At 45.0% G+C, this 288358-nt stretch overlaps 5 protein-coding genes and 2 pseudogenes across 5 annotated transcripts in view; 1 reads left to right on the top strand and 6 right to left on the bottom strand.

Annotated features, from left to right (window-relative positions):
• LOC132234520 (adhesion G protein-coupled receptor E2-like) overlaps positions 1–4164 on the bottom strand; it is a gene marked incomplete at its 5' end in the record, with an annotated part of 21208 nt that extends 17044 nt beyond the window's left edge. Inside the window, 5 exons of the mRNA XM_059695472.1 lie at positions 1492–1727; positions 1999–2196; positions 3277–3456; positions 3638–3858; positions 4044–4164. Coding sequence (XP_059551455.1) covers positions 1492–1727; positions 1999–2196; positions 3277–3456; positions 3638–3858; positions 4044–4164 — 956 coding nt within the window. The remainder of the gene's footprint in view (positions 1–1491; positions 1728–1998; positions 2197–3276; positions 3457–3637; positions 3859–4043) is intronic.
• Positions 4165–12376: 8212 nt separating this feature from the next.
• Positions 12377–30698, bottom strand: LOC132234983 (adhesion G protein-coupled receptor E5-like). Its single transcript, XM_059696662.1, has 5 exons — positions 30388–30698; positions 26423–26473; positions 26123–26248; positions 24977–25132; positions 12377–12849 (listed from the first exon to the last, which is right to left on the bottom strand). Exons 1-5 carry the CDS (start codon positions 30452–30454, stop codon positions 12608–12610), a joined length of 642 nt encoding a protein of 213 aa, XP_059552645.1. The 5' UTR covers positions 30455–30698; the 3' UTR covers positions 12377–12607.
• Positions 30699–56114: 25416 nt separating this feature from the next.
• On the bottom strand, positions 56115–108058 carry LOC132234519 (adhesion G protein-coupled receptor E2-like). Its single transcript, XM_059695471.1, has 24 exons — positions 108016–108058; positions 107823–107873; positions 98041–98187; positions 97316–97462; positions 96598–96744; positions 95861–96007; positions 92918–93064; positions 91452–91598; positions 88631–88777; positions 87868–88014; positions 82211–82257; positions 82012–82089; positions 81425–81602; positions 76524–76631; positions 76118–76338; positions 75763–75936; positions 74476–74673; positions 73969–74204; positions 65834–65900; positions 65483–65574; positions 64484–64652; positions 64288–64398; positions 58367–58428; positions 56115–56542 (listed from the first exon to the last, which is right to left on the bottom strand). The coding sequence occupies exons 1-23, from the start codon at positions 108056–108058 to the stop codon at positions 58378–58380; spliced, it is 3000 nt and encodes a 999-aa protein (XP_059551454.1). The 3' UTR covers positions 56115–56542; positions 58367–58377.
• A 9702-nt stretch (positions 108059–117760) lies between these two features.
• On the bottom strand, positions 117761–191010 carry LOC132234518 (adhesion G protein-coupled receptor E2-like). The gene is made up of 20 exons (XM_059695470.1): positions 190700–191010; positions 187125–187175; positions 186825–186950; positions 186226–186384; positions 182930–183052; positions 182156–182305; positions 181213–181362; positions 180584–180630; positions 180382–180459; positions 179789–179966; positions 168868–168975; positions 168448–168678; positions 168098–168273; positions 153284–153481; positions 152721–152956; positions 152447–152513; positions 152094–152185; positions 151103–151271; positions 150902–151017; positions 117761–117971 (listed from the first exon to the last, which is right to left on the bottom strand). Exons 1-20 carry the CDS (start codon positions 190764–190766, stop codon positions 117761–117763), a joined length of 2733 nt encoding a protein of 910 aa, XP_059551453.1. The 5' UTR covers positions 190767–191010.
• LOC132234970 (D-3-phosphoglycerate dehydrogenase-like) lies at positions 170299–172058 on the top strand (annotated as a pseudogene).
• Positions 191011–223160: 32150 nt separating the features above from the next.
• LOC132234981 (adhesion G protein-coupled receptor E2-like) overlaps positions 223161–288358 on the bottom strand; it is a 128895-nt gene continuing 63697 nt past the window's right edge. Inside the window, exons 18-19 of the mRNA XM_059696661.1 lie at positions 225886–225947; positions 223161–224046 (exon numbers count right to left, since the gene is read on the bottom strand). Coding sequence (XP_059552644.1) covers positions 225897–225947 — 51 coding nt within the window. The 3' untranslated portion in view covers positions 223161–224046; positions 225886–225896. The remainder of the gene's footprint in view (positions 224047–225885; positions 225948–288358) is intronic.
• Positions 231761–258586, bottom strand: LOC132234407 (adhesion G protein-coupled receptor E2-like; annotated as a pseudogene).

Below are 288358 nucleotides of genomic sequence, written 5' to 3'. Positions count from 1 at the left end.
AAACAACAATACCAGCAACAACAACAATTCTAGGTGAGGCCTGGAAGCTGCAGAAATGGCCCAATCACAGATGGGACCCCATAGCCCACAGGTCATGATGCTTGCTACAACATCATGAACCTTGAACACATTAAACCTAGTGTAAAAAGCTGACAATAAAAGAGTGCAAGCTCTGGAGAATGACTCCCTTGATTTGAATCCCAGTTCTGCTACTTACTAGCTGTGCCCCTTTGGGCATTTATTTAAACTTTTTGTGCCTTGATTGACTTATGTGTAAAATGGGTCAAATCACAGTGTCTAGATCACAGTATTGGTGTGAAGATGAATTGCGTTAACTGAGATAAAAATGGTTTAAAAAATGCCTGGCACAGCCTGGCTGGTATGGCTCAGTGGATTGAACATCATCCTATGCACTGAGAGGTTGCTGGTTTGATTCTCAGTCAGGACACATGCCTGGGTTGTGGGCTCCAACCCCAGTATGGGGCACACAGGAGGCAGCCCATCGGTGTTTCTATCTCTCTCTTTCCCTCCTCTGTCTCTAAAAATCAATAGAAACATATATTTTTAAAAAAGAGATACAAAAATGCCTGGCTCAGTCCATCCAGCATGGCTCAGTGGTTGAGCATCGACCTATAACGAGAAGGTCACGGTTTGATTCCCAGTTAGGAGGTCACAGTTCTATTCTCCATTTGTGGGCTCAATTCGCAGTGTGGGGAGTGCCTCAGGAAGCAGCCAATCAATGATTAGTTTCTCTCTCATCATTGATCTCTCTCTCTCTCTCTCTCTCTCTCTCTCTCTCTCTCTCTCTCTCTCCCTTTCCCTCTGAAATAAACAGTTTAAAAGTGTCTGGCACAGAGTAAGCATCATGTAGATCTCAACTATGTGACAATCTATAGTTCAGGATTATTTAAATCAGTTATATTTTTCCAAACATAAATTAAGAACAACCTGTACTATTTAAGGGAAATTAAATTGTTTATAATGATGTCCTAAGCACCTTTGTCATGACACCTTTGATATTTCAAGGAGAGTTTTAGAGACATTCTTCTTAATTATTATAAACTAGAGGCCCAGTGCACAATCTTTGTGCACTGGGGGAGGGGGGGTCACTCACAGTCTGGGACCCCTCAGAAGATGACTGACTGCTGGTTTAGGCCTGCTCCCCTAAGATGTCAGTCGGACATCCCCCGAGGGGTCCTTAGCGCTGCCATGGAGGCAGGAGAGGTCAGTGGGAGCTCATTGATCACCAGGGTGCAGCTCCTGCGTTGAGCATCTGCCCCCTGGTGGTCAGTGTGCATCATAGCTACTGGTAGCCCCACTGTTTGCTTGATTTGCATATTAGCATTTTATTATATAGGCATCAGAAAGATGCCCTAAGCATCATCACTTATTGTCTCTATTCATATGATCTGTCATAATCAGAATGCTCTGTTGGTTCCACAAAGCCATGCTCCTGGGGAAGAAGAAAAAGAAACGGGAATTTGCCCTTACGGAGCAGGTGTTCCATAAAGGTGAGGCCTGGATGCTGCAGAAATGGCCACAATCACAGCTGGGACTCCGTAGCCCACAGGGAGCATGAACTTCTTCATGAACCTGCTCACACTGGAGTAGTTGACCACCGTCAGGTTGCGCGCGGTGAGGAAGAGGTGCAGGCCCTCCAGCAGCATCCAGGTGAAGGAGGCCAGGTAGAGATAGTGTAAGGCACCCGCGATGATGGCGCACAGCACCTGGGGGAGGGGTGAGAGTCACCAGGTGGGATTGTCAGGGTGGAGCATAGCCCCAGGACCTCTCCTATACCTTGGCATTTGGGAAAACTCTGCTGTATATGAAGGAATTGTCAAAAGAAGGTGTGATTTCTAGTTGGGTCAGTCAATGTAACATTGGCTACTTACCCCTCTAACCTTCCCCAAACCCAAAGTCATTTTATTAAGGTGTCCAATGCAATTGTCCTCCTCCTTCCATGGTCAGGGCATGCAGCGTTTGGGACAGTGTTGGTACCTGAGGCTCAGTTCTGTCGATGGCCGTGAGGAAGAGCAGGTGGGCCAGGAAGAGGCAAATAGAGAGCTGCAGGTGGAGTGAGGTGCTGGTGTTCTGGATGGCTTTGCACAGCAGGAAGGTGAGGGCTGCCAGGAGGAGGCACAGCAGAGAGAGGCTCAGCCCCACGTAGGTGATCACAGCCAGGGCGGGATCATCATCCTGGGACCCAGGAAAGAGGAGAGAGCAGTCACACTCCCCGAATCTGGGTTAATGACCCTTCTACCTTTTCAGTTTGGGGAGGGCTCAACAAAATTAGGAATGGAGGAGCCAGGTAAATTTGTGATGTTTATGGACACTGTTAGAATTCTAGGGGGTTCTGAACTGATTCATTCAGATTCTGCAAACACTGAGGGATAAGAGAGTCCTCATTCAGGACCAAGCCCTGGAAATCATGATTTTCCTTCATGACTAAGCTTATAGGTTATCATGTGACAGTCACAGAGAAACACAGTTCCCTGTTGAGCATCATCCTCCATCCGCATGAAGTGGTACTGTGTTACAGAGTCTGTATCCGGAGACTCGATGTCCAGGGATCAACTCCCCACCTTGGACTTACCTCATCCCAGCAACACCTGTTCCTTACAGATTTAGATCCTTGGTCAAAGAAGGAAAAGTACTGATGATGGTGGTAGCTTAAAATTAATATTTCCAGCCCATTTTTTTATTATTTATTTTAAAAAATGTATTTGTATTGATTTCAAGGAAGGGGGAGGGACAGAGAGAGAGATAGAAACATCAAGGATGAGGGACAATCATTGATAGCTGCCTCCTGCACAACCCCTACCAGGGATTGAGCCTGTAATCTGGGCTTGTGACCTTGATCAGAATCAAACCCGGGACCTTTCAGTCATCATGCTGATGCTCCATCCTCTGAGCCAAACTGGCTAGAGCTCCTGACTATGTTTTAAAGATTAAAATTTTTCCTTCCTGTTTTTTCAAGTCATCTTAAATCCATACGGAAAACTTAAAAAATTAATTTTAGTGTAAATATATGTGAGAGAAAATGAGGGACGGGGAGAGAGAAAAACAGAAATGTAATATGATGAAGGAAGTGGAGGACAGCAATCCTCAGATGAGATGCTTGTGTAAGACCCTGACAGGACAACCCAGATGCACCATGTTTATTTATTGATTCACATAAATTTCAGAATAATAAATTATTTTTTTTAGGTGCAACATGCATGAAAGTTTATTACATAGCAATAAGCATTGAACAAAGTCCCTTCTCAAGGTTCTCACCTGCACATCATCATGGGCCATGAGGACGGCAAAGCTGCTGAGGTGGCTGCATTGGCAGGTGGTGCTGGTGTCTCCAGTGGCCACCATCCAGCAGCCTTTGGTAGACCAATGACCACTTCCATTCTGGTCAGGCTCCCAGAAGACACAGAACACCTTCTGCCTTGGCCTCATGGTCACTGTCTGTAGGAACAGGGCAAGGTGTCAGTTGGTGGTTCTCTTGCTCAGAAATGCTGACCCAATCCTGCTTGTGATGGGCTTTCCTGGGGAGATGATGCACCCATGGGAAAGCCCCTGAACCCCAAGACTGTGTCCAGGACTCAGGCCTCTTCCACACCCACAGCCTCGTTTCACAAGCACTTACATGCTTGAAGACAAAGGTGACTGGGGAGCTGAGGTTCTGAGTGTCCTTGTTGCTCACAAAGGCTGTTATGACATCTGAGAGCAGGATGGGGGAGACTTCCTGCAGCAGCCCATTGTGTGTCTCATTCAGAACTGAGTGTTCCTCAGTTTCCAGGACCAGGTGGGCCCCAACCAGCAACTTGCCCATCCCTGGAGAGGAGACAAGGCCCACCACAGCAGGGCCTACAAGACAAGGACAAGGTTGACATCTTGGGTTGTCTCAAAGGCCCCCTTCCTTCTGGGATTCTCTCCTTTGACCCTCCACAGCCTTCACTTCCCTTTAATATTTAATTTTCTGTTTGTTACATCCTTGGGTGACTAGTTCCACTGTAAATCCTCATTGACCTTCTCTCCACCTCAGTCATTACCTGAGCCACCTGAGTCCTGCACCACATCCCAGTTCACCAGCATCTTTGCCTGATTAATGCTCAGGGTGACATTCTTGTCTCCTTGCTTCTTCACCTCCAGGGACAGTTCTATGAGTTGTGGGAGTTATATAAGGGAGTGAGATTAGTAACTGTGCCAGCACTTTTAGCTATAATTCCATTTTAATGTATAGATATTTTTTATATATATTACTAGAAGCCCAGTGCACAAAAATTTGTGCACTGGCAGGGGCGGGGTCCCTCAGCCCAACCTGTGCCCTGTCACAGTCTGGGACCCCTCGGGAGATAACCATCTGCTGGCTTAGGCCCGCTTCCCCGGTGGCAGATTGCACGCCCAATCCCCCAGTGTCTGCCTTGTCTCCCCTGATCGAAGATGGGAGGCCCGGATCCTGTGCTGGGTCCGGCGGTGGCTGGGGATCGCGCTGCCGCTCACCCCCCACCCCCCCGCCCCGGGCTGCACACGGCAGGCCTGTATCACACGCTGGGTCATGCGTTCACTCAGATCACGCTGCCGCCAGCCCCTTAAACCCCAACCCACACACGGCAGGCCCGGGTCCCCCTCTGCAGCAGGTGGCTGCTTGGGATTGCACTGCCCCATGCCCTGGGCCACACATGGCAGGCAACGACTGGGGATCTGGCTGCCTCCCGCCCCGCCTGCCCCGCCCTGCACACAGCAGGCCCGGATCCCCCTCTGGGGCAGGCTGGCGGCTCAGGATTGCACTGCTGCCAGCCCCAGGCAGGGAGAACAGTGGTGTCTGCCTGCAGTATGCAAATTAGCCACCATATTTGTTGGCGGTTAATTTGCATATCACGCAGATTAGCCAATGGGAGGCATAGCGAAGGTACGGTCAATTACCATGTTTGTCTATTATTAGATAGGATGTTACAGTATATACCAAATGTTATCTATAATGTTATTATAGGTATACCAAATAATGCCATATATATGTTATAATAAGACACATATTTTGTATACATAAGAATTATATATATATATATATATATATATATATCAATCTGAATTTTCAAAGGATTATCAGAGAAAGGATAAATTATATAACCTGAATGAAATAAAAAAATTCCCACAGACCCATGAACTATAAAAGTAACTGAAGAACTAGAGTGTGAACAGACCTGTCACAAGTAAGGAGATCGAATCTGTAATCAAAACTTTCTAAATGAAAAGTTCAGACCTGAATTCGACTAACCACTTAAGGAAGAGTTAACACAAATTCTTGTACACTCCTAAAGAAAGAATGAAAAGGAACATTGAATAATTTTATGAGGCCACAATTACTCTAAAAACCAAACTAGGAAAAGACATCAAAAGAAAAAAAAAGTATAGACCATTAACTCTTATGAACATAGAAGCAAAAATCTTCAACAAAATAAAAGGAATAAAGTTATCCAAGAAGGCTCAAGACTTGTCCACTGAAAACTACAAAATATTGCTAAAGAAATTAAAAAACCCTAAATAAGTGGAAAGGTATCCTGTGATAATGAATTGGAAGGTTTAATATTCTAAACATGGCAAGATTCCTAAAAGTGCCCTAAAGATTCAATGCAATACTAACAATATTCCAAAAGCATATTTTTTTTTTGAAAAAATGGAAAAGCTCATCCTAAAAGTTATATGGTATTGCAAGAGGCCCCAATGCCCAAACAAAATGAAAAACAAAGTTGGAGAACTCACACTTTCTGATTTCAAAATTTATTTTGTACAGTAACCAGAACAGTATGGTATGCCATATGAGTAGACATGTATACCCTCAAAATAAAACTGAGATTCCAGAAATAAACCCATTTATTTATGGTTAACCGATTTTCAACAGAATCCTTCAATGAGGGAAAGAATAGTCTCTCCCATAAATGGTGCTGGGGCATCTGGCTCTGCACAAGCGAAAAAAGGAAGATGCACCCACACCTCACACAATACACAAAAATTGGGTCAAAATGGGTCAAAGACCTACATTAAAGAGCTAAAAATAGAGCAGTTAGGCACAGCCCCTGTAGTTCAGTGATTGAGCATTGACCCAGGAACCAAGAGGCACCCTCCTCCCCCTCCTGTTTGATTCCGGGACAGGGCACATGCCTGGGTTGCAGGCTCTATCTCCTGTGGTGTGTGTATGCAGGAGGTAGCCAATCAACAATGTTTCTCTCTCATCGATGTTTCTGCCTCTGTAACTCTTTCCCTTACTCTCGCTCTAATAAAATCAATAAAAATATTAAAAACAAAATAAAAATAGAAGTTAGTAGAACACACAGGAGTAAATCTTCATGACCTGGGATTTGGCAATCAATACTTAGATATGACACAAAATGTACCACAAATGAAAAGAATAAATAAAATGGGCTTTATCAAAATTTCATGCATCTATTTATTAAAGTAAAAAGACTATGAAGAAAGTGAAAAGAATCTATAGGGTGGGAAAACACATTAGCAAATCACATGTCTCATAAGGGTCTACTAGCAAATATATAAAGAACACTTAAAACAAAACAACAAAAAGCCAAACATCCCAATTAAAAAATAGGAAAAGGATTTGAATAGACAGTACCCCAAAAAGATACACAAATGTTCAACAATCACTTGAAAAGATATTAAATATCACTTGTTATTAGGAAAATGCAATCAAAACCCTAATGGAAACATGTCAAACTCAAAGGCTAACACGGGCCAAATAAACAAGGTTTAAGTTTATGTGGGCTGCAAAAAAAGCCAAAAAACAAAAGCTTCAATTTTCAATGTATAATAGCATTATTACATATCAAGCAGATTATTTTTACTCCAGAGAAAAAATATTCCAATTCTCACTTTTCTTGGAAATTTTGATGTTTGTCACCAATTTTTCATTTATTTTCACTACCACTTGATTTTGATAGGGACATGCTGAATACAAAGGGCTGTAATAAATGAGTAATCATTAACATAAAGTAATAGAACAATTTAATAAAAATTAATATTTTCCTCAAACATTAACTTACCAGACACTGAATAACTGCACAAATTAATAGGCGTAATGTAAATAAACCTGTTTTTCTTGTTCTCTGAAAGTGAAATATTTCCTGTTGCACACACCAAACAAGTGAGTCCAAGACTAATGACTTGGCAATCAGCTGCTAAAATATTTGGTGCTGGTATTAGTGGAGAGAAATGGTGCACCTGCATGCAAGGCGCGTAAGGGAAATGAATGCAACATGATTATAGTAATCAGTCTTTAGCGAAACGTTGTAATCTTATATACAACTATATTGGCTGGGCTGCAAAAATATTTGTTGTGGGCCACTTGTGGCCTGTGGGCCGTGAGTTTGACATGCTTGGCCTAATGAGATGTCACCTGACACACTAGAAAGGCTTTGCTAAAACCAAAACAAAATGGAAGTAAGACGTTTTGCTGGGCATGTAAAGAATAAAACACTTGCACATTGCTGGGGGTGAGGGACACAGCCATTTTGGAAAACAGTTTGGTGGCTCCGAAATATTGAACATATAATTAGCATATCGCTCAGCAATTCCACTCCTACATATGGGCCCAAAGAACTGAAACAGTTATTCAAACAGTAACTTACACACCAATATCATAGTAACTATTCGCAATAGTCAAAGGGTGGCAACAATCCAATGTCCATATGGGTAAATGGATAAACAAAAGGTGGTGTATACATGCAATGGAATAGAATTCAACCATATGATATATGCTACTATGTGGATGATCTTGAAAACTATGCTAGGTGAAAGAAGCTAGACTATAAGGTCATGTATTGTGTGATTCTATTTACGTAAAATGTACAGAATCGGCTAATTCATAGAGACAGAAAACAGATAAATGCTTTCTGGGGGAGGGAGAAATGAGAAGTAACGGCTTAGTGGGTACAGTGTTCACTTCAGGGGTGATAAAAACACGTTAGAAATAGAGGTGATGGCCTGGCTGGTGTGGCTCAGTGGTTGAACATCAACCCATGAACCAAGAGGTCACAGATGGATTCCAGATCAGGGCACATGCCTAGCTTTCTGGCTCTATCCCCAGTAGGGGGTGTGCAGGAGACAGCCACTATTAAAATACATATATATTTTTAAAATATATTTTTATTGATTTCAGAGAGGAAAAGAGAGGGAGAGAGAGTCAGAAACATCAACCATGAGAGAGAATCATTGATTGGCTGCCTCCTGCATGACCCTCATTGGGGATCAAGTTCACAATCCAGGCATGTCCCCTTGACTGGAATCAAACCTGGAACCCTTCAGTCCACAGGCCAACACTCTATCCACTGAGCGTAACCAGCTAGGGCTAATATATCTTTTTTTAAAATATATATTTTTTATTTTTGAGAGTATTACAGATATCTCCCATTTTCCCCTCCTTTATCCCCCTCCTCCCAGCTCCTACCCTCATGGGCTATGCATATAAGTATATAGGTTCTTTGGTTTATCTCATCATTGATGTTTCTATCTCTCTCTCCTCCCTCTACCTCTCTCTGAAATCAACAAAAACATATTATGAAGAAAAGAAATAGAGGTGATGGCTGTACAACTCTGAATGTATTAAATGCAACTGAATTGTACACTTTGATTAAAATGGTGGATTTTATGTTATGTGAAACTCACTTCAAAAAAGAAATCTCTTAAATATCAGATAATATTAAATTGCATTCCTCCAAATTTAATAATTTGTTTTCTTTTGAGGCCATTTCTATTTTATCTTAATTTATTTATTACTAGAGGCCTAGTGCATGAAATTCTTGCAGCGGGTGGGGGAATCCCTCAGCCCAGCCTGCACCCTCTCCAATCTGGGACCCCTTGGGGGATGTCTGACTACCTGTGGGATCAGGTCTAAACCGGCAGTCAGACATCCCTCTCACAATCCGGGACTGCTGGCTCGTAACCACTCACCTGCCTGCCTGCCTGATTACCCAGTAACTGCTTCCCTGCCAGCCTGATTGACACCTAACTGATCTCCTGCTGGCCTTATGGCTCCCAACTGCCCTCCCCTGCCTGCCCGATGGCCCCCAACTGCCCTCCTCTGCCAGCCTGATTGCCCCCAACTGCCATCCCCTGCTGGCACGGTCACCCCTGACTGCCTTCTGCTGCAGGCCTGGTCCCCCCCAACTGCCCTCCCTCCTCTGCAGCCCTGGTTGCCCTCAACTGCCCTCCCCTTCTGGCCTGGTTGCCCCCAACTGCCCTTCCCTGTTGGCCATCTTATGGCAGCCATCTTGTGATGAGGTGGGGGCGGCCATCTTGTGCAAGGGCATGATGGTTAATATGCATATTACCTCTTTATTATATAGGATAATTATTTCATCTGCTGATAATTTATATTACAATGAAAATGTGTAGTATTGATAATTTTTTTAAATTTTCTTTTAATCTTTTATCTTAATACTAGTAGCCCAGTGCACGAAATTTGTGCACATTAAAAGGGAATTAATTGCCCTAACCAGTTTGGCTCAGTGGATAGAGCATTGGCCTGCAGACTCAAGGGTCCCAGGTTCGATTCTGGTCAAGGGTATGTACCTTGGTTGCGGGCACATCCCCAGTGGGGAGTGTGCCGGAGGCAGCTGATTGATGTTTCTCTCTCATCGATGTTTCTAACTCTCTATCCCTCTCCCTTCCTCTCTGTAAAAAATCAATAAAATACATTTTTTTAAAAAAGGGAATTAAGTAGCAGAGATATTTTAATATTGCTATTTGCCCTTTCTCTATAATAGAAGTGTGAGAGATGAAAGGAAAATAGTAAAATGTATATGAAAATAATATATAAATTTATTAATAAATAAACAGTAACAAAAGGATATAACAACAACAGAGGAATGATATAAAAAAGACAAAAACATGATAAGAAAATAACAAAAATGATATAAAAACAACAGTGATGCAAACAATGACTGATAAAGTGATTAAACTTATTCTAATATTTCCTTGTACACCACATTAAGAGTGAAAACACTTTCAGAGTGCTTGACTAATTTCCCTTGTGATGAAGTACTTAGAACTTTAACTATAACATCAGATGCTCTTCAAACTCGAGAGAAAGCAACATATAACTGACCATGTGCGAAAACGGGTTCAGGTAGGAACATGTCTACTCTGTCTAGAGTTTGTCCTTGTGATTTATTAATAGTCATCACAAATGCTGGCATCACGGGAAACCGTTGTCAAATCAATTTAAATGGGAGGCCAGTGTCAGATGGGGACAAATTAATTCTTGGAATCAGAACAGCCTCTCTCTCTGCAGATCCTGTTAATACTTCAGCTTTGATAATGTTAGGTCGTAATCTTTTGTTAATTAATCTGGTACCATTACAAAGACCCCATTTACTATTGAGATTTCTCAATAGCATGATGATTGCACCTACTTTCAATTTTAATTTATGACAGGGCATTCCCGAAGGAGTAATACTATTCAGAAATTTGATGGGGAAATTTTCCTTTGTTTATTTGTTATGGGGTGGGGCCACAACATTAGTAACAAAGAAACAGAATTAAAACTTTATTGTGGGGAGCCGCTACAGTGTTTTAGATAGGTCCAAGCCTTGTACTGATGAGAGGGCATAGTCCTCTCATTGCCACATGCAAGTCCCAGCTTGGAGTGCAGGGCCCTCCCAGCACAATTATAGCCAACAGCTGTAGTGTAAGCTTGAACCTATAGTCCTGAGTGATGTGGGCTTGATAGAGTTCAGGTGCATGTAGTTGAGTAGGATTGAAACCCATGAGAATGTTTGTAAACATCTTGGTCCCGCCCTTACTTTGCCTCATAGCATCTGCTATAAAATAAAGGCATGGCTATGGGCGTGGTCGCTGTCTCTCAGAGAAGCAGCGTCCCACCGAGAACCGGCTTTCATCTCTTGTCTTGTTTGTCTTTTCTAAGCCTTTCAGCCACCCCACTCAGGTTCACCCCGTGCTGGCACCGGCACACTTTAGAAAGATCTGCTTCCACGCTCTCAGGGCGGGTTCCTGCCTCAAACTCGGCCCTTATAGGAAACAGCTCCTGGAAACAGCTTGTGGGAGGGTGCAGCCATTGCCAAGGCAACCCCTGTAGGACTGACTTCCTTCCGCTCAGTCACGGCTGTTCATCTGACACCACCCATGGTTTTTATATAAGTAGATGTTTACGAGAGTAACAAGGAGGTACAAGTGTGATCACTCAGCTCTAGTGCGATGGGAAGAGGAATGAGGTGAGGAGCAGACAGAGCAGAGACTGGGGGCAGGCGGGGTTACTTGCCTGTTCCTGCAGTTGGCCTGAAGATCGGGGTCCCATTGGACAAGGCCTTGCTCAGCTCTCTCAGGACCTGCTCCTGGCCAGTGAGCAGGCTAGTGGCCACAGAGTACCGCTCTGAAGGAGGCAGAGTAAGCAGGTCCCCAGGGGTCGCCAGGAGATTATCCACCTCCTGTATGATGCCCTGGTGGGATGGGGACACAGAACCAGTGGATCTTGTGCCAGAGAAGCTTCAGGAAGACCCTGCCCACTCAGCTTCTGAGAACAGACCCTAGAGCCTGTCTATTTGGGGACAAAGGTGGTACCGAATGGGATTCCCTGGGTCTTTGCTAGTGCAATCCGCCACTGGTCAACCCCTGGTCATGACTACCAAGGACAATGCAAGCTCAGTGACCAGAACAAGAGGAAAGGTGTTAGTAGGTGTATGTGGGTCTACCAGTGAGTACAAATACTTGGTCTGCTCTTCCCACCCACCCTGGGACAGCGGGGCCTCAGAGCAGGGCGCCATTGTGTTGGGGTCGGTCTCCTTCCAGACCAAGGCTTCCTCGGGTCTCTATGGGACGCCTCCACCTGCCTCCCCTGGGTCCTGTCCTTACCTGGATGGTGTCCTGGGCTGGAGCAGACTTGAAGTCTCTGAGTAGGTCCTGGACTCTTTCAAAGAAGCGAGAGAGATTCTGGGGAAAGGAGATGAGGCCTTAGAGAGCTTCATGCATGGGTAGGGGAGCGTGGGGAGATGGGTGGATGGTGGGCTGAGTGGAGGGACCTTGCCTTCTGGTCCCGGCTGGAGTCACTCACCTGGCTCTTGATTTCAGGGGGTGGGGTCCAGGTGGGGAAGGAGATATCTGCAGGGGACAGAACAGCAGTTCATTAGGTGTGTGAGTGTGTGTGTGTGTGTGTGTGTGTGTGTGTGTGTGTGTGTGTGTTGGAGGCAGGATCTAGGGTCAGGCCCTACTTTCACACTGAGTAGTCCTTTGTTTATTCAGGAATCAGGGCCCCTCTCCTCTCTGTGCCCCACCCCCTTCCCATGTCCAGTCCTCTTTCCCCGCCACGCCTTGGCTGGAGGTGATGACACCTGCTGATTGCATATCCCTGAGTGGCAGATGCAAGGGTTATGGGAAGTGTGCAGAGGCCTGACCCACAGCAGGTCAGCCCCCACAGAGGTACAAGTTGTGAGATATTAAATACCTTTGTCCCAGTTAGTAATTAGCTGCTGCCTGGGGCCCCCCAGGAGCCTTCCCCTTGGTACCCCAGCTCCTTCTGCAGGACCCCCAGATCTTTTCCCATTTAGTCTCAAAGAATGGAAGCCTGGCCCACCAGGGCCCCCCCCAGCATTCATTGCACTGGGTTCGTGTGGCTGCCCATGAATATATGATCAGGTGACTTCAGCTGTGTGTCTTTGGGAATATGGGATCTTAACTCCAAACCTTGTTCACAGACAGTGTTGTGTAGGCCATGGGGGGACCCAGGAACCGGCTTCCAGCCAGGGTGACAGAGGCAGTCATAGCTGCCCTCGGTGTTGTGGCATTGGGTGGATTTGTGGCAGGAGTTTTGCCCTGGTTTACAATCATCCACATCTCAGGACGAACCGGAGAGAATGTCAGGCCCTCCTTCTACTCCCTACACACAACCCTCCTGCCCCTTCTCTCAAAGTACATCGAAGACACCCCCCCCCCACACACACCCTGCTTAACAGCCACCTAGTCCAACAGTGTACACACTTGCGGTGACATTTTCCAGTGTAAAAGCACCATAAGCTCAGAGCGCTCCTGCAAGGTGGACAGGACAGTACTGTGTGAGTGCCAGTGTCATCCCAAAGCTGTGCCCCCACCTGTGGGGCAGGATGGACTGGGGGAGGACCTGGGAGGCTGCCGCACTGATAGCTCCCTTGCACTGACTCTGTGGGCTGTGGCACCGCTGTGCACAGAGCTCTGCTCATGCCATTTTAGAACAGAGTCTGATGCTCAGCCCTGCCCGGCCCAGGTCCCCTCTGCTCACTGCCTGCACTGGGCACACACCATTGCTGAAAGTGCTGCCCCTTCTCTGCCAAAGCTCCTTATGGCAGCTGCCTTTCAGATGGCTCAGCAAAGGAAAAATGATGTGGTTCTTTTATGGGATCTGAACTCCGAACCTTCACAGACGGTGTTGTGTGGGCCACTGGGGGACCCAGGAATAGGCTTCCAGCCAGGATGGCAGCGGCACTCATAGCTGCCCACAATGTTTGGCAGTGGGTCGTATGAGGCACGGTTCTTTTTGTGTGTGTGTCTTAAAAATATGTTTTTATTGGTTTTAGGGAGAGAGGAAGGGAGCGGGATGGAGAAATAGAAACATTGATTGGTAACCTCCTGCACATCCTCTATTGGGATGGAGCCCACAATCTGGTCATGAGCCCTGACCAGGAATCAAACCACTGACCTCTTGGTTCATGGCTCTACATTCAACTACTGAGCCACACCAGCCAGGCTTTGGCAGGGGTGTATGCCCCGAGGTACATTCATTCCCATCTGAGGACAAAGCCAGAGCGTCAGGCCCTCACCGCACCCACCTCTCTTTGCCTGAGGATCCCACTGTCAGTACACATGACACCACCTGGTGACCTTCAACTTCACCCTGAAAGCACATTACAGTGGCCTCCTACAAGATGGACATGGCAGGGACCATAGTCTACAGTTTATAAGTGGCAAATCCAGGAGGGAAACTGAGTCATGAGGGCAGAACTTCCTGACCAAGAACTGCCTACGTCTTCCTGACTGCTGGACCAGGTCTCCTTCTGGGAACCAGAAGTCACAGCTCTGGCCTCACTCACATGGGACTTGTCATCACTTCCTGCCAGTACAGGAGGTGCCTTCAGGGGGATCAGTAGGGGCACCGTCATCACCCAAAGGAAAGATGAGGAAAGGGAAGGGTCTGGGGGTGCTCACAGGGGCTCCAGAAGGAAACCCCAGGTCCAGAGGGACCTGCCACCGCCCTGCTCTGTGGCAGGACTTTTTGGGGAGGTGAACCCTTAGGCACAGTGTTACCAGGCCCTTGGCATTTCTGAAACCTGAGAATCTTCTCCTGCCTCTTGGGGCTGCAGAACCTGCATTGGCTCATTTCCCAGCTGCAGCCACTCTATCCTCACAGTATCCTCCCCGGCCTCTACCTTTCCACAGCTTCAGGCCCTGCGGGTGGAGCTCCAATCCTGCCAGGCACATGCAGGTATAGCTGTCATGGGTGTTGACACAGTTGCTGCAGCTTTTACAGATTCTGGGGTTCAACTGCCTTTTGTCCATACTTGCAAGGGGAAGGAGAGGGTGGTGGATTCCTTACAGCCGTGGGCAGCCTTCAAGCCTGGGATTCAGCCACGTTTCCTGCCATGGAAGCATCTGGAAGGCCCCACTCCCTTCTTCAAAGTGAGTGGTGCCTTTTCTAATTCATATGGAGGTGTCCTGTGGGTAAGCATGGTGGCCTAGGTGCTCTGTTGTCCAGATGTGGCCAGAAGCGGCCCAAGTTCTCCCTCTGACTCCTTCTACCACCCACCCCCCCCCACCCCCTCTCTGGGCAGCTCCCGTCTAGGACAGGGACATCACTGCCACCTGTGTCCCAGCCTGAGGACTTGGGCAAAGGCCAAGGTGGGCCTCCCTAGAACCAAGTGCGGGAGAAGTGCTGCAGGCCCTGATCAGGCTCCTTTCGGTGGCCTTGGTCCTGACTCCCCGGGGTGGGTGCTGTGGGCTGAGCTCTCCTTGGAATCCTGGTGACTCTGGTGAGACAGGGATCTCCCATCCACACGACTTCTGAGACTCCAGCCCATGGCGATGGACCGAGAACCACCCCTGAGCCTGACCCATTGAGGACAAGGCTTTTAGGCCAGGCCCAGAATGTGAAAATGATGCCAGATAGGCCAGGGTCACCTGGACAGTGGGTGCCAGGCCATGAGGGCAGTGGGGCTGACATCCAGCCATGCAGCCTTGGGGTGGTGAAGGTGCCCCTTCTGATCCCCCTGACGGCATCCCCTGGACTGGCAGGGAGTGATGAGAACCCACATGTTAGTATGGTCAGTGGTGGGCAAGGGCTGGATGCTTGGAGCGGGGAGCAGCGGCTGATGGGTGAAGAGTGGCAGGTGTTTCTGCCATCTGGCTCCTTGTTCTTCTAGCAGGGACACATTTGTGTGCCTGGCCAAGAGGGGCTCAGCCTCTCTCTTCTGTCCCCCAGTGGTATGGGCCCCCATGGCATGTGGGCTGATCTTCTCAGGAGAGGACTGAGCCTGGGGCAATGGTCTCCGATGACACCTGGTTTCAGGCTCTTCTGTCCTCAGCAGGGTGGGTCTGTGGACCCTGCTCAGAGCCTCCAGGATCCCTGGCTCAGCCCCCTCCTCCTCTCTCTGTATTCTGCACTAACCCTTCTCTCTGGGTGAGTCGTGGTTCTGCCTGATCACTGCTGGCCCCATCTGCCTGCAGATGCCTGAAGCCCCTTCCCTGCTCCCCTGGAAAGCGAGCAAAGCCTAGTGATGTGTGGAGGCCTGGCTCCTCCTGTGTCTCTGGTGAGAGGATGGGCCAGGCCAGCTGATCTCTGAGCAGCCACCCCTGGGGTATGGTCCCCTGGGATGTCCAACCCAGAGATGGTGTAGTCAGTCGAGAGGGGAGGAGAAAATGGCAGTCAGATAGGCATACCCATTGGGCACCTCATCCCGGGGCCAAACTGGAAATACAACTAAATTAGAGAACATTCACCCGCAATTACCAACTGAGGTCCAGCTGAGGAGATGACTTATAACAAGGAAGAACAGTAAACACCTGGAGACAGGTAGGAAGGGGGAGGTTGCAGGTGGAGGGGAGCTGAGAGAGGAGGGAGCACTGTGCTATGGGGAGAACTGTCCCCTCAGAATATAGATGCTGGGAGCACAGGCTGGGATCCACACACCTGTGGCTGACCTGTGGCACACATATCATCCAATCAGCTATGAAAGGTAGCAGTGCTGCTGGCAGTAGCAGAGTCCAGGCCCAGCACACCAGAGCCAGTGGGAGAGATTGCAGCAGTTTGGTTGCCTTTTTTTTTTTTTAATCTCTAAACCCAGAGCACAGTTTTCATTTGCAACTACATACCTGAGGCATTGGCACAGGGAGGGAGGCAAGGCCTTGAGGTGCCTAAGGAGAGCTGGGGTGGGAAGCAATGCAGGGAGATGTAAAAAAAAAGTAGCCAGGAGTCATTGGGTCATTCATACACCTCCAAATGGCCATTTTTTCTGTGAGGAGCTACCTGCTCCCAACACCCAAAGAGCAGGTAAACAAATAAACCCTGCCCTACGTGGTACAGCCTGCCACACCCCGAATTTTGAGCTTTACTGAGGGAGCAAAGGTAGAGGCCAAGTTTAAGGGTAGAACAGTCTCGAGGAGCACTCAGTGAGCTGATGGGAGGAGGGGCCATCTGCCCCACTATTCTAGGAACCACAGTGATAAAAACTCCAGGGTCCCAAGGGCAGAGTAATATTTTGGGCCACTCATGGAGGAGCAGCTTTGGGACAGGAAAACACACTCATCATATTCCCTGAAAGCGAAAGAGCACCTACCCCACCTAAAGCGCTGTCAAAAACAGACTTTAGAGTGATGAAGATTGACAGCTGGCTGACAGGCCAAGGTGGGAAGAGGTGGAACTCAGGGAATCAGGGGAAGTGTGCTGAATCAGCCCTGGCTCTGGGCGTCTCACAAACCCACTCTAGAGGGCAGATTGGCCCCTCCTGCTTACAGTCAAGGTATGTGGAGACAGACACAAGTGGTGGACCGGTGCATTGCTTGGAGCTTCAAGCAGGTTCCTAAAAGCCAACAGACAGTACCATACCTGATAATAGTTAGTACCTAAGTACCTAACAGGAACCCAGTATTGGCAGACAGAACAAAAAAGTAGCATCCTAAGCCAGTTCCCATGGGGTATTAAAACTCAGCTGAAATGAATGACACTTCACTTCCCACCCTCAACTTTTTTCTTCCTCTTTTCTCTTTTTTACTCCTGTTTTTATTCTCCTTGATCCTTTTTAGTTTTTCTATTTCCTTTCTTTTTTTAAAATATATTTTATTGATTTTTTACAGAGAGGAAGGGAGAGGGATAGAGTGTTAGAAACATTGATCAGAGAGAAACATCGATTCAGTTGCTTCCTGCACACTCCCTACTGGCAATGTGGCTGCAACCAAGGTACATGCCCTTGATCGGAATCAAACCCAGGACCCTTGAGTCCGCAGGCCGATGCTCTATCCACTGAGCCAAACTGGTTTGGGCTCTTTCCTTTCTTTTAAAATTTATCTTCCTTATTTTTCTCTTATATTGATTTGTTATTATTCTAGTCTCTTGTTTTGTTCATATATCTAATTTTCCTCTTCCCTGTTCCTATTCAATTTTCCCTTCTCTTTTCTTTTTATTCACTATTCATTTTTTTAAATCTCTTTCTCTTTCTTTTTCTCCTAATTTATTGTTTCACTTCCTAAATTTAGGTCTATTTGCTCTCTTTCCTTTTCAAAATTTTTTTTCTTATTTTCTCATTTCTTTTCTCCCTCATATATATATATATATATATATATATATATATATATATATATATATATATATATATATTTTATTGATTTTTTTTACAGTGGGAAGGGAGAGGTCTAGAGAGTTAGAAACATCGATGAGAGAGAAACATCGATCAGCTGCCTCCTGCACTTCCCTTACTGGGGATGTGCCCACAACCAGGGAATATGCCCCTGACCAGAATCGAACCTGGGACCCTTCAGTCCACAGGCCGACGCTCTATCCACTGAGCCAAACCAGTTAGGGCCCTCCTTTATTCTAAACAATTTCCTTCCCCTATTCCTCTAATTCCTTATTCTTATTTCTTTATTTAAGCTCTGTATTTACAGAGTCTTCTCCCCATTTCTTGTTTTTGTTTTTTTGTTTGTTATGTTGTGTTTTCTCCCCATATTTCTTTCTTTCTTTTTTTTCTATCATTCTTGCTCTATTTTCTCTTTCCAAATTCTCTTTTCTCTTGTGGTCACTTTTGTTGGGAGCTATAGGGGACTTGTGTACATTCTTGTTCTGTTTCTCTGTGTGATGGTATTTTGTGCTGTTATTTGGTTGTAATTTGTGCATTTTAGTCAGCAAGTCCAAAATGGCTGGTACAACGTGGTAAGGGGTAAGCCACATAATCAGACACCCTGGAAGGAGACTCCATTCACGAATGGGACAATAACATTCAAGACTCAAAAAGAACAGGAGAATTCAAATACCTAAATTAGGGGGCCTTCCTAGAATACCCAGCCCAGGAGACCTGAGAGACTGCACCACTGGGTCCCACAAAGCACCTATTAAATAAGACCAACTCAAAAAATCTGGGTTGTATAGCAGTTTGATTTATTAGTAATACATAGAAATAAATGAAGGCACAAAAAGTGGAGAGACAAGGAAACAACCCTTAAATGAAAGAAAAGGAGGACTCACCAGAAAAGGAACTAAATGAAATGGAGGCAAGTAATTTGTTGGATAAAGAATTCAAAGTAATGGTTATAAGAATGCTCAAAGATCTGAATGAGAATTACTAGCAACTCAATGAGAAGTATAAGGAGCTGAATGAGAAATACATCAACATGAATAAGAATTAAAAGAAAATGAAAAATGACATAGTGCAATAAAGAACACCCTGGAGGTTTCAACTGTAGACTAAAAGAAGCTGTGGACAGAATCAGTGAGTTAGAAGACAAGGTAGAAAAAAACACCCAAGCAGAGCAGCAACTGGAAAAAAAACTACACTAAAAAGCAAGCTTTGGGACAACATGAAAAAACAACAACATCTGCATAATAGGGGTGCCAAAAGGAGAGGAAGCTGAGCATGAAATAGAAAACCTATTTGAAGGAATAATGACAGAAAACATCTCTTACTTGGGAATAAAAAGTCACACAAGTCCAAGAAGCACAGAGAGTGCCAATCAAAATGAACCCCAAATGACCTACACCAAGACATATCATAATTAAATGGGCAAATATAAAACACAGAGAAAGAATCTTAAAGACTGCAAGAGAGAAATAGAAAGTTACCTACAAGGGATCTCCCGTTAGACTATCAGTGGGTTTCTCAATAGAAACACATCAGGCCAGAAGGTAATGGCATGAAGTATACTAAGTGATAAAAACCAAGATACTGAATCCAACAACACTCTATCAGCAAGGCTATCATTCAAAATTGAAGGTGAAGTCAGGAGCTTCGCAGACAAAAAAGGCTAAAGGAGTTTATTACCACCAAACTAGCAATAAACAAAATGCTAAAGGGACTGTTGTAAAAAGAAGAAATAGAAAGGGAGGGAGGAACACAGGCATAAAGAATAAAAATGGCAACAGAGGAGTACCTATCAATAATAAACTTAACTGTAAATGGATTAAATGCTCCAATCAGAAGGCAAAGGTTAGCTGAATGGATAAGAAAACATGACCCATATGTACGCTGTTTACAAGAGACTCACCTCAGCACAAAGGATTCATGAAATCTGAAAGTGAAGGGATGGAAATGTATTTTTCAGGCAAATGGAAATGAAAAGAAAGCTGGGGTAGCAATACTTGTATCTGAAAAGAGAGACCTCAAAGTGAAACCCATCACAAGAGATAAAGACAGCCACCTCGTAATACTAAAAGGATCGATACAACGAGAGGATATAACTCTGGTAAATATATATATATATATATATATATATATATATATATATATATATATATATATATGCTCCTCAATACAGGAGCACCCAAATATATAAAAAAATACTTCTGGAGGATATCAAGGGAGAGATCACAGCAATACAATTATAGTAGGGAACTTTAATATCTCACTGACAAAACTTGATAAAACTTCTAGGCAAAAAAATCAAAAATGAAACAGCAATCCTAAGTTACACACTTGATCAGATTAAACTAATTGACATCTTCAGAACATTCCACCCAAAAGCTACAGCATATACATTCTTCCCAAGTGCAACAAGGGACATTTTCAAAGGTAGACCACATGTTAGGACACAAGCTAAGCCTCTACAAATTCAAGAAAATTAAAATCATATCAAGAAATTTCTGACCACAATGACATGAAATTAGAAATCAGCTACCAGAAAAGCACTAAAAATCAATCAAGCACATGCAGGCTACATAGCATGCTATTAAACAATGAATTAGTTACCAAAGAAGAAATTAAAAGATATCCTGGAAACAAATGAAAATGAACACACAACAATCCAAAATCTATGAGGCACAGTGAAAGAAGTACTGAGAGGAAAGTTCATAGCACTACAGGCCTACCTCAAAAAGAAGAAAAGCTCATAATAAGTTATCTAACAGTACAACTTAAAGAATTAGAAACAGAACAACAAGAAAAGTTGAGAGTAAATAGAAAGTAGGAAATAAATGACATAGAATAAAACAAACAAACAAACAAACAGAAAAACAATACAAAAGATCAATAAAAGCAAAGCTGGCTCTTTAAAGGAAAAACAAGATTAATGAACCCCTGGCCAGATTCATCAGGAAACAAAGAGAGAGGACCCAAAATCAGAAATGAAAGAGATGAAGTAACAACTGACCCCACAAAAATACATAGGATTGTAAAACAAAAAACACTATGAACGACTTTATTTCAACTAACTGGACAATCTAGAAAAATGCACATATTTCTAGAAAAATACAACCTTCCAAAACTCAATCAGGAAGGTTGTATTTTTAATAGGCTGATAACTACTATTGAAATTGAAGCAGAAATAATAACAATAAAAATTTTCAGCAAACAAAAGTGCTGGTCTAAATAGTTTCACAGGAGAGTTTTCCCAATGTTTAAAGCAGAAATTACACCTATCCTTCTCAAACTATTCCAAAAAATCCAACTGGAAGGAACATTTCTAAGCTCTTTCTATGAGGCTAACATTATTCTAATAAAACCAGATAAAGACACTACAGAGAAAGAGAATTACAGGCCAATATCACTGATGAACATGGAGGCTAAAATTCTCAACAAAATTTTTGCAAAATGATCCAGCAATACATTAAAAAGGTAATACACCATGACCCAGTGGGATTTATTCCAGTAATGCAAGGCTGGTATAATATTCACAAATATATAAATGTGGTGCAGCACATAAACAGATTGCAAGACAAAAATCACACGATTATTTCAATTGATCCAGAAAAGCATTTGACAAAATACAACACCCTTTTTTGATAAAGACTTTCAGCAATGTGGGAATAGAGGGATCATACCTCAGGGTAATAAAAGGCATGTATGACAAACTTACAGTCAACATCATATTCAAGGGGACAAAATGAAAAGCATTTCCCCTAAGAATAGGAACAGGACAGGGATGTCTGCTTTCACCACTCTTATTCAACATAATACTGGAAGTCCTAACCATAGTGATCAGACAAGAAGAAGTACAAGGCAGACAACTTGGAAAGGACGTAGTAAAACTCTGATTGTTCACAGATGACATAATACTGTACATAGAAAACCCTAAAGCCTCCACCAAAAAGCTAATAGATTTAATAAATGAATTTAAAAATGTAGCAGAATACAAAATTAACATCCCCAAATCCATGGCATTTTCATATACTAATAATGAACTCTGAAAAAGAGAAACTAAAAAAAAAAAATAAACCAATTTACCACTGAAACAAAAGCATTAAGATACTTAGAAATAAACGTAACCAAGGAGGTGAAAGACCTGTACTCGGAAAAGTACAGGAAGTTGAAAAAAGAGCTAGAGAAAGATATAAACAACTGGAAGAATATACCATGTTCATGGATTGGTACAATCGGCATCATTAAAATGTCCATACTACCCAAGGCAATCTATAGATTCAATGCAATGCCTATTAAAATACCAACAGCATATTTCACAGACCTAGGACAAACACTCCAAAAATTTATATGGAACCAAAAAAAGACCCCAAATAGCTGCAGCAATATTGAGAAAGAAGAACAACGTTGGAGGGATCACAAGACCAGATATCAGGTTATACTACAAAGCCACCATACTCAAAACAGCCTGTTCCTGGCACAAGAACAGGCATATAGATCAATGGAACAGAACAGAGAACCCAGAAGTCAACGCAAGGCATTATGCTCAATTAATATTTGACAGAAAGAGGTAAGAAAATACAATGGAGGAAGGACTGTCTCTTTCATAAATAGTGTTGGGCCCTAACCAGTTTGGCTCAGTGGATAGAGCATTGGCCTGCAAACTGAAAAGTCCCAGGTTCGATTCTGATCGAGGGCACATGCCTGGGTTGTGGGCTCGATCCCCAGTGGGGGACTTGAAGGAAGCAGCCAATCTGATTCTCTCTCATCATGGATCTCTCTCTCTCTCTCTCTCTCTCTCTCTCTCTCTCTCTCTCTCTCCCTCTTCCTTCCTCTCTGAAATCAATAAAAATATATTTTAATAAAATAAATAGTATTGGGAAAATTGGACAAGTACTTGCAATAAAAGAAACTAGACCACCAACTTACACCATACACAAGAATAAACTCAAAATGGATAAAATACTTAAATGCAAGATGTGAAACCATAAAAATCCTAGAAGAAACTATAGGCACCCAAATCTCAGATATCTCTTGTAGCAATATGTTTGCCAATACATCTCCTAGGACAATGGAGACTAAGGAGAAAATAAACAAATGGGACTATATCAAAATGCAAAGCTTCTGCAGAGCAAAAGAAACCATCAACAAAACAACAAGAGAGCCTGCATGGGAGAACACATTTGCCAATGACACATCTGATAAGATGTTAATATCCAAAATATATAGAGAACTCATACAACTTAACAAAGGAAGATAAACAGTTCAATTAAATTGGGCAAAGGACCTAAATAGATACTTCTCCAAAGTGGACATACAGAAATCCAAAGGACATATGAAAAAATGCTTAAAATCACTAATCATCAGAGAGATGCTAATCAAAATGGCAATGAGATATCACCTCACACCTGGCAGAATGGCTATTATCAACAAATCAACAAATGCAAAGTGTTGGTGAGGATGAGGGAAAAAGAGAGCCCTAGTACACTGCTCAGGGGAATGCAGACTGCTGCAGCCATTGTGGAAAACAGCATGGAGCTTACTCAAAAAATTAAAAATAGAACTACCATTTGACCCAGTGATCCCACTTCTAGGAAAATATCCTAAGAAAATCAAAACACACATCAGAAAGAATATATGCAATCTTATGTTCATAGCAGTGCAATTTACAATAATTAAGATTTGAAAACAGCTTAAGTGCCCATCAACAGATGAGTGGATAAAAAAAGTTAGGTACATTAACACCAATCTTGTCCAATTTGTGGTCTGCAGGCTGCATTGTCTCATTTATTTGGCCCCTGTTAGTCTTTGAGTTTGACATGCTCGATTTACACAATGGAATGCTACATGGCTGTATGAAGAAAAGAACTCTTACCATTTGCAGCAGCATGGATTGACCTGGAGAGTATTGTGCTAAGGGAAATAAGCCAGTCAGAGAAAGAAAAGTAAAAAAACTAATGAACAAAAATAGACCAGAGACATAGAAGCATGGAACGGACTGTTGAACCTCAGAAGGAAGGCAGGGGAGGGTGGGTGGGAAGAGATCAACCAATGAACTTACGCATAACCCGTGGACACAGACCATGAGATGGTGAGGACCTGAGGGGCAAGGTGGGGGTGGGCTGGTAGAGGTTAATGACGAAAAAATAGGACTTATGTAATACTTTCAGCAATAAAGATAAAAAGTAAAGAGAAAGAATGAGTATAGTCTGCAAACCACTATGTTGTGCTCTATGATCACATATACTTTCCCAGCATTTTTGGGAGGTAAGTACCATTGTCACTCCCTTTTACAGATGGGTAAACTGAGGCACAGAGCGGTAAAGAACATGTCCAAGAGCATACAGTCAACAAAAGGCATAGCTACTTTTGGTTTTATCTGTAAAAGTTAGGTGCTCTTTTAAAACACACACACACACACACACACTCACACACACACACACACACACAATCACAGTAATATTATCACATCTCGCCATTACCAGTAATTCTATATAATAAAAGTCTAATATGCTAAGTGTCCGGTTGACCAGTAGGCTGTTCAACCAATCAAAGCATAATATGCTAATGATATGCTAAGACCCCTCAACTGCTTGCAATGATGTGCACTGACCACCAGGGGGCAGATGCTCCAACTGGTAGGTTAGCTTGCTCTTGTGGTCTGGCCGATTCAGACTGAGCAGGATGGGCTGGAAACGCCCTGGAGCCCTCCCTCGTTCCCTTCCCAGCTGGCCAACGTCCTGTGTCCTCCCCGACCCCGATAGTGCACTGGTGGGGTCCCTCGGTCTGGCCTGCTCCCTCTCATAATCCGGAACCCCTCAGGGATATTGGAGAGCTGGTTTTGGCACGATCCCACAGGCTAGGCCAAGGTACCCCACTGGTGCACAAATTCATGCACTGGGCCTCTAGTTTCTGAATAAGTGTCCTGGCTGGTGTTGCATACCCAGCTGTCAAAGTGCAAAACCAGGACCTGGGTCCTTGCTCAAAGGCCACCCCACTTCTCTGCTTTAGTGGGATAGGCACAGGCACACTTGTCCCACTCAGACCTGGGGCTGCACCTATACCCAGGGCCTGGCACCCTGTATGCTGCAGGAATGGCTCTGGTGACTCCAAACCTCATAGACGGGGAGATGGAAGATGCAGGATATTCTTACCTTGACACGTGTTCTCACTTGGATTATTAAACTTTGTTGCCCCAGAACCAGGCCTGTATCCTGGTCTGCATGTGCAGTAGTAGCTCCCCTTGGTGTTATGGCAGCGTGCATCTTCTCCACAGGTCACGTTCACCCGTTGTTTACATTCGTCAATGTCTGGAATAAAATGGGGTAAAGGGTCACCTGCCAAAGCCATGTGTGCCCTCAGGGCAGAGAGCCTGGTTTCATACCTAGCATGGAGCCTGATGCTCAATCAGTGTCTTTTAGGAAATATTCAGACTCTCAGGCAGCCCTGATGTGGCTGGAGCAAGTCATTCCTGGAACCCACTAAATCAGCTCTGCCCTGCTCAGCTTTCTGTCTGTCACCTGGATTTGGATACGGGAGGAGGTGCTGAAGTGGTGGGTGGGTGGAAGCTCAGCATCCCCCTCCCCAGTCCTGGAAGGGTAAACTGAGGCATAGGTTCTGAAGCATAGTAATGATCCCTCCTTTGGAAAAACTGCTGTTTGAAATTTTTTGCTATTTTTAGATAGTCCCTTGCTCTATAAGTCAACTATGTTATTTTTAGATGGTCTCTAATTCTGTAAAAATAACTAATTTAGTTTGAATAATAGAAAAGATAAACTTAATTGTCTAACCTTATAAGTTAGCAATCTAACATAAGGGACTGATACGCTAATACTGATGCCAGGTATGGTATAGATATGTACCCAGGATTACAGGTGTCTGTATAGATATGACAGGTGTTTGCTAGATTTGAAATATACTCAAGGTCACAAGCTGTCTGCAAAAATAACTTACACAAGGACCTGAGAAAATATAAAAAGAGAATGCTTCCTCTCTTGGGTGTTCAGAATTTGACAGGGGTAATCTGCTCTGAACCTGCGCACAATAAAGATGACTCCTAACTAATTGGCTCATTAGGGAGCCTTGTCCAGCTCGCTGATTAGTGATACAACAGTTCCAGGGTCCTGGAAACCCAGCTCCTCCCTCTGTACGAAGCCATGTTTATTCACTTCTCATTTTCCACCTTCATATCTTTTTCTTTCTCTTTTCTCTGTCCTTGATAATGGTCTGAGAGCAAAGGCTGAGGCCACCAACCATCATTCCGTCTCCATGTAGCCCTCCACCACCCCAAGCCTCTGTACCTTCACAAGTCTCCCCTTGGTTGACTTTGTTCTTTCCAAATGGAGTTTGGAATCCTGGATCACAGTGACAGGCAGTGCCATTGATACATGAGGAGTCTGGAGGGCACTGCTGGGGACAGGCAGAGGCTGTGGGCCAGAGACCATGATAAGAAGATGAGGGCTGAGCCAGAGGCTGGGGAGGGGTGTTGGGAAGGGCAACCCTGAGCTTCCTCCTGCAACAGGCCTTTCTCTGCCTGGGCTGAGAGGTGCAGGTGGGGTTGGGACTCTGGCTGGGGACTGAGTTACTCCGAGCAGACTCACCCCTGGTGTTCTGGGGTCCATCTTCCAACAGAGTCAGCAGGACACACAGCACTGGAACAGAGAGATGGAGGGTCAGGAGGACACAGAACAGGGGAGGGCGACCTGAAGCTGACACATCTGAGGGAAGGGGTTGTGCACCCATCCCAGGCTCAGGCTCTGTCCATTACTCAAGGAAAGAGTGGGCAGGTGGCACCTCCCTGGCCTCCAATGCCCATGGCCAGAGGGTCTGCACCCATCGCCTGACGGTGGCTTTCAGGAACTGAAGGATAGGGAGGGGCCCGAGCCTTGCAGGGGTCTTGGCTTCTGCTGACCTGTGGGAAGCAATTCAGGAAACTTATTGGAGTCAATTGGCCTTGGTTCTACTCCCAGACCTTGGTCAGGTGCCTCAATTCCTCAGTTTCCCCTTCTGTAGAATGGGGATGAGGAGGGGGCCCATTTCCTAGAGTGTGAGGGTTAAGCAGACAAGTACTGCCTGGTGTGTCAGAGTGCTTACTGCTGTCATTTCTTTATGTAAAAATGAAGGTATTGGGCCAGGTGTCCTCTCAGAACTCCCAAATCAAAGGTGCTCCAGCCCACACCCTTCCTCAGGGACACAGGTGCAAGCACACTGCGCCCACATCTGTCCACCACAACGACCAGCTTGGGACCCGGTGGTGACATTTCACATCCTGGCTCCCTGCACACAGGAAGATGCTGGGGGCTCATGTTAGGGGTGGAGCTGCACGGGCCCCCCAATCCCTCTCTTCCTGCTGCTCAGGGCACCCCGTCCCAAGGCATGTCCTGGGGGTTCTCCTTAAGTCAGCAGAAGGTCTACAGATGAGGACTTCCTTGCCCGTTCACCAGAGGGACAGACAAGGACACAGAGATGGAGAGAAAATAATGTGATGAGGAGGAGGAGGAAGAGGAGGAGGAGGAGGAGGGGGAGGAGTGCCGGGGTCCAACCCCAGCGGGTCCAGGGGTCCCCAAAGGTGTAGACGGAGTCGGCGAAGAGGGAAAGACTCAGAGGCAGCGTTCAGTTGATCAGCAGCCTAGCCAGGATCTCTAGCCCGGATCTCCAGAGAGGTTCTGCTTCGGATCTCCAGCGAGGTTCTGTAGCCATGTTCCCTCGCTAGGTTCTCCAGCCAGGTTCTGTCCAGGCTCTCCAGTCAGGTTCAGTGTCCAGGTTCCAGTCAGGTTCTCCTGCCAATCTCTGTAGTCAGGTTCAGTCCAGGATCCCTTGCCATGTTCTCCCGCTAGGCTCTGTCTCTAGGCTCTGAGGCCAGTCCCTCTCCAGGATCCTCAGGCATGCTCTCTCCAGCGAAGTTCTTCTGTCTCTAGTTCTGTGTTCTAAATTCTGTCTTGTTACAACGGTATTTATACCAGTTGATTCAATCCTATCAATCTCTATTACAAAGGTTAGGGCGTTTCTTATCTCCATTCCAGGGAGAAAAGATTATGTAGTTTAAGCATGATTGTTCGTAGTTAAAGGGATTAATTACCCACCTGGCACTTAGTTGAGGGGTTTTATTCCCTCCCTAACTTCAGGGGAAAATCCCTACCTGGGGAAACAACCTTTCTCAGAGACCTTGGTTAAAACACATAGTGCCAAGAAGGTGAGCAAACATATTAAGAACAGTATGCCATATATGCCAGGTCCCTTGAAACAGCAAGCATGGACCGGCTCCCGGCAGAGGAGGAGGAGGAGGAGGAGGAGGAGGAGGAGGAGGAGGAGGAGGAGGAGGAGGAGGAGGAGGAGGAGAGAGGCTGAGTTAAGAAGACAGTGATCTAGAGAGATGGACAGAGAAATAAGGGACGGCTAGAAAGGGAGTGACAGGTGCCAGAGATTAGATAGAAAGACTTGGAGAGATAGAGAGATGGAGAGCCAGATAGAGAAACAGAAGAAAAGGGAGGGCGGGAGTTAGTGCGGGCACTTGGGCAGCATGTGGGGTGCGGGTAAGGCTTGAGGTATCCATCCAGTCCCTGCAGATCTAGAGATGCTGGGAAGGCAGTCCAGACCCAGATAATCCAGGGAGACCAGATGGGGGCAGCGGGTGGAGGGGTGGGGGCCAGGGAGGCAGAGCAGGTGTGAGTCACTTCCTGGGCCAAATGAAGGGATAACTCATGGCTCCTAGTTCCCCATGGAGGGGCTCATACGGAAATTTTGGGATCAGTCATTGTGAGCACAACTTGAGGAGCTGTGGAGGGTGCAGGCTGGAGGGCCCCCTGAGCACTCAGCCCCAATGTCCAAACTTGATACCCTCAGGCCAGCAGAGGGCAAAGACCCCCACACCCTCCCGAGGCCTCGCAGATGCGGTGAACAGGCTGGAACTCCTGTCGTCCTCCTCTCTGGCCACAGGGTTTGGTGAGTTCTCCCTTTGGAGGAACCCACTTCCTCTTTGTAGGACAGACCACAAAGTGACCTTCCCTGGCAGGGTGGGTCCTGGGCCGATTGGTCCCAAGCTCCCAAAGCCCCAGTAGCACCGTCCATGCTCACAACTACCCCAGGAGACAGAGGCTCTGTTTATGCCCACTCTGCAGATGGACAAACTGAGGCTCAGAGCCCAGAAAAGGTTTATGGAGAAACTGGTGAAGAGGGGGCTGGGGAAGATAGAAGGGAGGGGTGAAGTTCCCCAGACCCTGCAGGGAGGGGGTTCTCTGTGCTGAGCTGGGCTTTCCTGCCCCACCACAGAGGCTGCTGGGCCAGACCTCCACCTGGGGTCCAGGAAGCCACCCAAATAGGAGTCTGGAGAGGGGTGGCTGGTAGCTGCTCCCAGGCCCATCTGGTTTGCATTCCCCTAGCTGAGCCCTGGGCAGTCAGATTCCTGCCTGGGGCCCCTGTGGCAGGGGTGGGGCAGTCATTCTCTCCTTGCTCCTCCTGCTAAGGTTCCCCCTCCTGCAGCCCATCCCCCGTGAAATAATAATAATAGTAACATTAACAACAACAACAACAATAATGTTACTTAATTCTTACTGTGAACCAGGACTCAACCCTTAACACAAGCCTGTGAAGTGGAGACCAGCCTTGCTCTGCCCCATTTCACAGACGTGGAAAGTGAGGATCAGGGTCTCTATGACTTGGTCCCTGACACATCGCCCCCTTCAGGTGTGCTCCACACGGACTCGGCAAATTTACTAAAAATCATCTAATTGTAACCATGTAACAGGTGAATTACATGCTATGTAAATTACACCTCACCTTCATAAAGCTATAGAAAACAGCTCACGCCTGGCACCCTGGGCCAGCACAGGGAGCCCCATCTCTGTGGCCTGGGGAAGTTCTGATTGGCACTCCAAATGTCATTTTTTAACTCTCTTTGTTGCCTGGTTGCCCAGACAAGGAGCTGCCCTGATAATCTGATAACTGACAATGGTTAGAGCTACCCTGGGTGGCGTGGGAAAGAAGGCGAGGGGGAAGTCACAGCAGAGCTCAGGTTCAACCCACAGCAGCAAAGCCCTTCAAGGTACTGCCGAGTCCCAGCTGGGTCTGGGGGAGCAAATGAGGGGGATCTCGGGCTTCCCCTGCCACACAATGGGAGTAGTGTGGGGGTCACCCTGTTGTGGAAGGGTCCCCCTTAGCTCCCTAGCCCCCTCTCTGCCATCTGTTACGAGTGACTCCCTGAGGGGGTCAGAGCACTCATTCACCCCCTCTCTTCCACCTGCTTCAGTTTCCCCTCTTAGGGAGCAGCTTCCAAAGTGCATCTAGAAGGAGCGTGGAGATCCCTCTTGGGGTGGGGAACAGACCCTTAGAGCACCCAGGGGGTTCCTGCCCAGGCATGAAGGTACCCAGGCATTGCCAGCTGCTCTCCCATGTGCCATGGCTCCCGCCTAAACATGTGGCTTTCTCCATGTCAGGCCCCAGAGCTGCCAGCGGTGCCTCCTACTTCTCCATGGGTGGGGGTGGTATGGGGGGACTGGAAAATGGAGGCACCAAAGGGGTGCTACCAGGGGTTCTCTTGCTCCTCTCAATAGGGCCCCCAGATTCTCACCCTGCAGGATGTGAAAGGCGCTGAGGCGAGGAGCTCCCATGGTCTGGTCAGCGTGGTTCCGTGTCATCAGGCTGGGCAGCTGGGCATCCTTCTGAGGCCTCCTGGCCCTTATACAGTGTGTGAGCGGGGGTGGAGGAGCCACTCCCTCAGGGCGTTATCTCCACACAGTTCACAGAATCATCTATTGTTTGCCTTCAGCTCCCCTGGGATGTGTCTTGAGCCCTAACCTGTCTGGAACTCAGTCTTCCTGTCTGATGACTGGGAATGAAATGCCTGCCACTGGCCTCACGCAGCAGGGTGAGGAAGAACTGGGTAACATACTGGGAAATGCATTGAGATGTTGCTGCAAGCTTGGGGGAGGCCTGAAGAGGAACATCCCGCCACCGCCACTGTAACCTGGCCAGTCAGAAAGCCTGCTGGCTCTGACTTCACTACACCCCAAATCCTCTCACTTCTCATTTGCCTCCACCCTGGTCTAGCGCCATCATCTCCCACGTTGGTGCCCTGGCTCCTGTCCCCACACTCTGTTCCCCTCTGTCAACCGAAGAAACATTCAAACCTGTAGAGAATTTTTATGAGTTTATTTGAGCCAAACTGACAGCAACTGCCTAGAAGCAAAATCACAACAGATTGAGAAAATTCTCTCAAGAAGGGCAGTTTTGCATCTTATTTTATACATTACAATCAAAGGAAGAGGCCTAAGGGGGTTATAAGAAATCTGCTAGTGGTAGATCAGGGAGGCAGGCGCAGAGATCTCTGGGATTGGATAAAAAGTAAAAGGAACAGACACAGACTCCTTTACCCAGGTGGGTACAGGAGAGGTAAGAGTTAATAACTAACATGATAACAATAGCAGTGAGGGGTTCTGTGGGCTCTTATCCAGGTGGGAGTGAAGCATAGTAATCCCTCCTTCAGAAAACTGCTGTTTAAAACTGCCATTTGAACTACTCTGTTATTCTGAGACAGTCTGTTATTCTGTAGGTCATCTCTGTTATTTTTAGACTGTAAAATAACTTTGTTTTTTTCTTGACTAGAAAAGATAAACTTAATTGTCAGAGCTTGCAAGCTAGCCATCTAACTGATATGCTGATTTTGATGCCAGGCCTGTATAGATATGATACTCAAGGTTACAGGTGTCTGTATAGATATGATATGCACTCAAGGTTACAGGTGTTTGTTAGATATGATATGTACTCAAGGTTACAAATTGTCTGTAAAAATAACTTACACAAGGACCTAAAAGAATATAAAAAGAAAAGGCTTCCTCCTTTGGGTGTTCAGAATTTGACAGAGGTAATCTGCTCTGAACCTGCGCACAATAAATGACTCCGAATTAATTGGTTTGTTAAGGCGTCTGGTATCTAGCTCTCTAATTTGAGATACAACAAGAGATTGTGCCTGGAGGGTCTGGAAAAAAGAAAATTACCCTGTCATTGCAAACATATGTTATGTAGATGCCAAAAGACAATAGACAAGCTCAGTGAAGGTAAAGATTGGCCTTTGTCAGGGAAGATACAAGCCTAAGACTTGACTACTTTCCATGACTAGTTTTGAGTTTGAGATTTATTTCAGACTATCCCACTGTTATCAGGGGAAGTGGAGTTTGTGGGGTGCTGCAAGGAAAAGATTTGCTGAAGCCCCCGGGGGAGATGGGGTTTCGTGGAAAGCCTTATTAATGATGAAAACTTAAGCGGGTTCCCCTCCAAGGTCCCATCTCTGTTCATCTCGTCATGGAAGAAGTCCAAGCTTGTCTGCAGCAGGCCCAGAATTAAGGTCATTGCCCAGAACTTCTGCTCCCTATTAAAATCCAGTCCAGTCCAGTCAGCCTGCTTAAGGTCACATGCTATGGGTGGGAGCACTGGAACGCAGGGATGAGTGCCGTCACAGACCAACAGGGAGCACAGGAAAAAGAGAGAGAGGACTCTGGGGATTTGAACCTTCTCACATTGTGTGTGTTTCCATCCCCTGGCCCAGGGCTGAGAACCTTTACCTGCCAAGGGCCATTTGGGTATTTATAACATCATTCACAGGCCATACACAATTAGCAACTTAAAAATTAGCCTGCATTATTTGGTCCAACATTTAATTTCCTCACCTCTAATGCCTTGGCAGGGCCAGACCAAATGAATTTGAGGGCCTGACGTCCCCACCCCTGCTAGCCAATCCATTGTTCCCCAGGCTGGACTGACAGGCGACCACCTTCCCTCTTCACTTGACTTCACTGCACAGGTGCCTCTCTCCCCCTTTGCTCAATCCCTTCCCCAGTGGAGTGATCTGCGGGGAATGGACAGTGGTTCCCTGAGGAGCATGAACCTGTAGGTTCCTGGTCAATTGCCCAGATGACCAACCCCAGCAGTGGCTGTTAGGATGACTGTCCTCTCCACAATGCCCTTCCTGTGCCACCAGCCCACGTCCAGCACCCTTCCAAGCCCCAGGTGAGGCGAGGGTCAGTTGGAGTCTCTGGATGGAGGGGAACATAAGAGGAAGCCCCCAGACGGTGACACAGCTATTGTGAGGCCAGACAGCTGACCCCAAGCAGGAAGCACCAGAGAGTGAGGAAAGAGGGTTGGGGCTGCTGGCCAGCTCTTACACCAGACCCAGGGTCAGGTGGGTCAATGGACCTTTTGTCTCCTCCTGCAGGCTGGACACCTGGGTTCCCCCCAGGTCAGGCTGTCAGAGGCCGCTTGACTACATACTCCTGGTGAGACCCTGCTCAGTGCCAGCTGCCATCCTCCTGAGCCCTGACCCCCACCCAGCCCAGCCCAGCCCAGGGAGTTGGAAGGCAGTGTTGAGCTGAACCATGTTTGTAGTTCCCTGGCACTGCTGAGTGAACTCCTAAATATAAGGTGTCCCCCCCAAAATGTATACACACACTTTGAATAATTATAAAGGCAGTATTCAATAAAATACATTTCATTTTCAAAATTAAGCTGTCAGCTGTTCAATTGTGTACGTTATTTGGGACACCCTGTATAGAAGCTGAGATATTTGGGGCCTTGGCCTAAGGCAGAGCCCCCAGAGTGTGGGTGGGGGTCCACATGTTTGCCTCCTAACTGGATCTCCAAGACTTGCCCAGGCTTCTGAGTTCCTGGGATTGGGACTTGGGGAATCTCAGGGCAGAGGGTGAGGAATATGTCTGCTTGAATGTGGACATAGAGATCGGGTGGCAGAGCCCAAAGTGATGAGAAGAGAAGCAAGAGGCTGTGATGCCTTGGGCAGGGACATGTTTCTGTCTCCTTCACCCCAAGCCCCTACTGTGGTAGGAAAATAGGGGTTGAGCTGTCACCCTGGAGTGCCCTCTGCTTCTAGGAAATTTTATAGATTTCAGAGAGGAAGGGAGAGGGACAGAGAGATAGAGACATCAATGATAGGAGAGAATCATTGATCGCTGCCTCCTGCATGCCCCACACAGGGGACCAAGCTAGCAACCCGGGCATGTACCCGGACCAGGAATCAAACTGTGACCTCCTGGTTCATAGGTTGATGCTCAATCACTGGGACCCATTATCTGGGCGTACCAATGATCTTTAAGGCAGCCCAGGAACATGATGGCCATTAAGACTTTAATGGAACCTCAATGCTTCCTCAGCCACTGGATAGATTGGATTAGAATATTACACAACTGTGAAAAAGAACCATAGGGAAATGCAATGAGATAGCTGAGTCTTATCAACATACTCCTTTCTCGAGTCTAATCACTGAGTGATGTACAAAGATTAATTTACTTGATGGATTTTGTAGGAGAATTTTACTTTTTCAGCTTTACTGAGGTACAGTTTACAAATAAAATATATTGAAAAGGTATGACCTAATGATTTGGTTGTAGTAGAATCTTGAGCAAAATGAAGTCCCCAGAACCCCATACAAAATTCACCTGTGTCAGAGAAAATGTAACAAGGTTTTGGCATACAGTTGTACAAGAAAACAAACAAAAAAATGAATTAGAGAATAGGAAACAAAATTTGAGGTGGTGGAGGGAGAGAGCAGGGTCATGTCCCAGTTCTTGGTGGGGGACTGAAGGAAGGTCCTTATACGATTAAAAATAAATAAATAAATAAATAAAGTAAACTAAAGCTGGTTATGGGAAAATTTTTAAATATATTTTTTCTTTTTTAAAAACATTTTTATTGATTTCAGAGAGCAAGGGAGATGGAGAGAGAGATAGAATCATCAATGATGAGAGAGAATCATTGATCGGCTACCTCTTGCACGCCCCACACTGGGGCTCAAGCCCGCAATCTGGGCATGTGCCCTTGACTGAAATCGGACCTGGGACCCTTCAGTCCGTAGGATGACACTCTATCCACTGAGCCAAAATGGCTCAGGCTGGTCATGGGAAAATGATTCTCTGAACCTGAAACCCTGTAAAACTTTTTTTGGGGAACTCTTAAAATGCTTTAAGTCTCTAATGAGAAGTGGTTAGATCAGTGGTTCTCAACCTTCCTAATGCCATGACCCTTTAATACAGTTCCTCATGTTGTGGTGACCCCCAACCATAAAATTATTTTCGTTGCTACTTCATAACTGTAATTTTGCCACTGTTATGAATTTAATGTAAATATCTGATATGCAGGATGTATTTAGGCGACCCCTGTGAAAGGGTTGTTCGACCCCCAAAGGGGTCCTGACCCAAGGGTTGAGAACCGCTGGGTTAGAGGAAGAATAGGAAAGAGAGATGGAAAGAGGTGCCCAGGCTGGGGTTGGCCCCAGTGGGAAAGGGGATCAGCTAGTGGGGTAGGGGAAGGTGGTGGGCAGGGGAGGAACTGACAGTGTCCGACAGGAAGCTGTGCAGTATGGAGCTGATAACACTCAGTGCTGTTTTGGTCTCTTTCTCAAGCTCGCAGCCTCTTCCCCATTCTGCAAGGGCTCCTGGGAGTGGTGGGCTGAGGGCTGACAGTGCTCAGTGACAATAAGGTCCTGTCTCCCAGGGACCCTAAAGGGTGTCCCAGAATGTGGGCCAGGGTGGAGAAGGAAGGGGTTTAGGCTGAGTGCCCAAGTCAACCTCTCTTTGTGCCTCAGTTTCCCCAGCTGGACCACCCACCTCCCTCTATCACAGGTTTTTGGGGTCTTGGGCAATGGTGCTGATGGTCATGACCTGTCTCAGAAAGAAGTGATGTATTCTGAGAGCCAGGGACTTCAGGAAGTGTAAACCCATCCCCAGCACTCTATCAGATTGGGGTCTCGCTTCACCAGTTGTATACAACATTTTGGCACTTCCTTAAAAAGTTAAACAGAGTTCCCCTATGACCTAGCAACTCAACTCTTAGGTAAATACCTAAAATAACTGAGAGCAAGGACTCCAACAAATTCTTGTACACCCATGTTCATTGCAGCGAGATTCCTAGTTGCCAAAAGTTGGAAACAAATCAGGGTCCATTGACAATTGAATGGATGAACAAAATGCGATCCATCCACACAATGGAATAGTATTCAGCCACCAAAATGAATGAAGTTCTGATAGAGGTGGAGGTCACCCAGCACGTAAATGTGCTGAATACCACTGAATTATTCACTTTTAAATGGTAAATTTCACCTCATTGTGAATCTCATCCCAAGTTTTAAAAGTCCGGAGTGGGTGATGGCACTGTCTCCCAGCCCCACCCTGGGCCTCTGTGCTGTTTCAGCCTCTCCTTTGTGCCTCACAGGTTGCTCCTTAGTTCATCTTTCCACTGTCTGAGATGAATAGGCATTACTCTCCTCCTTTTACAGATCTGACAGTCACATATTCACTCAACAAATGCTGCAACCCAGGCACAGCTCTAGGCTCTGGGGGTGCATGTGGGAACAAGCAAGAGCAAAGTCTCTACCCCATGGGTCTGACATTCCCATGTGGAAGATCATGAATGTGATACATGACAATGTTGTGGAGAATGTCAGGAATGGGAATATTAAGCAGGTTAATGAAGGGGGAGGAGGATGCTGGTTCGGCTGGGGTTGCCAAATTAATTAGGGTGGTGGGGAAGCCCATTTCCAGAAAGTGACATTTGAGGAAAGAGCTGAAGTAAGTGAGGAGGCAAGAACTAGCCTATATAATAAAGAGGTAATGTGCAATTAACCCTCACACCCTCACAAGATGGCCGCATATGACCACGTTGGCAGGGTGGTTAGTGAGGGACAACCAAATGACTGAACAGCCGAGTGTGTGGGGTGATCAGTCCAGCAGGGGTGATAGTGAGGGATGACCAAACGACTGAACAGCAGGCTGTGTGGGGAGACCAGGCCAATGGGGGGGCCATGAGGGGCAACCAGGCCCACATGGGGGACAGTTGGGGCAATCAGGCCAGCAGGAGGGGGCAGTTGGGGGTGACCAGGCCAGCGGGGGGGAGCAGTTAAGTATGACCAGGCCAGCAGGAGGGCATTTGGCAGTGACCAGCTAGGCAGGGGGGCAGTTAGGGGTGATCTGGCTGGCAGGCAGATGAGTGATTAGGAGCCAGCAGTCCAGGATTGTGAGAGAGATGTCTGAGGGCTTCCAGATTAGAGAGGGTGCAGGTTGGGCTGAGGGGACCCCCACCCCTGAGCCCCTGTGCACAAATTTTGTGCACCGGGCCACTAGTGAAGATATCTGGGGAAGAATATTCCAGGCAGAGGGAAAATCCTGTGCAAAGGCATTGAGGCATGGGAGTGCCTGGTGTGGAAGAGCAACAAGGCCTGTGTAGCTGAAGCTGAGTGTGTGTGTGTGTGTGTGTGTGTGTGTGTGTGTGTGTGTGTGTAAAGTGGAATATAAGGCTGGAGAGATAATTAGGTGACATTACAGTGGGGCCTTGACTTACGAGTATCCCGACTAATGAGTTTTTTGAGATATGAGCCGTCTCTCGGCCGATTTTTTGCTTTGAGTTGCAAGCTAAAATTCGGGTTATGAGCCAGCTTCAGATACCCCACCGCTAGTTGGCGCAGCGAATGTCACAGTGAACACCACAACATCAGCCCAGCATCACGTGTCTCACTCGTTCACTTTAAGTGGTTGTGCTCACATTTGTGCTTGCAGTTATTTTGCAAAACTGCATTTTTTCAACCATGGATCTGAAGAAAGTAAGTGCAAAGGACAGTGCTGAGAAGAAGAAGTGGATGATGTGCATTGAATTAAAGAAAGAAATTATCCAAAAACATGACCAAGGTGTGCATGTAATCGACTTGGCGAAGCAGTGCGAGCGCAGCACTTCTACGATATGCACCATACTGAAGCAGAAGGAGTCGATACAGGCTACAACTCCAGCCAAGGGGGTTAAAATAATTTCTAAACAGCGGACATCTATTCATGAAAATATGGAGAAGCTGCTAATGGTGTGGTTAATGGAGAAGCAGCTCGCAGGAGATACCATGACGAAGGCTATAATCTGTGAGAAGGCACAAGCTATTTACGCTGATTTGCTGCAGCAGAGCCCAGGCACTTCAATGGACGAGGCATCGGGCGAGCTGTTTAAAGCCAGTCGGGGCTGGTTCGAAAATTTTAAAAAGAGGACCAGCATCCACTCCGTTGTCAGATATGGTGAGGCAGCGAGCGCAGATATAAAGGAAGGTGACATCAACGAGCTCATCGAGGAGCACTCCGAGGAACTGACAACGCAGGAGCTAAAGGAGCTACAGATGCAGCAGCACACGGAGGTTTTGCAGAAAATTGATGACACGGAGGAGGAGGAGGAGGTTATCTCTATAAGTGAGATAAAGGAAATGTTAGGAATGTGGGAGAAACTTTGGCTTTATTCAAAAGAAACACCCAGAAAAAATTGCAACTGGGCGTGCGATGGAGCTATTTAATGACACTTGCCTAACTCATTTCAGAAATATTCTGAAAGGGAGGATGGAACAGATCTCATTAGACAGGTTTTTATCGAAAAACTCCTGTAGATGAAAGTGATGAAAGCGTGGCAAAAAGGGCAAAAATCAGCAAATAAGATTCAGTTATTCAGTTATTCAGTTCAGCCTTTCTCCTCCACCTCCATCATCATCTTTAAGTCGTTTGATCTCCAAGGTAAATGCTGTACATTAAACTTAACAAAACAAGTTTATTGCACTACATTCTATTGTTCAGTTTTGTGTTTTTATACAATATTCATTATTTTTAAATACATTTTTCTTATTTAAAAACATTTAACAAAACAATTGTGGTGTTTTTTGGGTGTCTGGAACAGATTAATGGCATTTCAATTCATTATAATGGTGAAAATTGATTTGACATATGAGTAATTTGAGTTATGAGCTCCGTAATGGAATGAATTAAACTCCTAAGTCAGGGCCCCACTGTATATGCAGCACACAATAAAGTTAGAGTTGAATTAAGAAATATTTAGCACTCAGCTAAACTGGAGTTGTCAGCCCTGTGTGGGTTCTTTTCTGTATCCCTCATTTCTGATAGCCTCTGTTGAGTACCTGGGGCATTAGGACCCTCCATGGCAGCTAGCACAGGCATTTCCATAGACTTTTCCACACTACACATGAATGAGGAAGGGCCATGAACCATTTTACAGGTGGGGAAACAGGCTAGAGTGGGGTGAGATTATGCAGAATTACATACATACAGACAGAGCTGGGGATCCTGATGCTCTCTACTACACTAGAGTAGGAATGTAAACTCTGGTTGACTTCCAGCCCCCATCATCACTCACCTAGATCGGTGCAATAACCTCTCTGTCCCCCACTTCCACCCTCACGCACCACAGCAGCTGGAGGGTGCCTGTGAGCACCCATGTCAGGAACCAATCCTGCTCTACTCAAGAACCCTCCATGACTCCAACCTCACTCAGAGCAAAAGCTCAAGTCCTCTCACATGGCCCGAACACTTTGCCCTGTCCCTTCCCTATCCTCATTATCTTCTGCTGTCCTCACATACTCTGTTCCAGCCACATAGGCCTCCTCACTGTTCCTCAACATTTCAGACATGTTCCCACCTCAGAGCCTTTGCATGGACTGTTCCCTCTGCTTGCTCTTCCCTTCCTCCCCCAGACATTTATACCTTGCTTGCCTTACCTCTTTCTGGTCTTTGTTCAAATGTCACTTCTTGAGGATTCCAAGATGGCTGCAGAGTAGCAGGAAGCTCCATCTGCTTGCTTCCAGCACTGGTCCAGGCTTGTGGCTAAACTGCAGAGCATTCAGCTTGAAACACCAGTTGAAGTATAGCTGATCTGAAATATTGTGAATGGGGAGCGAAGAGAGGGTACAGGAGGAGACTCAGAGAGGGTAAGCCAACTTCTGCAGCTGCATTGCTGGGAAGTCAGAGGGAAGGTACATCAGCACAGCCCATGCCCCTAGGGTCTTGGGGTCTCAGCCCTGTGCAGGGATCCCCAATCAGAGCAACAGAGATGGAAAGGGGAGCCCATGTAGCATTAGGCTGGGAGAATCAGTAGTGATTTGGTCCAACTTGGAGACCCAGACTGTACTATCACAGGCAAAGAGCAATTGCTTTGTTACAACACTAGCCTGGGATGTTTCCCCTATCTGTGTCTGCTGGAAGGGCCACATGGTAGAACTCAGGGCTGAAGGAGAGAGCTGACCAATATACCCAGAAGTAAATCTGAGAGACCCTTTATTCTCTAGAACAGTGGTTCTCAACCTTCCTAATGCTGCGACCCTTTAATACAGTTCCTCATGTTGTGGTGACACCCAATTTCATCGTTACAAATTGAACGTAATTAAAGCATAGTGATTCATCACAAAAACAATATCTAATTATATATGTGTTTTTCGATGGTCTTAGGCGACCCCTGTGAAAGGGTTGTTCAACGCCCAAAGGGGTCGCGACCCACAGGTTGAGAACCACTGCTCTAGAAGACCTTTTGGCAGTGAGAAGGATGGAGGTTGTACAGGGAAAGATCAGTCCTGCTCAACTCAAGCATAGGGAAGGTGTTTCTTCCCCCATCTGCAGAATAGCTGATACTGCCCTGCCCTGCTGAAATCTGAGGCAAGGAGAAATGACTCTGGGCTTGAAATCTGTGCCCATGTGGCTGTTCTGGTTGCATAGGGGACTCAGACATTTGGCCTATCAGAGTCTAGGCGGAGGCCACTCCCAGTGGGGGTAGTCTGAAATATTGGAGTTACAAGCAGGGCTGAGTTTTTAATTTTTTAGCACCTCCTAATTGGGATGGTGGCAAGGGATTGCAAGAAAGCCAGGCATAGCTGAGGCATTGGAAGAAGAGGAAGTGCCTGCCGAACCACTATTCAAGTCTGTTTAAAACTTCCTGGCCAAGACCCAGATACCCCTGCCGAACTCAGTTCCATGGGGGAAGACAGAACAGTTCAGAATAGGGACATTCAAGGTGAAAGGCCTGAGGCAGACCTAGCCTCTGGGCTACAAGTCCCCACCCACTGGACTACTTGGGTTTTTGCCCTACCGTGATCTAGTCAGGTGGGCCAAGACTAGGCAAAGGCAATAACTCACATGGACTTGCAGTAGAAAACCTCCCAGAAGGCCCAGATCCAACACACGAATGGGCCAGATCCAACAACATCACATCAGAATGCAGTGAGTTCCACAAATAGCAGACACAACGCACTGGTATAACAGTTGGCATGACGTGGTTGGGTAGAGCCTCCCAGTCAGCAAGAATGAGGACTGAGCCCACCCACAAATGGGACAACAGCAATCAAGACACAAATGCAATCAGGACCAACACAGGAAACATTCCTAGAGTACCCAGCTCAGAAGATAAAGCAGGTTACAAAACTGGTTTCCACAAGGAGGACACCCCACCAAGACTGGGAGGCATAGCAGCCTTATGCAATACACAAAAACAAACACAAAGGAACAGCAAAAATTGGAAAACAAAGACAGCCTCCAAATGGAAGAGCAGGAGGAATGCCCAGAAAAAGAGCGAAATGAAATGGAGGCAAGCAGTTTATCAGAAACAGAGTAGAAAATAATGGTTTTTAGAAACCTCAACAGAATGGAGGAGGACTTAGAAACCATGAAAACAACCGGTTGGAAATGAAGAATGACATAGCTCAAATAAAGAATATACTCGAAGGAGTCACATTGCACCCACCTTAGCTGGCCTGGGGCCAGTGTGTGTCATAAGCATGGTAGTCCAGGCGGTCATTCTGCTTTTCAGCTGTTTGGTTGATTTGCATATTATGCTTTTATTATTATAGATATGCATAACCCAAGAACTCAGGCAATAGTGCGGTGAAGGCTTGTGGTGGGGTGGAAGCTGGGTGCAGAGGGACGGGGGCGAGGGGGGCCACGCGGAAATGGCAGCCATCTGTAATACTCTCAAGAATAAAAATAAAATTTAAAAAAGAAGCATTTGAAGAAGGACAAAAATATCTGGAAGGAAAAGTTACATAATTTACCTGACAATGTAAAATATTTTGAAAAGTCAAAACAAACATGAACATATCATGGAGTTGTATGCAAAAACCTCTGATATTTTAATATGAAAAAACTGACACTTCAAAGGAATTGAAGGCTGGTGACACTGCTCCAAGCCCCTGAGGATTTCACACTCTTCTGTTTGTTAAGGAACCTTGATGAGGAGGAGGAGCAGGAAGAGGAGGAGAAGGAGGAGGAAGAGGAAGAGGAGGGGAAGGAACAGGAGGAGGAAGAGGAGGAAAAGGAGAAAGAGAAGGAGGAGGAGAAGGAGCTTAAAACCTCTGCAGTTTATGTCCTAAATAGGGGTATTACATGTTGTCTGAGAGTTTCACCAGTTGCGATATAAATTTCAGTCCATCATAACTTAAGCAAAACAATAGTTTTTCAAGTTAGTCTTAGCTCATAAGCCTGGAGTAAGTTAGACTTTCAATTAAAATTAAAAAAAAGAATATAGTATAAAGAGACATGTTTCTTTAAGCAGGCTACCAAATCTGATATCCAGACATTGGTAAAAACTAGCATAACAGCTGCCATTGCATTCTGGCTAAGCTGAATTAAACAACTGTGGTCCTATTCTTACGACATGTCCTTTACCCCTCTCATTTAGTATTATCATCTCATATCCATGAAATTCGTTTTATATGGAGGGTGTCTTGTAGTTGAACTGAATTTGTCCTGTCCTGTTACATTTTCCCCTTATGGAATTTTTGATTTTTATCTTACATTTTCCTCTTATGGATTTTTGACTCTGAATTCTTTAGCTGCCCATTTTTATTTTATTTTATTTTATTTTATTTTTTTAAAAAATATATTTTATTGATTTTTTGCAGAGAGGAAGGGAGAGAGATAGAGAGTCAGAAACATCGATGAGAGAGAAACATCGATCAGCTGCCTCTTGCACATCTCCTACTGGGGATGTGCCCACAACCCAAGTACATGCCCTTGACCGGAATCGAACCCGGGACCCTTCAGTCTGCAGGCCGACGCTCTATCCACTGAGCCAAACCGGATTCGGCAAGCTGCCCATTTTTAAACTGAATTGTTTTTTTTTTTATGTTGAGTTGTATGAGTTATTTCTATAGTTTACAAGAACTCTTAACCAGCTATATCATTTGCAAATATCTTCTTGAATTTAGTAGGTTGCTTTTTTGTCTTGTTGGTATTTTTGTTTTTGCTGTTGTTTTGTGCTGTGCAAAGCTTTTTGGTTTGATTTGGTCCCATTTGTTTTTTAAAACCTTTATTGTTGAAAGTACTATATATGTCCCCCCCCATTGACCCCTTCTAGCCTGCCCCTGTCCCCCACCCCAGGCCTCCACCCCCCTATTGTCTGTGTCCATGGGTTATGCATCTATGTATACAAGTTCATTGGTTGATCCCTTCTCACCTGCCACTCTCTGCTTTTTGTTAATTTTTGTTATTGATATCTGGCCAATTTTATCTTAAAGTCCGCTGATTAGCAAATATATCTCATTGACTGCCTTAATCATCCTATGCTATGAAAAATGACATATTACAATTTTCTGGGGCTAGGATGCTAGCATGTTTTGGAGGTGCTCATCCTGCCTACTATACATTATTTGGTCTCTAAAGGACCCTACATAAAATAATTAAAGGAGGCATTTTCAGGACTATATCATATTATATTCTTCAAGAATCCTTAAATAAAGTAAATGGACAATGAATTTATAACAGCCACTCAAATTACTGAATACCCTATTTTTTTTAAAATGTAGACCTTATTACTCTTTTTTTAAAATATATTTTATTGATTTTTTACAGAGAGGAAGGGAGAGAGATAGAGAGTTAGAAACATCGATGAGAGAGAAACATCGATCAGCCGCCTCCTGCACATCTCCTACTGGGGATGTGCCCGCAACCCAGGTACATGCCCTTGACCGGAATCGAACCTGGGACCTTTCAGTCCGCAAGCCGACGCTCTATCCACTGAGCCAAACCGGTTTCGGCCTGAATACCCTATTTTTAAAAAATTACATGCAACTATGATTTTGTTGTTGTTCAGAAAATCTAAAACTACCTGCACCTGACACTAACAGAGAACCACAGCCTTCTACTCAAAGAGTGGTCCTCTGACCAGGACCTGCAGCATCAACATCACACGGGTGATTGTGTGAATCTCAGAATCTCAAGCCCACCGGGACCTGATCATTCAGATTCTGCATTTGAACTAGACTCCTGGGTGACTCATATGCACAGTGAAGTTGGAGAAGTGCTAGTCTGGACTAGGTGTTCTCACCTTTTCATGCTGTCAATTGAGGCAGGATAATTATGTGTTGGGAATTGTCATATAATGCATGTCATATATTTCCTTCTCCTGTCTGGCTTATCTTTATTAGCATACTAATCTCCAGGTCCCTCCATGCTGGCTCAAAGAGTAAGAGATCCTTCTTTTATATAGCTGCATAGTATTCCATTGTGTAAGTGTACCACAGATTTCCTTCCCCCGGCTGCAAGCAGCCTTCAGACATTCCCAAAAACACCCGAGGCACAGTCTGGTTGAGAAGCACTGCCCCACAGTGAAAGCTAGAGGCATCCTGACAGAATTCCAATTAAAGCCCCATCTTTTATCAGTTTGACCTCTGAGCAGATCAGTAAACGCATTTGAGCCCTATTCCTGCAATGGGGAATAGAGAATGAGCTTTTCTAAAAATTAAATCAGACAATTCTTTTTTTTTTTTTTTTCAAACATCACGTTTTTAATGTCAAAGGATTTGAATTCAAGTACAACAATTACACAACACATGATTTCAACATTAAATAACCATAACACTTATTACTCAAAAAACTATACAGTGAATATCAAAAACACAAGTGAAGTATAACTATAAAAACCTTAACTATATTAACAGCAAAATTATAATTTATTTCTACAATTAATAATTAACTAAAATATTAATACTTTAAGCAATAAAAAAATAAAATAAATAAAATAAAATAAAAAAATAAAATAAAATAAAATAAAATAAAATAAAATAAAATATTAATAGTTCAAGGACCACAATGGTAAATTGCTTTTTTCTTTAGTACTGAATAAAATTTGTATCTCTTTATCCCCTTCATTTCTTTCTACATAATAGACACTTCTGTTTATATAACTGTTCTCATCTCTAAGACATGTAGTGATCCTTGGTAATCAAATCCAGTGTAACCATTGTCTGCAAGTGCTTTAATATTGCAAAATGCTATGTAGCAAAGTTATTATGCAAAAATTTAGCATAAAATCAGACAATTCTTATAAAATGCTTAGCTCAAGTCATGTGGCATAGCAATATCTAAATATATCTCTTATAATTAATGAATATTTAAAAATATGTTTTTAATAAAATAAAGGAGATATTTTCAGAAGTATATTGTGCTAGGGTGAGGGACTGAGGCATGGAAGGGTTACAGAATGTGCTAGGGGGAGGGACGGAGGCATGGAAAGGTTACCTATTGTATTAGGGTCTGGGATTGTGACAGAGAAAAATTGCTAGATTGTCTCAGAAAACAATGTATTATGATTCAACCCAGCCAGGTGTGACTCCGTTTACCTCCCCATTCATACTTGTAAACTTTGTGTGAACCCTGCCAGTGCCAGGAAATGCTTTGTAGTATTGCATATAAAAGGCTTTGCTATACCCTCGGTCGGCACTACAAGCTGCGAGGCTTCCAGAGGGGGGAGGGACGCGGCTGTAGTCAGCTGGCCAGCTTAATAAAGGCTCCTAAATTTAAATTCTGAGTCGGTGGTCTATCTCGCTGAGTGAACCCATAACATATATCATATTATATTCTTCAAGAATCCTTAAATAATCCTTGATTTTTTTTGAGAGAGAGAGAAACATCAATGAAAGAGAAACACGAATTGGCTGCTTCCTGTATGCCCCCTACTGGGGATCGAGCCCACACCCGGGCATATGCCCTGACAGGAATCAAACCAACGTCCTCTCAGTGCACTGGATGATGCTCAACCAACTGAGCTGATGGGGAACATAAGACATTTTTGGGGGAGGTGGAGGGGCTAGAAATCTGAATCTGTGCCAGTAACCTGCCTTCTAACGCACACTCTTGCTAGCCGATAATTAACTCCATTTGTCAGAGAATGCAGGAGAGTAGCAGCCTGACTCTGTACCTAGTTAATCAGCATCCCTAAAGCACAATCCTCTTAGCCCATAATCAAGTCACTGCCCCTTCCGTAATTATCTGGTCTTGCAAGACCTATTTACCTAAATACTCTCATTTTACTGGGGCCGTAAACCAAGGACATAACAGCTTCACTAGAGGGAGGTCACTGGCGCCATCCAGGATAGACATTAGATACCATCTAAATTAACCATTCTAACTGACCCAGGAGGGGCTGTGAAAGTCCACCACAGAAGCTTGGTAGTTCGGAAACAAAGAAACTCAGAAATATATAAGGAGAAAATCTCATTGTCTAAGTTGTTTAGGATCTGGATCTTTGTGTCCCCTGAAACAGCAACACTGTATTGAATAAAGGCTTATTTTCCTGAACCTCTGAGTGTTCAACTGTCCCTTCTTCGGTCCCAATTCCACAAGCCATACTGGCCTTGGTAATGAATACATCATGAGGTACTAAATGACAGCTTTTAACATGTGATCCTATCTAATAAAAGAGAAACATGCAAATTGACCATAACCCCGACACTCTTCCCATTGGCTAACCCCCGAACGCTTCCCATTGGCTAATCAGCAGGATATGCAAATTAACTGCCAACCAAGCTGGCGGCCAGCAGCCAGGCAGCTTGCTTGCTCCAGTGATGGAGGAAGCCAATGTTCCCGGCCTGTGGCAGCCCAGCTCTGAGCTCCATTTGCAACAATGTTGCAATTATAGAAGCTAAAGACACCTCCCTAGAGGACAGAAGTTCTCTCACTGCTGACACAGCTGATTCTCATAGCCACTTGGCCTGGAGGTCAAACCCTCCCTGGAATTACCTACAACAATCAAGATTTAACTATAAGACTGCGAACAAAGACCACTAGGGGGTGCACCAAGGAAGCATAACAAAATTCGGAGACAAAGAAACAGGACAAAATTGTCAATGGAAGATATAGAGTTCAGAACCACACTTTTAAGGTCTCTCAAGAACTGTTTAGAAGCTGCCGATAAACTTAATGAGATCTACACGAAAACTAATAAGACCCTTGATCTTATATTGGGGAACCAACTAGAAATTAAGCATACACAGACTGAAATAATGAATATTATACAGACGCCCGACAGCAGACCAGAGGAGCGCAAGAATCAAGTCAATGATTTGAAATGCGAGGAAGCAAAAAACATCCAACCGGAAAAGCAAAATGAAAAAAGAATCCAAAAATGCGAGGATAGTGTAAGGAGCCTCTGGGACAGCTTCAAGCGTACCAACATCAGAATTATAGGGGTGCCAAAAGATGAGAGAGAGCAAGATATTGAAAACCTATTTGAAGAAATAATGACAGAAAACTTCCCCCACCTGGTGAAAGAAATGGACTTACAGGTCCAAGAAGCGCGGAGAACCCCAAACAAAAGGAATCCAAAGAGGACCACACCAAGACACATCATAATTAAAATGCCAAGAGCAAAAGATAAAGAGAGAATCTTAAAAACAGCAAGAGAAAGAAACTCAGTTACCTACAAGGGAATACCCATACGACTGTCAGCTGATTTCTCCACAGAAACTTTGCAGGCCAGAAGGGAGTGGCAAGAAATATTCAAAGTGATGAATACCAAGAACCTACAACCAAGATTACTTTATCCAGAAAAGCTATCATTCAGAATTGAAGGTCAGATAAAGAGCTTCACAGATAAGGAAAAGCTAAAGGAGTTCATCACCACCAAACCAGGATTATATGAAATGCTGAAAGGTATCCTTTAAGAAGAGGAAGAGGAAGAAAAAGGTAAAGATACAAATTATGAACAACAAATATGCATCTATCAACAAGTGAATCTAAGAATCAAGTGAATAAATAATCTGATGAACAGAATGAACTGGTGATTATAATAGAATCAGGGACATAGAAAGGGAATGGACTGACTATTCTTGGGGGGGAAAGGGGTGTGGGAGATGTGGGAAGAGACTGGACAAAAATCGTGCACCTATGGATGAGGACAGTGGGTGGGGAGTGAGGGCGGAGGGTGGGGCGGGAACTGGGAGGAGGGGAGTTATGGGGGGGGGGAAAGAGGAACAAATGTAATAATCTGAACAATAAAGATTTAATTAAAAAAAAAAAAAGAAGCTAAAGAAACCCCAGATTCCTGCTTTCAGCTGGCAGTGGGCTCAGAGCTTAAAGCGCCAGTGATGGCAACAGAGTTTCAATTATAGAAGCTAAACAAAGCCTAGATAACCTGCTTTCAGCAGCCGAGGCCTCAAGCTGGAGCTGGACTCAGAGCTAAAGCCCGCTCTCAGCTCCAGTGACAGCCATAGAAGGTAAATAAATCCCAGAATAAAAAAAAAAATAGAGAAAAGAAGGAGGGGTTGGGAGCTTCAGTCACCCGCCAGCCTGAAAACGGCCCTCAACCCCTCATCCAGACTGGCCAGGCACACCAGTGGGGACCCCCACCCTGAAGTGGGTGCGGGCAGCCTAAAAACAGCCATCAGCCCCTCATCCAGGCTGGCCAGGCATCCCAGTGGGGACCCCCAGCTTAAAGGGGGTGCAGGCAGCCTAAAATCAGCCATCAGCCCCTCATCCAGGCTGGCCAGGCACCCCAGTGGGGACCCCCAGCTTAAAGGGGGTGCAGGTAGCCTAAAAACAGCCATCAGCCCCTCACCCAGTCTGGCCAGGCACCCCAGTGGGGACCCCCACCTTAAAGGGAGTGTGGTAAGCCTGAAAACAGCCCTCAGCCCCTCACCCAGACTGGCCAGGCACCCCAGTGGGGACCACCCCCAGAAGCCCCAGAAGCTGGTCTTGCCTTGCGCCCTGGGAACCACAAATCAGTGCTCCAGGCTGCAAGGCAAGGCCCTCCCCCAGCAGCAGGTCTTGCCTTGAGGCCCGGGAACTGCCCATCAGTAGGTCCAGGCTGCAAGGCTAGGCCCACCCCCAGAAGCCCCAGCAGCGAGTCTTGCCTTGGGGCCCAGGATCCACTCATCAGCGGGTCCAGGCTGCAAGGTAAGGCCTTCCCCCAGAAGCCCCAGCTACTTTAAAAATAGAAGGATCTCCTTTTGAACCAATCTGTTTAGATTCATGATTAGTAAAACAGTATGGAACAAATGAAATACAGTGATAGGAATTAGGAAATGTGACACTGATGGTTCTGGGCATGTGAAGGGTGAGGGACAGAAGGGTACACACGGTCTTCCCTTCAGTTCTGCTGGAGAGATGAGCTCTGAGGGCCCGAGCTGCTCCATGCCCAGAGGAGGTGGGTGTGGTCAGTGGCTCTGTTACAGAGCTTCTTGCCAAGCAGAGACCTTACCCAACCCACAGGAACCTTTTTACTCCAGAAAACAGAAACAGCCAGTTCCCAATGGGCATGGGAAAACCAGTGTCCCCTCCTGTGCACGGTGTCCTGATGGGGTGACGGGGAGGTGGGCAAGGGGAGCAGTGCAGAGTTGTTAGGCAGCGGGAGTGGGAGTGGAAAGGCCATGAAATGTCCACAGTCCTGGCTGTGCCCACGGCCTGGGCGGCTCCTCCAGGCCCTGGCTGAGGGATTAGGGCTGATTCTCTCGGGAAGGGAATATCCCATGGGTGGAAGATTTACAGGCTGAGGGTGGGCCGTGTGTTAGTTTGGGGCAAATCCCTCAGCATTCCTGCTGCCAAGCCCTCAAAGGAATGAGGCAAAGGCACCTCTCACCCCAAGACCCCTTCGTGAACATTTTAGCATCTACGTGATTTTTAATCCCTTCAGGGAGACTTTCTATCCTGCAGTCCCATCCCACCCCACTGTTGCTGTTTGTCTGCCAGCTGGGTCGAGCATCAAGGGGAAAAAGGGGGTTAATACTCACTGAAAGACTACTGATCTTACCGGGAAACCAACCTGTTTACTGTACTGTTGTAAATATCATACCCTTTATATCCTGTATATTGGCTTCTTTTAAATAAATTGAAATGTCTTAGAAAAAAAGAAGAAAAAAAAAAAGGCAAGGCAGGGCGGGGCCCAGAAGACCCAGAAGCAGCCAGATATGGCAGTAACTCTATCAGTAAGCACTTTGAAAGTCAGTGGCATAAATGCACCAATGAAAGGACAGATTATGAGGATGAATCAAAAACAAAACCCACTTTAAATATAAAGACACATATAGATTAAAAGTAAATGAATTAAGCTGCAGCCTGTTTTGCTCAGTGGATAGAGCATTAGCCCGTGGACTGAAGGGTCCCAGGTTCGATTCCAGTCAAGGGCATGTACCTCACTTGCTGGCTTGATCCCCAGTCCGTATCAAAGCATGTGCAGGAAGCAACCAATCAATGTGTCTCTCCCTTTCCCTTCACTCTCTCTAAAATTCAATGGAAAAATATCCTTGGGTGAAGATTAACAAAAACAAAGTAAATGGATTAAGTAACATTAAAGAGATTATAAGAAAAATATATTCCAAATTCTGTTAGTTGTATAATGGCTATGTTTAAATTATTAACACCTAAGAAATTGGGTGAAGGGTATATATAATATGCTGTAGTATTTTATAGTTTTTTTTTAAGATGTATGATACTATTTCAAATTAAAATATTAAAAAATTTAAAAATTAGCAAAATATTAATTGAAATGTATCTGCATTACATGAAAAATCTCCTAATTGCTTCTAGCATAATTTATTAAATTGCACTTAAATTTACAAGGGTTCAATTAAAAATTTCTTAATTCTAAATGATATAATAGAAAATATATAATAGTGTAGTTATAAGCACTTATCTGAAAATACAAATTTAAAGAAGTGAATTAAAAGAAGGGATTAGCCAAAGAAAATATATGCACAATCCATGGACACAGACAACAATATGGTGATGGCCAGAGAGAAGTGGGGGGCAAGAGCTGGGTAGAGGGGGCAAAAGGGGGGAAATAGGGACATCTTATAAAATAATAATAAAAGGCTAATATGCACGTTGACTGAACGGCAGAATGGCCGGTTGCTATGATGTGCACTGGCCACCAGGGGGCAGATGTTCAATGCAGGAGCTGCCCCCTGATGGTCAGTGCACTTCCATATGGGGAGTGCCACTCAGCCAGAAGCTGGCTCATGGCTGGCCAGCACAGTGGTGGTGGCAGAAGCCTCTCCCACCTCCGTGGCAGCACTAAGAATGTCCAACTAACGGTTTAGACCTGATCCCTTGGGGGCCTAAGCCTTTAGTCGGACATCCCCCGAGGGCTCCCTGGATGCTAGAAGGATGTCTGACTGCAAGCTTAGGCCTGATCCCCTGGGGAGTGGGCCTAAGTCAACAGGTGGACATCCCCAAGGGGTCCTGGACTGTGAATGGGCACAGGCTGGGCTGAGGGCCCCCCCCGCCCCCCAGCACACAAATTTTTGTTCACCAGGCCTCTAGTATAAGTATAAAATCCCTGATGATTTTGACAAATATGTCAGGAAGCCAAAGAATGTGGATCCCTTGATTGCATATTAAAGGAGCATAGTTCTGCTTTGTTGAAGAGGAGAATAGCTATATTTTCCAGAGGTAGCAGGTCAGTGTCCCACCCCAATCAGACATTGAAGAAAACGTGAAGTCAGGGATGGGATAGGGTAGTAGAAAGCATGAGAGATTAAAACAAGGAGCCATAAAAACTGAATTAACGACTTCCAACCTGGCCTTTTAGGATCAGAGAATCATTAGGAGAAATTTCCTTTGTTTTTCCAGAGGCCCAGAGTGAAATCATGTGCTTAGATGTTGGAAAAACATGAGAGAAATGTGCCCGATAAGCTGTAAATATCCTCCCTGCGCAGTCCTCAGCCTATACAATGCTGGGCAACAGGGGATGGATGTTGGTTTTGATTCCTAAACTGGCTCAGAAATGGATGCTTCACTCCTTCCTGCTGTCTCCTGTGGGGCAGAGCTTCAGTTTCCCTCAGCAATGACAGGGAGCCATTCAGACTTCCACATGGAGACCTTCCTCTCAGAAACCCAATGAGTCTGGGAGGCCAGTAGGTACATCAGGAGAGGGTCAGAGAGGATGGAACCTGTCAGCTTTTACCTGAGTCACTTGGGAGCACAAACAGCCCAGCCCAGAGACAAGAGATCACTCTGTCTGCATTCTTGGTTAAGTAACAATTTGAAATTTATTGAACACACTAAGAATGATGTGCTTGATTGATTTGCACTACAAGGGCCATAGTTGACAATTAAGTGAGGGATATGCATATATAGTTGAATGACACTGTAGAATGAGTGAGATGCATAAAGTGCAGTAAAATGAAAATGTATATGAGATTTGTTTTTTCAGGGAGGAGGAGTTGGGTATTAGGTGGGAAGAACAGTGCAGTGGACGGGGAGTGTTTGCATTAAATTTCTTTTTTTTTTAAAAATTAAATCTTTATTGTTCAGATTATTACAGTTGTTCTTCTTTTCCCCCCATAGCTCCCCTCCACCCATTCCCACCCCACCCTCTGCCCTTACCCCCCGCCCCCACTGTCCTCATCCATAGGTGTACGATATTTGTCCAGTCTCTTCCCGCACCCCCCACACCCCTTTCCCCCCTGAGAATAGTCAGTCCACTCCCTTTCTATGCCCCTGATTCTATGATATTCACGTTTATCTGTTCATCAGATTATTCACTTGATTTTTAGATTCACCTGTTGATAGATGTGTATTTGTTGTTCATAATATGTATTTTACCTTTTTCTTCTTCTTCCTCTTCTTAAAGGATACATCCTTTCAGCATTTCATATAATACTGGTTTGGTGGTGATGAACTCCTTTAGCTTTTTCTTATCTGTGAAGCTCTTTATCTGACCTTCAATTCTGAATGATAGCTTTGCTGGGTAAAGTAATCTAGGTTGTAGGTTCTTGCTATTCATCACTTTGAATATTTCTTGCCACTCCCTTCTGACCTGCATAGTTTCTGTTGAGAAATCAGCTGACAGTCGTATGGGTACTCCCTTGTAGGTAACTGACTGTCTTTCTTTTGCTGCTTTTAAGATTCTCTCTTTGTCTTTTGCTCTTGACATTTTAATTATGATGTGTCTTGGTGTGGTCCTCTTTGGATTCCTTTTTTTGGGGGTTCTCTGCGCTTCTTGGACTTGTAAGTCTATTTCTTTCACCAAGTAGGGGAAGTTTTCTGTCATTATTTCTTCAAATAGGTTTTCAATATCTTGCTCTCTCTCTTCTTCTGGCACTCCCATAATTCGGATTTTGGTATGCTTGAAGTTGTCCTAGAGGCTCCTTACACTATTGTTGGGGTCCAACCCCAGCAGGTCCAGGGCTTCCCAAAGGTGTGGATGGAGTTGGCGAAGAAGGAATGACATGGAGACAGCGTTCAGTTAATGAGCAGCCTAGCCAGATTCTCTAGCCAGGTTCTAGCCAGGATCTCCAGCCAGGTTCTGTTTTTTATTGTCTTGTTACATCTGTATTTATACCAGTTGATTTTAATCCTATCAATTTCTATTCCAAAGGTTTGGGTGTTTCTTATCTCCATTCCAGGGAATAAAGATTATGTAGCTTTAAGCATGATTGTTCATAGTTAAAGTGATTAACTACCCACATGGCACTTAGTTAAGGGGTTTTATTCCCTCCCTAACTTCAGGGAAAAATCCCTACCTGGGGAAACAACCTTCCTCTGAGAGATGACCTTGGTTAAAACACATAGCGCCAAGAAGGGGAGCTAACATATTAAGAACAGTATGCCATATACGCCAGGTCCCTTGAAACATATGCTGTGCAGATGTTTCTTCCCTGCAGCGACTGTGTCAAGCAGTAAGGATGGCCCAGCTTCCGGCACACTATCTTCATATTTTTGGATTCTTTCTTCTTTTTATTTTTCCAGTTGGGTGATTTTTGCTTCCTCATATTTCAAATCTTTGACTTGATTCTTGCAATCCTCTTGTCTGCTGTTGGAACTCTGTATAATATTCTTTATTTCAGTCAGTGTATGCTTAATTTCTATTTGGTCCTTTTTCAAAACCTTGAGGGACTCACAAGATTTCTTGAGGGTCTCACTAAATTTATTGTCAGTTTCTAGAAAATTCTTGAAAAACCTTGTAACTGTGGATTTGAACTCTATATCCAGTAGTTTGCTTTCCTCCATTTCTGTCATTGTGACCTGTTTTTTTGTCTCTGCATTTTGGCTGCTTCCCTGTGTTGATAGGGTGGCTATCTGTGCTAGGTGTCCTATAGGGCCCAGTGGCTCAGCCTCCCCAATTACCTGAGGTGGACACTCTTGGTGCACCCCTTTGTGGGCTTTGTGCACAGTCTTGTTGTAGTTAAGCCTTGATTGTTGTAGGTATCAATGGGAGGAATTGACCTCCAGGCCAATTGGCTGTGAGAATCAGCTGTATCTATGGTGGGAGAACTTCTGTGCTGGAGACACCCTTCTGGGGCAAGACTTGCTTCAGTGGGGCTTTGGTGCTCACTGAGTCTGCTCCCAGAGTGTGTCCCTTATGGATCTGAGGAGTTGTAATCTGGATGGTCCCACTATGACTACTGGGTACACTGGCTCTTGGATCTCTAAAGAGGTGTTAATTTAGCCCCTGCCTGAGGCTATCCAGCAGGAGCTACAGAGAGATCTGCAGATTCCTCTTTTTTGTTTGGGATTTGGAGGTGCCCAGATGAGGCCAAGCTGTGAAGCAATGCAAGCTGCTGTGGGGCCTTGGGCCTTCTTTTGGAAGTTCTGGGTCTCTCTGACCCAGCTGCAGTTTGTTAGGTAATTTTCAGATTGCAAAGGGCCAAGTCTTTCATATGCAAAAGCCTCTGCACACAGCTTGGGTAGGGCAGCATCTCAGGGAATCAACAGGGTGGCGCAAACAGCTAAGGCAGATCCTCTGTCTTTCCCTAAGAGGTACTGTGTCTCAGTGTCCCGGTAATCACTGCAAGCACCTCTGAGAGAAAGCCGCCCCCGAGTTCCGACCAATGCCAGACAGTCCAATTTCTCCCCGTATGAATCTGGGCCCCCAGAGACTTGCCCGGAACTGGAGTTCAGAGCAGTCGGGAGCTTGAGACTCCCTTCTGATTGAAAAAGACAACTGCGTCCTCAGTTGCCAGCCCTTTCCATGTGCACCTCCATACCTCTGCACTTTACTTCCGCACCTCCTCTGAGTCTCAGTGTGCTTTTCTTTTTCTTTCTAGTTATATAATTTCCACTCAGCCAGCCTTCCTGTAGTTCTGGATGATGTCTGTTTCATCTTTTAGTTGTATTTTTGAAGTGGTTCTGCGAGGCAGCAATTTCAGGTGTTTACTTAGGCCGCCATCTTGGTTTCTCCCAGTCATTTTTTGTTTTCTTTAAATTTCAATGATGGTATGCACTTGAGCATGTTTAATGAAAAATTCTTGATCAGTGGAGGTAGATGGCACTTTGTGGAGCAGTTCCTGAGACATTCATTGCAGTATCTCCTGTCATGCTGGGTATTAATATGAGAAAATGTTGTTTAATAAGGATAAAGAGGAATACTAAATAGCTTTATTTTGAATTACTTAATTATTGGCAAGGAAGCATATATTCTTGGATTGGTTACCCATTTCCTTTCTTTATTTTAACAATTAGTAAGAATTCCTATTCCACACTCAGCCTTTTCCCTCAGTGGTCATGTGTTCTCTACTTTTAATGAGAAATTCTGTCATGTTCTTGCGGAATATAAATTGAGGACTGGCCAACTTCCAGGCAAAGATATAGGGTGTTGAGAAAAAAGTCACTATAGTTATGAAGATGGAGAAATAGAGGTCACCCATTGTACCTTAAATCTTAATGCCACAGAGGCAGCATAGTCAGATTACATTTATGCAGTGAATCCTTCACTCTACCAGTTGAAAATCTAGTTTAAATTTATTTTCTACTGCATGTGTGTTTTTGACATAAAATTCCCATACCCAAGGGACATAATGAATGAAGAGCCTTAAACTCAGTTTCCTCAGACAAATTTTATTGAATAAGTCTCTCTATTAGAATCTTATAGCTGCAGTAAAGTATTCCCATGCTAGTTGTTTAAAACAAACATAGACTCTTACAGTGTAGCTCTCAGAAGCTTGAAATGAGTCTCACTGACTAATCCAGGGGTGTGCAGGCTATGGTTTTTCTAGAGGCTCAGGAGAGGGTCTGTTTCTAATGCCTGTTAGTGCTCCTGGCCCCCCACATCCCTTGGCTCATGTTCCTTCTCCCATCTTTAAAGCCAGCTGGGTAGCATTTTCAAAATATCTCTGAGACCAACTCCGTTGTCTCTCTCTTCAACATTAACAGAACCATACAGCTAGGCCTTATCAATTGGTTTTGACATTTGTCATGAAATCTACTTTGAAAGAAGACTCTAGACCAGTACTCAGCAGTGGTGACAGTCTGCATGGAGAACAGGAGCTTGCACCAGAAAGTTACACAACACACTGCTTCCTTTATTGATAAAATCTTGTTATGGAATAAATGTCAGTTGAACTAAAGCTTAGTGATGTTGTTGATTTACAGTCTATCCCAAGGTTCTTTTTTCCTCAAGGGCCAATACCAGTTCATGCACCACATTTTGAGTAACACTGCCATGGAACATGAGTGCCCTGATGGCAAGGAACTTGCTATATTCATTTTTGTGTAACTGATAGCCAAAGCACATGGACATAGCAATGTGTATTGCACAGGTAGGGCTGGAGCAGGCAGAAATTTGGAAAGAAAAATTAAGATATGGAGAAGTGGGCAGTGGTGATCCTCAACACTTGGCAGGTTGACTTGCTTCAAAGATGATGGATGGATGGATGGATGGATGGAACAAGCCACACACAAAGTTATTTGTAACTGAGTCATGTTGTTCTAAAGAACAGGGTAAAAGAAAAAGATGGCAAAGAAATTGTTAGTACTCCAGATGTGTGCCTCAATTTTTAATTCTTTGCATACACTTTCATATTTATGCCATTTCCATATGCTATCCACACTAACATTTTCTCAATTCACGTATCTACTGCTTAGTGTCAGTTATGCCTATAAAGCAGATGCACACGAAACTGTCCATTTTGACTCTATAGTCCATTATTTTAAATTAGAGGCCTGGTGCACTAATTCGTGCACCAGTGAGGTTCTGTTAGCCCGGCTTGTGGGATCGGGCCAAATCCAACTCTCCTACATCCCCCCAAACGTCCTGGATTGTGAGAGGGTGCAGACCAGGCTGAGAGACCCCACCAGAGCAGTATCAGGGCTGGGGAGAGATGTGAGAGGTTGGCCAGCTGGGGAGGAACCGCAGGTGGGCTCCAGGGCATTTCTGGCCCATGTTGCCTAGTTGGGATCAGCCTGACCTCAGCAGCAAGCTAACCTACTTGTCCGAGCATCTGCCCCTGGTGGTCAGTGCACATCACAGCGAACAGTTGAGCCACCTCAGCATATCATTAGCATATTACGCTTTGATTGGTTGAATGGCAGACCAGACACTTAGCATATCACGCTTTCATTATATAGGATGGGAAAGATTGTATTATAACTCTCCACCAATTTCCTGAAGTATAGCTAAAACCAATTAAAGATTTATATGTCAGTAATAAAATACCATGTTAGGATATAAAATACTTAAAACATTGCTTCCTTTTGACTGCCAAATGAACATAGTTGTTAAGAGTAGTTTCGTAAGAAGTCATATTTCTACTTCATTGCTCACATTTCCAAGATGTTCTTTTTACTCCCTGAACTTTTGGAAGACTGACTCATTGTAGAAAATAACCTTTGCTTTGGCAAAATGTAGAAAGTCCCGAGGAAACAAGTTCAGGACGAACCCACTGTAGTTGGAAATGACTGACATTGAGTGTGATGTTATGATGACCTCTCTTAGCACCAGCAATATCTGAGACACACACTTTACTTTGTTTTCTCTCGGCGCACTTTTTCTACACATTGTTTTATTTGAAATCATGTTTTTAGCTCGAGGTATAAGCTTTTCCTGTTTAATCATGAGACAGAAAATATTATATTGAGAGATACACACATTTTTAAAAGTTCAGACATTATCACCAAAAAAAAAAAACCACAACAAAAAAACAAAACAAACAAAAATAAAATAAAACCAACAACAACTGCATTCTGCTGGGAAAAGTTTAACCAGGGAGATAGTCTGTGGAATATACCCATGTGTTTTTTCCTTTCTTTCTTTCTTTCTTTCTTTCTTTCTTTCTTTCTTTCTTTCTTTCTTTCTTTCTTTCTTTCTTTCTTTCTTTCTTCCTTCCTTCCTTCCTTCCTTCCTTCCTTCCTTCCTTCCTTCCTTCCTTCCTCCCTTTCTTATTGATGTTGCATTGGTTAATAACATTATGTGTTATAATGTTAACATTATATATAATTTGGTATAATTCAGCAATTTTTCTTCTGAGTATCTATCTGAAGAGCATAAAAAACCAATTAAAAACGATAAGTATACCCCTATGTTCATTGTACTATTTACAACAGTCAAGATATGTAAACAATGTGTATCCATTGATGGATGAATTTATAAAGATGTGGTAGAAAATGCAATCGAATACTATTCAGCCATAGAAAAGATCAAATATTGCCATATGAAACATCAATTCTGAGAGTATTAGAAAATAAGTGAAATAAGTCAGACAGAAAAGGACGAAAATCACATGACTTTTTACCTGTTTTTCTTTAATCACTCACCTTTAGTTTTCTTAGAATTGACTTAATTTTCTCCTTTCTGCTGTCATTCCATCATCTTTTACCTGGGGAAGAGATAAAACTAAAATGATGGAAATGGCTATTAAATAAATAAATTAATAAATAAATAAACAAACAAATAAATAAATATTCAAGTCTTTTCTCAGTTTTTCTGGAAAATTTAAAGAAACATTCATGTACCTTTAACCAATTATTCTTATGTCACATTGTTTTATCTCTTTATGCACATAAACACACTTTCACTTAATATCAAATTTATAAACTTATGTAATACCTGAGATTCACATATCATAAATTAAATCATTTTAAAGTATACTATTCAGTGGCATTTAGTACATTTGCCATATGCACTCATCCCCTCTATCTAGTTCTAAAACATTTTCATCACCTCATGAAGACTCCATGTTCATTACGTAGTAATTTCCCATCACTGTCTCCAAGCTCCTGGCAACAACCAATCTACTGTCTGTATCCACAGATTTATCTACACTGGATAGTTCATATAAATAGAATTGTCCAATATATAGCCTATTATATCTGAATTTTTTTTTTTACTTAGCCTAATGTTTTAGGGGTTCATTCATATTATAGCATTGTTATTAGTTGAATTATATACCCTAAAAATTCATATGTTGAAATCCTAACCTCCAGGACCTCAGAACATGACTCAGACAAAGGGTTTTTAAAAGAGGTTTTAAATTAAAATAAGGACATTAGGGGGAGCTCTAACCCAATATGACTTGTGTCCTTACTCAAAGAAGGGAGATTAGGGCAATGTCAGCAAGTTGGCAGAATAGGAAGCTCCAGACTTCCTTCCCCTCATGGACACATCAATTCACCAACATGAATCCATTTCCTTTGTGAAAAATCCAGAGATCGCTTGAGAGGCTCCTGCACCCCAATTGAGTATGACACCAGCTGCATTGAAGCCAGTAGGAAAATTCATGGCACCATCTTGCCACAGGAGATGACTGAATTGTGCCGCCAACATTCTAACATTTTGAGGGTCTGCCTGAGAGTGAGTTTCGTCTCGCCTGAGAATGAGCACCAATGGGAAAGTGCCACAAGTTGGGATGCACTGAGAACAAAGGGGATGGATTGGACCAGCACATACTCACTGTCATTGACCTTTCCCCACTTTAGCACAGAGCAAATAAAGAACAAATGGTGCAGCTACTGTAGAAAACAGTAGGGAGTTCCCTCAAAAAATTAAAAATGGGCCCTGGCCAAGTGTGGCTCAGTTATTTGAAGCGTTGTCCCAGACAGTGAAAGGTTGTGGTTTGATTCCTGATTAGGGCACATATGTGGGTTGTGGCTTCTATCCCTAGTCAGGGAGAGTACGGGAGGCAGCCAGTGTTTCATCCTCAAAACTCTCTCTGTCTCTCTCTCTCTCCCTTCCCCTCTTTCTCTAAGCATGCTCTTGGGTGAGTATTAAAACAAACAAACATAGCAGCACAATTCACCATAGCTAAGATCTGGAAACAGCCTAAGTGCCCATCAGTAGATGAATGGATTAGAAAACTGTGGTAATACTATGCTGCTGTAAAAAAGAAGGAACTCTTACCATTTGCAACGGCATGGATGGAACTGGAGAGCATTATGCTAAGTGAAATAAGGCAGTCAATGAAGGAAAAATACCACATGATCTCACTCATTCAAGGATAATAAAGACCATTATAAACTTTTGAACAATAATAGATACAGAGGCAGAGCTGCCTCAAACAGACTGTCAAACTGCAGTGGGAAGGCCGGGAAGGGTTGGGGGGCAGAAGGGAGGGAGGTAAGAGATCAACCGAAGGACTTGTATGCGTGCATATAAGCATAACCAATCGACATAAGACACTGGAGGGTAGGGGAGGCCAGGGATTGTCAAGGGTGGGGGGGGGGAAGGACACATATGTAATACCCATTGTAATACTTTAAGCAATAAAACAATAAAAAAAAATATAAAATGCAAACCTACAAAAAAATAAATAAAATAAAACAACAACAATGGAACTATCATATGACCCAGAGATTCCACTTCTGGTAATATACCTAGAGAAACCCAAAACACTAATTCAAAGGAATATGTGCACCCCTATGTTCATTGCAGTATTATATACAACTAGAGGCCTGGTGCATGAAATTCATGCAATAGGGGGTGTTCCCATCAGCTCAGCCTGTACCCTCTCCAATCTGGGACCCCTTGGGGGACGTGCAACTGCCGTCTATTGGATATCCCTCTCACAATCCAGGACCATTGGCTCCTACCTGTTCACCTGTCTGCCTGCCTGATCACCCCTAACTGCCTCTGCCTGCCGACCTGATCACCCCTCACAGTTCCCCCCATTGCTGGCCTAGTTGCCCCCAACTGCCCCCCTTGCCAAACTTGCCTCCCCTAACTGCCCCCCCACCAGCCTGGTCACCCCTAAATGCCCCCTCGCCAGCATGGTTGCCCCTTACTGCACCCCTGCTAGCCAGGTCACGCCCAACAGCCCCCACCTCTGCCAGCCTGGTTGCCCCTAACTGCACGCTGCTGCCAGCCTGGTCACCTCTTACTGCCACCCCTGCTGGCCAGGTTGCCCCCAACTGCCCCCCTCTGCCAGACTGTTTGTCCCCAAATGCCCCCCGCCAGCCTGGTTGCCCATCCCTGGCCCTCTTGTCAGCCTAGTTGCCACCACCTGCCCCATGCTGGCCTGTTCTCCCCCAACTGCCCCTCCCTTGCCAGCCTGTGCCCCCAACTGTCCCCCCTCAAGCCTGGTCACCCCTCACTGCCCCCCTCTGCCAGCCTGGTCATCCCTAACTGCCCTTCCTACTGACTTGGTTGCCCCCAACTGCTCCTCCTGCTGGCCTGGTCACCCCCAACTGCCCCCCCCCCCCCCCCACCGGCCTGGTTGCCCCACGCAGCCTGCTGCTCAGTCGTATGGTTGTCCCTCACTAACCCCCTGCCACCCTGTCACCCCACTCAGCTTGTTTGGTTGTCTGCTCGGTTTGGGATGTGATGGCCCCTGGCTGTTTATATATATAGACAGCCAAGATTTGGAAGCAGCCAAAGTGTCCAACAATAGATGAATGGATAAAAAAGCTGTTGGTACATTTACACAATGGAATACTATGTGTGTGTGTGTGTGTGTGTGTGTGTATATATATATATATATATATATATATATATATATATATATATATATCTTATCCTTTACGACAGCATGGATGGACCTGGACATTATTATGCAAAGTGAAATAAGAAGACAAAGACAATATGATTTCACTTATATGTGGAATCTAATGAACAAAATAATTTAGCAAAATAGAAACAGAAGCATAGATATTTAGAACAGATTGACAGCTGTCAGAATGGAGGGGTTTTGGGGTGCTGGGTGAAAAATGTGGAGAGATTAAGCAAAAAAATATATACATATGACATATAAACATGTGCAAAAGTATGGTGATAGCAAGGGAGAAAGGTGGGTGGGGGGAGGTGGAGGTGGGTAAAGGAGGATAAATGGATGCAAACAGAATTTTCTTTGGGCGGTGAGCACACGATGCATTGTGCAGATGATGTTTTATTGAGTTGCACACTTGAAACCTGTCTGTTTTTTTAAACCAATATCACCCAAAATTCAACAAGAAGTTTATAAATACTGTACTTCAGGAAATTATTCAGAACTGAACACAAGAAAAGTACATGTAACAGGTATAACACAGGAGTGCCATGATTTCATTTGTGTTTTGAAAGAATCCCTTTGACTTCTGTGTAAAGAGGAATTAGAAGGAGACAAGAGTAGGAAGGGATAGTCGGTCAGAAGGGAATTGCAGTGGTTCAGACGTGAAGATGGCAGCCTGGCTCAGGAGGGAGTGATGGAGACTGAGCCATCTGGGCACATGAGGGATATTCTGAGAAGATAAGAACAATAGGACTGTATAATGGCTAGGTTGTAGGGGGAAATAAGGTAACTGTGGAGTAACATTCAGGTTTCAAACTTGTGCAAGGGAATGGAAGTAGTGCCAGTCAGGGAGGGAAAGACACCATGGAAAAGGATGGGATTAGGGTGAAGATGGAGGGTCATAAATTGGAAGGCTGAGTTCAAGGTGGCTTGGTAATATTAAAGATGTCAAGTAACTGGAAATACTCTTCTAGTTCTCAGAGCTAGAGAAAAGTATGTGGCCATCATTTGCATCTATATGGTGACTGACCCTAAGGAATGAATTCTATTGCCTAGGAAGAAAGAATTTAATGAGAATTTAAATTGGTTGAAGCTATAAAAGAAACAAAGAAAGAAAAGCTAGAAATAATGGAGAAAGACATGGAGGAGGGGCATAAAAGTAGATTCTAGATAGGATAAGGATGGAGTGTTTCATGAGAAAGAGTGATAAATAGTGTAAGAAGTTTCTGGAAAGATTTTAGGGGCACGGAGATCATTGTAAACCTAAGAGATATTTGCTTTGGTGGAATGATGTAGGAAAGAAGCGAAAATACATGAATTGAGGGAATGAATTTAAGACAAGGAAAGAACGACAAAGAAAAGTCAACTCTTGGCTGGTAGCTAGAAGGAAATGGTAGGCCAAGTGGTACATGTTTGTAAGATGGAAAAAAAATCAAACATGTTGCTACAACATTGGGAAGAATGCTTTTGAGAAGGTGAGGGAAGAATGAAGGGGATGAGGGTAGGAGAAAGACAAAGAGGGAGGAGAGAGAATGTGTGAACAATAGTGTAAGAAGAATTGATAAGGCAAGAATGATGGGGTTCAAAGTGAAGGTGAAAGTTGTCTTCAGAGAGAAGGGAAATGGTGTGAATGATATGGCAATGTGGAGAAGGTGCATGCTAATGTATGCGTGGCTGAGAGGGTGCAGTTCACAGAGTCATCACAATGACTCAGGTTTTCTCTGTGGAATATATGGTACGAATATTTTCTGAGAAAGGGAGAGGGGATAGAAGATCCAACTGTGAAACCAGTGTTTGTGGAAGATGAGTGAACAGGTGAAAGATATACAGGATTTCCTGGGAGTGTACTAGACTTCTTTTTAAAACATTTATTTTAAAATATGTTTTTATTATTTGAGAGAGAGTGAGGAAGGTACAGGAATAAAGAACGAGAAACATTTATCTGCTGAGTCCTGCATGCCCCCTACTGGGGATCAAACCCGCAACTCAGGAGTGTGCCCTGACCAGGAATTGAACCAGGGACCTCTTGGTTCATGGGTCAATACTCAACCACTGAGCCACAGTAGGCGGGCATAGTAGGCTCCTTTAAATGGGGAAGAAGATGCAAGGTGTTTAATGGAAGATGGAAGAAGAGGTGAGATTGTAAGTAAAAGAACTTTCTATGTCTAAAATTTTTTTAAAAGAACTTGGTAAATCTAAACCACTGGTGGTTCTTAGTAATTATTGCCATGAATTATCTGATGCAATGATGGCTTTTCCTTCCTGGTTTTACAGTGGATGGAGGGTGCCGAACATATCAAGCAGCCTCCTTAAGTCTAAAATGCTAGCTAACACTTATTTCCATTTATTTCTTAAACATGTACATCATTTCCCCCATTTTTGCCTTTTTCTTGCATAGCGCTGAGTGACTACGGGATAGAGATGGATAAAGGGTAAGATAATGTGGGTCTGAGTGCAACGGGCATCCCTGCTTCAGATCATTGATTCTTGCTTATTTAGCTAACCATGCATGGCACAGGGCAGGTGTTCAATAAGAGTGCTACTGTGTAAAAGTCAAGATGAACACTGTTCCTCAGGAGTAACAGCAAAATATATATTTTCTAAGTGATACCATTGCTAATTGTTAAGGAATCCGAGAGTAAATTCAGTGGGAGCCATCCTAGGGCATCACCTGCTATGTACCCAGGTCGTCCAGTGTGTTGGCATGAGGTACTCTATCAGTTAGTGAAGTGCTCTGGGAGCAATGCATGACCTTACCACACTGTGTTTACGGGCATCCGACAGGATTCCGCTGGAGAGCGTGTATTGCTCAGACTCCACTTGGATTTTCGTGACCTTTTTCAACCATTTCCTGTATTGTTCCCGGACCTGCAGAGACAAAGCATGCTCTGAGTCAGCTCACTGAGAGGAGTGTGAATGGAAAGAGTCTTGGGTGGGAGGTGGACAGTGGTACCTGCTGGCTGAGGAGACAGTACACCAGGAAGATGAAGACGCCCTGCAGGCTGTTGATGATGGTGAAGAGATAGGCCATGGCATGAGCAGCTAGACCCACCTGCAGGATTCCCAGACACCACGTGCAGCCCAAGATGAAGAGCTGAGCTATCGCTTTAAATGTCAGCATCCTGGGTAGGAGGAGAAGAGAGGCCCGTATGCACCCAGAACAACAGGATCAAGGCCATTCTCATCTCCACCCAATGAATGCTCCTGATTTCCCCTGTGGGTGGTGAGTTCACAAACAGACTTGAGTTCAGCTTTGACCTTTACTGTCAATGATTCTCCACAATAGAAATGCTACTTGGCTCCAGGATGGCATTTGGATTGAATTGAGTAAGATTGTGACACTTCATAATGTAAGTTCAAAAAAAAATTCTATAATGCTCCATGATGATACCTAATTTTATCTAACCAACATTACCGAGTGTGTTCTGTGCATTAGGCTGTGTGCTGGGGCCTGGGCATTAAAGATTACAGAGGCAAGATTTCCATTTTCATAAAGGTCACAGGCTATTCCAATGACTAATACAGCGGAAAAATGACATGCAAAATGTAGAAAGGACACTAGAGAGGGGTGAGAAGGAGCCTGACTGAGAGTGGGTATGGAAGTGCAGACTGGGTTGTGGGAGGAGTCACAGATTTTTCTAAGTGAACACAGGTTCTTTGTACTTTTGTTGTAGGACCGCTGACAAAAGGCCAAAGACTGTTTATCAACAAATGTCAATTCCTCCTGTTGCTGAGGGAGTTATACGATGGGATTAGAGACAGAACACTGTGGCCAGGAAGTCAGCAGCCCACCACTGAATCCAAGCTGGCTGCCATTGGAGGTCAGCTGCATCTCTTTACTCTGGGTTCCCTCAGAAGACCCCGAGAAGGGACGTCAGGGATGCTGAGGCACATGGATTTGCTCTTGGGACCACACATGTCTGTGGGGTTGTCACCCTCTTCTCCATTTTACCTTGTATTCTTGAGGGTGGACACATCACTGTTGAGCGAAGAGAGTTTGCTTTTCAAAATCCAGAGGGTCATCAGAAAGAAAGCTAGATTGACCTTCAGGAAAACACACAAGGTTTAGTGAATGAAACTTTAGTTTGTTATCTCTAGTCTAGCCCATCGAACAGAAATTCCACATTTAAGTAGTTTTCATATTTAGTAACAGTGTTAAAGCTTGTAGTTTTAGGAGGTGTCTTAGAAAACAAAGAAAACCCAGACAGCCCAGGGACATTCTTGCTCATGTCATCCTCCCGCCTCCTTATAAGTTTAATGACCCTCAGCTGAGCGTTAAGGATGCTCTGATGTCATCACTCACAAAGAGGATGGCGCAGACTGGTCCAAGGAAGCCCCATATAAATCCCTTTTCTGGGTGGAGCCAGCAGCTAAGAAAGAGAGAGAATTAAAAATGCATTGGTCTTTAGAAATGTAGAACAATTATGCAAACTCATGCATTAATTCATTCATCAACAAACATTGAATGTCTCTTCTGTGATAGGCTCTGTGGTTGCCTCTGAAGATACCATCATGAAGAAAGTACACATGGCCTTTAATCCTACACATCTCACAGACACACAATGAGACACACTCCAACAACAAAACAAAAATGGGAAGCTAATGCTCTATCCACTGAGCCAAAGCAGCTAGGGCTGAGTTTTTTAAATGGCTTTTTTGAGAGGTAGCTTAAATACCATAACATTCACCCATTTAAATTGTACAGTTCAGTGGCCTTTAAAATATTCATAGAGTTGCCCTAGCTTGTTTGGCTCAGTGATAGTGCATTGGCCTGCGGACTGAAAGGTTCCGGGTTTGATTCTGGTCAAGGGCACATGCCCTGGTTGCAGGCTCGATCCCCAGTGGGGGGCATGCAAGAGGCAGCCAATCAATGATTCTCTCTCATCATTGATGCTTCTGTCTCTCTCCACCTCTCCCTTCCTCTCCGAAATCAATAAAAATATATTTCAAAAAATTCATAGTGTTGTGCGATCATCACCACAATCTAACTTTAGGACATTTCCAACTCCTCAGAAAGAAACTCATTCATACTAGCAGCCACTTCTCATTCCTGCTCCCATGCACCCTACCGCCCACATAGCCCCACGGCATCATTAGTCTACTTTCTGTCTCTATGGATTTGCCTATTTTGGACATAAATGGAATCGTACAATACGTGGGATTTTATGACTGGATTCTGTCACCTAGCATGTTTTCAATCAAGGTTCATCCATGTTGCAGAATTTTTTTATGGCTGAATAATTTTTTTTAAAATTCTTCTTATTATTTTTGTTGTTATTACTCACCCGAGGATATTTTTCCATTGATTTTTTTAAGTATAGTGGAAGAGAGAGGGAAAGACAGAGGGAAACATCGATGTGAGACAAACACATCGAATGGTTGCCTTCTGCATGCGCTCCAGACCAGTGCCTGGGAGGAGCCTGCAACCAAGGCACGTGCTCTTGATGTGAATTGACCCAGGACCCTTTGGTCCGCAGGCCAATGCTCTATCCGCTGAGCCAAACCAACTAGGGCTATTTTTTTTATTTTAACCTTTTAACCTAATCGCTGTGATGTGACATCTCATTTTGATATTTTTGATTTTCATTTTCATAATCACTGATGATGTTGATCAACTTTTCATACACTTACTGGTCATTTACATACCTTGGAACAAATGTGTATTCAAATCTTCTGTCCATTTTCATTTATTTATTTATTTATTTATTTAAATCTTAATTTTTTTTAAATATATATTTTATTGATATTTTACAGAGAGGAAGGGAGAAGGATAGAGAGTTAGAAACATCGATGAGAGAGAAACATCTATCAGCTGCTTCCTGCACACCCCCAACTGGGGATGTGCCCACAACTAAGGTACATGCCCTGGACCAGAATCGAACCTGGGACCCTTCAGTCCGTAGTCTGACGCTCTCCACTGAGCCAAACCGGTTAGGGCTAAATCTTAAATTTTTTAAAAATTGATTTTAGAGACGAAAGGGGAGGGAGAGAGAGATAGAAACATCCTTGATGAGAGAGAATCATCGATCAGCTCCACAATGGGGATCTAGCCTGCAATCCGGGCATGTGCCCTGATCTGGGAATCGAACTGTGGACCTCCTGGTTCCCAGGTCGACCCTCCACCACTGAGCCACACCGGCTAGGCTATTTAAATCTTTATTGTTGAAAGTATTTCATAGGTCCTCTTTTTCTTTTGTCCATTTTTAAATTGGGTTGTCTTTTGTTATTGAGTTGTTCCACCTAATTTTAACAACAGTGCTAAACAGAAGTTCTCTTGAGATTATAGGTTTGTAACTGAAGTGTAAAGGGCTTAGTTAAGTCTATTTCTTAATGGTTTACTGTGAAAGAATTTACTCCTAATCCACATGAGGGTAAGAACAGGGGTGGGCAAAAGTAGGCTTACAGTTGTGTGTATGTGAAACAGTTTATTCTGGTACTATTATTTATTATTGTATTATTTTCCATACCAACAATTGTAAACCTTCTTTTGCCTACGCCTGTACAGAGGACATTTCAGGTCAATGGAGAGTGTAGTAGGACATTGAAATATACACTGAGGAAAATGTAAGCAGGAAAGAACTGATGTGTCCAGGAAGGAATCTCTCTAGAGTTGAGCTGACTTCCTGAATGTAAGTGTGTAGACTTGCTCTCCTTCTAAAAACAACAAATGCATAAGCAAAACAACTAAGACCAACCATTTCAAAACTCTGACAACTACCCAAAGCCACAGAACAAACTGAAATAGTCCATCGGAGAGAAACTGCCAAAGCTCGGTAAGATTGGTGAGGAGGGACTCTGTGGTGTTTCAGCTTCTGAACTCTTTCCACTCCTTCTCTCCCCAGCTTAGTGGTGAGGCCGCCAAAAGCTGATGGCTTTGCAGACAACAGGGAGAGCTGACATTTTTTGGAGCTTCGTTGAAAGCATCATCATTATCCCCAGAGCACAGTCAGTATTTTGTTCTGACCCTTTAGTTCTCCAGGAACCCTGTCTTCTCCAAATTTGGTGTATATTTTATTCCACTGAAAGCTCATCTCAGTGAGAGACAAACAGCCTGCCCCTAGGGCATTGCCAAAATAATAGCAAATGCCTGTCAATAACTTTGCTAACTGCCCTAAGGCTGTGATTTCAGGTGGTGTCAACAAGAACTTGTCTGAGGCCCTGGCTGGTGGCTCAGTTGGTTGGCATATGGTTCCAATGCGCCAGGTTTGTGTGTTCACTCCAGATCAGGGCATATACAAGATTCAACCAATACATGCATAAATAAATGGAACAAAAAATTGATCTCTCATTCTCCCTCTCTCTCTTTCTTTCTCCAACCTCCTCATTTTTTTTTTAAATTAAATCTTTATTGTTCAGATTATTACATTTGTTCCTTTTTTTTCCCCCCATAACTCCCCTCCTCCCAGTTCCCGCCCCACCCTCCGCCCTCACTCCCCACCCACTGTCCTCATCCATAGATGCACGATTTTTGTCCAGTCTCTTCCCATATCTCCCACACCCCTTTCCCCCCCAAGAATAGTCAGTCCATTCCCTTTCTATGTCCCTGATTCTATTATAATCAACACTTCATTCTGTTCATCAGATTATTTATTCACTTGATTCTTAGATTCACTTGTTGATAGATGCATATTTGTTGTTCATAATTTGTATCTTTACCTTTTTCTTCCTCTTCCTCTTCTTAAAGGATACCTTTCAGCATTTCATATAATCCTGGTTTGGTGGTGATGAACTCCTTTAGCTTTTCCTTATCTGTGAAGCTCTTTATCTGACCTTCAATTCTGAATGATAGCTTTGCTGGATAAAGTAATCTTGGTTGTAGGTTCTTGCTATTCATCACTTTGAATATTTCTTGCCACTCCCTTCTGGCCTGCAAAGTTTCTGTTGAGAAATCAGCTGACAGTCGTATGGGTATTCCCTTGTAGGTAACTGAGTTTCTTTCTCTTGCTGTTTTTAAGATTCTCTCTTTATCTTTTGCTCTTGGCATTTTAATTATGATGTGTCTTGGTGTGGTCCTCTTTGGATTCCTTTTGTTTGGGGTTCTCCGCGCTTCTTGGACCTGTAAGTCCATTTCTTTCACCAGGTGGGGGAAGTTTTCTGTCATTATTTCTTCAAATAGGTTTTCAATATCTTGCTCTCTCTCATCTTCTGGCACCCCTATAATTCTGATGTTGGTACGCTTGAAGCTGTCCCAGAGGCTCCTTACACTATCCTCGCATTTTTGGATTCTTTTTTCATTTTGCTTTTCCGGTTGGATGTTTTTTGCTTCCTCGCATTTCAAATCATTGACTTGATTCTTGCGCTCCTCTGGTCTGCTGTCGGGCGTCTGTATAATATTCATTATTTCAGTCCGTGTGTGCTTAATTTCTAGTTGGTTCCCCAATATAAGATCGAGGGTCTTATTAGTTTTTGTGTAGATCTCATTAAGTTTATCGGCAGCTTCTAAACAGTTCTTGAGAGACCTTAAAAGTGTGGTTCTGAACTCTATTTCTTCCATTGACAATTTTGTCCTGTTTCTTTGTCTCCGCCTTTTGTTATGCTTCCTTGGTGCAACCCCTAGTGGTCTTTGTTCACAGTCTTATAGATAAATCTTGATTGTTGTAGCTAATTCCAGGGAGGGTTTGACCTCCAGGCCAAGTGGCTATGAGAATCAGCTGTGTCAGCAGTGAGAGAACTTCTGTCCTCTAGGGAGGTGCTAATCTAGCCTTTGCCTGAGGCTATCCGGCAAATGCCTCTGTGCAGGGCTTGGGCGGGGCGGGTCGCACAGGATCAACAGGGTGGGCCGGAAAGAGCAGTTATGGCGGCTCTCAGTCCTGTCCCCAGGGGCTCTGCCTCTCTGAGTCCCAGCACCCCCTGCAAAGCTGGGAGAGAAAGCTGCACTCGCTCTGACCGAAGCCAGACAGTCCCGTTTCTCCCACCTGAGTCTGGGTCCCCAAAGACTCGCCCGGATCTGGACCTCAGAGTCTGCGACTCCCTCCCAATTGAAAACGCCAACCGCGCCCTCCGCCGCCAGCCCGCTCCGCACACTCCGCACCTCAGACTTTGACTTCAGCACTGCGCCTCCTCTGAGTGTCCGTATGCGTTTCTCTTTCCTCCTAGTTGTAGGACTTCCACTCAGCCAGCATTCCTGTGGTTCTGGGTGATGTCCGTTCCGTGTTTTAGTTTCACTTTTGAAGTAGTTGTTCAAAGCAGCAAACTCCGGCGTTAACCTATGCCGCCATCTTGGTTCTCCCCCAACCTCCTCATTTTTAAAAAATACATATTTGTATTTTTGTTGTTAATCCTCACCTCAAGGATATTTTTCCATTGATTTTTAGAGAGAGTGGAAGGGAGTGGGAGAGGCAGAGAGACAGAGAGAAACATCAATGTGAGAGGGACACATCAATTGGTTGCTCCTGCATGCACCTGCAACCAAGGCCTGGGAATCTGCAACCAAGGTAGGAGCCCTTGCCTGGAATTGAACCTGGGACACTTCAGTCCTTGGGCTGTCGCTCTATCCACTGAGCCCAACTATCCAAGGCTCAACGCCCTCATTTGTATGTCTTCTTGGGAGAGATGTCTATTCAGGTCCTCTGCCCATTTTTTATTTGGATTGTTGTTGTTGAATTGTATGAATTCTTTATATATTTTAGATAATAACCCCTTATCAGAAGTGTTGTTTGCAAATACCTTCTCCCATTCATTGGGTTGCCTTTGGATATCTATCCAAAAATTTTTAAAATATTTATTCACAAAGATATGTGCATGACTATGTTCATTGCAGCATTATTCATGGTGGTCAAGACATGGAAACAACCCAAGTATCCTTCGATAGATGGTTGGATAAAGGAAATGTACTAATTATATACAATGGAATACTACTCCGCCATAAGGAAACATGAAGTTCTGTCTTTGTGACAACATAGATGGATCTTGAGACTATCATGCTAAGAGATACAATTTAGACAGAAAAAAAAAATCAAGAATCCTATGATTTCACTCATATAAGATACAAAACTGAAAGCAAGAAATGAACAAACAAGACAAGCAAACAAACAAAAAAATCATAGACACAGACAACAGAGGGAAAGAGGGGTGTGAGGAGGTAGTGAAGGGTAAAGGGGAAATATAGGTTGATGGAAGGAGATTTGACTTTGGATGGTAAACATACAATGCAATATACAGATTATGTATTATAGAACTGTACACTTAAAACGTATATAATGTTATTAACCAATGTCACCTCAATAAATCTAATTCAAATATTTTAATTTGTACATGTATGTTTATAGCAGCATTTTTCATAGTAGTAAAAAAATGGAAACAATAAAAATGTTTGTCATCTGTTGGATGGATAAAAAATGTGATGTATCTGTATAATGCAATATTATTTACAAAACAACAATACCAGCAACAACAACAATTCCAGGCTTGGCTGGAAGCTGCAGAAATGGCCACAATCACAGCCGGGACTCCGTAGCCCACAGGTCATGATACTTGCGACAACATGATGAACCTTGAACACATCATGCTCAGAATCCAGTCACAAAACACAGCGTTTATGATTTCTTTTATGGGAACATCCAGGATAGGCAGATCCATGGATTAGTGGTTGTCAGGGGTTGAGGTATGTGGACTGTCAGTGGTATGTCAGTGGTAGCAGGAATAAGGACTGCATGATATTTTGTACAAGATTTCTTGCTTTTTGTTGTTGTTGTTAATCTCCACCCGAGGATATTTTTCCATTGATGTTTAGAGAGAGTAGAAGATAAGGGGAGAGACAGAGAGAGAGAAACATTGATGTGAGAGAGACACATTGATTGGTTGCCTCCTGAAAGCATGCCAAAGAACTGGGTCCCAAACGGGGCTGACTGGGGATCAAAACTGCAACCGAGGTACATGCCCTTGACTGGATCGAATCTGAGACGCTTCAGTCCGCAGGACACCACTCTGTCCATTAAACCAAACCAACTAGGGCATGAGGTTTCCTTTTGGGATTTGAAATCATTGTGAAATCTGATTGTGGTGATAACTGTACCACTCTGTAATTATTGTGAGAACCCTTTAAAGGTATGTGAAATGTATTTCAAAAAGAAGTGAAAACATTAAACTTAGTATAAAAAGCTGACAATAAAAGAGTGCAAGCTCTGGAGAATGACTCCTTTGATTTGAATCCCAGCTCTGCTACTTACTAGCTGTGCCCCTTTGGACATTTATTTAAACTCGGTGCCTCTATTGACTTATCTATAAAATGGGTCAAATCACAGTGTCTAGTTCACAGTATTGGTGTGAAGAAGAATTGCATTAACTACTATAAAAATGGTTAGAAAAGTGCCTGGCATAGCCTGGGTGGTATGGCTCAGTGGCTTGAACATCATCCCATGCACTGAGAGATCGCTGGTTTGATTCCCAGTCAGGACACATGCCTGAATTGTGGGCTCCATTCCCAGTAGGGGGCATGCAGGAGGCAGCCCATCAATGTTTCTACTCTCTCTTTTCCCTTCCTCTGTCTCTAAAAATCAACAGGAACATATTTTTTAAAAAGAGATAGAAAAGTGCCTGGCACAGTCCAGCCAGCCTGGCTCAGTGTTTGAGCGTCGACCTATAAACCAGGAGTTCACGGTTTGATTCCCAGTCAGGAGGTCACAGTTCAATTCCCAGTTTGTGGGCTCAATTCCCAGTGTGGGGAGTGCCTCAGGAGGCAGCCAATCAATGATTAATGTTTCTCATCATTGATGTTTCTCTCTCTCCCTCTCCCTTTCTCTCTGAAATAAATATTTTAAAAAGTGCCTGGCACAGAGTAAGCACCATGTTAATTTCAACTATGTTACAATCTATAGTTTAGATTATTTAAATCAGCTCTATTTTTCCAAACATAAATTAGGGACAACTTGTACTATTTGGATAAAGAGGCAGGTTAAATTGTTTCGAATGATGTCCTAAGCACCTTTTTTCATGACACCTTTGTTAATTCAAGGAGAGTTTTAGAGACATTCTTCTGAATTATTATAAATTAGAGGCCCAGTGGATGACATTTGTGCACTGAGGGGGGTCAATCAGCCCGACCTGTGCCCTATCGAAGTCCAGGACTCCTTGGGGGATGTCCGAATGCCAGTTTAGGACCGCTCCCCTAAGCTGTCAGTCGGACATCCCCTGAGGGGTTCTTAGCGCTGCAATGGAGGCGGGAGGGGTTTGGGGAAGGGGATTGACCACCAGAGGGCAGCTCCTGCATTGAGCATCTGCCCCCTGGCGGTCAGTGCGCATCATAGTAACCGGTCATCCTGCCATTTGGTTGATTTGTATATTAGCCTTTTATTATATAGGATAGCCATCAGAAAGATGCCCTAACCATCATCACTTACTGTCTCTATTCATATGATCTGTCATAATCAGAATGCTATGTTGGTTCCACAAAGCCATGCTCCTGGGGAAGAAGAAAAAGAAACGGGAATTTGCCCTTACCGAGCAGGTGTTCCATAAAGGTGAGGCCTGGATGCTGCAGAAATGGCCACAATCACAGCTGGGACTCCGTAGCCCACAGGGAGCATGAACTTCTTCATGAACCTGCGCACACTGGAGTAGTTGACCACCGTCAGGTTGCGCGCGGTGAGGAAGAGGTGCAGGCCCTCCAGCAGCATCCAGGTGAAGGAGGCCAGGTAGAGATAGTGTAAGGCACCCGCGATGATGGCGCACAGCACCTGGGGGAGGGGTGAGAGTCACCAGGTGGGATTGTCAGGGTGGAGCATGGCCCCAGGACCTCTCCTATACCTTGGCATTTGGGAGAACTCTGCTGTATATGAAGGAATTGTCAAAAGAAGGTGTGATTTCTAGTTGGGTCAGTCAATGTAACATTGGCTACTTACCCCTCTAACCTTCCCCAAACCCAAAGTCATTTTATTAAGGTGTCCAATGCAAGTGTCCTCCTCATTCCATGGTCAGGGCATGCTTCCTTTGGGACAGTGTCGGTACCTTAGGCTCAGTTCTGTCAATGGCCGTGAGGAAGAGCAGGTGGGCCAGGAAGAGGCAGAGCGAGAGCTGCAGGTGGACTGAGGTGCTGGTGTTCTGGATGGCTTTGCACAGCAGGAAGGTGAGGGCCGCCAGGAGGAGGCACAGCAGAGAGAGGCTCAGCCCCACGTAGGTGATCACAGCCAGGGCGGGATCATCATCCTGGGACCCAGGAAAGAGGAGAGAGCAGTCACACTCTCCTAATCTGGGTTAATCACCCTTCTACCATTTTGAGTTTGGAGTGGGTTCAACAAAATTCGGAGTGGAGGAGCCAAGTGAATTTGTGATGTTTATGGACACTGTTAGAATTCTAGGGGGTTCTGAATTGATTCATCCAGATCCTGTAAAGACTGAGGGATAAGAGAGTCCTCATTCAGGACCAAGCCCTGGAAATCATAGGGTGATTTTCCTTCATGACTATGCTTATAGGTTATCATGTGATAGTCACAGACGCACATGGCTTTGGTTGAGCACCATCCTCCATCCGCATGAAGTGGTACTGTGTGACAGAGTCTGTATCCGGAGACTCGATGTTTAGGGATCAACTCCCCACCTTGGACTTACTCACCTCATCCCTGCAACACCTGTTCCTTACAGATTGAGATCCTTGGTTAAAGAAGGAAAAGTACTGATGATGGTGGTAGCTTAAAATTAATATTTCCAGCCTAATGTTTTATTTGTTTTTTAAAATATATTTTTATTGATCTGACAGGAAAGGAGAGAAAGAGATAGAAACATCAACGATGAGAGAGAATTATTGATCGGCTGCGTCCTGAATACCCCCTACCAAGGATTGAGCCCATAACCCGGGCATGTGCCCTTGACCAGAATCAAATCTGGGACCGTTCAGTTCGCATGCTGATGCTCCATCCACTGAACAAATCTGGCTAGGGCTCCTGACTATTTTTTAAAGATTAAAATTTTTCCTGCCTGATTTTTCAAATCATCTTAAATCCATAAGGAGAACTTAAAACAATTAATTTTAGTGTAAGTATGTGAGAAAGAGAAAGAGGGAAGGACAGAGAGAAAAACAGAAATGTGAATGTGATAAAGAAAATGGAGGACAGCAATCCTCATTTGAGTTGCTTGTGTATGACCCTGACAGGACAACCCAGGTGCACCATGTTTATTTATTGGCTCACATAAATTTCAGAATAATAAATTAAGTTATTTTAGGTGCAACTTGCATGGGAACTTATTACATAGCAATAGACATTGAACAAAGTCCCTTCTCAAGGCTCTCACCTGCACATCATCGTGGGCCATGAGGACAGCAAAGCTGCTGAGGTGGCTGCATTGGCAGGTGGTGCTGGTGTCTCCGGTGGCCACCATCCAGCAGCCTTTGGTAGACCAATGACCACTTCCATTCTGGCCCGGCTTCCAGAAGACACAGAACACCTTCTGCCTTGGCCCTGTGGTCACTGACTGTAGGAACAGAGCAATGTGTGAGCTGGTGATTAGGTGCTCAGAAATGCTGACCCAAATCCTGCTTGTGATGGGCTTCCCTGGGGAGATGATGCACCCATGGGAAAGCCCCTGAACGCCAAGACTGTGTCCAGGTCTCAGGCCTCTTCCACACCCACAGCCCCGTTTCACCAGCACTCACATGCTTGAAGACAAAGGTGACTGGAGAGCTGAGGTTCTGAGTGTCCTTGTTGCTCACAAAGGCTGTTATGACATCTGAGAGCAGGACAGGGTAGACTTCCTGCATCAGGCCCTTGTGTGTCTCATGCAGAACTGACTGCTCCTCAGTTTCCAGGACCAGGGAGGCCTCAACCAGCAACTTGCCCATCCCTGGAGCGGAGACAAGGCCCACCACAGAAGGGCCTACAAGACAAGGACAAGGTTTACACCTTGGGTTGTCTCAAAGGCCCCCTTCCTTCTGGGATTCTCTCCTTTGACCCTCCACAGCCTTCATTTCCCTTTAATATTTAATTTTCTGTTTGTTACATCCTTGGGTGACTTGTTCCACTGTAAATCCTCATTGACCTTCTCTCCACCTCAGTCATTACCTGAGCCACCTGAGTCCTGCACCACATCCCAGTTCACCAGCATCTTTGCCTGATTAATGCTCAGGGTGACATTCTTGTCTCCTTGCTTCTTCACCTCCAGGGACAGTTCTATGAATTGTGGGAGTTATATAAGGGAATTAGATTAGTAACTGTGCCAGCAGTTGTAGCTATAATATCATTTTTATGTATAGATATCTTTTATATGTATTATGTTACACTGTATACCATATCTACACTAATAAAAGAGAAAAATGGTAATTGGCGTACGACGATACCCTTTTCATTGGCTAATCAGGGCTATATGCAAATTAACTGCCAACTAAGATTGGCAGTTAACTGCCAACAAGATGGCGGTTAATTTGCATATGTAGGCACAATGCAGGGAGGCGAAAGGGAAAGCAGGAAGAAGCCCCCTGCCACTGACAGTGATCGGAAACCCAGGGGGGAGCTAAGAGCTGGGGGGCAGGGCAAAGGCGGCCCAGGGGCCGCCTTTGCCCTGCCCCCCAGCCATGATCGGAGAATCAGGCGCCTTTGCCGCCCTGGCCAGTGATAGCAGGAAGTAGGGGTGGAGCCAGCGATGGGAGCTGGGCATGGTCGAAGCTGGCAGTCCCGGGAGCTAGGGGTCCCTTGCCTGGGCCTAAAGCAGAGCCCACGATCGCGGGGCCGCTGCAGCTGCGGGTCCCCGCTGCCCGAGCCGGACGACTCAGCCAGAGGCGTTAGGCCTGGGCCGGGGTGGAGCCTGCAACCGCGGGGAGCTGGGGGTCCCCTGCCCAGGCCTGACACCTCTGCTGGAGGCCTCAGGCCTGGTCAAGGGGCCGATCCGGTGATTGGTGATTGGAGGGTGATGAGGGTCAACTCCTCTGGCCGAGTCATCAGGCCTGGGCGGGGGGCTGAGCTGGGGATTGGGGGGATATGATGGTCCCCTTGCCCAGGCCTGAAGCCTGGGTCAGAGGCGTCAGGCTTGGGCGGGGGCCAGAGCCAGTGATCGGGGGGAGATGGGGGTCCCCTGTCCAAGCCTGACACCTCTGGCGGAGGTGTCAGGCCTGGGCAAGGGGCCGATCAGGTGATCAGAGGGTGATGGGGGTCTATGCCTCTGGCTGAGGCATTAGCCCTGGGCAAGGGGCAGAGCCAGCAATCGGAGGGGTCTGGGGGTCCCCTGCCCAGGCCTGATGCCTGGGCCAGAGGCATCAGGCCTGGGCTGGGGGCAGAACCAGTGATGGGGGGAAATGAGGGTCACCTGCCCAGGCCTGACACCTCTGTCAGAGGCATCAGGCCTGGGCAAGGGGCCGATCCTGTGATTGGAGGGTGATGGGGGTCAATGCCTGAGGGCTCCCAGTATGTGAGAGGGGGCAGGCTGGGCTGAGGGACACCCCCCCCCACACACACACCCAGTGCACGAATTTCGTGCACCGGGCCCCTGGTATATATATAATCTCCTATATAAAAGCCTAATATGCTAAGTGACCAGTCGCCCAGTCGCTCGTGTTATTTATAACATTATTATAGATATACCAAATAATGCCATATATATGTTATAATAATACACATATTTTGTTTACATAATAATGATATATACCAATCTGAATTTTCAAAGGATTATCAGAGAAACTACGAAATATAACCTGAATGAAATAAACAAATTCTTATAGACCCATGAACTATAAAAGTAATTGAAGAAGTACAGTTTGAACAGACCAGTCACAAGTAAGGAGATCGACTCTGTAATCAAAACTTCTAAATGAAAGTTCAGACCTGAATTCGACTAAGCATTTAAGGAAGAGTTAACACCAATTCTTGTACACTCCTAAAAAATAGAATGAAAAGGAACACTGAATAATTTTATGAGGCCACAATTACTCTAAAAACCAAACTAGAAAAAGATATCAAAAGAAAACAAAACTATAAACCATTAACTCTTATGAACATAGATGCAAAAATCTTCAACAAAATATTAAAAAAATTATCCTAGAAGGCTCAAGACTTGTCCACTGAAAACTATAAAATATTGCTAAAGAAATTTAAAAACCCTATATAAATGGAAAGGTATGCTGTGATTATGAATTGGAAGGCTTAATATTTTAAACATGGCAAGATTCCCAAAAGTGATCTACAAATTCAATGCAATACTAACAATATTCCAAAAGAATATATATTTTTTTGCAAAAATAGAAAAGCTCATCCTAAAATTCATATGGTATTGCAAGTGGCCCCAATACCCAAACAATATTGAAAATGAAAAGCAAAGTTGGAGGACTCACACTTTCTGATTTCAAAATTTATTACTAGTATACAGTAATCAGAGCAATATGGTACTGCCATATCAGTAGACATATAAGCCCTCAAAATAAAATTGAGAGTCCAGAAATAAACCCATTTATTTATGGTCAACTGATTTTCAACAGAATCCTTCAATGAGGGAAAGAATAGTCTCTCCTGTAAATGATGCTGGGGCATCTGGCTCTACACAAGCAAAAAAAGGAAGATGCACCCACACCTCATACAATACATAAAAATTGGGTCAAAATGGGTCAAAGACCTACATTTAAGATCTAAAAGTAGAACAGTTAGGCCCAGCCCATGTATTTCAGTGATTGAGCATCTACCCAGGAAACAAGAGGCGCCCCAAATCCCCCTGTCTTCCCCCAGACAGGGCACATGCCTGGGTTGCAGGCTCTGTCTCCTGTGGGGGTGTGCAGGAGGCAGCCAATCAATGATGTTTCTCTCTCATTGATGTTTCTATCTCTCTCCCTTCCTCTCTCTCTAAAAAATCAATAAAGATATTAAAACTACAATAAAAATAGAAGTTAGTAGAAAACAGGAGTAAATGTTCATGACCTTACATTTGGCAATCAATTCTTAGATATGACACAAATATACAACAACAAAAGAAAAAATGTGTAAGACAGGCTTTACCAAAACTTAATGTACCTATTTATTAAAGTAAAAGGACTATGAAGAAAGTGAAAAGAATATATAGTTTGGGAAAACATATTAACAAATCACATGTCTCATGAGGGTCTACTAGCAAATATATAAAGAACACTTGAAACTAAACAACAAACAGCCCAATTAAAAAATAAGCAAAGGACTTGAACAGATATTTCTCAAAAGAAGATATACAAATGTTGACCAATCATATGAAAAGATGTTAAATATCAGTAGTCATTAGGGAAATGCAAATCAAAACCTTAATGAGTTGTCACCTGACACAATAGAAAGGCTTTAATAAAACCAAAACAAAATGGAAGTGTGATGTTTTGTTGGGGTTGGGGGCCACAGCCATTTTGCAAAATAGTTTGGTGGCTCCTAAAGGTTGAACATATAATTATCATATCACTCAGCAATTCATCTCCTACATATGGACCCAAAGAACTGAAGCAGTTGTTCAAACAGAAACTTGCACACCAATATCATAATAACTCTATTCACAATAGTCAAAGGGTGGCAACAATTCAATGTCCATAAATGGATGAATGGATAAACAAAAGGTGGTGTATACATGCAATGGAATAATATTTAACCATATGGTATATGCTACCATGCGGATAACCTTGAAAACAGTATGCTAGGTGAAAGAAGCTACTATAAGGTCATGTATTGTATGATTCCATTTATATGAAATGTGCAGAATTAGCTAATTCATAGAGACAGAAAACAGATAAATGCTTGCCAAAGGTTGGGGGAGGGAGAAATGAGAAGTAACTGCTTAGTGGGTGCAGTGTTCATTTCTGGGATGATGAAAACACTTTAGAAATAGAGGTGATGGCCTGTTTGGGGGTAGGCGTGCAGGAAGCAGCCCCTATTTAAAAAAAAAATATTTTTTATTATTGATAGTATTACAGTTATTTGTTTTATTATGGTAAATTTCACATAACATAAAATCCACCATTTTAATCAAAGTGTACATATATCTCCCATTTCCTCTCCTTTACCCCCTCTTCCCAGCCCGTACCCCTACCCCCAGATTTCACTACTCTATTGCCCGTGTCCATGGCCTATGCATATAAGTATATAGGTTCTTTGGTTTATCTCATCATTGATGTTTCTATCTCTCCCGCTCCCTCTCTCTGAAATCAACAAAAGCATATTAAAAAAAAATAGACTTGATGGTTGTTCAATTCTGTGAATGTATTAAATGTCACTGAATTGTACACTTTGATTAAAATGGTGGATTTTATGTTATGTGAAATTTACCACAATAAAACAAATAACTTAAATATCAGGTAATATTAAATTGTATTCTTCCAAATTTAATAACTTGTTTTCTTTTGAAGCCATTTCTATTTTATCTTAAATTATTTATTATAATTATTTCATCTGCTGATAATTTATATTACAATGAAAATGTGTAGTATTGATAATTTTTTTCATTTTCTTTTAATCTTATATTTTAATATGTTTATGAGCATAACAGGGAGGTACAATGCTGGAGGCTAAGAACAGTAGTTAGCATAATAAATGGGAGAAGTTCAGAAGGCTGATGGACATCTTCAGCAGGGCTGAAGATCTGCATATTATTACCTGCTGCCAAACAGTTGAGGTCAATTCCCCTAACCTGATAATCCTTTATTGTTTACCAAACCTTACCTTTGATATGTATATCTACTTTGCTAAAGGGTAAAATGTGTGAATAAAAAGCTGTGGGTCCAGAGTGGGGGGGCGGGGAAGGAACCCGCTCCCCTAGAGGGTGATGTCTCCGGCTGGCTTCCCCAATGCTTTCCAAATCTATATTTCCTGTCTAGTTTATCCATTTACGTTGCAGCCCCTTCTCCAGATTCCTGAACCCTTGCTGCAACAGGTTGCAGCAGTACAAGTGTGATCACTCAGCTCTAGTGCGATGGGAAGAGGAATGAGGTGAGGAGCAGGCAGAGCAGAGCCTGGGGGCAGGCGGTGTTACTTGCCTGTTCTTGCAGCTGTCCTGAAGGTCAGTGGCCCATTGGGCAAGGCCTTGCTCAGCTCTCTCAGGACGTGCTCCTGGCCAGTGAGCAGGTTAGTGGCCACACAGTGCTGCTCTGAATGGGGCAGAGTATCCAGGTCCCCCGGGTTCTCCAGCAGATTATCCACCTCCTGTATGATGTCCTGGGGGGATGGGGACACAGAACCAGTGGATCTTGTGCCAGAGAAGCTTCAGGAAGATTCTGCCCACTCAGCTTCTGAGAACAGACCCTAGAGCCTGTCTATTTGGGGACAAAGGTGGTACTGATAGGATTCCCTGGGTCTTTGCTAGTGAAATCCGCCACTCAGAGTTCAATCCCTGGTCAAGACTACCAAGGACAATGCAAGTTCAGCGGCCAGAACAAGAGGAAAGGTGTTAGTTAGTGCGTCTAAGAGTGAGTACAAATACTTGGACTGCTCTTCCCACCCACCCTGGGACAGCGGGGCCTCAGAACAGGGCGCCATTGTGTTGGGGTCGGTCTCCTTTCAGACCAAGGCTTCCTCTGGTCTCTATGGGATGCCTCCACCTGCCTCCCCTGGGTCCTGTCCTTACCTGGATGGTGTCCTGGGCCGAGGCAGACTTGAAGTTTCTGAGCAGGTCCTGAATTCTTTCAAAGAAGTGGGAGAGACTCTGGGGAAAGGAGATGAGGCCTTAGAGAGCTTCATGCATGGGTCAGGGAGCGTGGGGAAATGGGTGGATGGTGGGATGAATGGAGGGACCTTGCCTTCTGGTCCCAGCTGGAGTCATTCACCTGGCTCTTGATTCCAGGGGGCGGGTTCCAGGTAAGGAAGGAAATCTCTGCAGGGGACAGAACAGCAGTTCATTAGGTGTGTGAATGTGTGTGTGTGTGTGTGTGTGTGTGTGTGTGTGTGAGAGAGAGAGAGAGAGAGAGAGAGAGAGAGAGAGAGAGAGAGAGAGTTGGAGGCAGGATCTAGGGTCAGGTCCTACTTTCACACTGAGTAGTCCTTTGTTTATTCAGGAATCTGGGCCCCTCCCCTCTCTGTGCCCCACCCCCTTCCTGTGTCCAGTCCCCCCCCCCCCGCCAACGCCTTGGCTGGAGGTGATGACCCGGGCTGACTGCACATCCCTGAGTGGCGGTCACGGGGTTATGGGAAGTGTGCAGAGGCCTGACCCACAGCAGGTCAGCCCCCACAGAGGTACAGGTTGTGAGATATTAGATACCTTTGACCCAGTTAGTAATTAGCTGTTGCCTGGGGTCCCCAGGAGCCTTCCCCTTGGTACCCCAGCTCCTTCTGCAGGACCCCCAGATCTTTTCCCATTTAGTCTCAAAGAATGGAAGCCTGGCCCAGCAGGGCACCCACAGCATTCAATGTGCTGAGTTCCTGTGGCTGCTGGTGAATATGTGATCAGGTGGTTTGAGCTGTGGGTCTTTGGGAATGTGGGATCTGAACTCCGAACCTTCTTCACAGACGGTGTTGTTTGGGCCATTGGGGGACCCAGGAACCGGCTTCCAGCCAGACCTGCAGCGGCACTCATGGCTGCCCTTGGTGTTGTGGCATTGGGTGGATTTGTGGCAGGAGTTTTTCCCTGAGGTACATTCATTCACATCTGAGGACAAAGCCAGAGACAATGTGAGGCCCTCCCTCCAATCCTTGCTCACATCCTTCCTGCTCCTTCTCTCAAATCCCTTAGCAATTCACACCGAGGACACCCCACTACGCCCCACTCACCAGCCACCTAGCCCAACAGGATACATAATAGTGGTGCCATTTTCCACTGTGAAAGCACCATAAACTCAGAGTGCCCCTACAAGATGGACAGGACAGGACTGTGTGTGTGCAAGTGACATGCTAAAGCTGAAACAGCTAACTGGAGAGCACAAGGCTTGACCTTACAAAATCGAACAAATGTTAAAGGAAAACTCATTCGGCAAGCCCAAGAGTTGCAGAAACATGCCCCCTTTGAATGAATATATTACAGGAACTTCCGAGACCATAACCCTTGCACAGCCCCTAGGAGGAAGGACGCCTGACAGAAGGGCAAAGAGCAAGGCCATAAAACAACCACTGGCAGCACGCTCCAGATATGCACCAGCAGAAGCTGCCATGGCCCTCCCTGATATTGTATAAACAGAAGCCGCCTGTAGTGCCGTATAGACATGAGTGTCCACCAAGGCCTGCAGCTCTCCCCACCTGCATAAAAAGCCTGCCCCCTTTCCATGCAGCACTGACTCTTTCTCGAGATCGGTCCACCTGCACCCAGGTGCCATGAATAAATATTATTTTGACTACACTAAACCTTGAGTCTGTTCTGTGTGACCTGGCCCAATCCCCAACCTTTCAAAAACTGTTCACCTGTGCGCTAGGATGGACTGTGACAGGACCTGTGATGGACATCTAACGAGGAAGGATACCACACGGATAGCTCCCACGTGCTGAGGCTGTGAGCTGCGGGCTGTGGGCTGTGTTACCACTGGTACAGAGCTGCACTCATGCCCTTATTAGAACAGATTCAGAGGCTCATCCCTGCCTGGCCCCGGTGCCCTCTCCTCACTGCCTGCACTGGGCACACACCATTGCTGAAAGGGCTGCCTCGTCTCTGCCAAAGCGCCTTATGGCAGCTGCCTTTAGGATGACCCAGCAGCATAAAGAAGGTGTGGTACATTTATGGGATCTGAACTCTGAACCTTCACAGACGGTGTGATGTGGGCCACTGGGGGACCCAGGAACCGGCTTCCAGCCAGGGCAGCAGCGGCACTCATAGCTGCCCTCCGTGTTGTGGCATTGGGCGGATTTGTGGCAGGAGTTTTGCCATGAAGTACATTCATCCACGTCTGAGGAGAAACCAGAGAGAGTGTCAGGCCCTCCCTCCCGCTCCCTGCATGTAATGCTCCTGCCCGTTTTTTCAAATTACACTTAAGACACCCCACTAAATCCTGCCTATAACCCACCTAGCCCCACATATACAAAGTTGTGGTGACATTTTACACTGTAAAAGCCCCATGAGCTCAGGGCGCCTCTAAGGGTGACAGGGCAGGGCTTTGTGTCATCCCAAAGCTGTGTTCCCAAACTGTGGGGTGCGAGAGTAAGGGAGGACCTGTGATGGATTTCTAACCAGGGAGGCTGACACACTGATAGTTCCCACGTGCTGTGGCAGTGGGATGTGGCACCACTGTGCCCAGAGCTGCGCTCATGCCCTTATTAGAACAGATTCCAAAGCACAGCCCTGCCTGGCCCAGGGTCTCCTCTCCTCACTGCCTGCACTGGGCACCACCATTGCAGAAAGTGCTGCCCCTTTTCTGCCAAAGCCCCTTATGGCAGCTGCATTTAAGGTGGCTCAGCAAAGTAAAGAAGATGTGGTAAGTTTATGGGATCTGAACTCCGAACCTTCACAGACGGTGTGGTGTGGGCCACTGGAGGACCCAGGAACCGACTTCCAGCCAGGGCGGCAGTGGCACTCATAGCTGCCCTCCGTGTTGTGGCATTGGGCGGATTTGTGGCAGGAGTTTTGCCCTGAGGTACATTCATCAACGTCTGAGAAGAAACCAGAGAGAGTGTCAGGCCCTCCCCCCGCTCCCTGCATGTAATGCTCCTGCCCATTTTTTCAAATTACACTTAAGACACCCCACTAAATCCTGCCTATAACCCACCTGACCCCACATATACAAAGTTGTGGTGACATTTTACACTGTAAAAGCCCCATGAGCTCAGGGCGCCTCTAAGGGTGACAGGGCAGGACCGTGTGTGTGTGTGTGTGTGTGTGTGTGTGTGTGTGTGTGTGTAAGTGTCATCCCAGAGGTGGTTCCCCCTACTGTAGGGCAGGATGCAGTGAGGGAGGACCTGTGTTGGACTTCTAACCGGGGAGGCTGCCACACTGATAGCTCCCACGTGCTGAGGTGGTGGGCTGTGTGCTGTTGGCTTGGCACCACTTCATCCAGAGCTGCACTCCTGCCCTTATTGGAACAGAATCTGAAGCTCAGCCCGCTCAGCCCAGGTGCCCTCTCCTCACTGCCTGCTGGGCACACACTATTGCTGAAAGTGCGCCCCCTTCACTGCCAAAGCGCCTTTTGGCAGCTTCCTTTAAGACGCCTGAGAAAATAAATAAGACAAGGTACGTTTATGGGATCTGAACTCCGAACCTTCACAGACGGTGTTGTGTGGGCCATTGGGGGACCCAGGAATTGGCATCCAGCCAGGGCGGCAGCGGCACTCATAGCTGCCCTCGGTGTTGTGGCATCGGGTGGATTTGTGGCAGGAGTTTCGCCCAGAGGTGCATTCATCCACATCTGAGGACAAACCAGAGAGAGTGTCAGGCTCTCCTTCTACTCCCTGCACACAACCCTTCTGCCTCTTCTCTCAAAGTAAACCGAGGACACCCCCACAACACCCTGCTTAACAGCCACCAACCCGGACAGTATACAAAGTTGGGTGACCTTTTCCGCTGTAAGAGGACCACAAGCTCAGAGCACCCTTGCAAGGTGAACAGGGCAGGACTGTGTGTGCCAGTGTCATTCCAAAGCTGTGTCCCCACCTGTGGGGCAGGATTGACTGGGGAGGATCTGTGATGGACTTATAAACAGAAAGGCTGCCACACTCATAGCTACCGTGTGCTGAGGCTGTGGGCTGTGGCACCCCTGCACCTAGAGCTGCACTCCTGCCCTTATTAGAACAGAATCTCAGCTCAGCCCTGCCCGGCCCCGGTCCCCTCTCCTCACTGCCTGCACTGGGCACACACCATTGCTGAAAGTGCTGCCCCTTTTCTGCCAAAGCTCCTTATGGCAGCTGCCTTTCAGATGGCTCAGCCAAGTAAAGAAGATGTGGTTCTTTTATGGGATCTGAACTCCAAACCTTCACAGACGGTGTTGTTTGGACCATTGGGGGTCCCAGGAACCGGCTTCCAGCCAGGGCTGCAGCGGCACTCATAGCTGCCCTCGGTGTTGTGGCATCGGGTGGATTTGTGGCAGGAGTGTTGCCCCGAGGTACATTCATCCACATCTGAGGACAAACCAGAGAGAGTGTCAGGCTCTCTCTCCACTCCCTGATCTCAAAGCTCCGACACATTCTTTCAAATTACACCCAGGACACAATGATAAACCCTACCTAAAACCCACCTAGCCCGACATATACAAACTTGTGGTTACATATTCCACTGTAAAAGCTCCATAAAGTCAGAGCACCCCAGCAAGGTGGACAGGGCAGGGCTGAATGTCATCCCAAACCCTTGACCCCTACTGTGGGGTAGGATAGTCTATGGGAGGGCCTGTGATGGACTTCTAACAAGGGAGGTAGCCACACTCATCCCCTTATTAGAACATTTCTGAAGCTCAGCCCTGCCTGGGCCAGGTGCCCTCTCCTCACTGCCTGCACTGGGCACACACCATTGCTGGAAGTGCTGCCCCTTCTCTACCAAGGATCCTACTGGCAGCTACCTTTAAGATGGCTCAGCCCAGTAAATAAATGTGGTTCATTTATGGCAGCGGTTCTCAACCTGTGGGTCACGACCCCTTTGGCGGTCAAACAACCCTTTCACAGGGGTCGCCTAAGACCATCCTGCATATCAGATATTTACATTATGATTCATAACAGTAGCAACATGACAGTTATGAAGTAGCAATGAAAATTTTATGGTTGCGTCACAACATGAGGAACTGTATTTAAAAAGCCAGAAGGTTGAGAATCACTGATTTATGGGATCTGAACTGCGAACCTTCACAGACAGTGTTGTTTGGGCCATTGGGGGACCCAGGAACCGGCTTCCAGCCAGGGCGGCAGCGGCACTCATAGCTGCCCTCGGTGTTGTGGCATTGGGTGGATGGGTGGCAGGAGTATTGCCTCGAGGTACATTCATCCACATCTGAGGACAAACCAGAGAGAGTGTCAGGCCCTCCCTCTACTCCCTGCACATAAAGCTTCCTTCCCCTTCTGAAAACAGACACCGATGACACCCCCACTACTCCCTGCTTAAATCCACCAGGCCTGACAGTATGCAAAGTTGTGGTGACATTTTCCACTATAGAAGCACCATAAGCTTAGAGCACCCCTGCAAGGTGGAGAGGGCAAAATTGTGTGTGTGTGTGTGTGTGTGTGTGTGTGTGTGTGTGTGCCAGTGTCATCCCAAAGCTGTGCCTCCATTTGTGGGGAGGATGGATTGGGGGAGGACCTGTGATGGACTTCTAAGCAGGGAGGCTTCCACTCTGAGAGCTCCCACGTGCTGAGGCTGTGGGCTGTGACATCGCTGTGCCCAGAGCTGCGCTCATGCCCTAATTAGAACAGAATCTAAGCTCAGCCCTGCCCAGCCCAGCCCACCATCTCCTCACTGCCTGCGCCGGGCACACGCCATTGCTGAAAGTGTTGCCCTTTCTCTGCCAAAGTCCTATGGCAGCTTCCTTTCAGATGGCCCAGAAACATAGAGAATTCGAGGTTCATTTATGGGATCTGAACTCCGAACCTTCACAGACGGTGTTGTGTGGGTCATTGGGGGACCCAGGAATCGGCTTCCAGCCTGGGCTGCAGTGGCACTCATAGCTGCCCTTGGTGTTGTGGCATTGGGTGGATTTGTGGCAGGAGTTTTGCCCGGAGGTGCATTCATCCACATCTGAGGACAAATCAGAGAGAGTTTCAGACCCTCCCTCCACTCTCTGCACACAACCCTCCTGCCCTTTCTCTTAAAGTACACCGAGGACACCCCCAGTACAACCTGCTTAACAGCCACCTAGCCCTACAGTATACAAGCTTGTGGTGACATTTTCCACTGTAGAAGCACCATAAGCTCAGAGCACCCCTGCAAGGTGGACAGGGCAGGACTGTGTTGTGTGTTGTGTGTGTGTGTGTGTGTGTGTGTGTGTGTGTGTGTGCCAGTGTCATCCCAAAGCTGTACTTCTATCTCTAGGACAGGATGGACTGTAGCAGGACCTGTGATGGACTTCTAACCATGGAGGCTGCCACTCTGATAGCTCCCACGTGCTGAGGTGGTGGGCTGTGGGCTGTGGGCTTGGCACCACTTCATCCAGAGCTGTGCTCATGCCCTTATTGGAACAGAATCTGAAGCTCAGCCCTGCAGGCCCAGGTGCCTTCTCCTCACTGCCTGCGCTGGGCATACACCATTGCTGAAAGTGCTGCCCCTTCCCTGCCAGAGCTCCTTATGGCAGCTGCCTTTAAGAAGACTCAGTCAAGTAAAGAAGATGTACATTTATGGGATCTGAACTCCGAACCTTCACAAACAGTGTTGTTCGGGCCATTGGGGGTCACAGGAACCGGCTTCCAGCCAGGGCGGCAGCGGCACTCATAGCTGCCCTCGGTGTTGTGGCATTGGGTGGATTTGTGGCAGGAGTTTTGCCCTGAGGTACATTCATCCACATCTGAGAACAAACCAGAGAGATTGTGAGGACCACCCTGAATTGCCAGCACACAAAGCTCCTGCCAGGTCTCTCAAATTACACTCTGGACACCCTCCAAACCCTGCCTAAAAGCCACCTAGTCCAACAGTATAGAAAGTTGTTGTGACATTTGCCACTGTAGAAGCACCATAAGCTTAGAGCGCCCCTGCAAGGTGGACAGGGCAGGACTGTGTGTGAGTGTGTGCAAGTGTCAACCCTAAGATGTGCCCTAACCTGTTGGGCAGGAGGGACTGCGCGAGGACCTGTGATGAATTTGTAACCAGGGAGGTTGCCACACTGACAGCTCCCATGTGCTGAGGCTGTGGGCTGTGGCACCCCTGCACCTAGAGCTGCACTCCTGCCCTTATTAGAACAGAATCTAAGCTTAGCCCTGCCAAGCCCAGCCCACCATCTCCTCACTGTCTGCACTGGGCACACGTCATTGCTGAAAGTGTTGCCCTTTCTCTGCCAAAGCTCCTTATGGCAGCTCCCTTTAAGGTGGCTCAGCCAAGTAAAGAAGATGTGGTTCATTTATGGGATCTGAACTCTGAACCTTCACAGACGGTGTTGTGTAGGCCATTGGGGGACCCAGGAACCGGCTTCCAGCCAGGGCGGCAGCGGCACTCATAGCTGCTCTCGGTGTTGTGGCATTGGGCAGATTGGTGGCAGGAGTTTTGCCCAAAGGTGCATTCATCCACATCTGAGGACAAACCACAGAAAGTGTCAGGCGATATCTCAACTCACTGCATGCATAGCTCCTGCCCATTTTCTGAAATTAAACTCTGGACACCCCACTAAACCTTGCCTAAAGCCCACCTAGCCCAACATATACAAACTTGTGGTGACATGTTCCACTGTAAAAGCACCATACGCTCAGAGCACCCCTGTAAGGCGGACAGGGCAGGACTGTGTGTGTGTGTGTGTGTGTGTGTGTAAGTGTCATCCCAGAGCTGGTTCCCCCTACTGTAGGGCAGGATGCAGTGTGGGAGGACCTGTGTTGGCCTCTTAACCGGGGAGGCTGCCACACTGATAGCTCCCACGTGCTGAGGTGGTGGGCTGTGGGCTGTTGGCTTGGCACCACTTCATCCAGAGCTGCACTCCTGCCCTTATTGGAACAGAATCTGAAGCTCAGCCTGCTCAGCCCAGGTGCCCTCTCCTCACTGCCTGCTGGGCACACACTATTGCTGAAAGTGCATCCCCTTCACTGCCAAAGTGCCTTTTGGCAGCTTCCTTTAAGATGTCTGAGAAAATAAATAAGACAAGGTACGTTTATGGGATCTGAACTCCGAACCTTCACAGATGGTGTTGTTTGGACCATTGGGGGACCCAGGCATCGGCTTCCAGCCAGGGCGGCAGCGGCACTCATAGCTGCCCTCGGTGTTGTGGCATCGGGTGGATAAGTGGCAGGAGTTTTCTCCCGAGGAACATTCATTCACATCTCAGGACAAACCAGAGAGAGTGTAGGGCCCTCTCTCCACTCCCTGATCTCAAAGCTCTGGCACATTCTTTCAAATTACCCCAAGGACACAATGCTAATCCCTACCTAAAAGCCACCTAACCCGACATATACAAAGTGGTGGATACATATTCCACTGTAAAAGCTCCATAAGTTCAGAGCACCTCTGTAAGGTTGACAGGGCAGGGCTGAATGTCATCCCAAACCCTTGACCGCTACTGTGGGGCATGATAGTCTATGGGAGGGCCTGTGATGGACTTCTAACAAGGGAGGTTGCGACACTCATGCCCTTATTAGAACAGAATCAGAGCTCAGCCCTGCCTGGCCTAGGTGCTCTCTCCTCACTGTCTGCACTGGGCACACACTGTTGCTGAAAGTGCTGCCCCTTCTCTGCCAAAGCTCCTTATGGCACCTGCCTTTCAGGTGGCTCAGCAAAGTAAAGAAGATGTGGTACATTTATGGGATCTGAGCTCTGAACCTTCACAGACGGTGTAGTTTGGGCCATTGGGGGACCCAGGTATCGGCTTCCAGCCAGGGCGGCAGCGGCACTCATAGCTGCCCTCGGTGTTGTGGCATTGGGCGGAATAGTGGCAGGAGTTTTGTCTGGAGGTGCATTCATCCACATCTGAAGACAATCCAGAGAGAGTGTCAGGCCTTCCCTGCATTCCCTGCACATAAGCCCTCCTGCCCCTTCTCTTAGAGTACACTTGGGACAGTCCACTAAACTGGGCCTGATAGCCACCTAGCCCGACATATTCAAAGTTGTGGTGACATTTTCCAACCTTAAAAGGACATTAAGCTCATAGCACCCCTGCAAGTGGGACAGGGCAGGGCTATGTGTGTGTGTGCCAGTGTCATCGCAAAGCTGTGTCCCCTAACTGTGGGGCAGGATGGACTGGGGGAGGACCTGTGCTAGACTTCCAATCAGGGAGGCTGCCACACTGATAGCTCCCCATGTGCTGCGGCTGCGGGCTGTGGGCTGTGGCCCCGCTGGGCCCAGAGCTGCACTCCTGTTATTAGAACAGAATCTGAAGCTCAGCCTCGCCTGGCCCAGGTGCCCTCTCCTCACTGCTGCACTGGGCACACACCATTGCTGACGGTGCTGCCCGTCTCAACCAAAGCCCATTAGGGAAGCTTCCTTTCAGATGGCTCAGCAACATAAAGAAGATGTGGTCCATTTATGGGTACCGAACTTCGAACCTTCACAGGTGGTGTTGTGTGGACCACTGGGGGACCCAGGAATCGGCTTCCATCCAGGGCGGCAGCGGCACTCATAGCTGCCCTCGGTGTTGTGGCATTGGGTGGATTTGTGGCAGGAATTTTGCCCTGAGGTACATTCATTCACATCTGTGGACAAACCAGAGAGAGTGTCAGGTCCATCCTCCATTCCCTGCATGCAAAACTCTTGTCACTTCTCTCAAATTACACTCTGGACACCCACTAAAACCTGCTTAAGAGTTACTTAGTTGGAACTGTATACAAAGTTGTTGTGACGTTTTCCACTGTAGAAGCACCATAAGCTTAGAGCGCCTCTCCAAGTTGGACAGGACAGGACTGTGTGTGAGTGTGTGCAAGTGTCATCCCTAAGATGTGCCCTAACCTGTTGGGCAGGAGGGACTGGGCGAGGACCTGTGATGAATTTGTAACCAGGGAGGTTGCCACACTGGCAGCTCCCATGTGCTGAGGCTGTGGGCTGTGGCACCAATGCGCCTAGAGCTGCACTCCTGCCCTTATTAGAACAGAATCTAAGCTTAGCCCTGCCAAACCCAGCCCACCATCTCCTCACTGTCTGCACCGGGCACACGTCATTGCTGAAAATGTTGCCCTTTCTCTGCCAAAGTCCTATGGCAGCTGCCTTTCAGATGGCTCAGCCAAGTAAAGAAGATGTGGTTCATTTATGGGATCTGAACTCCGAACCTTCACAGACGGTGTTGTGTGGGCCACTGGGGGACCCAGGAATCGGCTTCCAGCCGGGGCGGCAGCGGCACTCATAGCTGCCCTTGGTGTTGTGGCATTGGGCGGATTTGTGGCAGGAGATTTGTCTGGAGGTGCATTCATCCTCATCTGAGGACAAAGCAGAGATAGCGTCAGGTGATATCTCAACTCGGTGCATGCAAAGCTCCTGCCCATTTTCTGAAATTACACTCTGGACACCCCACTAAGCCTTGTGTAAAGCTCACCTAGCCCAACATATACAAACTTGTGGTGACGTTCCCCACTGTAAAAGCACCATAAGCTCAGAGCGCCCCTGTAAGGCGGACAGGGCAGGACTGTGTGTGTGTGTGTGTGTGTGTGTGTGTGTGTGTGTGTAAGTGTCATCCCAGAGCTGGTTCCCCCTACTGTAGGGCAGGATGCAGTGAGGGAGGACCTGTTTTGGACTTCTAACCGGGAGGCTGCCACACTAATAGCTCCCACGTGCTGAGGTGGTGGGCTGTGGGCTGTGGGCTTGGCACCACTTCATCCAGAGCTGCACTCCTGCCCTTATTGGAACAGAATCTGAAGCTCAGCCCGCTCAGCCCAGGTCCCCTCTCCTCACTGCCTGCTGGGCACAAACTATTGCTGAAAGTGCGCCCCCTTCACTGCCAAAGCGCCTTTTGGCAGCTTCCTTTAAGATGCCTGAGAAAATAAATAAGACTAGGTACGTTTATGGGATCTGAACTCCGAACCTTCACAGATGGTGTTGTTTGGACCATTGGGGGACCCAGGCACCGGCTTCCAGCCAGGGTGGCAGCGGCACTCATAGCTGCCCTCCGTGTTGTGGCATTGGGTGGATTTGTGGCAGGAGTTTTGCCCGGAGGTGCATTCATCCACATCTGAGGACAAATCAGAGAGAGTTTCAGACCCTCCCTCCACTCTCTGCACACATCCCTCCTGCCCCTTCTCTCAAAGTACACCGAGGACACCCCCAGTACAACCTGCTAACAGCCACCTAGTCCTACAGTATACAAACTTGTGGTGACATTTTCTACTGTAGAAGCACCATAAGCTCAGAGCACCCCTGCAAGGTGGACAGGGCAGGACTGTGTTGTGTGTTGTGTGTGTGTGTGTGTGTGTGTGTGTGTGTGTGTGCCAGTGTCATCCCAAAGCTGGACCCCAACCTGTGGGGCAGGGTGGACTGTGGGAGAACCTGTGATGTTCTTCTAACCAGGGAGGCTGACACACTGATAGCTGCAACGTGCTGAGGCTGTGGGCTGTGGCACCGTTGTGCCCAGAGTGACACTCATGTCCTTATTAGAACAGAATCCGAAGCTCAGCCCTGCAGGCCCAAGTGCCCTCTCCTCACTGCCTGCACTGGGCACACCCCATTGCTGATGGTGCTGCCCCTTCCTGCCAGAGCTCCTTATGGCAGCTGCCTTTAAGAAGACTCAGCCAAGTAAAGAAGATGTGTTTCATTTATGGGATCTGAACTCCGAACCTTCACAGACGATGTATTGTTTGCCGTGGGAGGATTTAGGAGTCGGATTCCAGCCAGGGGGACAGTGGCACTCATGGCTGCCCTCGGTGTTGTGGCATATGGCTAATTGGCGGCAGGAGTGTTGCCCCGAGGTACATTCATTCACATCTGAGGACAAACCGGAGAGAGTGTCAGGCCCACCTGCATTCCCTGCATGCATAGCTCCTGCCAGTTCTCTCAAATTACACTCTGGACACCCCACTAAACCCTGCCTAAAAGCCACCTAGCCCGACATATACTAATTTGTGATGACGTTTTCCACCGTAAAAGCACATTAAGCTCAAAGCGCCCCTGCATGATGGATGAGGCAGGACTGTGTGTGTGCAAGTTTCATCCCAAAGATGTGACCCACTCTGTGGGGCAGAATGGATTGTGGGAGGTCCTGTAGTGGCCTTCTAACCTCTGATGGCTGCCACACTGATAGCTCCCATGCACTGAGGCTGTGGGCTGTGGGCTCTGGCAGCACTGTGTCCAGAGCTGTATTTCTGCCCTTATTAGAGCAGAATCAGAGCTCAGCCCTGCCTGGCCAGGTCCCCCTATTCTCACTGCCTGCACTGGGCACACACCGTTGCTGGAAGTGCTGCCCCCTCTCTACCAAAGCCCGTTATGGCAGCTGCCTTTCGGATGGCTCAGCAAAGTAAAGAAGATGTGGTACATTTATGGGATCTGAACTCCGAACCTTCACAGATGGTGTTGTTTGGGCCATTGGGGGACCCAGGAACCGGCTTCCAGCCAGGGCGGCAGCGGCACACGTAGCTGCCCTCGGTGTTGTGGCATTGGGCGGATTTGTGGCAGGAGTTTTGTCCTGAGGTACATTCATCCACATCTGAGGACAAACCAGAGAGAGTGTCAGGCCCTCCCTGCATTCCCTGCACATAAGCCCTCCTGCCCCTTCTCTTAGAGTACACTTTGGACAGTCCACTAAACCTTGCCTGATAGCCACCTAGCCCGACATAGTCAAAGTTGTGGTGACATTTTCCAACCTTAAAAGGACATTAAGCTCATAGGACCCCTGCAAGGTGGACAGGGCAGGGCTATGTGTGTGTGTGCCATTGTCATTCCAAAGCTGTGTCCCCTAACTGTGGGGCAGGATGGACTGGGGGAGGACCTGTGATAGACTTCCAATCAGGGAGGCTGCCACACTGATAGCTCCCCATGTGCTGCGGCTGCGGGCTGTGGGCTGTGGCACCGCTGTGCCCAGAGCTGCACTCCTGCCCTTATTAGAACAGAATCTAAGCTTAGCCCTGCCCAGCCCAGCCCACCATCTCCTCACTGTCTGCACCGGGCACACATCATTGCTGAAAGTGTTGCCCTTTCTCTGCCAAAGTCCTATGGCAGCTGCCTTTCAGATGGCTCAGCCAAGTAAAGAAGATGTGGTTCATTTATGGGATCTGAACTCCGAACCTTCACAGACGGTGTTGTGTGGGCCATTGGGGGACCCAGGAATCGGCTTCCAGCCAGGGCGGCAGCGGCACTCATAGCTGCCCTTGGTGTTGTGGCATTGGGCGGATTTGTGGCAGGAGATTTGTCTGGAGGTGCATTCATCCACATCTGAGGACAAAGCAGAGATAGCGTCAGGTGATATCTCAACTCGGTGCATGCAAAGCTCCTGCCCATTTTCTGAAATTACACTCTGGACACCCCACTAAGCCTTGTGTAAAGCCCACCTAGCCCAACATATACAAACTTGTGGTGACGTTCTCCACCGTAAAAGCACCATAAGCTCAGAGCGCCCCTGTAAGGCGGACAGGGCAGGACTGTGTGTGTGTGTGTGTGTGTGTGTGTGTGTGTGTGTGTGTAAGTGTCATCCCAGAGCTGGTTCCCCCTACTGTAGGGCAGGATGCAGTGAGGGAGGACCTGTTTTGGACTTCTAACCGGGAGGCTGCCACACTAATAGCTCCCACGTGCTGAGGTGGTGGGCTGTGGGCTGTGGGCTTGGCACCACTTCATCCAGAGCTGCACTCCTGCCCTTATTGGAACAGAATCTGAAGCTCAGCCCGCTCAGCCCAGGTCCCCTCTCCTCACTGCCTGCTGGGCACAAACTATTGCTGAAAGTGCGCCCCCTTCACTGCCAAAGCGCCTTTTGGCAGCTTCCTTTAAGATGCCTGAGAAAATAAATAAGACAAGGTACGTTTATGGGATCTGAACTCCGAACCTTCACAGATGGTGTTGTTTGGACCATTGGGGGACCCAGGCACCGGCTTCCAGCCAGGGTGGCAGCGGCACTCATAGCTGCCCTCCGTGTTGTGGCATTGGGTGGATTTGTGGCAGGAGTTTTGCCCGGAGGTACATTCATCCACATCTGAGGACAAATCAGAGAGAGTTTCAGACCCTCCCTCCACTCTCTGCACACAACCCTCCTGCCCCTTCTCTCAAAGTACACCGAGGACACCCCCAGTACAACCTGCTTAACAGCCACCTAGTCCTACAGTATACAAACTTGTGACATTTTCCACTGTAGAAGCACCATAAGCTCACAGCACCCCTGCAAGGTGGAGAGGGCAGGACTGTGTTGTGTGTGTGTGTGTGTGTGTGTGTGTGTGTGCCAGTGTCATCCCAAAGCTGGACCCCAACCTGTGGGGCAGGGTGGACTGTGGGAGAACCTGTGATGTTCTTCTAACCAGGGAGGCTGACACACTGATAGCTGCAATGTGCTGAGGCTGTGGGCTGTGGCACCGTTGTGCCCAGAGTGACACTCATGCCCTTATTGGAACAGAATCCGAAGCTCAGCCCTGCTCGGCCCAGGTGCCCTCTCCTCACTGCCTGCACTGGGCACACCCCATTGCTGATGGTGCTGCCCCTTCCTGCCAGAGCTCCTTATGGCAGCTGCCTTTAAGAAGACTCAGCCAAGTAAAGAAGATGTGTTTCATTTATGGGATCTGAACTCCGAACCTTCACAGACGATGTATTGTTTGCCGTGGGAGGATTTAGGAGTCGGATTCCAGCCAGGGGGGCAGTGGCACTCATGGCTGCCCTCGGTGTTGTGGCATATGGCTAATTGGCGGCAGGAGTGTTGCCCCGAGGTACATTCATTCACATCTGAGGACAAACCGGAGAGAGTGTCAGGCCCACCTGCATTCCCTGCATGCATAGCTCCTGCCAGTTCTCTGGAATTACACTCCGGACACCCCACTAAACCCTGCCTAAAAGCCACCTAGCCCGACACATACTAATTTGTGATGACGTTTTCCACCGTAAAAGCACATTAAGCTCAAAGCGCCCCTGCATGATGGATGAGGCAGGACTGTGTGTGTGCAAGTTTCATCCCAAAGATGTGACCCACTCTGTGGGGCAGAATGGATTGTGGGAGGTCCTGTAGTGGCCTTCTAACCTCTGATGGCTGCCACACTGATAGCTCCCATGCACTGAGGCTGTGGGCTGTGGGCTCTGGCAGCACTGTGTCCAGAGCTGTATTTCTGCCCTTATTAGAGCAGAATCAGAGCTCAGCCCTGCCTGGCCAGGTCCCCCTATTCTCACTGCCTGCACTGGGCACACACCGTTGCTGGAAGTGCTGCCCCCTCTCTACCAAAGCCCGTTATGGCAGCTGCCTTTCGGATGGCTCAGCAAAGTAAAGAAGATGTGGTACATTTATGGGATCTGAACTCCGAACCTTCACAGATGGTGTTGTTTGGGCCATTGGGGGACCCAGGAACCGGCTTCCAGCCAGGGCGGCAGCGGCACACGTAGCTGCCCTCGGTGTTGTGGCATTGGGCGGATTTGTGGCAGGAGTTTTGTCCTGAGGTACATTCATCCACATCTGAGGACAAACCAGAGAGAGTGTCAGGCCCTCCCTGCATTCCCTGCACATAAGCCCTCCTGCCCCTTCTCTTAGAGTACACTTTGGACAGTCCACTAAACCTTGCCTGATAGCCACCTAGCCCGACATAGTCAAAGTTGTGGTGACATTTTCCAACCTTAAAAGGACATTAAGCTCATAGGACCCCTGCAAGGTGGACAGGGCAGGGCTATGTGTGTGTGTGCCATTGTCATTCCAAAGCTGTGTCCCCTAACTGTGGGGCAGGATGGACTGGGGGAGGACCTGTGATAGACTTCCAATCAGGGAGGCTGCCACACTGATAGCTCCCCATGTGCTGCGGCTGCGGGCTGTGGGCTGTGGCACCGCTGGGCCCAGAGCTGCACTCCTGCCCTTATTAGAACAGAATCTGAAGCTCAGCCCCGCCTGGCCCAGGTGCGCTCTCCTCACTGCTGCACTGGGCACACACCATTGCTGACGGTGCCTCCCGTCTCGACCAAAGCCCATTAGGGCAGCTTCCTTTCAGATGGCTCAGCAACATAAAGAAGATGTGGTCCATTTATGGGATCTGAACTCCGAACCTTCACAGACGGTGTTGTGTGGGCCGTTTCGGGACCCAGGCATCAGCTTCCATCCAGGGCGGCAGCGGCACTCATAGCTGCCCTCGGTGTTGTGGCATCGGGTGGATTTGTGGCAGGAGTTTTGTCCTGAGGTACATTCATCCACCTCTGAGGACAAAGCAGAGATAGTGTCAGGCCTCCCTCCACTCTGTTACCCCAAAGCTCCTCCCCTTTCTCTTAAATTACACTCTGGAGACCCCACAAAACCCTGCCTAAAAGCCACCTAGCCCAACATATACAAATTTGTGGTGACATTTTCTACCTTAAAAGCACATTAAGCTCTGAGGGCCCCTGCAAGGTGGACGAGGAAAGGACAGTGTGTGCAAGTGTCATCACAAAGATATGTCCCACACTGTAGGTCACGATGGACTAGGGGAGGACCTGCGATGGACTTCTAACCAGGGTGGCTGCCACACTGACAGCTCCCATGCGTTGAGACTGTGGGCTGTGGCATCGCTGCGCCCAGAGCTGTGCTTCTGCCCTTATTAGAACAGAATCTGAAACTCAGCCCTGCCTGGCTCAGTTCACCCTCTCCTCACTGCCTGCACTGGGCATGCACTATTGCTGATAATGCTGCCCCATTCTCTGCCAAAACCCTTAAGGTAGCTTCCTTTCAGATGGCTCAGCCAAGTAAAGAAGATGTATACTTATAGAATCTGAACTCCAAACCTTCACAAACGATGTTGTTTGGGCCATTGGGGGACCTAGGAATAGGCTTCCAGCCAGGCTTGCAGCGGCACTCATAGCTGCCCTTGGTGTTGTGACATTGGGTGGGTTTGTGGCAGGAGTTCTGCCCAGAGGTGCTTTCATCCACATCTGATTTGTAATTACTCTAGTCTCTGTTCTTTTGTTCATATATATAATTTTCCTCTTCCCTGTTCCTATTCAATATTCTTTTCTCGTTTTTTTGGACTACTCAATTTTATTCTCTCCTCTCTTTCTCCTATTTTCTTATTTCATTTCCTTAATTTAGGTCTATCTGCTCTCTTCTTCTTTTCAATTTTTTTCTTATCTTCTCATTTCTTTTCACCCTCATTAATTCTAAACCATGTTCCTTATCCTATTCCTCTAATTCTTTGTTCTTATTTTCTTTATTTAAGTTCTGTATTTACCGGTTCTTCCCCCTATTATTTGGTGTTTTTGGTTTGTGCTTTTTGTTTATTTGTTTTTTGTGTTGTGTTTTCTTTCCATATTTTTTCTTTCCTTTTCTTTCTATCATTCTTGCTCTGTTTTCTCTTTCCTAATTCTCTTTTCTCTGGTGGTCACTTTTGTCTTGGCTATGAGGGTCTTGTGTACATTCTTGTTCTGTTTCTTCATTTTTATTTTTTGTTTTTTTGTATTCTGCGCTGTTCAATCAGCAACTCCTCAAAAGCTGGCACAACAGGGTCAGAGGTGAGTCACATAATCAGACACCCTGAAACGAGACTCCATCCACAAATGGGACAATAACACTCAAGACCCAACAAAAACAGGAGAATCCAAATGACTAAAGTAGGGTGTCTTCCTAGAACACCCAGCCCAGGAGATCTGAGAAACTGCACTACTGGGTCCCATAAAACACCTATTACATAAGACCAACCCAAATAATCTAGGTGGTATAGCAATTTGACTTAATACATAGAAACAAATAAAGGAACAGCAAACCTGGGGAGACAAGGAAAAAATCCACAAATGAAATAAAAGGAGGAATCACCAGAAAAGGAACTAAATGAAATGGAGGAAAGCAATTTTTCAGATAAAGAATTCAAAGTAATGGTTATAAGGATGCTCAAACATCTGAATGAGAATTACAGAAACTCAATGAGAAATATAATGAGCTGAATGAGAAGTACATAAACTTGAATAAGAATCAAGAGGAAATGAAGAATGACATGTCTACAATAAAGAACACCCTGGATGGTTTCAACAGTAAACTAGAAGAAGCTGTGGATGGAATCAGTGAGGTAAAAGACAAGGTAGAAAAAAATACCCAAACAGACCAACAACTAGAAAAAAACAAACACTAAAAAGCAGAAAACTTTAGGCCAGCTTAGGGACAACATGAAACAAAACAATATCTGCATAATAGGTGTGACAGAAGGAGAGAAAGCTGAGCATAGAATATTAAAACTGTTCAAAGAAATAATGACAGAAATGATCTCTTACTTGGGGAAGAAAAACGTCACACAAGTCCATGAAGCACAGAGAGTCCCTATCAAGATGGACCCAAAAGGACCCACACCAAGATACACCATAATTAAATGGGCAAATATAAAAGACAGAAAAAGAATCTTAAAGACTGCAAGAGAGAGACAGAAAGTTACCTACAAGGGATCTCCCATTAGACTATCAATGTATTTCTCAAAAGAAACACATCAGGCCAGAAGGTAATGGCATGAAGTATATACAAAGTGATGAAAATCAAGGTACTGAATCCAAGAATACTCTATCCAGCAAGGCTATCATTCAAAATTGAAGGTGAAGTCAGGAACTTTCAGAAAATAAAGGCTGAAGGAGTTTATTTCCACCAAACCAGCAATGGAAGAAATGCTAAAGGGACTGTTGTAAAAAGAAGAAATAGAAAGGGAGGGAGGAACACAGGCATAAAGAATAAAATTGGCAAAAAACGAGTACCTATCAATAATAACCTTAACTGTAAATGGATTAAATGTTCCAATCAGAAGGCAAAGGGTAGCTGAATGGATAAGAAAACATGACCCATATATACGCTGTTTATAAGAGATCCACCTCAGAACAAAGGACTCATGAAATCTGAAAATGAAGGGATGGAAAAGTATTTTTCAGGCAAATGGAAATTTTAAAAACTCAGTGGTAGCTATACTTATATCTGACAAAAGAGACCTCAAAGTGAAGGAGATAAGGAAAGCCACCTCATAATACTAAAAGGATCAATACAACAACAGGATATAATTCTGGTAAAGATATATATACCCAAACATGAGCATCCAAACATATAAAAAGTACTTCTGGAGAATACCAAGGGAGATATCACAGCAATACAACCATAATAGGGAACTTTAATATCCAACTGACAAAACTTGATAAATCTTCTAGACAAAAAAATCAACAATGAAACAGCAATCCTAAGATACACACTCAAGCAGATGAAACTAATTGACATCTTCAGAATATTCCACCTCAAAGCTACAGCATATACTTTCTTCCCAAGTGCACAAGGGGCATTTTCAAAGACAGACCACATGTTAGGACACATGCTAAGTCTCTACAAATTCAAGAAGATTGAAATCATATCAAGTATCTTCTCAGACCACAATGACATGAAATTAGAAATCTAATTTCTAATAAAAGCACCCAAAAACAATAAAACATATGCGGGCTACATAGCATGTTATTAAACAACTAGGGGCCCGGTGCATGAAATTCGTGCACTGGGTGTGTGTGTTGGGGAGTGTCCCTCAGCCCAGCCTGCCCCCTCTCACATACTGGGAGCCCTCAGGCGTTGACCCCCATCACCCTCCAATCGCAGGATCTGCCCCTTGCCCAGGCCTGACGCCTCAGACAGAGGCGTCAGGCCTGGGCAGGGGACCCTCATTTCCCCCCATCACTGGTTCTGCCCCCAGCCCAGGCCTGATGCCTCTGGCCCAGGTGTCAGGCCTGGGCAGGGGACCCCCATCACCCTCCGATTGCTGGCTCTGCCCCTTGCCCAGGCCTGATGCCTCGGCCAGAGGCGTAGACCCCCATCACCCTCCAATCGCCTGATCGGCCCCTTGCCCAGGCCTGATGCCTCCGCCAGAGGTGTCAGGCTTGGACAGGGGACCCCCATCTCCCCCCGATCACTGGCTCTGGCCCCCGCCCAGGCCTGAGGCCTCTGGCCCTGGAATCATGCCTGGGCAGGGGACCCCCATCTCCCTCTGATCGCTTGCTCCACCCCCCGCCCAAGCCTGACGCCTCTGACCCAGGCTTCAGGCCTGGGCAAGGGGACCATCATATCCCCCCAATCCCCGGCTCAGCCCCCTGCCCAGGCCTGATGCCTCAGCCAGAGGAGTTGACCCTCATCACCCTCCAATCACCAATCACCGGATCGGCCCCTTGACCAGGCCTGAGGCCTCCGGCAGAGGTGTCAGGCCTGGGCAGGGGACCCCCAGCTCCCCGCGGTTGCAGGCTCTGCCCCTGCCCAGGCCTAACACCTCTGGCCTAGGTGTCCGGCCCGGGCAGCGGGGACCCGCAGCTGCAGCGGCCCCGCAATCGTGGGCTACTCTTTAGGCCCAGGAAAGGGACCCCTAGCTCCTGGGACTGCCAGCTTCAACCATGCCCAGCTCCCATCTCTGGCTCTACCCCTACTTCCTGCTATCACTGGCCAGGGCGGCAAAGGCACCTGATTCTCTGATCATGGCTGGGGGGCAGGGCAAAGGCGGCCCCAGGGCCGCCTTTGCCCTGCCCCCCAGCTCTTAGCTCCCCCCTGCGTTTCCGATCACTGTCAGTGGCAGGGGGCTTCTTCCTGCTTTCCCTTTCGCCTCCCTGCATTGTGCCTACATATGCAAATTAACCGCCATCTTGTTGGCAGTTAACTGCCAATCTTAGTTGGCAGTTAACTGCCAATTTTAGTTGGCAGTTAATTTGCATATAGCCCTGATTAGCCAATGAAAAGGGTATCGTCGTACGCCAATTACCATTTTTCTCTTTTATTAGATAGGATGCGTGGGTTACCAAAGAAGAAATAAAAAACATCCTGGAAACAAATGAAAATGAACACACAAAAATCCAAAATCTATGGGGCACAGTGAAAGCAGTCCCAGTGGAAAATTCATAGCACTATAGGCCTATCTCAAAAAACAAGAAAAGCTCATAAGTTATCTAACACTACAACTTAAAGAATTAGAAAGAGAACATCAAGAAAAGTTGAGAGTAAGTAGAAAGTAGGAAATATATGACACAGAGTCCAAAAACAAACAAACCACAAAAACCAAAACAAACAAACAAACAATACAAAAGATCAATAAAACCAAGAGGTGGTTTTTTGAAAGAATAAACAAGATTAATGAACTTCTAGCCACACTCACTAGGAAACAAAGAGGACTGAAAATCAGAAAGAAAAGAGGTGAAGTAACAACTGACCCCACAGAAATACAAAGGATCATAAAAAGAAATACTATGAACAACTTTATTCCAACAAACTGGACAACCTAGAAGAAATGGACATATTCCTAGAAAAATACAACCTTCCAAAACTCAATCAGAAAGAATCAGAAAACAACAAAATTCCAGCAAACAAAAGCACCAGTCCAGACAGTTTCATAGGGGAGTTTTACCAAATATTTATTTGGTTATTTATCAAAACAAAAATAACCTCTATCCTCCTCAAATTATTTCAAACAATCCAAGAGGAAGAAACACTTCCAAGTTCTTTCTATGCGGCTAGCATTATCCTAATACCAAAACCAGATAAAGACACTACAAAGAAAGAGAATTACAGGCCAATATCACTGATGAACATAGAGGCTAAAATCCTCAACAAAATTTTTGGAAATCAGATCCAGCAGTACATTGAAAAGATCATGCACAATGACCCAGTGAGATTTATTTCAGTAATGCAAGGCTGGTACAATATTCACAAATATATAAGTGTGATACAGCACATAAACAGATTGTAAGACAAAAATCACATGATCATATCAATTGGTGCAGAAAAAGCATTTGACAAAATACAACACACTTTTTTGATAAAAACTTTCAGCAATATGGGAATGGGGTATCATAACTCAAGATAATAAAACCCATGTCTGACAAACTTACAGCCAATATCATATTCAATGGGCAAAAACTAAAAACATTTCCCCTAAGAATAGGAAAAGACAGGGATATCTGCTTTCACCACTGTTGATCAACATAATAGTGGAAGTCCTAGCCATAGTGATTAGACAAGAAGAAGAAATAAAAGGCATCCAAATTGGAAAGGAGGTAGTAAAACTCTGATTATTCACAAATGACATGATACTGTACATAGAAAACCCTAAAGCCTCCACCAAAATACTACTGGATTTAATAAATGAATTCGGAAAAGTAGCAGGATACTAAATTAACACCCAAAAATCCATGGCATTTTTAGTCACCAACAATGAACTCTCATAAAGAGAAACTAAAAAAATAAACCAATTTACCACTGCAAAAAAAGCATTAAAATACTTAGAAATAAACTTAACCAAGGAGGTAAAAGACCTGTACTCAGAAAAGTACAGGATGTTGAGAAAAGAGCTAGGGAAAGATATAAACAACTGGAAGAATATACCATGCTCATGGATTGGTAGAATAATCATCATAAAAATGTCCATGCTAACCAAGGCAGTCTATATATTTAATGCAATGTGTATTAAAATACCAACAGCATATTTCACAGACCTAGGACAAACACTCCAAAAATTTATATGAAACCAAAAAATACCCCATATAGCTGCAGCAATATTGAGAAAGAAGAGCAACGTTGGAGGGATCACAAGACCAGATATCAGGTTATACTACAAAGCCACTGTTCTCAAAACAGCCTGTTCCTGGCACAAGAACAGGCATATAGATCAATGGAACAGAACAGAGAACCCAGAAGTCAACGCAAGCCATTATGCTCAATTAATATTTGACAGAGGAGGTAAGAAAATACAATGGAGGAAAGTCTGTCTCTTTCATAAATAGTGTTGGGCCCTAACCAGTTTGGCTCAGTGGATAGAGCATTGGCCTGCAAACTGAAAAGTCCCAGGTTCGATTCTGATCGAGGGCACATGCCTGGGTTGTGGGCTCAATCCCCAGTGGGGGACTTGAAGGAAGCAGCCAATCTATGATTCTCTCTCATCATGGATGTCTCTTTCTCTCTCTACCTCTTCCTTCCTCTCTGAAATCAATAAAAATATATCAAATCAAATAAAAAAAATAGTGTTGGGAAAACTGAATAGCTACTTGCAATAAAGGAAACTAGACCACCAACTTATACCATACACAAGAATAAACTCAAAATGGATAAAATACTTAAATGCAAGATGTGAAACCATAAAAATCCTAGAAGAAACTATAGGCGCCAAAATCTCAGATATCTCTTGTAGCAATATGTTTGCCAAGATATCTCCTAGGACAATGGAGACTAAGGAGAAAATAAACAAATGGGACTATATCAAAATGCAAAGCTTCTGCAGAGCAAAAGAAACCATCAACAAAACAACAAGAGAACCCACTGCATGGGAGAACACATTTGCCAATGACACATCTGATAAGATGTTAATATCCAAAATATATAGAGAACTCATACAACTTAACAAAAGGGAGATAAACAATTCAATTAAATTGGCCAAAGGACCTAAATTAATACTTCTCCGAAGTGGACATACAGAAATCCAAAGAACATATGAAAAAATGCTTAAAATCACTAATCATCAGAGAGATGCTAATCAAAATGACAACGAGATATCACCTCACACCTGGCAGAATGGCTATTATCAACAAATCAACAAATGTCCAAGTGTTGGTGAGGATGAGGAAAAAAGGAAACCTTAGTATACTGCTCAGGGGAATGCAGACTGCTGCAGCCATTGTGGAAAACAGCATGGAGCTTCCTCAAAAAATTAAAAATGGAACTCCCATTTGACCCAGTGATCCCACTTCTAGGAAAATATCCTAAGAAAATCAAAACACACATCAGAAAGAATATATGCACTCCTATGTTCATAGCAGTGCAATTGACAATAATTAAGATGTGAAAACAGCTTAAGTGCCCATCAACAGATGAGTGGATAAAAAAACTTTGGTAAATTAACACCAATCTTGTCAAATTTGTGGCCTGCAAGCTGCATTGTCTCGTTTATTTTGCCCCTCTTAGCCTTTGAGTTTGACATGCTTGATTTACACAGCCCTCCTTTGTTCCCTTCCCAGCTGGCCAACCTTCTGTGTCCTCCCCGACCCCGATAGTGGACTGGTGGAGTCCCTCGGTCTGGCCTGCACTTTCTCATAATCCGGGACCCCTCAGGGATATTGGAGAGCTGGTTTTGGCACGATCCTAAGGCTAGGCCGAGCTACCCCACTGGTGCACAAATTCATGCACTAGGCCTCTAGTTTCTGAATAAGTGTCCTGGCTGGTGTTGCATACCAGCTGTCAAAGTGCAAAACCAGGACCTGGGTCCTGGCTCAAAGGCCACCCCACCTCTCTGTTTTAGTGGGATAGGCACAGGCACACTTGTCCCACTCAGACCTGGGGCTGCACCTATACCCAGGGCCTGGCACCCTGTATGCTGCAGGAATGGCTCTGGTGACTCCAAACCTCATAGACGGGGAGATGGAAGATGCAGGACATTCTTACCTTGACACGTGTTCTCACTTGGATTATTAAACTTTGTTGCCCCCAAACCAGGCCTGTATCCTAGTCTGCATGTGCAGTAGTAGCTCCCCTTCGTGTTATGGCAGCGTGCGTCTTTTCCACAGGTCACGTTCACCCGTTGTTTACATTCGTCAATGTCTGGAATAAAATGGGGTAAAGGGTCACCTGCCAAAGCCATGTGTGCCCTCAGGGCAGAGAGCCAGGTTCCATACCTAGCATGGAGCCTGATGCTCAATCAGTGTCTTTTAGGAAATATTCAGACTCTCAGGCAGCCCTGATGTGGCTGGAGCAAGCCATTCCTGAAACCCACTAAATCAGCTCTGCCCTGCTCAGCTTTCTGTCTGTCACCTGGATTTGGATACAGGAGGAGGTGCTGAAGTGGTGGGTGGGTGGAAGCTCAGCATCCCCCTCCCCAGTCCTGGAAGGGTAAACTGAGGCATAGGTTCTGAAGCATAGCAATGATCCCTTCTTTGGAAAAACTGTTATTTGAAGTTTTCTGCAATTTTTAGATAGTCCCTTGCTCTGTAAGTCAACTATGTTATTTTTAGATGGTCTCTTATTCTGTAAAAATAACTAATTTAGTTTGAATAATAGAAAAGATAAACTTAATAGTCTAACCTTATAAGTTAGCAATCTAACATAAAGGACTGATACGCTAATACTGATGCCAGGTATGGTATAGATATGTACCCAGGATTACAGGTGTCTGTATAGATATGACAGGTGTTTGCTAGATATGAGATATACTCAAGGTCACAAGCTGTCTGCAAAAATAACTTACACAAGGACCTGAGAAAATATAAAAAGAGAATGCTTCCTCTCTTGGGTGTTCAGAATTTGACAGAGGTAATCTGCTCTGAACCTGCGCACAATAAAGATGACTCCTAACTAATTGGCTCATTAAGGCGTCTTGTCCAGCTCGCTGATTAGTGATACAACAGTTCCAGGGTCCTGGAAACCCAGCTCCTCTCTCTGTATGAAGCCATGTTTATTCACTTCTCATTTTCCACCTTCATATCTTTTTCTTTCTCTTTTCTCTGTCCTTCATGATGGTCTGAGAACAAAGGCTGAGGCCACCAACCATCATTCCGTCTCCATGTAGCCCTCCACCACCCCAAGCCTCTGTACCTTCACAAGTCTCCCCTTGGTTGACTTTGTTCTTTCCAAATGGAGTTTGGAATCCTGGATCACAGTGACAGGCAGTACCATTGATACATGAGGAGTCTGGAGGGCACTGCTGGGGACAGGCAGAGGCTGTGGGGCAGAGATCATGATAAGAAGATGAGAGCTGAGCCAGAGGCTGGGTGGGGTAGTTGGGAAGGGCAACCCTGAGCTTCCTCCTGCAACAGGCCTTTCTCTGCCTGGGCTGAGAGGTGCAGATGGGGGTTGGGACTCAGGCTATGGACTGAGTTACTCCAAGCAGACTCACCCCTGGTGTTCTGGGGTCCATCTTCCAACAGAATCAGCAAGACACACAGCACTGGAACAGAGAGATGGAGGGTCAGGAGGACACAGAACGGAGAATGGTGCCCTGAGGGTGACACATCTGAGGGATGGGGCCGCTCACCCCTCCCAGGCTCAGGCTCTGTCTATTACACAAGGAGAGAGTGGGCAGGTGGCACCTCCCTGGCCTCCAATGCCCATGGCCAGAGGGTCTGCACCCATCGCCTGACGGTGGCTTTCAGGAACTGAAGGATGGGGAGGGGCCTAAGCCTAGCAGGTTTCTTGGCTTCTGCTGACCTGTGGGAAGCAATTCAGGAAACATACTGGAGCCAATTTGCCTTGGTTCTATTCCCAGACCTTGGTCAGGTGCCTCAGTTTCTCAGTTTCCCCTTCTGTAGAATGGGGATGAAGAGGAGACCCATTTCCTAGAGTGTGAGGGTTAAGCAGACAAGTACTGCCTGGTGTGTCAGAGTGCTTACTGCCGTCATTTCTTTATGTGAAAATGAAGGGGTTGGGCCAGGTGTCCTCTTAGAACTCCCAAATCTAAGGTGCTCCAGCCCACACCCTTCCTCAGCGACACAAGTGCAAGCACACTGCACCCACATCTGTCCACCACAACGACCAGCTTGGGACCCGGTGGTGACATTTCACCCCCTGGCTCCCTGCACACAGGAAGATGCTGGGGGCTCATGTTAGGGGTGGTGCTGCAAGGGGACCCCCAATCCTGCTCTTTCTGCTGCTTAGGGTACCCCATCCCAGGGCATGTCCTGGGGATTCTCCTTAAGTCAGCAGGGGGTCTATAGATGAGGACCTGTTCATCAGAGGGACAGACAAGGACACAGAGATGGAGAGAAAATAAAGAGGAGACAGAGAAACAGAGAGAGAGACAGAAAGATAGAGAAGGCACTAGAGACTTGGAGGAGAAAGAGGGAGACAGAGATGAGGGAAAATGAATGGATGAGAGAGAGACAGAAGACATAGAGAGACATAGAGACAGAGAGACTGGAGAGAAACAGAGAGGCAGAGTTAAGAAGACAGTGATCTAGAGAGATGGATAGAGAAATAGGAACTCCTAGAAAGAGAGAGACACAGATGCCAGAGATACATGGAGAGATAGAGAGATGGAGAGCCAGATAGAGAAACAGAGAAGGGAAAGGGCGGGAGGGAGGGATAGCAGGAGTGAGTGTGGGCACCTGGGCAGCAGGTGGGGTATGGAGAGGGCTTGAGGCATCCATCCAGTCCCTGCAGATCTAGAGATGCTGTGGTGGCAGCCAGACCCAGATAATCCAGGGAGGCCAGATAGGGGGCAGCAGGTGGAGGGATGGGGGCCAGGGAGGCAGGGCAGGAGTGAGTCACTTCCTGGGCCAAATGAAGAGATAACTCATGGCTCCCAGTCGCACATAGAGGGGCTCCCAGTAGCGCATAGAGGGGCTCCCAGGGGAATTTGGGGGTTGGTCATTGTGAGCACAACTTGAGGAGCTGTGGAGGGTGCAGACTGGAGGGCCCCCTGAGCACTCAGCCCCAATGTCCAAACTTGATACCCTCAGGCCAGCAGAGGGCAAAGACCCCCACACCCTCCCCGAGGCCTCGCAGATGCGGTGAACAGGCTGGAACTCCTGTCTTCCTCCTCTCTGGCCACAGGGTTTGGTGAGTTCTCCCTTTGGTGGAACCCACTTCCTCTTTGTAGGACAGACCAAAAATGACCTTCCCTGGTGGGTCCTGGGCCAATTCGTCCCCAGCTCCCAAAGCCCCAGTAGCAACATTTATACTCACAGCTGCCCTATGAGACAGAGGCTCTGTTTATGTCCACTCTGCAGATGGACAAACTGTGGCTCAGAGCCCAGAAAAGGGTTATGGAGAAACTGGTGAAGAGGGAGCTGGGGAAGATGGAAGTGAGAGGTCAAGTTCTCCAGACCCTGCAAGGAGGGGGTATTTGTTCTGAGCTGGGCTTTCCTGCCCCACCACAGAGGCTGCTGGGCCAGACCTCCACCTGGGGCCCAGCAGGTCACCCAAACAGGAGCCTGGAGAGGGATGGCTGGTTGCTACTCCCAGGCCCATCTGGTTTGCATTCCCCTAGCTGAGCCCTGGGCAGTCAGATTCCTGCCTGGGGCCCCTGTGGCAGGGGTGGGGCAATCATTCTCTCCTTGCTCCTCCTGCTAAGGATCCCCCTCCTGCAGCCCATACCCAAGACCTACCAGTGAAATAATAATAATAGTAACGTTAACAACAACAACAACAATAATGTTACTTAATTCTTACTGTGAACCAGGACTCAACCCTTAACACAAGCCTGTAAAGTGAAGACCAGCCTTGCTCTGCCCCATTTCACAGATGTGGAAAGTGAGGATCAGGGGCTCTGTGACTTTGCCCCTGACACATCGCCGCCTTCAGCTGTGCTCCGCATGGACTCGGCAAATTCACTAAAAATCATCTAATTGTAATCCTGCAACAGGCGAATTACATGCTATGTAAATTACACCTCACCTTGATAAAAACAAACAAACAACAACAAAATAAAAAACAGTTCACACCTGGCACCCTGGGCCAGCACAGGCAGCCCCATCCCTGTGGCCTTTGGAAGTTCTGAGTGGCACCCCAAATGTCATTTCTTTTTTTTCTTTTTTAAATATATTTTATTGATTTTTTACAGAGAGGAAGGGAGAGGGCTAGAGAGTTAGAAACATCGATGAGAGAGAAACATCGATCAGCTGCCTTCCGCACACCCCCAACTGGGGATTTGCCTGCAACCAAGGTACATGCCCTTGACCGGAATGGAACCTGGGACCTTTCAGTCCGCAGGCCGACGCTCTGTCCACTGAGCCAAACCAGTTAGGGAAGCCAAATGTTATTTCTTAACTCTCTTTGTTGCCTGGTTGCCCAGGCAATGAGCTGCCCTGATAACCTGATAATCCTTGCAAAGTGGTTCTCAACCTTCCTAATGCCGCGACCCTTTAATGCAGTTCCTCATGTTGTGGTGACCCCCAACCATAAAATTATTTTCGTTGCCACTTCATAACTGTAATTTTGCTACTGTTATGAATTGTAATGTAAATATCTGATATGCAGGATGTAGTTAAGGGGTCGCGACCCACAGATTGAGAACCACTGCTAGAGCCACCCTGGGTGGGGCGGGAAGGGAGGCAAAGGGGAAGTCACGGCAGAGCTCAGGTTAACCCCACAGCAGCAAAGCCCTTCAAGGCACAGCTGAGGCCCAGCTGGGTCTCTGGGAGCAAAAATGGGGAGTCTCTGGGGCATCCTCTACCACACAACGGGAGAAGTGTGGGGGTCACCCTGCTGTGGAAGGGTCCCCCTTAGCTCTGTAGCCCCCACTCTGCCATCTGTTAAGAGTGACTTCCTGAGGGGGTCACAGCACTCATTCACCCCCTCTCTTCCACCTGCTTCAGTTTCCCCTCTTAGGGAGCAGCTTCCAAAGTGGATCTGGAAGGAGCGTGGAGATCCCTCTGGGGTGGGGAACAGACCCTTAGAGCACCCGAGGGCTTCCTGCTGGCCGTGGGGGGTTCCCGAGCACTGCCAGCTGCTCTCCCATGTGCCGCGGCTCCCGCCTAACCATGCGGCTTCCTCCATGTCAGGCCCAGAGCTGCCAGCGGTGCCTCCTATTTCTCCTTGGTGGGGGGTGGGCAGACAAGGAAGCAGAGGCATGGAAGGGGTGCTGCCAGGGGTTCCCTTGCTCCTCCCATAGGGGCCCCCAATTTCTCACCTTGTAGGATGTGAAAGACGATGAGGTGGGAGCCTCCCATGATCTGTGCAGGGTGGTTCTGTGTCACCAGGCTGGGCAGCTGGGCATCCTTCTGAGGCCTCCTGGCCCTTATACTGTGTGTGAAGGGGGGGGGGTGTGGGCACTGCCCCAGGGCGTTGTCTCCACACCCTCCATAGAATCATCTATTGTTTTGACTTCTTCACCCTGGCTCCTGTCCCCACACTCTGTTCCCCTCTGTCAACCGAAGAAACATTCAAATCTGTAGAGAATTTTTATGAGTTTATTTAAGATAAACTGACAGAAATTGCCTAGAAGCAAAATCCCAACAGATTGAGAAAATTATCTCAAGAATGGCAGTTTTGAAAAAATTCAATGGAGGAGAAAAACCAAGATGGCGGCACAGGTAAACACCGGAGTTTGCTGCCTCGCACAACCACTTCAAAAATACAACTAAAAGACGGAACGGACATCACCCAGAACCACAGGAAGGCTGGCTGAGTGGAAATTCTATAACTGGAAGGAAAGAGAAAAGCATACTGAGACTCAGAGGAGGCGCAGTGCGGAAGTAAAATACAAAGGTGTGGAGGTGCATGCAGAACGGGCTAGCGGCTGAGGGCACAGTTGTTGTTTTCAATCAGGAGGTAGTCTCAGGCTCTGAGCTCCAGTTCCGGGCGAGTCTCTGGGGACCCAGATTCAAACGGGAGAAGCAGGACTGTCTGGCATTGGTCGGAACTCGAGGGCAGCTTTCTCTCTGAGGTACTTGCAGCAATTGCTAGGACACTGATAAGCAGAGCCTCTGAAGGCAGGACTGAGAGCAGCCATAACTGGTCGCTCTGCCACCCTGTTGATCCCCTGGGACCCGCCCCGCCCAAGACTTGCACGGAGGCATTTGCTGGATAGCCTCAGGCAGAGGCTAGATTAGCACCTCCCTAAAGATCCAGGACAGAAGTTCTCCCACTGCAGACACAGCTGATTCTCACAGCCAATTGGCCTGGAGGACAAATCCCCCCCAGTGTTACCTACTACAACAAGCAAGGCTTAACTACAACAAGACTGTGCACAAAGACCACAAGGGGGTACACCAAGAAAGCATAAAAAATGCGGAGACAAAGAAACAAGACACAAATGACAAAAATGGAGGAAAGCAAACTGCTGGATATAGAGTTCAAAACCACACTTTTAAGGTTTTTCAAGAACTGTCTAGAAGCTGCTGATAAATTTAGTAAGATCCTCGAAAAGACTTGTGAGACCATCGATAAATGTAGTGAGATCCTCAAGAAATCTAGTGAGAACTTCGATGTTGTGATAAAGGACCAACTAGAAATTAAGCATACACTGACTGAAATAAAGAATACTATACAGACTCCCAACAGCAGACCAGAGGATCACAAGAATCAAGTCAACGATTTGAAATGCGAAGAAGCAAAAAACACCCAACAGGAAAGGCAAAATGAAAAAAGAATCCAAAAATATGAAGATAGTGTAAGGAGCCTCTGGGACAGCTTCAAGCATACCAACATCCGAATTATAGAGGTGCCACAAGAAGAGAGAGAGCAAGATATTGAAAACCTATTTGAAGAAATAATGACAGAAAACTTCCTCTACCTGGTGAAAGAAATAGACTTACAAGTCCAGGAAGTGCAGAGGACCCCAAACAAAAGGAATCCAAAGACAAAAACACCAAGACACATCATAATTAAAATGCCAAGAGCAAAAGACAAAGAGAGGATCTTAAAAGCAGCAAGAGAAAGACAGGCAGTTACCTACAAGGGAGTACCCATATGACTGTCAGCTGATTTCTCAACAGAAACTTTGCAGGCCAGATGGGAGTGGCAAGAAATATTCAAAGTGATGAATACCAAGAACCTACAACCTAGATTACTTTATCCAGCAAAGCTATCATTCAGAATTGAAGGTCAGATAAAGAGCTTCACAGATAAGGAAAAGCTAAAGGAGTTCATCACCACCAAACCAGTATTATATGAAATGCTGAAAGGTATCCTTTAAGAAGAGGAAGAAGAAGAAAAAGGTAAAGATACAAACTATGAACAACAAATACACATCTATCAACAAGTGAATCTAAGAATCAAGGGAATAAATAATCTGATGAACAGAATGAACTGGTGATTATAATAGAATCAGGGGCATAGAAAGAGAATGGACTGACTATTCTTGGGGGGGAAAGGGGTGTGGGGGATGCGGGAAGAGACTAGACAAAATTCCTGCACCTATGAATGAGGACAGTGGGTGGGGAGTAAGGGCGGAGGGTGGGGTGGGAACTGGGTTTAGGGGAGTTGGTTGTGGGGGGAAAAAAGAGGAACAAATGTAATAATCTGAACAATAAAGATTTAATTTAAAAAAAAGAATGGCAGTTTTGCACATTATTTTATACATTATAATCAAAGGAAGAGGCCTAAGGGGGTTATAAGAAATCCACTGGTGGTAGATCAGGGAGGCAGGCACAGAAATCTCTGGGATTAGATAAAAAGTAAAAGGAACAGACACAGACTCCTTTACATGGGAGGGTACAAGAGAGGTAAGAGTTCACAATTCTCATGGTAACAATAACAGTGAGAGGTTGTGTGATCTCTTGTCTAGGTGGGAGATTGTGCCCCGATGGGTCTGGAAAAAAGGAAATTACCCTGACATTGCAAAGGTATGTTATGTAGATGCAAAAAGACAATAGACAAGCTCAGTTAAGGTAAAGATTGGCCCTTGTCAGGGAAGATACAAGTCTAAGACTTGACCTCCTTCCATGACTAGTTTTGAGTTTAAAAGTTTTTATTTCAGACTATCCCACTGTTATCAGTGGAAGTGGAGTTTGTGGGGTGCTGCAAGGAACAGATTTGCTGAAGCCGCAGGGGAAGATGGGGTTTCACGGAAAGCTTTATTGATGATGAAAACTTAAGTGGGTTCCCCTCCAAGGCCCCATCTCTGTCCATCTCCTCAGGGAAGAAGTCCAAGCTTGTCTTCTGCAGGGCCAGAGTTAAGGTCATTCCCAGAACTTCTGTTCCCTATTAAAATCCAGTCCAGTCAGCCTGCTTAAGGTCACATGCTATGGGTGGGAGCACTGGAACACAGGGATGAGTGCGGTCACAGACCAACAGGGAGCACAGGAAGAAGAGAGAGAGGACTCTGGGGATTTGAACCTTCTCACATTGTGTGTGTTTCCATCCCCTGGCCCAGGGCTGAGAACCTTTACCTGCTAAGGGCCATTTGGGTATTTATAACATCATTCACAGGCCATACAAAATTAGCAACTTAAAAATTAGCCTGCATTATTTGGTCCAACATTTAATTTCCTCACCCCTAATGCCCTGGCAGGGCCAGACCAAATGAATTTGAGGGCCCGAGTCCCCACCCCTGCTAGCCAATCCATTGTTCCCCAGGCTAGACTGACAGGTGACCACCTTCCCTCTTCACCTGACTTCACTGCGCAGGTGCCTCTCTCCCCCTTTGTTCGATCCCTTCCCCAGTGGAGTGATCTGCAGGGAATGGACAGTGGTTCCCTGAGGAGTGTGAAACTGTAGCTTCCTGGTCAACTGCCCAGATGATCACCCCCAGCAGTGGCTGTTAGGATGACTGTCCTCTCTGCAATGCCCTCCGCTGTGCGGAAGATGAGGGGACCTCAATGTCCTGGCCCCTTCCTGTGCCACCAGCCCACGTCCAGCACCCTTCCAAGCCCCAGTTGAGGTGAGGGTCAGTTGGGGTCTCTGGGTGAAGGGGGGCATAAGAGGGCGGCACAGCTATTGTGGGGCTAGACAGCTGTCCCCAAGCAGGAAGCACCAGAGAGTGAGGAAAGGAGGTGGGAGGCTGCTGGCCAGCCCTGACCCCAGACCCAGGATCAGGTGGGTCAATGGACCCTTTGTCTCCTCCTGCAGGCTGGACACCTGGGTTCCCCCCAGGCCAGGTTTTCAGAATCCACTTGACCACATACTCCTGGTCAGACCCTGCCCAGTCCCAGCTGGCATCCTCCTGAGCCCTGACCCCCACCCAGCCCAGCCCAGCCCAGGGAGTTGGAAGGCGTGTTGAGCTGGGCCATGTTTATAGTTCCCTGGCACTGCTGAGGGAACTCCTAAACATAGGGTGTCCCTTCAAAAATTTATACACACACTCTGAATAATTATAAAGACAGTGTTCATTAAAATACATTTTATTTTCAAAATTGAGTTGTCAGCTGTTCAATTGTGCATACATTATTTTGGGACACCCTGTATAGAAGCCCAGCTATTTGGGGCCTTGACCTGAGGCAGAGTGTGGGTGGGGGGACCACATGTGTGCCTCCGGGCTTGGGTCCCCAAGATTAGCCCAGGCTTCTGAGTTTCTGGGATTGGGACTTGGGGAATCTTGGGTTGGAGGGTGAGGAGTGTGTCTGCTTGAATGTGGACATAGATGGAGGTCGGGTGGCGGAACCCAAAGTGATGAGAAGAGAAGCAAGAGGCTGTGATGCCTTGTGGGGGGGACACCTTTCTGTCTCCTTCACCCCAAGTCCCTATTGTGGTAGGAAAATGGGGGGTGAGCTGTCACCCTTGCATGCCCTCTGCTTCTAGGAAATGAAGGCCTCAGGAAGCTGCGGGGACACCCACAAAACCCAAACCAACCCCAGTTCCTAGCAACCCACTTCCCCTTCCCCATCAATGCTGAGCTCACTGTGGCCTGGATTGGGGGCTGGGACATGGGCTGGGGTGGAGTGGGGTTATAAGCAGCTGCAAGACTCTGGGCAGTGAGTGCCTTGCCCCCGTCCCCTCCAGGTGGAGCATTGAGAGCTCCTAAAGGGGCAGCTGGACCTCAGAGTGTCCCCAGCTTCACCCCCTCCCAGTGATCAACAAGATAAAGGGAAGTAAGAGCCAACTGAAGGGTGAATTATTTAAAAGGGGCAACACCAATGATCTTTAATATCTTTTTAAAGATAAATTTATATAGATTTCAGAGAGGAAGGGAGAGGGAGAGAGAGATAGAAACATCAATGATAAGAGAGAATCATCTATCGGCTGCCCCTTTCACACCCCACACTGGGGACCAAGCTAGCAACCTGGGCATGTGCCCAGACCAGGAATCAAACCATGACCCCCTGGTTCATAGGTTGATGCTCAGTCACTGAGTCCCACCATTTGGGCGTACCAATGATCCTCAAGGCATCCCAGGAAAATTATGGTAATTAAGACTTTAATGGAAGCCCTGACTGGTTTGGCTCAGTGGATAGTGCGTTGGCCTGCGGACTGAAGGGTCCCGGGTTTGATTCCAGTCAAGGGCATGTACCTTGGCTGCGGGCACATCCCCAGTAGGAGATGTGCAGGAGGCAGCTGTTTGATGTTTCTCTCTCATCGATGTTTCTAACTCTCTATCCCTCTCCCTTCCTCTCTGTAAAAAAACAGTAGAGTATATTAAAAAAAAAGACTTTAATGGAACCTTAATGCTTCCTCAGCCACTGGATAGAGTGGATTGGAATATTACACAACTGTGAGAAAGAACCACAGGGATATGCAATGAAATAGCTGAGTCTTAACAACATACTCCTTTCTCTATTCTAATCACAGAGTTACATACAAACATGTTAATTTGCTCAATGGATTTTGTAGTAGAATCTTATTTTTTCAGCTTTACTGAGGTACAATTGACAAATAAATTAAAATATATAGAAAAGGTATGACCTAATGATTTGCAAAAATGAATGAGAGAATAAGAAACAAAATTTGAGGTGGTGGAGGAGAGAGCAGGGTAATCCCAGTTCTTAGTGGGGGACTGAAGTTTGGGATCCTCATAGCATTAAAAATAAAGTAAACTAAAGCTGGTCATGGGAAATATTTTAAAAATATTTTTTTCTTTTAAATATATTTAAAAGAATATTGATTTCAGAGAGGAAGGGAGAGGGAGAGAGAGATAGAAACATCAATGATGAAAGAGACTCATTGATTCGCTGCCCCATGCATGCCCCGTACTGGGGATTGAGCCTGCAACCTGGGCCTGTGCTCTTCACTGAAATCAGACCTGGGACCCTTCAGTCCACAGGACGACACTCTATCCATTGAGCCAAATCGGTTAGGACTGGTTATGGGAAATTGATTCTCTGAACCTGAGACCCTGTAAAACTTTTTTTTGGAACTTTAAAAATGTTTAAGTTTCTAATGAGAAGTGGTTAGAGGAAGAACAGGAATGTGAGATTCAAAGAGGTGCCCAGGCTGGGGGTGGCCCCAGTGGGGAAGGGATCAGCTGTAGGGGTATGGAGGGTGGTGGGCAGTGGAGGAACTGACAGAGGCCAACAGGAAGCTGTGCAGTACAGAGCTGATAACACTCAGTGATGATTTGGTCTCTTTATCGAAGCTCACAACCTCTTCCCCATTCTGCAAGGGCGCCTGGGAGTGGTGGGCTGAGGGCTGACAGTACCCAGTGATGATGGGTTCCTGCCTCCCAGGGACCCTGCAAGGGTCCCAGAATGTGGGCCAGGGTGTGGAAGGAAGGGGGTTGTAGGCTGAGTGCCCAAGTCAACTTCTCTTCATGCCTTAGTTTCTGCAGCTTAATCCATCCTCCATCACAGACATTTGGGGTCTTGGGCAATGGTGCTGATGGTCATGACCAGTCTCAGAAAGAAGTGATGTATTCTGAGAGCCAGGGGCTTCATTAAGTGTAAACCCATCCCCAGCACTCTATCAGATTGGGGTCTCGCTTCACCAGTTGTATATAACATTTTGGCACTTCCTTAAAAAGTTAAACAGAGTTCCCCTATGACCTAGCAACTCAACTCTTATGTAAATACCTAAAATAACTGAGAGCAAGGACTCCAACAAATACTTGTACACCATGTTCATTGCAGCAAGATTTCCCAATCGCCAAAAGGTGCAAACAAGCCAGGGTCCATTGACAAATGAATGGATGAACAAATGTGATCCATCCACAAAATGGAATAGTATTCAACCACCAAAATGAATGAAGTAACGATAGATGTGGTGGCCACCCAGCATGTAAATGTTTAATACCACCGAATATTCACTTTTAAATGGTAAATTTCACCTCATTGTGAATCTCACCCCAATTTTTAAAAGTCCTGAGTGGGTGATGGCACTGTCCCCCACCATCTGTGCTGTCACAGCCTCTTCTTTGTACCTCACAGGTTGTTTAGTTCATCTTTCTACTGTCTGAGATGAAATAGGCGGTATCCTCCTCCTTTTACAGATCTGACAGTCACTTATTCACTCAACAAATGTTGCATCACAGACACTGTTCTAGGCTCTGGGGGTGCATGTGGGAACAAGCCAGAGCAAAACCTCTACCCCATGGGGCTGATATTCCCATGTGGGAGATCATGAATGTGATACATGAGAATATTGTGGAGAATGTCAGGAATGGGAACATTAATGAAGAGGGAGGGGGATGCTGGTGGGGCAGGGCTGCCAAACTAAGTAGAGTGCTGGGGAGGCCTCCCTAAGAAAGTGACATTTGAGGAAAGACATGAAGGAAGTGAGGAGGCAAGAGCTACGAAGATATCTGGGGAAGAATGTTCCAGACACATGATAATTAATATGGCAAACATTAAAGACAAAAAGAGATTCTTAAGTGCAGCAAGAGAGAGACAATCAGTTACCCACAAGGGAGTTCCCATAAGACAGTTAGCTTATTTCTCAACAGAAACACTGTAGGCCAGAAGGGAATGGCATGAAGTATTCGAATAATGAAAAAAAAGAAATGGTAAACAAGACTCCTCTATCCAGTAAGGCTATCATTTAAAATTGAAGGTGAAATAAAGAGCTTCCCAGACCAAAAATCCACCACCACCACCAAACAAACAAACAAAAAACAAACACTAAAGGAGTTTATTAAGATAAACCAGCATTGCAAGAAATGTTAAATGTGAGAAGATGAAGAAAGAGAGAGAGAGAGAAGAACATAGGCGTAAAGAATAAAAGTGGTAATAGATAAGTACCTAGAAATAGTAACCTTAAATGTAAATAGATTACATGCTTCAATCAAAAAACATAGGGTAGCTGAATGGTTAAGAAAATATGAAGCCTATATATGCTGTCTACAAGAGACTCAACATAGAACAAAAGACTCACAGGATGAAAGTGAAGAGGTGGAAAAATCTATTCCATACAATATAAAAGCAGGGGAAACAATACTTATATCTGAGAAGCTATACTCCAAAACCAAAGTTATACCAAGAGACAGAGAATGATACTACATACAGGCAGTCTTTGGGTTACGTTGGACTTGATGTGCGTTGTTTTGTGGTTACATCGCCATCTCCCATTTATTTATAAAATTTTTTTTTCGTCATTTTGATGTATGTACATATGTGCTTTATGTTTTTTATTATTTATTTACCACAAGTAAATGTCAGGAATTGTTATCTTTCTTTTAATTTTTTTTTACTGTTTAACTTCCTTACTGCGATGTATATGCTCCATGTGAGTGACATAGGGGCTTATGTAGGTGGGTTCTGACTTACAGTAAAAATCGCGTTATGTCGTGCTGTAGGAACGGATCTCCGATGTAACACGAGAGCCTACTGTACTAGTAATAATAAAGGGATCAATCCAACTAGAGGATATAACCCTGGTAAACATATATGCACCCAACATAGGAACACCTAAATATATAAAAAGCACTTGCAGGACTTAGGCAGAGATAGACAGCAATGCAATCATAGTAGGGGACTTTAACACCCCACTGACTACACTGGATAGATCTTCCAGACAAAAAATTTAAAAGGAAACAGTGACCTTAAAGACATACTACATCAGATGGATTTAATTGATATTACAGAACATTTCATCCAAAAGCTGCAGAATATACATTCTTCTCCAGTGCACATGAAACATTCTCAAAGATATACCATGTGTTATGACAAAAACCAAGTCTCTGCAATTTCAAGAAGATTGAAATCATACCAGCCATCTTCTTGGATCGCAATGGCATAAAACTAGAAATCAACATCAATAAAAACTCTCAATAACATTTAAACACATGGAGGATAAATAGCATTCTATTAAACAATGAATGGGTTACTAATGATATCAAGGAAGAAATAAAGAACTTCCTGGAAACAAATGAAAATAAACATGCAACAACCCCAAATCTATGGCACACAGCAAAAATGGTCCTGAGAGGGAAGTACAGAGCATTACAGACCTACCTCAAGAACAAGAAATATATCTATTTGTAAGAAGCCGTGGGGCTGCAGGCATGGCCTGACCCCACTCCAAGTCATGTAAAGGAAATGAACTTGGCTTGCACCCCAGTTCTTGTGATCTAGGCAAGCAGACATTTTGTCATAGCAACTGTTTGTCATAGCAACTATCAAACATAGATGGAACTAGACAAAGCTTGCCCAGTCTTGTCCAGTCTGTAACGATCTGCTACTTCCCCATGATAGGCCAAGCCCTAGCAGTGATCTATGAAGCATGACCAGCCACAGCTTAGCTATAAAACAGTGTGTGTAAAAAATAAAGTGGCTGGTGCCTTGTGCCCGTCCTCCTAAACCCCGGTCTCCGGTGCTTTCATCCCACGCCGCCATTACCCTACGGGACCATTTGGGAGCGGGTCTCCACATCTATTAAACTATCTAACCCTATAACTTAAAGAAAAACAGAAAGAGAATAACAAGTAAGGCTCAGAGTAAGTAGAAGGAAGGAAATAATAAAGGTCTGAGTGGAAATAAATGACATAGAGACTAAAAAATAAAAACACCACAACAATATAAAAGATCAATGTATCCTAGAGCTCGTTTTTGAAAAGATAAACAGGATTGATGAACCTACAGCCAGATTCATCAAGAAACAAAGTCAGAGGACCCAAATAAATAAAATCATAAAAGAAAGAGACGAAGTAACAGCTAACACCACAGAAACACAAAGGATTGTTAGAAAATGCTGTGGATATCTATATGCCAACAAACTAAACACTGGGTGAAATTGGTAACTTTCTGGAAAATGCAATCTTTCAAAACTCAATCTGGAAGAATCACAAAACCTGAATAGGCTGATAACAACTGATGAAATTGAAGCAGTAATCACAAAACTCGCAGCAAATGAAAGTCTGGACTAGATGGATTTATAGGCGAGTTTTACCAAACATTCAAAGAAGAACTAAAACCTATCCTCAAACTATTTCAAAAATTGCAAGAGGAGCCCTAACCAGTTTGGCTCAGTGGATAGAGCAGGGGTCCTCAAACTTTTTAAACAGGGGGACAGTTCACTGTCCCTCAGACCGTTGGAGGGGCAGAATATAGTTTTAAAAAAACTATGAACAAATTCCTATGCACACTGCACATATCTTATTTTGAAGTAAAAAAACAAAACGGGAACAAATACAATATTTATATTTGCATGTGGCCCGCGGTCCGTAGTTTGAGGACTCCCTGGGATAGAGCATCAGCCTGCAGACTCAAGGGTCCCGGGTTCTATTCCGGTCAAGGGCATGTACCTTGGTTGTGGGCATATCCCCAGTAGGGGGTGTGCAGGAGGCAGCTGATCGATGTTTCTCTCTCATTGATGTTTCTAACTCTCTATCCCTCTCCCTTCCTCTCTGTAAAAAAATCAATAAAATATATATTTTTTTAAAAATTGCAAGAGGAGGGAAGAAATCCATACTCTTTTTATGAGGCCAGCATTATTTTAATTCCAAAACCAGATAAAGACACCACAAAGAAAGAGAGATATAGGTCAATATCCCTGATGAACATGGATGCTAAAATTCTCAATAAAATTTTAGCAAATCAGATCCAATAATACATTAAGAGGAAAATATACCATGACCACTTGGGATTTATTCCAGGAATGCAAGGCTGGTACAATATTCACAAATCAATAAACGTGATACATTACATAAATAAAATGAAGCATAAAAATCACAAGATTATAAAAATAGATACAAAAAGCATTTCAAAAATCCAGTACACATTTTTGATAAAAACTCTCAGCAACATGGGAATAGAGGGAACATTCCTCAATATAATAAAGTCATATATGACAAATCTACAGCTAACATCATGCTAAATTAGCAAAAACTAAAAGTGTTTCACTTAAAACTGGGAACAAGACACCATGTTCACTTTCACAACTCTTATTCAACATAGTACTGGAAGTCCTAGCCACAGTGATCAGATAAGGAGAAAAAAATAATAGGATCCAAATTGGAAAGGAGAAAATAAAACTGTAGTCATTTTCAGATTACATATTGTACATAGAAAACCCTAAAAACACCACCAAAAAAACTAATAGATTAAATAAATGAATTCATCAAAGCAGTAGGATACAAAATTAACATGCAGAAATCAATGGCAGTTTTAGACATCAATAATGAACTTTCAGAAAGAGAAACTAAAAAAAATATTCCCATTTACCATTGCAACAACAACAACAAAAGTGATCTCAGGCCAGTGGGGCAATCAAACGGTAGGTGGTGATGGGGGGGCGGGGGCGTTGTGGTCTGGGCCTCCCTCTTTGGGGTGATCATGGGGTGATGGCAGGGGCCACGACCAATCACATCTCACCCACCTTGGTGGTCCGGACGGTTGTTCTGCTCTTCAGTTGATTTGCATATTATGCTTTTATTATTATAGATATGCAGAGGCCAAGGACTCAGGCATAGTGCAATGAAGGCTTGTGGTGGGGTGGAAGCTGGGACAGAGGGCGGGGTTGGGGGGGGGGGAGAAATGGCAGACATCTGTAATACTCTCAAGAATAAAAATAAATTTTAAAAAAGAAACATTTGCCCTGACTGGTTTGGCTCAGTGGATAGAGCATCGGCCTGCGGACTGAAGGGTCCCAGGTTTGATTCTGGTCGAGGGCATGTGCCTTGGTTGCGGGCACATCCCCATTATGGAGTGTGCAGGGAGCAGCTGATCGATGTTTCTCTCTCATCGATTTTCTCTCTCATCAATGTTTCTAACTCTCTATCCCTGTCCCCTCCTCTCTGTAAAATATCAATAAAATATATTAAAAAAATAAAAAATTAATTAAAAAGAAACACTTGAAGAAGGAAAAAAATATCTAGAAGGAAAAGTTACATCATTTACCTGACAATGTAAAATATTTTGAAAAGTCAAAACAAACATGAACACATCATGAAGTCATATGCAAAAACACTTGATATTTTAATATTAGAAAACACACCTTAAAGGTATTGAAAGCTGGTGACAAACTACTCCAAGCCCCTGAAGATTTCACACTCCTCTACTGTTAAGGACACTTGAGGAAGAGGAGGAAGAGGGGGAGGAGGAGCTTAAGAGGCTCTGCAGTATTCTGTCCTAAATAGGGGTATTATATGTTGTCTGAGAGTTTCACCAGTTGTTATGTAAATTTCAGTCCATCATAACTTAAGCAAAACAATGTTTTGCAAGTTAGTCTTAGCTCATAAGCCTGGAGTAGAGCAAGTTAGACTTTCATTTAAAATTGAAAAAGAATCTACACTAATAAAAGAGGAAAATGGTAATTGGCGTACGACGATACCCTTTTCATTGGCTAATCAGGGCTATATGCAAATTAACTGCCAACTATGATTGGCAGTTAACTGCCAACTAAGATTGGCAGTTAACTGCCAACAAGATGGCGGTTAATTTGCATATGTAGGCACAATGCAGGGAGGCGAAAGGGAAAGCAGGAAGAAGCCCCCTGCCACTGACAGTGATTGGAAACCCAGGGGGGAGCTAAGAGCTGGGGGGCAGGGCAAAGGCGGCCCTGGGGCCGCCTTTGCCCTGCCCCCCAGCCATGATTGGAGAATCAGGTGCCTTTTCCGCCCTGGCCAGTGATAGCAGGAAGTAGGGGTGGAGCCAGCAATGGGAGCTGGGCACGGTCGAAGCTGGCAGTCCCGGGAGCTAGGGGTCCCTTGCCTGGGCCTAAAGTGGAGCCCACGATCGCGGGGCCACTGCCACTGCAGGTCCCCGCTGCCCGGGCCGGACGCCTAGGCCAGAGGCATCAGGCCTGGGCAAGGGGCTGATCCTGCAATTGGAGGGTGATGAGGGTCAACGCCTAAGGGCTCCCAGTATGTGAGAGGGGGCAGGCTGGGCTGAGGGACACTCCCCCTCCCCTCACCCAGTGCACGAATTTCGTGCACCAGGCCCCTAGTATAGTATAAAGAGACATGTTTCTTTAAGCAGGCTACCAAATCTGATATTCCAGACATTGGTAAAAGCTAGCATAACAGCTGCCATTGCATTCTGGCTAAACTGAAGGGATGCAGCATTACCCAGAGGCAGTGCTTGATGGTAAAGATTATGAAGGGTAAACAGCGAGAGCTGGTTCAAGGTCTTAGGGAATCCACACACTTGAACTTCAATTATTTCTCTAGTATTACTAATTTTGTGAAAATAACATTAGATATTTACTTTCTTCCTCATGTGAACTTGAACTATTAAAACTGCTAGATTAGCCAACTAATAAATGGTAAGCAGAGCTTGGATTTTAGCTGAAATACATGACTGTGGTACTGAAAGGGGGCAGCAATAGAATGTTGGGAACCAGCTAGTATTGTAAGAAATAGTAATCATGCTCTGTTAGCCATGAGTGTTTTATTCTGATTAAAGAAGGCACATTCTACCCTGGCTGGAGCTGACCTGGAGATGCAGCCCTTCCTCCCCATTTGGAGCTGCCTATTACATTTAAAGATAAACAAAGATTTGTGACAGAAACCAGAATCTCCAGCCCTTTGAAGATCCCAGCCTTTTTTTTTTTTTTTTTTCAGACCTGCAGGCCTTTGTAAATCTCCAGCCTGCTTCCCTGTTAATTTTGGCACTCCCTTTAGCTATTTCCCTATGTAACCCCAGTCCTTGCATATCACTAAGCCTTTGAAGACCCCTAGTCCTTTTGCATATCTGTAAACTGCCCTTTTGCCGACTTCCTTTGTAGTTCTACCTATATAAGCAGCTGGTTTATGGTGGGCTGCAGAGCAGATTTTTATGGATAACCTGCTGCTCTCCCATACTGCCAGCAACATTGGAATAAATGATCAAATATGATTCAACCCTGTCTCTGCTTAATTGGCTCATGTAGTGACAGGCAGCAAGAACCTATTGTTTGTCTGGTTACAATAGCAGATACAATGGGTCCAAGGATGCCTATCACTACTTGAGCCAAATGAAGCCATATATTTATTATTGAGAGAGATATATGAGCATTTATTTCAATCATGCTTGCAGTATGGAGAGAGCAGTCGCTCACCCTGGAAATTCTGCTCTAACATTTGATTTTAAACAAACTCTTACATAGAGTTAGTGGGTGGGGAAAAATCTAAAGCTAGTGAATTCCCAGAGTCTGCCTTCTTTCATTGTCCTTGCAAAGATTAGCCCTGGAAGGCTCTCTCCCTTCAGATAGGTTCCATCCTTTATCTGGGCCTCAGGATACCTTGTCTCCAGGGCCTGATCTCCTTGTAACATGTCCGTCTGTTTCCCAGGGTCTGTAAGAAAACCTTTTGTCTATAGTTAGTAGGTAAATAATCATTAGACAACTGTGGTCCTATTCTTACTACATGTCTCATTTAGTATTATCATTTCATATCTGTGAAATTAGTTTTATATGGAAGGTGTTTTATTGTTGAACTGTATTTGTCCTGTCCTATTGTATTTTCCCTTATGGATTTTTTGACTCTGAATTCTTTCAGAGAAAAGGGGCATAGGGTCTCTTTTGTAGCTGTCAATTTTTTAACTGAATTGTGTTTTTTTATGTTGAGTTGTATGAGTTTTCTATATTTTGCATTAACCCCTTACCAGCTATATCATTTGCAAATATCTTGCATTTATTAGGTTTTTTTTGGGCTTGTTGGTATTTTTGTTTTTGCTATTGCTGTTTTGTGCTGTGCAAAGCTTTTTGGTTTGATTTAGTCCCATTTATTCTTTAAAACCTTTATTGTTGAAAGTATTACATATGTTCCATTTTTCCCCCATTGACCCCGTATAGTCTGCCCCTGTCCCCCACCCCAGGCCACCAACCCCCTATTGTCTGTGTCCATGGGTTATACATCTATGCATACAAGTTCATTGGTTGATCTCTTCTCATCTGCCCACCCTCCTCTGCCTTTTGTTTATTTTTGTTTTTGATGTCTGGCCAATTTTATCTTAAAGTCAGCTGATTAGCAAACATATCTCATTTAATACCTTAATTGTCCTTTACTATGAAAAATGACATATTACAATTTTCTGGGGCAAGGATGCTAGCATGTTTTGGAGGTGCTCATTCTGCTACTATACATTATTTGGTCTCACAAGGACCCTTATATAAAATAATTAAAGGAGGCATTTTCAGGAGTATATCATATTATATTCTTCAAGAATCTACACTAATAAAAGAGAAAAATGGTAATTGGCGTATGAGCTACCCTTTTCATTGGCTAATCAGGGCTATATGCAAATTAACTGCCAACAAGATGGCGATTAATTTGCATATGTAGACACAATGCAGGGAAGTGAAAGGGAAAGCAGGAAGAAGCCCCCTGCCACTGACAGTGATCGGAAACCCAGGGGGGAGCTAAGAGCTGGGGGGCAGGACAAAGGCGGCCCTGGGGCCGCCTTTGCCCTGCCCCCCAGCCATGATCAGAGAATCAGGCGCCTTTGCCACCCTGGCCAGTGATAGCAGGAAGTAGGGGTGGAGCCAGCAATGGGAGCTGGGCACAGTCGAAGCTGGCAGTCCTGGGAGCTAGGGGTCCCTTGCCTGGGCCTAAAGCGGAGCCCACGATTGCGGGGACGCTGCCACTGCAGGTCCCCGCTGCCTGGGCCGGACGCCTCAGCCAGAGGCGTTAGGCCTGGGCAGGGGCGGAGCCTGCAACCACAGGGAGCTGGGGGTCCCCTGCCCAGGCCTGACACCTCTACCGGAGGCCTCAGGCCTGGTCAAGGGGCAGATCCAGTGATTGGTGATTGGAGGGTGATGAGGGTCAACTCCTCTGGCCGAGGCATCAGGCCTGGGCAGGGGGCTGAGGGTCCCCTACCTAGGCCTGATGCCTGGGCCAGAGGCATCAGGCCTGGGTGGGGGGTGGAGCCGGGGGTTGGGGGGATATGATGGTCCCCTTGCCCAGGCCTGAAGCCTGGGTCAGAGGCGTCAGGCCTGGGTGGGGGTCAGAGCCAGTGATCGGGGGGAGATGGGGGTCCCCTGTCCAAGCCTGACACCTCTGGCGGAGGTGTCAGGCCTGGGCAAGGGGCCGATCAGGCGATCGGAGGGTGATGGGGGTCTATGTCTCTGGCCGAGGCATCAGGCCTGGGCAAGGGGCAGAGCCAGCAATCGGAGGGGGCTGGGGGAAGAACCAGTGATGGGGGGAAATGAGGGTCCCCTGCCCAGGCCTGACGCCTCTGTCAGAGGCGTCAAGCCTGGGCAAGGGGCCGATCCTGCGATTGGAGGGTTATGGGGGTCAATGCCTGAGGGCTCCCAGTATGTGAGAGGGGGAAGGCTGGGCTGAGGGACACCCCTTCACACACACCCAGTGCACGAATTTCGTGCACCGGGCCCCTAGTCCTTAAATAAAGTAAATGAACAATGAATTAATAACAGCCTCTCAAATAATTGAATAACCTATTTTTAAAAAATTACATGCAACTATGATTTCGTTGTTGTTCAGAAAATCTAAAACTACCTGCACCTGACACTAACAGAGAACCACAGACTTCTACTCAAAGAGTGGTCCTCTGACCAGAACCTGCAGCATCAACATCACAGGGGTGATTACGCGATTCTCAGAATCTCAAGCCCACCGGGACCTGATCATTCAGATTCTGCATTTGAACTAGACTCTTGGGTGACTCGTATGCACAGTGAAGTTGGATAAGTGCTTGTCTCTACTAGGTGTTGTCACCTTTTCATGCTGTCAATTGAGGCAGGATAATTATGTGTTGGGTATTGTTGGTGTCCAGCAGCATCCATCAGACATTGCCAAATAGCCCCTGAGGCACAGTCATCTCCACTTGAGAACCACTGCCCCACAGTGAAAGCTAGAGGCATCTTGAGAGAATTCCGTTCAAAACCCTATCTCTTATTAGTTTTACCTCTGAGAAGATCAGTAAACTCATTTGAGACCTGTTCCTGAAATGGGGAATAGAGAATGAACTTTTCTTAGAATTAAATCAGACAATTCTTATAAAATGCTTAGCTCAAGTCATGTGGCATAACAATATCTAAGTAAATCTCTTGTAATTAATGAATATTTTAAAAATATGTTGTTATTGATTTTTTTTTTTTTTTTTGAGAGAGAGATACATCGATGATAGAGAAACACCGATTGGTTGCTTTCTGTATGCCCCCTACTGGGGATCAAGCCCACAACCTGGACATATGCCCTGACAGGAATCAAACCAGCATCTTCTCAGTGCTCTGGATCATGCTCAACTAACTGAACTGATGGGGAACATAAGACATTTTTGGGAGGGGGGGCGGGGAGGTTAAGAATCTCAATCTGTGCCAGTAACCTGCCTTCTAACGCACACTCTTGCTAGCTGATAATTAACTCCATTTGTGAAAGATTTCAGGAGGCTAGCAGCCCAACTCTGTACCTAGTTAACATGTAGGAGGCTAGCAGCCTGACTCTGTACCTAGTTAATCAGTATCCCTAACGCACATTCCTCTTAGCCCATAATCAAGTCACTGCCCCTTCCTTAATTATCTGGTCTTGCAAGACCTATTTACTCATATACTCCCAATTTACAAGGGCCATAAACCAAGGACATAACAGCTTAACTAGAGGGAGGTCACTGGCTCCATCCAGGATAGACATTAGATACATCTAAATTAACCTTTCTAACTGACCCAGGAGGGGCTGTGAAAGTCCACCACAGAAGCTTGGTAGTTAGGAAACAAAGAAACTCAGAAATATATAAGGAGAAAATCTCATGGTCTAAGTTGTTTAGGATCTGGATCTTTGAGTCCCCTGAACCAGCAGCGCTGCTTTGAATAAAGGCTTATTTTCCTGAACCTGTGAGTGTTCGACTGTCCCTTCTTCGGTGCCGATTCCACAAGCCATACTGGCCTTGGTAATGAATACATCATGAGGTACTAAATGACAGCTCTTAGCATGTGATATAAGTATAAAATCCCTAATGATTTTGACAAATGTGTGAGGAAGCCAAAGAATGTGGGGCCCTGGATTGCATACCAAAGGAGCACAGTTCTGCCTTGTTGAAGAGGAGAATAGCTATTTTCCAGAGATATCAGGCCAGTGTCCCCCCCAATCAGACATTGAAGAAAACGTGGTCAGGGATGGGATAGGGTAATAGAAAGCATGTGAGATTAAGACAGGGAGTCATAAAATTTGGATGAACGACTTCCAACCTGGCCTTTTAGGATCAGAGAATCATTAGGAAAAATTTCCTTTGTTTTTCCAGATGCCCAGAGTGAAATCATGTGCTTAGATGTTGGAAAAACATGAGGGAAATGTGCCCGATAAGCTGTAAATATCCCCCCTGTGCAGTCCTCAGCTTATACAACTCTGGGCAACAGGGAATGGCTATTGCTTTTGATTCCTAAACTGGCTCTGAAATGGATAATTCACTCCTTCCTGCTGTCTCCTGTGGGGCAGAGCTTCAGTTTCCAACATCAACCATCCAGGAAGCAATTCAGACTTGCACACAGAGACCTTCCTCTCAGAGACCCAATGAGTCTGGGAGGCCAGTAGGTACATCAGGAGAGGGTCGGAGAGCATGGAACCTGTCAGCCTTTACCTGACACACCTGGGAGCACAAACAGCCTAGCCCAGAGACAAGAGGTCACTCTGTCTGCATTCTTAGTTAAGTAACCCTCTATAATTTATTGAACACATTAAGAAAGATGTGTGTTAAAGTGAAAAAACCATTGAAACCTGTAAAGAATTTTTTGTGAGTTTATTTGAGCCAAACTGTTGACATATGCTGGGAAGCAGAACCTCAATGAATTGAGATAGTGCTCCGGAGAATGGCAGGGTTACATTTTTACTTATACATTTGCAATCAAAGGAGGGACTTAGGTGGGTTACATTAAATTCATTGGTGATAGATTAAGGAGGAGGGATAAAGCAAAGCAGGGAAACCCCTGGGATTGGATAAAAAGTAAAATGATGGACACATACTTAGGTGGGTGCACGATCAATTAACATGATAATGAAGGAATTTGTAGTATCTGTCCTGGCGCCCAGCACATTTGGTTGTGCCCCAGGGGCTCCAGAAAAAGGGAAGTTACAAGTTACCCAGACATTCAAGGGTATGTTATCTTAGAGGCAAAAAGGCAAATGGGATCAGTAAGGATCAAAGTTGATCTTGTCAGTGAAGATACTGGCCTAGGACATAACTGCCCACCATAACTGCCTTTAGTTAAAGTTTAATTTCAGACCATCCTTTGTGGTTACTTTAGGTCTCTGAGTTTGCAAGACTGCCATGCAGGCCTCCCCTGAGCATGTCAGGTCAGCATTTGGCCCCTTTCGTCCACATATGTTTGATTGATTTGCACTACAAGGGCCATAGTTGACAATTAAGTGATGGGTATGCCTATACAGTTGACTGACACTGTAGAATGAATGAAAATGTATCTGAGATTCGTTTTTTTAGGAAGGAGGTAATAGGGTATTAGGTGGGAAGAACAGTGCAGTGGAATGAGAGTGTTTGCATTAAATTTCAATGACAGTGTCTATTTGAGTATGTTTATTGAAAAAATTCTGACCAGTGGAGGTAGATGGCACCTTGCAGAGCAGTTCCTGAGACATTCATTGCAGTATTGCCGGAAGCCCATTCTAGCATGTCATAATTTCAAGAGTTTCATCAAAAGGTTGATGGAATTTGGGGTCTCAACAAGGGCTGAGTCACATATATATGTTGTCACCTGTTGGGAATGGCTGATGGCATTTCACCAGACCTGAATAGGATACATTAAAATGATTGCTTGGCTGCCAGACAGCTCAGAGCATCTTAATCTACATGTTATTGCCTCCTACTGGGAAACACCTGAACAGCCTTAGGCTAATTCTCCATTCTGACAATGCTTGTGTATACCCTTTGAAGTGTATATCTCTGCCTTGCCTCAGGACAAGTTGTGTTAATAAAAAGCATGGGGTCCTGAGAGGAGGAGACCTTAGAACTTAGATGTTAGTTTCCTTTAAACTAGGCTCCTGGGACTCCCAAATGCCTTTCAAAATTATCTTTCCTCACTGGACTGTTATTTAATCTATGCACAGACTTCTCCAGATTGCTGAACCCTTCTTAATGCTGGAACAAGAACCCCAGCACAGTATCTCCTCTTATGCTGGGTATTCATATGAGAAAATATTATTTAATAAGGCTAAAGAGGAATACTAAATAGTTTTGCTTTGAATTATTTTATTATTGGCTAGAATGCATATATTCTTGGACTATTTATCCATATCCTTTCTTTATTTTAACAACTAGTAGGAATTCCTATCCCACACTCAGCCTTTTCCCCCAGTGGTCATGCGTTCTCTACTTTTAATGAGAAATTCTGTCATGTTCTTGCAGAATATAAATTGAGGACTGGCCAACTTCCAGGCAAAGATACAGGGTGCTGAGAAAAAAGTCACTATAGTTATGTAGATGGAGAAATAGAGGTCACCTGTTGTACCTTAAATCTTAATGCCACAGAGGCAGCACAGTCCATTTACATTTATGCAGTGAGGCCTTCACTGTACCAACTGAAAATCTATTTAAAATTTATTTTCTACTTTATGTGTGTCTTTAATATAAAATTCCCGTACCCAAGGAACCTAATGAATGAAGAGGCTTAAACTCAGTTTCCTCAGACAAATTTTATTGAATAAATGTCTTATTAGAATCCTATAGCTGCTGTAAGTATTCCCACGCTAGTTTTTTTAAAACAGACAAACAAACAAACAAACAAACAAACAAACAAACAAACGTATACTCTTATAGAAGCTTGAATTGAGTCTCAGTGGCTAATATCCAGGGTTGTGCAGGCTGGGGTCCTTCTAGAGCAGTGGTTCCCAACCTTCCTAATGCCGTGACCCTTTAATACAGTTCCTCATGTTGTGGTGACCCCCACCCATAAAATTATATTCCTTGCTACTTCATAACTGTAATTTTGCTACTGTTATGAATCGTAATGTAAATATCTGATATGCAGGATGTATTTTCATTGTCACAAATTGACCATAATTAAAGCATAGTGATTAATCACAAAAACAATATGTAATTATAGATGTGTTTTCCGATGGTCTTAGGCGACCCCTGTGAAAGGGTCGTTTGACCCCCAAAGGGGTCGCGACCCACAGGTTGAGAAGCGCTGTTCTAGAGGCTCAGGGGAGGATCTGTTTCTATCTAATCCTGTTAGTGTTGCTGGCCACCTGCATATCTTGGTTCATGTTCCTTCTTCCATCTTCAAAGCCAGATGTATAGCATTTCAAAATATCTCTGAGACCAACTTCGTTGTCTCTCTCTTCAATGTTAACAGAACCATACAGCTAGGCCTTATCGATTGGTTTTGACATTTGTCGTGCAATCTACTTTGCAAGAAGACTCTAGACCAGTTCTCAGCAGTGGTGACAGTCTGCATGGAGAGCAGGAGCTTGCACCAGAAAGTTACACAACACACTGCTTCCTTTATTGATAAAATCTTGTTATGGAATAAATGTCAGTTGAACTAAAGCTTAGTGATGTTGTTGATTTACAGTCTATCCCAAGGTTCTTTTTTCCTCAAGGGCCAATAACAGTTCATGCACCACATTTTGAGTAACACTGCCATGGACTATGAGCGCCTTGATGGCAAGGAACCTGCTATATTCATTTTTGTGTAACCGGTAGCCAAAGCACTTGGACATAGCAATGTGTATTGCACAGGAAGGGCTGGAGCAGGCAGAAATTTGGAAAGAAAAATTAAGATATGGAGAAGTGGGCAGTAGTGATTCTCAACACCTGGCATGTTAACTTGCTTCAAAGATGATGGATGGGTGGATGGATGGATGAAATAAGTATGATTAAACTTATTTGTGACTGAGTCATGTTGTTCTAAAGAGCAGGGTAAGAGACAAAGAGGGCAAAGAAATTGTTAGTACTCTAGATGTGTGCATCAATTACTAATTCTTTGCATACACCTTCATATTTTTGCCTTTTCCATATGCTATTCACACTAACATTTATTAATTCAGGTATCTACTGCTTAATGCCAGTTATTCCTAAAAAGCAGATGCACACAAAACTGTCCGTTTTGACTCTATAGTCCATTATTTTAAATGGGAAAGATTGTATTATATATCTTCACCAATTTCTTGAAATATAACCAAAACCAATTAAAGATTTATGTTTCAGTAATAAAATATCATGTTAGGATATAAAATACTTAAAACATTGCTTCCTATTGACTGCAAAATAAACATAGTTGTTAATAGGTGTTTGGTAAGAAGTCATATTTCTACTCCATTGCTTACATTTCCAAGATTTTCTTTTTCTTCCCTCAACTTTTGGAGGACTGACTCGTAGAAAATAACCTTTGCTTTTGGCAAAATGTAGAAGGTCCTAAGGAAACAAGTTCAGGATGAGCACACAATAGGAAGGAATGACTGACTTTGAGTGTGATGTTATGATGATCTCTCTTAGCACCAGCAATATCTGAGACACACACTTTCCTTTGTTTTCACGTGGGGCACTTTTTCTATAAAACATTTTTATTTGAAACTAGAGACCCAGTGCATGAAAATTCACTGGGAAAATTCATTTACTGGAAGGGGGTGGGGAGGGGGGTGCCTCAGCCAACCTGCCCCCTCTCACAGTCTGGGAGCCCTCAAGGGCAGGAGGGGACCCGGTGATCAGGGGAAGGTGACACCCCCATTACACTTCTTCTGCTGCCACTGCCGGCAGCGCAAGCCTTGGCCTGTCCTGGTTACCTGAGCCTCGGGCAGCCCTGAATGGCTGGGCAGCTGCTATATGAGGCTTGCCTGCAACTCAGGCCGGCCCTGGGTGGCTGGGGGGCTGAGGAGACTGGTGGACTCCAGAGGCAGGCATGCAGCAAGGCCCTGGTGGGGTTGAGGGGAATGGCACCGCCATGTTGTGTCTGTGTGCAACACCATTTTTTAGGGTGGGGAGGTCAATTAGCATATTCTCTCCTTATTGGCTGTGGGGGCTGCAATCTTTGAGGGTGGGACAGTCAATTAGCATATTCCCTCTTTATTGGCTGTGGGAGCCACCATCTTTGTGACAGTGTGAGGGTAAATTAGCATATTCCCTCTTTATTAGATAGGATAGTGTATTTAGCTTGAGGTATAAACTTTTCCTGTGTTATCATGGGGCAGAAAATATTATATTGAGATATAGAAATTTAAGCATTATCACCAGAAAAGTGCATTCTACTGGGAAAAGTTTAACCAGGAAGACAGTCTGTGGAATATACCCATATTTTTCTTTTATTTATTTATTTATTTATTTATTTATTTATTTATTTATTTAATATTGGGGTAGCATTGGTTAATAACATTATAGGTTATAATGTTAACTTTAATATTTAATTTGACATAATTTAGCAATTTTTATTCTGAGTATCTGATGAATATAAAAAAACAATTAAAAAAGATATATATACCCTTATGTTCATTTTAGCACTATTTCCAATAGCCAAGATATGTAAACAACCGATGTGTCCATTGATGGATGAATCAACAATGAAGAAGTGGTACATATATACAATGCAATACTACTCAGTCATAAGAAGGATTAAATATTGCCATTTGCAACAACATCAATCTGGAGAGTACTATGTTAAGTGAAATAAGTCAGAGAGAAAAGGACAAAAATCATATGATTTCACCTGTTTTTCTTTAGTCACCCACTTTTAGTTTTCTTAGAATTGACTTAATTTCCTCTTTTATGCTGTCAATCATCACCTTTTACCTGGGAAAGAGATAAAACTAAAATGATGGAAATGGCTAAAAATAAACAACTAATAATAAAAACATCGAGTCTTTTCTTAGTTTTTCTAAATTTTTCACTTGAAAAATTTTAGACCTATGGAAATTTGAGGAACATCCATGTACCTTTAACCAATTATTCTGTTGCCACATTGATTTATCTCTTTGTGCACACATAAACACCCACTTTCACTTAATATCAAATTTACAAACTATGTAATATATGAAATTCACATAGCATAAATTAAATCATTTTTAGGTGTACAATTTAGTGGCATTTAGTACATTTGTGATATACATTTATCCTTCTAACTAGTTCTAAAACATTTGCATCAACTCAAAGAAGACTCCATGCTCATTAGGTAGTCATTTCCCATTACCCTCTCCCAATCCTGGCAACCACCAACCTACTGTCTGTCTCCACAGATTTACCTATACTGGATATTTCATATAAATAGAATTTTCCAATATATAACCACTGTGTCTGAATTCTTTACTTAGCATGTTTTTGAGGTTCATCGATGTTATAGCATTTTATTGGCTGAATTATATCCCCTCAAAATGCATATGTTGAAATCCTAACTCTCAGGACCTCAGAAGATGACTATATTTAGACAAAGCATTTTTACATTGTTTTATGACTTCATTGTTGTTAATCCTCACCCAAGGATATTTTTCCATTGATTTTTAGGAAGATTGGAAGAGAGAGTGAAAGACAGAGAGAAACATTGATGTGAGATGTGAGAAAAACACATCGATTTTATGTCTTTGATGGGAATTGGTCCACAGGTGATGCTCTATCCACTGAACCAAACCAACTAGGACAAAGGGTTTTAAAAAGAGGTTTTAAGTTAAAATAAGGACATTAGGGGGAGCTCTAACCCAACATGACTTGTGTCCTTACTCAAAGAAGGGAAATTAGGGGTAATGTCAGCAAGATGGCAGAATAGGAAGCTCCAGACTTCCTTCCCCTCATGGACACATCAATTCACCAACAATACATGAATCCATTTCCTTTGTGAAAAATCCAGAGATCGCTTGAGAAGATCCTGCACCCAATTGAGTATGACATCAGCTGCATTGAAGCCAGTAGGAAAATTCATGGCACCATCTTGCCACAGGAGATGAATTGTACCACCAACATTCTAACATTTTGAGGGTCTGCCTGAGGAACTGGATTTTTTCATGCCGAGAATGGGCACTAATGAGAAGGTGCCACATGTTGGCAGCCAATTGTTTTTCTCCCTCACATTTCTCTCTCTCTCTCTCTCTCGTCTTGAGTATTAGAAAAATATTTTAAAAAATTAAAAATGGAACTACCATATGACCCAAAGATTCCACTTCTGGGAATATATCTGAAGAAACCCGAAATACTAATTCAAAAGAATATGTGCATCCCTATGTTCATTGATTGCAGCATTATTTACAGTAGTCAAAATTTGGCAGGAGCCTAAGTGTCTGTCCGTACATGAGTGAGATGTGAGATGTGAGGATATAAAGCTATTGGTACATTTACACAATGGAGTACTATGTGGCTATAAAAAAGAAGGAAATATGATTCTTTACAATAGCATGAATAACTGGAGATTATTATGCAAAATGAAATAAGCCAGTCAGAGAAAGACAAATACTATATGAACTCACTTATATGTGGAATCAAGTGAACAAATAAATTTAACAAAATAGAAACGGAAGCATAGATACATAGAACAGACTGACAGCTGTCAGATGGGAGGGGTTTTGGGAAGCTGGGTACAAAACAGTGAAGGGATTAATAAAAAAACATGGACAAAAGTATGGTGATAGCAAAAGTAAAAGGTGGGTGGGTAGAGGTGGAGGTGGGCAAAGGGGGATAAATGGATGCAAAGAGAATTTGCTTTGGGTGGTGAGCACATAACGCAGTGTGCAGATGATGTTTTATTGAGTTGTACACTTGAAACCCGTCTGTTTCTTTAAACCAATATCACCCAAAATTCAACAAGAAAAATTTATAAATACTGCACTCAGGAAATTACTCAGAACTGAACATAAGAGAAAGTACATGTAACAGGTTTAACACAGGAGTGGCATGATTTCATTTGTGTTTTGAAAGAATCCCTCTGACTTCTGTGTAAAGAGGGATTGGAAAGTGACAAGAGTAGGAAGTGTTAGTCAGTCAGGAGGGAATAGTAGTGGTTCAGATGTGAAGATGGCAGCCTGGCTCGGGGGGGGGGGGGGTGATGGAGACTGAGCCATCTGGGCACATGAGGGACATACTGAGAAGATAAGAACAGTAGGGCTGTATAATGGATAGGTTGTAGTGGGAAATATGATAAGTGTGGAATAACATTCAGGTTTCAAACTTGTGCAAGGGAAGGGATGTAGTGCCATTCAGAGAGGGAAAGACACCATGGGAAAGGATAGGATTAGGGAGAAGAAGGTGAGTTATAAATTGGAAGACTGAGTTTAAGGTGTCTTGATGACATCAAGGATGTCAAGTAACTAGAAATAGTTCTCAGCAGAGAGGTCAGAGCTAGAAAAAGAAATGTAGTCATCATTTGCATCTATATGGTGACTGAATCTATTGCTTAGGAAGAAAGAATTGTGCTAGGGTGAGGGACTGTGGCCTGGAAAAGGTTACCGATTGTATTAGGGTCAGGAGCTGTGGCAGAGAAAAATTGCTAGATTGTCTTAGAAAAACAATATGTTATGATATGCTCCAGCCAGGCGTGACTCTGTTTACCCCCCCCCTTTGTGCTTATGAACTTTCTGTGAACTTCTAAGGAACAGCTAATGAAATGCTTTGTATTTTTTTAACACTGTTTTGCTATAAAGGATCATACTGCACCCTTGATCTCTGCCACATGCTCCAAAGCTCCCAGAGGCGGAGATAGGTGCTGTGGTCAGCTGGCCAGTTTAATAAAGGCTCTTAAATTTAAATTCTGGTCTATCTCCCTGAGCCAACCCATAACAGAATTTAATGAGAATTGCAGTTTTTCTGGACCAAATCCATTGGTTGAAGCTATACAAGAAACAGAAAAAAAACTAGAAATACTGGAGAAAAACATGGAAGAGGGGCATGTAAGTAGATTCTAGACAGGATAAAGATGGAGTGTTTCACGAGAAAGACTGATAAATAGTGTAAGAAGTTTCTGGAAGGATATTAGGGGCACAGAGATCATTGCATACCTAAAAGATATTTGCTTTGGTAGAATGATGGGGGAAAGAAGCCAAAATACACGAATTGAGGGAATAAATTTAAGGCAAGGAAAGGGAGACAGAGAAAAGTCAATTCTTGGCTGGTAGCTAGAAGAAAATGGTAGGCCAAGTGGTACATGTTTGTAAGATAGAAAAAAAATTAAACATGTTGCTACAAAATTGGGAATAAACTTTTGAGAAAGTGAGGGAAGAATGAAGGGTATAAGATTGGGAGAAAGACAAGGAGAGAGGAGGGAGAGAGAATGTGTGAACAATAATGTAAGGATAATTGATAAGGCAAGAATGATGGGATTCAAAGTGAAGATGAAAGTTGTCTTTAGAGAGAAGGGAATAGTGTCAATGATACAGCAATGTGGACAAGATGCATGCTAATTTATGTGTGGTTGAGAGTGTAAAGTTCACAGAGTCATTATGATCACTCGGATTTTCTCTGTGAATATATGGTAAGAATATTTGCTGAGAAAGGGAAATGGGATAAAAGATTCAACAGTGAAACTAGTGCTTGTGGAGGATGGGTGAACAGGTGAAAGATATATAGGACTTCCTGGGAGTATAGTAGGTTCCTTATTTATTTATTAAGTTATTTTAAAATATGTTTTATTGAGGAGAGAGAGAGAGAGAGAGAGAGAGAGAGAGAGAGAGAGAGAGAGAGGAAGAAAGAAAGATAGAGAAATAGAAACATCAGTGGACAGCCTCCTGGCTGGCCCCTACTGGGGATTGGACCCTCAACTCAGGAGTGTACCCTGACCAAGAATTGAACCCAGGACCTCTTGGTTCATGGGTCAATGCTCAACCACAGAGCCACAGTAGGCAGGCACAGTAGGATCCTTTAAATGGGAAAGGACACTCAAAAGGTTTAATGGAAGATGGAAGAAGAGGTGCGAAACTACTAGTATAAGTAAGAGAACTTTCTATGTCTAAAAAAAATTAAAAAGACCTTGGTAAATCTAAACCACTGGTAATTTTTAGTAATCATTGCCATGAATTATCCCATGCAATGATGGCTTTTCATCCCTGTTTTTACAGTTGGTGGAGGGTGCTGAACATATCAGGCAGCCTCCTTAAGTCTAAAATGCTAGCTCATACTTACTTCCATTTAATTCTTAAATATGTACATCATTTCCCCCCATTTTTGTCTTTTTGTTGTGTGGTGCTGAGTGACCATGAGATAGAGGTGAATGGAAAGTAAGATATGTGGGTCTGAGTGAAATGTAAATCCCTGCTTCAGATGATTGATTCTTGCTTATTTAGTTAAACATGCATGGCACACAGCAAGTATTCAATAAGAGTGCTAATGTGGGATTCTGAAGATGGTGGCTAGCATGATGGAGGTGAGGGAGTGGATGTGAGTGAGTGAGGGTGTGAAAGGGGAATGTGTGGAAGTGTGTGGTGTGTGTGTGAGTGAGACAGTTAAATATGGAAGGAGTATCAGGGGCTGGAAGACCAGGCTCTCCTGGATAGAGAGCACCTACCACTGCTGTGGGAGCTCCCTGGGCTGTGGGGCTTGGGCACGGAGCCCACACCATCTTGAAGGGGAGAGCAGCCTCCTCTAGGAGCTCATCAGCACCACCAGCCAGACTGGCCTTGGACATTGCCTGTGACCTTGCAGCCACACCAGCCCAAATCCTGCTTCCCCACCCACAGACATGCAGACCCTAGGTCATCCACATCCAAGGGTGCATGGCTCCCGCAGCAGTAAGTGTGACTTCCCCCTCCCTGGATGCTGACCCCCAGACACCTCAGAGCACAAGCCTCCTGAGGCCTTCCAGTGCACAGGCTTCCTGACCCCACTGCTCCATAGGTGGCTCCTGGGTGCCTCTGTGAGCCCCTGATAGGTGCGCTCATATCCAAACAAGGACGCATGGCCCCGGCAACAGAAACTTGATCTTCCCTTCCCCACCTGCCTGCACACAGACACTGTGATCATGTGGCTTCAGTGCATGGGTCTCCCCTGAGACCACCACCCCGGAAGATGGCTCTTGGGCACCTTGGTAAGCAGCTGCTGGGCATGCATATCTAACCAAGGGTGCACATCTCCTAAAGAAGAAACTGGGACTTCTTCCTCCATGAGACTGATGGCACACCATAATCACTCTGATTCAGCGTGTGGGCCCCACGAGCACACCCCTGGCAGACAGCTCCTGGGCCCCTCTGTGAGCTGCCACTGGGCATGTGCCTCTCCAACCAAGGGCACACTGCTCCCTCAGCAGGATCCATGACATCCCCCTCCTGGCTACCTACCTCTGGACACCTTGTTGAGTTACTGAGGATTTGCCTCCCTATACAAGGTCACATTGTTTGAGCCACGGACTCCAAGATTCCCACATCCCCAGCTGCTGGCTCCTGAACCCCTTTGTGAATCAGAGAGGGAAATCACTTTGGCCAGAGTCCCACTGCCTCAACCACAGACTATGAGACACCTGTCCCCTACTGTCATGGGCTCCAAGACCCTCATAATGATTTGCAGAGTGATGCTACTCCCGCAAGAATCACACAACACCAGCCAATGTCACAGTACCTGAGTGTCAGGCCCCAGGACTCCTTCCTCCCAGGCCGTGGACTCTGGGAACCCACAGTGAGCATATACCAGTAAGACCTCAGGCAACCATTTCCACAAGAGCTGGAATCACGATCACATCCAAAACAGCTTGCACAATGAAGCAGGGGGTGAGTCACATTACCTATCTATGACAAGACTTCATCCACAAATAAGAAACTAAGATTCAAGACCCAACTACACCAAGAGAACCCAAATAGCTCAAGTAGGGAGCTCTGCTAGATCAACAAGCCCAGGAGACCTGAGAGAACACACCACTGGATCACCAACTACATAGCACCACCTCCAAAAGAACCTCGGTAGCAAAGCAGTTGGATCTAAGACAGAAACAATTAAAACGCAATAAATGGGAAAACAAAAAAAAACCAATCCCCAAATGAAAGAAAAGAGGATCACAAGAAAGGGAATTAAATGAAACGGAGGCAAGTAACATGTCAGAGAAAGAATTCAGAGTAATGGTTGTAAGGATGCTCAAATAGCTAGATCCAAGATACACACAACTCAATGAGAATTATAAGGAGCTGAATAAAAATATCATCAACATGAAAAGGAACCAAGAAGAAGTGAAGAATGACCTAACTGCAATAAAGAACACAATGGAAGGCTTAAACAGTAGACTAGAAGAGGCTGAGGACCGCATCAGTGAATTAGAAGACAAGGTAGGAAAAAACACACAAACACAGTGGCAACTAGAAAAAACACTTAAAAAGCAGGAGAGCTTAAGGGAGCTTTGGGACAACATGAAACGAAACGACATCTGCATAATAGGGGTACCAGAAGGAGAGGAAGCAGAGCAAGAAATAGAAAACCTGTTTGAAGAAATAATGACAGAAAACTTCCCTGATGTTGGGAAGAAAAATACCACACTAGTCTAAGAAGCACATAGTGTCCCAAAAGAGATGAACTCAAAAAGACCGACACCAAGACACATCATAATTAAATTGGCAAACATCAATGACAAAGTAAGAATTTTAAAGGCTGCCAGGGAGAGACAGAGTTACCTACAAGGGATCTCACATCAGAATATCAACTGATTTCTCAACAGAAACACATCAGGCTAGAAGGGAATGGAATGAAATATACAAAGTGATGCAAAACAAGGTACTGAATCCAAGAATACTATACCCAGCAAGGCTATCATTCAAAATTGAAAGTGGAATCAGGAGCTACACAGACAAAAAAGGGCTAAGAGAGTTTATTACCACCAAGCTCGCAATGTAAGAAATGCTAAAGGGACTGCTGTAAAAAGAAGAAATAGAAAGGCAAGAAGGAACACAAGCATAAAGAATAAAAATTGCAACAAACAAGTGCTTATGATATATAATAAAACCCTAATATGCAAATCAACCAAATGGTGGAACGACCAGTCACTATGACATGCATTGACCAGCCAGGGGCAGATTATCAATGCAGGAGCTGCCTCCTGGTGGTCAGTGTGCTCCCACAGGAGGATCACCACTCAACCAGAAGCTGGGCTCACGGCTGGCAAGTGCAGCAATGGTGGCGCTCCTGCCTCCACTGCAGGTGGGCGGTAAGTAGTGAGGGGTCCGGGACTGTGAAAGCCCTGGACTACAAGAGGGATGTCTGACTGCCAGCTTAGGCCTAAGCCGGCAGGTAGACATCCCCCAAGGAGTCCCAGACTACAAGAGGGCACAGGCCAGGCAGAGGGACCCCACCCGAGTGCATGAATTTTGTGCACTGGGCCTCTAGTCAAAAATAACATTAAACATAAATGGATTAAATGCTCCTATCAAAAGACATAGGGTAGCTGAGTGGATAAGAAAATATGACCCAGAACAAAGGATTCACACACACTGATAAGGATAGCAATACTGATAAGTGTAGCAATACTTATATCTGACAAAATAGGCCTCAAAGTACAGGTCATAACAAGAGATAAGGAGGACCACTTCATAATACTAAAGGGAAAAATTCAACAAGAGGATATAACTCTGGTAAACATATATGTACCCAATACAGGAGCACTCAAATACATAAAAAAAAACTTCTGGAAGATATCAAGGGAGAAATGGACAGCAATATAATCATAGTAGGGGACTTTAATATCCCACTGATACCACTGAAAAAATCCTCTAAACAAAAAATTAGCAAAGAGGAAGTGCTGGAAAATGGCAGTGGAATAGGCGAATGTGTCCCAAGCCTTGTCCTGGAGCAGATGGAACGAGCAACTAAATCAAATAATATCCACCCCAAATTGGTGAAGTAGACACAGCTGATGAGACAATCCTCAACTAGGAAGGGCAGAGGATGCCTGGAGGTTGGTAAAATGAGGGATCTGGGCTGGAAAGAATTGCAAGACCCCTGAGCCCAGAGGGTCAGAAGGAAGCCACATGGCATCGAGGCTGCATCCTTTTGGACAAGCTTAGCGTCTGACTGTGGAAAGAAGGTCTGAAGCACTGCTGGCAGCAGGGGGTTCTAGATCTGGGTCCACGGTCACAAGAGACTGAGCCCAGAGGGACAGCCTGGATGGCTTCCCAAGCCATGCCATGCCAGGGGGAGAGAGGCTTGCAGTGGAGCAGCTCTTTACCCTATTTTTGGTCTTTGTTTTTATTCACTAAACCTAGTTCATAGGACCTTTCAAATATAAACACTCACCCGTGACTGGGGTGTAGCTGGAGGTGCAGACTTGTGAAATCTGGGGAGAGGCTGGGGAGAGGAGAAGGTCAGGGAGTGGTGACCACAAGTCTGGTGCTGAGTCACAACTGACATGCCAGACCTAGGCAGCCATTTTCTCCTGAAGAGATAGCCCCTCCCTGAAGTCTCCAGGCAACCAATACAGCCACACCCAGACTACACCCTGAGTGGCACAAAAGATACAAAAAAATATCTGAATAGCCCTTGAGAGTCCTCAGACCTGGTCTAAAGAGAGGCTCAGTCCCAGCAATAGGAAACTGAGAAGTGGCAGACAGTACAGATGAGTGGGACCTTAAACCAGCCCTCATGGGGAAATACAACTCAGTGGAAAGGAATGACAGTTCACTTTTTCATTGTTATTTTATTTCATTATTTTTTTATTCTTTTTTCTTTATTCTTTATTTTTCTTTTTTAGTTTGTTTCTTTATTTTCTACTAGAGGCCCGGTGCACAAAAATTTGTGCACTCGGGGGGTCCCTCAGCCAGGCCTGTGCCCTCTTGCAGCCTGGGATCCCTCGGGGGATGACCACCTGATGGTTTAGTCCCGCCCCCATCCGAGAAGCAGCCGCCCTGCGAGCAGCCCACAACTATCCAAGGAGCAGCAGCCATGCAAGCAGCCCTCCTCTGTATGAGGAGCAGCAGCCCTGTGAGCAACCTGCCCCAGTCCAAGTAGGAGCAGCCTCGTGAGCAGCCTGACTCCATCTGAGGAGCAACAGCTTCTTAGGCAGCCCGCCTTCAGAAGCCAGAGGAACCACCACTGCTGTGAGCATAGCCCACCAGAGGAGCCACAGCCAACTGAGGCACAACCCCCACATGACTCGACACCTACATCCTGTGGTGAGAGCAAAAATGGGGAGACAAAGAAACGACCAAAGGAAAGAAAAGGAAGAATTGCCAGAAAAGCAGCTAAGTGAAATAGAGGCATGCACTATGTCAGAGAGAGAATTCAGAAAAAGCGTCATACAGTTCATAAACTGGATGGATGAAAAAATCAACAACTTATGTTGATTAAGAATTAAGAAGACATAAAGAGTGATATAGCTGCAATAAAAAAAAAACACCATGGGAAGTTTCAGCAGTAGACTAGGAGAAGCGGAGGACTGAATTAGCGAATTAGAAGACAGGGAAGCAAAACACACCCAAACTGAACTGCAATTGGAGAAAAAATTAAAAGACAGGAGGAGAGCCTAAGGGAGCTTTGGGACAACATGAAACAAGGCAACATACAAATAATAGGGTTCCAGAATGACTGGAAGAGGAAAAGGGTTAGAAAACCTATTTAAAGAAATAATGTCAGAAAACTTCCTTGATGTGGCGAAGAAAAAAGTCACACAAGCACAGACAGTCCCAAACAAGATGAACCCGAAAAGAACCACACCAAGACACATCATAACTGTGATGGCAAACATTCAGGACAAAAAGAGAATCTTAATGGCTGCAAGAGAGAGAGAGACAGAAAGTTAAGTACAAGGGAACTCCCATTAGAATTCAGCAGTTCTCAACTTGTGGGTCGCAACCCCTATGGCAGTTGAACGACCCTTTTATAGGGTCGCCTAAGACCATCCTGCATATCAGATATTTACATTATGATCCATAACAGTAGCAAAATTACAGTTATGAAGTAGCAACGAAAATAATTTTATAGTTGGGAGTCACAACATGAGGAACTGTTTTAAGGGCCAGAAGGTTGAGAACCACGGCATTAGATTATCAATTGATTTCCCAACAGAAACACATCAGGCCAGAAAGGAATGGAAGGAAATTTACAAAGTGATGCAAAGCAAGGGAATGAATGCAAGAATACTCTATCCATCAATGCTATCATTCAAAATTGAAGGAGAAATAAGAAGCTTCACAGACAAAAAAAGGCTAAGGGAGTTTATCACTACCAAGCCAGCAATGCAAGAAATGCTAAAGGGACTGTTATAAAAAGAAGAAATAAAAAGGGAAGAAGAAACACAGACATAGACACACACACACAAAATGGCTACAAATAAGTACCTATCTATACTAATAAAAGCCTAGGTGGCATCACGCCCTCACATGCAACATCATCACAAGATGGCCACTAGAAGATGGCACCACAAGATGACTCCACAAAGATGGTCACTACAAGACGGCCACATGCACAGTGGAGGTGGGGCCCGGCGGCCGCTCCACGTGGTGAGGCCTGGGGGTCCCACAGCTCTGTGTGACAAGGAGGAGGCCAGTCCAGACATCTCCACCGCCTCACGCATAGGAGGCGTTTCCTGGTGGAGGAGGTGGGTCGCAGCAGGGGAGGGCAGTTGGGGCAATCAGGCTGGCAGGGGAGGGCAGTTGGGGTGATTGGGCTGGCAGCGGAGGGCAGATGTGGGTGATCGGGCCTGCAGGGGAGGGCAGTTGTGGGCAATTGAGCCAGCAGGGGAGGGCAGTTGGGGCGATCAGGCTGGCAAGGGAGGGCAGTTGTGGGCCATAGGGCTGGCAGGAGAGGGCAGTTGGGGGTCATCAGGCTGTCAGGGGAGAAGTTAGGCATCAATAATGCCAGCAGAGGAGCAGTTAGGGGGCGATCAGGCTGGTAGGCAGAAGTGGTTAGGGGCAATCAGGCAGGCAGGTGGGCAGGAGAGATGTTAGGAGCAAGCGGTCCCAGATTGGGAGAGGAATCCCCGATTGGAGAGGGATCCCAGATTGGACAGGGTGCAGGCTGGGCTGAGGGACACCAGTCCCCCGCCCCCATGCACGAATTTCATGGATGGGCCTCTAGTCAATAATAACTTTAAACGTAAATGGACTAAATGCTCCAATCAAAGGACATTGAGTGGCTGAATGGATAAAAAAAATGACCCATATATATGCTGTCTACAAGAGACCCAACTCAGAACAAGGAACTCACACCTACTGAAAGTGCATGATAGAAAAATATCTCTCAGGCAAATGGAAATGAAAAAAAAGCTGGGGTAGCAATACATATATGTGAAAAAATTGACCTCAAAGTGAAGGCCATAACAAGAGATAAGGAAGGCCACTTGATAATACTAAAGGTATTGATACAATAAGAGGATATAATCCTGGTAAACATATATAAATCCAATGAAGGAGCACCTAATACATTAAAAAAACTCCTGGAAGATATCAAGGGGAAATTGACACAATACAATCATAGTAGGGGACTTTAATGCCCCACTGACATCACTGGATAAATCATCTAGACAAAAAAATCAGCAAAGAAACAGCAATCCTAAATGACTCACTAGTTCAGGTGGACTTAATTGACATCTTCAGAACATTTCACCCCAAAGCCACAGACTATACATTCTTCTCAAGTGCACATGGGACATTTTCAAAGATAGACCAATATTGGGTCACAGGCAAAGTCTCTCCATATTCAAGAAGATTGAAATCATATCAGGCATCTTCTTAGATCACAATGGCATAAAGTTAGAAATAAACAACATTTAAAACAATAAAAAAATTTAAACAAAGCTGAATAGCATGTTATTAAACAATGATTGGGTTACCTAAGTGATCAACAAAGAAATTAAAAACATCCTGGAAATGAATGACAATGAAAACACAACAACCCCAAATCTTTGGAACACAATGAAAGCAATCCTGAGAGGGAAGTTTAGAGCTCTGCAAACCTACCTCAAAAAACAAGAAAAATGGTAATAAATCATCTAGCTCTACAACTTAAAGATTTAGAAAGAGAGCAACAAGAAAAGCCCAGAGTGAGCAGAAGGAAGAGGATAATAAAGATCAGAGCAGAAATGAATGACATAGAGACCAAAAAAACAATACAAAAGATCAATGAAACCAAGAGCTGGTCCTTTGAAGGACAAAAAGATTGATGAACGTCTAGCCAGGCTCACTAAGAAGCAAAGAGAGAGGACCCAAATAAACAAAATCAGAAATGAAAGAGGCAAAATAACAACAGACCCCACAGAAATACAAAGGATTGCTAAAAAAAATACTATGAACAGCACTATTCCAACAAACTAGACAACCTAGAGGAAATGGACATATTCCTAGAAAAATACAACCTTCCAAAATTCAATCAGGAAGAATCTAAAATAGAAGCAGTCATTAAAAAGCTTCCAGCAAACAAAAGCCCAGGGCCAGACGGCTTCACTGGGGAGTTTAGCCAAACATTCAAAGAACTAAAACCTATCCTCCTCAGACTAGTCCAAAAAATTCAAGAGGAAGGAACACTTCCAAGATCATTCTATGAAGCCAGCATTACCTTAATTCCAAAACCAGATAAAGACATTACAAAGAAAGAGAATTACAGGTCAATATCCCTCATAAACATAGATGCTAAAATCCTTAACAAAATTCTAGCAAATCTGATCCAACATTACATCAGAAAGATCATACACCATGACCAAGTAGGATTTATCCTGGGGATGCAAGGGATAGTACAATATCTACAAATCAAAAAATGTGATACATTACACAAATTGAAAGGCGAAAATCACATAGTCATATCAATCGATGCAGAAAAGGGATTTGACAAAATCCAACACCCTTTCTTGATAAAAACCTTCAGCAAAATGGGAATAGAGGGATCATACCTCAACATAATAAAAGCCATATATGACAAACCCACAGCCAACATCATACTCAATGGGCAAAAACTAAAGCCATTTCACCTAAGAACAGGAACAAGACAGGGATGCCCACTTTAACCACTACTGCTTGACATAGTACTGGAAGTGCTAGACATAGTGATCAGACAAGAAGAAAAAATAAAAGGCATCCAAATTAGAAAAGAAGAAGTAAAATTGTCATTATTTGCAGATGACATGATATTGTATATCAAAAACCCTAAAGATTCCATCAAAAAACTACTAGACTTAATAAATGAATTCGGCAGTGTAGCAGGATATAAAATTAACACCCAGAAATCTATGGCTTTTTTATACACCAATAATGAACTCACCGAAAGAGAAATTAAAAAAAAACCCAATCCTATTTACCATTACAACAAAAAAATTAAGATACCTAGGAATAAATGTAACCAAGGAGGTAAAGGACTTGTACTCAGAAAATTACAGGATGCTGAAAAAAAGAGATAGAGGAAAACATAAACAAATGGAAGAATATACTGTGTTCATGGATTGGTAGTATCAACATCATTAAAAATGTCCATACTGCCCAAAGCAATCTATAGATGCAATGCAATCCCCATTAAAATACCAATGGCATATTTCAAAGACCTAGAGCAAACTCTCTAAAAATTTATCTGGATTAAAAAAAGACCCCGATTAGCCACAGCAATAGTGAGAAAAAAGAACAATGTTGGAGGGATCACAATACCAGATATCAAGCTATCTTACAAAGCCACTGTTCTCAAAACTGCCTGGTACTGGCACAAGAACAGACATATAGACCATTGGAACAGAACAGAGAACCCAGCGATCAACCCAAGCCATTATGCTCAATTAATATTTGATAAAGGAGGCAAGAGCATACAATGGAGTCAAGACAGTCTCTTCAATAAATGGTGTTTGGGAAAATTCGACAGATACTTGCAAAAAAAAGAATTAAACTAGAATACCAACTTACACCGTACACGAAAATAAATTCAAAATGGATAAGGACTTAAATGTAAGACGGGGAACCATAAAAATCTTTGAAGACTCCATAGGCAGCAAAATAGCAGACATATGTCGTACCAATATCTTTACTGATACAGTTCCTAGGGCAATGGAAACTAAGGAGAAAATTAACAAATGGGACCACATCAAAATAAAAGCTTCTGCACAGCAAAAGAAACCATCAACAATACAACAAGAAAGCCCACTGCATGGGAGAACATATTTGCCAATGTTATCGCTGTTAAGGGTTTAAAGTCCAAAATTTACAAAGAACTCATACAACTTAACAAAAGGAAGATAAACAACCCAAACAAAAAATGGACAATGGACCTAAATAGACACTTTTTGAAAGAGAACATACAGAAGGCCAAGAGACATATGGAAACATGCTCAAAGTCACTAATCATCTCGAGAGATTCAAATCAAAACGACAATGAGGTACCATGTCACACCTGTCAGAATGGCTATCATCAACAAATCAACAAAGGACAAGTGCTTGAGAGGATGCGGAGAAAAAGGATCCCTGGTGCACTGCTGGTGAGAATGCAGACTGGTGCAGCCACTATAGAGAACAGTATGGAGTTTCCTCAAAAATTAAAAATGAAACTTCCATTTGACCCAGTAATCCCATTTCTAGGAATGTATCCCAAGAAAACAGAAACACCAATCAGAAAGGATATATGCACCCCCATGTTCATAGCAGCACAATTTATAATAGCTAATATTTGGAAACAGCCTAAGTGCCCATCAGCAGACAAGTGGATTAGAAAACTGTGGTACATCTACACAATGAAATTTTACGCTGCTGTAAAAAAGAAGGAATTCGTATCATTTGCAACAGCATGGATGGAACTAGAGAGCATTATGCTAAGCAAAATAAGCCAGTCAGAGAAAGAGAAATATCACATGATCTCACTCATTTGTGAGATATAATGAACAACATAAACTGATGGGGAATAAAAGAACCAGAGATATAGAAGCATCAAACAGACTGTCCAACCTATGAGGGAAGGCAGGCGTGAGGCAGTAAGAGATCAACCAAAGGACTTGTACTCACGCATGTGAGTAAAACCAATGGACATAGACAGTAGGGCGTGAGGGCTTGTGCTTGGGTGAGGGGTGGCAGATAGAGGTCAATGGGGGGAAAAGGAGACTCATGTAATACTTTAAACAATAAAGAATTAAAGAAAATGAAATTTAAGGCATATGATACTTTAAAATAATATCAATCAGAGAAAGGAGAAATATGTACATATATGTATGGTTTAATGTACAAGGTTCATATTTGTAAGCCTAAAAAGATGTTATATATTTTAAATACAACTAAGGATAATTTTATTTTAAAAAAAGATTACTAATGTGTAAAAGTCAAGATGAACACAGTTCCTCTGAAATAAGAGCAACATATATATTTTCTAACTGAGACCATGGCTAATGGTTAAGGAGTCAAAGAGTAAATTCAGTGGGAGCCTTCCTAGGACGTCACTTACTATATACCCAGATTGTCCAGTGTGTTGGCATGAGGTACTCTATCAGTGAAGTGCTCTGGGAGGAATGCATGACCTTACCACATTGTGTTTAGGGACATCTGACATGGCTCTGCTGGAGAGTGTGTACTTCTCAGAGTCAGCTTTGGTTTTCCTGACTCCTTTCCACCATTTCCTGTATTGCTCCCGGACCTGCAGAGGCAAAGCATGCTCTGAGTCAGCTCACTGAGTGGAGTGAGAGTGGAATGAGTCCTGGGTGGGAGGTGGACAGTGGTACCTGCTGGTTGAGGAGACAGTACACCAGGAAGATTAAGACGCCCTGCAGGCTGTTGATGATGGTGAAGAGATAGGCCATGGCGTGAGCAGCTGGACCCACCTGCAGGATTCCCAGACACCATGTGCAGCCCAAGATGAAGAGCTGAGCTATCGCTTTAAATGTCAGCATCCTGGGTAGGAGGAGAAGAGAGGCCCATATGCATCCAGAACAATAGAAACAATGCTGTTCTCATCTCTACCCCATGAATGCTCCTGCTTTGCCCTATGGGTGATGAGTTCTTAGACTGCATTGGATCAGCTTTGACCTTTACTGTCAATGATTCTCCACAATAGAAATGCTACTTGGGTCCAGGATGGCATTTGGATTAAATTGAATTATGTAAGTTTCATAATGTAAGTTTCAAAAAAAAAAATCTATAATGCTTCATGGTGATGCCTAATTTTATTCAGCCAACATTGCTGAGTCTGTACTGTGTATCAGGAAGTGCTGGGCCTGGGCATTAAAAGTAACAGAGGCAAGATTTTTATTTTCATAAAGGTCACAGGCTATTGCAATGACTAATACAGCGGAATAATGACATGCAAAATTTAGAAAGGACACTGGAGAGGGGTGAGAGGGAGCCTGAACCGAGAGTGAGTATGAAAGTGTTGACTGGGTTGTGGGAGGAGTTACAGATTTTTTAAGGGCACACAGGTTCTTTGTACTTTTGTTGTAGGACTGCTGACAAAAGTCCAAAGAATGTTTATTAACAAATGTCAATTATTCCTTTTGCTGAGGGAGTTACAAGGAGATTAGAGAGAGAACATTGTGGCTGGGAAGTCAGCAGCCCACCACTGAATCCAAGCTGGTTGCCATGGGAGGACAGCTGCATCTCTTTACTCTGGGTTCCCTCAGAAGACCCTGAGAAGGGACTTCAGGGCTGCTGAGGCACATGGATTTGCTCTTGGGACCACACATGTCTGTGGGGTTGTCACCCTCTTCTCCATTTTACCTTGTATTCTTGAGGGTGGACACATCACTGTTGAGCGAAGAGAGTTTGCTTTTCAAAATCCAGAGGGTCATCAGAAAGAAAGCTAGATTGACCTTCAGGAAAACACACAAGGTTTAGTGAATAACATTTTAGTTTGTTATCTGTAGTCTAGCCCGTCCAACAGAAATTCCACATTTAAGAACTTTTCATATTTTGTAACAGTGATAGAGTTTGTAGTTTTAGGAGCAGTCTTAGAAAACCAAAGCAAACCCAAGACAACCCAGGGACATTCTTGCTCATGTCATCCTTTTGCCTCGTTATAAGTCTAATGACCCTCAGCTGAGTGTTAAGGATGCTCTGATGTTTTCACTCACAAAGAGGATGGCACAGACTGGTCCGAGGAAGCCCCATATAAATCCCTTTTCTGGGTGGAGCCAGCAGCTAAGAAAGAGAAAGAATTAAAACTGTAATGGTCCTTAGACATGTAGAACAATTATTCAAATTCATTCATTCATTCATCAACAAACATTGAGTGTCTCTTCTGTGATAGGTGTTCTCGTTGGCTCTGAAGATACAGTCATGGAGAAAGTAAGTATGCTCTTCAATCCCACACATCTCACAGATAAAGAAACGGGAATTTGCTCTTACCGTGTAGGTGTTCCATAAAGGCAAGGCCTGGATGCTGCAGAAATGGCCACAATCACAGCTGGGACTCCGTAGCCCACAGGGAGCATGAACTTCCTCATGAACCTGCTCACATTGGAGTAGTTGACCACCGTCAGGTTGCGTGCGGTGAGGAAGAGGTGCAGGCCCTCCAGCAGCATCCAGGTGAAGGAGGCCAGGTAGAGATAGTGTAAGGCACCCGCGATGATGGCGCACAGCACCTGGGGGAGAAGTAAGAGTCACTAGGTGGGATTGTCAGGGTGGAGCATGGCCCCAGGACCTCTCCTATACTTTGCCATTTGGGAGAACTCTGTTGTATATAAAGGAATTGTCAAAAGAAGGTAATATATATTTAATAAAAATATATTTAAAAGAAGAAAGAAAAGGAGAAGATATGATTTCTAGTTGGGTCAATGTGAAATTGGATACTCATCCCTCTAATCTTCCCAGAACCCAAGGTCATATTATTAAAGTGTCCAATGCACCATGGTCCCATATATTCCTCATTCCATAATCAGGGCATGCATCCTTTGGGACAGTGTCAGTACCTTGTTCTTAGTTCTGTCAATGGCCTTGAGGAAGAGCAGGTGGGCCAGGAAGAGGCAGAGTGAGAGCTGCAGGTGGACTGAGGTGCTGGTGTTCTGGATGGCTTTGCACAGCAGGAAGGTGAGGGCCGCCAGGAGGAGGCACAGCAGAGAGAGGCTCAGCCCCACATAGGTGATCACAACCAAGGCGGGATCCTCTTCCTGGGACCCAGCAATGAGGAGAAAGCAGTCACACTCACCTAATCTTGGTTAATGACCCTTCTACCATTTTCAGTTTTGGGTAGGGTACAAAAAAATTCAGAGTGCAGGAGCCAGGTGAATTTGTGATGTTTATGGTCACTGTTAGAATTCTAGGGGGTCCTGAACTGATTAATTCAGACCCTGTAAAAATTGAGGAATAAGAGAGTCCTCATTTAGGACCAAACCCTGGAAATCATAAGGTTGATTTTCCTTCATAACTAAGCTTATAGTTTATCATGTGACAGTCACAGAGGTGCACGGCTCTGTGTTGAGCACCATCCTCCATCCCCATGAAGTGATACTGTGTGACAGAGTCTGTATCCGGAGACCCAATGTCCAGGGATTAACTCCTCACCTTGGACTTACTCGCCTCATCCCTGCAACACCTGTTCTTTATAGATTTAAATCCTTGGTTAAAAAAGGAAAAGTACTGATGATGGTGGTAGGTTAAATTAATATTTCCTACCTATTATTTACCATTTATTTATTTATTTTAAAATATATTTTTAATTGATTTCAGAGAGGAAGGGAGTGAGAGATAGATAGAAACATCAATGATGAGAGAAAATCATTGATCAGCTGCCTCCGGCACGCCCCCTACTGGGGTTTAAGCCTGTAACCCAGGCATGTGCCCTTGACCAGAATCAAACCTGGGACCCTTTAGTCCACAAGCTGATGCTCTATCCACTGAGACAAACTGGCTAGGGCTCCAGCCTATTTTTTAAAGATTAAATTTTTCCCTGTCTGCTTTTTCAAATCATCTTAAATCCATAATGATAAATTTCAAAAATTAACTTTGGTGTAAGTAGGTGAGAGAAGAAAGAGAGAGAGAGAGAGAGAGAGAGAGAGAGAGAGAGAGAGAGAGAGGGAAGAAATATGAAAGTAATAAAGAATATGAAAGTTAAATGTTCAAAGTTGGTGTATCTGATAAAGAGCAATATGGTATTATTTACACTATTTTTATTATTGCAATAAATCTGAAAGATTGACATTATTTTCTAAGTAAATATTTGAAAATAAATAGTAAGCTCTCCAGGTGATTTTGACACATACTAGGTTTTGAGCATCTTTGGTATAAGGAAAGAAACTAACTTCTCTACCAGATAAAGAGCTCCCAAATCCATAAGAAATGTTTCAACAGGCCAATAGAGAAATGGACTGAAAGATGAACAACTTGTTTCCAGAAACAGAAATACAAATCGCATTTAAATGAAGATATTCCATTCCATTCCATTCATAATGAAAGACATACAAATTTCCTAATATAACAATATATGTTATATTTGACTCTCAGATGGATAAAGATCCAAAACTTTGATAATGACCTTGTGAGAGTGTGAGGAATCATACAGCTTCAAGTAATGCTAATACGAGTGTTCACATGTGTGACCTCTATACGCTAAAATATGGAAATATCTACCAATATAGGTCAGGGATAAGTAACCCATCTAAAGGTAATATTTTATTTTATGCTTTCACCTAAACAATTTACTCTTTCTGCCTTTTTGTATATACTTCTTGCCTTAAAACACAGTATTAAGGATGAAGACATCCTGTTATGCAATACCCATATCTTTTTTTCTTTTTCTTTCTCTTTTTCTTTTCTTAAGAGATGAGCAGTGCAATTTAGAGATATATCAGCATTCCATATTTGGAATAGGGAAGTATTTTCAATGTCATTTACTATCATAAGTGTTGAGAAAAATCTTTGGTTTCCACATTTAAAAATACTGATGAAAATCACCTCTTTCTTCATTTAATAAAAGTCAGGTTAAAACACTTCAATATACTTTAGATCTGTTTCGTAAGCATCACCTGAGGAAATACTACAAGGATGGCATTAACACATTTAACAGATTTGGAGGTAAGTCTACCAGTGAATCTTGGAGCCGTGTCTCTAGGTGTCAGTGTGCATGCATGCAAGTGTGAGTCACTCTTTGCTTTGCAGAGGCCAAATAACTGAGGTGTGCCAAGCAGTTAGCACATTCTTATTAGAGTTCTTAAGTCACCAGGGGAAATAAACTTTTCACTGTACCATTAAAAAAATTTGGGAGAACCAAGATGGCGGCGATATAGGCAGACGTGTCCCAGGTCGTGTCCCGGAGCAAATGGAATGAACAGCTGAAACTAGTAACACCCACACCGAATTGGCGAAATTGCTCAGCTGGTGAGAGGGTTTGCAGCCAGGAAGAGCAGAACTCCCCTGGAAAGGTAAAAAAAACCAGGGATTTGGGCAGGAAAGTTTGCCAGACCTCTGAGCCCAGAGAGTCGGAGGGAGACCGCGTGGCAGACAGCCGCGTCCCCTGGGACAGGCACAGCCCCTGACGGGGGAAAGGAGAACCGCGGGATTCCTGGCGCCGCCAGGGAAATTGAGAGCTGGGTTCTGTGACCGCGGAGGACTGAGCCTAAAGGGGGCAGCCTGAAGAGCTGACCTGACCATACAGTCCCGGTAAGAGAAGAAGCTTACAGAAACCAAGCCTTCCCCGTTTGCGCGGCCGGCGTTTGTCTGTTTTCAATGAATCCTGTTCATGGGACATTTCGGATACAGACACTCACCTGTGCTGAAGAGAGGGAGAGTGTGCTGAGGAGTGGAATCTGGGGAGAGACTGGGGAGAGAGGGGGAGCCGGGAGAGGTGGCAGCGAATTGAGTGCTGAGACACCCCTGAGCCCAAGACTGGGGCAGCCATTCTCTCCAGAGAGTGAGGCTCCTCCCCCCGGCCCCCAGGCAAGGAGCACAGCCACACCCAGATTCCACCCTGTACGAGATCAAGGATTAAAATAACCTTATCAGTCCCTGGGAGTTAACAGGGTCTGGCCTATAGAGGGATTTTCAATCCCAGCAACAACATAGCACCGGTAACTAACTATTACACAGTCAGCTCTGGGCAGTGAACTTCCACTGGAAAGAGAGGCCCTATAGCCCCAGAGGCCAACCCCAGAACACTGCCACCCAGAGGCTGACCCACAAACTGACTCTTTGCTAAACACAAAATAAGGCAGTCTGGGAAATAAATGCGACCTGCTTTAAAATAAGGACTGTGGTTCACAACACAGAGGAACAGTATATCGCAGGGAAACTCAACACTCTCCTGAATACCTGGAAGGTCTAAGGCGAGCCACACTGAAGAATAGAAGAACCGAAGGACCTTCACTACTGCATTTTTTTTTCTTTTTTCACTTTTTAACTAAGAAATCAATTTTTTTTTAATTTTTTTTCTGTTCTTTTTTTCTTTTTCTTTTTCCATCACCTGATTTTACCCTTTTAATTACTACCTTCTTATTTTTTAACCAGTATTATTACTGCTACCATTTTACCATTTTTTAAAGTGCCATTTTATTTTCTCTTTATTTTATTTTGGGATTAGTGTTCTCCATTCTATTTTCATTGTTATATTATTGGTTGTTTCTAGTTTGCATTCATATCCAGGGAGCTGTTGCTGGAATTTGTTGGGATTAATGGCTGTTCTATAGGAGTATTTTCCTCATATAAAAAGTCTCTTCCCCTCTTCCACTTCATTCTCTCTTTTTGCTCTTTTTTTTTTCTTTTCTTTTCTCGCTTTTATTTTCCCCCCTCCTTTTTCCCGATTTCATTTGTGCACTCCTTTTTTTGGTCCCTACTTTTCTTTTCTTTTTTTTCTTTTATCTTTTTCTCTTCCTTCTTCCTTATCCCCTAATTCTCTTAATTCAGGTGGTCACGTTTATTTGGAGTTATTAATATCGTGAATATATTTGTGTAGAGTGCCTGGTACGTGGTGCCTTGTTGTGCTGTATTTTGTGCCTTTAAATCAATGCAGCAGATCCAAGCAACAGCAACCTCCTGAGCACCACATCCTCTGCTGAGGAACAGCAGCTGTACGTGAAACCTCGCCCCACCAGCCAGAAGAGCCACCACAGCTGTGAACAGCACCCACCAGAGGAGCTGCTGCCAACTGAAGAGCAGCAGCTACCGCAACCGCCCGAAGAGCAACCACAGACCAAGGAGTCACTGCCACCCAGGGAGCAACCACTGAACGACTCAACATCTAGATATGTCAGTGAGATCAAACATGGGTAGACAAAGAAACCCCCAAAGGAAAGAGAAGGAGGACTCTCCAGAAAAGCAGCTAAGTAATACAGAGGCATGCAACATGACAGATAAAGAATTCAGAATAAGGGTCCTAGAGTGCATAAACCGGATGGAGGAAAAAATCGACAACCTCTGCAAGAAGCAAGAAGAAACAGATGAAAAAATCGATAACATATGGAAGAAGCTAGAAGAAACAGATGAAAAAATCAACAACTTAAGTAAGACCCAAGAAGAAATGAAGAGTGATATAGCTGCAATGAAAAACTCCATTGAAAGTATCAACAGTAGACTAGGAGAAGCGGAGGACCGAATTAGTGAATTAGAAGACAAGGAAGCAAAACACACCCAAAATGTACTGCAATTGGAGAAAAAAATTAAAAGACAGGAGGAGAGCCTAAGGGAGCTTTGGGACAACATGAAACGAAACAACATACGAATAATAGGAGTACCAGAACAACAGAAGGATGAACAAGGATTAGAAAACCTACTTGAAGAAATAATATCAGAAAACTTTCCTGAGGTGGGGAAGAAAAAAGTCACACAAGCCCAGAGAGTCCCAAACAAGGTGAACCCGAAAAGACCCACACCAAGACACATCATAATCACCATGGCAAATGTTCAGGACAAAGAGAGAATCTTACAGGCTGCAAGAGAGAGACGGAAAGTTACATACAAGGGATCTCCCATTAGACTGTCAAATGATTTCTCAACAGAAACACATCAGGCCAGAAAAGAATGGACTGAAATTTACAAAGTGATGCAAAGCAAAGGACTGAATCCAAGAATACTCTATCCAGCAAGGCTATCATTCAAACTTGAAGGGGAAATAAGAAGCTTCACAGACAAAAAAAGGCTAAGGGAGTTTGTCACCACCAAGCCAGCAATGCAAGGAATGCTAAAGGGACTGGTATAAAAAGAAGAAATAAAAAGCTCAGAAAGAAAACAGCCACACACACACACACAAAAAGAAATGGCTACAAACAAGTACCTTTCAATAATAACTTTAAACGTAAACGGACTAAATGCTCCAACCAAAAGACATCGAGTGGCTGAATGGATAAAAAAACATGACCCATACATCTGCTGTCTACAAGAAACCCACCTCATTAGAAGGGACTCACACAGACTGAAAGTGAAAGGATGGAAAAATATCTTTCAGGCAAATGGAAAGGAAAAGAAAGCTGGGGTAGCAATACTTATATCGGACAAAATAGACCTCAAAGTGAAGGCCTTAACAAGAGATAAGGAAGGCCACTTCATAATACTAAAGGGATCAATACAACAAGAAGATATAACCCTGGTAAACATATATGCACCCAATGTAGGAGCACCCAAATTCATAAAAATACTCCTGGAAGATATCAAAGGAGAGATCGACAACAATACAATCATAGTAGGGGACTTTAATACACCATTGACAGCACTGGATAAGTCCTATAGACAAACAATCAGCAAAGATACAGCAATCCTAAATGACTCACTAGATCAGATGGACTTAATAGACATCTTCAGAACACTTCACCCCAAAGCCAGGGAATATACGTTCTTCTCAGGTGCTCATGGGACATATTCAAAAATAGACCACATATTGGGTCACAAGCAAAGTATCCCCAAATTCAAGAAGATTGAAATCATAAAAAGCGTCTTCGCAGACCACGATGGCATAATATTAGAAATAAACTACAATAAAAACAACCCAAAATACTCAAATACCTGGAAGCTGAATAGCATGCTATTAAATATTGATTGGGTTACCAATGAGATCAAAGAAGAAATTAAAAACATCCTGGAAACAAATGACAATGAAAACACAACAATCCAAAACCTATGGGACACAATGAAAGCAGTCCTGAGAGGGAAGTTTATAGCTCTACAGGCCTATCTCAAAAAACAAGAAAAAATGGTAGTAAATCATCTAACTCTACAACTCAAAGAATTAGAAAGAGAGCAACAAGAAAACCCCAGAGTGAGCAGAAGGAAGGAGATAATAAAGATTAGAGCAGAAATAAATGACATAGAGACCAAAAAAACAATACAGAAAATCAATGAAACCAAGAGCTGGTTCTTTGAAAGGATAAACAAGATTGACAAACCTCTAGCCAGACTCACCAAGAAGCAGAGAGAGAGGACCCAAATAAATAAAATCAGAAACGATAGAGGCGAAATAACAACAGACCCCACAGAAATACAAATGATTGTTAAAAAATACTATGGACAGCTCTACTCCAACAAACTAGACAACATGGAGGAAATGGACAAATTCCTAGAAAAATACAACATTCCAAAACTCAATCAGGAAGAATCTAAAAATCTCAACAGGCCAATAACTATGGAAGAAATTGAAGCAGTCATCAAAAAGCTTCCATCAAACAAAAGCCCAGGACCAGACGGCTTCACAGGGGAGTTTTACCAAACATTCAAGGAAGAACTAAAACCTATCCTCCTCAGACTACTACAAAAAATTCAAGAGGAAGGAACACTTCCAAGCTCATTCTATGAAGCCAGCATCACCCTAATACCAAAACCAGGTAAAGACAACACAATGAAAGAGAATTACAGGCCAATATCCCTCATGAACATAGATGCCAAAATCCTCAACAAAATCTTAGCAAATCGGATCCAGCAGTACATCAGAAAGATCATACACCATGACCAAGTAGGATTTATCCCAGGGATGCAAGGATGGTACAATATCTGCAAATCAATAAATGTGATACATCACATAAACAAATTGAAAGAAAAAAACCACATGGTCATATCAATTGATGCAGAAAAAGCATTTGACAAAATTCAACACCCATTTTTGATAAAAACTCTCAGCAAGGTGGGAGTAGAAGGATCATACCTCAACATAATAAAAGCCATATATGACAGGCCCACAGCCAACATCATACTCAATGGACAAAAACTAACACCATTTCCCCTAAGAACAGGAACAAGACAGGGATGCCCCCTCTCACCACTCCTGTTCAACATAGTACTGGAAGTGTTAGCCATTGCAATTCGGCAAGAAGAAGAAATAAAAGGCATCCAAATTGGAAAAGAGGAAGTAAAACTGTCCTTATTTGCAGACGACATGATATTATACATACAAAACCCTAGAGATTCCATCAAAAAGCTACTAGACTTAATACATGAATTTGGCAATGTAGCAGGATACAAAATTAACCCCAAGGAATCTGAGGCATTTCTATACACCAATAGTGAACTTTCAGAAAGAGAGATTATAAAAACAATCCCGTTTACCATTGCACCAAAAAAAATTAAGCTACCTAGGAATAAACTTAACTAAAGAGGTAAAAGACCTATATGCAGAAAACTACAGGACGTTGAAAAAAGATATAGAGGAAGACATAAACAGATGGAAGAACATACCGTGTTCATGGATTGGTAGAATCAACATCATTAAAATGTCCATACTACCCAAAGCAATCTATAAATTCAACGCACTTCCCATTAAAATACCAACGGCATACTTCAGAGATCTAGAACAAACTCTCCAAAAATTCATCTGGAATAAAAAAAGACCCCGAATAGCTGCAGCAATCCTGAAAAAGAACAAAGTAGGTGGGATCTCAATACCAGATATCAAGTTGTATTACAAAGCCACTGTTCTCAAAACTGCCTGGTACTGGCACAAGAATAGGCATATAGATCAATGGAATAGAATAGAGACCCCAGAAATCGGCCTGAACCAATATGCTCAATTAATATTTGACAAAGGAGGCAAGAACATACAATGGAGCCAAGATAGTCTCTTCAATAAATGGTGCTGGGAAAATTGGACAGATATATGCAAGAAAATGAAACTAGACCACCAACTTACACCATACACAAAAATAAACTTAAAATGGATAAAGGACTTAAATGTACGACGGGAAACCATAAAAATTCTAGAAGAATCCAAAGGCAACAAAATCTCAGACATATCCCGAAGCAATTTCTTCACTGATACAGCTCCTAGGGCACTTGAAACTAAAGAAAAAATGAACAAATGGGACTACATCAAAATAAAAAGCTTCTGCACAGCAAAAGAAACCATCAACAAAACAACGAGAAAACCCACTGTGTGGGAAAACATATTTGCCAATGACATATCTGATAAGGGCTTAATCTCCAAAATTTATAGGGAACTCATACAACTTAACAAAAGAAAGATAAACAATCCAATCAAAAAATGGGCAAAGAACCTAAATAGACACCTTTCAAAAGAGGACATCCAGAAAGCCAAGAGACATATGAAAACATGCTCAAAGTCACTAATCTTCCGAGAGATGCAAATCAAAACAACAATGAGGTACCATCTCACACCTGTCAGAATGGCTATCATCAACAAATCAACAAACGACAAGTGCTGGAGAGGATGTGGAGAAAAAGGAACACTTGTGCACTGCTGGTGGGAATGCAGACTGGTGCAGCCACTATGGAAGACAGTATGGAGTTTCCTTAAAAAACTGAAAATGGAACTCCCATTTGACCCTGTGATCCCACTTCTAGGAATATATCCCAAGAAACCAGAAACACCAATCAGAAAGGATATATGCACCCCTATGTTCATAGCAGCACAATTCACCATAGCTAAGATCTGGAAACAGCCTAAGTGCCCATCAGTAGATGAATGGATTAGAAAACTGTGGTACATCTACACGATGGAATACTATGCTGCTGTAAAAAGGAAGGAACTCTTACCATTTGCAACGGCATGGATGGAACTGGAGAGCATTATGCTAAGTGAAATAAGCCAGTCAATAAAGGAAAAATACCACATGATCTCACTCATTCATGGACAATAGAGACCATTATAAACTTTTGAACAATAATAGATACAGAGGCAGAGCTGCCTCAAACAGATTGTCAAACTGCAGCGGGAAGGCCAGGGAGGGTTGGGGGGCAGGAGGTAGGGGGGTAAGAGATCAACTAAAGGACTTGTATGCATGCATATAAGTATAACCAATGGACATAAGACACTGGGGGATAGGGGAGGCTAGGGGACTGTCTAGGGCGGGGGGATAAAATGGATACATATGTAATACCCTTTGTAATACTTTAAGCAATAAAAAAAAAATTTGACATAGTATGCATACTAACTAGATACTCAAACAGGAAAACAATGCAGTGTGTCTAAATAATTACAACTTTATTTTTAGTAGGAAATGATCATGAAACAAAATTCCCACTATGAAAAGATTTGATATGTAATTTACAGCACACGCATACAATGAAATGTGATGGCAAAAAAGAATGGAATGTCTTTTTGTAGATTAGAATAGAATAATCTTTTTGAGATAATAAAAAACAAAATGCACAGCCATGAAAAATAACACTATGTGAGTAAAAAAAGAGGGACAAAGAATAAATACAAGTGACATCAGAGTAATGGCAGCATGAGAGAGGCCCTTGTCCTCTGCCTCTGAAATTTCAAGAAGTTAACCAACTATAATTCAACATTCAAATCCCTGCTCAACACGTTTGCATGCCTAAGAGACCCGGGCTTTGAAACATCTAAAAGTGGGCAACCAGGAATAAATGGGGAGATGAGAAGAGAGGACCTGCAGATGCAGCGCCTGGCTGGCTGGGAGAGGGGAATATCTGGCGGTAGTAGGTGCTTCCTTTGGCCAGGAGTAACAGAGAGCTGCAGGGACTCTGGGAGTCCTGGGGTGCAGCCCAGCAGTGTGAGCTGTGAGGGAGTGTCTGAGTCAGCAGGTTCCTGACAGAGCACGTGGTTCCGCCATGCGGCTCCCCAGTGTCCAGCTGGTCGTGGTGTTTCACACAAAGAAACAAAACCACGGAGCCCTGCCTCTACTTGGATTTCCAAACCTCACCTCCCTTTGCCTTTGGAATTGGGTCCAGGAGCATACTATCTGTAAACCAAGAGCTATTGCAGGAAAACCGCTGTTTCCCTCTGTGACATCCCCAGGAGATGTGCTTGGGGTGGAACCCCATAGAGGTCAGGAGTTACCATTATGGTAAGGGCAAAACAAAACCCATACCCAAGCAGCATAGCTGTACTGTCTTACAGAAGCAGCAGTGGTTCAAGACTTGGAGATCACAGAGGTAAAACAATGTTGCAATTCAGCACAACCTACTGGAAAATATTAGAAAGACCTCTTCAGAGATAAATGCATAAGCAAAGGAGGACAGCAAATACCACGAACAAGGTAAGTAATGGGGATGACCAGAAAGAAAATGTAAAATCTCCAGAAAGCAAGCTGGAACACATGGAAATATCTTATATAATAAAAGTCCAGTGATGGAAATGGCAAAAGACCAGAATGACCAAAGACCAGAACAACTGCAGCCTGCAAACCGGCAGTCCCTTGCTGTGGTCAGCCTCGCCTCCCAGCAGGGACTGCCACCCTGATTGGTGGCATGTCGGGCCTGCAAATAGCTGGTGGCCCATCACCTGGTTGGTCCCACCACCCAGCAGGGACTCCCACCCCAATTGGGGGTGTAACCAGCTTGCAAACTACAGGCTACCCCTTGCCCCTGCTGGCCCCACCCCCTGTGGGGACTCCCACCCTAATGGGAGGCATGACCACCTGTGACCCCTTGCCACAGCTGGCCTCACCCCCCCCAATGGGGACCCCCACCTTGATCGGGGGTGTAACCAGCCTGAAAACTGCCTGGGGCATCTTGACATGGCTGGCAGGCTCTGAACCCCTAATGGCAAATGGGGAACCGGGGGTGGGTGGTGGCGGGGGGGGGTCCCCCAGCTGCCGACAGCTGGGGAAGATAGCCCTGATCACAGGCCAGGCCTAGGGACCGTACCCATGCACTAATTTAATGTGCCAGGCCTCTAGTGTGATATAAATGACAGAGATTTCAAGATTGCAGTTCTAAAAGTGCTCAATGAGATGTGAGAAAATATAGACAGGCAATCTAATGCACTCAGAAAACAAATCAATGAACAAAATGAGCACTTTACCAAACAGACTGAAAAAAAAAAGAACCAATCAGAAATCCTAGAAATGAAGCATGCAATTAAGGAGATTAAGAGTGAACTACTGAGCATAGACAACAGAGCCAACTAGATGGAGGAAAGAATTCATGATATTGAAGATAGGAATCTAGAAATGGTGCAGAGGGAGAAGAGAGAGACTTGAGCGTAAAGAAAAACAAAAGAGCTCTATGAGAACTATATGACTCCATCAGAAAAAGAAACAATAGAATTATAGGTATTCTGGAGGAGGAGGAGAGGGAGTATGGAATGGAGAGTCTCTTCAAACAAATAGTGGATAAGAACTTTCTAAACCTATAGAATGAACTAGATCCTTGAATCAAAAAAGCAAACAAAATTCCTAGTTATCTCAATCCAAAGAGGCACTTGGTATTGAAGTGTCAAGAATTAATGACAAAGAAAAAATTCTCAAAGTAGCCAGTGACCTACAACGGAAAACCTATTAGAATTTCATCTGATTTCTCAACAAAAACTCTACAAGCCAGAAGAGAGTGGAACCAAATACTCAAACATCTGAAAGAGAAAAATTACCAGCCACGAATAATATATCCAGCAAAATTATCCTTTCAATATGACAGAGAAATAAAGATGTTCCCAGACATACAGAAGATAAGGGTTGTTTTTTTCCACCAGAAAACCTCCATTGCAGGAAATACTCAAGAGAGTTATTCTACCTGAAACAAAGATCAAAAGGTCACAACTCTACAAGTAAGATCACCAAAAACTTACAGCATAAACAGGGATAATTTGTGACAACAAAACCATAAAGGGGAGGGGAAAAGGACTGAACTGGCAAAGGAGAATGAAGATCAGACACACTCAAAAGAAAAAAGGATACTGTATATAAGCAAATTTATTTTTTATAAACCTAATGGTAACCACACACAAATCTCCAAACCAGGACACATAGCTTAAAAAAAAGAGGAAACAGAGAGAAGAAGTATGGAATATCACCAAACAAAAACAACAGACAGAGACATAAACGAAAAGCACCAATGGAGGCACAGAGCCACCAGAAAATAAAAGACAAAATGGCTATAGAAAAGCCTTATACATAAATAATTACCCTAAATATAAATGGTCTGAATTCACCTATAAAGAGGCACAGAGTGGCAGAGTGGATCAAAAAACAAAAGTCAACCAAAAATGCTGCAAGAGACACATCTAACCTGCAAAGACAAAGGCAGATTCAAAGAAAATGGGTAGGAAATGATTCTACAAGCAAATAACATTCAAATAAAAGCAGGTATAGCCATACTTATATCTGACAAAATAGATTTCAAAATAACAAAGATAGCAAGATACAAAGATAGCCACTTTAAAATGATAAAGGGTACACTACATCAAGAAAACATAATACTTCTTAATATATATGCAACCAATCAAGGAGTACTGAAATATATAAAACAACTAATCACGGAATTAAAGGGAGAAACAGATCAACACAATCACAGTTGAGGACTTTAATACTCCATTGACAGCTCTAGACAAATCAACCAAACACAAAATCAATAAATAAATATCAGCCTTAAATGAAACACTAGATCAAATGGACATTGCCGGGAGCCGGTCCATGCTTGCTGTTTCAAGGGACCTGGCATATGGCATACTGTTCTTAATATGTTTGCTCACCTTCTTGGCACTATGTGTTTTAACCAAGGTCTCTGAGAAAGGTGGTTTCCCCAGGTAGGGATTTTCCCCTGAAGTTAGGGAGGGAATAAAACCTCTTAACTAAGTGCCAGGCGGGTATTAATCACTTTAACTACGAACAATCATGCTTAAGCTACATAATCTTTACTCCCTGGAATGGAGATAAGAAACGCCCTAACCTTTGTAATAGAGATTGATAGGATTGAATCAACTGGTATAAATACAGATGTAACAAGACAGAAAGAGACAGACCTTATAATACAGAACCAAGAGAGATAGAACCTAGGCACAGAACCTACACAGAACATTCTCTAGAGACAGAAGAACTTCGCTGGAGAGAACATGGCAAAAGATCCTGGACTGAACCTGACTACAGAAATTGGCAAGAGAACCTGACTAGAACCTGGCTACAGAACCTGGCTGGAGAATCTGGAGAACCTAGCAAGAGAACATGGACACAGAACCTGGCTGGAGATCCTATGCAGAACCTCTCTGGAGATCCAGACCAGAACGTGGCTGGAGATCCTGGCTGAAGATCCTGGCTAGGCTGCTGATCAACTGAACACTGTCTCCGTGTCCTTCCTTCTTCGCTGACTCTGTCTACACCTTTGGGGACCCCTGGACCTGCTGGGGCTGCACCCCTGCAGGGCATATTGACATTTACAGAACCTTTCATCCCAAGACATCAGATTATACATTCTTCTACAGTGCACATGGAACATTCTCAAGGACAGACCATATGTTGGGTCACAAAACTAGCATTAAGAAATTCAAGAAGACTGAATTATACCAAGCATATTCTCCAACAACGATGCCTTAAAATTAGAAAGCAACTGCAAAGCCTGACCTGCGTGCCTCCGTGGTTGAGCAATGACTTATGAACCAGGAGGTCAGGGTTGGATTCCCAGTCAGGACACATGCCTGGGTTGCAGGCTTGATTCCCAGTGGGGGGGCACACCGGAGACAGCCAATTCATGATTCTCTCTCTTTTATCATTAATGTTTCTATCTCTCCCTTTTCCTTCCTCTCTGAAATCAATAATATATATATATTAGAGGCTTGTGGCATGAAGAGATTCGTGCAATAGGCCTTCCCTTCCCTTGGCTGCTGGCACCAGTTTGCCTCTGGCAACTGGGACCCAGACCTTTGCTCTGGCCGAGCTCTGGCCAGAGCCGGCACCGAAGCTGTCAGGCTTCGCTGCTCTAACCCCAGGGCCATCAGGCTTTGCTCCGCCGCTTGGAGCCTACGTATGCAAATTAACCGCCATCTTTGTTGGGTTAATTTGCATACTCTCCTGATTGGCTGGTTAGTGTAGCAAAGGTATGGTCAATTTACATGTTTGTCTATTATTAGGTAAGATATATTCATATATAGAAATCCACTGCAAAAAGGAAGTAAAGAAACCCTCAAATATGTGGAGATTAAACAACATACTGGAATTGAATCTGCAACCCTTCAATGCATGGGCTGATGCTCTAACCACTGGGAAAACTGGCCAGGGCTGGAGAATATCTCGATGTGAGGGAGCTTCTGCTGCTAGTCTCCAGATAAGAGCATAGACACATTGTGAGAGGGCCTGCGAGAGGTCCACATAAGTAGGAATGCAGGGAGGCCCTAGTAGCTGAATGTGACCCCCTGCTGCCAACTAACAAGAGTGTAAAACCTCAGTCTTACAACCATAGGAAACTGAATTCTGCCAGCAACCAGAGAGCTCAGAGGAGGACAGAAATCCTCAGATGAGAGGCTTGTGTAAGACCCTGACCAGACAACCCAGGTGCACTATGTTTATTTATTGACCCACATAAATTGCAGAATAATAAATTATGTTTTTTAGGTGTAACATGCATGGGAACTTATTACATAGCAATAGACATTGAACAAAGTCCCTTCTCAAGTCTCTCACCTTCACATCATGGTGGGCCATGAGGATGGCAAAACTGCTGAGGTGGCTGCATTGGCAAGTGGTGCTGGTGTCTCTGGTGCCCACCATCCAGCAGCCTTTGGAGGACCAATGACCACACCCCATCTGGCCAGGCTCCCAGAAAACACAGAACACCTTCTGCCTTGGCTCCGGCATCACTGACTGTAGGAACAGAGCAAGGTGTGAGCTGGTGATTAGGTGCTCAGAAATTCTGACCAAATCCTGCTTGTGATGGGCTTCCCTGGGGAGATGATGCACCCATGGGAGAGCCCCTGAACTCCAAGACTATGTCCAGGACTCAGGCCTCTTCCACACCCACAGCCCCGTTTCACCAGCACTCACATGCTTGAAGACAAAGGTGACTGGGGAGCTGAGGTTCTGAGTGTCCTTGTTGCTCACAAAGGCAGACATGACATCTGAGAGCAGGACGGGGGAGTCTTTCTGCAGCAGGCCCTTGTGTGTCTCATTCAGAACTGACTGCTCCTCAGTTTCCAGGACCAGGTGGGCCCCAACCAGCAACTTGCCCATTCCTGGAGAGGAGACAAGGCCCACTACAGCAGGGCCTACAAGACAACAACAAGGTTGACATCTTGGGTTGTCCCAAAGGCCCCCTTCCTTCTGGGATGCATTCTCTCCTTTGAGAATCCACAGCCCATACTTCCCTTTAATACTTAATTCTCTGTTTGTCATGTCCTTTGGTGTCTTGTTCCACTGTGAAGCCTCGTTGACCTTCTCTCCATATCAGTCATTACCTGAGTCACCTGAGTCCTGCACCACATCCCAGTTCACCAGCATCTTTGCCTGATTATTGCTCAGGGTGACATTCTTGTCTCCTTGCTCCTTTACCTCCAGGGACAGTTCTATGAGTTGTGGAAGTTAAGGGAGTTAGATTAGTGACTGTGCCAGCAGTTATTGCCATAATACCATTTTTATGTATAGACATATTTTTATATATATTATGTTACACTATATACCAAGTGTTATCTGAAATATTGTTATAAGTATACCAAATAATGCCATAGCTATATATATAAAAGCCTAATATGCAAATTGTCCCCACAGGAGTTTCACTGGGAAACTGACCACTTGCTATGATGTGTATTGACCACCAGGGGCAGCACTGAATGAAGGCCCAGGCCGGCTGCCAGCAGCCAGGGGAGGGAGGCCCTGGCTGGCAGCAGGAAGGCCCCGATTGGCCCTGATCACTGGTCCCCTAAGGACCTTACCCATGCAAGAATTTTGTGCACTGGGCCTCTAGTCTATATTATCACAATACACATATTTTTATAAATAATAATAATGATATATATATATATATATATATATATATATATATATATCCACCAATTATCTGAATTTACAAAGGATTATAAGAGAAATTATGAGCAATTATTCAACAACAAATTATATAACCTGAATGAAATAAAAAAATTCCTTCAAATCTATGAACTATAAATGTAACTGAAGAGCTAGAGTCTGAACATACCTGGCACAAGTAAGGAGATTGAATTCGTAATTAAAACTTTCTAAAATTGCCCTAGATGGTTTGGCTCAGTGGATAGAGCATTGGCCTGCGGACTAAGGGTCCTGGGTTTTATTTCAGTCAAGGGCACATGCCCCGGTTGCTAGATCCTCAGTAGAGGACATGCAGGAGGCAGCCTATCAATGATTCTCTCTTATCATTAATGTTTCTCTCTCGCTCTCCTCTCCCTTCCTGTCTGAAATAAATATAAATATATTTTTAAAAAAAAAAAACAAACAACTTTGAAAAAGTGAAGACCTGCATTTGACTAATCATTTTAGAAAGAATTAACACAAATTCTTTTAAACTCCTAAAAAACAGAATGAAAAGGAACACTAAGTAATTTCATGAGGCCACAATTACTCTAAAAACAAAACCAAAAAAGACATCAAAAGCCAAAAACGGTTTGGCTCAGTGGATAGAGCGTCGGCCTGCGGACTGAAAGGTCCCAGGTTCGATTCCGGTCAGGGGCATGTACCTGGGTTGCGGGCACATCCCCAGTAGGAGATGTGCAGGAGGCAGCTGATCGATGTTTCTCTCTCATCGATGTTTCTAACTCTCTATCTCTCTCCCTTCCTCTCTGTAAAAAATCAATAAAATATGTTAAAAAAAAAAAAAGACATCAAAAGAAAACAAGGCCCAGTAACACAAGCCCGGCCATTCTGAACAGAAGCTTCTCGGCGCAGAGGTGTTTGTGTCCATGGAGAGCTGTAGATCCCGAGGCCGGCTCCAGCAATGGCCTTTGCAAATCTGCAGAAAGTGCTTATCGGTGACAGCCTGGACCCTTGCTGCTGGAAGATCCTGCAAGATGGAGGGCTGCAGGTGGTGGAGAAGCAGAACCTGAGCAAAGAGGAGCTGATAGCCGAGCTGTAGGACTGCTAAGGCCTTATCGTGTGCTTGGCCACCAAGGTGACCGCGGATATCATCAACGCAGCAGAGAAGCTCCAGGTGGTGGGCAGGGCCGGCACCGGTGTGGACAACGTGGATCTGGAGGCCGCCACGAGGAAGGGCATCCTGGTCATGAACACTCCCAATGGGAACAGTCTCAGTGCTGCGGGGCTCACTTGTGGGATGATCATGTGTCTGGCCAGATAGATTCCCCAGGCGACGGCTTCGATGAAGGCTGGCAAATGGGACCGAAAGAAGTTCATGGGCACCGAGTTGAATGGAAAGACCCTGGGAATTCTTGGCCTGGGGAGGATCGAGAGAGAGGTGGCTGTCCGGATGCAATCCTTTGGGATGAAAACTGTAGGGTACGACCCCATCATCTCACAAGAGGTCTCGGCCTCCTTCGGCGTTCAGCAGCTGCCCCTGGAGGACATCTGGCCCCTCTGTGACTTCATCACCGTGCACACCCCTCTCTTGCCCTCCACGACAGGCCTGCTGAAGGACAGCACCTTCGCCCTGTGCAAGAAGGGCGTGCGCGTGGTAAACTGCGCCCGCGGAGGGATCGTGGACGAGATCGCCCTGCTCCCGGCCCTGCAGTCGGGGCAGTGCGCGGGCGCAGCGCTGGACGTGTTCACGGAGGAGCCGCTGCGGGACCACGAGAATGTCATCAGCTGCCCCCACCTGGGCGCCAGCACCAAGGAGGTCCAGAGCCACAGCCGGGAGGAGATCGCTGTCCAGTTCGTGGACATGGTGAAGGGGAGAGCCCTCGCGGGGGTTGTGAATGCCCAGGCCCTTACCATCGCCTTCTCTCCGCACACCAAACCTTGGCTCGGTCTGGCCGAAGCTCTGGGGACTCCGATGCGAGCCTGGGCAGGGTCCCCCAAAGGAACCATCCAGGTGGTAATGCAGGGCTTATCCCTGAAGAATGCTGGGAACTGCCTGAGCCCCGCAGTCATTGTTGGTCGCCTCAAAGACGCCTCCAATCATGCGGATGTGAACTTGGTGAACGCCAAGCTGCTGGTGAAGGAGGGCGGCCTCAATGTAACCTCCTCCCATAACCCCGTTGTGCCAGGACAGCAAGGATGCAGGGGAGGCCTCCTGAACGTGGCCCTGGCAAGTGCCCCCTACGAGGCTGTGGGCTTTGTCCAGGGCACCACACCTGTGCTGCAGGCACTCAATGGAGCTGCCTTCAGACCAGAAGTGCCTCTCAGCAGGGGTATGCCTGTTACGGGCTCAGCCCTCCAACCCTACCTGCTGCCTACCATGATTGGGGTCCTGGCAGAGGCAGGTGTGCAGCTGCTGTCCTACCAGACCTCGCTGGTGTCCGACGGGGAGACCTGGCACGTCATGGGCATCTCTTCCCTGCTGCCCAGCCTGGACGCCTGGAAGCAGCATGTGACCCAGGCCTTTCAGTTCCATTTCTGACCTTGGGGCTCACCGGGACCAGCCTTGGGGGCTTTGTGATCAACATTGAGAGGTCACATTCTCGGAGCTTGACACCACTTCTGTGGTCTGAACCCTGTAATAACCACCTAATAAAACAGCCCACCCCCCCCCCCAAAAAAAAGAAAGAAAACAGAACTATAGATCATTAACTCTTATGAACATCGATGCAAAAATCTTCAACAAAATATCAGTAATAACTTTATCAAAGAAGGCTCATGACTTGTCCACTGAAAGCTATAAAATTGCTAAGGAAATTTAAAAACCCTGAATAAATTGAAAAGTATCCTGTGATTATGAATTGGAAGACAATATTTTAAACATGGCAATATTCTCAAAAGTGATCTACAGATTCAATGCAATACTAACAATATTCCAACAGCATTTCTTTTTTGCAAAAAATGGAAAAGCTCATCCTAAAATTCATATGGTATTGCAAGAGGCCCCAATACCCAAACAATACGGAAAATGAAAAACAAAGTTGGAGGACTCACACTTCCTGATTTCAAAACTTATACAGTAATCAGAGCAGTACGGTACTGCCATATGAGTAGACATATAAACCAACAAAATAAAATTGTGAGTCTAGAAATAAACCCATTTATTTATGTCAACTAATTTTCAGCAATCCCCTTCAATGAAGGGGAAAGAATAGTTTATGCACAAGCAAAAAATGGAAGATGCAACCATACCTTACAAAATACACAAAAATCAGGTAAAAAGGCATCAAAGGCCTATATTTAAGAGCTAAAAATAAAATAGTTAGGCCCGGCCCATGTAGCTCAGTGGTTGAGCATTACCCAGGAATCAAGAAGCCGCTGGCTCAATTCCCAGTCAGGGCACATGCCCGGGTTACAGGCTCAATCCCCTGTGGTGTGTGTGCAGGAAGCAACCAATCAATGATGCTTTTTTCTCATTGATGTTTCTATCTCTCTATCCCTCTCCCTTCCTCTCTCTCTCTAAAAAATCAATAAAAACATTAAAAATACAATAAAAATAGAACAGTTAGTAGAAAACACAGGAATAAATTTTCATGGCCTTGGGTTTGGCAATCAATTCTTAGATATGACACAAAATGTACAAACAAGAAAAGAAAAAATATCCATTTTGAGTTTATTTTTGTGAATGGTGTAAGTTGGTGGTCTAGTTTCATTATTTTTCATGTATCTGTCCAATTTTCCCAGCACCATTTATTGAAGAGACTGTCTTGACTCCATTGCATGTTCTTGCCTCCTTTGTCAAATATTAATTGAGCATTGTGGTTTAAGGTCAATTTCTGGGTTCTCTATTCTATTCCATTGATCTATATGTCTGTTCTTGTGCCAGTACCAGGCAGTTTTGAGAACAGTGGCTTTGTAATACAGCTTGATATCTGGTATTGAGATCCCATCTACTTTGTTCTTCTTTCTCAGGATTGCTGCAGCTATTTGAGGTCTTTTTTTTATTCCAGATGAATTTTTGGAAATTTTGTTCTAGGTCTGTGAAATATGCTGTTAGTATTTTAATGGGGAGTGCATTGAATCTATAGATTGTTTTGGGTAGTATGGACATTTTGATGATGTTGATTCTACCAATCCATGAACTCAGTATGTTCTTTCATCTGTTTATGTCTTCCTCTATCTCTTTTATCAGGGTCCTGTAGTTTTCTGCATATAGGTCTTTTACCTCCTTAGTTAAGTTTATTCCTAGGTATCTTTATTTTTTTGGTGAGATGGTAAATTGGATTGCTTTTTTACTCTCTTTTTCTGTAAGTTCATTACTTGTGTATAGAAATGCCATTCATTTCTTGGCATTAATTTTGTATCCTGCTACATTGCCAAATTCATTTATTAAGTCTAATAATTTTTTGATGGAGTCTTTAGGGTTTTCTATGTACAGTATCATGTCATCTGCGAATAAGGACAGTTTTACATCTTCTTTTCCAATTTGGATGCCTTTTATTTCTTCTTCTTGTCTGATTGTAATGGCTAGTACGTCCAGTACTATGTCACACAGGAGTGATGAAAGTGGACATCCCTGTCTTGTTCCTGTTCTTAGGGGAAATGAATTTAGTTTTTGCCCATTGAGTATGATGTTGGCTGTGGGTTTGTCATATATGGCTTTTATTATATTAAGGAATAATCCTTCTATTCCCACCTTGCTGAGAGTTTTTAATCAAGAAAGGGTGTTGGATTTTGTCAAATGCTTTTTCTGCATCAATTGATATAACTATGTGATTTTTGTCTTTCAATTTGTTTATGTGATGTATCACATTTATTGATTTGCAGATATTGTACCATCCTTGCATCCCTGGGATAAATCCTACTTGGTCATGGTGTATGATCTTTCTGATGTACTGCTAAATTTGATTTTCTAGAATTTTGTTGAGGATTTTGGCATCTATATTCATAAGGGATATTGGCCTGTAATTCTCTTTCATTGTGTTGTCTTTATCTGGTTTTAGTATTAGTGTGATGCTATCTTCATAGAATGAGCTTGGAAGTGTTCCTTCCTCTTGAATTTTTTGTAGTAGTCTGAGGAGGATAGGTTTTACTTCTTCCTTGAATGTTTGGTAAAACTCCCCTGTGAAGCCGTCTGGCCCTGGGCTTTTGTTTGCTGTAAGCTTTTTGATAACTGCTTCAATTTCTTCCAGAGTTATTGCCCTATTAAGATTTTTAGAATCTTCCTGATTGAGTTTTCAAAGGTTGTATTTTTCTAGGAATATGTCAATTTCCTCCAGGTTGTCTAGTTTGTAGGAATAGAGTTGTTCATAGTATTTTTTAACAATCCTTTAAATTTCTGTGGGGTCTGTTATTATTTCGCCTCTTTAATTTCTGATTTTGCTTGTTTGGGTCCTCTCTCTCTGCTTCTTGGTGAGTCTGGCTAGAGGTTTGTCAATCTTGTTTATCCTTTCAAAGAACCAGCTCTTGTTTTCATTGACATTTTGTATTTTTTATTTTTTTTGGTCTCTATGTCATTCATTTCTGCTCTGATCTTTACTATCCTCTTTCTTCTGCTCACTCTGGGCTTTTCTTGTTGCTCTCTTTCTAATTCTTTGAGTTGTAGAGTTAGATAATTTACTGCCATTTTTTTTTCTTTTTTAGGTAGGTCTGTAGAGCTATAACCCCCCCCCCCCCCCCCAGGACTGCTTTCATTGTGTCCCATAGATTTTGGATTGTTGTGTTTTTTGTTGTCATTAGTTTCCTGGATGTTTTTAGTGTCTTCTTCGATCTCTTTGGTGACCCAATCATTGTTTAATAGCATGCCATTTATTTTCCAAGTGTTTCCATTTTTTGGATTGTTTTTATTGTAGTTTATTTCTAATATTATGCCATTGTGGTCTGAGAAGATGCTTGGTATGATTTCAATTTTCTTGAATTTGGGGACACTTCTCTAATGACACAATATGCGGTCTATTTTTGAAAATGTCGCATGTGCACTTGAGAAGAACGTATATTCCATGGCTTTGGGGTGAAATTTTCTGAAGATGTCAGTTAAGTCCATCTGATCTAGTGAATCATTTAGGATTGCTGTTTCTTTGCTGATTTTTTATCTAGAGGTTTTATCCAGTGATGTCACTGGTGTATTAAAGTCCACTACTATGATTGTATTGTTGTCAATATTTCCCTTGATATCTTCCAGGAGTTTTTTTTTTATGTTTTTGGGTGCTCCTGCATTGGGTGCATATATGTTTATCAGGGTTATATCCTCTTGTTCTATCAATCCCTTTAGTATCATGAAGTGGTCTTCCTTATCTCTTGTTATGGCCTTCATTTTGAGGTCAATTTTTCAAGATATAAGTATTGCTACACCAGATTTTTTTTCATTTCCATTTGCCTGAAAGATATTTTTCCATCCCTTCACTTTCAGTATGTGTGAGTCCCTTGATCTGAGGTAGATAGCATATATATGGGTCATGTTTTTTTTTTATCCATTCAGCCACTCAATGTCTTTTGATTGGAGCATTTAGTCCATTTTCATTTAAAGTTATTATTGAAAAGTACTTGTTTGTAGCCATTTTTATTTTTTGTGCCTGTGTTTTTTCTTACATTTCTATTTTTTCTTCTTACACCAGTTCCTTTAGCATTTCTTGCATTGCTGGTTCAGTAGTGATAAACTCCTTTAGCCTTTTTTTGTCTGTGAAGCTCCTTATTTCCCCTTCAATTTTGAATGATAGCCTTGCTGGATAGAGTATTCTTGCATTCATTCCTTTGCTTTGCATCACTTTGTAAATTTCCTTCCATTCTTTTCTGGCCTGATGTGTTTCTGTTGAGAAGTTATTTGATAATCTAATGGGAGATCCCTTGTATGTAACTTTCTGTCTCTCTCTTGCAGCCTTTAAGATTCTGTCTTTGTCCTGAACATTTGCCATCATAATTATGATGTGTCTTGGTGTGGGTCTTTTGGGGTTCATCTTATTTGGGACTCTCTGTGCTTGTGTGACTTTTTTCTTCCACACATCAGGGAATTTTTCAGACAATATTTCTTCAAATAGGTTTTCTAACCCTTGTTCCTTTTCCTGTTGTTCTTGACCCCTATTATTCATATGTTGCTTTATTTCATGTGGTCTCATAGCTCCCTTAGGCTCAACTTAATATGAGAAACCATTAAAATACTAGAGGATTCTACAAGCAGCAAAATAACAGACATATGCCAAAGCAATTTCTTCACTGATACTGCTCCTATGGCAATGGAAACTAAATAGAAAATAAACAAATGGGACTATATCAAAATAAAAAGTTTCTGCACAGCAAAAGAAACCATCAACAAAACAACAAGAAAACCCACTGCATGGGAGAACATATTTTCCAATGTTATCACTGATAAGGGTTTAATCTTCAACATTTACAGGGAACTCATACAACTAAACAAAAGGAAGATAAACAACCCAATCAAAAAATGGGCAACACACCTAAATAGAAACTTTTCAAAAAAGACAGAAGGAAGGCCAAGAGACATATGAAAACATGCTTAAAGTCACTAATCATCTGAGAGATGCAAATCAAAACAATGCGGTTGTACCATCTCTCTCCTGTCAGAATGGCTATCATCAACAAATCAACAAATGATAAGTGCTGGCGAGGATGTGGAAAAGGGGAACCCTCGTGCACTGCTGGTGGGAATGCAGACTGGTCCAGCCACTGTGGAGAACAGTATGGAGTTTCCTCAAAATACTAAAAATGGAACTCCCATTTGACCCAGTGATCCCACTTCTAGGAATATATCCCAAGAAACTAGAAACACCAATCAGAAAGGATATATGTACCCCTATGTTCATAGCAGCACAATTCACCATAGCTAAGATATGGAAACAGCCTAAGTGCCCATCAGTAGATGAGTGGATTAAAAAACTATGGTACATCTACACAATGGAATACTATGCTGTGGTAAAAAAGAAGGAATTCTTACCATTTGCAGAAGCATGGATGGATCTGGAGAGCATTATGCTAAGTGAAGTAAGCCAGTTAGAGAGAGACAAATATCACATGATCTCACTCATTTATGGAATATAATGAACAACATAAATTAATTAACAAAAACAGATCTAGAGACAGAAAAGCATAGATCAGACTGTCATATCCCAGAGGGAAGGTAGGGGAGAGTGGGGATAAGGGGGAAAGATCAACCAAAGGACTTGTATGCATGCATATAGGCCTAACTAATGGACACATAAAACAGGGGGGTGAGGGCATGAGTTGGGGAGGTCGGGGGGAGGGGGGGTTATGGTGGGATAAGGACACATATGTAATATCTTAATCAATAAAGAAATTTTAAAAAAAGAAAAGAAAAAATAAACAAAATGGGCTTTATCAAAATTTAATGCACCTATTTAATAAAGTAAAACGACTATGAAGAAAGGGAAAAGAATCTATAGGATGGGAAAACATATTAGCAAATCACATATCTCATAAGGGTCCTCTAGCAAATATATAAAGAACACTTATAAAGAAACAACAAAAAGCCAAACAACCCAATTAAAAAATAGGCATAGGACTTGAACAGACATTTCTCAAAAAAAGATACACAAATGTTCAATAATCACATGAAAAGATATTAAATATCACTAGTCATTAGGAAAATGCAAATCAAAACCTTAAGGAGATGTCACCTGACACACTAGAAAGGCTTTAATAAAACCAAAACAAAATGGAAGTAACACATTTTGCTGAGGATGTGAAGGTTGGCACCCTTGCACATTGCTTGGGGTAGGGAGTATGTATATGTACAATGGTGCAGTCATTTTGGAAAAATAGTTTGGTGCTTTCTAAATGTTGGTCATATAATTAGCATATCACTCAGCAATTCCACTCCTACATATAGACTTAAAGAACTAAAATAGTTATTCAAAAAGAAACTTGCACACCAATATCATAGTAACTCTATTCACAACAATCAAAGGGTGGCAACAATCCAATGTCCATAAATGGAAGAATGGATAAACAAAAGTGGTGTATATATGCAATAGAATAGTATTTAACTATAAGATATATACTAACATGTGGATGACTTTGAAAACAGTATGCTAGGTGAAAGAAGCCAGGCTATAAGGTCATGCATTGTATGATTCTATTTATATGAAATATACAGAATCGGCTAATTCATAGAGACAGAAAACAGATAAATGCTTGCCAAGGGCTGGGGGAGGAAGAAATGAGAAATAACTGCTTAGTAGGTACAGTGTTCACTTCTGGGATGATGAAAATACTTTAGAAATAGAGGTGATGGCCTGGCCGGTATGGGTTGAACATCAACCCATAAACCAGGAGGTCACAGTTAGATTCTGGATCAGTGCACATGCCCAGCTTTCTGGCTCAATCCCCAGTAAGGTACATGCAGGAGGCAGCTACTTTAAAAAAAAAAAAATATATATATATATATTTCAGATATCTCCCATTTCTCCTTCCTTTACCCTCCTCATCCCAGGACATACCCCCACCCTCCAATTTTCACAACCCTATTGCCCGTGTCCATGGGCTATGCATATACGTATATCTTTGGTTTATCTCATCATTGATGTTTCTATCTCTCTCTCCCTCTTCCTTTATCTGAAAGCAACAAAAACATATTAAAAAAATAAAGAAATAGAGGTGATAATTGTACAACTCTGTGAATGTATGAAATGTCACTGAATTGTACACTTTGATTAAAATAGTGGATTTTCCCTTTGTAATACTTTAAGCAATAAAAAAAAATAAAATAAAATAGTGGATTTTATGTTATGTGAAATTTCCTCAATAAAACAAATTACTTAAATATCAGATAATATTAAATTGTATTCCTCCAAATTTAATAATTTGTTTTCTTTTGAAGCCATTTCTGTTTTATCTTAAATTATAAAGCATAATTACTAGAGGCCCAATGCATGAAAATTCATGCTCTGCGGAGTGAAGGGGGGCTCCCTCAGCCCTGGCATATGCCCTCTCGCAGTCCAGTAGCCCTCGGAGGGATATCTGACTGATGGCTAAGATGGCAGTTGGAGGGCTCACCAGCCTGGCTTCTGCTTGAGTGGTGCTCCCCCTGTGGGAGCACACTGACCCCCAGAGGGCAGCTCCTGCGTTGAGCATCTGCCCTCTGGTGGTCAGTGCAGGTCATAGCTGTTCTGCCATTTGGTCTATTTGCATATTAGCCTTTTATTATATAGGATTTCATCTCCTGATAATATTACAATGAAACTGTTTAGTATTGATAATTTTGTTCATTTTCTTTTCATCTTTTATCTTAATATGTTTATGAGAGTAACAGGGAGGTACAAGTGTGATCACTCAGCTCTAGTGAGATGAAAAGAGGAATGAGGTGAGGAGCAGGCAGAGCAGAGCCTGGGGGCAGGCAGGGTTACTTGCCTGATCCTGCAGCTGTCCTGAAGGTCAGTGGCCCATTGGGCAATGCCTTGCTCAGCTCTCTCAGGACGTGCTCCTGGCCAGTGAGCAGATTAGTGGCCACACAGTGCTGCTCTGAAGGAGGCAGAGTATCCAGGTCCCCCGGGGTCTCCAGCAGATTATCCACCTCCTGTATGATGTCCTGGAGGGATGGGGACTCAGAGCCAGTGGATCTTGTGCCAGAGAAGCTTCAGGAAGACCCTGCCCACTCAGCTTCTGAGAACAGATCTTAGAGCCTGTCTATTTGGGGACAAAGGTGGTACCCGATGGTATTCCCTGGGTCTTTGCTAGTGAAATCCCCACTCAGAGTTCAAACCCTGGTCATGACTACCAAGGACAATGCAAACTCAGTGGCCAGAACAAGAGGAAAGGTGTTAGCAGGTGTATGTGGTTCTAACAGTGAGTACAAATACTTGGTCTGCTCTTCCCACCCATCCTGGGACAGGGGGGCCTCAGAGCAGGGCTCCATTATGTTGGGGTCAGTCTCCTTCCAGATCAAAGCTTTCTTGAGACTGTATGGGATGCCTCCACCTGCCTCCCCTGGATCCTGTCCTTACCTGGATGGTGTCCTGGGCCGAGGAAGACATGAAGTCTCTGCGCAGGTCCTGGACTCTTTCAAAGAAGCGAGAGAGACTCTGGGGAAAGAGGAGAAGAAGCCTTAGCAGGTCTCATACATGGTTGGAGGAGCGTGTGGGAAATAGGTGGATGGTGAGCTGAGTGGAGGGACCTTGCCTTCTGGTCCCGGCTGGAGTCACTCACCTGGCTCTTGATTCCAGGGGGCGGGATCCAGGTGGGGAAGAAGATCGCTGCAGAAGACAGAACAGCTGTCCACTAGGTGTGTGTGAGTGTGTGTGTGTGTGTGTGTGTGTGTGTGTGTGTGTGTGTGTGTGTTGGAGGCAAGATCTAGGGTCAAGCTCTGCTTTCACACTGAGTAGTCCTTTGTTTATTCAGGAATATGGTCTCCTCCCCTCTCTGTGCCCCACCCCCTTCCCGTGTCCAGTCCCCCTCCCCCCATGCCTTGGCTGGAGGTGATGACACCTGCTGACTGCACATCCCTGAGTGGTGGAGGCAGGGGTTATGGGAAGTGTGCAGAGGCCTGACCCACAGCTGGTCAGCCCCCACAGGGGTACAGGTTGTGAGCTATTAGGTATCCTTGTCCCAGTTAGTAATTAGCTGCTGCCTGGGGTCCCCAGGAGCCTTGCCCTTGGTACCCCAGCTCCTTCTGCAGGACCCCCAGATCTTTTCCCATTTAGTCTCAAATAATGGAAGCCTGGCCCAGCAGGCCACCCCCAACATTCATTCTGCTGGGTTTGTGTGGCTGCCCATGAATATGTGATCAGGTGGCTTTAGTTGTGGGTCTTTGGGAATATGAGATCTTAACTCCAAACCTTGTTCACAGACGGTGTTGTGTGGGCCATTGGGGGACCCAGGAATCGGCTTCCAGCCAGGGCGGCAGCGGCACTCATAGCTGCCCTTGGTGTTGTTGCATCGGGTTGAATTGTGGCAGGAATGTTCTCCCGAGGTACATTCATCCACGTCTGAGGACAAAGCCAGAGCGTCAGGCCCTCCCTCTACTCCTTGCTCGCTTCCTTCCTGCCCCTTCTCTCAAATCCCTTAGCAGTTCACCCCGAGGACACCCCACTATGCCCCGCTTATCAGCCACCTAGACTGACAGGATACAAACTTGTGGTGACGTTTTCCACTGTAAAAGCACCATAAGCTCAGAGCGCCCCTGCAAGGCGGACAGGACAGGACTGTGCGTGTGCAAGTGTCATCCCAAAGCTGTGCCCCCACCTGTAGGGCAGGATGGACTGGGGGTCTTCTAACCAGGGAAGCTGCCACACTGATAGCTACCGTGCGCTGAGGCTGTGGGCTGTAGCACCGATGCGCCCAGAGCTGCAATCTTGCCCTTATTAGAACAGAATCCGAGCCCTAGCCGGTTTGGTTCAGTGGATAGAACGTCATTCTGTGGACTGAAGGGTCCCAGGTTCGATTCCGGTCAAGGGCACATGCCCAGGTTGTGGGCTCAATCCCCAGTAGGGGGTGTGCAGGAGGCAGCCAATCCATGATTCTCTCTCATCATTGATGTTTCTCTCTCTCTCCCTCTCCCTTCCTCTCTGAAATCAATAAAAATATATTTTAAAAAAGAACAGAATCTGAAGCTCAGCCCTGCCTGGCCCAGGTCCCCCTCTCCTCACTGCCTGCGCTGGGCACACACCGTTTCTGATGGTGCTGCCCCTGCTCTGCCAAAGTGCCTTATGGCAGCTGCCTTTCAGGTGGCTCAGCAAAGTAAAGAAGAAGTGGGTCATTTATGAGATCTGAACTCCAAACCTTCACAGATGGTGTTGTTCGGGCCATTGGGGGACCCAGGAATCGGCTTCCAGCCAGGGCGGCAGCGGCACTTATAGCTGCCCACAGTGTTGAGGCAGTGGGTGGTTTTGTGGCAGAGCTTTTGTCCCGAGGTGCATTCATTCACATCTGAGGACAAAGCCAGAGCGTCAGGCCCTCCCCGCACCCACCTCTCATTGCCTGAGGATCCCACCGTCAGTACACATGCCACCACCTGGTGACCTTCAGCTTCACCCTCAAAGCACGTTACGGTGACCTCCCTACAAGATGGACATGGCAGGGACCATAGTCTCCAGTTTATAGGTTGCAAATCCAGGAGGGAAACTGAGTCATGAGGGTTGAACTTCCTGAACAAGAACTCCTGCCTACTTCTTCCTGACTGCTGGACCAGGTCTCCTGCGAACCAGAAGTCACAGCTCTGGCCTAACACATATGGAAATTGTTATCACATCCTGCCAGTATAGAGGGTGCCTTCAGGGGGTCAGAAGATGCATTTTCACCATCCCAAGGAAAGATTAGGAAAGGGAAGTGTCTGGGGGTGCTCACAGGGGCTCCACAAGGAAACCCCAGGCCCAGAAGGCCCTGCCACCACCCTGCTCTGTGGCAGGACTTTTCAGGGAGGTGAATCCTTAGGCAGGGCCTTGGCAGGGAACCTGAGAATCTTCTCCTGCCTCCTGGGGCTGTGGGACCTGCGTCGGCTCCTTCCCCAGCTCCATCCAGTCCATCCTCACAGCGTCCTCCCGGGGCCTCTATCTTTGCACAGCTTTGGGTCCTCTGGGTTCAGCTCAAATCCTGGTGGGCACATGCAGGTGTAGCTGCCATGGGTGTTGACACACTTGTGGCTTTTACAGATTCTGGGGTCCAGACATTCGTCCATGTCTGCAAGGGGAAGGAGAGGGTGATGGATGCCTGCAGCCGTGGGCAGTCTTCAAGGCTGGGAGTCAGCCACGTCTCCTGCCATAGAAGTGTCTAGAAGGCCCCACTGCCTCCTCCCAGGTGAGTGATGCCTTTTCTAATTCACATGGAGGTGTCCTGTGGGTGAGCATGCTGGCCTAGGTGCTCTGTTGTCCAGATGTGGACAGATGCGGTTCAAGTTCTCCCTCTTACTCCCTCCACCACCCACCCTATCCCAACCCATCTCCGGGCAGCTCCCAGGTAGGACAGGGACATCACTGCCACCTGTGTCCCAGCCTGAGGATTTGGGCAAAGGCCAGGGTGGGCTTTCCTGGAACCAAGTGCGGGAGAAGTGCTGCAGGCCCTGAGCAGGCTCCTTTCGGTGGCCTTGGTCCTGACTCCCCTGGGTGGTGCTGTGGGCTGAGCTCTCCTTGGAATCCTGGTGACTCTGGTGAGACAAGGCTCTCCCATCCACACGACTTCTGAGACTCCAGCCCATGGAGATGGACCGAGAACCAACCCTGAGCCTGACCCATCTAGGACAAGGCTTGTAGGCCGGGGCCCAGAATGTGAAAATGATGCCAGATAGGCCGAGGGTCACCTGGACAGTGGGTGCCAGGCCATGAGGGCAGTGGGGCTGACATCCAGTCATGCAGCCTTGGGGTGGAAGGTGCCCCTTCTGATCCCCCTGAAGGCATCCCCTGGACTGGCAGGGAGTGATGAGAATCCACATGTGAGCTTGGCCAGCGGTAGGCAAGGGCTGGGTGCCTGGAGCGGGGAGCAGCGGCTGATGGGTGAAGAGTGGCAGGTGTTTCTCTCATCTGGCTCCTTGTTCTCCCGCCAGGGACACAGACTTGTGGGCCTGGCCAAGAGGGGCTCAGCCTCTGTCTTCTGCCCCCAGTGGTATGGGCCCCCTTGGAATCTGGGTTGATCTCCATGGAAGAGGATTGACCCTGAGGCAATGGTCCCTGATAATAGCTGGTTTCAGGCTCTTCTGTCCTCAGCAGGGTAGGACTGTGGACCCTGCTCAGAGCCTCCAGGATCCCTGGTTCAGCCTCCTCCTCCTCTCTCTGTATTCTGCACTAACCCCTCTTTCTGAGTGAGTCGAAGCTTCTGCCTGACCACTGCTGGCCCCATCTGCCCCTGCGAATGCCTGAAGTCCCTTCCCTGCTCCCCTGGAAAGTGAGAAAAGCCTGGTGATGTGTGCAGGCCTGGATCCTCCTGGGTCTCTGGTGAGGGGATAGGCCAGGCCAGCTGTTCTCTGAGCAGCCACCCCTGGCGTATGGTCCCCTGGGATGTCCAACCCAGAGAGGGTGTGTGAGATCTAGAGGGGAGGCAGACCTGTTGGGCACCTCATCCCAGGGCCAGACTGGAAATACAACTAAATTAGAGAGCATTCACCAGGAATTACCAACTGAGGTCCAGCTGAGGATGTGACTTATAACAAGGAAGAACAGTAAACACCTGGTGACAGGTAGGAAGGGGGAGGTTGTGAAACGAGAGGAGCTGAGAGAGGAGGGAGCACTGTGTTACAACAGAATACAATGGAGCACAGATGGTCTCTTCAATAAATGGTGTTGGGAAAACTGGACAGGTACATGCAAAAAAATGAAGCTAGACTACCAACTTATACCATACACAAGAATAAACTCAAAATGGATAAAAGACTTAAATGCAAGACGTGAAACCATAAAAGTCATAGAACAGCGGTTCTCAATCTGTGGGTTGCCAACCTGTGGGTCACGACCCCTTTGGGGGCCGAACGACCCTTTCACAGGGGTTGCCTGAGACCATTGGAAAACACATATATAATTACATATTCTTTTTGTGCTTAATCACTATGCTTTAATTATGTTCAATTTGTAACAATGAAAATACATCCTGCATATCAGATATTTATTTATTTATTTAATTATTTTATATATTTTATTGATTTTTTACAGAGAGGAAGGGAGAGGGATAGAGAGTCAGAAACATCGATGAGAGAGAAACACTGATCAGTTGCCTCCTGCACACTCCCCACTGGGAATGTACCCGCAACCAACGTACATGCCCTTGACCGGAATCAAACCCGGGACCCCTGAGTCCGCAGGCCGATGCTCTATCCACTGAGCCAAATCGGTTAGGGCCATGTCAGATATTTACATTATGCTTCATAACAGTAGCAAAATTACAGTTATGAAGTAGCAAAGAAAATAATTTTATGGTTGGGGGTTACCACAACTTAAGGAACTGTATTAAAGGGTCGTGTCACTAGGAAGGTTGAGAGCCACTGTTATATATGTGTTTTCCAATGGTCCTAGGCGACCCCTGTGAAAGGGTCGTTCGACCCCCAAAGGGGTCGCGACCCACAGGTTGGCGACCCACAGGTTGAGAACCGCTGTCCTAGAAGAAACTATAGTCACCAAAGTCTCAGGCAAAAATGAACAAAAATTGACCTAGAGACATAGAAGCATGGAACAGACTGTTGAACCTCAGAAGGAAGGCAGGTAAGGGTGGGTGGGAAGATATCAACCAATGAACTTATGCATAACCCATGGACACAGACCATGAGGTGGTGAGGGACTCGGGGGTGAGGGAGGGGTAGGCTGGTATAGGTCAATGGCAGAAAAAGGGGACTTACATAATACTTTCAACAATAAAGATAAAAAATAAAGAGAAAGAATGAGTATAGTCTAAAAGCCCAACAGCCTCCACTGTGCTGTGCTCTATGATCACATGTACTTTCCCAGCATTGTCACTCCCTTTTACTAATGGGTAAACTGGGGCACAGAGCAGTGAAGAATGTGTCCAAGGTCATACAGCTAACAAAGGCAAAGTTACTTTTGTTTTCATTTGTAAAAAAATAGGTGTTCCTGTTTTTTTAAACACAAAGCCACAATGATATTATCACATCTCGCACATTACCAGTGATTTCTGAATAAGTGTCCTGGCTGGCGCTGCATACACAGCTGTCAGGTAGCAAAACCAGGACTTGGGTCCTTGGCTCTCATGCCACCCTCCTCCCTGTGCTAGTGGGACAGGAACAAGCACACTTGTCCCACTCAGACCTGGGGCTGCACCTATCACCAGGGCCCGGCACCCTGTACGCCACAGGAATGGCTCTGGTGACTCCAAACCCCATGGACAGGGAGATGGAAGATGCGGGTCATTCTTACCTTGACACGTGTTCTCACTCGCATCACTGAACTTTGCTGCCCCAGAAAGAAGCCTGTATCCTGGGATGCATGTGCAGTAGTAGCTCCCCTCCGTGTTATGGCACTCTGCGACTCTTCCACAGAGAGTCCCTGGCTTGCCTTGTTCACATTCATCAATGTCTGCAACAAAACGGGATAAAGGGTCACCTCCCAAAGCCATGTGTGCCCTCAGGGCAGAGAGCCTGGTCCCATCCCTAGCATGGAGCCTGATGCTCAACCAGTGTCTTTTGCGAAATAATTAGACTCAGGCAACATTGCTGTGGCTGGAGCAAGCCATTCCTGAAACCCACCAAATTAGCTCTGCTCTGTTCAGCTTTCTGTCTGTCTCCTGGATTTAGATACAGGAGCAAGTGCTGAAGTGGTGGGTGAGTGGAAGCTCTGCATCCCCCGCCCCAGTCTTCCCTCTGTACGAAGCCATATTTATTCACTTCTCATTTTCCACCTCTATTTCTTTTTCTTTCTCTTTTCTCTGTCCTTCATGATGGTCTGAGAACAAAGGCTGAGGCCACCAACCACCATTCCGTCTCCATGTAGCCCTCCACCACCCCAAGCCTCTGTACCTTCACAAGCATCCTTGTGGTCGATGTTGATTTCCCCAGATACAGATTTGAATCCTGGGTTACAGCGACAGGAAGTGCCATTGACACATGAGGAGTTTGCAGGGCACGGCCGGCGACAGGCAGAGGCTGTGGGACGGAGACCATGGTCAGAAGATGAGGGCTGAGCCAGAGGCTGGGGAGGGGTATTGGGAGGGACAACCCTGAGCTTCCTCCTGCAACAGGCCTTTCTCTGCCTGGGCTGAGAGGTGAGGTGGGGGTTGGGACTCTGGCTGGGGACTGAGTTACTCCCAGCAGACTCACCCCTGGTGCTCTGGGGTCCATCTTCCAACAGAATCAGCAGGACACACAGCGCTGGAACAGAGAGATGGAGGGTCAGGGGGTACACAGAACAGGGAAGGGAGTCCTGAGGGTGACACATCTGAGGGAAGCGGCTGCTCACACCTCCCTGGCCTCCAATGCCCATGGCCAGAGGGTCTGTACCCATTGCCTGACGGTGGCTTTCAGGAACTGAAGGATGGGGAGGGGCCTGAGCTTGGCAGGGGTCTTGGCTTCTGCTGACCTGTGGGAAGGAATTCAGGAAACATACTGGAGCCAATTGGCCTTGGTTCTACTCCCAGACCTTGGTCAGGTGCCTCATTCCTCAGTTTCCCCTTCTGTAGAATGGGGATGAGGAGGGGGCCCATTTCCTAGAGTGTGAGGGTTAAGCAGACAAGTACTGCCTGGTGTGTCAGAGTGCTTACTGCCGTCATTTCTTTATGTGAAAATGAAGGGGTTGGGCCAGGTGTCCTCTCAGAACTCCCAAATCTAAGGTGCTCCCGCCCACACCCTTCCTCAGGGACACAGGTGCAAGCATACTGCGCCCACATCTGTCCACCACAACGACCAGCTTGGTACCCGGTGGTGACATTTCACACCCTGGCTCCCTGCACACAGGAAGATGCTGGGGGCTCATGTTAGGGGTGGTGCTGCATGGGCCCCCCAATCCTGCTCTTCAGGGGTACCCCATCCCAGGACATGTCCTGGGGGTTCTCCTTAAGTCAGCAGGGGGTCTAGAGAGGAGGACCTGTTCATCAGAGGGACAGACAAGGAGACAGAGTTTGAGAGAAAATAAAGAGGAGGTGGAGGAGGAGGAGGAGGAGGAGGTAGTGGAGGAGGAGGAGGAGGAGGAGGAGGAGGAGGAGGAGGAGGAGGAGGAGGAGGAGGAGGAGGAGGAGAGAGAGAGAGAGAGAGAAAGAGAGAGAAAGAGAGAGAGAGAGAGAGAGAGAGAGAGAGAGAGAGAGAGAGAGAGAGAGAGAGAGAAGGCACTAGATCAGCCGTGGGCAAACTACGGCCCACGGGCTGGATCCAGCCTGTTTGAAATGAATAAAACTATTGAAGAAAAAGACCGTACCCTTTTATGTAATGATGTTTACTTTGAATTTATATTAGTTCACACAAACACTCCATCCATGCTTTTGTTCCGGCCCTCCGGTCCAGTTTAAGAACCCATTGTGGCCCTCGAGTCAAAAAGTTTGCCCACCCCTGCACTAGATACTTGGAGGAGAAAGAGGGAGACAGAGATGGAGGGAAAATAAAGAGGAGAGAGAGAGAGAGAGAGAGAGAGAGAGAGAGAGAGAGAGAGAAGACACAGAGAAATGGAGAGAGAAACAGAGGCAGAGTTAAGAAGACAGTGATCTAGAGAGATGGACAGAGAAATACGGAACTCCTAGAAAGATAGAGACACAGATGCCAGAGCTTAGACAGAGAGACAGGGAGTGGTAGAGAGATTGAGAGCCAGATAGAGAAACAGAAGGGAAAGAGAAGGAGGGAGGGCAGTCGCCTTGTTAGCAGGTGAGGTATGGGGAGGGCTTGAGCGATCCATCCAGTCCTTGCAGATCTAGAGATGCTGGGAAGGCAGCCCAGACCCATATAATCCAGGGAGACCAGATGGGGGGCAGCGGGTGGAGGGGTGGGGGCCAGGGAGGCAGAGCAGGTGTGAGTCACTTCCTGGGCCAAATGAAGGGATAACTCATGGCTCCTAGTTCCCCATGGAGGGGCTCATACGGAAATTTTGGGATCAGTCATTGTGAGCACAACTTGAGGAGCTGTGGAGGGTGCAGGCTGGAGGGCCCCCTGAGCACTCAGCCCCAATGTCCAAACTTGATACCCTCAGGCCAGCAGAGGGCAAAGACCCCCACACCCTCCCGAGGCCTCGCAGATGCGGTGAACAGGCTGGAACTCCTGTCGTCCTCCTCTCTGGCCACAGGGTTTGGTGAGTTCTCCCTTTGGTGGAACCCACTTCCTCTTTGTAGGACAGACCACAAAGTGACCTTCCCTGGCAGGGTGGGCCCTGGGCCGATTGGTCCCCAGCTCCCAAAGCCCCAGTAGCACTGTCCATGCTCACAATTACCTTAGAAGACAGAGGCTCTGTTTATGCCCACTCTGCAGATGGACAAACTGAGGCTCAGAGCCCAGAAAAGGTTTATGGAGAAACTGGTGAAGAGGGGGCAGGGGAAGATAGAAGTGAGGGGTGAAGTTCCCCACACCCTTCAGGGAGGGGGTTCTCTGTGCTGAGCTGGGCTTTCCTGCCCCACCACAGAGGCTGCTGGGCCAGACCTCCACCTGGGGTCCAGGAAGCCACCCAAACAGGAGCCTGGAGACGGGTGGCTGGTAGCTGCTCCCAGGCCCATCTGGTTTGCATTCCCCTAGCTGAGCCCTGGGCAGTCAGATTCCTGCCTGGGGCCCCTGTGGCAGGGGTGGGGCAGTCATTCTCTCCTTGCTCCTCCTGCTAAGGTTCCCCCTCCTGCAGCCCATCCCCCGTGAAATAATAATAATAGTAACATTAACAACAACAACAACAATAATGTTACTTAATTCTTACTGTGAACCAGGACTCAACCCTTAACACAAGCCTGTGAAGTGGAGACCAGCCTTGCTCTGCCCCATTTCACAGACGTGGAAAGTGAGGATCAGGGGCTCTGTGACTTGGCCCCTGACACATCGCCCCCTTCAGGTGTGCTCCACACGGACTCGGCAAATTTACTAAAAATCATCTAATTGTAACCATGTAACAGGTGAATTACATGCTATGTAAATTACACCTCACCTTCATAAAGCTATAAAAAACAGCTCACGCCTGGCACCCTGGGCCAGCACAGGGAGCCCCATCTCTGTGGCCTGGGGAAGTTCTGATTGGCACTCCAAATGTCATTTTTTAACTCTCTTTGTTGCCTGGTTGCCCAGACAAGGAGCTGCCCTGATAATCTGATAACTGACAATGGTTAGAGCTACCCTGGGTGGCGTGGGAAAGAAGGCGAGGGGGAAGTCACAGCAGAGCTCAGGTTCAACCCACAGCAGCAAAGCCCTTCAAGGTACTGCCGAGTCCCAGCTGGGTCTGGGGGAGCAAATGAGGGGGATCTCGGGCTTCCCCTGCCACACAATGGGAGTAGTGTGGGGGTCACCCTGTTGTGGAAGGGCCCCCCTTAGCTCCCTAGCCCCCTCTCTGCCATCTGTTACGAGTGACTCCCTGAGGGGGTCAGAGCACTCATTCGCCCCCTCTCTTCCACCTGCTTCAGTTTCCCCTCTTAGGGAGCAGCTTCCAAAGTGCATCTAGAAGGAGCGTGGAGATCCCTCTTGGGGTGGGGAACAGACCCTTAGAGCACCCAGGGGGTTCCTGCCTAGGCATGAAGGTACCCAGGCATTACCAGCTGCTCTCCCATGTGCCATGGCTCCCGCCTAAACATGTGGCTTTCTCCATGTCAGGCCCCAGAGCTGCCAGCGGTCCCTCCTACTTCTCCATGGGTGGGGGTGGTATGGGGGCACTGGAAAATGGAGGCACCAAAGGGGTGCTACCAGGGGTTCTCTTGCTCCTCTCAATAGGGCCCCCAGATTCTCACCATGCAGGATGTGAAAGGCGCTGAGGCGAGGAGCTCCCATGGTCTGGGCAGCGTGGTTCCGTGTCATCAGGCTGGGCAGCTGGGCATCCTTCTGAGGCCTCCTGGCCCTTATACAGTGTGTGAGCGGGGGTGGAGGAGCCACTCCCTCAGGGCGTTATCTCCACACAGTTCACAGAATCATCTATTGTTTGCCTTCAGCTCCCCTGGGATGTGTCTTGAGCCCTAACCTGTCTGGAACTCAGTCTTCCTGTCTGATGACTGGGAATGAAATGCCTGCCACTGGCCTCACGCAGCAGGGTGAGGAAGAACTGGGTAACATACTGGGAAATGCATTGAGATGTTGCTGCAAGCTTGGGGGAGGCCTGAAGAGGAACATCCCGCCACCGCCACTGTAACCTGGCCAGTCAGAAAGCCTGCTGGCTCTGACTTCACTACACCCCAAATCCTCTCACTTCTCATTTGCCTCCACCCTGGTCTAGCGCCATCATCTCCCACGTTGGTGCCCTGGCTCCTGTCCCCACACTCTGTTCCCCTCTGTCAACCGAAGAAACATTCAAACCTGTAGAGAATTTTTATGAGTTTATTTGAGCCAAACTGACAGCAACTGCCTAGAAGCAAAATCACAACAGATTGAGAAAATTCTCTCAAGAAGGGCAGTTTTGCACCTTATTTTATACATTACAATCAAAGGAAGAGGCCTAAGGGGGTTATAAGAAATCTGCTAGTGGTAGATCAGGGAGGCAGGCGCAGAGATCTCTGGGATTGGATAAAAAGTAAAAGGAACAGACACAGACTCCTTTACCCAGGTGGGTACAGGAGAGGTAAGAGTTAATAACTAACATGATAACAATAGCAGTGAGGGGTTCTGTGGGCTCTTATCCAGGTGGGAGTGAAGCATAGTAATCCCTCCTTCAGAAAACTGCTGTTTAAAACTGCCATTTGAACTACTCTGTTATTCTGAGACAGTCTGTTATTCTGTAGGTCATCTCTGTTATTTTTAGACTGTAAAATAACTTTGTTTTTTTCTTGACTAGAAAAGATAAACTTAATTGTCAGAGCTTGCAAGCTAGCCATCTAACTGATATGCTGATTTTGATGCCAGGCCTGTATAGATATGATACTCAAGGTTACAGGTGTCTGTATAGATATGATATGCACTCAAGGTTACAGGTGTTTGTTAGATATGATATGTACTCAAGGTTACAAATTGTCTGTAAAAATAACTTACACAAGGACCTAAAAGAATATAAAAAGAAAAGGCTTCCTCCTTTGGGTGTTCAGAATTTGACAGAGGTAATCTGCTCTGAACCTGCGCACAATAAATGACTCCGAATTAATTGGTTTGTTAAGGCGTCTGGTATCTAGCTCTCTAATTTGAGATACAACAAGAGATTGTGCCTGGAGGGTCTGGAAAAAAGAAAATTACCCTGTCATTGCAAACATATGTTATGTAGATGCCAAAAGACAATAGACAAGCTCAGTGAAGGTAAAGATTGGCCTTTGTCAGGGAAGATACAAGCCTAAGACTTGACTACTTTCCATGACTAGTTTTGAGTTTGAGATTTATTTCAGACTATCCCACTGTTATCAGGGGAAGTGGAGTTCGTGGGGTGCTGCAAGGAAAAGATTTGCTGAAGCCCCCGGGGGAGATGGGGTTTCGTGGAAAGCCTTATTAATGATGAAAACTTAAGCAGGTTCCCCTCCAAGGTCCAATCTCTGTTCATCTCGTCATGGAAGAAGTCCAAGCTTGTCTGCAGCAGGCCCAGAATTAAGGTCATTGCCCAGAACTTCTGCTCCCTATTAAAATCCAGTCCAGTCCAGTCAGCCTGCTTAAGGTCACATGCTATGGGTGGGAGCACTGGAACGCAGGGATGAGTGCCGTCACAGACCAACAGGGAGCACAGGAAGAAGAGAGTGAGGACTCTGGGGATTGAACCTTCTCACATTGTGTGTGTTTCCATCCCCTGGCCCAGGGCTGAGAACCTTTACCTGCCAAGGGCCATTTGGGTATTTATAACATCATTCACAGGCCATACACAATTAGCAACTTAAAAATTAGCCTGCATTATTTGGTCCAACATTTAATTTCCTCACCTCTAATGCCTTGGCAGGGCCAGACCAAATGAATTTGAGGGCCTGACGTCCCCACCCCTGCTAGCCAATCCATTGTTCCCCAGGCTGGACTGACAGGCGACCACCTTCCCTCTTCACTTGACTTCACTGCACAGGTGCCTCTCTCCCCCTTTGCTCAATCCCTTCCCCAGTGGAGTGATCTGCGGGGAATGGACAGTGGTTCCCTGAGGAGCATGAACCTGTAGGTTCCTGGTCAATTGCCCAGATGACCAACCCCAGCAGTGGCTGTTAGGATGACTGTCCTCTCCACAATGCCCTTCCTGTGCCACCAGCCCACGTCCAGCACCCTTCCAAGCCCCAGGTGAGGCGAGGGTCAGTTGGAGTCTCCGGATGGAGGGGAACATAAGAGGAAGCCCCCAGACGGTGACACAGCTATTGTGAGGCCAGACAGCTGACCCCAAGCAGGAAGCACCAGAGAGTGAGGAAAGAGGGTTGGGGCTGCTGGCCAGCTCTTACACCAGACCCAGGGTCAGGTGGGTCAATGGACCTTTTGTCTCCTCCTGCAGGCTGGACACCTGGGTTCCCCCCAGGTCAGGCTGTCAGAGGCCGCTTGACTACATACTCCTGGTGAGACCCTGCTCAGTGCCAGCTGCCATCCTCCTGAGCCCTGACCCCCACCCAGCCCAGCCCAGCCCAGGGAGTTGGAAGGCAGTGTTGAGCTGAGCCATGTTTGTAGTTCCCTGGCACTGCTGAGGGAACTCCTAAATATAAGGTGTCCCCCCAAAAATGTATACACACACTTTGAATAATTATAAAGGCAGTATTCAATAAAATACATTTCATTTTCAAAATTAAGCTGTCAGCTGTTCAATTGTGTATACGTTATTTGGGACACCCTGTATAGAAGCTGAGATATTTGGGGCCTTGGCCTAAGGCAGAGCCCCCAGAGTGTGGGTGGGGGTCCACATGTGTGCCTCCTAACTGGATCCCCAAGACTTGCCCAGGCTTCTGAATTTCTTGGATTGGGACTTGGGGAATCTAGGGGAGAGGGTGAGGAATATGTCTGCTTGAATGTGGACATAGAGATCGGGTGGCAGAGCCCAAAGTGATGAGAAGAGAAGCAAGAGGCTGTGATGCCTTGGGCAGGGACATGTTTCTGTCTCCTTTACCCCAAGCCCCTACTGTGGTAGGAAAATAGGGGTTGAGCTGTCACCCTGGAGTGCCCTCTGCTTCTAGGAAATTTTATAGATTTGAGAGGAAGGGAGAGGGACAGAGAGATAGAGACATCAATGATAGGAGAGAATCATTGATCGCTGCCTCCTGCATGCCCCACACAGGGGACCAAGCTAGCAACCTGGGCATGTACCCGGACCAGGAATCAAACTGTGACCTCCTGGTTAATAGGTTGATGCTCAATCACTGGGACCCATCATCTGGGCGTACCAATGATCTTTAAGGCAGCCCAGGAACATGATGGCCATTAAGACTTTAATGGAACCTCAATGCTTCCTCAGCCACTGGATAGATTGGATTAGAATATTACACAACTGTGAGAAAGAACCACAGGGAAATACAATGAGATAGCTGAGTCTTATCAACATATTCCTTTCTCGAGTCTAATCACTGAGTGATGTACAAAGATTAGTTTACTTGATGGATTTTGTAGGAGAATTTTACTTTTTCAGCTTTACTGAGGTACAGTTTACAAATAAAATATATTGAAAAGGTATGACCTAATGATTTGGTTGTAGTAGAATCTTGAGCAAAATGAAGTCCCCAGAACCCCATACAAAATTCACCTGTGTCAGAGAAAATGTAACAAGGTTTTGGCATACAGTTGTACAAGAAAACAAACAAAAAAATGAATTAGAGAATAGGAAACAAAATTTGAGGTGGTGGAGGGAGAGAGCAGGGTCATGTCCCAGTTCTTGGTGGGGGACTGAAGGAAGGTCCTTATACGATTAAAAATAAATAAATAAATAAAGTAAACTAAAGCTGGTTATGGGAAAATTTTTAAATATATTTTTTCTTTTTTAAAAACATTTTTATTGATTTCAGAGAGCAAGGGAGATGGAGAGAGAGATAGAATCATCAATGATGAGAGAGAATCATTGATCGGCTACCTCTTGCACGCCCCACACTGGGGCTCAAGCCCGCAATCTGGGCATGTGCCCTTGACTGAAATCGGACCTGGGACCCTTCAGTCCGTAGGATGACACTCTATCCACTGAGCCAAAATGGCTCAGGCTGGTCATGGGAAAATGATTCTCTGAACCTGAAACCCTGTAAAACTTTTTTTGGGGAACTCTTAAAATGTTTTAAGTCTCTAATGAGAAGTGGTTAGATCAGTGGTTCTCAACCTTTCTAATGCCATGACCCTTTAATACAGTTCCTCATGTTGTGGTGACCCCCAACCATAAAATTATTTTCGTTGCTACTTCATAACTGTAATTTTGCCACTGTTATGAATCTTAATGTAAATATCTGATATGCAGGATGTATTTAGGCGACCCTTGTGAAAGGGTTGTTTGACCCCCAAAGGGGTCCTGACCCAAGGGTTGAGAACCGCTGGGTTAGAGGAAGAATAGGAAAGAGAGATGGAAAGAGGTGCCCAGGCTGGGGTTGGCCCCAGTGGGAAAGGTTGCTCCTTAGTTCATCAGTGTCCGACAGGAAGCTGTGCAGTATGGAGCTGATAACACTCAGTGCTGTTTTGGTCTCTTTCTCAAGCTCGCAGCCTCTTCCCCATTCTGCAAGGGCTCCTGGGAGTGGTGGGCTGAGGGCTGACAGTGCTCAGTGACAATAAGCTCCTGCCTCCCAGGGACCCTAAAGGGTGTCCCAGAATGTGGGCCAGGGTGGAGAAGGAAGGGGTTTAGGCTGAGTGCCCAAGTCAACCTCTCTTTGTGCCTCAGTTTCCCCAGCTGGACCACCCACCTCCCTCTATCACAGGTTTTTGGGGTCTTGGGCAATGGTGCTGATGGTCATGACCTGTCTCAGAAAGAAGTGATGTATTCTGAGAGCCAGGGACTTCAGGAAGTGTAAACCCATCCCCAGCACTCTATCAGATTGGGGTCTCGCTTCACCAGTTGTATACAACATTTTGGCACTTCCTTAAAAAGTTAAACAGAGTTCCCCTATGACCTAGCAACTCAACTCTTAGGTAAATACCTAAAATAACTGAGAGCAAGGCCTCCAACAAATTCTTGTACACCCATGTTCATTGCAGCGAGATTCCTAGTTGCCAAAAGTTGGAAACAAATCAGGGTCCATTGACAATTGAATGGATGAACAAAATGCGATCCATCCACACAATGGAATAGTATTCAGCCACCAAAATGAATGAAGTTCTGATAGAGGTGGAGGTCACCCAGCACGTAAATGTGCTGAATACCACTGAATTATTCACTTTTAAATGGTAAATTTCACCTCATTGTGAATCTCATCCCAAGTTTTAAAAGTCCGGAGTGGGTGATGGCACTGTCTCCCAGCCCCACCCTGGGCCTCTGTGCTGTTTCAGCCTCTCCTTTGTGCCTCACAGGTTGCTCCTTAGTTCATCTTTCCACTGTCTGAGATGAATAGGCATTACTCTCCTCCTTTTACAGATCTGACAGTCACATATTCACTCAACAAATGCTGCAACCCAGGCACAGTTCTAGGCTGTGGGGGTGCATGTGGGAACAAGCAAGAGCAAAGTCTCTACCCCATGGGTCTGACATTCCCATGTGGAAGATCATGAATGTGATACATGACAATGTTGTGGAGAATGTCAGGAATGGGAATATTAAGCAGGTTAATGAAGGGGGAGGAGGATGCTGGTTCGGCTGGGGTTGCCAAATTAATTAGGGTGGTGGGGAAGCCCATTTCCAGAAAGTGACATTTGAGGAAAGAGCTGAAGTAAGTGAGGAGGCAAGAACTAGCCTATATAATAAAGAGGTAATGTGCAATTAACCCTCACACCCTCACAAGATGGCCGCATATGACCACGTTGGCAGGGTGGTTAGTGAGGGACAACCAAATGACTGAACAGCCGAGTGTGTGGGGTGATCAGTCCAGCAGGGGTGATAGTGAGGGATGACCAAACGACTGAACAGCAGGCTGTGTGGGGAGACCAGGCCAATGGGGGGGCCATGAGGGGCAACCAGGCCCACATGGGGGACAGTTGGGGCAATCAGGCCAGCAGGAGGGGGCAGTTGGGGGTGACCAGGCCAGCGGGGGGGAGCAGTTAAGTATGACCAGGCCAGCAGGAGGGCATTTGGCAGTGACCAGCTAGGCAGGGGGGCAGTTAGGGGTGATCTGGCTGGCAGGCAGATGAGTGATTAGGAGCCAGCAGTCCAGGATTGTGAGAGAGATGTCTGAGGGCTTCCAGATTAGAGAGGGTGCAGGTTGGGCTGAGGGGACCCCCACCCCTGAGCCCCTGTGCACAAATTTTGTGCACCAGGCCACTAGTGAAGATATCTGGGGAAGAATATTCCAGGCAGAGGGAAAATCCTGTGCAAAGGCATTGAGGCATGGGAGTGCCTGGTGTGGAAGAGCAACAAGGCCTGTGTAGCTGAAGCTGAGTGTGTGTGTGTGTGTGTGTGTGTGTGTGTGTGTGTAAAGTGGAATATAAGGCTGGAGAGATAATTAGGTGACATTACAGTGGGGCCTTGACTTACGAGTATCCCGACTAACGAGTTTTTTGAGATATGAGCCGTCTCTCGGCCGATTTTTTGCTTTGAGTTGCAAGCTAAAATTCGGGTTATGAGCCAGCTTCAGATACCCCACCGCTAGTTGGCGCAGCGAATGTCACAGTGAACACCACAACATCAGCCCAGCATCACGTGTCTCACTCGTTCACTTTAAGTGGTTGTGCTCACATTTGTGCTTGCAGTTATTTTGCAAAACTTCATTTTTTCAACCATGGATCTGAAGAAAGTAAGTGCAAAGGACAGTGCTGAGAAGAAGAAGCGGATGATGTGCATTGAATTAAAGAAAGAAATTATCCAAAAACATGACCAAGGTGTGCATGTAATTGACTTGGCGAAGCAGTGCGAGCGCAGCACTTCTACAATATGCACCATACTGAAGCAGAAGGAGTCGATACAGGCTACAACTCCAGCCAAGGGCGTTAAAATAATTTCTAAACAGCGGACATCTATTCATGAAAATATGGAGAAGCTGCTAATGGTGTGGTTAATGGAGAAGCAGCTCGCAGGAGATACCATGACGAAGGCTATAATCTGTGAGAAGGCACAAGCTATTTACGCTGATTTGCTGCAGCAGACCCCAGGCACTTCAATGGACGAGGCATCGGGCGAGCTGTTTAAAGCCAGTCGGGGCTGGTTCGAAAATTTTAAAAAGAGGACCGGCATCCACTCCGTTGTCAGTTATGGTGAGGCAGCGAGCGCAGATATAAAGGAAGGTGACATCAACGAGCTCATCGAGGAGCACTCCGAGGAACTGACAACGCAGGAGCTAAAGGAGCTACAGATGCAGCAGCACACGGAGGTTTTGCAGAAAATTGATGACACGGAGGAGGAGGAGGAGGTTATCTCTATAAGTGAGATAAAGGAAATGTTAGGAATGTGGGAGAAACTTTGGCTTTATTCAAAAGAAACACCCAGAAAAAATTGCAACTGGGCGTGCGATGGAGCTATTTAATGACACTTGCCTAACTCATTTCAGAAATATTCTGAAAGGGAGGATGGAACAGATCTCATTAGACAGGTTTTTATCGAAAAACTCCTGTAGATGAAAGTGATGAAAGCGTGGCAAAAAGGGCAAAAATCAGCAAATAAGATTCAGTTATTCAGTTATTCAGTTCAGCCTTTCTCCTCCACCTCCATCATCATCTTTAAGTCGTTTGATCTCCAAGGTAAATGCTGTACATTAAACTTAACAAAACAAGTTTATTGCACTACATTCTATTGTTCAGTTTTGTGTTTTTATACAATATTCATTATTTTTAAATACATTTTTCTTATTTAAAAACATTTAACAAAACAATTGTGGTGTTTTTTGGGTGTCTGGAACAGATTAATGGCATTTCAATTCATTATAATGGTGAAAATTGATTTGACATATGAGTAATTTGAGTTATGAGCTCCGTAATGGAATGAATTAAACTCCTAAGTCAGGGCCCCACTGTATATGCAGCACACAATAAAGTTAGAGTTGAATTAAGAAATATTTAGCACTCAGCTAAACTGGAGTTGTCAGCCCTGTGTGGGTTCTTTTCTGTATCCCTCATTTCTGATAGCCTCTGTTGAGTACCTGGGGCATTAGGACCCTCCATGGCAGCTAGCACAGGCATTTCCATAGACTTTTCCACACTACACATGAATGAGGAAGGGCCATGAACCATTTTACAGGTGGGGAAACAGGCTAGAGTGGGGTGAGATTATGCAGAATTACATACATACAGACAGAGCTGGGGATCCTGATGCTCTCTACTACACTAGAGTAGGAATGTAAACTCTGGTTGACTTCCTGCATCCAGCCCCCATCATCACTCACCTAGATCGGTGCAATAACCTCTCTGTCCCCCACTTCCACCCTCACGCACCACAGCAGCTGGAGGGTGCCTGTGAGCACCCATGTCAGGAACCAATCCTGCTCTACTCAAGAACCCTCCATGACTCCAACCTCACTCAGAGCAAAAGCTCAAGTCCTCTCACATGGCCCGAACACTTTGCCCTGTCCCTTCCCTATCCTCATTATCTTCTGCTGTCCTCACATACTCTGTTCCAGCCACATAGGCCTCCTCACTGTTCCTCAACATTTCAGACATGTTCCCACCTCAGAGCCTTTGCATGGACTGTTCCCTCTGCTTGCTCTGCCCTTCCTCCCCCAGACATTTATACCTTGCTTGCCTTACCTCTTTCTGGTCTTTGTTCAAATGTCACTTCTTGAGGATTCCAAGATGGCTGCAGAGTAGCAGGAAGCTCCATCTGCTTGCTTCCAGCACTGGTCCAGGCTTGTGGCTAAACTGCAGAGCATTCAGCTTGAAACACCAGTTGAAGTATAGCTGATCTGAAATATTGTGAATGGGGAGCGAAGAGAGGGTACAGGAGGAGACTCAGAGAGGGTAAGCCAACTTCTGCAGCTGCATTGCTGGGAAGTCAGAGGGAAGGTACATCAGCACAGCCCATGCCCCTAGGGTCTTGGGGTCTCAGCCCTGTGCAGGGATCCCCAATCAGAGCAACAGAGATGGAAAGGGGAGCCCATGTAGCATTAGGCTGGGAGAATCAGTAGTGATTTGGTCCAACTTGGAGACCCAGACTGTACTATCACAGGCAAAGAGCAATTGCTTTGTTACAACACTAGCCTGGGATGTTTCCCCTATCTGTGTCTGCTGGAAGGGCCACATGGTAGAACTCAGGGCTGAAGGAGAGAGCTGACCAATATACCCAGAAGTAAATCTGAGAGACCCTTTATTCTCTAGAACAGTGGTTCTCAACCTTCCTAATGCTGCGACCCTTTAATACAGTTCCTCATGTTGTGGTGACACCCAATTTCATCGTTACAAATTGAACATAATTAAAGCATAGTGATTCATCACAAAAACAATATCTAATTATATATGTGTTTTTCGATGGTCTTAGGCGACCCCTGTGAAAGGGTTGTTCAACGCCCAAAGGGGTCGCGACCCACAGGTTGAGAACCACTGCTCTAGAAGACCTTTTGGCAGTGAGAAGGATGGAGGTTGGACAGGGAAAGATCAGTCCTGCTCAACTCAAGCATAGGGAAGGTGTTTCTTCCCCCATCTGCAGAATAGCTGATACTGCCCTGCCCTGCTGAAATCTGAGGCAAGGAGAAATGACTCTGGGCTTGAAATCTGTGCCCATGTGGCTGTTCTGGTTGCATAGGGGACTCAGACATTTGGCCTATCAGAGTCTAGGCGGAGGCCACTCCCAGTGGGGGTAGTCTGAAATATTGGAGTTACAAGCAGGGCTGAGTTTTTAATTTTTTAGCACCTCCTAATTGGGATGGTGGCAAGGGATTGCAAGAAAGCCAGGCATAGCTGAGGCATTGGAAGAAGAGGAAGTGCCTGCCGAACCACTATTCAAGTCTGTTTAAAACTTCCTGGCCAAGACCCAGATACCCCTGCCGAACTCAGTTCCATGGGGGAAGACAGAACAGTTCAGAATAGGGACATTCAAGGTGAAAGGCCTGAGGCAGACCTAGCCTCTGGGCTACAAGTCCCCACCCACTGGACTACTTGGGTTTTTGCCCTACCGTGATCTAGTCAGGTGGGCCAAGACTAGGCAAAGGCAATAACTCACATGGACTTGCAGTAGAAAACCTCCCAGAAGGCCCAGATCCAACACACGAATGGGCCAGATCCAACAACATCACATCAGAATGCAGTGAGTTCCACAAATAGCAGACACAACGCACTGGTATAACAGTTGGCATGACGTGGTTGGGTAGAGCCTCCCAGTCAGCAAGAATGAGGACTGAGCCCACCCACAAATGGGACAACAGCAATCAAGACACAAATGCAATCAGGACCAACACAGGAAACATTCCTAGAGTACCCAGCTCAGAAGATAAAGCAGGTTACAAAACTGGTTTCCACAAGGAGGACACCCCACCAAGACTGGGAGGCATAGCAGCCTTATGCAATACACAAAAACAAACACAAAGGAACAGCAAAAATTGGAAAACAAAGACAGCCTCCAAATGGAAGAGCAGGAGGAATGCCCAGAAAAAGAGCGAAATGAAATGGAGTCAAGCAGTTTATCAGAAACAGAGTAGAAAATAATGGTTTTTAGAAACCTCAACAGAATGGAGGAGGACTTAGAAACCATGAAAACAACCGGTTGGAAATGAAGAATGACATAGCTCAAATAAAGAATATACTCGAAGGAGTCACATTGCACCCACCTTAGCTGGCCTGGGGCCAGTGTGTGTCATAAGCATGGTAGTCCAGGCGGTCATTCTGCTTTTCAGCTGTTTGGTTGATTTGCATATTATGCTTTTATTATTATAGATATGCATAACCCAAGAACTCAGGCAATAGTGCGGTGAAGGCTTGTGGTGGGGTGGAAGCTGGGTGCAGAGGGACGGGGGCGAGGGGGGCCACGCGGAAATGGCAGCCATCTGTAATACTCTCAAGAATAAAAATAAAATTTAAAAAAGAAGCATTTGAAGAAGGACAAAAATATCTGGAAGGAAAAGTTACATAATTTACCTGACAATGTAAAATATTTTGAAAAGTCAAAACAAACATGAACATATCATGGAGTTGTATGCAAAAACCTCTGATATTTTAATATGAAAAAACTGACACTTCAAAGGAATTGAAGGCTGGTGACACTGCTCCAAGCCCCTGAGGATTTCACACTCTTCTGTTTGTTAAGGAACCTTGATGAGGAGGAGGAGCAGGAAGAGGAGGAGAAGGAGGAGGAAGAGGAAGAGGAGGGGAAGGAACAGGAGGAGGAAGAGGAGGAAAAGGAGAAAGAGAAGGAGGAGGAGAAGGAGCTTAAAACCTCTGCAGTTTATGTCCTAAATAGGGGTATTACATGTTGTCTGAGAGTTTCACCAGTTGTGATATAAATTTCAGTCCATCATAACTTAAGCAAAACAATAGTTTTTCAAGTTAGTCTTAGCTCATAAGCCTGGAGTAAGTTAGACTTTCAATTAAAATTAAAAAAAAGAATATAGTATAAAGAGACATGTTTCTTTAAGCAGGCTACCAAATCTGATATCCAGACATTGGTAAAAACTAGCATTAACAGCTGCCATTGCATTCTGGCTAAGCTGAATTAAACAACTGTGGTCCTATTCTTACGACATGTCCTTTACCCCTCTCATTTAGTATTATCATCTCATATCCATGAAATTCGTTTTATATGGAGGGTGTCTTGTAGTTGAACTGAATTTGTCCTGTCCTGTTACATTTTCCCCTTATGGAATTTTTGATTTTTATCTTACATTTTCCTCTTATGGATTTTTGACTCTGAATTCTTTAGCTGCCCATTTTTATTTTATTTTATTTTATTTTATTTTTTTAAAAAATATATTTTATTGATTTTTTGCAGAGAGGAAGGGAGAGAGATAGAGAGTCAGAAACATCGATGAGAGAGAAACATCGATCAGCTGCCTCTTGCACATCTCCTACTGGGGATGTGCCCACAACCCAAGTACATGCCCTTGACCGGAATCGAACCCGGGACCCTTCAGTCTGCAGGCCGACGCTCTATCCACTGAGCCAAACCGGATTCGGCAAGCTGCCCATTTTTAAACTGAATTGTTTTTTTTTTATGTTGAGTTGTATGAGTTATTTCTATAGTTTGCACGAACCCTTTACCAGCTATATCATTTGCAAATATCTTCTTGAATTTAGTAGGTTGCTTTTTTGTCTTGTTGGTATTTTTGTTTTTGCTGTTGTTTTGTGCTGTGCAAAGCTTTTTGGTTTGATTTGGTCCCATTTGTTTTTTAAAACCTTTATTGTTGAAAGTACTATATATGTCCCCCCCCATTGACCCCTTCTAGCCTGCCCCTGTCCCCCACCCCAGGCCTCCACCCCCCTATTGTCTGTGTCCATGGGTTATGCATCTATGTATACAAGTTCATTGGTTGATCCCTTCTCACCTGCCACTCTCTGCTTTTTGTTAATTTTTGTTATTGATATCTGGCCAATTTTATCTTAAAGTCCGCTGATTAGCAAATATATCTCATTGACTGCCTTAATCATCCTATGCTATGAAAAATGACATATTACAATTTTCTGGGGCTAGGATGCTAGCATGTTTTGGAGGTGCTCATCCTGCCTACTATACATTATTTGGTCTCTAAAGGACCCTACATAAAATAATTAAAGGAGGCATTTTCAGGACTATATCATATTATATTCTTCAAGAATCCTTAAATAAAGTAAATGGACAATGAATTTATAACAGCCACTCAAATTACTGAATACCCTATTTTTTTTAAAATGTAGACCTTATTACTCTTTTTTTAAAATATATTTTATTGATTTTTTACAGAGAGGAAGGGAGAGAGATAGAGAGTTAGAAACATCGATGAGAGAGAAACATCGATCAGCCGCCTCCTGCACATCTCCTACTGGGGATGTGCCCGCAACCCAGGTACATGCCCTTGACCGGAATCGAACCTGGGACCTTTCAGTCCGCAAGCCGACGCTCTATCCACTGAGCCAAACCGGTTTCGGCCTGAATACCCTATTTTTAAAAAATTACATGCAACTATGATTTTGTTGTTGTTCAGAAAATCTAAAACTACCTGCACCTGACACTAACAGAGAACCACAGCCTTCTACTCAAAGAGTGGTCCTCTGACCAGGACCTGCAGCATCAACATCACACGGGTGATTGTGTGAATCTCAGAATCTCAAGCCCACCGGGACCTGATCATTCAGATTCTGCATTTGAACTAGACTCCTGGGTGACTCATATGCACAGTGAAGTTGGAGAAGTGCTAGTCTGGACTAGGTGTTCTCACCTTTTCATGCTGTCAATTGAGGCAGGATAATTATGTGTTGGGAATTGTCATATAATGCATGTCATATATTTCCTTCTCCTGTCTGGCTTATCTTTATTAGCATACTAATCTCCAGGTCCCTCCATGCTGGCTCAAAGAGTAAGAGATCCTTCTTTTATATAGCTGCATAGTATTCCATTGTGTAAGTGTACCACAGATTTCCTTCCCCCGGCTGCAAGCAGCCTTCAGACATTCCCAAAAACACCCGAGGCACAGTCTGGTTGAGAAGCACTGCCCCACAGTGAAAGCTAGAGGCATCCTGACAGAATTCCAATTAAAGCCCCATCTTTTATCAGTTTGACCTCTGAGCAGATCAGTAAACGCATTTGAGCCCTATTCCTGCAATGGGGAATAGAGAATGAGCTTTTCTAAAAATTAAATCAGACAATTCTTTTTTTTTTTTTCAAACATCACGTTTTTAATGTCAAAGGATTTGAATTCAAGTACAACAATTACACAACACATGATTTCAACATTAAATAACCATAACACTTATTACTCAAAAAACTATACAGTGAATATCAAAAACACAAGTGAAGTATAACTATAAAAACCTTAACTATATTAACAGCAAAATTATAATTTATTTCTACAATTAATAATTAACTAAAATATTAATACTTTAAGCAATAAAAAAATAAAATAAATAAAATAAAATAAAATAAAATAAAATAAAATAAAATAAAATATTAATAGTTCAAGGACCACAATGGTAAATTGCTTTTTTCTTTAGTACTGAATAAAATTTGTATCTCTTTATCCCCTTCATTTCTTTCTACATAATAGACGCTTCTGTTTATATAACTGTTCTCATCTCTAAGACATGTAGTGATCCTTGGTAATCAAATCCAGTGTAACCATTGTCTGCAAGTGCTTTAATATTGCAAAATGCTATGTAGCAAAGTTATTATGCAAAAATTTAGCATAAAATCAGACAATTCTTATAAAATGCTTAGCTCAAGTCATGTGGCATAGCAATATCTAAATATATCTCTTATAATTAATGAATATTTAAAAATATGTTTTTAATAAAATAAAGGAGATATTTTCAGAAGTATATTGTGCTAGGGTGAGGGACTGAGGCATGGAAGGGTTACAGAATGTGCTAGGGGGAGGGACGGAGGCATGGAAAGGTTACCTATTGTATTAGGGTCTGGGATTGTGACAGAGAAAAATTGCTAGATTGTCTCAGAAAACAATGTATTATGATTCAACCCAGCCAGGTGTGACTCCGTTTACCTCCCCATTCATACTTGTAAACTTTGTGTGAACCCTGCCAGTGCCAGGAAATGCTTTGTAGTATTGCAGATAAAAGGCTTTGCTATACCCTCGGTCGGCACTACAAGCTGCGAGGCTTCCAGAGGGGGGAGGGACGCGGCTGTAGTCAGCTGGCCAGCTTAATAAAGGCTCCTAAATTTAAATTCTGAGTCGGTGGTCTATCTCGCTGAGTGAACCCATAACATATATCATATTATATTCTTCAAGAATCCTTAAATAATCCTTGATTTTTTTTGAGAGAGAGAGAAACATCAATGAAAGAGAAACACGAATTGGCTGCTTCCTGTATGCCCCCTACTGGGGATCGAGCCCACACCCGGGCATATGCCCTGACAGGAATCAAACCAACGTCCTCTCAGTGCACTGGATGATGCTCAACCAACTGAGCTGATGGGGAACATAAGACATTTTTGGGGGAGGTGGAGGGGCTAGAAATCTGAATCTGTGCCAGTAACCTGCCTTCTAACGCACACTCTTGCTAGCCGATAATTAACTCCATTTGTGAGAGAATGCAGGAGAGTAGCAGCCTGACTCTGTACCTAGTTAATCAGCATCCCTAAAGCACAATCCTCTTAGCCCATAATCAAGTCACTGCCCCTTCCTTAATTATCTGGTCTTGCAAGACCTATTTACCTAAATACTCTCATTTTACTGGGGCCGTAAACCAAGGACATAACAGCTTCACTAGAGGGAGGTCACTGGCGCCATCCAGGATAGACATTAGATACCATCTAAATTAACCATTCTAACTGACCCAGGAGGGGCTGTGAAAGTCCACCACAGAAGCTTGGTAGTTAGGAAACAAAGAAACTCAGAAATATATAAGGAGAAAATCTCATTGTCTAAGTTGTTTAGGATCTGGATCTTTGTGTCCCCTGAAACAGCAACACTGTATTGAATAAAGGCTTATTTTCCTGAACCTCTGAGTGTTCAACTGTCCCTTCTTCGGTCCCAATTCCACAAGCCATACTGGCCTTGGTAATGAATACATCATGAGGTACTAAATGACAGCTTTTAACATGTGATCCTATCTAATAAAAGAGAAACATGCAAATTGACCATAACCCCGACACCCTTCCCATTGGCTAACCCCCGAACGCTTCCCATTGGCTAATCAGCAGGATATGCAAATTAACTGCCAACCAAGCTGGCGGCCAGCAGCCAGGCAGCTTGCTTGCTCCAGTGATGGAGGAAGCCAATGTTCCCGGCCTGTGGCAGCCCAGCTCTGAGCTCCATTTGCAACAATGTTGCAATTATAGAAGCTAAAGACACCTCCCTAGAGGACAGAAGTTCTCTCACTGCTGACACAGCTGATTCTCATAGCCACTTGGCCTGGAGGTCAAACCCTCCCTGGAATTACCTACAACAATCAAGATTTAACTATAAGACTGCGAACAAAGACCACTAGAGGGTGCACCAAGGAAGCATAACAAAATTCGGAGACAAAGAAACAGGACAAAATTGTCAATGGAAGATATAGAGTTCAGAACCACACTTTTAAGGTCTCTCAAGAACTGTTTAGAAGCTGCCGATAAACTTAATGAGATCTACACGAAAACTAATAAGACCCTTGATCTTATATTGGGGAACCAACTAGAAATTAAGCATACACAGACTGAAATAATGAATATTATACAGACGCCCGACAGCAGACCAGAGGAGCGCAAGAATCAAGTCAATGATTTGAAATGCGAGGAAGCAAAAAACATCCAACCGGAAAAGCAAAATGAAAAAAGAATCCAAAAATGCGAGGATAGTGTAAGGAGCCTCTGGGACAGCTTCAAGCGTACCAACATCAGAATTATAGGGGTGCCAAAAGATGAGAGAGAGCAAGATATTGAAAACCTATTTGAAGAAATAATGACAGAAAACTTCCCCCACCTGGTGAAAGAAATGGACTTACAGGTCCAAGAAGCGCGGAGAACCCCAAACAAAAGGAATCCAAAGAGGACCACACCAAGACACATCATAATTAAAATGCCAAGAGCAAAAGATAAAGAGAGAATCTTAAAAACAGCAAGAGAAAGAAACTCAGTTACCTACAAGGGAATACCCATACGACTGTCAGCTGATTTCTCCACAGAAACTTTGCAGGCCAGAAGGGAGTGGCAAGAAATATTCAAAGTGATGAATACCAAGAACCTACAACCAAGATTACTTTATCCAGAAAAGCTATCATTCAGAATTGAAGGTCAGATAAAGAGCTTCACAGATAAGGAAAAGCTAAAGGAGTTCATCACCACCAAACCAGGATTATATGAAATGCTGAAAGGTATCCTTTAAGAAGAGGAAGAGGAAGAAAAAGGTAAAGATACAAATTATGAACAACAAATATGCATCTATCAACAAGTGAATCTAAGAATCAAGTGAATAAATAATCTGATGAACAGAATGAACTGGTGATTATAATAGAATCAGGGACATAGAAAGGGAATGGACTGACTATTCTTGGGGGGGAAAGGGGTGTGGGAGATGTGGGAAGAGACTGGACAAAAATCGTGCACCTATGGATGAGGACAGTGGGTGGGGAGTGAGGGCGGAGGGTGGGGCGGGAACTGGGAGGAGGGGAGTTATGGGGGGGGGGAAAAAAGAGGAACAAATGTAATAATCTGAACAATAAAGATTTAATTAAAAAAAAAAAAGAAGCTAAAGAAACCCCAGATTCCTGCTTTCAGCTGGCAGTGGGCTCAGAGCTTAAAGCGCCAGTGATGGCAACAGAGTTTCAATTATAGAAGCTAAACAAAGCCTAGATAACCTGCTTTCAGCAGCCGAGGCCTCAAGCTGGAGCTGGACTCAGAGCTAAAGCCCGCTCTCAGCTCCAGTGACAGCCATAGAAGGTAAATAAATCCCAGAATAAAAAAAAAAAATAGAGAAAAGAAGGAGGGGTTGGGAGCTTCAGTCAACCGCCAGCCTGAAAACGGCCCTCAACCCCTCATCCAGACTGGCCAGGCACACCAGTGGGGACCCCCACCCTGAAGTGGGTGCGGGCAGCCTAAAAACAGCCATCAGCCCCTCATCCAGGCTGGCCAGGCATCCCAGTGGGGACCCCCAGCTTAAAGGGGGTGCAGGCAGCCTAAAATCAGCCATCAGCCCCTCATCCAGGCTGGCCAGGCACCCCAGTGGGGACCCCCAGCTTAAAGGGGGTGCAGGTAGCCTAAAAACAGCCATCAGCCCCTCACCCAGTCTGGCCAGGCACCCCAGTGGGGACCCCCACCTTAAAGGGAGTGTGGCAAGCCTGAAAACAGCCCTCAGCCCCTCACCCAGACTGGCCAGGCACCCCAGTGGGGACCACCCCCAGAAGCCCCAGAAGCTGGTCTTGCCTTGCGCCCTGGGAACCACAAATCAGTGCTCCAGGCTGCAAGGCAAGGCCCTCCCCCAGCAGCAGGTCTTGCCTTGAGGCCCGGGAACTGCCCATCAGTAGGTCCAGGCTGCAAGGCTAGGCCCGCCCCCAGAAGCCCCAGCAGCGAGTCTTGCCTTGGGGCCCGGGATCCACTCATCAGCGGGTCCAGGCTGCAAGGTAAGGCCTTCCCCCAGAAGCCCCAGCTACTTTAAAAATAGAAGGATCTCCTTTTGAACCAATCTGTTTAGATTCATGATTAGTAAAACAGTATGGAACAAATGAAATACAGTGATAGGAATTAGGAAATGTGACACTGATGGTTCTGGGCATGTGAAGGGTGAGGGACAGAAGGGTACACACGGTCTTCCCTTCAGTTCTGCTGGAGAGATGAGCTCTGAGGGCCCGAGCTGCTCCATGCCCAGAGGAGGTGGGTGTGGTCAGTGGCTCTGTTACAGAGCTTCTTGCCAAGCAGAGACCTTACCCAACCCACAGGAACCTTTTTACTCCAGAAAACAGAAACAGCCAGTTCCCAATGGGCATGGGAAAACCAGTGTTTCCTCCTGTGCACGGTGTCCTGATGGGGTGACGGGGAGGTGGGCAAGGGGAGCAGTGCAGAGTTGTTAGGCAGCGGGAGTGGGAGTGGAAAGGCCATGAAATGTCCACAGTCCTGGCTGTGCCCACGGCCTGGGCGGCTCCTCCAGGCCCTGGCTGAGGGATTAGGGCTGATTCTCTCAGAAGGGAATATCCCATGGGTGGAAGATTTACAGGCTGAGGGTGGGCCGTGTGTTAGTTTGGGGCAAATCCCTCAGCATTCCTGCTGCCAAGCCCTCAAAGGAATGAGGCAAAGGCACCTCTCACCCCCAAGACCCCTTCGTGGACATTTTAGCATCTACGTGATTTTTAATCCCTTCAGGGAGACTTTCTATCCTGCAGTCCCATCCCACCCCACTGTTGCTGTTTGTCTGCCAGCTGGGTCGAGCATCAAGGGGAAAAAGGGGGTTAATACTCACTGAAAGACTACTGATCTTACCGGGAAACCAACCTGTTTACTGTACTGTTGTAAATATCATACCCTTTATATCCTGTATATTGGCTTCTTTTAAATAAATTGAAATGTCTTAGAAAAAAAGAAGAAAAAAAAAAAGGCAAGGCAGGGCGGGACCCAGAAGACCCAGAAGCCGCCAGATATGGCAGTAACTCTATCAGTAAGCACTTTGAAAGTCAGTGGCATAAATGCACCAATGAAAGGACAGATTATGAGGATGAATCAAAAACAAAACCCACTTTAAATATAAAGACACATATAGATTAAAAGTAAATGAATTAAGCTGCAGCCTGTTTTGCTCAGTGGATAGAGCATTAGCCCGTGGACTGAAGGGTCCCAGGTTCGATTCCAGTCAAGGGCATGTACCTCACTTGCTGGCTTGATCCCCAGTCCGTATCAAAGCATGTGCAGGAAGCAACCAATCAATGTGTCTCTCCCTTTCCCTTCACTCTCTCTAAAATTCAATGGAAAAATATCCTTGGGTGAAGATTAACAAAAACAAAGTAAATGGATTAAGTAACATTAAAGAGATTATAAGAAAAATATATTCCGGGAGATATTTGGGATTTGACTGCGAGACGAGGTTGCAAATCAAGAGGACTACATCTCCATTGTCTTTTTGATTGAAATGAGGAGATAGAGTTGTCTCCAGCATCAGAAACAAAACTTAAGTTGGACATAATGTGATACAAGGAGAACCAAGATGGCGGCGATATAGGCAGACGTGTCCCAGGTCGTGTCCCGGAGCAAATGGAATGAACAGCTGAAACTAGTAACACCCACACCGAATTGGCGAAATTGCTCAGCTGGTGAGAGGGTTTGCAGCCGGGAAGAGCAGAACTCCCCTGGAAAGGTAAAAAAAAAACCAGGGATTTGGGCAGGAAAGTTTGCCTGACCTCTGAGCCCAGAGAGTCGGAGGGAGACCGCGTGGCAGACAGCCGCGTCCCTTGGGACAGGCACAGCCCCTGACAGGGGAAAGGAGAACCGCGGGATTCCTGGCGCCGCCAGGGAAATTGAGAGCTGGGTTCTGTGATCACGGAGGACTGAGCCTAAAGGGGGCAGCCTGAAGAGCTGACCTGACCATGCAGTCCCGGTAAGAGAAGAAGCTTACAGAAACCAAGCCTTCCCCGTTTCCGCGGCCGGCATTTGTTTGTTTGTTTTCACTGAATCCTGTTCATGGGACATTTCGGATACAGACACTCACCTGTGCTGAAGAGAGGGAGAGTGTGCTGAGGAGTGGAATCTGGGGAGAGACTGGGGAAAGAGGGGGAGCCGGGAGAGGTGGTAGTGAATTGAGTGCTGAGACACCCCTGAGGCCAGGACTGGGGCAGCCACCCGCTCCTGAGAGTGAGTCTCCTCCCCCCAGCCCCCAGGCAAGGAGCACAGCCACACCCAGATTCCACCCTGAACGAGATCAAGGATTAAGATAACCTGATCAGTCCCTGGGAGTTAACAGGGTCTGGCCTATAGGGGGATTTTCAATCCCAGCAACAACATAGCGCTGGTAACTAACTATTACGCAGTCAGCTCTGGGCAGTGAACTTCCACTGGACAGAGAGGCCCTATAGCCTCAGAGGCCAACCCCAGAACACTGCCACCCAGAGGCTGACCCACAAACTGACTCTTTGCTAAACACAAAATAAGGCAGTCTGGGAAATAAATGCGGCATGCTTTAAAATAAGGACTGTGGTTTACAACACAGAGGAACAGTATATCGCAGGGAATCTCAACACTCTCCTGAATACCTGGAAGGTCTAAGGTGAGCCACACTGAAGAATAGAAGAAACGAAGGACATTCACTACTGCAATTTTTTTTTCTTTTTTCACTTTTTAACTAAGAAACCAATTTTTTTTTAAATTTTTTTTTTCTGTTCTTTTTTTTTTCTTCTTCTTTTTCCATCACCTGATTTTACCCTTTTAATTACTACCTTCTTATTTTTAACCAGTATTATTACTGCTACCATTTTACCATTTTTTAAAGTGCCATTTTATTTTTTCTTTATTTTATTTTGGGATTAGTGTTCACCATTCTATTTTCATCGTTATATTATTGGTTGTTTCTAGTTTGCATTCATATCCAGGGAGCTGTTGCTGGAATTTGTTGGGATTAATGGCTGTTCTATAGGAGTATTCTCCTCATATAAAAAGTCTCTTCCCCTCTTCCACTTCATTCTCTCTTTTCGCTCTTTTTTTTTTTTTTCTTTTCTTTTCTCGCTTTTATTTTCCCCCTTCCTTTTTCCCAATTTCATTTTTGCACTCCCTTTTTTTGGTCCCTACTTTTCTTTTCCTTTCTCTCTTTTATCTTTTTCTCTTCCTTCTTCCTTATCCCCTAATTCTCTTAATTCAGGTGGTCACCTTTAATTGGGGTTATTAATATCGTAAATATATTTGTGTATAGTGCCTGGTACGTGGTGCCTTGTTGTGTTGTATTTTGTGCCTTTAAATCAACGCAGCAGATCCAAGCAACAGCAACCTCCTGAGCACCACATCCTCTGCTGAGGAACAGCAGCTGTACGTGAAACCTCGCCCCACCAGCCAGAAGAGCCACCACAGCTGTGAACAGCACCCACCAGAGGAGCTGCTGACAACTGAAGAGCAGCTGCTACCGCAACCGCCCGAAGAGCAACCACAGACCAAGGAGTCACTGCCACCAAGGGAGCAACCACTGAACAACTCAACGTCTAGATATGTCAGTGAGATCAAACATGGGTAGACAAAGAAACCCCCAAAGGAAAGAGAAGGAGGACTCTCCAGAAAAGCAGCTAAGTAATACAGAGGCATGCAACATGACAGATAAAGAATTCAGAATAAGGATCCTAGAGTGCATAAACCGGATGGAGGAAAAAATCGACAACCTCTTCAAGAAGCAAGAAGAAACAGATGAAAAAATCGATAACATATGGAAGAAGCTAGAAGAAACAGATGAAAAAATCAACAACCTAAGTAAGACCCAAGAGGAAATGAAGAGTGATATAGCTGCAATGAAAAACTCCATTGAAAGTATCAACAGTAGACTAGGAGAAGCGGAGGACCGAATAAGTGAATTAGAAGACAAGGAAGCAAAACACACCCAAAATGTACTGCAATTGGAGAAAAAAATTAAAAGACAGGAGGAGAGCCTAAGGGAGCTTTGGGACAACATGAAACGAAACAACATACGAATAATAGGAGTACCAGAACAACAGAAGGATGAACAAGGATTAGAAAACCTACTCGAAGAAATAATATCAGAAAACTTTCCTGAGGTGGGGAAGAAAAAAGTCACACAAGCCCAGAGAGTCCCAAACAAGGTGAACCCGAAAAGACCCACACCAAGACACATCATAATCACCATGGCAAATGTTCAGGACAAAGAGAGAATCTTACAGGCTGCAAGAGAGAGACGGAAAGTTACATACAAGGGATCTCCCATTAGATTGTCAAATGACTTCTCAACAGAAACACATCAGGCAAGAAAAGAATGGACGGAAATTTACAAAGTGATGCAAAGCAAAGGACTGAATCCAAGAATACTCTATCCAGCAAGGCTATCATTCAAACTTGAAGGGGAAATAAGAAGCTTCACAGACAAAAAAAGGCTAAGGGAGTTTGTCACCACCAAGCCAGCATTGCAAGGAATGCTAAAGGGACTGATATAAAAATAAGAAATAAAAAGCTCAGAAAGAAAATAGCCACACAAAAAAAGAAATGGCTACAAACAAGTACCTTTCAATAATAACTTTAAACGTAAACGGACTAAATGCCCCAACCAAAAGACATCGAGTGGCTGATTGGATAAAAAAACATGACCCATACATCTGCTGTCTACAAGAAACCCACCTCATTAGAAGGGACTCACACAGACTGAAAGTGAAAGGATGGAAAAATATCTTTCAGGCAAATGGAAAGGAAAAGAAAGCTGGGGTAGCAATACTTATATCGGACAAAATAGACCTCAAAGTGAAGGCCTTAACAAGAGATAAGGAAGGCCACTTCATAATACTAAAGGGATCAATACAACAAGAAGATATAACCCTGGTAAACATATATGCACCCAATGTAGGAGCACCCAAATTCATAAAAAAACTCCTGGAAAATATCAAAGGAGAGATCGACAACAATACAATCATAGTAGGGGACTTTAATACACCATTGACAGCACTAGATAAGTCCTATAGACAAACAACCAGCAAAGATATAGCAATCCTAAATGACTCACTAGATCAGATGGACTTAATAGACATCTTCAGAACACTTCACCCCAAAGCCAGAGAATATACGTTCTTCTCAGGTGCTCATGGGACATATTCAAAAATAGACCACATACTGGGTCACAAGCAAAGTATCCCCAAATTCAAGAAGATTGAAATCATAAAAAGCGTCTTCGCAGACCACGATGGCATAATATTAGAAATAAACTACAATAAAAACAACCCAAAATACTCAAACACCTGGAAGCTGAATAGCATGCTATTAAATATTGATTGGGTTACCAATGAGATGAAAGAAGAAATTAAAAACATCCTGGAAACTAATGACAATGAAAACACAACAATCCAAAACCTATGGGACACATTGAAAGCAGTCCTGAGAGGGAAGTTTATAGCTCTACAGGCCTATCTCAAAAAACAAGAAAAAATGGTAGTAAATCATCTAACTCTACAACTCAAAGAATTAGAAAGAGAGCAACAAGAAAACCCCAGAGTGAGCAGAAGGAAGGAGATAATAAAGATTAGAGCAGAAATAAATGACATAGAGACCAAAAAAACAATACAGAAAATCAATGAAACCAAGAGCTGGTTCTTTGAAAGGATAAACAAGATTGATAAACCTCTAGCCAGACTCACCAAGAAGCAGAGAGAGAAGACCCAAATAAATAAAATCAGAAACGATAGAGGCGAAATAACAACAGACCCCACAGAAATACAAATGATTGTTAAAAAATACTATGGACAGCTCTACTCCAACAAACTAGACAACCTGGAGGAAATGGACAAATTCCTAGAAAAATACAGCATTCCAAAAATCAATCAGGAAGAATCTAAAAACCTCAACAGGCCAATAACTATGGAAGAAATTGAAGCAGTCATCAAAAAGCTTCCATCAAACAAAAGCCCAGGACCAGATGGCTTCACAGGGGAGTTTTACCAAACATTCAAGGAAGAACTAAAACCTATCCTCCTCAAACTACTACAAAAAATTCAAGAGGAAGGAACACTTCCAAGCTCATTCTATGAAGCCAGCATCACCCTAATACCAAAACCAGGTAAAGACAACACAATGAAAGAGAATTACAGGCCAATATCCCTCATGAACATAGATGCCAAAATCCTCAACAAAATCTTAGCAAATCGGATCCAGCAGTACATCAGAAAGATCATACACCATGACCAAGTAGGATTTATCCCAGGGATGCAAGGATGGTACAATATCCGCAAATCAATAAATGTGATACATCACATAAACAAATTGAAAGAAAAAAACCACATGGTCATATCAATTGATGCAGAAAAAGCATTTGACAAAATTCAACACCCATTTTTGATAAAAACTCTCAGCAAGGTGGGAGTAGAAGGATCATACCTCAACATAATAAAAGCCATATATGACAGGCCCACAGCCAACATCATACTCAACGGACAAAAACTAACACCATTTCCCCTAAGAACAGGAACAAGACAGGGATGCCCCCTCTCACCACTCCTGTTCAACATAGTACTGGAAGTGTTAGCCATTGCAATTCGGCAAGAAGAAGAAATAAAAGGCATCCAAATTGGAAAAGAGGAAGTAAAACTGTCCTTATTTGCAGATGACATGATATTATACATACAAAACCCTAGAGATTCCATCAAAAAGCTACTAGACTTAATACATGAATTTGGCAATGTAGCAGGATACAAAATTAACCCCAAGAAATCTGAGGCATTTCTATACACCAATAGTGAACTTTCAGACAGAGAGATTATAAAAACAATCCCGTTTACCATTGCACCAAAAAAATTAAGCTACCTAGGAATAAACTTAACTAAAGAGGTAAAAGACCTCTACTCAGAAAACTACAGGACGTTGAAAAAAGACATAGAGGAAGACATAAACAGATGGAAGAACATACCGTGTTCATGGATTGGTAGAATCAACATCATTAAAATGTCCATACTACCCAAAGCAATCTATATATTCAACGCACTTCCCATTAAAGTACCAACAGCATACTTCAGAGATCTAGAACGAACTTTCCAAAAATTCATCTGGAATAAAAGAAGACCCCGAATAGCTGCAGCAATCCTGAAAAAGAACAAAGTAGGTGGGATCTCAATACCAGATATCAAGTTGTATTACAAAGCCACTGTTCTCAAAACTGCCTGGTACTGGCACAAGAATAGGCATATAGATCAATGGAATAGAATAGAGAGCCCAGAAATCGGCCCGAACCAATATGCTCAATTAATATTTGACAAAGGAGGCAAGAACATACAATGGAGCCAAGATAGTCTCTTCAATAAATGGTGTTGGGAAAATTGGACAGATATATGCAAGAAAATGAAACTAGACCACCAACTTACACCATATACAAAAATAAACTCAAAATGGATAAAGGACTTAAATGTACGACAGGATACCATAAAAATTCTAGAAGAATCCAAAGGTAAGAAAATTTCAGACATATGCCGAAGCAATTTCTTCACTGATACAGCTCCTAGGGCACTTGAAACTAAAGAAAAAATGAACAAATGGGACTACATCAAAATAAAAAGCTTCTGCACAGCAAAAGAAACCATCAACAAAACAACGAGAAAACCCACTGTGTGGGAAAACATATTTGCCAATGACATATCTGATAAGGGCCTAATCTCCAAAATTTATAGGGAACTCATACAACTTAACAAAAGGAAGATAAACAATCCAATAAAAAAATGGGCAAAGGACCTAAATAGACACCTTTCAAAAGAGGACATTCAGAAAGCCAAGAGACATATGAAAACATGCTCAAAGTCACTAATCATCCGAGAGATGCAAATCAAAACAGCAATGAGGTACCATCTCACACCTGTCAGACTGGCTATCATCAACAAATCAACAAACGACAAGTGCTGGAGAGGTTGTGGAGAAAAAGGAACACTTGTGCACTGCTGGTGGGAATGCAGACTGGTGCAGCCACTATGGAAGACAGTATGGAGTTTCCTTAAAAAACTGAAAATGGAACTCCCATTTGACCCTGTGATCCCACTTCTAGGAATATATCCCAAGAAACCAGAAACACCAATCAGAAAGGATATATGCACCCCTATGTTCATAGCAGCACAATTCACCATAGCTAAGATCTGGAAACAGCCTAAGTGCCCATCAGTAGATGAATGGATTAGAAAACTGTGGTACATCTACACGATGGAATACTATGCTGCTGTAAAAAGGAAGGAACTCTTACCATTTGCAACTTCATGGATGGAACTGGAGAGCATTATGCTAAGTGAAATAAGCCAGTCAATAAAGGAAAAATACCACATGATCTCACTCATTCATGGACAATAGAGACCATTATAAACTTTTGAACAATAATAGATACAGAGGCAGAGCTGCCTCAAACAGATTGTCAAACTGCAGCGGGAAGGTCGGGGAGGGTTGGGGGGCAGGAGGTAGTGGGGTAAGAGATCAACTAAAGGACTTGTATGCATGCATATAAGCATAACCAATGGACATGAGACACTGGGTGATAGGGGAGGCTAGGGGACTGTCTAGGGCGGGGTGAAAAAATAAAAAAAAAGAAAAAAAAAAAAAAAAAAAAAAAAAAAAAAAAAAAGAAAAATATATTCCAAATTCTGTTAGTTGTATAATGGCTATGTTTAAATTATTAACACCTAAGAAATTGGGTGAAGGGTATATATAATATGCTGTAGTATTTTATAGTTTTTTTTTTAAGATGTATGATACTATTTCAAATTAAAATATTAAAAAATTTAAAAATTAGCAAAATATTAATTGAAATGTATCTGCATTACATGAAAAATCTCCTAATTGCTTCTAGCATAATTTATTAAATTGCACTTAAATTTACAAGGGTTCAATTAAAAATTTCTTAATTCTAAATGATATAATAGAAAATATATAATAGTGTAGTTATAAGCACTTATCTGAAAATACAAATTTAAAGAAGTGAATTAAAAGAAGGGATTAGCCAAAGAAAATATATGCACAATCCATGGACACAGACAACAATATGGTGATGGCCAGAGAGAAGTGGGGGGCAAGAGCTGGGTAGAGGGGGCAAAAGGGGGGAAATAGGGACATCTTATAAAATAATAATAAAAGGCTAATATGCACGTTGACTGAACGGCAGAATGGCCGGTTGCTATGATGTGCACTGGCCACCAGGGGGCAGATGTTCAATGCAGGAGCTGCCCCCTGATGGTCAGTGCACTTCCATATGGGGAGTGCCACTCAGCCAGAAGCTGGCTCATGGCTGGCCAGCACAGTGGTGGTGGCAGAAGCCTCTCCCACCTCCGTGGCAGCACTAAGAATGTCCAACTAACGGTTTAGACCTGATCCCTTGGGGGCCTAAGCCTTTAGTCGGACATCCCCCGAGGGCTCCCTGGATGCTAGAAGGATGTCTGACTGCAAGCTTAGGCCTGATCCCCTGGGGAGTGGGCCTAAGTCAACAGGTGGACATCCCCAAGGGGTCCTGGACTGTGAATGGGCACAGGCTGGGCTGAGGGCCCCCCCCCGCCCCCCAGCACACAAATTTTTGTTCACCAGGCCTCTAGTATAAGTATAAAATCCCTAATGATTTTGACAAATATGTCAGGAAGCCAAAGAATGTGGATCCCTTGATTGCATATTAAAGGAGCATAGTTCTGCTTTGTTGAAGAGGAGAATAGCTATATTTTCCAGAGGTAGCAGGTCAGTGTCCCACCCCAATCAGACATTGAAGAAAACGTGAAGTCAGGGATGGGATAGGGTAGTAGAAAGCATGAGAGATTAAAACAAGGAGCCATAAAAACTGAATTAACGACTTCCAACCTGGCCTTTTAGGATCAGAGAATCATTAGGAAAAATTTCCTTTGTTTTTCCAGAGGCCCAGAGTGAAATCATGTGCTTAGATGTTGGAAAAACATGAGAGAAATGTGCCCGATAAGCTGTAAATATCCTCCCTGCGCAGTCCTCAGCCTATACAATGCTGGGCAACAGGGGATGGATGTTGGTTTTGATTCCTAAACTGGCTCAGAAATGGATGCTTCACTCCTTCCTGCTGTCTCCTGTGGGGCAGAGCTTCAGTTTCCCTCAGCAATGACAGGGAGCCATTCAGACTTCCACATGGACACCTTCCTCTCAGAAACCCAATGAGTCTGGGAGGCCAGTAGGTACATCAGGAGAGGGTCAGAGAGGATGGAACCTGTCAGCTTTTACCTGAGTCACTTGGGAGCACAAACAGCCCAGCCCAGAGACAAGAGATCACTCTGTCTGCATTCTTGGTTAAGTAACAATTTGAAATTTATTGAACACACTAAGAATGATGTGCTTGATTGATTTGCACTACAAGGGCCATAGTTGACAATTAAGTGAGGGATATGCATATATAGTTGAATGACACTGTAGAATGAGTGAGATGCATAAAGTGCAGTAAAATGAAAATGTATATGAGATTTGTTTTTTCAGGGAGGAGGAGTTGGGTATTAGGTGGGAAGAACAGTGCAGTGGACGGGGAGTGTTTGCATTAAATTTCTTTTTTTTAAAAAAAATTAAATCTTTATTGTTCAGATTATTACAGTTGTTCTTCTTTTCCCCCCATAGCTCCCCTCCACCCATTCCCACCCCACCCTCTGCCCTTACCCCCCGCCCCCACTGTCCTCATCCATAGGTGTACGATATTTGTCCAGTCTCTTCCCGCACCCCCCACACCCCTTTCCCCCCTGAGAATAGTCAGTCCACTCCCTTTCTATGCCCCTGATTCTATGATATTCACGTTTATCTGTTCATCAGATTATTCACTTGATTTTTAGATTCACCTGTTGATAGATGTGTATTTGTTGTTCATAATATGTATTTTACCTTTTTCTTCTTCTTCCTCTTCTTAAAGGATACATCCTTTCAGCATTTCATATAATACTGGTTTGGTGGTGATGAACTCCTTTAGCTTTTTCTTATCTGTGAAGCTCTTTATCTGACCTTCAATTCTGAATGATAGCTTTGCTGGGTAAAGTAATCTAGGTTGTAGGTTCTTGCTATTCATCACTTTGAATATTTCTTGCCACTCCCTTCTGACCTGCATAGTTTCTGTTGAGAAATCAGCTGACAGTCGTATGGGTACTCCCTTGTAGGTAACTGACTGTCTTTCTTTTGCTGCTTTTAAGATTCTCTCTTTGTCTTTTGCTCTTGACATTTTAATTATGATGTGTCTTGGTGTGGTCCTCTTTGGATTCCTTTTTTTGGGGGTTCTCTGCGCTTCTTGGACTTGTAAGTCTATTTCTTTCACCAAGTAGGGGAAGTTTTCTGTCATTATTTCTTCAAATAGGTTTTCAATATCTTGCTCTCTCTCTTCTTCTGGCACTCCCATAATTCGGATTTTGGTATGCTTGAAGTTGTCCTAGAGGCTCCTTACACTATTGTTGGGGTCCAACCCCAGCAGGTCCAGGGCTTCCCAAAGGTGTGGATGGAGTTGGCGAAGAAGGAATGACATGGAGACAGCGTTCAGTTAATGAGCAGCCTAGCCAGATTCTCTAGCCAGGTTCTAGCCAGGATCTCCAGCCAGGTTCTGTTTTTTATTGTCTTGTTACATCTGTATTTATACCAGTTGATTTTAATCCTATCAATTTCTATTCCAAAGGTTTGGGTGTTTCTTATCTCCATCCCAGGGAGTAAAGATTATGTAGCTTTAAGCATGATTGTTCATAGTTAAAGTGATTAACTACCCACATGGCACTTAGTTAAGGGGTTTTATTCCCTCCCTAACTTCAGGGAAAAATCCCTACCTGGGGAAACAACCTTCCTCTGAGAGATGACCTTGGTTAAAACACATAGCGCCAAGAAGGGGAGCTAACACATTAAGAACAGTATGCCATATACGCCAGGTCCCTTGAAACATATGCTGTGCAGATGTTTCTTCCCTGCAGCGACTGTGTCAAGCAGTAAGGATGGCCCAGCTTCCGGCACACTATCTTCATATTTTTGGATTCTTTCTTCTTTTTATTTTTCCAGTTGGGTGATTTTTGCTTCCTCATATTTCAAATCTTTGACTTGATTCTTGCAATCCTCTTGTCTGCTGTTGGAACTCTGTATAATATTCTTTATTTCAGTCAGTGTATGCTTAATTTCTATTTGGTCCTTTTTCAAAACCTTGAGGGACTCACAAGATTTCTTGAGGGTCTCACTAAATTTATTGTCAGTTTCTAGAAAATTCTTGAAAAACCTTGTAACTGTGGATTTGAACTCTATATCCAGTAGTTTGCTTTCCTCCATTTCTGTCATTGTGACCTGTTTTTTTGTCTCTGCATTTTGGCTGCTTCCCTGTGTTGATAGGGTGGCTATCTGTGCTAGGTGTCCTATAGGGCCCAGTGGCTCAGCCTCCCCAATTACCTGAGGTGGACACTCTTGGTGCACCCCTTTGTGGGCTTTGTGCACAGTCTTGTTGTAGTTAAGCCTTGATTGTTGTAGGTATCAATGGGAGGAATTGACCTCCAGGCCAATTGGCTGTGAGAATCAGCTGTATCTATGGTGGGAGAACTTCTGTGCTGGAGACACCCTTCTGGGGCAAGACTTGCTTCAGTGGGGCTTTGGTGCTCACTGAGTCTGCTCCCAGAGTGTGTCCCTTATGGATCTGAGGAGTTGTAATCTGGATGGTCCCACTATGACTACTGGGTACACTGGCTCTTGGATCTCTAAAGAGGTGTTAATTTAGCCCCTGCCTGAGGCTATCCAGCAGGAGCTACAGAGAGATCTGCAGATTCCTCTTTTTTGTTTGGGATTTGGAGGTGCCCAGATGAGGCCAAGCTGTGAAGCAATGCAAGCTGCTGTGGGGCCTTGGGCCTTCTTTTGGAAGTTCTGGGTCTCTCTGACCCAGCTGCAGTTTGTTAGGTAATTTTCAGATTGCAAAGGGCCAAGTCTTTCATATGCAAAAGCCTCTGCACACAGCTTGGGTAGGGCAGCATCTCAGGGAATCAACAGGGTGGCGCAAACAGCTAAGGCAGATCCTCTGTCTTTCCCTAAGAGGTCCTGTGTCTCAGTGTCCCGGTAATCACTGCAAGCACCTCTGAGAGAAAGCCGCCCCCGAGTTCCGACCAATGCCAGACAGTCCAATTTCTCCCCGTATGAATCTGGGCCCCCAGAGACTTGCCCGGAACTGGAGTTCAGAGCAGTCGGGAGCTTGAGACTCCCTTCTGATTGAAAAAGACAACTGCGTCCTCAGTTGCCAGCCCTTTCCATGTGCACCTCCATACCTCTGCACTTTACTTCCGCACCTCCTCTGAGTTTCAGTGTGCTTTTCTTTTTCTTTCTAGTTATATAATTTCCACTCAGCCAGCCTTCCTGTAGTTCTGGATGATGTCTGTTTCATCTTTTAGTTGTATTTTTGAAGTGGTTCTGTGAGGCAGCAATTTCAGGTGTTTACTTAGGCCGCCATCTTGGTTTCTCCCAGTCATTTTTTGTTTTCTTTAAATTTCAATGATGGTATGCACTTGAGCATGTTTAATGAAAAATTCTTGATCAGTGGAGGTAGATGGCACTTTGTGGAGCAGTTCCTGAGACATTCATTGCAGTATCTCCTGTCATGCTGGGTATTAATATGAGAAAATGTTGTTTAATAAGGATAAAGAGGAATACTAAATAGCTTTATTTTGAATTACTTAATTATTGGCAAGGAAGCATATATTCTTGGATTGGTTACCCATTTCCTTTCTTTATTTTAACAATTAGTAAGAATTCCTATTCCACACTCAGCCTTTTCCCTCAGTGGTCATGTGTTCTCTACTGTTAATGAGAAATTCTGTCATGTTCTTGCGGAATATAAATTGAGGACTGGCCAACTTCCAGGCAAAGATATAGGGTGTTGAGAAAAAAGTCACTATAGTTATGAAGATGGAGAAATAGAGGTCACCCATTGTACCTTAAATCTTAATGCCACAGAGGCAGCATAGTCAGATTACATTTATGCAGTGAATCCTTCACTCTACCAGTTGAAAATCTAGTTTAAATTTATTTTCTACTGCATGTGTGTTTTTGACATAAAATTCCCATACCCAAGGGACATAATGAATGAAGAGCCTTAAACTCAGTTTCCTCAGACAAATTTTATTGAATAAGTCTCTCTATTAGAATCTTATAGCTGCAGTAAAGTATTCCCATGCTAGTTGTTTAAAACAAACATAGACTCTTACAGTGTAGCTCTCAGAAGCTTGAAATGAGTCTCACTGACTAATCCAGGGGTGTGCAGGCTATGGTTTTTCTAGAGGCTCAGGAGAGGGTCTGTTTCTAATGCCTGTTAGTGCTCCTGGCCCCCCACATCCCTTGGCTCATGTTCCTTCTCCCATCTTTAAAGCCAGCTGGGTAGCATTTTCAAAATATCTCTGAGACCAACTCCGTTGTCTCTCTCTTCAACATTAACAGAACCATACAGCTAGGCCTTATCAATTGGTTTTGACATTTGTCATGAAATCTACTTTGAAAGAAGACTCTAGACCAGTACTCAGCAGTGGTGACAGTCTGCATGGAGAGCAGGAGCTTGCACCAGAAAGTTACACAACACACTGCTTCCTTTATTGATAAAATCTTGTTATGGAATAAATGTCAGTTGAACTAAAGCTTAGTGATGTTGTTGATTTACAGTCTATCCCAAGGTTCTTTTTTCCTCAAGGGCCAATACCAGTTCATGCACCACATTTTGAGTAACACTGCCATGGAACATGAGTGCCCTGATGGCAAGGAACTTGCTATATTCATTTTTGTGTAACTGATAGCCAAAGCACATGGACATAGCAATGTGTATTGCACAGGTAGGGCTGGAGCAGGCAGAAATTTGGAAAGAAAAATTAAGATATGGAGAAGTGGGCAGTGGTGATCCTCAACACTTGGCAGGTTGACTTGCTTCAAAGATGATGGATGGATGGATGGATGGATGGAACAAGCCACACACAAAGTTATTTGTAACTGAGTCATGTTGTTCTAAAGAACAGGGTAAAAGAAAAAGATGGCAAAGAAATTGTTAGTACTCCAGATGTGTGCCTCAATTTTTAATTCTTTGCATACACTTTCATATTTATGCCATTTCCATATGCTATCCACACTAACATTTTCTCAATTCACGTATCTACTGCTTAGTGTCAGTTATGCCTATAAAGCAGATGCACACGAAACTGTCCATTTTGACTCTATAGTCCATTATTTTAAATTAGAGGCCTGGTGCACTAATTCGTGCACCAGTGAGGTTCTGTTAGCCCGGCTTGTGGGATCGGGCCAAATCCAACTCTCCTACATCCCCCCAAACGTCCTGGATTGTGAGAGGGTGCAGACCAGGCTGAGAGACCCCACCAGAGCAGTATCAGGGCTGGGGAGAGATGTGAGAGGTTGGCCAGCTGGGGAGGAACCGCAGGTGGGCTCCAGGGCATTTCTGGCCCATGTTGCCTAGTTGGGATCAGCCTGACCTCAGCAGCAAGCTAACCTACTTGTCCGAGCATCTGCCCCTGGTGGTCAGTGCACATCACAGCGAACAGTTGAGCCACCTCAGCATATCATTAGCATATTACGCTTTGATTGGTTGAATGGCAGACCAGACACTTAGCATATCACGCTTTCATTATATAGGATGGGAAAGATTGTATTATAACTCTCCACCAATTTCCTGAAGTATAGCTAAAACCAATTAAAGATTTATATGTCAGTAATAAAATACCATGTTAGGATATAAAATACTTAAAACATTGCTTCCTTTTGACTGCCAAATGAACATAGTTGTTAAGAGTAGTTTCGTAAGAAGTCATATTTCTACTCCATTGCTCACATTTCCAAGATGTTCTTTTTACTCCCTGAACTTTTGGAGGACTGACTCATTGTAGAAAATAACCTTTGCTTTGGCAAAATGTAGAAAGTCCCGAGGAAACAAGTTCAGGACGAACCCACTGTAGTTGGAAATGACTGACATTGAGTGTGATGTTATGATGACCTCTCTTAGCACCAGCAATATCTGAGACACACACTTTACTTTGTTTTCTCTCGGCGCACTTTTTCTACACATTGTTTTATTTGAAATCATGTTTTTAGCTCGAGGTATAAGCTTTTCCTGTTTAATCATGAGACAGAAAATATTATATTGAGAGATACACACATTTTTAAAAGTTCAGACATTATCACCAAAAAAAAAAAAAAACCACAACAAAAAAACAAAACAAACAAAAATAAAATAAAACCAACAACAACTGCATTCTGCTGGGAAAAGTTTAACCAGGGAGATAGTCTGTGGAATATACCCATGTGTTTTTTCCTTTCTTTCTTTCTTTCTTTCTTTCTTTCTTTCTTTCTTTCTTTCTTTCTTTCTTTCTTTCTTTCTTTCTTTCTTTCTTTCTTTCTTCCTTCCTTCCTTCCTTCCTTCCTTCCTTCTTTCCTTCCTTCCTTCCTTCCTTCCTCCCTTTCTTATTGATGTTGCATTGGTTAATAACATTATGTGTTATAATGTTAACATTATATATAATTTGATATAATTCAGCAATTTTTCTTCTGAGTATCTATCTGAAGAGCATAAAAAACCAATTAAAAACGATAAGTATACCCCTATGTTCATTGTACTATTTACAACAGTCAAGATATGTAAACAATGTGTATCCATTGATGGATGAATTTATAAAGATGTGGTAGAAAATGCAATCGAATACTATTCAGCCATAGAAAAGATCAAATATTGCCATATGAAACATCAATTCTGAGAGTATTAGAAAATAAGTGAAATAAGTCAGACAGAAAAGGACGAAAATCACATGACTTTTTACCTGTTTTTCTTTAATCACTCACCTTTAGTTTTCTTAGAATTGACTTAATTTTCTCCTTTCTGCTGTCATTCCATCATCTTTTACCTGGGGAAGAGATAAAACTAAAATGATGGAAATGGCTATTAAATAAATAAATTAATAAATAAATAAACAAACAAATAAATAAATATTCAAGTCTTTTCTCAGTTTTTCTGGAAAATTTAAAGAAACATTCATGTACCTTTAACCAATTATTCTTATGTCACATTGTTTTATCTCTTTATGCACATAAACACACTTTCACTTAATATCAAATTTACAAACTTATGTAATACCTGAGATTCACATATCATAAATTAAATCATTTTAAAGTATACTATTCAGTGGCATTTAGTACATTTGCCATATGCACTCATCCCCTCTATCTAGTTCTAAAACATTTTCATCACCTCATGAAGACTCCATGTTCATTACGTAGTAATTTCCCATCACTGTCTCCAAGCTCCTGGCAACAACCAATCTACTGTCTGTATCCACAGATTTATCTACACTGGATAGTTCATATAAATAGAATTGTCCAATATATAGCCTATTATATCTGAATTTTTTTTTTTACTTAGCCTAATGTTTTAGGGGGTCATTCATATTATAGCATTGTTATTAGTTGAATTATATACCCTAAAAATTCATATGTTGAAATCCTAACCTCCAGGACCTCAGAACATGACTCAGACAAAGGGTTTTTAAAAGAGGTTTTAAATTAAAATAAGGACATTAGGGGGAGCTCTAACCCAATATGACTTGTGTCCTTACTCAAAGAAGGGAGATTAGGGCAATGTCAGCAAGTTGGCAGAATAGGAAGCTCCAGACTTCCTTCCCCTCATGGACACATCAATTCAACAACATGAATCCATTTCCTTTGTGAAAAATCCAGAGATCGCTTGAGAGGCTCCTGCACCCCAATTGAGTATGACACCAGCTGCATTGAAGCCAGTAGGAAAATTCATGGCACCATCTTGCCACAGGAGATGACTGAATTGTGCCGCCAACATTCTAACATTTTGAGGGTCTGCCTGAGAGTGAGTTTCGTCTTGCCTGAGAATGAGCACCAATGGGAAAGTGCCACAAGTTGGGATGCACTGAGAACAAAGGGGATGGATTGGACCAGCACATACTCACTGTCATTGACCTTTCCCCACTTTAGCACAGAGCAAATAAAGAACAAATGGTGCAGCTACTGTAGAAAACAGTAGGGAGTTCCCTCAAAAAATTAAAAATGGGCCCTGGCCAAGTGTGGCTCAGTTATTTGAAGCGTTGTCCCAGACAGTGAAAGGTTGTGGTTTGATTCCTGATTAGGGCACATATGTGGGTTGTGGCTTCTATCCCTAGTCAGGGAGAGTACGGGAGGCAGCCAGTGTTTCATCCTCAAAACTCTCTCTGTCTCTCTCTCTCTCCCTTCCCCTCTTTCTCTAAGCATGCTCTTGGGTGAGTATTAAAACAAACAAACATAGCAGCACAATTCACCATAGCTAAGATCTGGAAACAGCCTAAGTGCCCATCAGTAGATGAATGGATTAGAAAACTGTGGTAATACTATGCTGCTGTAAAAAAGAAGGAACTCTTACCATTTGCAACGGCATGGATGGAACTGGAGAGCATTATGCTAAGTGAAATAAGGCAGTCAATGAAGGAAAAATACCACATGATCTCACTCATTCAAGGATAATAAAGACCATTATAAACTTTTGAACAATAATAGATACAGAGGCAGAGCTGCCTCAAACAGACTGTCAAACTGCAGTGGGAAGGCCGGGAAGGGTTGGGGGGCAGAAGGGAGGGAGGTAAGAGATCAACCGAAGGACTTGTATGCGTGCATATAAGCATAACCAATCGACATAAGACACTGGAGGGTAGGGGAGGCCAGGGATTGTCAAGGGTGGGGGGGGGGGGAAGGACACATATGTAATACCCATTGTAATACTTTAAGCAATAAAACAATAAAAAAAAATATAAAATGCAAACCTACAAAAAAATAAATAAAATAAAACAACAACAATGGAACTATCATATGACCCAGAGATTCCACTTCTGGTAATATACCTAGAGAAACCCAAAACACTAATTCAAAGGAATATGTGCACCCCTATGTTCATTGCAGTATTATATACAACTAGAGGCCTGGTGCATGAAATTCATGCAATAGGGGGTGTTCCCATCAGCTCAGCCTGTACCCTCTCCAATCTGGGACCCCTTGGGGGACGTGCAACTGCCGTCTATTGGATATCCCTCTCACAATCCAGGACCATTGGCTCCTACCTGTTCACCTGTCTGCCTGCCTGATCACCCCTAACTGCCTCTGCCTGCCAACCTGATCACCCCTCACAGTTCCCCCCATTGCTGGCCTAGTTGCCCCCAACTGCCCCCCTTGCCAAACTTGCCTCCCCTAACTGCCCCCCCACCAGCCTGGTCACCCCTAAATGCCCCCTCGCCAGCATGGTTGCCCCTTACTGCACCCCTGCTAGCCAGGTCACGCCCAACAGCCCCCACCTCTGCCAGCCTGGTTGCCCCTAACTGCACGCTGCTGCCAGCCTGGTCACCTCTTACTGCCACCCCTGCTGGCCAGGTTGCCCCCAACTGCCCCCCTCTGCCAGACTGTTTGTCCCCAAATGCCCCCCGCCAGCCTGGTTGCCCATCCCTGACCCTCTTGTCAGCCTAGTTGCCACCACCTGCCCCATGCTGGCCTGTTCTCCCCCAACTGCCCCTCCCTTGCCAGCCTGTGCCCCCAACTGTCCCCCCTCAAGCCTGGTCACCCCTCACTGACCCCCTCTGCCAGCCTGGTCATCCCTAACTGCCCTTCCTACTGACTTGGTTGCCCCCAACTGCTCCTCCTGCTGGCCTGGTCACCCCCAACTGCCCCCCCCCCCACCGGCCTGGTTGCCCCACGCAGCCTGCTGCTCAGTCGTATGGTTGTCCCTCACTAACCCCCTGCCACCCTGTCACCCCACTCAGCTTGTTTGGTTGTCTGCTCAGTTTGGGATGTGATGGCCCCTGGCTGTTTATATATATAGACAGCCAAGATTTGGAAGCAGCCAAAGTGTCCAACAATAGATGAATGGATAAAAAAGCTGTTGGTACATTTACACAATGGAATACTATGTGTGTGTGTGTGTGTATATATATATATATATATATATATATATATATATATATATATATATATATATCTTATCCTTTACGACAGCATGGATGGACCTGGACATTATTATGCAAAGTGAAATAAGAAGACAAAGACAATATGATTTCACTTATATGTGGAATCTAATGAACAAAATAATTTAGCAAAATAGAAACAGAAACATAGATATTTAGAACAGATTGACAGCTGTCAGAATGGAGGGGTTTTGGGGTGCTGGGTGAAAAATGTGGAGAGATTAAGCAAAAAAATATATACATATGACATATAAACATGTGCAAAAGTATGGTGATAGCAAGGGAGAAAGGTGGGTGGGGGGAGGTGGAGGTGGGTAAAGGAGGATAAATGGATGCAAAGAGAATTTTCTTTGGGCGGTGAGCACACGATGCATTGTGCAGATGATGTTTTATTGAGTTGCACACTTGAAACCTGTCTGTTTTTTTAAACCAATATCACCCAAAATTCAACAAGAAGTTTATAAATACTGTACTTCAGGAAATTATTCAGAACTGAACACAAGAAAAGTACATGTAACAGGTTTAACACAGGAGTGCCATGATTTCATTTGTGTTTTGAAAGAATCCCTTTGACTTCTGTGTAAAGAGGAATTAGAAGGAGACAAGAGTAGGAAGGGATAGTCGGTCAGAAGGGAATTGCAGTGGTTCAGACGTGAAGATGGCAGCCTGGCTCAGGAGGGAGTGATGGAGACTGAGCCATCTGGGCACATGAGGGATATTCTGAGAAGATAAGAACAATAGGACTGTATAATGGCTAGGTTGTAGGGGGAAATAAGGTAACTGTGGAGTAACATTCAGGTTTCAAACTTGTGCAAGGGAATGGAAGTAGTGCCAGTCAGGGAGGGAAAGACACCATGGAAAAGGATGGGATTAGGGTGAAGATGGAGGGTCATAAATTGGAAGGCTGAGTTCAAGGTGGCTTGGTAATATTAAAGATGTCAAGTAACTGGAAATACTCTTCTAGTTCTCAGAGCTAGAGAAAAGTATGTGGCCATCATTTGCATCTATATGGTGACTGACCCTAAGGAATGAATTCTATTGCCTAGGAAGAAAGAATTTAATGAGAATTTAAATTGGTTGAAGCTATAAAAGAAACAAAGAAAGAAAAGCTAGAAATAATGGAGAAAGACATGGAGGAGGGGCATAAAAGTAGATTCTAGATAGGATAAGGATGGAGTGTTTCATGAGAAAGAGTGATAAATAGTGTAAGAAGTTTCTGGAAAGATTTTAGGGGCACGGAGATCATTGTAAACCTAAGAGATATTTGCTTTGGTGGAATGATGTAGGAAAGAAGCGAAAATACATGAATTGAGGGAATGAATTTAAGACAAGGAAAGAACGACAAAGAAAAGTCAACTCTTGGCTGGTAGCTAGAAGGAAATGGTAGGCCAAGTGGTACATGTTTGTAAGATGGAAAAAAAATCAAACATGTTGCTACAACATTGGGAAGAATGCTTTTGAGAAGGTGAGGGAAGAATGAAGGGGATGAGGGTAGGAGAAAGACAAAGAGGGAGGAGAGAGAATGTGTGAACAATAGTGTAAGAAGAATTGATAAGGCAAGAATGATGGGGTTCAAAGTGAAGGTGAAAGTTGTCTTCAGAGAGAAGGGAAATGGTGTGAATGATATGGCAATGTGGAGAAGGTGCATGCTAATGTATGCGTGGCTGAGAGGGTGCAGTTCACAGAGTCATCACAATGACTCAGGTTTTCTCTGTGGAATATATGGTACGAATATTTTCTGAGAAAGGGAGAGGGGATAGAAGATCCAACTGTGAAACCAGTGTTTGTGGAAGATGAGTGAACAGGTGAAAGATATACAGGATTTCCTGGGAGTGTACTAGACTTCTTTTTAAAACATTTATTTTAAAATATGTTTTTATTATTTGAGAGAGAGTGAGGAAGGTACAGGAATAAAGAACAAGAAACATTTATCTGCTGAGTCCTGCATGCCCCCTACTGGGGATCAAACCCGCAACTCAGGAGTGTGCCCTGACCAGGAATTGAACCAGGGACCTCTTGGTTCATGGGTCAATACTCAACCACTGAGCCACAGTAGGCGGGCATAGTAGGCTCCTTTAAATGGGGAAGAAGATGCAAGGTGTTTAATGGAAGATGGAAGAAGAGGTGAGATTGTAAGTAAAAGAACTTTCTATGTCTAAAATTTTTTTTAAAAGAACTTGGTAAATCTAAACCACTGGTGGTTCTTAGTAATTATTGCCATGAATTATCTGATGCAATGATGGCTTTTCCTTCCTGGTTTTACAGTGGATGGAGGGTGCCGAACATATCAAGCAGCCTCCTTAAGTCTAAAATGCTAGCTAACACTTATTTCCATTTATTTCTTAAACATGTACATCATTTCCCCCATTTTTGCCTTTTTCTTGCATAGTGCTGAGTGACTACGGGATAGAGATGGATAAAGGGTAAGATAATGTGGGTCTGAGTGCAACGGGCATCCCTGCTTCAGATCATTGATTCTTGCTTATTTAGCTCACCATGCATGGCACAGGGCAGGTGTTCAATAAGAGTGCTACTGTGTAAAAGTCAAGATGAACACTGTTCCTCAGGAGTAACAGCAAAATATATATTTTCTAAGTGATACCATTGCTAATTGTTAAGGAATCCGAGAGTAAATTCGGTGGGAGCCATCCTAGGGCATCACCTGCTATGTACCCAGGTCGTCCAGTGTGTTGGCATGAGGTACTCTATCAGTTAGTGAAGTGCTCTGGGAGCAATGCATGACCTTACCACACTGTGTTTACGGGCATCCAACAGGATTCCGCTGGAGAGCGTGTATTGCTCAGACTCCACTTGGATTTTCGTGACCTTTTTCAACCATTTCCTGTATTGTTCCCGGACCTGCAGAGACAAAGCTTGCTCTGAGTCAGCTCACTGAGAGGAGTGTGAATGGAAAGAGTCTTGGGTGGGAGGTGGACAGTGGTACCTGCTGGCTGAGGAGACAGTACACCAGGAAGATGAAGACGCCCTGCAGGCTGTTGATGATGGTGAAGAGATAGGCCATGGCATGAGCAGCTGGACCCACCTGCAGGATTCCCAGACACCACGTGCAGCCCAAGATGAAGAGCTGAGCTATCGCTTTAAATGTCAGCATCCTGGGTAGGAGGAGAAGAGAGGCCCGTATGCACCCAGAACAACAGGATCAAGGCCATTCTCATCTCCACCCAATGAATGCTCCTGACTTCCCCTGTGGGTGGTGAGTTCACAAACAGACTTGAGTTCAGCTTTGACCTTTACTGTCAATGATTCTCCACAATAGAAATGCTACTTGGCTCCAGGATGGCATTTGGATTGAATTGAGTAAGATTGTGACACTTCATAATGTAAGTTCAAAAAAAAATTCTATAATGCTCCATGATGATACCTAATTTTATCTAACCAACATTACCGAGTGTGTTCTGTGCATTAGGCTGTGTGCTGGGGCCTGGGCATTAAAGATTACAGAGGCAAGATTTCCATTTTCATAAAGGTCACAGGCTATTCCAATGACTAATACAGCGGAAAAATGACATGCAAAATGTAGAAAGGACACTAGAGAGGGGTGAGAAGGAGCCTGACTGAGAGTGGGTATGGAAGTGCAGACTGGGTTGTGGGAGGAGTCACAGATTTTTCTAAGTGAACACAGGTTCTTTGTACTTTTGTTGTAGGACCGCTGACAAAAGGCCAAAGACTGTTTATCAACAAATGTCAATTCCTCCTGTTGCTGAGGGAGTTATACGATGGGATTAGAGACAGAACACTGTGGCCAGGAAGTCAGCAGCCCACCACTGAATCCAAGCTGGCTGCCATTGGAGGTCAGCTGCATCTCTTTACTCTGGGTTCCCTCAGAAGACCCCGAGAAGGGACGTCAGGGATGCTGAGGCACATGGATTTGCTCTTGGGACCACACATGTCTGTGGGGTTGTCACCCTCTTCTCCATTTTACCTTGTATTCTTGAGGGTGGACACATCACTGTTGAGCGAAGAGAGTTTGCTTTTCAAAATCCAGAGGGTCATCAGAAAGAAAGCTAGATTGACCTTCAGGAAAACACACAAGGTTTAGTGAATGAAACTTTAGTTTGTTATCTCTAGTCTAGCCCATCGAACAGAAATTCCACATTTAAGTAGTTTTCATATTTAGTAACAGTGTTAAAGCTTGTAGTTTTAGGAGGTGTCTTAGAAAACCAAAGAAAACCCAGACAGCCCAGGGACATTCTTGCTCATGTCATCCTCCCGCCTCCTTATAAGTTTAATGACCCTCAGCTGAGCGTTAAGGATGCTCTGATGTCATCACTCACAAAGAGGATGGCGCAGACTGGTCCAAGGAAGCCCCATATAAATCCCTTTTCTGGGTGGAGCCAGCAGCTAAGAAAGAGAGAGAATTAAAAATGCATTGGTCTTTAGAAATGTAGAACAATTATGCAAACTCATGCATTAATTCATTCATCAACAAACATTGAATGTCTCTTCTGTGATAGGCTCTGTGGTTGCCTCTGAAGATACCATCATGAAGAAAGTACACATGGCCTTTAATCCTACACATCTCACAGACACACAATGAGACACACTCCAACAACAAAACAAAAATGGGAAGCTAATGCTCTATCCACTGAGCCAAAGCAGCTAGGGCTGAGTTTTTTAAATGGCTTTTTTGAGAGGTAGCTTAAATACCATAACATTCACCCATTTAAATTGTACAGTTCAGTGGCCTTTAAAATATTCATAGAGTTGCCCTAGCTTGTTTGGCTCAGTGATAGTGCATTGGCCTGCGGACTGAAAGGTTCCGGGTTTGATTCTGGTCAAGGGCACATGCCCTGGTTGCAGGCTCGATCCCCAGTGGGGGGCATGCAAGAGGCAGCCAATCAATGATTCTCTCTCATCATTGATGCTTCTGTCTCTCTCCACCTCTCCCTTCCTCTCCGAAATCAATAAAAATATATTTCAAAAAATTCATAGTGTTGTGCGATCATCACCACAATCTAACTTTAGGACATTTCCAACTCCTCAGAAAGAAACTCATTCATACTAGCAGCCACTTCTCATTCCTGCTCCCATGCACCCTACCGCCCACATAGCCCCACGGCATCATTAGTCTACTTTCTGTCTCTATGGATTTGCCTATTTTGGACATAAATGGAATCGTACAATACGTGGGATTTTATGACTGGATTCTGTCACCTAGCATGTTTTCAATCAAGGTTCATCCATGTTGCAGAATTTTTTTATGGCTGAATAATTTTTTTAAAATTCTTCTTATTATTTTTGTTGTTATTACTCACCCGAGGATATTTTTCCATTGATTTTTTTAAGTATAGTGGAAGAGAGAGGGAAAGACAGAGGGAAACATCGATGTGAGACAAACACATCGAATGGTTGCCTTCTGCATGCGCTCCAGACCAGTGCCTGGGAGGAGCCTGCAACCAAGGCACGTGCTCTTGATGTGAATTGACCCAGGACCCTTTGGTCCGCAGGCCAATGCTCTATCCGCTGAGCCAAACCAACTAGGGCTGTTTTTTTTATTTTAACCTTTTAACCTAATCGCTGTGATGTGACATCTCATTTTGATATTTTTGATTTTCATTTTCATAATCACTGATGATGTTGATCAACTTTTCATACACTCACTGGTCATTTACATACCTTGGAACAAATGTGTATTCAAATCTTCTGTCCATTTTCATTTATTTATTTATTTATTTATTTAAATCTTAATTTTTTTAAAATATATATTTTATTGATATTTTACAGAGAGGAAGGGAGAGGGATAGAGAGTTAGAAACATCGATGAGAGAGAAACATCTATCAGCTACTTCCTGCACACCCCCAACTGGGGATGTGCCCACAACTAAGGTACATGCCCTGGACCAGAATCGAACCTGGGACCCTTCAGTCCGTAGTCTGACGCTCTCCACTGAGCCAAACCGGTTAGGGCTAAATCTTAAATTTTTTAAAAATTGATTTTAGAGACGAAAGGGGAGGGAGAGAGAGATAGAAACATCCTTGATGAGAGAGAATCATCGATCAGCTCCACAATGGGGATCTAGCCTGCAATCCGGGCATGTGCCCTGATCTGGGAATCGAACTGAGGACCTCCTGGTTCCCAGGTCGACCCTCCACCACTGAGCCACACCGGCTAGGCTATTTAAATCTTTATTGTTGAAAGTATTTCATAGGTCCTCTTTTTCTTTTGTCCATTTTTAAATTGGGTTGTCTTTTGTTATTGAGTTGTTCCACCTAATTTTAACAACAGTGCTAAACAGAAGTTCTCTTGAGATTATAGGTTTGTAACTGAAGTGTAAAGGGCTTAGTTAAGTCTATTTCTTAATGGTTTACTGTGAAAGAATTTACTCCTAATCCACATGAGGGTAAGAACAGGGGTGGGCAAAAGTAGGCTTACAGTTGTGTGTATGTGAAACAGTTTATTCTGGTACTATTATTTATTATTGTATTATTTTCCATACCAACAATTGTAAACCTTCTTTTGCCTACGCCTGTACAGAGGACATTTCAGGTCAATGGAGAGTGTAGTAGGACATTGAAATATACACTGAGGAAAATGTAAGCAGGAAAGAACTGATGTGTCCAGGAAGGAATCTCTCTAGAGTTGAGCTGACTTCCTGAATGTAAGTGTGCAGACTTGCTCTCCTTCTAAAAACAACAAATGCATAAGCAAAACAACTAAGACCAACCATTTCAAAACTCTGACAACTACCCAAAGCCACAGAACAAACTGAAATAGTCCATCGGAGAGAAACTGCCAAAGCTTGGTAAGATTGGTGAGGAGGGACTCTGTGGTGTTTCAGCTTCTGAACTCTTTCCACTCCTTCTCTCCCCAGCTTAGTGGTGAGGCCGCCAAAAGCTGATGGCTTTGCAGACAACAGGGAGAGCTGACATTTTTTGGAGCTTCGTTGAAAGCATCATCATTATCCCCAGAACACAGTCAGTATTTTGTTCTGACCCTTTAGTTCTCCAGGAACCCTGTCTTCTCCAAATTTGGTGTATATTTTATTCCACTGAAAGCTCATCTCAGTGAGAGACAAACAGCCTGCCCCTAGGGCATTGCCAAAATAATAGCAAATGCCTGTCAATAACTTTGCTAACTGCCCTAAGGCTGTGATTTCAGGTGGTGTCAACAAGAACTTGTCTGAGGCCCTGGCTGGTGGCTCAGTTGGTTGGCATATGGTTCCAATGCGCCAGGTTTGTGTGTTCACTCCAGATCAGGGCATATACAAGATTCAACCAATACATGCATAAATAAATGGAACAAAAAATTGATCTCTCATTCTCCCTCTCTCTCTTTCTTTCTCCAACCTCCTCATTTTTTTTTTAAATTAAATCTTTATTGTTCAGATTATTACATTTGTTCCTTTTTTTTCCCCCCATAACTCCCCTCCTCCCAGTTCCCGCCCCACCCTCCGCCCTCACTCCCCACCCACTGTCCTCATCCATAGATGCACGATTTTTGTCCAGTCTCTTCCCATATCTCCCACACCCCTTTCCCCCCCAAGAATAGTCAGTCCATTCCCTTTCTATGTCCCTGATTCTATTATAATCACCAGTTCATTCTGTTCATCAGATTATTTATTCACTTGATTCTTAGATTCACTTGTTGATAGATGCATATTTGTTGTTCATAATTTGTATCTTTACCTTTTTCTTCCTCTTCCTCTTCTTAAAGGATACCTTTCAGCATTTCATATAATCCTGGTTTGGTGGTGATGAACTCCTTTAGCTTTTCCTTATCTGTGAAGCTCTTTATCTGACCTTCAATTCTGAATGATAGCTTTTCTGGATAAAGTAATCTTGGTTGTAGGTTCTTGGTATTCATCACTTTGAATATTTCTTGCCACTCCCTTCTGGCCTGCAAAGTTTCTGTTGAGAAATCAGCTGACAGTCGTATGGGTATTCCCTTGTAGGTAACTGAGTTTCTTTCTCTTGCTGTTTTTAAGATTCTCTCTTTATCTTTTGCTCTTGGCATTTTAATTATGATGTGTCTTGGTGTGGTCCTCTTTGGATTCCTTTTGTTTGGGGTTCTCCGCGCTTCTTGGACCTGTAAGTCCATTTCTTTCACCAGGTGGGGGAAGTTTTCTGTCATTATTTCTTCAAATAGGTTTTCAATATCTTGCTCTCTCTCATCTTCTGGCACCCCTATAATTCTGATGTTGGTACGCTTGAAGCTGTCCCAGAGGCTCCTTACACTATCCTCGCATTTTTGGATTCTTTTTTCATTTTGCTTTTCCGGTTGGATGTTTTTTGCTTCCTCGCATTTCAAATCATTGACTTGATTCTTGCGCTCCTCTGGTCTGCTGTCGGGCGTCTGTATAATATTCGTTATTTCAGTCCTTGTGTGCTTAATTTCTAGCTGGTTCCCCAATATAAGATCGAGGGTCTTATTAGTTTTCGTGTAGATCTCATTAAGTTTATCGACAGCTTCTAAACAGTTCTTGAGAGACCTTAAAAGTGTGGTTCTGAACTCTATTTCTTCCATTGACAATTTTGTCCTGTTTCTTTGTCTCCGCATTTTGTTATGCTTCCTTGGTGCACCCCCTAGTGGTCTTTGTTCACAGTCTTATAGATAAATCTTGATTGTTGTCGCTAATTCCAGGGAGGGTTTGACCTCCAGGCCAAGTGGCTATGAGAATCAGCTGTGTCAGCAGTGAGAGAACTTCTGTCCTCTAGGGAGGTGCTAATCTAGCCTTTGCCTGAGGCTATCCGGCAAATGCCTCTGTGCAGGGCTTGGGCGGGGCGGGTTGCACAGGATCAACAGGGTGGGCCGGAGAGAGCAGTTATGGCGGCTCTCTTTCCTCCTAGTTGTAGGACTTCCACTCAGCCAGCATTCCTGTGGTTCTGGGTGATGTCCGTTCCGTGTTTTAGTTTCACTTTTGAAGTAGTTGTTCAAAGCAGCAAACTCCGGCGTTAACCTATGCCGCCATCTTGGTTCTCCCCCAACCTCCTCATTTTTAAAAAATACATATTTGTATTTTTGTTGTTAATCCTCACCTCAAGGATATTTTTCCATTTATTTTTAGAGAGAGTGGAAGGGAGTGGGAGAGGCAGAGAGACAGAGAGAAACATCAATGTGAGAGGGACACATCAATTGGTTGCTCCTGCATGCACCTGCAACCAAGGCCTGGGAATCTGCAACCAAGGTAGGAGCCCTTGCCTGGAATTGAACCTGGGACACTTCAGTCCTTGGGCTGTCGCTCTATCCACTGAGCCCAACTATCCAAGGCTCAACGCCCTCATTTGTATGTCTTCTTGGGAGAGATGTCTATTCAGGTCCTCTGCCCATTTTTTATTTGGATTGTTGTTGTTGAATTGTATGAATTCTTTATATATTTTAGATAATAACCCCTTATCAGAAGTGTTGTTTGCAAATACCTTCTCCCATTCATTGGGTTGCCTTTGGATATCTATCCAAAAATTTTTAAAATATTTATTCACAAAGATATGTGCATGACTATGTTCATTGCAGCATTATTCATGGTAGTCAAGACATGGAAACAACCCAAGTATCCTTCGATAGATGGTTGGATAAAGGAAATGTACTAATTATATACAATGGAATACTACTCCGCCATAAGGAAACATGAAGTTCTGTCTTTGTGACAACATAGATGGATCTTGAGACTATCATGCTAAGCGATACAATTTAGACAGAAAAAAAAATCAAGAGTCCTATGATTTCACTCATATAAGATACAAAACTGAAAGCAAGAAATGAACAAACAAGACAAGCAAACAAACAAAAAAATCATAGACACAGACAACAGAGGGAAAGAGGGGTGTGAGGAGGTAGTGAAGGGTAAAGGGGAAATATAGGTTGATGGAAGGAGATTTGACTTTGGATGGTAAACATACAATGCAATATACAGATTATGTATTATAGAACTGTACACTTAAAACGTATATAATGTTATTAACCAATGTCACCTCAATAAATCTAATTCAAATATTTTAATTTGTACATGTATGTTTATAGCAGCATTTTTCATAGTAGTAAAAAAATGGAAACAATAAAAATGTTTGTCATCTGTTGGATGGATAAAAAATGTGATGTATCTGTATAATGCAATATTATTTACAAAACAACAATACCAGCAACAACAACAATTCCAGGCTTGGCTGGAAGCTGCAGAAATGGCCACAATCACAGCCGGGACTCCGTAGCCCACAGGTCATGATACTTGCGACAACATGATGAACCTTGAACACATCATGCTCAGAATCCAGTCACAAAACACAGCGTTTATGATTTCTTTTATGGGAACATCCAGGATAGGCAAATCCATGGATTAGTGGTTGTCAGGGGTTGAGGTATGTGGACTGTCAGTGGTATGTCAGTGGTAGCAGGAATAAGGACTGCATGATATTTTGTACAAGATTTCTTGCTTTTTGTTGTTGTTGTTAATCTCCACCTGAGGATATTTTTCCATTGATGTTTAGAGAGAGTAGAAGATAAGGGGAGAGACAGAGAGAGAGAAACATTGATGTGAGAGAGACACATTGATTGGTTGCCTCCTGAAAGCATGCCAAAGAACTGGGTCCCAAACGGGGCTGACTGGGGATCAACACTGCAACCGAGGTACATGCCCTTGACTGGATCGAATCTGAGACGCTTCAGTCCGCAGGCCACCACTCTGTCCATTAAACCAAACCAACTAGGGCATGAGGTTTCCTTTTGGGATTTGAAATCATTGTGAAATCTGATTGTGGTGATAACTGTACCACTCTGTAATTATTGTGAGAACCCTTTAAAGGTATGTGAAATGTATTTCAAAAAGAAGTGAAAACATTAAACTTAGTATAAAAAGCTGACAATAAAAGAGTGCAAGCTCTGGAGAATGACTCCCTTGATTTGAATCCCAGCTCTGCTACTTACTAGCTGTGCCCCTTTGGACATTTATTTAAACTCGGTGCCTCTATTGACTTATCTATAAAATGGGTCAAATCACAGTGTCTAGTTCACAGTATTGGTGTGAAGAAGAATTGCATTAACTACTATAAAAATGGTTAGAAAAGTGCCTGGCATAGCCTGGGTGGTATGGCTCAGTGGCTTGAACATCATCCCATGCACTGAGAGATCGCTGGTTTGATTCCCAGTCAGGACACATGCCTGAATTGTGGGCTCCATTCCCAGTAGGGGGCATGCAGGAGGCAGCCCATCAATGTTTCTACTCTCTCTTTTCCCTTCCTCTGTCTCTAAAAATCAACAGGAACATATTTTTTAAAAAGAGATAGAAAAGTGCCTGGCACAGTCCAGCCAGCCTGGCTCAGTGTTTGAGCGTCGACCTATAAACCAGGAGTTCACGGTTTGATTCCCAGTCAGGAGGTCACAGTTCAATTCCCAGTTTGTGGGCTCAATTCCCAGTGTGGGGAGTGCCTCAGGAGGCAGCCAATCAATGATTAATGTTTCTCATCATTGATGTTTCTCTCTCTCCCTCTCCCTTTCTCTCTGAAATAAATATTTTAAAAAGTGCCTGGCACAGAGTAAGCACCATGTTAATTTCAACTATGTTACAATCTATAGTTTAGATTATTTAAATCAGCTCTATTTTTCCAAACATAAATTAGGGACAACTTGTACTATTTGGATAAAGAGGCAGGTTAAATTGTTTCGAATGATGTCCTAAGCACCTTTTTTCATGACACCTTTGTTAATTCAAGGAGAGTTTTAGAGACATTCTTCTGAATTATTATAAATTAGAGGCCCAGTGGATGACATTTGTGCACTGAGGGGGGTCAATCAGCCCGACCTGTGCCCTATCGAAGTCCAGGACTCCTTGGGGGATGTCCGAATGCCAGTTTAGGACCGCTCCCCTAAGCTGTCAGTCGGACATCCCCTGAGGGGTTCTTAGCGCTGCAATGGAGGCGGGAGGGGTTTGGGGAAGGGGATTGACCACCAGAGGGCAGCTCCTGCATTGAGCATCTGCCCCCTGGCGGTCAGTGCGCATCATAGTAACCGGTCATCCTGCCATTTGGTTGATTTGTATATTAGCCTTTTATTATATAGGATAGCCATCAGAAAGATGCCCTAACCATCATCACTTACTGTCTCTATTCATATGATCTGTCATAATCAGAATGCTATGTTGGTTCCACAAAGCCATGCTCCTGGGGAAGAAGAAAAAGAAACGGGAATTTGCCCTTACCGAGCAGGTGTTCCATAAAGGTGAGGCCTGGATGCTGCAGAAATGGCCACAATCACAGCTGGGACTCCGTAGCCCACAGGGAGCATGAACTTCTTCATGAACCTGCGCACACTGGAGTAGTTGACCACCGTCAGGTTGCGCGCGGTGAGGAAGAGGTGCAGGCCCTCCAGCAGCATCCAGGTGAAGGAGGCCAGGTAGAGATAGTGTAAGGCACCCGCGATGATGGCGCACAGCACCTGGGGGAGGGGTGAGAGTCACCAGGTGGGATTGTCAGGGTGGAGCATGGCCCCAGGACCTCTCCTATACCTTGGCATTTGGGAGAACTCTGCTGTATATGAAGGAATTGTCAAAAGAAGGTGTGATTTCTAGTTGGGTCAGTCAATGTAACATTGGCTACTTACCCCTCTAACCTTCCCCAAACCCAAAGTCATTTTATTAAGGTGTCCAATGCAAGTGTCCTCCTCCTTCCATGGTCAGGGCATGCTTCCTTTGGGACAGTGTCGGTACCTTAGGCTCAGTTCTGTCAATGGCCGTGAGGAAGAGCAGGTGGGCCAGGAAGAGGCAGAGCGAGAGCTGCAGGTGGACTGAGGTGCTGGTGTTCTGGATGGCTTTGCACAGCAGGAAGGTGAGGGCCGCCAGGAGGAGGCACAGCAGAGAGAGGCTCAGCCCCACGTAGGTGATCACAGCCAGGGCGGGATCATCTTCCTGGGACCCAGGAAAGAGGAGAGAGCAGTCACACTCTCCTAATCTGGGTTAATCACCCTTCTACCATTTTGAGTTTGGAGTGGGTTCAACAAAATTCGGAGTGGAGGAGCCAAGTGAATTTGTGATGTTTATGGACACTGTTAGAATTCTAGGGGGTTCTGAATTGATTCATCCAGATCCTGTAAAGACTGAGGGATAAGAGAGTCCTCATTCAGGACCAAGCCCTGGAAATCATAGGGTGATTTTCCTTCATGACTATGCTTATAGGTTATCATGTGATAGTCACAGACGCACATGGCTTTGGTTGAGCACCATCCTCCATCCGCATGAAGTGGTACTGTGTGACAGAGTCTGTATCCGGAGACTCGATGTTTAGGGATCAACTCCCCACCTTGGACTTACTCACCTCATCCCTGCAACACCTGTTCCTTACAGATTGAGATCCTTGGTTAAAGAAGGAAAAGTACTGATGATGGTGGTAGCTTAAAATTAATATTTCCAGCCTAATGTTTTATTTGTTTTTTAAAATATATTTTTATTGATCTGACAGGAAAGGAGAGAAAGAGATAGAAACATCAACGATGAGAGAGAATTATTGATCGGCTGCGTCCTGAATACCCCCTACCAAGGATTGAGCCCATAACCCGGGCATGTGCCCTTGACCAGAATCAAATCTGGGACCGTTCAGTTCGCATGCTGATGCTCCATCCACTGAACAAATCTGGCTAGGGCTCCTGACTATTTTTTAAAGATTAAAATTTTTCCTGCCTGATTTTTCAAATCATCTTAAATCCATAAGGAGAACTTAAAACAATTAATTTTAGTGTAAGTATGTGAGAAAGAGAAAGAGGGAAGGACAGAGAGAAAAACAGAAATGTGAATGTGATAAAGAAAATGGAGGACAGCAATCCTCATTTGAGTTGCTTGTGTATGACCCTGACAGGACAACCCAGGTGCACCATGTTTATTTATTGGCTCACATAAATTTCAGAATAATAAATTAAGTTATTTTAGGTGCAACTTGCATGGGAACTTATTACATAGCAATAGACATTGAACAAAGTCCCTTCTCAAGGCTCTCACCTGCACATCATCGTGGGCCATGAGGACAGCAAAGCTGCTGAGGTGGCTGCATTGGCAGGTGGTGCTGGTGTCTCCGGTGGCCACCATCCAGCAGCCTTTGGTAGACCAATGACCACTTCCATTCTGGCCCGGCTTCCAGAAGACACAGAACACCTTCTGCCTTGGCCCTGTGGTCACTGACTGTAGGAACAGAGCAATGTGTGAGCTGGTGATTAGGTGCTCAGAAATGCTGACCCAAATCCTGCTTGTGATGGGCTTCCCTGGGGAGATGATGCACCCATGGGAAAGCCCCTGAACGCCAAGACTGTGTCCAGGTCTCAGGCCTCTTCCACACCCACAGCCCCGTTTCACCAGCACTCACATGCTTGAAGACAAAGGTGACTGGAGAGCTGAGGTTCTGAGTGTCCTTGTTGCTCACAAAGGCTGTTATGACATCTGAGAGCAGGACAGGGTAGACTTCCTGCATCAGGCCCTTGTGTGTCTCATGCAGAACTGACTGCTCCTCAGTTTCCAGGACCAGGGAGGCCTCAACCAGCAACTTGCCCATCCCTGGAGCGGAGACAAGGCCCACCACAGAAGGGCCTACAAGACAAGGACAAGGTTGACACCTTGGGTTGTCTCAAAGGCCCCCTTCCTTCTGGGATTCTCTCCTTTGACCCTCCACAGCCTTCATTTCCCTTTAATATTTAATTTTCTGTTTGTTACATCCTTGGGTGACTTGTTCCACTGTAAATCCTCATTGACCTTCTCTCCACCTCAGTCATTACCTGAGCCACCTGAGTCCTGCACCACATCCCAGTTCACCAGCATCTTTGCCTGATTAATGCTCAGGGTGACATTCTTGTCTCCTTGCTTCTTCACCTCCAGGGACAGTTCTATGAATTGTGGGAGTTATATAAGGGAATTAGATTAGTAACTGTGCCAGCAGTTGTAGCTATAATATCATTTTTATGTATAGATATCTTTTATATGTATTATGTTACACTGTATACCATATCTACACTAATAAAAGAGAAAAATGGTAATTGGCGTACGACGATACCCTTTTCATTGGCTAATCAGGGCTATATGCAAATTAACTGCCAACTAAGATTGGCAGTTAACTGCCAACAAGATGGCGGTTAATTTGCATATGTAGGCACAATGCAGGGAGGCGAAAGGGAAAGCAGGAAGAAGCCCCCTGCCACTGACAGTGATCAGAAACCCAGGGGGGAGCTAAGAGCTGGGGGGCAGGGCAAAGGCGGCCCAGGGGCCGCCTTTGCCCTGCCCCCCAGCCATGATCGGAGAATCAGGCGCCTTTGCCGCCCTGGCCAGTGATAGCAGGAAGTAGGGGTGGAGCCAGCGATGGGAGCTGGGCACGGTCGAAGCTGGCAGTCCCGGGAGCTAGGGGTCCCTTGCCTGGGCCTAAAGCAGAGCCCACGATCGCGGGGCCGCTGCAGCTGCGGGTCCCCGCTGCCCGAGCCGGACGACTCAGCCAGAGGCGTTAGGCCTGGGCCGGGGTGGAGCCTGCAACCGCGGGGAGCTGGGGGTCCCCTGCCCAGGCCTGACACCTCTGCTGGAGGCCTCAGGCCTGGTCAAGGGGCCGATCCGGTGATTGGTGATTGGAGGGTGATGAGGGTCAACTCCTCTGGCCGAGTCATCAGGCCTGGGCGGGGGGCTGAGCTGGGGTTTGGGGGGATATGATGGTCCCCTTGCCCAGGCCTGAAGCCTGGGTCAGAGGCGTCAGGCTTGGGCGGGGGCCAGAGCCAGTGATCGGGGGGAGATGGGGGTCCCCTGTCCAAGCCTGACACCTCTGGCGGAGGTGTCAGGCCTGGGCAAGGGGCCGATCAGGTGATCAGAGGGTGATGGGGGTCTATGCCTCTGGCTGAGGCATTAGCCCTGGGCAAGGGGCAGAGCCAGCAATCGGAGGGGTCTGGGGGTCCCCTGCCCAGGCCTGATGCCTGGGCCAGAGGCATCAGGCCTGGGCTGGGGGCAGAACCAGTGATGGGGGGAAATGAGGGTCACCTGCCCAGGCCTGACACCTCTGTCAGAGGCATCAGGCCTGGGCAAGGGGCCGATCCTGTGATTGGAGGGTGATGGGGGTCAATGCCTGAGGGCTCCCAGTATGTGAGAGGGGGCAGGCTGGGCTGAGGGACACCCCCCCCCCCACACACACACCCAGTGCACGAATTTCGTGCACCGGGCCCCTGGTATATATATAATCTCCTATATAAAAGCCTAATATGCTAAGTGACCAGTCGCCCAGTCGCTCGTGTTATTTATAACATTATTATAGATATACCAAATAATGCCATATATATGTTATAATAATACACATATTTTGTTTACATAATAATGATATATACCAATCTGAATTTTCAAAGGATTATCAGAGAAACTACGAAATATAACCTGAATGAAATAAACAAATTCTTATAGACCCATGAACTATAAAAGTAACTGAAGAAGTACAGTTTGAACAGACCAGTCACAAGTAAGGAGATCGACTCTGTAATCAAAACTTCTAAATGAAAGTTCAGACCTGAATTCGACTAAGCATTTAAGGAAGAGTTAACACCAATTCTTGTACACTCCTAAAAAATAGAATGAAAAGGAACACTGAATAATTTTATGAGGCCACAATTACTCTAAAAACCAAACTAGAAAAAGATATCAAAAGAAAACAAAACTATAAACCATTAACTCTTATGAACATAGATGCAAAAATCTTCAACAAAATATTAAAAAAATTATCCTAGAAGGCTCAAGACTTGTCCACTGAAAACTATAAAATATTGCTAAAGAAATTTAAAAACCCTATATAAATGGAAAGGTATGCTGTGATTATGAATTGGAAGGCTTAATATTTTAAACATGGCAAGATTCCCAAAAGTGATCTACAAATTCAATGCAATACTAACAATATTCCAAAAGAATATATATTTTTTTGCAAAAATAGAAAAGCTCATCCTAAAATTCATATGGTATTGCAAGTGGCCCCAATACCCAAACAATATTGAAAATGAAAAGCAAAGTTGGAGGACTCACACTTTCTGATTTCAAAATTTATTACTAGTATACAGTAATCAGAGCAATATGGTACTGCCATATCAGTAGACATATAAGCCCTCAAAATAAAATTGAGAGTCCAGAAATAAACCCATTTATTTATGGTCAACTGATTTTCAACAGAATCCTTCAATGAGGGAAAGAATAGTCTCTCCTGTAAATGATGCTGGGGCATCTGGCTCTACACAAGCAAAAAAAGGAAGATGCACCCACACCTCATACAATACATAAAAATTGGGTCAAAATGGGTCAAAGACCTACATTTAAGATCTAAAAGTAGAACAGTTAGGCCCAGCCCATGTATTTCAGTGATTGAGCATCTACCCAGGAAACAAGAGGCGCCCCAAATCCCCCTGTCTTCCCCCAGACAGGGCACATGCCTGGGTTGCAGGCTCTGTCTCCTGTGGGGGTGTGCAGGAGGCAGCCAATCAATGATGTTTCTCTCTCATTGATGTTTCTATCTCTCTCCCTTCCTCTCTCTCTAAAAAATCAATAAAGATATTAAAACTACAATAAAAATAGAAGTTAGTAGAAAACAGGAGTAAATGTTCATGACCTTACATTTGGCAATCAATTCTTAGATATGACACAAATATACAACAACAAAAGAAAAAATGTGTAAGACAGGCTTTACCAAAACTTAATGTACCTATTTATTAAAGTAAAAGGACTATGAAGAAAGTGAAAAGAATATATAGTTTGGGAAAACATATTAACAAATCACATGTCTCATGAGGGTCTACTAGCAAATATATAAAGAACACTTGAAACTAAACAACAAACAGCCCAATTAAAAAATAAGCAAAGGACTTGAACAGATATTTCTCAAAAGAAGATATACAAATGTTGACCAATCATATGAAAAGATGTTAAATATCAGTAGTCATTAGGGAAATGCAAATCAAAACCTTAATGAGTTGTCACCTGACACAATAGAAAGGCTTTAATAAAACCAAAACAAAATGGAAGTGTGATGTTTTGTTGGGGTTGGGGGCCACAGCCATTTTGCAAAATAGTTTGGTGGCTCCTAAAGGTTGAACATATAATTATCATATCACTCAGCAATTCATCTCCTACATATGGACCCAAAGAACTGAAGCAGTTATTCAAACAGAAACTTGCACACCAATATCATAATAACTCTATTCACAATAGTCAAAGGGTGGCAACAATTCAATGTCCATAAATGGATGAATGGATAAACAAAAGGTGGTGTATACATGCAATGGAATAATATTTAACCATATGGTATATGCTACCATGCGGATAACCTTGAAAACAGTATGCTAGGTGAAAGAAGCTACTATAAGGTCATGTATTGTATGATTCCATTTATATGAAATGTGCAGAATTAGCTAATTCATAGAGACAGAAAACAGATAAATGCTTGCCAAAGGTTGGGGGAGGGAGAAATGAGAAGTAACTGCTTAGTGGGTGCAGTGTTCATTTCTGGGATGATGAAAACACTTTAGAAATAGAGGTGATGGCCTGTTTGGGGGTAGGCGTGCAGGAAGCAGCCCCTATTTAAAAAAAAAAATATTTTTTATTATTGATAGTATTACAGTTATTTGTTTTATTATGGTAAATTTCACATAACATAAAATCCACCATTTTAATCAAAGTGTACAGATATCTCCCATTTCCTCTCCTTTACCCCCTCTTCCCAGCCCGTACCCCTACCCCCAGATTTCACTACTCTATTGCCCGTGTCCATGGCCTATGCATATAAGTATATAGGTTCTTTGGTTTATCTCATCATTGATGTTTCTATCTCTCCCGCTCCCTCTCTCTGAAATCAACAAAAGCATATTAAAAAAAAATAGACTTGATGGTTGTTCAATTCTGTGAATGTATTAAATGTCACTGAATTGTACACTTTGATTAAAATGGTGGATTTTATGTTATGTGAAATTTACCACAATAAAACAAATAACTTAAATATCAGGTAATATTAAATTGTATTCTTCCAAATTTAATAACTTGTTTTCTTTTGAAGCCATTTCTATTTTATCTTAAATTATTTATTATAATTATTTCATCTGCTGATAATTTATATTACAATGAAAATGTGTAGTATTGATAATTTTTTTCATTTTCTTTTAATCTTATATTTTAATATGTTTATGAGCATAACAGGGAGGTACAATGCTGGAGGCTAAGAACAGTAGTTAGCATAATAAATGGGAGAAGTTCAGAAGGCTGATGGACATCTTCAGCAGGGCTGAAGATCTGCATATTATTACCTGCTGCCAAACAGTTGAGGTCAATTCCCCTAACCTGATAATCCTTTATTGTTTACCAAACCTTACCTTTGATATGTATATCTACTTTGCTAAAGGGTAAAATGTGTGAATAAAAAGCTGTGGGTCCAGAGTGGGGGGGCGGGGAAGGAACCCGCTCCCCTAGAGGGTGATGTCTCCGGCTGGCTTCCCCAATGCTTTCCAAATCTATATTTCCTGTCTAGTTTATCCATTTACGTTGCAGCCCCTTCTCCAGATTCCTGAACCCTTGCTGCAACAGGTTGCAGCAGTACAAGTGTGATCACTCAGCTCTAGTGCGATGGGAAGAGGAATGAGGTGAGGAGCAGGCAGAGCAGAGCCTGGGGGCAGGCGGTGTTACTTGCCTGTTCCTGCAGCTGTCCTGAAGGTCAGTGGCCCATTGGGCAAGGCCTTGCTCAGCTCTCTCAGGACGTGCTCCTGGCCAGTGAGCAGGTTAGTGGCCACACAGTGCTGCTCTGAATGGGGCAGAGTATCCAGGTCCCCCGGGTTCTCCAGCAGATTATCCACCTCCTGTATGATGTCCTGGGGGGATGGGGACACAGAACCAGTGGATCTTGTGCCAGAGAAGCTTCAGGAAGATTCTGCCCACTCAGCTTCTGAGAACAGACCCTAGAGCCTGTCTATTTGGGGACAAAGGTGGTACTGATAGGATTCCCTGGGTCTTTGCTAGTGAAATCCGCCACTCAGAGTTCAATCCCTGGTCAAGACTACCAAGGACAATGCAAGTTCAGCGGCCAGAACAAGAGGAAAGGTGTTAGTTAGTGCGTCTAAGAGTGAGTACAAATACTTGGACTGCTCTTCCCACCCACCCTGGGACAGCGGGGCCTCAGAACAGGGCGCCATTGTGTTGGGGTCGGTCTCCTTTCAGACCAAGGCTTCCTCTGGTCTCTATGGGATGCCTCCACCTGCCTCCCCTGGGTCCTGTCCTTACCTGGATGGTGTCCTGGGCCGAGGCAGACTTGAAGTTTCTGAGCAGGTCCTGAATTCTTTCAAAGAAGTGGGAGAGACTCTGGGGAAAGGAGATGAGGCCTTAGAGAGCTTCATGCATGGGTCAGGGAGCGTGGGGAAATGGGTGGATGGTGGGATGAATGGAGGGACCTTGCCTTCTGGTCCCAGCTGGAGTCACTCACCTGGCTCTTGATTCCAGGGGGCGGGTTCCAGGTAAGGAAGGAAATCTCTGCAGGGGACAGAACAGCAGTTCATTAGGTGTGTGAATGTGTGTGTGTGTGTGTGTGTGTGTGTGTGTGTGTGTGAGAGAGAGAGAGAGAGAGAGAGAGAGAGAGAGAGAGAGAGAGAGTTGGAGGCAGGATCTAGGGTCAGGTCCTACTTTCACACTGAGTAGTCCTTTGTTTATTCAGGAATCTGGGCCCCTCCCCTCTCTGTGCCCCACCCCCTTCCTGTGTCCAGTCCCCCCCCCCCCCCCCCCCCCCCCCCGCCAACGCCTTGGCTGGAGGTGATGACCCGGGCTGACTGCACATCCCTGAGTGGCGGTCACGGGGTTATGGGAAGTGTGCAGAGGCCTGACCCACAGCAGGTCAGCCCCCACAGAGGTACAGGTTGTGAGATATTAGATACCTTTGACCCAGTTAGTAATTAGCTGTTGCCTGGGGTCCCCAGGAGCCTTCCCCTTGGTACCCCAGCTCCTTCTGCAGGACCCCCAGATCTTTTCCCATTTAGTCTCAAAGAATGGAAGCCTGGCCCAGCAGGGCACCCACAGCATTCAATGTGCTGAGTTCCTGTGGCTGCTGGTGAATATGTGATCAGGTGGTTTGAGCTGTGGGTCTTTGGGAATGTGGGATCTGAACTCCGAACCTTCTTCACAGACGGTGTTGTTTGGGCCATTGGGGGACCCAGGAACCGGCTTCCAGCCAGACCTGCAGCGGCACTCATGGCTGCCCTTGGTGTTGTGGCATTGGGTGGATTTGTGGCAGGAGTTTTTCCCTGAGGTACATTCATTCACATCTGAGGACAAAGCCAGAGACAATGTGAGGCCCTCCCTCCAATCCTTGCTCACATCCTTCCTGCTCCTTCTCTCAAATCCCTTAGCAATTCACACCGAGGACACCCCACTACGCCCCACTCACCAGCCACCTAGCCCAACAGGATACATAATAGTGGTGCCATTTTCCACTGTGAAAGCACCATAAACTCAGAGTGCCCCTACAAGATGGACAGGACAGGACTGTGTGTGTGCAAGTGACATGCTAAAGCTGAAACAGCTAACTGGAGAGCACAAGGCTTGACCTTACAAAATCGAACAAATGTTAAAGGAAAACTCATTCGGCAAGCCCAAGAGTTGCAGAAACATGCCCCCTTTGAATGAATATATTACAGGAACTTCCGAGACCATAACCCTTGCACAGCCCCTAGGAGGAAGGACGCCTGACAGAAGGGCAAAGAGCAAGGCCATAAAACAACCACTGGCAGCACGCTCCAGATATGCACCAGCAGAAGCTGCCATGGCCCTCCCTGATATTGTATAAACAGAAGCCGCCTGTAGTGCCGTATAGACATGAGTGTCCACCAAGGCCTGCAGCTCTCCCCACCTGCATAAAAAGCCTGCCCCCTTTCCATGCAGCACTGACTCTTTCTCGAGATCGGTCCACCTGCACCCAGGTGCCATGAATAAATATTATTTTGACTACACTAAACCTTGAGTCTGTTCTGTGTGACCTGGCCCAATCCCCAACCTTTCAAAAACTGTTCACCTGTGCGCTAGGATGGACTGTGACAGGACCTGTGATGGACATCTAACGAGGAAGGATACCACACGGATAGCTCCCACGTGCTGAGGCTGTGAGCTGCGGGCTGTGGGCTGTGTTACCACTGGTACAGAGCTGCACTCATGCCCTTATTAGAACAGATTCAGAGGCTCATCCCTGCCTGGCCCCGGTGCCCTCTCCTCACTGCCTGCACTGGGCACACACCATTGCTGAAAGGGCTGCCTCGTCTCTGCCAAAGCGCCTTATGGCAGCTGCCTTTAGGATGACCCAGCAGCATAAAGAAGGTGTGGTACATTTATGGGATCTGAACTCTGAACCTTCACAGACGGTGTGATGTGGGCCACTGGGGGACCCAGGAACCGGCTTCCAGCCAGGGCAGCAGCGGCACTCATAGCTGCCCTCCGTGTTGTGGCATTGGGCGGATTTGTGGCAGGAGTTTTGCCATGAAGTACATTCATCCACGTCTGAGGAGAAACCAGAGAGAGTGTCAGGCCCTCCCTCCCGCTCCCTGCATGTAATGCTCCTGCCCGTTTTTTCAAATTACACTTAAGACACCCCACTAAATCCTGCCTATAACCCACCTAGCCCCACATATACAAAGTTGTGGTGACATTTTACACTGTAAAAGCCCCATGAGCTCAGGGCGCCTCTAAGGGTGACAGGGCAGGGCTTTGTGTCATCCCAAAGCTGTGTTCCCCAACTGTGGGGTGCGAGAGTAAGGGAGGACCTGTGATGGATTTCTAACCAGGGAGGCTGACACACTGATAGTTCCCACGTGCTGTGGCAGTGGGATGTGGCACCACTGTGCCCAGAGCTGCGCTCATGCCCTTATTAGAACAGATTCCAAAGCACAGCCCTGCCTGGCCCAGGGTCTCCTCTCCTCACTGCCTGCACTGGGCACCACCATTGCAGAAAGTGCTGCCCCTTTTCTGCCAAAGCCCCTTATGGCAGCTGCATTTAAGGTGGCTCAGCAAAGTAAAGAAGATGTGGTAAGTTTATGGGATCTGAACTCCGAACCTTCACAGACGGTGTGGTGTGGGCCACTGGAGGACCCAGGAACCGACTTCCAGCCAGGGCGGCAGTGGCACTCATAGCTGCCCTCCGTGTTGTGGCATTGGGCGGATTTGTGGCAGGAGTTTTGCCCTGAGGTACATTCATCAACGTCTGAGAAGAAACCAGAGAGAGTGTCAGGCCCTCCCCCCGCTCCCTGCATGTAATGCTCCTGCCCATTTTTTCAAATTACACTTAAGACACCCCACTAAATCCTGCCTATAACCCACCTGGCCCCACATATACAAAGTTGTGGTGACATTTTACACTGTAAAAGCCCCATGAGCTCAGGGCGCCTCTAAGGGTGACAGGGCAGGACCGTGTGTGTGTGTGTGTGTGTGTGTGTGTGTGTGTGTGTGTGTGTGTGTAAGTGTCATCCCAGAGGTGGTTCCCCCTACTGTAGGGCAGGATGCAGTGAGGGAGGACCTGTGTTGGACTTCTAACCGGGGAGGCTGCCACACTGATAGCTCCCACGTGCTGAGGTGGTGGGCTGTGTGCTGTTGGCTTGGCACCACTTCATCCAGAGCTGCACTCCTGCCCTTATTGGAACAGAATCTGAAGCTCAGCCCGCTCAGCCCAGGTGCCCTCTCCTCACTGCCTGCTGGGCACACACTATTGCTGAAAGTGCGCCCCCTTCACTGCCAAAGCGCCTTTTGGCAGCTTCCTTTAAGACGCCTGAGAAAATAAATAAGACAAGGTACGTTTATGGGATCTGAACTCCGAACCTTCACAGACGGTGTTGTGTGGGCCATTGGGGGACCCAGGAATTGGCATCCAGCCAGGGCGGCAGCGGCACTCATAGCTGCCCTCGGTGTTGTGGCATCGGGTGGATTTGTGGCAGGAGTTTCGCCCAGAGGTGCATTCATCCACATCTGAGGACAAACCAGAGAGAGTGTCAGGCTCTCCTTCTACTCCCTGCACACAACCCTTCTGCCTCTTCTCTCAAAGTAAACCGAGGACACCCCCACAACACCCTGCTTAACAGCCACCAACCCGGACAGTATACAAAGTTGGGTGACCTTTTCCACTGTAAGAGGACCACAAGCTCAGAGCACCCTTGCAAGGTGAACAGGGCAGGACTGTGTGTGCCAGTGTCATTCCAAAGCTGTGTCCCCACCTGTGGGGCAGGATTGACTGGGGAGGATCTGTGATGGACTTATAAACAGAAAGGCTGCCACACTCATAGCTACCGTGTGCTGAGGCTGTGGGCTGTGGCACCCCTGCACCTAGAGCTGCACTCCTGCCCTTATTAGAACAGAATCTCAGCTCAGCCCTGCCCGGCCCCGGTCCCCTCTCCTCACTGCCTGCACTGGGCACACACCATTGCTGAAAGTGCTGCCCCTTTTCTGCCAAAGCTCCTTATGGCAGCTGCCTTTCAGATGGCTCAGCCAAGTAAAGAAGATGTGGTTCTTTTATGGGATCTGAACTCCAAACCTTCACAGACGGTGTTGTTTGGACCATTGGGGGTCCCAGGAACCGGCTTCCAGCCAGGGCGGCAGCGGCACTCATAGCTGCCCTCGGTGTTGTGGCATCGGGTGGATTTGTGGCAGGAGTGTTGCCCCGAGGTACATTCATCCACATCTGAGGACAAACCAGAGAGAGTGTCAGGCTCTCTCTCCACTCCCTGATCTCAAAGCTCCGACACATTCTTTCAAATTACACCCAGGACACAATGATAAACCCTACCTAAAACCCACCTAGCCCGACATATACAAACTTGTGGTTACATATTCCACTGTAAAAGCTCCATAAAGTCAGAGCACCCCAGCAAGGTGGACAGGGCAGGGCTGAATGTCATCCCAAACCCTTGACCCCTACTGTGGGGTAGGATAGTCTATGGGAGGGCCTGTGATGGACTTCTAACAAGGGAGGTAGCCACACTCATCCCCTTATTAGAACATTTCTGAAGCTCAGCCCTGCCTGGGCCAGGTGCCCTCTCCTCACTGCCTGCACTGGGCACACACCATTGCTGGAAGTGCTGCCCCTTCTCTACCAAGGATCCTACTGGCAGCTACCTTTAAGATGGCTCAGCCCAGTAAATAAATGTGGTTCATTTATGGCAGCGGTTCTCAACCTGTGGGTCACGACCCCTTTGGCGGTCAAACAACCCTTTCACAGGGGTCGCCTAAGACCATCCTGCATATCAGATATTTACATTATGATTCATAACAGTAGCAACATGACAGTTATGAAGTAGCAATGAAAATTTTATGGTTGCGTCACAACATGAGGAACTGTATTTAAAAAGCCAGAAGGTTGAGAATCACTGATTTATGGGATCTGAACTGCGAACCTTCACAGACAGTGTTGTTTGGGCCATTGGGGGACCCAGGAACCGGCTTCCAGCCAGGGCGGCAGCGGCACTCATAGCTGCCCTCGGTGTTGTGGCATTGGGTGGATGGGTGGCAGGAGTATTGCCTCGAGGTACATTCATCCACATCTGAGGACAAACCAGAGAGAGTGTCAGGCCCTCCCTCTACTCCCTGCACATAAAGCTTCCTTCCCCTTCTGAAAACAGACACCGATGACACCCCCACTACTCCCTGCTTAAATCCACCAGGCCTGACAGTATGCAAAGTTGTGGTGACATTTTCCACTATAGAAGCACCATAAGCTTAGAGCACCCCTGCAAGGTGGAGAGGGCAAAATTGTGTGTGTGTGTGTGTGTGTGTGTGTGTGTGTGTGTGCCAGTGTCATCCCAAAGCTGTGCCTCCATTTGTGGGGAGGATGGATTGGGGGAGGACCTGTGATGGACTTCTAAGCAGGGAGGCTTCCACTCTGAGAGCTCCCACGTGCTGAGGCTGTGGGCTGTGACATCGCTGTGCCCAGAGCTGCGCTCATGCCCTAATTAGAACAGAATCTAAGCTCAGCCCTGCCCAGCCCAGCCCACCATCTCCTCACTGCCTGCGCCGGGCACACGCCATTGCTGAAAGTGTTGCCCTTTCTCTGCCAAAGTCCTATGGCAGCTTCCTTTCAGATGGCCCAGAAACATAGAGAATTCGAGGTTCATTTATGGGATCTGAACTCCGAACCTTCACAGACGGTGTTGTGTGGGTCATTGGGGGACCCAGGAATCGGCTTCCAGCCTGGGCTGCAGTGGCACTCATAGCTGCCCTCCGTGTTGTGGCATTGGGTGGATTTGTGGCAGGAGTTTTGCCCGGAGGTGCATTCATCCACATCTGAGGACAAATCAGAGAGAGTTTCAGACCCTCCCTCCACTCTCTGCACACAACCCTCCTGCCCTTTCTCTTAAAGTACACCGAGGACACCCCCAGTACAACCTGCTTAACAGCCACCTAGCCCTACAGTATACAAGCTTGTGGTAACATTTTCCACTGTAGAAGCACCATAAGCTCAGAGCACCCCTGCAAGGTGGACAGGGCAGGACTGTGTTGTGTGTTGTGTGTGTGTGTGTGTGTGTGTGTGTGTGCCAGTGTCATCCCAAAGCTGTACTTCTATGTCTAGGACAGGATGGACTGTAGCAGGACCTGTGATGGACTTCTAACCATGGAGGCTGCCACTCTGATAGCTCCCACGTGCTGAGGTGGTGGGCTGTGGGCTGTGGGCTTGGCACCACTTCATCCAGAGCTGTGCTCATGCCCTTATTGGAACAGAATCTGAAGCTCAGCCCTGCAGGCCCAGGTGCCTTCTCCTCACTGCCTGCGCTGGGCATACACCATTGCTGAAAGTGCTGCCCCTTCCCTGCCAGAGCTCCTTATGGCAGCTGCCTTTAAGAAGACTCAGTCAAGTAAAGAAGATGTACATTTATGGGATCTGAACTCCGAACCTTCACAAACAGTGTTGTTCGGGCCATTGGGGGTCACAGGAACCGGCTTCCAGCCAGGGCGGCAGCGGCACTCATAGCTGCCCTCGGTGTTGTGGCATTGGGTGGATTTGTGGCAGGAGTTTTGCCCTGAGGTACATTCATCCACATCTGAGAACAAACCAGAGAGATTGTGAGGACCACCCTGAATTGCCAGCACACAAAGCTCCTGCCAGGTCTCTCAAATTACACTCTGGACACCCTCCAAACCCTGCCTAAAAGCCACCTAGTCCAACAGTATAGAAAGTTGTTGTGACATTTGCCACTGTAGAAGCACCATAAGCTTAGAGCGCCCCTGCAAGGTGGACAGGGCAGGACTGTGTGTGAGTGTGTGCAAGTGTCAACCCTAAGATGTGCCCTAACCTGTTGGGCAGGAGGGACTGCGCGAGGACCTGTGATGAATTTGTAACCAGGGAGGTTGCCACACTGGCAGCTCCCATGTGCTGAGGCTGTGGGCTGTGGCACCCCTGCACCTAGAGCTGCACTCCTGCCCTTATTAGAACAGAATCTAAGCTTAGCCCTGCCAAGCCCAGCCCACCATCTCCTCACTGTCTGCACTGGGCACACGTCATTGCTGAAAGTGTTGCCCTTTCTCTGCCAAAGCTCCTTATGGCAGCTCCCTTTAAGGTGGCTCAGCCAAGTAAAGAAGATGTGGTTCATTTATGGGATCTGAACTCTGAACCTTCACAGACGGTGTTGTGTAGGCCATTGGGGGACCCAGGAACCGGCTTCCAGCCAGGGCGGCAGCGGCACTCATAGCTGCTCTCGGTGTTGTGGCATTGGGCAGATTGGTGGCAGGAGTTTTGCCCAAAGGTGCATTCATCCACATCTGAGGACAAACCACAGAAAGTGTCAGGCGATATCTCAACTCACTGCATGCATAGCTCCTGCCCATTTTCTGAAATTAAACTCTGGACACCCCACTAAACCTTGCCTAAAGCCCACCTAGCCCAACATATACAAACTTGTGGTGACATGTTCCACTGTAAAAGCACCATACGCTCAGAGCACCCCTGTAAGGCGGACAGGGCAGGACTGTGTGTGTGTGTGTGTGTGTGTGTAAGTGTCATCCCAGAGCTGGTTCCCCCTACTGTAGGGCAGGATGCAGTGTGGGAGGACCTGTGTTGGCCTCTTAACCGGGGAGGCTGCCACACTGATAGCTCCCACGTGCTGAGGTGGTGGGCTGTGGGCTGTTGGCTTGGCACCACTTCATCCAGAGCTGCACTCCTGCCCTTATTGGAACAGAATCTGAAGCTCAGCCTGCTCAGCCCAGGTGCCCTCTCCTCACTGCCTGCTGGGCACACACTATTGCTGAAAGTGCGTCCCCTTCACTGCCAAAGTGCCTTTTGGCAGCTTCCTTTAAGATGTCTGAGAAAATAAATAAGACCAGGTACGTTTATGGGATCTGAACTCCGAACCTTCACAGATGGTGTTGTTTGGACCATTGGGGGACCCAGGCATCGGCTTCCAGCCAGGGCGGCAGCGGCACTCATAGCTGCCCTCGGTGTTGTGGCATCGGGTGGATAAGTGGCAGGAGTTTTCTCCCGAGGAACATTCATTCACATCTCAGGACAAACCAGAGAGAGTGTAGGGCCCTCTCTCCACTCCCTGATCTCAAAGCTCTGGCACATTCTTTCAAATTACCCCAAGGACACAATGCTAATCCCTACCTAAAAGCCACCTAACCCGACATATACAAAGTGGTGGATACATATTCCACTGTAAAAGCTCCATAAGTTCAGAGCACCTCTGTAAGGTTGACAGGGCAGGGCTGAATGTCATCCCAAACCCTTGACCGCTACTGTGGGGCATGATAGTCTATGGGAGGGCCTGTGATGGACTTCTAACAAGGGAGGTTGCGACACTCATGCCCTTATTAGAACAGAATCAGAGCTCAGCCCTGCCTGGCCTAGGTGCTCTCTCCTCACTGTCTGCACTGGGCACACACTGTTGCTGAAAGTGCTGCCCCTTCTCTGCCAAAGCTCCTTATGGCACCTGCCTTTCAGGTGGCTCAGCAAAGTAAAGAAGATGTGGTACATTTATGGGATCTGAGCTCTGAACCTTCACAGACGGTGTAGTTTGGGCCATTGGGGGACCCAGGTATCGGCTTCCAGCCAGGGCGGCAGCGGCACTCATAGCTGCCCTCGGTGTTGTGGCATTGGGCGGAATAGTGGCAGGAGTTTTGTCTGGAGGTGCATTCATCCACATCTGAAGACAATCCAGAGAGAGTGTCAGGCCTTCCCTGCATTCCCTGCACATAAGCCCTCCTGCCCCTTCTCTTAGAGTACACTTGGGACAGTCCACTAAACTGGGCCTGATAGCCACCTAGCCCGACATATTCAAAGTTGTGGTGACATTTTCCAACCTTAAAAGGACATTAAGCTCATAGCACCCCTGCAAGTGGGACAGGGCAGGGCTATGTGTGTGTGTGCCAGTGTCATCGCAAAGCTGTGTCCCCTAACTGTGGGGCAGGATGGACTGGGGGAGGACCTGTGCTAGACTTCCAATCAGGGAGGCTGCCACACTGATAGCTCCCCATGTGCTGCGGCTGCGGGCTGTGGGCTGTGGCCCCGCTGGGCCCAGAGCTGCACTCCTGTTATTAGAACAGAATCTGAAGCTCAGCCTCGCCTGGCCCAGGTGCCCTCTCCTCACTGCTGCACTGGGCACACACCATTGCTGACGGTGCTGCCCGTCTCAACCAAAGCCCATTAGGGAAGCTTCCTTTCAGATGGCTCAGCAACATAAAGAAGATGTGGTCCATTTATGGGTACCGAACTTCGAACCTTCACAGGTGGTGTTGTGTGGACCACTGGGGGACCCAGGAATCAGCTTCCATCCAGGGCGGCAGCGGCACTCATAGCTGCCCTCGGTGTTGTGGCATTGGGTGGATTTGTGGCAGGAATTTTGCCCTGAGGTACATTCATTCACATCTGTGGACAAACCAGAGAGAGTGTCAGGTCCATCCTCCATTCCCTGCATGCAAAACTCTTGTCACTTCTCTCAAATTACACTCTGGACACCCACTAAAACCTGCTTAAGAGTTACTTAGTTGGAACTGTATACAAAGTTGTTGTGACGTTTTCCACTGTAGAAGCACCATAAGCTTAGAGCGCCTCTCCAAGTTGGACAGGACAGGACTGTGTGTGAGTGTGTGCAAGTGTCATCCCTAAGATGTGCCCTAACCTGTTGGGCAGGAGGGACTGGGCGAGGACCTGTGATGAATTTGTAACCAGGGAGGTTGCCACACTGGCAGCTCCCATGTGCTGAGGCTGTGGGCTGTGGCACCCCTGCGCCTAGAGCTGCACTCCTGCCCTTATTAGAACAGAATCTAAGCTTAGCCCTGCCAAACCCAGCCCACCATCTCCTCACTGTCTGCACCGGGCACACATCATTGCTGAAAGTGTTGCCCTTTCTCTGCCAAAGTCCTATGGCAGCTGCCTTTCAGATGGCTCAGCCAAGTAAAGAAGATGTGGTTCATTTATGGGATCTGAACTCCGAACCTTCACAGACGGTGTTGTGTGGGCCACTGGGGGACCCAGGAATCGGCTTCCAGCCGGGGCGGCAGCGGCACTCATAGCTGCCCTTGGTGTTGTGGCATTGGGCGGATTTGTGGCAGGAGATTTGTCTGGAGGTGCATTCATCCTCATCTGAGGACAAAGCAGAGATAGCGTCAGGTGATATCTCAACTCGGTGCATGCAAAGCTCCTGCCCATTTTCTGAAATTACACTCTGGACACCCCACTAAGCCTTGTGTAAAGCCCACCTAGCCCAACATATACAAACTTGTGGTGACGTTCCCCACTGTAAAAGCACCATAAGCTCAGAGCGCCCCTGTAAGGCGGACAGGGCAGGACTGTGTGTGTGTGTGTGTGTGTGTGTGTGTGTGTGTGTGTAAGTGTCATCCCAGAGCTGGTTCCCCCTACTGTAGGGCAGGATGCAGTGAGGGAGGACCTGTTTTGGACTTCTAACCGGGAGGCTGCCACACTAATAGCTCCCACGTGCTGAGGTGGTGGGCTGTGGGCTGTGGGCTTGGCACCACTTCATCCAGAGCTGCACTCCTGCCCTTATTGGAACAGAATCTGAAGCTCAGCCCGCTCAGCCCAGGTCCCCTCTCCTCACTGCCTGCTGGGCACAAACTATTGCTGAAAGTGCGCCCCCTTCACTGCCAAAGCGCCTTTTGGCAGCTTCCTTTAAGATGCCTGAGAAAATAAATAAGACTAGGTACGTTTATGGGATCTGAACTCCGAACCTTCACAGATGGTGTTGTTTGGACCATTGGGGGACCCAGGCACCGGCTTCCAGCCAGGGTGGCAGCGGCACTCATAGCTGCCCTCCGTGTTGTGGCATTGGGCAGATTTGTGGCAGGAGTTTTGCCCGGAGGTGCATTCATCCACATCTGAGGACAAATCAGAGAGAGTTTCAGACCCTCCCTCCACTCTCTGCACACATCCCTCCTGCCCCTTCTCTCAAAGTACACCGAGGACACCCCCAGTACAACCTGCTAACAGCCACCTAGTCCTACAGTATACAAACTTGTGGTGACATTTTCTACTGTAGAAGCACCATAAGCTCAGAGCACCCCTGCAAGGTGGACAGGGCAGGACTGTGTTGTGTGTTGTGTGTGTGTGTGTGTGTGTGTGTGTGTGTGTGTGTGCCAGTGTCATCCCAAAGCTGGACCCCAACCTGTGGGGCAGGGTGGACTGTGGGAGAACCTGTGATGTTCTTCTAACCAGGGAGGCTGACACACTGATAGCTGCAACGTGCTGAGGCTGTGGGCTGTGGCACCGTTGTGCCCAGAGTGACACTCATGTCCTTATTAGAACAGAATCCGAAGCTCAGCCCTGCAGGCCCAAGTGCCCTCTCCTCACTGCCTGCACTGGGCACACCCCATTGCTGATGGTGCTGCCCCTTCCTGCCAGAGCTCCTTATGGCAGCTGCCTTTAAGAAGACTCAGCCAAGTAAAGAAGATGTGTTTCATTTATGGGATCTGAACTCCGAACCTTCACAGAGGATGTATTGTTTGCCGTGGGAGGATTTAGGAGTCGGATTCCAGCCAGGGGGACAGTGGCACTCATGGCTGCCCTCGGTGTTGTGGCATATGGCTAATTGGCGGCAGGAGTGTTGCCCCGAGGTACATTCATTCACATCTGAGGACAAACCGGAGAGAGTGTCAGGCCCACCTGCATTCCCTGCATGCAAAGCTCCTGCCAGTTCTCTGGAATTACACTCCGGACACCCCACTAAACCCTGCCTAAAAGCCACCTAGCCCGACACATACTAATTTGTGATGACGTTTTCCACCATAAAAGCACATTAAGCTCAAAGCGCCCCTGCATGGTGGATGAGGCAGGACTGTGTGTGTGCAAGTTTCATCCCAAAGATGTGACCCACTCTGTGGGGCAGGATGGATTGTGGGAGGTCCTGTAGTGGCCTTCTAACCTCTGATGGCTGCCACACTGATAGCTCCCATGCACTGAGGCTGTGGGCTGTGGGCTCTGGCAGCACTGTGTCCAGAGCTGTATTTCTGCCCTTATTAGAGCAGAATCAGAGCTCAGCCCTGCCTGGCCAGGTCCCCCTATTCTCACTGTCTACACTGGGCACACACCGTTGCTGAAAGTGCTGCCTCCTCTCTACCAAAGCCCGTTATGGCAGCTGCCTTTCAGATGGCTCAGCAAAGTAAAGAAGATGTGGTACATTTATGGGATCTGAACTCCGAACCTTCACAGATGGTGTTGTTTGGGCCATTGGGGGACCCAGGAACCGGCTTCCAGCCAGGGCGGCAGCGGCACATGTAGCTGCCCTCGGTGTTGTGGCATTGGGCGGATTTGTGGCAGGAGTTTTGTCCTGAGGTACATTCATCCACATCTGAGGACAAACCAGAGAGAGTGTCAGGCCCTCCCTGCATTCCCTGCACATAAGCCCTCCTGCCCCTTCTCTTAGAGTACACTTTGGACACTCCACTAAACCTTGCCTGATAGCCACCTAGCCCGACATAGTCAAAGTTGTGGTGACATTTTCCAACCTTAAAAGGACATTAAGCTCATAGCACCCCTGCAAGGTGGACAGGGCAGGGCTATGTGTGTGTGTGCCATTGTCATTCCAAAGCTGTGTCCCCTAACTGTGGGGCAGGATGGACTGGGGGAGGACCTGTGATAGACTTCCAATCAGGGAGGCTGCCACACTGATAGCTCCCCATGTGCTGCGGCTGCGGGCTGTGGGCTGTGGCACCGCTGGGCCCAGAGCTGCACTCCTGCCCTTATTAGAACAGAATCTGAAGCTCAGCCCCGCCTGGCCCAGGTGCGCTCTCCTCACTGCTGCACTGGGCACACACCATTGCTGACGGTGCCTCCCGTCTCGACCAAAGCCCATTAGGGCAGCTTCCTTTCAGATGGCTCAGCAACATAAAGAAGGTGTGGTCCATTTATGGGATCTGAACTCCGAACCTTCACAGACGGTGTTGTGTGGGCCGTTTCGGGACCCAGGCATCAGCTTCCATCCAGGGCGGCAGCGGCACTCATAGCTGCCCTCGGTGTTGTGGCATCGGGTGGATTTGTGGCAGGAGTTTTGTCCCGAGGTACATTCATCCACCTCTGAGGACAAAGCAGAGATAGTGTCAGGCCTCCCTCCACTCCCTGACCCCAAAGCTCCTCCCCTTTCTCTTAAATTACACTCTGGAGACCCCACAAAACCCTGCCTAAAAGCCACCTAGCCCAACATATACAAATTTGTGGTGACATTTTCTACCTTAAAAGCACATTAAGCTCTGAGGGCCCCTGCAAGGTGGACGAGGAAAGGACAGTGTGTGCAAGTGTCATCACAAAGATATGTCCCACACTGTAGGTCACGATGGACTAGGGGAGGACCTGCGATGGACTTCTAACCAGGGTGGCTGCCACACTGACAGCTCCCATGCGTTGAGACTGTGGGCTGTGGCATCGCTGCGCCCAGAGCTGTACTTCTGCCCTTATTAGAACAGAATCTGAAACTCAGCCCTGCCCGGCTCAGTTCACCCTCTCCTCACTGCCTGCACTGGGCATGCACTATTGCTGATAATGCTGCCCCATTCTCTGCCAAAACCCTTATGGCAGCTTCCTTTCAGATGGCTCAGCCAAGTAAAGAAGATGTATACTTATAGAATCTGAACTCCAAACCTTCACAAACGATGTTGTTTGGGCCATTGGGGGACCTAGGAATAGGCTTCCAGCCAGGCTTGCAGCGGCACTCATAGCTGCCCTTGGTGTTGTGACATTGGGTGGATTTGTGGCAGGAGTTCTGCCCAGAGGTGCTTTCATCCACATCTGATTTGTAATTACTCTAGTCTCTGTTGTTTTGTTCATATATATAATTTTCCTCTTCCCTGTTCCTATTCAATATTCTTTTCTCGTTTTTTTGGACTACTCAATTTTATTCTCTCCTCTCTTTCTCCTATTTTCTTATTTCAGTTCCTTAATTTAGGTCTATCTGCTCTCTTCTTCTTTTCAATTTTTTTCTTATCTTCTCATTTCTTTTCACCCTCATTAATTCTAAACCATGTTCCTTATCCTATTCCTCTAATTCTTTGTTCTTATTTTCTTTATTTAAGTTCTGTATTTACCGGTTCTTCCCCCTATTATTTGGTGTTTTTGGTTTGTGCTTTTTGTTTATTTGTTTTTTGTGTTATGTTTTCTTTCCATATTTTTTCTTTCCTTTTCTTTCTATCATTCTTGCTCTGTTTTCTCTTTCCTAATTCTCTTTTCTCTGGTGGTCACTTTTGTCTTGGCTATGAGGGTCTTGTGTACATTCTTGTTCTGTTTCTTCATTTTTATTTTTTGTTTTTTTTGTATTCTGCGCTGTTCAATCAGCAACTCCTCAAAAGCTAGCACAACAGGGTCAGAGGTGAGTCACATAATCAGACACCCTGAAACGAGACTCCATCCACAAATGGTACAATAACACTCAAGACCCAACAAAAACAGGAGAATCCAAATGACTAAAGTAGGGTGTCTTCCTAGAACACCCAGCCCAGGAGATCTGAGAAACTGCACTACTGGGTTCCATAAAACACCTATTACATAAGACCAACCCAAATAATCTAGGTGGTATAGCAATTTGACTTAATACATAGAAACAAATAAAGGAACAGCAAACCTGGGGAGACAAAGAAAAAATCCACAAATGAAATAAAAGGAGGAATCACCAGAAAAGGAACTAAATGAAATGGAGGAAAGCAATTTTTCAGATAAAGAATTCAAAGTAATGGTTATAAGGATGCTCAAACATCTGAATGAGAATTACAGAAACTCAATGAGAAATATAATGAGCTGAATGAGAAGTACATAAACTTGAATAAGAATCAAGAGGAAATGAAGAATGACATAGCTACAATAAAGAACACCCTGGATGGTTTCAACAGTAAACTAGAAGAAGCTGTGGATGGAATCAGTGAGGTAAAAGACAAGGTAGAAAAAAATACCCAAACAGACCAACAACTGGAAAAAAACAAACACTAAAAAGCAGAAAACTTTAGGCCAGCTTAGGGACAACATGAAACAAAACAATATCTGCATAATAGGTATGCCAGAAGGAGAGAAAGCTGAGCATAGAATATTAAACCTGTTCAAAGAAATGATCTCTTACTTGGGGAAGAAAAACGTCACACAAGTCCATGAAGCACAGAGAGTCCCTATCAAGATGGACCCAAAAGGACCCACACCAAGATACACCATAATTAAATGGGCAAATATAAAAGACAGAAAAAGAATCTTAAAGACTGCAAGAGAGAGACAGAAAGTTACCTACAAGGGATCTCCCATTAGACTATCAATGTATTTCTCAAAAGAAACACATCAGGCCAGAAGGTAATGGCATGAAGTATATACAAAGTGATGAAAATCAAGGTACTGAATCCAAGAATACTCTATCCAGCAAGACTATCATTCAAAATTGAAGGTGAAGTCAGGAACTTTCAGAAAATAAAGGCTGAAGGAGTTTATTTCCACCAAACCAGCAATGGAAGAAATGCTAAAGGGACTGTTGTAAAAAGAAGAAATAGAAAGGGAGGGAGGAACACAGGCATAAAGAATAAAAATGGCAAAAAACGAGTACCTATCAATAATAACCTTAACTGTAAATGGATTAAATGTTCCAATCAGAAGGCAAAGGGTAGCTGAATGGATAAGAAAACATGACCCATATATACGCTGTTTACAAGAGATCCACCTCAGAACAAAGGACTCATGAAATCTGAAAATGAAGGGATGGAAAAGTATTTTTCAGGCAAATGGAAATTTTAAAAACTCAGTGGTAGCTATACTTATATCTGACAAAAGAGACCTCAAAGTGAAGGAGATAAGGAAAGCCACCTCATAATACTAAAAGGATCAATACAACAACAGGATATAATTCTGGTAAAGATATATATACCCAAACATGAGCATCCAAACATATAAAAAGTACTTCTGGAGAATACCAAGGGAGATATCACAGCAATACAACCATAATAGGGAACTTTAATATCCAACTGACAAAACTTGATAAATCTTCTAGACAAAAAAATCAACAATGAAACAGCAATCCTAAGATACACACTCGAGCAGATGAAACTAATTGACATCTTCAGAATATTCCACCTCAAAGCTACAGCATATACTTTCTTCCCAAGTGCACAAGGGGCATTTTCAAAGACAGACCACATGTTAGGACACATGCTAAGTCTCTACAAATTCAAGAAGATTGAAATCATATCAAGTATCTTCTCAGACCACAATGACATGAAATTAGAAATCTAATTTCTAATAAAAGCACCCAAAAACAATAAAACATATGCGGGCTACATAGCATGTTATTAAACAACTAGGGGCCCGGTGCATGAAATTCGTGCACTGGGTGTGTGTGTGGGGGGGAGTGTCCCTCAGCCCAGCCTGCCCCCTCTCACATACTGGGAGCCCTCAGGCGTTGACCCCCATCACCCTCCAATCGCAGGATCGGCCCCTTGCCCAGGCCTGACGCCTCAGACAGAGGCGTCAGGCCTGGGCAGGGGACCCTCATTTTCCCCATCACTGGTTCTGCCCCAAGCCCAGGCCTGATGCCTCTGGCCCAGGTGTCAGGCCTGGGCAGGGGACCCCCATCACCCTCCGATTGCTGGCTCTGCCCCTTGCCCAGGCCTGATGCCTCGGCCAGAGGCGTAGACCCCCATCACCCTCCAATCGCCTGATCGGCCCCTTGCCCAGGCCTGACGCCTCCGCCAGAGGTGTCAGGCTTGGACAGGGGACTCCCATCTCCCCCCGATCACTGGCTCTGGCCCCCGCCCAGGCCTGAGGCCTCTGGCCCAGGAATCATGCCTGGGCAGGGGACCCCCATCTCCCTCTGATCGCTTGCTCCACCCCCGGCCCAAGCCTGATGCCTCTGACCCAGGCTTCAGGCCTGGGCAAGGGGACCATCATATCCCCCCAATCCCCGGCTCAGCCCCCAGCCCAGGCCTGATGCCTCAGCCAGAGGAGTTGACCCTCATCACCCTCCGATCACCAATCACCGGATTGGCCCCTTGACCAGGCCTGAGGCCTCCAGCAGAGGTGTCAGGCCTGGGCAGGGGACCCCCAGCTCCCCGCGGTTGCAGGCTCCGCCCCTGCCCAGGCCTAACACCTCTGGCCTAGGTGTCCGGCCCGGGCAGCGGGGACCCACAGCTGCAGCGGCCCCGCAATCGTGGGCTACGCTTTAGGCCCAGGCAAGGGACCCCTAGCTCCTGGGACTGCCAGCTTCAACCATGCCCAGCTCCCATCGCTGGCTCTACCCCTACTTCCTGCTATCACTGGCCAGGGCGGCAAAGGCACCTGATTCTCCGATCATGGCTGGGGGGCAGGGAAAAGGCAGCCCCAGGGCTGCCTTTTCCCTGCCCCCCAGCTCTTCGCTCCTCCCTGGGTTTCCGATCACTGTCAGTGGCAGGGGGCTTCTTCCTGCTTTCCCTTTCGCCTCCCTGCATTGTGCCTACATATGCAAATTAACCGCCATTCTGTTGGCAGTTAACTGCCAATCTTAGTTGGCAGTTAACTGCCAATTTTAGTTGGCAGTTAATTTGCATATAGCCCTGATTAGCCAATGAAAAGGGTATCGTCGTACGCCAATTACCATTTTTCTCTTTTATTAGATAGGATGCGTGGGTTACCAAAGAAGAAATAAAAAACATCCTGGAAACAAATGAAAATGAACACACAAAAATCCAAAATCTATGGGGCACAGTGAAAGCAGTCCCAGTGGAAAATTCATAGCACTATAGGCCTATCTCAAAAAACAAGAAAAGCTCATAAGTTATCTAACACTACAACTTAAAGAATTAGAAAGAGAACATCAAGAAAAGTTGAGAGTAAGTAGAAAGTAGGAAATATATGACACAGAGTCCAAAAACAAACAAACAAACAAACAAACCACAAAAACCAAAACAAACAAACAAACAATACAAAAGATCAATAAAACCAAGAGGTGGTTTTTTGAAAGAATAAACAAGATTAATGAACTTCTAGCCACACTCACTAGGAAACAAAGAGGACTGAAAATCAGAAAGAAAAGAGGTGAAGTAACAACTGACCCCACAGAAATACAAAGGATCATAAAAAGAAATACTATGAACAACTTTATTCCAACAAACTGGACAACCTAGAAGAAATGGACATATTCCTAGAAAAATACAACCTTCCAAAACTCAATCAGAAAGAATCAGAAAACAACAAACTTCCAGCAAACAAAAGCACCAGTCCAGACAGTTTCATAGGGGAGTTTTACCAAATATTTATTTGGTTATTTATCAAAACAAAAATAACATCTATCCTCCTCAAATTTTTTCAAACAATCAAAGAGGAAGGAACACTTCCAAGTTCTTTCTATGTGGCTAGCATTATCCTAATACCAAAACCAGATAAAGACACTACAAAGAAAGAGAATTACAGGCCAATATCACTGATGAACATAGAGGCTAAAATCCTCAACAAAATTTTTGGAAATCAGATCCAGCAGTACATTGAAAAGATCATGCACAATGACCCAGTGAGATTTATTTCAGTAATGCAAGGCTGGTACAATATTCATAAATATATAAATGTGATACAGCACATAAACAGATTGTAAGACAAAAATCACATGATCATATCAATTGGTGCAGAAAAAGCATTTGACAAAATACAACACACTTTTTTGATAAAAACTTTCAGCAATATGGGAATGGGGTATCATAACTCAAGATAATAAAACCCATGTCTGACAAACTTACAGCCAATATCATATTCAATGGGCAAAAACTAAAAACATTTCCCCTAAGAATAGGAACAAGACAGGGATATCTGCTTTCACCACTGTTGATCAACATAATAGTGGAAGTCCTAGCCATAGTGATTAGACAAGAAGAAGAAATAAAAGGCATCCAAATTGGAAAGGAGGTAGTAAAACTCTGATTATTCACAAATGACATGATACTGTACATAGAAAACCCTAAAGCCTCCACCAAAATACTACTGGATTTAATAAATGAATTCGGAAAAGTAGCAGGATACTAAATTAACACCCAAAAATCCATGGCATTTTTAGTCACCAACAATGAACTCTCATAAAGAGAAACTAAAAAAATAAACCAATTTACCACTGCAAAAAAAGCATTAAAATACTTAGAAATAAACTTAACCAAGGAGGTAAAAGACCTGTACTCAGAAAAGTACAGGATGTTGAGAAAAGAGCTAGGGAAAGATATAAACAACTGGAAGAATATACCATGCTCATGGATTGGTAGAATAATCATCATAAAAATGTCCATGCTAACCAAGGCAGTCTATATATTTAATGCAATGTGTATTAAAATACCAACAGCATATTTCACAGACCTAGGACAAACACTCCAAAAATTTATATGAAACCAAAAAATACCCCATATAGCTGCAGCAATATTGAGAAAGAAGAGCAACGTTGGAGGGATCACAAGACCAGATATCAGGTTATACTACAAAGCCACTGTTCTCAAAACAGCCTGTTCCTGGCACAAGAACAGGCATATAGATCAATGGAACAGAACAGAGAACCCAGAAGTCAACGCAAGCCATTATGCTCAATTAATATTTGACAGAGGAGGTAAGAAAATACAATGGAGGAAAGACTGTCTCTTTCATAAATAGTGTTGGGCCCTAACCAGTTTGGCTCAGTGGATGGAGCATTGGCCTGCAAACTGAAAAGTCCCAGGTTCGATTCTGATCGAGGGCACATGCCTGGGTTGTGGGCTCAATTCCCAGTGGGGGACTTGAAGGAAGCAGCCAATCTATGATTCTCTCTCATCATGGATGTCTCTTTCTCTCTCTACCTCTTCCTTCCTCTCTGAAATCAATAAAAATATATCAAATCAAATAAAAAAAATAGTGTTGGGAAAACTGAATAGCTACTTGCAATAAAGGAAACTAGACCACCAACTTATACCATACACAAGAATAAACTCAAAATGGATAAAATACTTACATGCAAGATGTGAAACCATAAAAATCCTAGAAGAAACTATAGGCGCCAAAATCTCAGATATCTCTTGTAGCAATATGTTTGCCAAGATATCTCCTAGGACAATGGAGACTAAGGAGAAAATAAACAAATGGGACTATATCAAAATGCAAAGCTTCTGCAGAGCAAAAGAAACCATCAACAAAACAACAAGAGAACCCACTGCATGGGAGAACACATTTGCCAATGACACATCTGATAAGATGTTAATATCCAAAATATATAGAGAACTCATACAACTTAACAAAAGGGAGATAAAAAATTCAATTAAATTGGCCAAAGGACCTAAATTAATACTTCTCCGAAGTGGACATACAGAAATCCAAAGAACATATGAAAAAATGCTTAAAATCACTAATCATCAGAGAGATGCTAATCAAAATGACAACGAGATATCACCTCACACCTGGCAGAATGGCTATTATCAACAAATCAACAAATGTCCAAGTGTTGGTGAGGATGAGGAAAAAAGGAAACCTTAGTATACTGCTCAGGGGAATGCAGACTGCTGCAGCCATTGTGGAAAACAGCATGGAGCTTCCTCAAAAAATTAAAAATGGAACTCCCATTTGACCCAGTGATCCCACTTCTAGGAAAATATCCTAAGAAAATCAAAACACACATCAGAAAGAATATATGCACTCCTATGTTCATAGCAGTGCAATTGACAATAATTAAGATGTGAAAACAGCTTAAGTGCCCATCAACAGATGAGTGGATAAAAAAACTTTGGTAAATTAACACCAATCTTGTCAAATTTGTGGCCTGCAAGCTGCATTGTCTCGTTTATTTTGCCCCTCTTAGCCTTTGAGTTTGACATGCTTGATTTACACAGCCCTCCTTTGTTCCCTTCCCAGCTGGCCAACCTTCTGTGTCCTCCCCGACCCCGATAGTGGACTGGTGGAGTCCCTCGGTCTGGCCTGCACTTTCTCATAATCCGGGACCCCTCAGGGATATTGGAGAGCTGGTTTTGGCACGATCCTAAGGCTAGGCCGAGCTACCCCACTGGTGCACAAATTCATGCACTAGGCCTCTAGTTTCTGAATAAGTGTCTTGGCTGGTGTTGCATACCAGCTGTCAAAGTGCAAAACCAGGACCTGGGTCCTGGCTCAAAGGCCACCCCACCTCTCTGTTTTAGTGGGATAGGCACAGGCACACTTGTCCCACTCAGACCTGGGGCTGCACCTATACCCAGGGCCTGGCACCCTGTATGCTGCAGGAATGGCTCTGGTGACTCCAAACCTCATAGACGGGGAGATGGAAGATGCAGGACATTCTTACCTTGACACGTGTTCTCACTTGGATTATTAAACTTTGTTGCCCCCAAACCAGGCCTGTATCCTGGTCTGCATGTGCAGTAGTAGCTCCCCTTCGTGTTATGGCAGTGTGCGTCTTTTCCACAGGTCTCGTTCACCCGTTGTTTACATTCGTCAATGTCTGGAATAAAATGGGGTAAAGGGTCACCTGCCAAAGCCATGTGTGCCCTCAGGGCAGAGAGCCAGGTTCCATACCTAGCATGGAGCCTGATGCTCAATCAGTGTCTTTTAGGAAATATTCAGACTCTCAGGCAGCCCTGATGTGGCTGGAGCAAGCCATTCCTGAAACCCACTAAATCAGCTCTGCCCTGCTCAGCTTTCTGTCTGTCACCTGGATTTGGATACAGGAGGAGGTGCTCAAGTGGTGGGTGGGTGGAAGCTCAGCATCCCCCTCCCCAGTCCTGGAAGGGTAAACTGAGGCATAGGTTCTGAAGCATAGCAATGATCCCTTCTTTGGAAAAACTGTTATTTGAAGTTTTCTGCAATTTTTAGATAGTCCCTTGCTCTGTAAGTCAACTATGTTATTTTTAGATGGTCTCTTATTCTGTAAAAATAACTAATTTAGTTTGAATAATAGAAAAGATAAACTTAATAGTCTAACCTTATAAGTTAACAATCTAACATAAAGGACTGATACGCTAATACTGATGCCAGGTATGGTATAGATATGTACCCAGGATTACAGGTGTCTGTATAGATATGACAGGTGTTTGCTAGATATGAGATATACTCAAGGTCACAAGCTGTCTGCAAAAATAACTTACACAAGGACCTGAGAAAATATAAAAAGAGAATGCTTCCTCTCTTGGGTGTTCAGGATTTTTTTTTGTGTGTGTGTGTGTTCAGAATTTGACAGAGGTAATCTGCTCTGAACCTGCGCACAATAAAGATGACTCCTAACTAATTGGCTCATTAAGGCGTCTTGTCCAGCTCGCTGATTAGTGATACAACAGTTCCAGGGTCCTGGAAACCCAGCTCCTCTCTCTGTATGAAGCCATGTTTATTCACTTCTCATTTTCCACCTTCATATCTTTTTCTTTCTCTTTTCTCTGTCCTTCATGATGGTCTGAGAACAAAGGCTGAGGCCACCAACCATCATTCCGTCTCCATGTAGCCCTCCACCACCCCAAGCCTCTGTACCTTCACAAGTCTCCCCTTGGTTGACTTTGTTCTTTCCAAATGGAGTTTGGAATCCTGGATCACAGCGACAGGCAGTGCCACTGACACATGAGGAGTCTGGAGGGCACTGCTGGGGACAGGCAGAGGCTGTGGGCCAGAGACCATGATAAGAAGATGAGGGCTGAGCCAGAGGCTGGGGAGGGGTGTTGGGAGGGGCAACCCTGAGCTTCCTCCTGCAAGAGGCCTTTCTCTGCCTGGGCTGAGAGGTGAGATGGGGGTTGGGACTCTGGCTGGGGACTGAGTTACTCCCAGCAGACTCACCCCTGGTGTTCTGGGGTCCATCTTCCAACAGAATCAGCAGGACACACAGCGCTGGAACAGAGAGATGGAGGGTCAGGAGGACACAGAACAGGGAAGGGCGCCCTGAGGGTGACACATCTGAGAGATGGGGCGGCTCACCCCTCCCAGGCTCAGGCTCTATCTACTACACAAGGAGAGAGTGGGCAGGTGGCACCTCCCTGGCCTCCAATGCCCATGACCAGAGGGTCTGCACCCATCGCCTGAAGGTGGCTTTCAGGAACTGAAGGATGGGGAGGGGCCTGAGCCTAGCAGGTTTCTTGGCTTTTGCTGACCTGTGGGAAGCAATTCAGGAAACATACTGGAGCCAATTTGCCTTGGTTCTACTCCCAGACCTTGGTCAGGGGCCTCAGTTCCTCAGTTTCCCCTTCTGTAGAATGGGGATGAAGAGGAGACCTGTTTCCTAGAGTGTGAGGGTTAAGCAGACAAGTACTGCCTGGTGTGTCAGAGTGCTTACTGTCGTCCTTTCTTTATGTAAAAGTGAAGGTGTCCTCTCAGAACTCCCAAATCTAAGGTGCTCCAGCCCACACCCTTTCTCAGGGACACAGGTTCAAGCCCACTGCGCCCACATCTGTCCACCACAATGACCAGCTTGGGACCCGGTAGTGACATTTCACCCCCTGGCTTCCTGCACACAGGAAGATGATGGGGGCTCATGTTAGGGGTGGTGCTGCACGGGCCTCCCAATCTTGCTCTGGCTGCTGCTCAGGGCACCCCATCCCAGGGCATGTCCTGGGGGTTCTCCTTAAGTCAGCAGGGGATCTAGAGACGAGGACCTGTGCATCAGAGGGACAGACAAGGAGAGAGAGATGGAGAGAAAATAAAGAGGAGACAGAGAAACAGAGAGAGAGACAGAAAGATAGAGAAGGCACTAGAGACTTGGAGGAGAAAGAGGGAGACAGAGATGAGGGAAAATGAATGGATGAGAGAGAGACAGAAGACATAGAGAGACATAGAGACAGAGAGACTGGAGAGAAACAGAGAGGCAGAGTTAAGAAGACAGTGATCTAGAGAGATGGACAGAGAAATAGGGAACTCCTAGAAAGAGAGAGACACAGATGCCAGAGATACATGGAGAGATAGAGAGATGGAGAGCCAGATAGAGAAACAGAGAAGGGAAAGGGCGGGAGGGAGGGATGGCAGGAGTGAGTGCGGGCACCTGGGCAGCAGGTGGGTTATGGAGAGGGCTTGAGGCATCTATCCAGTCCCTGCAGATCTAGAGATGCTGTGGTGGCAGCCAGACCCAGATAATCCAGGGAGGCCAGATTGGAGGCAGCAGGTGGAGGGATGGGGGCCAGGGAGACAGGGCAGGAGTGAGTCACTTCCTGGGCCAAATGAAGAGATAACTCATGGCTCCCAGTCACCCATGGAGGGGCTCCCAGTAGCGCATAGAGGGGCTCCCAGGGGAATTTTGGGCTCGGTCATTGTGAGCACAACTTGAGGAGCTGTAGAGGGTACAGACTGGAGGGTCTCTTGCGCACTCAGTCCCAATATTCAAACTTGATACCCTCAGGCCAGCAGAGGGCAAAGACCCCCACACCCTCCCGAGGCCTCGCAGATGCGGTGAACAGGCTGGAACTCCTGTCTTCCTCCTCTCTGGCCACAGGGTTTGGTGAGTTCTCCCTTTGGTGGAACCCACTTCCTCTTTGTAGGACAGACCAAAAATGACCTTCCCTGGTGGGTCCTGGGCCAATTCGTCCCCAGCTCCCAAAGCCCCAGTAGCAACATTTATACTCACAGCTGCCCTATGAGACAGAGGCTCTGTTTATGCCCACTCTGCAGATGGACAAACTGTGGCTCAGAGCCCCAAAAAGGCTTATGGAGAAACTGGTGAAGAGGGGGCTGGGGAAGATGGAAGTGAGGGGTCAAGTTCTCCAGACCCTGCAAGGAGGGGGTATTTGTTCTGAGCTGGGCTTTCCTGCCCCACCACCGAGGCTGCTGGGCCAGACCTCCACCTGGGGCCCAGCAGGTCACCCAAACAGGAGCCTGGAGAGGGATGGCTGGTTGCTACTCCCAGGCCCATCTGGTTTGCATTCCCCTAGCTGAGCCCTGGGCAGTCAGATTCCTGCCTGGGGCCCCTGTGGCAGGGGTGGGGCAATCATTCTCTCCTTGCTCCTCCTGCTAAGGATCCCCCTCCTGCAGCCCATACCCAAGACCTACCAGTGAAATAATAATAATAGTAACGTTAACAACAACAACAACAATAATGTTACTTAATTCTTACTGTGAACCAGGACTCAACCCTTAACACAAGCCTGTAAAGTGAAGACCAGCCTTGCTCTGCCCCATTTCACAGATGTGGAAAGTGAGGATCAGGGGCTCTGTGACTTTGCCCCTGACACATCGCCGCCTTCAGCTGTGCTCCGCATGGACTCGGCAAATTCACTAAAAATCATCTAATTGTAATCCTGCAACAGGCGAATTACATGCTATGTAAATTACACCTCACCTTGATAAAAACAAACAAACAACAACAAAATAAAAAACAGTTCACACCTGGCACCCTGGGCCAGCACAGGCAGCCCCATCCCTGTGGCCTTTGGAAGTTCTGAGTGGCACCCCAAATGTCATTTCTTTTTTTTCTTTTTTAAATATATTTTATTGATTTTTTACAGAGAGGAAGGGAGAGGGCTAGAGAGTTAGAAACATCGATGAGAGAGAAACATCGATCAGCTGCCTTCCGCACACCCCCAACTGGGGATTTGCCTGCAACCAAGGTACATGCCCTTGACCGGAATGGAACCTGGGACCTTTCAGTCCGCAGGCCGACGCTCTGTCCACTGAGCCAAACCAGTTAGGGAAGCCAAATGTTATTTCTTAACTCTCTTTGTTGCCTGGTTGCCCAGGCAATGAGCTGCCCTGATAACCTGATAATCCTTGCAAAGTGGTTCTCAACCTTCCTAATGCCGCGACCCTTTAATGCAGTTCCTCATGTTGTGGTGACCCCCAACCATAAAATTATTTTCGTTGCCACTTCATAACTGTAATTTTGCTACTGTTATGAATTGTAATGTAAATACCTGATATGCAGGATGTAGTTAAGGGGTCGCGACCCACAGATTGAGAACCACTGCTAGAGCCACCCTGGGTGGGGCGGGAAGGGAGGCAAAGGGGAAGTCACGGCAGAGCTCAGGTTAAACCCACAGCAGCAAAGCCCTTCAAGGCACAGCTGAGGCCCAGCTGGGTCTCTGGGAGCAAAAATGGGGAGTCTCTGGGGCATCCTCTACCACACAATGGGAGAAGTGTGGGGGTCACCCTGCTGTGGAAGGGTCCCCCTTAGCTCTGTAGCCCCCACTCTGCCATCTGTTAAGAGTGACTTCCTGAGGGGGTCACAGCACTCATTCACCCCCTCTCTTCCACCTGCTTCAGTTTCCCCTCTTAGGGAGCAGCTTCCAAAGTGGATCTGGAAGGAGCGTGGAGATCCCTCTGGGGTGGGGAACAGACCCTTAGAGCACCCGAGGGCTTCCTGCTGGCCGTGGGGGGTTCCCGAGCACTGCCAGCTGCTCTCCCATGTGCCGCGGCTCCCGCCTAACCATGCGGCTTCCTCCATGTCAGGCCCAGAGCTGCCAGCGGTGCCTCCTATTTCTCCTTGGTGGGGGGTGGGCAGACAAGGAAGCAGAGGCATGGAAGGGGTGCTGCCAGGGGTTCCCTTGCTCCTCCCATAGGGGCCCCCAATTTCTCACCTTGTAGGATGTGAAAGACGATGAGGTGGGAGCCTCCCATGATCTGTGCAGGGTGGTTCTGTGTCACCAGGCTGGGCAGCTGGGCATCCTTCTGAGGCCTCCTGGCCCTTATACTGTGTGTGAAGGGGGGGGGGTGTGGGCACTGCCCCAGGGCGTTGTCTCCACACCCTCCATAGAATCATCTATTGTTTTGACTTCTTCACCCTGGCTCCTGTCCCCACACTCTGTTCCCCTCTGTCAACCGAAGAAACATTCAAATCTGTAGAGAATTTTTATGAGTTTATTTAAGATAAACTGACAGCAATTGCCTAGAAGCAAAATCCCAACAGATTGAGAAAATTATCTCAAGAATGGCAGTTTTGAAAAAATTCAATGGAGGAGAAAAACCAAGATGGCGGCACAGGTAAACACCGGAGTTTGCTGCCTCGCACAACCACTTCAAAAATACAACTAAAAGACGGAACGGACATCACCCAGAACCACAGGAAGGCTGGCTGAGTGGAAATTCTATAACTGGAAGGAAAGAGAAAAGCATACTGAGACTCAGAGGAGGCGCAGTGCGGAAGTAAAATACAAAGGTGTGGAGGTGCATGCGGAACGGGCTAGCGGCTGAGGGCACAGTTGTTGTTTTCAATCAGGAGGTAGTCTCAGGCTCTGAGCTCCAGTTCCGGGCGAGTCTCTGGGGACCCAGATTCAAACGGGAGAAGCAGGACTGTCTGGCATTGGTAGGAACTCGAGGGCAGCTTTCTCTCTGAGGTACTTGCAGCAATTGCTAGGACACTGATAAGCAGAGCCTCTGAAGGCAGGACTGAGAGCAGCCATAACTGGTCGCTCTGCCACCCTGTTGATCCCCTGGGACCCGCCCCGCCCAAGCCTTGCACGGAGGCATTTGCTGGATAGCCTCAGGCAGAGGCTAGATTAGCACCTCCCTAAAGATCCAGGACAGAAGTTCTCCCACTGCAGACACAGCTGATTCTCACAGCCAATTGGCCTGGAGGACAAATCCCCCCCAGTGTTACCTACTACAACAAGCAAGGCTTAACTACAACAAGACTGTGCACAAAGACCACAAGGGGGTACACCAAGAAAGCATAAAAAATGCGGAGACAAAGAAACAAGACACAAATGACAAAAATGGAGGAAAGCAAACTGCTGGATATAGAGTTCAAAACCACACTTTTAAGGTTTTTCAAGAACTGTCTAGAAGCTGCTGATAAATTTAGTAAGATCCTCGAAAAGACTTGTGAGACCATCGATAAATGTAGTGAGATCCTCAAGAAATCTAGTGAGAACTTCGATGTTGTGATAAAGGACCAACTAGAAATTAAGCATACACTGACTGAAATAAAGAATACTATACAGACTCCCAACAGCAGACCAGAGGATCACAAGAATCAAGTCAACGATTTGAAATGCGAAGAAGCAAAAAACACCCAACAGGAAAGGCAAAATGAAAAAAGAATCCAAAAATATGAAGATAGTGTAAGGAGCCTCTGGGACAGCTTCAAGCATACCAACATCCGAATTATAGAGGTGCCACAAGAAGAGAGAGAGCAAGATATTGAAAACCTATTTGAAGAAATAATGACAGAAAACTTCCTCTACCTGGTGAAAGAAATAGACTTACAAGTCCAGGAAGTGCAGAGGACCCCAAACAAAAGGAATCCAAAGACAAAAACACCAAGACACATCATAATTAAAATGCCAAGAGCAAAAGACAAAGAGAGGATCTTAAAAGCAGCAAGAGAAAGACAGGCAGTTACCTACAAGGGAGTACCCATATGACTGTCAGCTGATTTCTCAACAGAAACTTTGCAGGCCAGATGGGAGTGGCAAGAAATATTCAAAGTGATGAATACCAAGAACCTACAACCTAGATTACTTTATCCAGCAAAGCTATCATTCAGAATTGAAGGTCAGATAAAGAGCTTCACAGATAAGGAAAAGCTAAAGGAGTTCATCACCACCAAACCAGTATTATATGAAATGCTGAAAGGTATCCTTTAAGAAGAGGAAGAAGAAGAAAAAGGTAAAGATACAAACTATGAACAACAAATACACATCTATCAACAAGTGAATCTAAGAATCAAGGGAATAAATAATCTGATGAACAGAATGAACTGGTGATTATAATAGAATCAGGGGCATAGAAAGAGAATGGACTGACTATTCTTGGGGGGGAAAGGGGTGTGGGGGATGCGGGAAGAGACTAGACAAAATTCCTGCACCTATGAATGAGGACAGTGGGTGGGGAGTAAGGGCGGAGGGTGGGGTGGGAACTGGGTTTAGGGGAGTTGGTTGTGGGGGGAAAAAAGAGGAACAAATGTAATAATCTGAACAATAAAGATTTAATTTAAAAAAAAGAATGGCAGTTTTGCACATTATTTTATACATTATAATCAAAGGAAGAGGCCTAAGGGGGTTATAAGAAATCCACTGGTGGTAGATCAGGGAGGCAGGCACAGAAATCTCTGGGATTAGATAAAAAGTAAAAGGAACAGACACAGACTCCTTTACATGGGAGGGTACAAGAGAGGTAAGAGTTCACAATTCTCATGGTAACAATAACAGTGAGAGGTTGTGTGATCTCTTGTCTAGGTGGGAGATTGTGCCCCGATGGGTCTGGAAAAAAGGAAATTACCCTGACATTGCAAAGGTATGTTATGTAGATGCAAAAAGACAATAGACAAGCTCAGTTAAGGTAAAGATTGGCCCTTGTCAGGGAAGATACAAGTCTAAGACTTGACCTCCTTCCATGACTAGTTTTGAGTTTAAAAGTTTTTATTTCAGACTATCCCACTGTTATCAGTGGAAGTGGAGTTTGTGGGGTGCTGCAAGGAACAGATTTGCTGAAGCCGCAGGGGAAGATGGGGTTTCACGGAAAGCTTTATTGATGATGAAAACTTAAGTGGGTTCCCCTCCAAGGCCCCATCTCTGTCCATCTCCTCAGGGAAGAAGTCCAAGCTTGTCTTCTGCAGGGCCAGAGTTAAGGTCATTCCCAGAACTTCTGTTCCCTATTAAAATCCAGTCCAGTCAGCCTGCTTAAGGTCACATGCTATGGGTGGGAGCACTGGAACACAGGGATGAGTGCGGTCACAGACCAACAGGGAGCACAGGAAGAAGAGAGAGAGGACTCTGGGGATTTGAACCTTCTCACATTGTGTGTGTTTCCATCCCCTGGCCCAGGGCTGAGAACCTTTACCTGCTAAGGGCCATTTGGGTATTTATAACATCATTCACAGGCCATACAAAATTAGCAACTTAAAAATTAGCCTGCATTATTTGGTCCAACATTTAATTTCCTCACCCCTAATGCCCTGGCAGGGCCAGACCAAATGAATTTGAGGGCCCGAGTCCCCACCCCTGCTAGCCAATCCATTGTTCCCCAGGCTAGACTGACAGGTGACCACCTTCCCTCTTCACCTGACTTCACTGCGCAGGTGCCTCTCTCCCCCTTTGTTCGATCCCTTCCCCAGTGGAGTGATCTGCAGGGAATGGACAGTGGTTCCCTGAGGAGTGTGAAACTGTAGCTTCCTGGTCAACTGCCCAGATGATCACCCCCAGCAGTGGCTGTTAGGATGACTGTCCTCTCTGCAATGCCCTCCGCTGTGCGGAAGATGAGGGGACCTCAATGTCCTGGCCCCTTCCTGTGCCACCAGCCCACGTCCAGCACCCTTCCAAGCCCCAGTTGAGGTGAGGGTCAGTTGGGGTCTCTGGGTGAAGGGGGGCATAAGAGGGCGGCACAGCTATTGTGGGGCTAGACAGCTGTCCCCAAGCAGGAAGCACCAGAGAGTGAGGAAAGGAGGTGGGAGGCTGCTGGCCAGCCCTGACCCCAGACCCAGGATCAGGTGGGTCAATGGACCCTTTGTCTCCTCCTGCAGGCTGGACACCTGGGTTCCCCCCAGGCCAGGTTTTCAGAATCCACTTGACCACATACTCCTGGTCAGACCCTGCCCAGTCCCAGCTGGCATCCTCCTGAGCCCTGACCCCCACCCAGCCCAGCCCAGCCCAGGGAGTTGGAAGGCGTGTTGAGCTGGGCCATGTTTATAGTTCCCTGGCACTGCTGAGGGAACTCCTAAACATAGGGTGTCCCTTCAAAAATTTATACACACACTCTGAATAATTATAAAGACAGTGTTCATTAAAATACATTTTATTTTCAAAATTGAGTTGTCAGCTGTTCAATTGTGCATACATTATTTTGGGACACCCTGTATAGAAGCCCAGCTATTTGGGGCCTTGACCTGAGGCAGAGTGTGGGTGGGGGGACCACATGTGTGCCTCCGGGCTTGGGTCCCCAAGATTAGCCCAGGCTTCTGAGTTTCTGGGATTGGGACTTGGGGAATCTTGGGTTGGAGGGTGAGGAGTGTGTCTGCTTGAATGTGGACATAGATGGAGGTCGGGTGGCGGAACCCAAAGTGATGAGAAGAGAAGCAAGAGGCTGTGATGCCTTGTGGGGGGGACACCTTTCTGTCTCCTTCACCCCAAGTCCCTATTGTGGTAGGAAAATGGGGGGTGAGCTGTCACCCTTGCATGCCCTCTGCTTCTAGGAAATGAAGGCCTCAGGAAGCTGCGGGGACACCCACAAAACCCAAACCAACCCCAGTTCCTAGCAACCCACTTCCCCTTCCCCATCAATGCTGAGCTCACTGGGGCCTGGATTGGGGGCTGGGACATGGGCTGGGGTGGAGTGGGGTTATAAGCAGCTGCAAGACTCTGGGCAGTGAGTGCCTTGCCCCCGTCCCCTCCAGGTGGAGCATTGAGAGCTCCTAAAGGGGCAGCTGGACCTCAGAGTGTCCCCAGCTTCACCCCCTCCCAGTGATCAACAAGATAAAGGGAAGTAAGAGCCAACTGAAGGGTGAATTATTTAAAAGGGGCAACACCAATGATCTTTAATATCTTTTTAAAGATAAATTTATATAGATTTCAGAGAGGAAGGGAGAGGGAGAGAGAGATAGAAACATCAATTATAAGAGAGAATCATCTATCGGCTGCCCCTTTCACACCCCACACTGGGGACCAAGCTAGCAACCTGGGCATGTGCCCAGACCAGGAATCAAACCATGACCCCCTGGTTCATAGGTTGATGCTCAGTCACTGAGTCCCACCATTTGGGCGTACCAATGATCCTCAAGGCATCCCAGGAAAATTATGGTAATTAAGACTTTAATGGAAGCCCTGACTGGTTTGGCTCAGTGGATAGTGCGTTGGCCTGCGGACTGAAGGGTCCCGGGTTTGATTCCAGTCAAGGGCATGTACCTTGGCTGCGGGCACATCCCCAGTAGGAGATGTGCAGGAGGCAGCTGTTTGATGTTTCTCTCTCATCGATGTTTCTAACTCTCTATCCCTCTCCCTTCCTCTCTGTAAAAAAACAGTAGAGTATATTAAAAAAAAAGACTTTAATGGAACCTTAATGCTTCCTCAGCCACTGGATAGAGTGGATTGGAATATTACACAACTGTGAGAAAGAACCACAGGGATATGCAATGAAATAGCTGAGTCTTAACAACATACTCCTTTCTCTATTCTAATCACAGAGTTACATACAAACATGTTAATTTGCTCAATGGATTTTGTAGTAGAATCTTATTTTTTCAGCTTTACTGAGGTACAATTGACAAATAAATTAAAATATATAGAAAAGGTATGACCTAATGGTTTGCAAAAATGAATGAGAGAATAAGAAACAAAATTTGAGGTGGTGGAGGAGAGAGCAGGGTAATCCCAGTTCTTAGTGGGGGACTGAAGTTTGGGATCCTCATAGCATTAAAAATAAAGTAAACTAAAGCTGGTCATGGGAAATATTTTAAAAATATTTTTTTCTTTTAAATATATTTAAAAGAATATTGATTTCAGAGAGGAAGGGAGAGGGAGAGAGAGATAGAAACATCAATGATGAGAGAGACTCATTGATTCGCTGCCCCATGCATGCCCCGTACTGGGGATTGAGCCTGCAACCTGGGCCTGTGCTCTTCACTGAAATCAGACCTGGGACCCTTCAGTCCACAGGACGACACTCTATCCATTGAGCCAAATCGGTTAGGACTGGTTATGGGAAATTGATTCTCTGACCCTGAGACCCTGTAAAACTTTTTTTTGGAACTTTAAAAATGTTTAAGTTTCTAATGAGAAGTGGTTAGAGGAAGAACAGGAATGTGAGATTCAAAGAGGTGCCCAGGCTGGGGGTGGCCCCAGTGGGGAAGGGATCAGCTGTAGGGGTATGGAGGGTGGTGGGCAGTGGAGGAACTGACAGAGGCCAACAGGAAGCTGTGCAGTACAGAGCTGATAACACTCAGTGATGATTTGGTCTCTTTATCGAAGCTCACAACCTCTTCCCCATTCTGCAAGGGCGCCTGGGAGTGGTGGGCTGAGGGCTGACAGTACCCAGTGATGATGGGTTCCTGCCTCCCAGGGACCCTGCAAGGGTCCCAGAATGTGGGCCAGGGTGTGGAAGGAAGGGGGTTGTAGGCTGAGTGCCCAAGTCAACTTCTCTTCATGCCTTAGTTTCTGCAGCTTAATCCATCCTCCATCACAGACATTTGGGGTCTTGGGCAATGGTGCTGATGGTCATGACCAGTCTCAGAAAGAAGTGATGTATTCTGAGAGCCAGGGGCTTCATTAAGTGTAAACCCATCCCTAGCACTCTATCAGATTGGGGTCTCGCTTCACCAGTTGTATATAACATTTTGGCACTTCCTTAAAAAGTTAAACAGAGTTCCCCTATGACCTAGCAACTCAACTCTTATGTAAATACCTAAAATAACTGAGAGCAAGGACTCCAACAAATACTTGTACACCATGTTCATTGCAGCAAGATTTCCCAATCGCCAAAAGGTGCAAACAAGCCAGGGTTCATTGACAAATGAATGGATGAACAAATGTGATCCATCCACAAAATGGAATAGTATTCAACCACCAAAATGAATGAAGTAACGATAGATGTGGTGGCCACCCAGCATGTAAATGTTTAATACCACCGAATATTCACTTTTAAATGGTAAATTTCACCTCATTGTGAATCTCACCCCAATTTTTAAAAGTCCTGAGTGGGTGATGGCACTGTCCCCCACCATCTGTGCTGTCACAGCCTCTTCTTTGTACCTCACAGGTTGTTTAGTTCATCTTTCTACTGTCTGAGATGAAATAGGCGGTATCCTCCTCCTTTTACAGATCTGACAGTCACTTATTCACTCAACAAATGTTGCATCACAGACACTGTTCTAGGCTCTGGGGGTGCATGTGGGAACAAGCCAGAGCAAAACCTCTACCCCATGGGGCTGATATTCCCATGTGGGAGATCATGAATGTGATACATGAGAATATTGTGGAGAATGTCAGGAATGGGAACATTAATGAAGAGGGAGGGGGATGCTGGTGGGGCAGGGCTGCCAAACTAAGTAGAGTGCTGGGGAGGCCTCCCTAAGAAAGTGACATTTGAGGAAAGACATGAAGGAAGTGAGGAGGCAAGAGCTACGAAGATATCTGGGGAAGAATGTTCCAGACACATGATAATTAATATGGCAAACATTAAAGACAAAAAGAGATTCTTAAGTGCAGCAAGAGAGAGACAATCAGTTACCCACAAGGGAGTTCCCATAAGACAGTTAGCTTATTTCTCAACAGAAACACTGTAGGCCAGAAGGGAATGGCATGAAGTATTCGAATAATGAAAAAAAAGAAATGGTAAACAAGACTCCTCTATCCAGTAAGGCTATCATTTAAAATTGAAGGTGAAATAAAGAGCTTCCCAGACCAAAAATCCACCACCACCACCAAACAAACAAACAAACAAACAAAAAACAAACACTAAAGGAGTTTATTAAGATAAACCAGCATTGCAAGAAATGTTAAATGTGAGAAGATGAAGAAAGAGAGAGAGAGAGAAGAACATAGGCGTAAAGAATAAAAGTGGTAATAGATAAGTACCTAGAAATAGTAACCTTAAATGTAAATAGATTACATGCTTCAATCAAAAAACATAGGGTAGCTGAATGGTTAAGAAAATATGAAGCCTATATATGCTGTCTACAAGAGACTCAACATAGAACAAAAGACTCACAGGATGAAAGTGAAGAGGTGGAAAAATCTATTCCATACAATATAAAAGCAGGGGAAACAATACTTATATCTGAGAAGCTATACTCCAAAACCAAAGTTATACCAAGAGACAGAGAATGATACTACATACAGGCAGTCTTTGGGTTACGTTGGACTTGATGTGCGTTGTTTTGTGGTTACATCGCCATCTCCCATTTATTTATAAAATTTTTTTTTCGTCATTTTGATGTATGTACATATGTGCTTTATGTTTTTTATTATTTATTTACCACAAGTAAATGTCAGGAATTGTTATCTTTCTTTTAATTTTGTTTTACTGTTTAACTTCCTTACTGCGATGTATATGCTCCATGTGAGTGACATAGGGGCTTATGTAGGTGGGTTCTGACTTACAGTAAAAATCACGTTATGTCGTGCTGTAGGAACGGATCTCCGATGTAACACGAGAGCCTACTGTACTAGTAATAATAAAGGGATCAATCCAACTAGAGGATATAACCCTGGTAAACATATATGCACCCAACATAGGAACACCTAAATATATAAAAAGCACTTGCAGGACTTAGGCAGAGATAGACAGCAATGCAATCATAGTAGGGGACTTTAACACCCCACTGACTACACTGGATAGATCTTCCAGACAAAAAATTTAAAAGGAAACAGTGACCTTAAAGACATACTACATCAGATGGATTTAATTGATATTACAGAACATTTCATCCAAAAGCTGCAGAATATACATTCTTCTCCAGTGCACATGAAACATTCTCAAAGATATACCATGTGTTATGACAAAAACCAAGTCTCTGCAATTTCAAGAAGATTGAAATCATACCAGCCATCTTCTTGGATCGCAATGGCATAAAACTAGAAATCAACATCAATAAAAACTCTCAATAACATTTAAACACATGGAGGATAAATAGCATTCTATTAAACAATGAATGGGTTACTAATGATATCAAGGAAGAAATAAAGAACTTCCTGGAAACAAATGAAAATAAACATGCAACAACCCCAAATCTATGGCACACAGCAAAAATGGTCCTGAGAGGGAAGTACAGAGCATTACAGACCTACCTCAAGAACAAGAAATATATCTATTTGTAAGAAGCCGTGGGGCTGCAGGCATGGCCTGACCCCACTCCAAGTCATGTAAAGGAAATGAACTTGGCTTGCACCCCAGTTCTTGTGATCTAGGCAAGCAGACATTTTGTCATAGTAACTGTTTGTCATAGCAACTATCAAACATAGATGGAACTAGACAAAGCTTGCCCAGTCTTGTCCAGTCTGTAACGATCTGCTACTTCCCCATGATAGGCCAAGCCCTAGCAGTGATCTATGAAGCATGACCAGCCACAGCTTAGCTATAAAACAGTGTGTGTAAAAAATAAAGTGGCTGGTGCCTTGTGCCCGTCCTCCTAAACCCCGGTCTCCGGTGCTTTCATCCCACGCCGCCATTACCCTACGGGACCATTTGGGAGCGGGTCTCCACATCTATTAAACTATCTAACCCTATAACTTAAAGAAAAACAGAAAGAGAATAACAAGTAAGGCTCAGAGTAAGTAGAAGGAAGGAAATAATAAAGGTCTGAGTGGAAATAAATGACATAGAGACTAAAAAATAAAAACACCACAACAATATAAAAGATCAATGTATCCTAGAGCTCGTTTTTGAAAAGATAAACAGGATTGATGAACCTACAGCCAGATTCATCAAGAAACAAAGTCAGAGGACCCAAATAAATAAAATCATAAAAGAAAGAGACGAAGTAACAGCTAACACCACAGAAACACAAAGGATTGTTAGAAAATGCTGTGGATATCTATATGCCAACAAACTAAACACTGGGTGAAATTGGTAACTTTCTGGAAAATGCAATCTTTCAAAACTCAATCTGGAAGAATCACAAAACCTGAATAGGCTGATAACAACTGATGAAATTGAAGCAGTAATCACAAAACTCGCAGCAAATGAAAGTCTGGACTAGATGGATTTATAGGCGAGTTTTACCAAACATTCAAAGAAGAACTAAAACCTATCCTCAAACTATTTCAAAAATTGCAAGAGGAGCCCTAACCAGTTTGGCTCAGTGGATAGAGCAGGGGTCCTCAAACTTTTTAAACAGGGGGACAGTTCACTGTCCCTCAGACCGTTGGAGGGGCAGAATATAGTTTTAAAAAAACTATGAACAAATTCCTATGCACACTGCACATATCTTATTTTGAAGTAAAAAAACAAAACGGGAACAAATACAATATTTATATTTGCATGTGGCCCGCGGTCCGTAGTTTGAGGACTCCCTGGGATAGAGCATCAGCCTGCAGACTCAAGGGTCCCGGGTTCTATTCCGGTCAAGGGCATGTACCTTGGTTGTGGGCATATCCCCAGTAGGGGGTGTGCAGGAGGCAGCTGATCGATGTTTCTCTCTCATTGATGTTTCTAACTCTCTATCCCTCTCCCTTCCTCTCTGTAAAAAAATCAATAAAATATATATTTTTTTAAAAATTGCAAGAGGAGGGAAGAAATCCATACTCTTTTTATGAGGCCAGCATTATTTTAATTCCAAAACCAGATAAAGACACCACAAAGAAAGAGAGATATAGGTCAATATCCCTGATGAACATGGATGCTAAAATTCTCAATAAAATTTTAGCAAATCAGATCCAATAATACATTAAGAGGAAAATATACCATGACCACTTGGGATTTATTCCAGGAATGCAAGGCTGGTACAATATTCACAAATCAATAAACGTGATACATTACATAAATAAAATGAAGCATAAAAATCACAAGATTATAAAAATAGATACAAAAAGCATTTCAAAAATCCAGTACACATTTTTGATAAAAACTCTCAGCAACATGGGAATAGAGGGAACATTCCTCAATATAATAAAGTCATATATGACAAATCTACAGCTAACATCATGCTAAATTAGCAAAAACTAAAAGTGTTTCACTTAAAACTGGGAACAAGACACCATGTTCACTTTCACAACTCTTATTCAACATAGTACTGGAAGTCCTAGCCACAGTGATCAGATAAGGAGAAAAAAATAATAGGATCCAAATTGGAAAGGAGAAAATAAAACTGTAGTCATTTTCAGATTACATATTGTACATAGAAAACCCTAAAAACACCACCAAAAAAACTAATAGATTAAATAAATGAATTCATCAAAGCAGTAGGATACAAAATTAACATGCAGAAATCAATGGCAGTTTTAGACATCAATAATGAACTTTCAGAAAGAGAAACTAAAAAAAATATTCCCATTTACCATTGCAACAACAACAACAAAAGTGATCTCAGGCCAGTGGGGGGGGGTGATGGGGGGGGGGCGTTGTGGTCTGGGCCTCCCTCTTTGGGGTGATCATGGGGTGATGGCAGGGGCCATGACCAATCACATCTCACCCACCTTGGTGGTCCGGACGGTTGTTCTGCTCTTCAGTTGATTTGCATATTATGCTTTTATTATTATAGATATGCAGAGGCCAAGGACTCAGGCATAGTGCAATGAAGGCTTGTGGTGGGGTGGAAGCTGGGACAGAGGGCGGGGTTGGGGGGGGGGAGAAATGGCAGACATCTGTAATACTCTCAAGAATAAAAATAAATTTTAAAAAAGAAACATTTGCCCTGACTGGTTTGGCTCAGTGGATAGAGCATCGGCCTGCGGACTGAAGGGTCCCAGGTTTGATTCTGGTCGAGGGCATGTGCCTTGGTTGCGGGCACATCCCCATTATGGAGTGTGCAGGGAGCAGCTGATCGATGTTTCTCTCTCATCGATTTTCTCTCTCATCAATGTTTCTAACTCTCTATCCCTGTCCCCTCCTCTCTGTAAAATATCAATAAAATATATTAAAAAAATAAAAAATTAATTAAAAAGAAACACTTGAAGAAGGAAAAAAATATCTAGAAGGAAAAGTTACATCATTTACCTGACAATGTAAAATATTTTGAAAAGTCAAAACAAACATGAACACATCATGAAGTCATATGCAAAAACACTTGATATTTTAATATTAGAAAACACACCTTAAAGGTATTGAAAGCTGGTGACAAACTACTCCAAGCCCCTGAAGATTTCACACTCCTCTACTGTTAAGGACACTTGAGGAAGAGGAGGAAGAGGGGGAGGAGGAGCTTAAGAGGCTCTGCAGTATTCTGCCCTAAATAGGGGTATTATATGTTGTCTGAGAGTTTCACCAGTTGTTATGTAAATTTCAGTCCATCATAACTTAAGCAAAACAATGTTTTGCAAGTTAGTCTTAGCTCATAAGCCTGGAGTAGAGCAAGTTAGACTTTCATTTAAAATTGAAAAAGAATCTACACTAATAAAAGAGGAAAATGGTAATTGGCGTACGACGATACCCTTTTCATTGGCTAATCAGGGCTATATGCAAAT

Source organism: Myotis daubentonii, chromosome 5, assembly GCF_963259705.1.
Source record: "Myotis daubentonii chromosome 5, mMyoDau2.1, whole genome shotgun sequence".
Taxonomy (NCBI): Eukaryota; Metazoa; Chordata; class Mammalia; order Chiroptera; family Vespertilionidae; genus Myotis; species Myotis daubentonii.
Note: the sequence above shows the minus strand (reverse complement) of the source record. Positions and strands in the feature narration are given on the sequence as shown.

Excerpts from the sequence above, each read along its gene's own strand:
- LOC132234983 (XM_059696662.1), bottom strand. The coding sequence starts at position 30,454 with ATGACACGGAACCACGCTGACCAGACCATGGGAGCTCCTCGCCTCAGC. Across the intron at positions 26,249-26,422 it reads TGGACCCCAGAACACCAGGG|CCTCTGCCTGTCCCCAGCAG; the intron begins GTGAGTCTGCTC and ends TCTGGCCCACAG. Across the intron at positions 25,133-26,122 it reads CCAAGGGGAGACTTGTGAAG|ACATTGACGAATGTAAACAA; the intron begins GTACAGAGGCTT and ends ATTTTATTCCAG.
- LOC132234519 (XM_059695471.1), bottom strand. The coding sequence starts at position 108,058 with ATGGGTGCAGACCCTCTGGCCATGGGCATTGGAGGCCAGGGAG. Across the intron at positions 65,575-65,833 it reads CAGTCTGCGCCATCCTCTTT|GTCAATCTAGCTTTCTTTCT; the intron begins GTGAGTGATGAC and ends GTTTTCCTGAAG. Across the intron at positions 64,653-65,482 it reads TCCACCCTCAAGAATACAAG|GATGCTGACATTTAAAGCGA; the intron begins GTAAAATGGAGA and ends CCTCCTACCCAG.
- LOC132234518 (XM_059695470.1), bottom strand. The coding sequence starts at position 190,766 with ATGACACGGAACCACGCTGCCCAGACCATGGGAGCTCCTCGCCTCAGC. Across the intron at positions 179,967-180,381 it reads CGGCCCAGGACACCATCCAG|GACATCATACAGGAGGTGGA; the intron begins GTAAGGACAGGA and ends CCATCCCTCCAG. Across the intron at positions 152,957-153,283 it reads TTGACAGAACTAAGAACAAG|GTGCTGTGCGCCATCATCGC; the intron begins GTACTGACACTG and ends CTTCTCCCCCAG.